This window comes from Globicephala melas, chromosome 6 (genome assembly GCF_963455315.2).
Source record: "Globicephala melas chromosome 6, mGloMel1.2, whole genome shotgun sequence".
Classification (NCBI taxonomy): Eukaryota; Metazoa; Chordata; class Mammalia; order Artiodactyla; family Delphinidae; genus Globicephala; species Globicephala melas.
In genome coordinates, this window is record NC_083319.1 from 72,364,911 (window position 1) to 72,653,268 (window position 288,358).

General features: G+C 38.5%; 1 protein-coding gene across 13 annotated transcripts; it reads right to left on the reverse strand.

Annotated features, from left to right (window-relative positions):
- Nucleotides 1-25,806: 25,806 nt before the first annotated feature.
- ELAVL2 (ELAV like RNA binding protein 2) lies at nt 25,807-161,219 on the reverse strand. 13 transcript variants are annotated; one of them, XM_060301005.1, is made up of 8 exons: nt 160,682-161,219; nt 100,155-100,245; nt 97,129-97,369; nt 65,603-65,706; nt 40,063-40,216; nt 36,554-36,779; nt 29,168-29,206; nt 25,807-28,569 (listed from the first exon to the last, which is right to left on the reverse strand). In XM_060301005.1, exons 2-8 carry the CDS (start codon nt 100,224-100,226, stop codon nt 28,239-28,241), a joined length of 1,167 nt encoding a protein of 388 aa, XP_060156988.1. In that variant the 5' UTR covers nt 100,227-100,245; nt 160,682-161,219; the 3' UTR covers nt 25,807-28,238. The 13 variants fall into 13 exon arrangements, with proteins under 13 accessions (XP_060156988.1, XP_060156983.1, XP_060156990.1 ...); XM_060301000.1 differs by having other exon boundaries at nt 97,129-97,372; nt 160,682-161,218; XM_060301007.1 differs by having other exon boundaries at nt 25,807-28,566; nt 160,682-161,217.
- Nucleotides 161,220-288,358: the final 127,139 nt, after the last annotated feature.

Sequence of the window (288,358 nt, forward strand, 5' to 3'; positions counted from 1 at the left end):
CCAGCTGCTCTCCCCTAGACACAGCAATGCTTCTCCTCTCATTAAATGCCCTAACTCGCTTCTGATACTGACCTTCTTCTAAAGAGTTTTTCTCCCAGGGTAACAAACCATACATTTGCAAAGTTAATTAACCCAGAAAAACTGATGTTTTCCTCCATTTTGCTCCTAATTCTACTCCACGGTGTAGCGTATACGTTTCTGTTTTGTCTTTAAGTGTGGAAGAGACAAAATTAAGAACCGACAAAGAAGAAACAAGAGCATCAAGGACAGTAAGTCCAAACAAATTCTTTCCATCCAGTCTCAGTTGACAGGCTTTTGAAGCCTGATGGACTTGAGTTCAAGTCCCAGTTCTACCATTTACTATTTGGATAATGTCAGGGTCCTCTTCTATAAAACAAAATAATAACCAAGTTACCTGTGGAGTTATCTCTAGAAGAATTAAATGAAAATGCATATAAATCATTAACAGTGTCTGGGTCATATAAGTTCCTAATATGTACTTAAGTCCTTAATATATACTTAAGAACCATTACTGAGCAAAGTTCCTGCTAAGAACACAGTGGTTGTTATAAACAGAAACATAGATGGGCTAGGGAAGGAGTCACAAGGGGAAGATATCCTTCTCGACTTTCTTCTAAGCCATTCACTTGGAGACAAAGGCAAATTCTCAGTAGAAAAGATGGTTTTAAATTCTACCTCTGCTATTCTCATCATGAGCAATACTAAAGCAACTCCCACCTTTGAAGTGCTTTGGGGGACTTTCCTGGTGGTCCAGTGGTTAAGAATCCGCCTTCCAATGCAGGGGACGCGGGTTCGATCCCTGGTCAGGGAACTAAGATCCCACATGCTGCCGGGCAACTAAGCCCATGCGCCACAACTACTGAGCCCGCACGCCCTGGAGCGCGTGTGCCGGAACTAGAGAGAAGCCCACTCATCACAACGAAAGATCCCGAGTGCCGCAATTAAGACCCAACACAGCCATAAATAAATAAATAAATAATTTTAAAAATAAAAAAATAAAGTGCTTCTGATCCCAAAGCCCTCTGTGGGGTTACTGACGCAGGCCGTCCGACACTACCTCACCCAGCTGCAACATCAAGGGGAAAGAAGATGTCACCTCAAATAACTGGGGGTCCCTGCAAATGATGCTAGGCCACATAAATTCATCAAGAAATAGTTACCTACCCAGTATGAATTAGGCAGAGTGGGTTGTGAAAGAACGAGCTCCTTTGACAAAGAAAACGTAAGCAGCTGTAACATTAGCAAAATACGATCACTGACCCTGATGCAGTAAATCACTTAGTCTTACAAGATTTTCTTAACAACATATTATTTATTTGTTTACAAAATTAAACTCAGTGTTTTTCTAAAATTATCACCTTCTACATGAGATCCCCAGACATATGTACAAAACGCAGGAACAGAGACAGTGAACAAATAATCAACCCAGGAGCGACGGTCCATTTTTCAAGAAAACCAGGCTGGGGATGAAAATGACAAAGGGCTTTATACATGAAAATCAATACTTGAATTGTATCTGGAAGGAAATGGGTAGCCAGGACAGACTCCAGGACACAGCTGCAATGACTTCTGGCTGCCATTAACCCCTCAGAGCTCATCTCTGAGGGAAACTCCCTGAAAGCAAAGGGAGATGATCCTCCTCCTGTCACCACATGCTTCTCTTTTTCCAAGCTCCCCCGGGTTTGGGTTACATCTGAGCTCACTTTCACCCATGTTGGAAGCTAATTACAAAGAATCCAGAAATGTGGGAATGAACTGGGAATACTGTAGGCTGCTTTAACAAACCTCATCACCATCTGCTGAAATATTAAGACGCTTGTTTTAAAAGTTGGCTGCCAGGGAAGGAGGTCATGGCACTGACAGTGGGGGAGTTCTCTTTAGTAATTACTTTTTACTTCTCTTTCCTCTATACAAGCAGTAGGGCACTGAGCCAAAGGTGAACAGGCCAGAGATGAAAGACTGTCTCTGCTTACCTTCTTCTCCTGCTCCAGGCACCAGCAAGACAGAACCCAGAGAGCCTTGGTCATTGAAGGAGGAGAGATCCAGTCAAAAGACTGCCATGTTTGTATATTTCACTGACCAACAGCTATTTGGGAAAATATATAGGGATGTTATTAAAATCCATTTCTCTTTTACAACTGGTTGGCAGAGAGACATTTAAAGTGCACATACACTTAAGAAAGACACCATATGATTTTATCCTGGTACGATAATCCTTCAGTAGTCTGCAACTCATGGGATTTGGGGCCCTCTTTGTATGCTACATGTTTCTTTCTCAAACAGAACAGGAGAAAAAAGCCTCAGGTTTGTCGACAAAGATCAGGCCAACAGAGTTCCAAGGGGCTTAGGGAAAGGAACGGAAAGCCTTGTACAATTTATTCTCACTGTTATAACGCCCCAACACAATCAGTCACATCAGTGGTCAAGAACTGGACAATGATAATCTTGGGATTTTGTATACTCTCAGAAAAGGGAAGTATATTCCTATGATCCCCTGCTCTGAGTGATGATAATAAGAGTAATAACAAACAACAATAATAGTAACGGAAGAAGCTAACATCTTTTGAGCACATACCATGTACCAGACACTGTGTTAAGGGGGGGCATCTGCTATATATTAATTCTTCCAACATTCTGAGGCAGGTACTGTTATCTCATTGTACCAGGGAAGAAAACTGATGCTTACAGGGGGTAAGCATCCAAGAACTCATCAGCTAGGAATGGGTGGAGCTGGCACTGAAGCCAAGCTGTCTGACTGCACTCATAACTACTGCACTACGGTGCCCGTGGACAGGCCTCACGTAGCCCAGCTTAAACAAGGAAGTGTCATCATAAGGATATACTGGTAATGAGGAAGACAAATCTTACAAGAATCCAGTGCCATGCTTTGGGAAGCCTAAGTAACTAGAGGGACTGCAGGCAGCACAAGTTCAAGAGTCTTCCCTCTTGAGTGCCATGATTATTGGGATTCAGGTACTCTGCCTGCCTGCTTCTCTGCTTTCAACTAACTTGTTTCCACTCTGTAACTAACCCAAGTCACTCACTGGCTAGCCTACAACCTGGCTGTCCTTGAGTCAGGTGCCAGAGGTCTTACTGGAGGCCAGTTACAGAAGCCTGGGTCGCAGGGGCTGCAGAGGACCATAACTTCAGCACGAGTTACAGGAGAGGGAGACAACCTTGGAAGGGGCCATGAGCACGAACCCCATGCTGCTTCCATCATATACAGAAAGCAATACTGCACCCTCATTTGGATCCTGCCTCATATTTTTGGCATTTACAGAGATTATTTATACCCAAAGGGGCACAAAGGATAAATTCTCAGTCCCAGTAGTCTATGTGTAGTGAATATACAGTTAAAACAGTATGAACATGAAGAGTTTTCTACTAATCAGTGCAAGAAGTACCAACGAAGACAGACTGGTAACTTATGAAAGGTTTTCCTCCCCTTCTTCCCTTTGTGTTTGTTTCAATGTCCTGTTTATCAGAATTAAAAGGTGCATGGGGGGCTTCCCTGGTGGCGCAGTGGTTAAGAATCTGCCTGCCAATGCAAGGGACACGGGTTCGAGCCCTGGCCCGGGAAGATCCCACATGCCGCGGAGCAACTAAGCCCGTGCACCACGACTACTGAGCCTGTGCTCTGGAGCCCGTGAGCCGCAACTACTGAGCCCACGCACCACAACTACTGAGTCTGTGCTCTAGAGCCCGGAAGCCACAACTACTGAGCTCACGTGCCACAACTACTGAAGCCTGCGTGCCTAGAGCCCGTGCTCCGCAACAAGAGAAGCCACCGCAGTGAGAAGCCCACGCACCGCAACGAAGAGTAACCCCTGCTCACCACAACTAGAGAAAGCTGGCGCACAGCAACGACGATCCAACACAGCCAAAAATAAAAACAAACAAATAAATTTAAAAAAAAAAAAAAAGGTGCATGGGTTCTGACTTCCACTTACCAGGAGGCTGGTCATTTTTCATCATTACGTAGAGGGGTGGCTCTGGGTTTAGCTCGACCATCTGTCGTCCCTCACAAGCCTGAGGGATTCACAGCATGACCAAGAGAGTCTGCCAAGCCTCGCAAGCAGGCTCTCGGGGCAGTCACGTTCTAAGCCTGGGCTGACCAGACAGAAAGAACAGACCCCCACGCATGACTAGATAGAGCCAGACATGCGGGCCTGATTGGTCAGAACAAACACAAAGTAACCCTGCAGGAATTAGAAACCCACCCCTGCCACAATCTCGACCAAAGTCCCAAGTGTTCACACTGGACACTACCTTCAAACTCCAAATGTCTCTTGAGAAGCAAAGAGGCTAAAAATGTTCTCATGGTAAGTAAAACCTCCTTTTATGCAAATAACAAGTAATGATGTCAACATTAAGCTGCAACAGAAGCCTAAAGATGAATAAACTTTTATAGCAGTGTGATCAATCCACTGGATAGAATATTTTTAAAGGGCACCAGCATATTTAAAAACTTTTTTCCTAAGAAAATTAAGCTCTGCAGACATGGGTATTAAATATGATTAGATTAGACCCCCAACTATTAACACATTTCATCCAGCTGGCCGTGGGCAGCACACAGCTTCCTGCTAGAATCAATTTATAAAGGATGCTGTGGTAGGGAAGGCATGGATAGAAAGGTGTTTTTTTAAAAGCCTTTTTTAGGAAATGTTACAATCCTGAGATACTCTTGCTTAACAACTCCTCCAGCCTCTTTGAAATACACTTTTAGCAAAGAGGGAGGGCAGGCATGAGAAAGTGCCTGAGGTTTGAAGAGTCAACATGAGGATCCGATCAGAGCCTCTGCCACTTCCTAGCTTTGTTCAATTCCGCAAGTCCTTCAACCTGAGTCTCAGATCCTTACCTACCCCCACTTCCTCCTACCTGTACATGAGCACATTAGCACCTGTCCTGTCTATTTCACAAGATTTTGAGGATCAAATTAAAATATATATTTAAAACTCTGAAATCCTGAGGTAGGCATTAGATTTTTTTTTTCCCCATGAATGCACAGACTCAAATCTCTCTTACCCAGCTTTCAACAAAGTAAGGCACATGTTGACAACAGGCTCCAGAGTCCATGTGCAAAACTGAATTTAAATCTCAGCTCTGCATATAAATCTTGGGAATTGATTTAAGCCTCTGTTTCCTTAGCTGTAAGAACATACAACTTGCTTTACAGAATTGTGAGGGGCCTCACAGTGCTAGGCTAACAGCGGCCACTCCATGAAACACTGGTTTTCTTCTTCTAATCTCATGAGCTCTTCCAAATAAAATTTCTGGACTTATCAGCTTTGTGATACCATAATATCTCAGGACATATGATATATATCTCATATATATGACATAATATAGTAAGTACATATACATGGCATGCCCAAAATGAACACTAAACGTTTTTCTAGGACACATTTGCTAGAAAATATGCATCCAACTTTTTCAACTATTACACTGTTTCAAAAGCAAAAAAAAAAAGCTGAAACAAAAGAAATTTACAGGGTGAGCAGCTTTTAAAATCCCGACATCTGTCATATAGTAATTTCTCCCTCTTAATAGTACTTTATATATGAATAAGTTACTTAGTATAATTAAAGGAGTTCGTTAAAAATTAATGGCAAATGAATAAAACCTCACATACCCAAAGCTTCACCTGCAAACTTAAAATAAGCAGAGTTTGCTGAATATCCCACCCACCACCAGTAGTAAAGCAACCTTTTTCCTTTAAGACATATCAAATACTTAATGCTAACCACTGAAGATAAACAATGGTTTAAACGTTGCAGAAAAAATGTCCTCAAGAAAAACGTACTTTTGGGGTGTGTATGAATTTTCCAGTGCCTCTACTGTTTTAAAATTTCATAATACAGGGCTTCCCTGGTGGCGCAGCTGTTGAGAGTCCGCCTGCCGATGCAGGGGACATGGGTTTGTGCCCTGGTCCGGGAAGATCCCACGTGCCACAGAGCAGCTGGGCCCGTGAGCCATGGCCGCTGAGCCTGCGTGTCCGGAGCCTGTGCTCCGCAACAGGAGAGGCCACAACAGTGAGAGGCCCACGTACTGCAAAAAAAAAAAAAAAAATTTCATAATACAAACAAGAGTACACTTGAACACCAAGAGTTTATATTCAATACCTTGTAATAATAATGGAAAAGAATCTGAAAAAGAACATATAAATATATATGTATAACAATCATTTTGCTGTACACCAGAAACTAACACAACATTGTAAACCAATTATACTTCAATTAAAAAAAAAATCCAATATCTACTTCCCTGCAGACTTAGCAGTCGTACAAGGGTGGGGGAGTTCAGTACTTCCTGACTGCTTGGATCACCAGAATTGCTTGCAATCCTCAAAGGTACCTATGCTCTCAATGGATAAACACATAAAAATATGCCTTAAGTCAAAGTCGTAGGTAGCCTACCCTCACCTGTACAAGAGCTGCCCTAAATCAGTACAAAAGGGGAGGCAGGATGGTCATGTCAGCTACTAAGTTCTGATCTGTGTTTGCTATACTTGGCAAGGGAAGCAATCAGAATTCTTAGAAGGAAGTGGAATCTTAGAAAAGCTGAAAAGTGCAATTTTTCCTTTTTGATGGATAAAGACGGCAATGCTTCTGGTCAACCCATTAAATGGTTTACTGGAACTTGTTCACACATTATTCTCCTGTTCTATTTACCTTTATATATATAGATAGATTTTCCCTTCTCCTAGTGACCACAGAACAGTTTTCCATCGACCTTAGTCCTCTGCAAGGTAACTTTTCAATAAATAAATGTGGAACTCGTGTGGACTCCATCTTCGGCCCTTGGTAAAAGTTCCCAGAATTGGTTGCACAGGATCTAAAGGTCATTGAGTTCAACTACCCAAATTATACTTGGAACATCCCAGCACCAGGGGCCATCCAACCAATGCTGCAACATGTCCAAAGATAGGACAACTCCCAGTGCATAGCCCCCAGACCTACCAAGTTAATCTGTGGGCTCAGGAATCTGTGTTTTAACAAACTCTCCCAGGTCAATCTTAAGCATGCTCAAATTTGAGAAACCGATTTAGAGTACTTCATGTTAAACTTTAATAGTTTAATATACATATGGATGAACCCAGGAATTCTGCTAAAATGCAGATTATAGTGGAATAAGCTGGAGGTTGCAGATACACTGAGTCTGCATTTCTAACCAGTTCCCAGATGCTGTTAATGCTGCTGACCCACGGACCATACTTAGAAGAGCGAGGTCTTACAGAACAGAATCCAATACTCTTATTCTGTGTACTGTAATAATTTATTAGCCATCAAATCTGGGAACCAGGATTGCTAATAAATTGCGTGATGTTGAATGGGGAGAGGTAATAATGGTAGGTAAGAGGACAACTCCCTGAAATGTGCATTTTATTTTAGAAAAGCCCATACCTTCCACTTGTATGCACTTCCGTCTAGACAGTGAGTGCTACTGCCAAATGTGTTTCCAGGTACCATTTCACATGATACTGCTCAGTTTCTAAATCAAAGCCTGATACCTGAGGGGCTGCAGTTCTAATTACACAGAGACTGTACATTAGTCAAGTCACCTGCTTCTCCTTTATCGGACGTTCTCACCTGTCAAATGAAGGCATTTACAACTAACCCACAGACTTATATACTCCTTACAGGGACAATAACATGCATGACCAACAGGAAACAGTAAAAACAGAAAGAGCCACAACTGCTACTGAGATAAAAAGCAGTAAGATAACTGAGTATCTTACCACCGAAAATAACACATGCTCTCTTGTCTCTGAAGTCAGAAAAATAAAGATTTAATTTGAACTAGGTTCCAATAAAGCTTGCAAGATTTCTTCTGATCTCTCGGAGGTGCATGTACCACAAGACACAAAGGGAGTAATCTGAGTTCCAGTCCCAAAATGTACCCCCCTGACCACACTTTAATTACTAAACACATCATTTATCATTAACTTACCTGGAAATGGAGAACTGCCTTTTCCATTTTACTTAGCAATGATGAAAGAAGCTAAAATGTTTTTATTCCATCAGAGGTCTCTCCAAGCCTCAGGTTTTCCTATCTGTAAAATGGAAATAGTATTACATACTTCACAGCATCATCAGGAGAAGTAACAATAGCCCATGTGAAATGAACAGTCTTATGACTGAGTCAACAGAAGAAAGCCATTATAACGAGAACAGTTTTATATGCTGAGAGTCTCACACTGAGTCAGAAACATGTCTGCCCAAATATACCTTAGAACTCCACACTATATGTTACGGACTGAATGTCTGTGTCCCCACCAAAATTCATATACTAAAATCTAATCTCTTGGGATTAACAGATGCAAACCATTATATATTGGATGGATAAACAACAAGATGCTACTGTATAGCACAGGGAACTATAACTATATTCAATATCCTATGACAAACCATAATAGAAAAGAATATGAAAAAGAACATATACATACAAAACTAAGTCACTTTGCTGTTCAGAAGAAATTAACACAACACTGTAAAACAACTATACTTTGGAGGACCTTCAAGATGGCAGAGGAGTAAGACGGGGAGATCACCTTCCTCCCCCAAAATACATCAAAAATACATCTACATGTGGAACAACTCCTACAGAACAACACCTACTGAACATTGGCAGAAGACCTCGGACTTCCCAAAAGGCAAGAAACTCCCCACGTACCTGGGCAGGGCAAAAGAAAAAACAGAGACAAAAGAATAGGAATGGGACCTGCACCTCTGGGAGGGAGCTGTGAAGGAGGACAGGTTTCCACATACTAGGAAGCCCCTTCGCAGGCGGAGGTGGGGAGCTTCGGAGGCATGGAGTAGAGTGCAGCAACAGGGGTGCGGAGGGCAAAGTGGAGAGATTCCCGCAAAGAGGATCGGTGCCAACCAGCACTCGCCAGCCCGAGAGGCTTGTCTGCTCACCCGCCGGGACGGGCGGGGCTGGGAGCTGCAGCTCAGGCTTCGGTCAGAGCACAGGGAGAGGACTGGGGTTGGCTGCGTTAACACAGCCTGAAGGGGGTTAGTGCACCACAGCTAGCTGGGAGGGAGTCCAGGAAAAAGTATGGACCTGCCTAAGAGGCAAGAGACCACTGTTTTGGGGTGTGCGAGGCGAGGGGATTCAGAGCACTGCCTAAACGAGCTCCAGAGATGGGCGCAAGCCACAGCTATCAGTGCGGCCCCCAGAGACGGGCATGAGATGCTAAGGCTGCTGCTGCCACCACCAAGAAGCCTGTGTGCGAGCACAGGTCACTATCCACACCTCCCCTCCAGGGAGCCTGTGCAGCCCACCACTGCCAGGGTCCCGTGATCCACGGACAACTTCCCCAGGAGAACACATGGTGCGCCTCAGGCTGGTGCAACGTCACGCCAGACTATGCCACCACAGGCTCGCCCCACATATCGTAACCCTCCCTCCCCCCGCCCTGAGTGAGCCAGAGCCCCGGAATCAGCTGCTCCTTTAACCCCGTCCTGTCTGAGCAGGAACAGACACCCTCAGGCGACCTACACATAGAGGTGGGGCCAAATCCAAAGCTGAGCACCGGGAGCTCTGTGAACAAAGAAGAGAAAGGGAAATCTCTCCCAGCAGCCTCAGGAGCAGCGGATTAAATCTCCACAGTCAACCTGATATACTCTGCATCTGTGGAATACATGAATAGACAACGAATCATCCCAAATTCAGGAGGTGGACTTTGAGAGCAAGATTTATGATTTTTTCCCCTTTTCCTCTTTTTGTGAGTGTGTATGTGTATGCTTCTGTGTGAGATTTTGTCTGTATAGCTTTGCTTCCACCATTTGTCCTAGCAGTTTTTAGCACTTCTTATCATTTGTGGATTTGTTTTTTTGTTTCGTTGCTCTCTTCCTTTCTCTCTCTTTTTTATTACTTTTTAGTTTTTTTATTTTTAATAATATTTTTTATTTTACTAACTTTATTTTATTATTATTTTCTTTCTTCCTTCCTTCCTTCCTCCCTCCCTCCCTCATTGCCTTCCTTATTTTTTTCTCTATTCTTTTAAACTGTGTGGCTGACAGGGTCTTGGTGCTCCAGCCAGGTGTCAGGCCTGAGCCGCTGAGGTGGGAGAGCCGAGTTCCGGACATTGGTCCACCAGAGACCTCCCAGCTCCACATAATATCAAACGGCAAAAATCTCCCAGAGATCTCCATCTCAACACCAGTACCCAGCTTCACTCAATGACCAGCAAGCTACAGTGCTGGACATCCTATGCCAAACAACTAGCAAGACAGGAACACAACCCCACCCATTAGCAGAGAAGCTGCCCCAAATCATAATAAGGTCACAGACACCCCAAAACACACCACCAAACGTGGACCTGCCCACCAGAAAGACAAGACCCAGCCTCATCCACCAGAACACAGGCACTAGTCCCCTCCACCAGGAAGCCTACACAACCCACTGAAACAACGTTACCCACTGGGGGCAGACACCAAAAACAACAGGAACTATGAACCAGCAGACTGCGAAAAGGAGACCCCAAACACAGTAAGTCAAGCAAAATGAGAAGACAGAGAATTACACAGCAGATGAAGGAGCAAGTTAAAAACCCACGAGACCAAACAAATGAAGAGGAAATAGGCAGTCTACCTGAAAAAGAATTCAGAATAATGATAGTAAAGATGATCCAAAATCTTGGAAAGAGAATGGAGAAAATACAAGACACATTTAACAAGGACCTAAAAGAACTAAAGAGCAAACAAACAATGATGAACAACACAATAAATGAAATTAAAAATTCTCTAGAAGGAATCAATAGCAGAATAACTGAGGTAGAAGAATGGATAAGTAACCTGGAAGATAAAATAGTAGAAATAACTACCACAGAGCAGAATAAGGAAAAAAGAATGAAAAGAATTGAGGACAGTCTCAGAGACCTCTGGGCCGACATTAAATGCACCAACAGTCAAATTATACGGGTCCCAGAAGAAGAGAAAAAATAAAGAACTGAGAAAATATTTGAAGACATTATAGTTGAAAACTTCCCTAATATGGGAAAGAAAATAGTCAATCAAGTCCAGGAAGCACAGAAAGTCCCATACAGGATAAAAACCAAGAAGAAGCATGCCACGACACATATTTATCAAACTATCAAAAATTAAACACAAAGAAAAAATATTAAAAGCAGCAAGGGAAAAGCAACAAATAACATACAAGGGAATCCCCATAAGGTTAGCAGCTGATCTTTCAGCAGAAACTATAAAGGCCAGAAGGGAGTGGCACGACATATTTAAAGTGATAAAAGGGAAAAACCTACAACCAAGATTACTCTACCCAGCAAGGACCTCATTCAGATTCGATGGAGAAATTTGAACCTTTACAGACAAGCAAAAGGTAAGAGAATTCAGCACCAACAAACCAGCTTTACAACAAATGCTAAAGAAACTTCTCTAGGCAGGAAACACAAGAGAAGGAAGGAAAAGACCTACAACAACAAACCTAAAACAATTAAGAAAATGATAACAGGAACATACATATCGGTAACTACCTTAAACGTAAATGAATTAAATGCTCCAACCAAAAGACACAGACTGGCTGAATGGATAAAAAAACAAGACCCGCATATATGTTGTCTACAAAAGACCCACTTCAGACCTAGGGACACATACACACTTAAAGTGAGGGGATGGAAAAAGATATTCCATGCAAATGGAAACCAAAAGAAAGCTGGAGTAGCAATTCTCATATGAGACAAAACAGAATTTATTTTAAAATAAAAGACTATTACAACAGACAAAGAAGGACACTACATAATGATCAAGGGATCAATCCAAGAGGAAGATATAACAATTGTAACTATTTATGCACCCAACATAGGTGCACCTCAATACATAAGGCAAATGCTAACAGCCAGAAAAGGGGAAATTGACAGTAACACATTCATAGTAGGGGACTTTAAACAATGGACAGATCATCCAAAAATGAAAGTAAATAAGGACAAACAAGTTTTAAATGATATATTAAACAAGATGGACTTAATTGATATTTATAGGACATTCCATCCAAACACAACAGAATACACTTTCTTCTCAACTGCTCATGGAACATTCTCCAAGATAGATCATATCTTGGGTCACAAATCAAGCCTTGGTAAATTTAAGAAAACTGAAATCGTATCAAGTATCTTTTCCAACCACAATGCTATGAGACTAGATATCAATTACAGGAAAGAAAACTGTAAAAAATACAAATACAAATAAAATACATGGAGGCTAAACAATACGCTACTAAATAACCAAGAGATCACTGAAGAAATCAAAGAGGAAATCATAAAATACCTAGAAAGAAATGACAATGAAAACACGATGGCCCAAAACATATGGGGTGCAGCAAAAGCAGTTTAAGAGGGAAGTTTAAGGCAGTACAATCCTACCTCAAGAAACAAGAAACATTTCAAATAAGCAACCTAACCTTACACCTAAAGCAATTTAGAGAGAGAACAAAAACAACCCAAAGTTAGCAGAAGGAAAGAAATCATAAAGATCAGATCAGAAATAAACGAAAAAGAAATGAAGGAAATGATAGCAAAGATCAATAAAACTAAAAGCTGGTTCTCTGAGAAGATAAACAAAATTGATAAACCATTAGGCAGACACATCAAGAAAAAAAGGGAGAAGACTCAAATCAACAGAATTAGAAATGAAAAAGGAGTAGTAACAACTGACACCACAGAAATACAAAGGATCATGAGAGATTACTACAAGCAACTATATGCCAATAAAATGGACAACCTGTAAGAAATGGACACATTCTTAGAAAAGCACAATCTTCTGAGACTGAACCAGGAAGAAAGAGAAAATATAAACAAACCAATAACAAGCACTGAAATTGAAACCGTGATCAAAAGTATTCCAGGGCTTCCCTGGTGGTGCAGTGGTTGAGAGTCCGCCTGCTGATGCAGGGGACAGGGGTTCGTGCCCTGGACCGGGAAGATCCCACATGCCGCGGAGCAGCTAGGCCTGTGAGCCATGGCCGCTGAGCCTGCGCATCCAGAGCCTGTGTCCCGCAACAGGAGAGGCCACACAGTGAAAGGCCCACGTACCGCAGAAAATATATATATATATATATTCCAGCAAACAAAAGCCCAGGACCAGATGGTTTCACAAAATTCTATCATTTAGACAAGAGCTAACACCTATCATTCTCAAACTCTTCCAAAATATAGCAGAGGGAGGAATACTCCCAAACTCATTGTATTAGGCCACCATCAATCACCCAGATACCAAAACCAGACAAAGATGTCACACAAAAAGAAAACTACAAGCCAATAACACTGATGAACATAGATGCAAAAATCCTCAACAAAATACTAGCAAACAGAATCCAACAGCACATTAAAAAGATCATACACCATGAACAAGTGGGGTTTATCCCAGGCATGCAAGGATTCTTCAATAAACGCAAATCAATCAATGTGATAAACCATATTAACAAATTGAAGGAGAAAAACCATATGATCATCTCAAGAGATGCAGAAAAAGCTTTTGATAAAATTCAACACCCATTTATGATTAAAAACTCTCCAGAAAGTAGGCATAAAGGGAACTTACCTTAACAAAATAAAGGTCATATATGACCAACATAGAGCCAACATCGTTATCAATGGTGAAAAACTGAAACCATTTCTACTAAGATCAGGAACAAGACAAGGTTGCCCACTCTCAGCACTACTGTTCAACTTAGTTTTGGAAGTTTTAGCTACAGAAATCAGAGATGAAAAAGAAATAAAAGGAATCCAAAGTGGAAAAGAAGAAGTAAAACTGTCACTGTTTGCAGATGACATGATACTATACATAGAGAATCCTAAAGACACTACCAGAAAACTACTAGAGCTAATCAATGAATTTGGTAAAGTAGCAGGATACATAATTAATGCACAAAAATCTCTTGCATTCCTATACACTAATGATGAAAAATCTGAAAGAGAAATTAAGGAAACACTCCCATTTACCATTGCAACAAAAAGAATAAAATATCTAGGAATAAACCTACCTAAAGAGACAAAAGATGTGTATGCAGAAAACTATAAGACACTGATGAAAGAAATTAAAGATGATAGAAACAGATGGAGAGATATACCATGTTCTTGGACTGGAAGAATCAACATTGTGAAAATTACTCTACTACCCAAAGCAATCTGCAGATTCAATGCAATCCCTATCAAACTACCAATGGCATTTTTCACAGAAGTAGAACAAAAAATTTCACAATTTGTATGGAAAGACAAAAGACCCCGAATAGCCAAAGCAATCGTGAGAAAGAAAAATGAAGCTGGAGGAATCAGCTGAGCTCCCTGACTTCAGACTGTACTACAAAGCTACAGTAATCAAGACAGTATGGTACTGGCACAAAAACAGAAATATAGATCAATGGAATGGGATAGAAAGCCCAGAGATAAACCCACACACATATGGTCACCTTATCTTTGATAAAGAAGGCAAGAATATACAATGGAGGGCTTCTCTGGTGGCTCAGTGGTTGAGAGTCCACCTGCCGATGCAGGGAACACAGGTCTGTGCCCCGGTCTGGGAAGATCCCACGTGCCACGGAGCAGCTGGACCCGTGAGCTATGGCGGCTGAGCCTGCACGTCCGGAGCCTGTGCTCTGCAACGGGAGAAGCCACAACAGTGAGAGGCCCGCATACCGCAAAAAAAAAAAAAGAATATACAATGGAGAAAAGACAGCCTCTTCAATAGGTGGTGCTGGGAAAACTGGACAGCTACATGTAAAAGAATAAAATTAGAACACTCCATAACACCATACGCAAAAATAAACTCAAAATGGATTAAAGATCTAAATGTAAGGCCAGACACCATCAAACTCTTAGGGGAAAACATAGGCATAACACCCTATGACATACATCACAGCAAGATCCTTTTTGACCCACCTCCTAGAGAAATGGAAATAAAAACAAAAATAAACAAATGGGACCTAATGAAACTTCAAAGCTTTTGCACAGCAAAGGAAACCATAAAGAAGACGAAAAGACAACCCTCAGAATGGGAGAAAATATTTGCAAATGAAGCAACTGACAAAGGATTAATCTCCAAAATATACAAGCAGCTCATGCAGCTTAATATCCAAAACACAAACAACCCAATCCAAAAATGGGCAGAAGACCTAAACAGACATTTCTGCAAAGAAGATATACAGATTGCCAACAAACACATGAAAGGATGCTCAACATCACTGATCATTAGAGAAATGCAAATCAAAACCACAATGAGGTATTACTTCACACCAGTCAGAATGGCCATCATCAAAAAATCTACAAACAATAAATGTTGGAGCGGGTGTGGAGAAAAGGGAACCCTCTTTCACTGTTGGCAGGAATGTACCTTGATACAGCCACTATGGAGAACAGTATGGAGGTTCCTCAAAAAACTAAAAATAGAAGTACCATACGACCCAGCAATCCCACTACTGGGCATATATCCTGAGAAAACCATAATTCAAACAGAGTCAGGTACCACAATGTTCACTGCAGTTCTATTTACAACATCCAGGACATGGAAACAACCTAAGTGTTCATCGACAGATGAATGGATAAAGAAGATGTGGCACATATATACAATGGAATATTACTCAGTCATAAAAAGAAACAAAATTGAGTTATTTGTAGTGAGATGGATGGACCTAGAGTCTGTCATACAGAGTGAAGCAAGTCAAAATACCATATCCTAACACATATATATGGAATCTAAGGAAAACAAAAAATGTTCTGAAGAACCTCGGGGCAGGACAGGAATAAAGACACAGTCGTAGAGAAAGGACTTGAGGACACGGGGAGGGGGATGGGTAAGCTGGGATGAAGTGAGAGAGTGGCATGGACATATATATACTACCAAATGTAAAACAGCTAGTGGGAAGCAGCCGCATAGCACAGGGAGATCAGCTCGGTGCTTTGTGACCACCTAGAGGGGTGGGATAGGGAGGGTGGGAGGGAAACGCAAGAGGGAGGAGATGTGGGGATATATGTATACATATAGCTGATTCACTTTGTTATACAGCAGAAACTAGCACAGCATTGTAAAGCAGTTATACTCCAATAAAGATGTTTAAAAAAAAACAACTATACTTCATAAAATTAGAAAAAGAAAAAAAAATAAAAAGACAAACTGCGAAAAAAAAATGTAGTCTCCAATGTGATGTTACTTGGATGTGGAGCCTCTGGGAGGTAACTGGGTTGTGAGGGCAGACTCGTGAATGGGATGAGGGTCTTATACGAAGAGGTCAGAGAGCTGATGCACTCTCTTTCTACCCTGTGCGGTCACAATGAGAAGTTGGCAGTTTGCAACCTGGAGGAGGATCCTCACCAGAACCCTACCATACTGGCCCCCTGATCTCAGACATACAACTATGGGAAATAAATTTCTGTTGTTTATAAGCCTCCAGTCTATGGGAATCTGTTACAGCAACCTGAACTAACACACTGTACCTAACACCCTGATATTTTTGTATGACTTTCACTAAGTACTTCAATTTAGTCAAGAAATGGCATTAGTGGCATTAATGGCATAAACTCTAAGCAGAGGATATTCTATCACTCGGAGTAAATCTGAAAAGGATAATTACTTTCTGGCTATTAACATCATAATATCTTCATTTAAAAAAATGAAAGAGCTATGAAATCTTTTACTTAAAAATGTACACCAAATACCGGGCTCACCTGAGTGAGAAAAAAAAAAAAAAGGTGAGTATCATGCATACCTAAGTCTGAGAATGACTGTGGAAGACAAAATATTTTGTGTTTCAGTATTTGTTTTAGTCATAATTCAGCTAAGATTTGATGCTTTACTTTGAGGCTAACAGAGATTCCAGGCTTCAAAATTTCAGGATCGGGCTTCCCTGGTGGTGCCGTGGTTGAGAGTCCGCCTGCCAATGCAGGGGACGCGGGTTCGTTCCCCGGTCCGGGAGGATCCCATATGCCACAGAGCACCTGGGCCCGTGAGCCATGGCCGCTGATCCTGCGCGTCCGGAGCCTGTGCTCCGCAACGGGAGAGGCCACAACAGTGAGAGGCCCACACACCGCAAAAAAAAAAAAAAAATTTCAGGATCACTGTCCAAAGTTCTATCCAGAAGTCTTCCTAACAGGGTTCTTGCTGATCCATCAGCACCTCCCCCCAGGCTTCCATTCACTGTGATGGAAAGGAGAGCATCACACAGAGATGCCCTCATTCCTCCATTCAGATGTTCTGGCCATCCCATCTATCCTTTTGTTTCCACATCCTTCTCATCTCACTTATCTGCATCACCAGTGAATCCTTAACTAATTTATCCAAGATGATGTTGCCACATTGCTTTCAAATATATTTACAGTCAACTCTGAGTATTAAAAAACTTTGTCTACATATGTCAATTCTAATGTTTGTGGTGTCCTAGTAGATACTGCCTAGGTTTCCAAAAGATTTTAAAACATTAATTATTTTTAAAAGTTTGAGGAAACAAGAAAGCCATCAATAATTCATATTATTACAATTATTTTAATCTTCAAGAAGGGAAGAGAGAAGAAAGTCTTGCATTTTGCTTGAAATTTTTGTGTGTTCAATTCAAATCATGATACTTCAGGAGACTATAGTATCATTTAAAATATGAGAGACATAAAATATTTACAGAAAAATTTCATTAAAATTACTAATTTTTAATTTACCAGTGCTCATACCTCTCCAATTATATGAAAATTTTTATTGGAAGGAGGCGTGATTAAAGAAGAACTACCCACCTGACTTAGTAATAGATCCAAGCTGGCTGATCAAGCCAACTGCCATCTGGTCAATCAACTGCCATTGGAAAGGCTGTTCTAAAAATACCTTCATATAAGTACCTAAATCTCATCAAAATGTAATGACTTCTAATTTATGTTAGCTAGCAGGAAACAAACTTTCACTGCACATTTTAGATTCCTACTTGTAATACGATTACCAAACCTCTCCAAGATTCCCAAATAATTTCCCTGAAAGAAAAACGAAGTAACGTATCCTGATTCTATACCACTTTACTGAGTTGTCACTCTAGCCTTGTACATTAGAGCAATCTCTGGCAGCCTTTAAAATAAAGCTAAGTCCATCCACCTGCTTTTGCTCAATATGCTAGCAGTGAAATATACAAAACATGTATTTTTTATTTACACAAAGTAAATGGCCGCAGTACAGAAAACCAAGCAGGTGGTTGGCTATCCACCAACTGTGAGACTATTTACTCTTCCGTAAAATAGGGACAACACAGAATTCCCTGCCTCACAGGTCACTGTGATATTCAAATTAGAAAAGCATACTGTGAACCCTAAAGCAGTATGACTATTAAATATGTACACACATAAATACTTTTCTATCAAAACTATATTCGAAGGCGAAAGTACAGACACTATAAAAATAGTGAAACAATCCTTTCATTTGAGTTGCTGTTTCTGAAGTGTCAGGCATTCAACTGGAGCCAAGATTTTCTAAGAAGCCAGTCTTTCCTAAAGATGTAAGTCACTGGGCACCAGATTGTACCCATAAATCTCCTTCTCACATTTGCACAGGCAGATTATCCCACAAAAGCCTTCGCAAGTTAAGAGCAACAAAACAAGGAGTAAACACCCAAGGACAAATCCCTGAGAAAACGCAGTGTTTTGGGCACAGTGTCTGGGGACAAGCCATACCCAGGTTTGCATGGTAAAGATACAGAGAAAAGGAATGGGACAGGTTCTTTCCACACACAGCAGCCACTGCCACCCCGGCTTCTACAAAGCTAGTGGTTTAGGTGACTCTGATCAACACAGCAGGCTCAGGATCCCATTGTACATGCGACTTGGCTCGGGATCACCCAACTGAATTTGCTAACACAGTGACTCCAGAAGAATCACCCATTAAAAACAATCCAAATACAGACTCTAAATGTGCAGAAAGCCTTTTGTGATCTCCGCTGGAGCTTAGAGTATCTAACAGCTGCAACTATGACTGTTCTAGCTAATTGCTCTCAGCAACAAAAATAAACAATCACTCCAGGATGAAGACTGTAGCCCGCCAAATATTAATGAATTTTTTAACAGTCAGAAATCTCAAATCTTGGTTTAAAGGCCTTGCTACCGGTAAAAATAAAACGTCTCAAAGAACAAACACAGGGTTGAGGAGGCCCAGAAAGAAAAGTCCTTATTTTGTATTTAATCCTCCCCTGTCCCCTTCCTCCCCCCACCCCAAAAAAAGAAAAAAAGGAAAGTGCCTTGTGTCTGGAAGAATTTAAGCAATCTGAGTTAAAATTTATTTTAACTCATAACTTTTTAACATATGGGGGAAAAGAGTCGCACTGATTGGAGCTATTTTTAAAGTGCAGCTCTACTGTAAAAATAGACATTTACTCATAAGGATGCTTGAATAGAGAACAAGCCCAATCTACGTCTCATTGTTAAGAAAGGGGTGAAAAAAGACTGTCGTATTTTCTGGAGAGCCGTTTATGGTCCGCCTGTGATGTCACAGCAGCATCCAGGTGCACTCTAACGAGCGTCTTTCAGTCTCCTCCATCCTTTTACAAGTGCTCTCCTACCATCAGCTTTTTCTCCCAGAACATGCAATAAGGAGCCAGTATTTACGCAGACCCTCGCTGGAAAGATCACGGCAATCAGAGACCCATGGAAAGAGGAAAATTTACTCACCCACACTTGTGTTCATCGTCCTCCTCTCCTCAGAGCCCCTATTCAAGAAGGGAGCATTTCCTTTTTCTAAGGAAAGAAAGGATAGAAGCAGTTGACTTATCAGTATGGTAGGGTATCTGCGTGTCCCCTGTCCAGACAGAGAAGAAGTAGCTTCACACTTCTCCCTTCCCATTCAGGCCCCTGATGCTTAGCTGAAGTCTGCAACCAAACTGCCCACCTTAGACAGTGGCAAGTAGGCATTTAGGCACATCCCCACACTGAGACTTGGAGATATTGCCGCAGTTTCTATACTTCAGTTGGTCTTCAGTCTTTATTAAAACCTGGAGGAATGGAGTTGTAATGGGAAACCATGTAGAATTCCTGATTTCTATACCTCCCTGACATGTGAGCAGCAATCAATACAAACAAAACTAGATAACAGTTTTCATGTGCCTTATCTTAAACCAAAATCAAAACGCATTATTTTACGTCTGTTAAAAAATTTCTCCATACACTCATGAACAAAATCAAAAGGAAGGAAAACAGCTTTATCAAGAAAAAAACAAATTTGAATGTTTAAAATCTTTATGAAGAAGGTGAGATATATAATCACAGCTTCAAGCAAAAAAGTGTGAGAGGGGGCTTCCCTGGTGGCGCAGTGGTTGAGAGTCCGCCTGCCGATGCAGGGGACACGGGTTTGTGCCCCAGTCTGGGAAGATCCCACATGCCGCGGAGCGGCTGGGCCCGTGAGCCATGGCCACTGAGCCTGCACGTCCAGAGCCTGTGCTCCGCAACGGGAGAGGCCACAGCAGTGAGAGGCCCGCGTACCGGGAAAAAAAAAAAAAAAAAAAAAAGTGTCAGAGGAAAAAAGGTATCTTTTTCAGGAAAGGATTGAGTAATTTTTGACTTGTTACTTTTTGTACTGTATAAATTTCCTACAGTGACCATATTTTTACTGCTTAAACTTATCCACAAGGATGTAAATTATACTGAGTGTACCGCAATAAAATACTACATGCACTTACCTATATTCAATTTCTAGATACCCTACATATCCTGCAGGAATCAAGAAATCTCATCCCACAAAAGGACAAAGTTTATGAAAGTTAATTCAGTGTGTTTGGTACTTGAATGATAGCAATGGGCAGAGTTCCAAGAGTTAGGAGAACTGGGTTCAAGCGCCAGGTCTCATGTTAGCAAAAGAACCTTGGAGAACCTTAACTTCTCTGGGTCTGACTCAAATCTGAAGAATTAAGGTGCTAAAAGATGCCTGAGGTGTCTTCCTGCTCAAAGCCAGAGTGAAAATAGACACAAATTAAATCTTCAGCCCTGAAACAGCAAAGCAACTGGTATAGAGTAGATGCTTAATATACATTTAATGAAAGAGTTAACAGAAGGGAAGTTTTTAAAAAATAATGTATTTAAAAGAGAGCTTCCCAACCTGTGTGCCATGGCAAGCTGCCTTATCATAGAAGGATTATGGGTGTGTAGAGATATTGATCTCTTCAGGACTGGAGCCAAGAACATGAAGAAGTTTGAGAAGCACAACTTAATACTACCATCACACCAAAAAACAAATCATCTGTATTAGGATAAGTTTCAGATAAACTTCTAAGAAGTTCTCACCACCCTTCACTTAGGAAACACAGAATGTCTGCCTTATCATTTGGTACTCAGGCCATTTAATCCTAAGACAGAAAACATAAGGAGCAATTTACTTGAAGAAGCAAAGAGGCTTTCCTTACGTGATGTACGGGTGCAAAGCAGGTACTTCTTAAAGAGTAATTCCTGAAAAGCAGAATCCTCTCAACATATACTTGAGTTCAAATGGAGAACACACAGCAGCAACCATTCTCAAGAGATGAAATTCTGCTAAACATGTAAGTAATACGGTAACAACTGCAATTTCTGCTTCCACATATACAGCAATAGCTACTTATCCTTTTGGGTAAGTATTCAGGGATTTTTTGGTGTGAGAATCTGCATTATTTCTTGCAATTATTACTACTTGCAACTTCACAAAAGCTACGTTTTGATAAAGGAAAAGACCTAGAACATGCCTGTGAACATATAAGGGTTTACTTTCAACACGGTGCTCAACCTGGTACTTCCGGGTCTGAGAACTAAAAGCTGTGCATCTTCTGGATGTCTGACCACCTGCATTTGTGCATTGTAGCCTCCCTCCCCCCATCCTCACCGCAGCTGCCACACCTTTGTCACAATCCAGCCCAATCCAGAGAACAAAGCTACCTCAACAGCTGTGCTTCATTCCACAGGGTGGGTCACCCTGAAGATGGCTGCCAGTTTCTTCACATCTGCAAGGAGGTCCACAGTAGGGTTGGCTGCTTCCGAAACTGGACAAGGAGAATTCTCGGAAGGAGTGCACAATAAAGATCAGAGTTAGAGATAGCACTGGGCTAGAGACAATCTGTAGGTCAAAGGGCCCTTCAGGACAAACAAACAAACGCCTTCCCCTGAAGGGCTATTTAAATGGGCTGCCTTTTCTGTGGCTCTTCACTGAAATGCAAGGTATGGCTATTAACTGACCTTCCCAAACAACAACAGAAAGGTAAAAAGCTGTCAAACTAAAACCTCATCTTGGAAATATCTGAGAAATATTTCAATTTTATAATTTTCCTCTCACCTTCCATGCAGGTGATACCTGAGCGATAGGTAAGAAAAGTATGAAATGTAAATCCAACATTTAAGAGTGAACCAGGTACCATGGCACTAGAAATAGCATAACCACTAAAGAAGGATCACGTTATCATCTTAAATTATTGAGTTTGAGAAGTATACATTGTGAGAAAGAGATTGATCCACTATTCTCTTACTAGGGAGATCTAGTTTCATTTGGTCTCTTTGCATACACTGAACAACATGCTCCAAATACCAATGACTTCTTTTAAAAGAAGTCAATGTCCTTACCAGCAAGTTCTCTGCAACTCCAAAAATCACATATAATCTATCATAGCAAGTATTTCTAGTGTTACAATAGAAATGGGCAAGGTAACAAGAACAAAATTTCAATGTTTAGATACTCTGTATTTCATTATGGACTCAATTTTCCGACTAATCTGAGATTTAACTAGTCATGAACACAAAAATGTTTAATGAGCTCATAGGTCTGTACTGAATGTGACTTAATAGCCCAGAAACTGTTACAAGTAGACAGAAGCTTACCTACATGTCTTTAATCAGTGTTCTCTTCGTGGATTCCCTCCCCCAATCTCTTTTAAATCCCACCTACCCTTAGTGATGCAGCTCAACTGCTACCACTTTTGTGTGGCTGCCCATTCCCACCCCACTAACTATCCTCACCCAATACACACACACACACACACACACACACACACACACACACACACGCAGACATGTATGAGTCACTCCCATCTTCCTTTTCTTTTTAATGTACTCTGTTCATAGCATTCTTGTCTTTCTTTGTATTGTATAGCTACTTGTGGATGCGGACAAATCTTCTGGAGAATAAGACAGGCTATGTTAAGGACAGAGAGGCATATGACTTCCAAACAGGGGTTCATGCTTGACTGCTCTAAGGTATTCCAAAATGTAACATCCATGAGTATTTCTGGGGGTTAGTATCTATTACATCTTAATCTACATCTTTAGTTTTTTAAGCTAAAAGTAGTATTAATAATGAGTGTGAGACCCTAAGATTTTGACATGTTTTCATTCAAAGAATAAAGCTAGTCAGCATACTTTTAATATTCAGGATATTTTACCATGAGTGCTTTGCAAGTTGTCACTCCATATATTATATGTTTAGAGAGAGCAAGACCATCCAGCCAATTCCTCCATTAACCTAACTATTCACACAGGCAATGTCTTTATTGTGTATAATAACGTTTATTTTGCTTCAGAAAGGATATGGACAACTTAATGAACAGAAGAGCATCTCAAGATTGACTAAACTAAATGATACGGATGCCAGATTGAAAATTACACAAATGAGGGACTTCCCTGGCAGTCCAGAGGTTAAGACTCCACGCTTCCACTGGAGGGGGCGCGGGTTCCATCCCTGGTCAGGGGAACTAAGATCCCACATGCCCGAGGGGCACGGTCAAAAAAAAAAAAAACAAAATTAGTAACAAATGGGCTAATAATCAATCCAAGAAAGGAAAAGCAGAATCTATAAGAAGAACAGAGCAGGTTCACTCTTATGAGTGGTAAAGGGGTTTGTAACAACTACAGCAAGTTAGCTGGACACCTGCTTCCAGGTGGCATGGCAGGGTGGCTTGTCTGTTCTCACTTCTAAGTAACAGTTTCCAAGAAGGTAAGAGCCACATCTTGCTCATTTTTACAGACCCAGGACACAGCATAGATAACCAATAAACCTGTGCTGAATAACCAAAAAATACTTCTGTTTATTTCTATGAACCAGAACACTGGAAAGGTTCATTTCAGTAACCCCATGTCAACAGGCTACCTGTATTAATGTGTAGATGTTTTAGTCCTTCCAACCTGAAGGGAATTGAGCCCACTTTTGAAAATTTTCAGAGAAAGAATACAAACAACAGTAGAGAAAAAAATGAACCACTTGCTGAAATAACTGAGGCTATAAATGCTCTTCAAATAATAATCAATTCTGTTATAATTCTAGCAATACTTTTGTTCTCTTCCACTGTTTGAGGATCCAATATGGTAACACAGGCATAAAGGATCAAAACCACTGCCTCTTTTTTTTTTTTTTGTATTTTCTACCAACAAGGTATACACATACTGTTCTAGAAGTATATTAAAATGTCAACATACTTCTTACTAAAGTATATGCATTTTTTATTTCTAGGTACCCCTCTGAGTGGGAAATTACAAGTTTCCACTACATTTTTTTTGATCATCGCATAAAATAAGGCTAGGACACTTGCAATCTGTTTATTTTAAAAAAAAATTAAGGTTAAATTGCTAACACCTTTCCTCAAATCAGATTATAATAATGTAAAATGATGTTAAGATTCAAAATTTATACTGGCTAATCTAACACTGAATTGTGATAACCTGGATGATTTGCAAGCATAAGGTGAGAAGGAATTCTGAGGAAAAAAACTTATTTCCTCAAGCACACCAACAGTGTCACAAACCTTTACTGAGAATTTTCCCCTTATCTGCTCAAATATAAAAGAACTGCTGACATGCAAACCAGTCAAAATACTGATAAGCATACAAGAGGAGAGAGGTGAGGGGAGGATGTTCCAAAATCACAAAATTAGAGTATTGAATTCCTGTAATAAAAAAGGGAGCATGGAGATTTGAGATTAATTGCATGTTGGAAGAAAAAAAAATTGTCTTGTCACTCAGCTGAGCTCTTGACTACTAAACTGTGAATTCAGGACAATTACTTTTAGAATGGCTTTTTACCAAAAAAGCTGACAGACACAATCAAATTAAAAGAAGCCATTTAGTATACTTTGTTTAAAAAAAAAAGAAAAAAAGCACTTCATTATCGTATCAAGTTTTCTTAAGTTCTACAGAAGTAGAACCTTTGTATAAAAGATGAGCAAGAAATAATTTTCCTTCCTCCACAGATCTGCTAAGGATGCTTACCAGGGCTGAATATATATGTGAAACACAGCGTTGGCAGAGGTCATGATTTGTACACGTGTACTACATACATCAACCCTAACCTAATGGAAACTGAGTTTCTGATTTTAGAGGAGTCTCTTGATAATCTGGCATTGGCAACAAAAGTTACACTCAACAACAGTTGATTCTATGGGTGAATTAAATCTTGCCAGTGGCAGCAGAGTAAGTTACCTTCCTTCTATTTGGTTTTTCTTTAGCTCAAGTAAATGTGTGAGGACAATTTCCATTTGTTTAAAAAAAAAAAAAGTTAATGGTTATTCAATCAGAGGTATAGAATGATGTCAGCATCCAATTACCCAAACTGTACAACTAGCCAATGAAAGCACGTATCCCTATAAAAATTACCCATCGAGTTAATGTTTGAAAGCTAACTTATCAGAAGGTGTCATTCAAAAAAATTTTTTTGCACATTCTACTTCAATTAACATGCCTTTTGGAATACTTTACATAACACTGCTTTCAACTAAAGCTCTGAGGGAACCTCTTAACTCAAGAGAGCAAGTTTATTAGACTGAGCACAGGAGCCCCAAAAAATGTATAAAGACCTACTCACCACACTGTTCTTTCCCTTCAACTTTGTTTATTGATGTACTGAACATGAAAAAGTACAAAGAATCCAAACACAAAAGAAAACATGTACAGCCTCTTAAATACTCAACAGAATATATTTTCTATTCCAACAGATGTGAATTAAGTCATACTGTACAACTTCAAATAAATACCAGCCTTACATTTTATTAAGTGCTCTGATAAACACTGTAAAGTGAAGCACAATTTGCATGCCCTCTCATCAATGCCTTGGTTTGCTACAGTAGTATAGGAAAGAAGCATGTAGCTGCTGTTTTCCCGTGAGGGAAACCTTATTTTTTTTAAGTATATACATGTATTTTGTTTTTTAGTTTTTTTGTTTTTTTTTAAATGCAGGTTAACTCTGACAATCTAAATGCACCTAAGGATATGAGAAAGTGCTAAGCCAATTGATTTCTGAATAGCATTGAGTGGGTCAGCATGAAAACTCGCTTATTCACTTTAGCACGCGCCTCACAGTATATGTACTGTACTATACTGAAAATTTTTATAACTACAATTTTAAATAATAAAAATAAAACTCAACGCAACTGCAAAGATAATGTACAACTATGTTATGCATAGCACATTGCCTGTTCTAAGGGGAAGCATGTGAGCATCTCAGTTTATACAAAAAGCAGGACGTAACTATATAGTTCTCAGTGCATCCTGATGAAGGCATTTTTGCCTTCAGCTTTTTTGAAAATTTATTATAAGCTAGATGCTAATCAGAAAATATTTTGTATTTTTTAAAATTTCTTTCATACATGGTAAAGACTTATTTTATTATTTCCCCAAATAGTGGTTTAAGCATCATACAAAGTTAAATTTCAATAGCATACAGATATTTATGACTTTTGTATGAAAAATGTAAGGAAATTTGTTCAAAACCTATGGTTATACTCATTTTTTTTTACCACAAACATATTTATAAACGAAAATGTAGCATCACCATAAACAGCTGAAGCTAGACTATCTACAGACAAAATTAGCAACAAATCTGATGCACTGTAAATTCAAGTCCTCAGGACAACAAAAGTGATTAAGCAAGACCTCAAATAACAATGTTAATGCCATTTACAAAGGAAAAAACTGATACAAAAACATTCAAAACCTGAACATCACTTGGCATGTAAGGAAAAAAAAAATCAAATTAGCTGAAAGGTTCATAACACAAGGTCTTATTTACATTACACAAAGCTCAGGTGTTAGCCTTGAACATAACTTTCAAAATACCTTCAAATATATCCAACTCAGATCACTTTTGCCGATCTGCTGCAGTACAAATCATGTGCAACATCTTTTTTCCTTAAGACAAAACAATTCTTCAAACAATACTGCAAGTACATCACTAAACACCATGAGCTCTATCTGAAGGGATTTCTTTAGGAAGAACAGATTTTTTTTTTCCCCCATCTCGTGGTAATTTAAACTTCTTGCCTGCTCTTATATATTCTTTTGTAAATTTTTTTTGTTTCAAAATCACAAATCAATGTGAGCCACCTATCACATAATAACCAGGATGATCAGACGCTCCACTGGTGATTACAAAAACGAAACCAGCAGTGTTTCCCCCATTGATTCTACTCCTTTCATACAAAGATCTCAAAAGTATTTTCTACATCATAAATCTTTCTAAATTTTCCAACCACTGCAAATTTCCTGGTAAATTTTAAAAGCTCACTAGGTGTCATATGAAGAGATTTCTCAAAGTATTCAAGTCAAAATATTTGTTCCAGGACCAGTAAAAAGTTTCTCCAAATTTTCTTTTTTATAAAAATAGATGCTTTTTTTAAACCCACATCAAAGAGGCTCTTATCTCTTTGGCAAGGTACTGCTTTACGAAAAGTTCTCCAGTATTCTTACAATAAGCGTTTATAATGTAGCCCCCCTTCCCCAACCCAAATCATAATTACAAAATAAATACTGTTTTTAACTTCATAAATAAAAATGTAAACTTCAAAATACTTTTCTCAGACATAACAGCAATGCTTTAAATGTAAACCAAACACAAAGCTAATCAGAAAAAGAAAAAAAAGGGGGGGGGAAAGACACAACCAACTAAAGAATTACAACACAAAGCCTCAATATTTACTCACAGGTTCAAGGCAGTTATGTAAAAAGAAAAGAAATGTCTTCCCTTAGCTGAAACACTTTAAAAGGTCCACCTTCTTCAAAGAAGGCAATAGAATGCAATGTGACAGGTAAAAACCCTGTACCTCTTGTCCATATTCAAACATAAAAGATATTTAAGAAGTTTTAATTCAAATACTAGCAATAAAAAATCTCACATATTTCTTAGGATGCTAAGTAGTCGTTTTATCCCATCTCAACACTGACTTACAAAGACATTTACTAATGTATAAAGTTTCTCTTAACTTGCCTTTGTTGTATAGTTTTCATATATAAATGGACTGAGGACAAGAGCTCATTAGGCTTTGTGCGTTTTGTTTGTCTTAAAGGAGACCTGCAGTACTCTGTCTCCCAGACGGTATCCATTGAGGCTAGCTATCGCCATGGCAGCCTCATCATAGTTTGTCATAGTCACAAATCCAAAACCTTTGCATTTATTGGTGTTAAAGTCACGGATGACCTTCACGTTGGTGACAGCTCCAAAAGGCCCAAACATTTGCCACAGGATACTCTCATCTGCGTCAGGAGCCAGGTTGTACACAAAAATACACCACCCTGTTCCTGGGTGCCCAGGGATATTAATTCCAGCCAAACTGGTCATTCCATCAATGGTCATTGGAGAAAACCTACTAAACAAAATAGGAGAAACACACACACACATGCACACACACACACACACGCACGCACACACACGCACAAATAGAAACAGAGGTTGGTTACAGCAATGGACTTAATTCTTTCCCCTTTCCCATCCCAAGAGTTTCGGTAACTCCCCTCCCCACAACAGATACATACAACTATTTGAGGTTTCAACCAAAGTCGGTGTGTGGCTTGCAGTGGCATGCTATAATATCACGGTATTAATAAGTTATGAAATGGCCACATATGCTGTATTGAAAAATATTACTCACAATAGCAAAGAAATAAATTTGGAACTGGCTTCATGAACTTAAGCAGGACTGGGGGCAAGAAGGACCAACACAGACAGAAACATGCTATAACGTCGCAATGCAAGAGAAAACAAATAATGGGGTTTTTAAAGGCCAGGTGGCATCCAGTGGTATAATAATATTCCTTGAGTCAACCGTGCTTCAAAAACAGCTTTTCATTAGGCTGTACATGCAAAAGAAAACCCAACACAAACTTATGAAGGGTGTCACTCCCCAAATCAAAGAAACTAGTCAATTATGGGAAGGGATTATGGTTATCATGAACCTCTATCATTACCTCTTTACTCCATAAGCCATATTGAGCAGATTGTCCAACCTGCAAAACACACATTTAGCAAACTTCAGTTTTTAATTTTTCCCCTTGATGTCCAAGAAAGCTGGGCTCGTTACTGCCATCTTCCAAGGGGATTTTTATATATTAATTGTATGTGAAGTCTCAGAACAGTGGGGCTTCTTACATTTCTGAGAGGATGGTACCCACTGCCATAATACAGTAGCTCTTCCAATGGATATAGTTTATCTCTACAAAGGTCAGGGAAATCACTGGTGGTCATCTGAGGAAACCCTTTCAAGAGGAAATGTGGAGGCTCTGGAATACTTAACATTTGGGTTCTCACCTTTTGCAGGCAAGTTCTAAGCACTCCACATGCACCTACATGTCCTTATATTATTTTTAGTTTTCAGAGCTATTAGTTCCTGAGTATCATAAGGCACTCAGATTAAGGGACTTGCTCAAGGCCAAAGAGTTAGGAAATGGTGGCATCGATATTCAAATTCTGCAGTTTACACAGAATTCCATAAATTTCCCTTCAACCCCCCAAATACAAAGGACTTTCATTACTTAAAATCAAAGTGGTGTTATTATAGGTAAAAAGAACCTTATAGACAACCTCAGCTGAACCTCCCATTGCTCAATGTATTCAGCTGAGGTCCACAGAACCTAAGACGACAGACTCACTGAGCAACAAAGCAAGGACTTCAGACCCCAGTCTGACGCTTATTTTGATTGTCCTACAAGAAGTATAGTCCCACTACTCAGGGTGTAAGAAGCAGGTAGATAGAAACAAACTTAAGTGAGCTTCTCTTAACAAATTTTTTTTTTTACGAAGTAGATGGCGGTGGGTGGGTACTCTTTAAAACTCTCTACCCTTTTCCTGTTTCAAAAATTAAATTGATGTCTTTAAGCACTTGATTCTTCTTGCTTTATCAGTTTCAAAGAGACCGTTCCAATGTTCCACATTTGTGCAATGAGTACCAATCAGTGACGTGTGTTTAGAGGAGGTAGGCATAACTGAATACCTCAACTGCCACAATGTTCAACACTCTCCAAGTAAGACTCTGGGTCAGGAGAACATTTTTTTCTTTAACAGCCATGAACGGTTAAGTTTGAAAAATGTTTCAACCTTATTGTCTAACCTGTGGCCTCAAGTGAGGCTAGAGCACACATGAGAAAGCAACTCCTCCTAGTTTCATAAAAGCCTCAAGACGCCTCCTTCTGGTCTTTCAGAACTGGACAAAGAATCTTCACAGGTTCCTATTCCCAATTACCTCTGTACATTTGTGTGTTTCGTAAAATTAAAAAGAAAGAACCGAGCTGACTGTAATGCAAAGTACTATTAAAAAAAAAAAAGGAACAAATCACAGTGACAAAGGAGCCTCATCTGTGTGTGGTGTGTGCCTTGTCCCTCTACCCTCTCAGGAGCAGGGACAAGTTCATTACTCATCGTACCACTAATCGTGGAGCACAGACAGATTGGGTCACTACAGGTTTACAATTAGTATCTGTTGACCGAATCAAAGCATTGAGGTTACTAACATTACCCTTAACTGCTTAATCCAGAGTAAGAACTATCAGAAGGGCAGACTGGGGAGCCTGTTTGCACATGCAAGGGAGAGAGCACATGTATGGAAAAAGTACACAGGTGGGAGGGGGATTTTGTTTTGTGCAGAGGTAATGAGTATAGTCAAAGATGCCATACCCTTACACTCCAAAGTAGAGGCCACAAATACCAGAAATAAGGATGCAAACAAATTAGTATCATCAACAATAAAGTAATCTGATATAGATAATTTCATAGAATTGCTGAATGATCAATACAGAATGCATTTGGCATATGACACCAGTAGAACAGAATAGCATATTGAGGTCTGCTTCCAAAGTACTCAAAGGCTCAGATGCAGAGACACCAAAACAGAGTCACATCATCTCTGCCCATTAATTGTGCAGACTCTATCACCACCAGCTTAGGACACTAACCAAAGTCCAGAGACAGAATCTCCTAAGCAAGTTTTCAGTATTTTCTAAGTAGGGTAGAAACCAAAACTGCCCCAGAAGTGGATTACATGTGTTAAAAGGAGAGATATCTCATTTCTCACTCTCCACCCCAGGATTCTCCAGGCAGGAGGCCTAGGACTTTTATACTAGGATCTCTGAGGACCCTCTCAATGAGCCTCATATTTGCCCTACCTGTGAAATCCTGTGTGATACCACAATCCTGCCCACTGATATCTTCACTCAATATTCACTTTAGAAAAAATTCAATCCTATGCAATTCAAGCCAAGTTATCTGCCTCTCCCTCTCTCTCTTTGCTCTCCTTGCCCCTCCCTCCTCTCCCATCAACAAGGAGGAACATGGCACCTAAGAAACAGGACCTAGGCAACACTGAAAACCCCCGCCTGCCCACAGTTGGACCTAGCAGTTTACCCTGCTCTCAGTGCCACACACCCACAGGAGCTGGGAGAAGGCAGTGTGTGCTCCACTAGGGCACCATGTACCCCAAGCCTTGTAGAAGTTGGAAAACTGTCAATTAGGCAGTTAGCTCAGACACAAGGACCACTATTACTCTCCAGAATTATACATTTTTTCTGGGTCTGTCCAGAGTTCAGGGACAGCCATCTTTTGCATGTGATCATTTAATGACAGAAGCCAATTTTTAGTGGAGACCAAGTTAATAGCCTCCAGAATGACCTAGGAGGGGTGTGTGTGATGATATACAGCTGTATGGCAAATAAATATTAAAGTGTCCAATACAAATTTTTTCTGATTTAAAAATAAAGTATTCTTTACTCATATTGAATAAATGTACTGCATCCAAAGCCCTCACTCAGTCCCCATGCATCACATACTCTCCTGAGGGAAGACTGAGCGGTCCTCAAAGGGAAAGTGACACAGTCACCTGGTCTTTAGCATGGGTATAATCCACTTTACAAATAACACGTTAAGTGGATTTGAAGGATTAGATTTAATTAAAACAACCCTCAAAGAAGAGGTAGTTTTAAAAAGATTCCTGCAAACAACAAATCATCATCACCATCATCACCATCATCAGAGGGAGGATGACACCAGTAAGGAAAGCCCAAGTAAATAAGAAAAGAGAGAGTTGATTCTCTCTCCTACTCCTAGTACAAGCTACACTATGCAGTTAGACAAAATAATCTAACATGTCTCACATGAAGTCAGACAAGAAATTCCAAATTATCAAGATCATAATTTTATGACTCTTGCTTTAAAGGTATACTATTTACTAAGATATTATGTAAGTGAAAAATGAGCCAGTTAGCATGATTAACAAAACACTGATATACTGTTTATTTCATCCTTATTTTTATTTTCTGTTTATGATTAGGGTTTATGAATTAATGAATATAATAGCACAAGCCCCCATGTGCATATAGTTTATGACTACATGCCTAGTTTCTGATTATAAGTGGGCAATATTTTGAATAGAATATTCCCATTTCAAAGCTAGATGTTTATAAGTAGAGAGTGAAAAGAAGGTACCTTCCCAGTTTCCAAGAAATTTAGCTGACAGACTATGGGAGGGCCTACACGCAGGTAGAAGGGGAAATGTCAGTCAAAGTGAGAAATAAAAATATACAGAGAGATTACTAATGGGTAAGAAAAGAAAACTCTGAACTCTACAAATAATGGTTCCCAAAACCTCACTGAAGATCACTGACCAAGATCTGCTTTGAATTTAACCCACAACAAGATCATCAACTCATCTCCTTATCTAATTCCTGTAAACAGAGGAAAAAAATTATTCAGGACGATTGATACCAGTTTCTTCCCAAAGTAAATTGTGATAGTGCAACCAGCACATGCCTTAAATGAAACTCAAATGCTGATTTAAAAGGCTCCTTTAAAAATGCATAAAGGCTTATTATAGAAGCAGGCACACAAGCCATTAGACTAGACCACATTTAATAAAATTAAGGCTGCTCCACAAGTAGAGAGATGAAAAAAATTTGGCTGAAAGTTTAATTCAGATACCATGTCCCAAGAACATACTTAAGGGGCTTGAATTACACTATCCATCCAAATAAACAAGGCCGGTCTTATTTTGAAAACTGTAGTCAATTAAATAAGCATATTAGATTAGCAGTGCTCATGTTAAAATAATTCTTTCTAATTATTCATATGGGTTGACTGAGCCATAAACCTCCCAAGCCCACTTTTAAACTTAACTCTTATTACATGGATTTTAATTTTTTTTAACCTTAAAAGATAAGGTACATTGCATAAATATTAAAAACATCCTTGGCTATTAATATTTATAACTTGTATTCGCTAATGTCTCTCAACTCCCGAGGCACTATGACAACATAAAAACACACAGTGCAAAATTTTCTAAGTGTTCGCAGGAAGGTGACAAACTCAAGGCTGAGAGCATGAGAACACAGATACTAGAGACAAAAGATCTAGGTAATGACCTAGGCCTGAACTACAAAAGAGCAAAATACCAACAAAGCAAGCCAGTCCTTCAATTCAAGAGTCCTTCTGAGATGAAAGAAGATTCAACCTTAATTCAATAGAATAAGAAAAAAAAATCAAGGTAATGACAGACCAGGTTCAAAGATATTAAAGAAAAGCAACCAAATACACAACAGGGTAAACTTAAAATCTAGGAATAAAGGCTCTCAATTTCTTATAACACTGAATCTAAACCAAACACCTTCACTGAGCTCAAAGACTAGTTCATAATTTATTATCTGAAGATGGATTATGAGAAATGGGGTGACGTAGACAGGAGTTAAGAATCTGAAAGTACAATAAACTTCTTCCCGATTTTCTGAAACCCAGTTTCCCTTAAAACAGACAACTCTTATTCCCTTTTTCCAAAACTTCTTTTTATAGGAGATAAGGAAAGTAAGAATCGCTAAGTTAATTACATACGGAACTAAAAGATAAAAGCACAGAATGGGCAGAAGATAATTTTTAAAATATTAAATTTGATCATCAGAACATCCTGTAAAGCTTTACCGAATTAAAAAAAAAAAAAGCATGCAGGGAGGGGGCTAGATGATGTTGAGAGCAGATGAAATAGCTATCAACAACCTAATATTTGAGTCACCTACATGCCTTGTCATTTCAATAATCAGGCATTTTCCTGGAGATCCTATCATTTCAGCCCTCTTGCTCAATCTTTCTCAGAATTCAATCTTGATTTTAAGAGCACAGTTTTACTCAGTAACTACCATAAAACAAAAACCAGAGGTTAAATTGGGAAACACCAAAAATAACAATTTAAACTAATACAGCTTTCTACTAACATCAAACATCTTGTATTTTCACAGTATTAAAATCAACCAGTAAGTTTCAAACAACTTTCCTCTACATAATAAGCTCAAAATTCTTTTCTAGGCCCCAAAGACCTCTGAAGTTAACTGGATAGGCTGCTTAGGAAACACCTCTAAAGTTCCTTCATGCATGTCTGTGCTAAATTTGCAAAAAAATATTACTCACTTAAGATGCCACACAGGAAACCTACAGGCAGAGTTAAGAAATGACTGTGAAATTTCTTTCTCCGCAAGGGCGAGGAGCAAGCAGCCCCATGCATGTCTTCCTCCAGCCCAATCACCAACCACCACAGTCAAAAGTGGCAGTGTTCCCTTTCTACCAATGTTTTTTTAAACCTTACAAAGTTAAAGCAGAGAGCGAAGTGAACACAAGGCTTAGTCAACTGGGTACCAAGTCATACAGCTCCAAATGGAGCCTCTGACAGTAAACCCTCTTCTCCCAAGGCAAAAGCCACCCTAAGTAGGAAATGAACATGGTGTTTACGGAAAATTTCTTTCTCATACCTCAGGTGACATAATTTTTTTTTAAAGGAGATATTTTACTAATTTTTATCTTTACTCTCTTCAGCACTCTAAAACACCTGAATGAAAAAAATGCATGTGATTTAAGCTAGAAAACATATAACTCTTTATTAAGCTAAATTTGTGATTATATTTTTGGTAATTAACTATTTTGCTCCAGCAAGGAAATAAAATTGATATTCACTGGTGATAAAAAACAAAACAAAAAAATACTAGCATGGAGGTTACATGGCATTATGGCTGCAGTATACCATATGGCCAAAAAGGATATTAAAAATGTTACGGAAAATAAAAAACGTTTATGTCTCTGTGTTCTGTTTAACATCTAAAAGTCACCATTCTTCTCACATGCAGATTAGGGGTTTTTTTAAGTGACTTAATTTGGTTGTTGCCCCAGTATTAGAATAAAATTTGAAAAATCAGAATATTTATACCCATCTATGAGACAGAATATCCTCTTTGGGCTAAAAATGCATGGTCATTCTATGGACTATAGAGAGGTTAGAAAACTACCACCCACGGGCCAAATCCAGACTGCCATCTGTTTCTCTACAGCCCAGGAGCTAAGAATGGTTTTTACATTTTTAAAGAGTTGTTTAAAAAAAAAAAAAAAGACACGCATCAGAGACCATGACCCACAAAACCTGGAATATTTACTATCTGGGCCTTTACAGGGGTTTGCCAACCTCTAAACTGCAAGGAATAAAAACCTAAAAAGGGAAGAAGGAACTAAATTATAAAAACGTAATGTCATCACATAAGTTAGGTACCCTTAGTGGTGCACATATTATAAAACGAAGTAAATGAAAGAGCTTGACCTAAAAATTAAAACACAAGGGCTTCCCTGGTGGCGCAGTGGTTGAGAGTCTGCCTGCCAATGCAGGGGACATGGGTTTGTGCCCCAGTCTGGGAAGATCCCACATGCCGCGGAGCGGCTGGGCCCGTGAGCCATGGCCACTGAGCCTGCACGTCCAGAGCCTGTGCTCCGCAACGGGAGAGGCCACAACAGTGAGAGGCCCACATACCGCAAAAAAAAAAAAAAAAAAGAAACACAAGAATAAGATCTTATCAAGAAAAAAACTAAAAAGGGGAATTTGAAAGCACTGGAAACAGTTAAGAAGACCCCCAGCATTCTGTAGGTCAGGGTTTCTCAACCTCAGTACTACTGCTGTTTGGGGCCAGATAATCTGTTGCTGTTGGGGGCTATAACTGTACATGCAAGGTGATTAGCAGCATCCCTAGCCTCTCCCACTAGATGCTAGTGGCACCCCCCACTCAAGCTGTGCCCACATAAACGTCTCCAGACACTGCCAATGCCCCCAGAGGGGCAAAACTACTGCTGGTTGAGAACCACTGCTGTAGGTTATTGTCCTTTTGTCCCCACCCTGGATATTTGCAACAGACACTATTCCCCAAGTAGGTTTTCTCTGTGCCCATAAGAAAAAGAAAGAAAACAACAATAATAATAGCAAACCGGAGACCCTGTCCGTAAAAGTACTGGACAATGAACCTGAGAGTTCTGAGTTGAGTAGCTGGGCATAAGAACCAGACCAGACTTACCTAAAACGCTGTGCCTGCTGAGCTAGTGGTCCTGGATACCTTCTGTTTGGAGACTGGTACAGCTGGGAAAGGATGGCCTGATTTGTTTTTTGGCTTGGATTATTAGCAAACTTTACAGTGATTGGCTCTGTGGCACCAGGAGGTTTCTGGCCATTTAGGCCTTTGATAGCTTCTTCTGCCTCAATCCGCTTGTCAAATCGAATAAACCCTACACCCCTTGATATGCCTATGGTAGATGTGGGTAAGGATTTGGGAAAGAGGGAGTGGAAGGAGACAGGAGGGAGAGAAGAAAGGATAAATTAATTTTTCCTTCTCAAGAACATGTTTTCACCCACATATAACATCTGCCACAAAATCACATGAGGAGAAAAGTTTTACCTTGACTTAGTAGCAATTCAGTATAGCGTTACAATTTTGTATTTTTTTAAATACATGAAATGCATTAAATTAAATTAACGCATTTTAAAGTCCATTACCACATGCTACCAATAAGCCAAGAAGAAGAAGAAAGCACACAAGCATATCCATGTTTCCTTTCCCCACCTTCTTCTCTCCCTCTCATGCACTCACACTCTTTAAAAAACTCAACAGTATGCCTGACTTGTACTTTTCAAATTATGCTACTGGACAAACAGTTCAGAAATGATGGGCACAGTAGCTCTTTTTCTTGTTACAAGGAGAACAGAAACAGACATTTGTTAAAAATGCTAAAAAGCTATGCTAAAAATATATGCACAGTGGTAGAAAAATATATTTCAGCTACATTTTTAAACAATATAATTCTACTTAATCATATTATATAGGAAACCGACCCTTTAAGAAAAATGTCTGAAGAGGCTTTTCTGGTTCCCTGAAGTTCCCCCACTGTTTTTAACTGGCTGTTCTTTATTAGAGAAATAATATTATATGGAGAAAAAGAGGTGAAAGAGGAGGTAGAGTTTAAAAATAAATAAGATAGAAGTAAAGCCTCAAAGCTCTCTTTCTTTGGCAGCATTTACTTCTGACTACGGAATGTCATTCCCTGGCTCCCGCTCTCCCCACCCTGAGAGACAAGAATGGGGGAAGGCAGAGGGATGGCCAAATACCTGTCCAGCTTTTGAGAAATGGTAGCAGGAAACCCAACTCATTCCATTTAATTAGCTTAACAGGCTATTTGGGGTGGCCATAGCTGGCCATCATGAGATTAGTAGTTGTAGGGAAAGACTTTCTTGGCAAGCAAATTGGTAGTAGCAGTACCAGCTTGGGACTAGCAGTGAGAAAAGCCTAGATGATTCAGAGTATGTCACTGAAGAAAAGAGTGAGAGGTTGTTAAGAAAGATAGGCTAAGAAAATGCACTAGACCATTATGATTTATAGGAACTTTAAAAAAGAATAAAGGTCTGCTTGCTTTACAATTAATACTGTGTAAGTTGAATGGCTTAGAATTTTACTCTAAGGTAGATGAGGCCTTTTTTCCATATACACGTACCTCAGACAGCCCCTATCACTTCACCCTTCCTATTTAAGCTATACCTGCTGCACATTATTACCACCTGATGGCTGAATAACAAAATTGCAGGATTTTTCATTTTAGGTAAAGTGGATAATTTCACTCTGTAAGTGTTAAGTATAAAGATGAAATGGTGAAATGACAGCAAATCTATCCTTTCAGTTATCTATTAAGAATGAATAACCCCTAGGACTTGACTATTCCATAAGGAAAGCATTAGATAAGCAACGAAATGGCCTCTATATAGGATGAGTCATCTAAACCTATGGTCCTCAAACCTGAGCATGCATCAGTATAACCCAAAGGGCTTGGTAAAATGCCCACTCTGAGAGTTTCATTCATTAGGTTTTGGGTGGAGCCCAAAGGAGGGCTCCATTTCTAAGGAGGTTCCAGGAGGATGCTGATGCTCCAGGTGCAGAATCACACATGAGAACCACTGACTAAACCAGGAGGTGGTGAGATAAATCCACCTGTGAGCCTATATACTCAGGATGGACCTGCAGTTAAGAGATGGGCTTTCTGTATCACAGGTGAAAGAAATCTACTTTTGATTCACAAGTCCTCACTGAGAATGAATGAATGAAAAAGCATGAAAAATATGAACAAAATATCAGGCCATTTTTGTTGCTCTAAACAAATATATCTAGATTGCTAGGCCTGGATTTCTATATGACTCCATTAGCAGTCTGTGTTGTACAATACACTGTGATAGAATGTATGATAATTACAAAATGCAGCTAAGAAGAAAAGACCACATTTGTATATACCTCACTGGACTAAATTTTCTCCATACAGCAAAACCTACAGGCCATTCTCCCAAGTATGTGAATGATGGTAGATATCACTTTACTCAGAACTCAGAAGTATGGTATTCAGACTCTGTAAGAGGTAAACTAACAGCACAGAGGGGCATAACATAGGCTGCTTCTGATCAAATTCAGATCAACTAAATTGATCGTCACTTGAAGAATTAAAAACGTGGCCTAATTTTACTCTGTGGTCCATTGTTTCTTTAAAAATCACACATTGCAATGTACAACTATCTCCACAGGTACAATAATTATCAGAGAGAGAGAGAGAGAGGGGAAAGGAGAGAGAAAGAGAATAGGGAGAGTGAAGGAGGGGAGAAAGAAGAAACACACAGAAAAAAGAAAAACATATTTTCTTAAAAAACAAAGAAACCCCACCCCCCAAAAAAAGACTACTCACAAAATCTTAATGTGACTGCTTAAGTATATGGCATTATAGGTTATTTTTCCCCCTCCTTACCATGTTTCCCTAATTTCCTTATGTTTTAAAAAGAATATTGCTTTTACAATAGAAAAATATGCCGGTGCCTTATTTTTAAGATCCATAATCAAATCTATATTGCTAGTTTTTCTTTAACTCAAAGCTTTAGCAGAAGAGCTAGCTCCCTTACATACAAAATTTTTAATAAACATATTAGTCTCCTTATTTTGGTTTGGTTAAAAGTAATATAAGGGCTAAAATAAATTTTTAACATTCAAAATTTTAAACTCTTACACATGCCTATACAACACAGCATGGACCTGAAAAATAGCCTTAACAGCAATTACCAGGGTAGATGTAGTGTAATCCGCTCCTGGAGAATTAGCTGCACTAAACTATGTTTTTCACAAAAATAAGATTGTTTATTAGTACTTTATAAGGAGGATGGGAGCTTTTTTCATGCAGCGGCTTGGAAATGAAGATTAATTTGTAATAATTATTTGTAATAACTTACATGTAATAATTATACTTATAAATTTATTACAAGCCACAAAACAGACTCCAAACCTGCACGTCTGCAGAGGAAATGACTCAAGCTTGCTCACTACACTCCACAATCTATTCTTATCCATGCATATCTATGAACAGTCCCAGCAGAAAACTGCATTTTCTGTCCCACATATACCTTTGATGTGTTCCACAGGTAAGACTTCTGTATGGGAAGGCAGAATATTTCACCATCTGCCAGTCGGAAAGCAGAAAAGATTGTCCAGAGCAGCTGCCTACTTACCAGTGACCTGGTCAACCAGAATACGAGAAGTAATAATGCGTCCGTATTGTGAAAAAAGTTGTTCCAACTCCTTCTGTGTCATTGTTTTCGGAAGTCCACTGACGTACAAATTTGCATCTCTGATAGAAGCTGAACTTGGGCGAGCATAGGAAACCTGGAAGAGAGCAATGAAACGTATATGCACACTCAGTGACCTCCCTTCTCAAACGCAAAAACTGCCTCAAGTTAGTTAGCAGCTTCTGCATTAGAAGTACACAACAAACACTGAAGTGCAAGCAAGTCCAGAGTGAACTGTTTCATTTCTGGAGAAATTCTCGACAAATGAGAAACGCCATTCCCTTGCATGGAGAGAAGACAGTATTTACCCCTAGCTTTGTAAGTGTTCAAAACAGACCAATGGTGCACATAGCAGAGTACTACTCATGGTAATAAGTTATCCTTGAGGGGGGAAATCCCCCTAAACTAGGAATTTAGGCTCAATCAGAAGACCAAGCTTAAAGATTCTAAATTCACCTGACACATCTGTGTGAACTGTTTTTGCACGTCTCCCATCTCGGGGGTTGGGGGTGATGGTACAAAGTTTCTGAAGAATTTATTATAAGTACTTCCTTTTGATTTATTCGAAAATAGCTATCGTCCTTAAATTGCAAGAAGTTGAAGCATGAATGAACTGTACCTCCCGTTATCCTTTGCCTACTGTCTTCTTGTCCACAAATCTCTTTAATCTTGGTTTTCAAAAGGTCTTAAGTCTGTCTATTGGTTTATTGACTTTACCTGCCATTTTAGGTACCCTTTCAAAAAGCTTCCCATCTTTGCGATATAGTGTCCAAATTTCTACCAGGATGGAAGACACAACAAGTCCATGTGTATTTATCATCAACACTCTTTACATGAACTCCAGGAGGAAAGGAGCTGTATCTGTCTCTCTTATCACTGTATCTTAGCACATCACACGTGCTAGAATATCTGCTGAGTAAAGCCAGGATAGTACCCCATTGATCCCGTAGGTCCACAACAGTTTGCAAGGCACACGGCATTCAAGGAGAGTTCATCACGTCATCTAGATCTTGCCCAAACTGTGACCAATAGCTCTGTGCCTATAACCTATCTCTGCCAATTTTAAGTTAGTGCTGAGTCTGATGTGCTATTTTGACCTCATTTCCTTTAGTTTAACTGTAAGCTCTTCTGAACTGACTACTAGGACAGGACCTTCACAGTATACCCCATCTGCCAGACCATTCATAAAAATGGCCAATGAGTCTACTCCTGGGCTTGATTTGGTGGAGTACCATGACAAGATAACTTCTGCCTGTTCATTGTAGCCATTAGTATCCACCTTTAATCTGGCTCACTGCTTACTGCAAAACAAAATTAAAAAAATACCTTTTCAAGTTAAACAGTTTTTGATATTTGGTATGAAACACCAAATATTTTCTCCATGATTTCAATTATGTCCACAGTTCTCTGTGTTATCACTATTTTTTTCTTTCCAGAAAAAAAGACAGGTTTTATAAAGGTCTTGCTCTCTTTCACCCCAATCCCCACAGTGTTAACATTTAATACTCTTACCCTTTATTCAACAAGTTTGCTCAATAACAAGTGAAACTATACCTGCTGTTCCAAAAGCTGTATTTGGAAGTCACATTAGCACTGTCTTATACTACAGACACAGGTAATTTGGAATAGTGGTGGAGAAAAGATAGATAACTATTCACATACTACTCCTTTTTTCTTTATGCCTAAATACTTAAGAACAATGAAGATTCGAGAACTTAAATATAAGTGAAAATTAAGAAATGAAAGAAATTTCCCAAGTGCTCAAAATAATTCAAATGGCGTCTAATCTTGCGACTGCTAAAAACTGATAAAAACAAAGCAAATTAACTATATGTGCATTCAGTGATGTGAATACACGAACATCCAATTTCTTTTCTAAAATACAATCCTTCATTACCTGGGTAAGCTAAAAATCCCACCACTCAGACACTCTTAGAATCTAGGACTCTAAGGCTTTATTTCAGTGGCAGGGAGCTCTCACCAAGTCAGCTGTTAGTCTGCTCCAGATTGTGTGACTGAAGTGTTCCCCTTATAAAGAGCCACTTCCCATGGGCAACAGAATAGGCACCTACACATGCTCAGAGTTAGGAGGTTTACTTCCAATGACTGATGAAGCAGGCAGCCTCAACACAAGCTCAAGCAAAGGTGACACCTCTCTAACCAATATGCCTGGGCTCAAAACCAGGTTTAATTCATTAAGGGCTCTTGAATTTGAACAAATTTTACCTTCTTTGTATGGTTAATAGGAATAATAAAATAATCTCTAATCCACCTAAACTGTTATTAGCACAGAGCCTAAAAACTTAGGTGACTACACTATATTTACCTCTACATGCATCTGAGAATGTAGGTAAAGACCTCAACCATTACAGTTGAGAGCAACCTGAGTCCCTTACTGTGTTCCAGAATAATTTACTCACGCAGTGACATTCACTGCTTTGTGCATTTCAGAGGAGTGTGGGTGGAGTGTTTTAAAAGTTATCCTAAAATATATTTAGGAAAACGGGTTTATATTTAGTGCTTATGTAAAAGCTTTGAAAACATACTTGGGTCAGTTATGTTATCTGCATTTTTTTTTTTCTTTCAGTGTCTGGTCTTCAGTTCACATTGCTTCTTTAATTCCCAACCTGTATTGACTATATTTTCTTATTTTCTGTATTCTCGATGCTCTGGCATTTGTGGCCTTGATCCTGGAGAGACTGCCCCTCCCAGGAATAGCTAATTCTAGAGATAGTAAGTGACCCCCCCCCCCCACCGTGAGGTACCTCTGATACACAAACCAGTCAATCCAGAGACCACACCCCCAACTCCTTTATCAAATCCTCACATCAAGCCAATATTCCTCCTGCTCTAAATCAGCTTAGGGCCAGGTAACTTACAATCAGGAACCACCCCTATAGACCAGAGCCCTCCAAAACTACTCAAACTACCCAACGCCAAACCTACTCAGTGTACCTGTCCTGCCTTGTCCTTAGCTTTCCACTAGGACCCAACAAAAGCTCTGGGCCATGCTCTGCCCTCTCCCCTCTGCCTCCTAGCCATCCCTGGTGCTTGCCCATGTGGCCTTGCATGGAACGTTGTGCCTGCTGTTTCTAGAGATCTGTTAAGTATAAACTTCTTCCTTCATAACAATCACTTATGTGTCTGTATGTAAGGTAAGACACCTGATTAAAACAAATCCCAGGTACATTTTTAGAACACAGCTACATTAAAAGGGCTCCAAGAACCAATAACAAACCTTCTCAAAATATTGTTTTTCAGTAACTTTGTCAAAGAACTGGTTCCTATCACCACAGGCAGGGTGATTGATTGTATAGAAGCTCATGGTGGTAACAATATTTCCATTTAACTTACAATTAGGGGCTTATGGGACTTCATCATTTGCAAAGCATTTTCAGATACAGTATTTTGTTTGTGCCTCACCACAACCCTGTGAAGGCACACATTCGTATTTTATAGCTGAGGAAACAGATATAGACAAGGTAAGTAAAATTCCTAAGGTTATACACAAGTGTTGAACTCTGGCTTAAAATTCTGATCTTCTGAACCCACGTCCTTGTCTCCTTTGTCCGGTTTTCATGCCACAATACCACATTACAGTAACTAGCTCATCAGTGCACTTGTTCTGAGAGTTTGAAAAATTAATCTTGATTGTTTCTTAAGCACACACACACAGTGAAACTGAGGAGGACAGACAGTAGAATAGGATGGCACCAAAAATTACGGTTAAGTCAAGTTATTTTATTTTCCCATTAATATTTTTTAAAGCAACTTTTCCCAAGAAACGATGAGTGGCCACTAATTGCAATTAACTGGAAAAACTACACATCATAATAAGAATTCTGAAATTAGTTTTATTACTAAGTTTTAGAATTCCATTAAATGAGCATCGTACCACCACTCCCCCTTGCCCACTTCCAGGAAATAAAGATGAAGGAAGGGCAACTTCTCTCCTCCCAGATCAATGTGCTATGTCTCCCCTCTATACGTTTATTGTTTCTTGGAATTAAAGCAGCCCCCCCCCCCATCAAGGATATCACTGTCAGCAACATCCTCCCTTCCAGGAAACGGAAAGTATTTCTTCCTCTTCTTCTACCTCAAAGGATTATAAATAGAAAACATACTTAGACCAAAGTAGGCAGAAGACTTGCAATAGGATATGGACTTGTATTTTACTTTGGAGATTCAAATCAGTTTCCAGACCAAATTTTCTATCTGGCAATTATCAGCAATTCTTGACTCTGATTTTTCTGTGGGTCTGGAGCTCAAACTGGTGCCTGGCTTTAATACTTACCTAGAGAACTACTCTTGTGCTACCTGAAACCTCAAAGTGTTAAGTCTATCTTTGTGGTTCTTCAAGACTAAAATAAAACCCTATGGAGAAGACCCAAGACATGGTCTTGTTTTATGGCAACTTCTTTAGTAGAAATACTTCGATAAAATTGAGTTACTTGTAGTGAGGTGGATGGACCCAGGGTTTGTCATACAGAGTGAAGTAAGTCAGAGAGAGAAGAACAAATACTGTATGCTAACACATATATATGGAATCTAAAAAAAAATAAATGGTTCTGATGAACCTAGGGGCTGGACAGGAATAAAGACCCAGACGTAGAGAATGGACTTGAAGACATGGGGAGGGGGAAGGGTAAGCTGTGACAAAGTGAGAGAGTGGCATGGACATATATACACTACCAAATGTAAAATAGATAGCTAGTGGGAAGCAGCCGCATAGCACAGGGAGATCAGCTCAGTGCTTTGTGACCACCTAGAGGGGTGGGATAGGGAGGGTAGGAGGGAGGCACAAGAGGGAGGGGATATGGGGATATGTCTACATATAGCTGATTCACTTTGTTATACAGCAGAGACTAACAGATCATTGTAAAGCAATTATACCCCAATAAAGATGTTTAAAAAAAAAAAAAGAAACACTTTGATACAATGAACCTCCAGCATATGTTCCAGTGGGGTCAAAATAGCTTCTTCTTTCACCAAGTGAGAGCTGTTCTCCAATCTACATTCACCGGATTAATAGATAGGTTTGGATTTTACATTTTCACTGCCATTTAAACAGGTAAATATTTAATGCCTGAGGAGCAAGGTTATGAAATATCAAAACTACTAAGTGAAGGATCTAATTTAAGAGGCAGCCAGAGAGTCTTCAATTTAAATATTTAAAGATGATACAGAAAGTACAACACTGAATACCAATCTACTCCAAAGATAGCAATTTAAAACTCAGGTTTATTCTGGAATTCCTCACAACCCTACAAGTGATATAATAAACAAAGACAAGCAGTGCTGAGATTACTTGAAGGGAAAAGGATGGGAGACAATCGGAAGTACCAGACAAATAAATGCTCTAGCCAATGGCTTCTCAAACTGTTCTGCACAAATGAGATCAGACTGGACAAAACAGAGATAAAAACAGAGTTATCAAAGTAATTAGGTCTTGAAAATGGAATAGTTTGAGACACAGTATGTTCCTTGCAATTAAAACCTCATTTCTTCATCAGCAACTAAAACTAATTATACATTAAACCTTCAAGGACAAGTAACACATATACTAAGAATGGGCTATCAAAACACAAGTTTATCAAAATACACAGAACTAAAAGAAATGAAAATATCTTATGGAAAGAATTGGTACTTCATGTACATAGTAAAGTTTAAAATCCCTGCACATCACTTTATCAGCAGTCCATCTAAATGCTTTTGTCCAAAAATACAACTGCTCTCAATTCTCTCTGCTTCATCAATGATCAGTGACAGTGAACATTAATACCAACAGATTAAAGTGATAAGGACTATAAATGAACAAAGCAATCTCTTCTTTATTAAACTAAGGACATCTGAAAAATCTCCCACTGGCAAGATCACCATTGAACAACTTCTATCACTTGTCAATTACTGACCCAGGACTACAAACATTAAACCTGAAAATTAGATACTTGCCACTTCAGACTTTTTTTTTGAAAAGCTCCATTCAATCTCTTCAGCTGAAAGAAGTGGACAAGGTCATAGTTATGCCTATTTAAACTGAGAGTTAATTGCTGCTCATATCAAAAAACGGAGTCTTGATGGGACTGAGGAAAATGATACTATTGCTAAATAAAAATTAGCTCCAGCTCTGGCAGGCAGTAGCAAAGGTCTTGTGAAAGCATCAAGGCTTTACAGGCAGGGAGCTATATTGGACCCTCCAAGAGAGCTCAGAAACACACAGAAAGATGTGACCTCTAACCACAATTCAGGCCACAGACCTCAAAACCCACCAAAAGGAAGCAATGTCCTTTGATCTACTTCTAAACGCAAAACCCTACCAGGAACAGGTCTCAAACACACATCAAGACATACACATATCCGTCCAAGACTAGGTTTTGCAGAGGACAAGCATGTTTCACAGAGGGCTGCAAATGAGTAGACTTGAGAGAACAAAGCATACAGAAGTAAGTCCATAAGAAATTAAAGATTCCCTCTAGCAAAGGTGCTGGAGATAAAAGGAATAATCATACCTAACAGGAAGACTTAGTAAAGGTACTGTAGATTAGAGCAGTTGCCTTTAAGAGGTATTCCAAGAATACAGAATACTGCATCCATGGAAAACACACACGGAACCTCAAATTTTACTGAGACTGGGTTGGTTGAATGCTTTCAGTCTATATCAAGATTGTCTTGATTCAAATGAGAAGTTCAGAGATACCACAAAATACATTTGATTGGGTTATTCTGTGCTTAAAATCTCTCAGGGACTCCCTAATGCTTTAAGATTAATTTCAAGTTTCTTAGTCCATTATACTCAGGGTACTGACTAGCTTCTGTATATAAACACATACAACCTTCAGTAGTTTCCCAAAGCTTCCTGCTCTCACTTCCCTGTGTTAGTGTAAGCTGCTCTTTCCAGTCATCTAAATTTTCGTCACTTCAGACTCTGCTTGGGCATCACCTAGTTTCTAAAGTCAACTCTCATCCATCCTCTCCACTCTAGTCTGAGCTGGGTACCCCTTACCTGTGCCCACACTGCATTGTATGCCTTGTTCTCTTAAATACTGAAGAAACGAAGATGTACTCATCTGTTACTGTGTCTTGTGAGTGGCTTAACTGCTTGAAATATGAAACCTTGTCTTTATCCTCTTTGTTCACCCTAGTACCTACCAAACATATATTGTAATGAGGATGATTTATCATCACACACTTATTGAGGAGACTTTATTTTTGAAATCTTGTCTAGAAAGTTAGGAGAGGCCACAATCTGCTAATATACCAAAAATCCTATGTGATGGTACTTTCTGAATATACTTGACTGTAGATTCCACTAAACATTAAAAAAAAAAAATGAAGTCTCATTTTGTAAACTGGGGATTCAAATCTCAAGAGGCAATAAAACCTTAAACACAGTTATATGTTGCAGGGGTGGGGGGTGTCGTAATTTTGGAGCAAAAATACAGATATCATTTAGTCCAAACTCTTTGTATTTAGAAAAAAAGGGAAACTTCATACTTGTCCAAAGACACAGAGCAAAAGAGTTGGGTGTAGAATACCAGAGTCTTGACTCTTTGTCAAGGGGTTTTCCATTACACCACTGGCTGCAACACACAGTCTGAAACGATGCAAATTTCTAGAGAAATGATCAGACATTTATAAGGAGATACTAGAAAAGATATGCGAGAAGGAAAGAACCTTAATTTTGCCAAATGTTTTCTTATACATAAGGAAATCTGAAATACATCAAATGAGTCTTTCCCTTAGGACAGTTACTGTATTTCTCCTACTAGTAGTGCCTGAGAATTATTTAGGAGATTTATGAGATATTTGAGAAAAATCTAATAGGGGTGAGGGGAGTTGAAGAGAAAAAAATAAATCAAACTAAGAATCCTGAGACTGGAACTTCCCTAGCAGTCCAGTGGTTAAGAATCCGCACTTCCACAGCAGGGGGCGTGGATTCGATCCCTGGTCAGGGAACTAAGATCTCATGCAGTGCACTTCGTGGCCAAAAAAAGAATCCTGAGGCTAACACGCTTTACCTTCTTTTTTTAAAAGAATCACGTACCATTTAAGATAAAGGGAAAACAGCAACTGGATGTTTTACACCAGAGGGACTTTCCCAGTTTCACATCATTTCCAAGTTTTAGTGCAACATCATTAAATAAAATTCAAGGCAGGTGATTCTTATATCCAACTTAAAGGTGAAGCTAAGAATAAGTGATCATATATGACACTGTTAAAAACAATACTTAAACTACTAAAGACCCATAGGAAAACAAAAGTATGCTGGTTGTGAAATCTGTATGACACAACTAATCATAAACGGAGGACTTGACAGATTAGATTTCCCTTTTCACACATCTTAAACACCCTCTGAAAAATTACCTTAAGCAGAGTTTATTAAATGTTACCCAAAACAGTTTCATCCATGTGCATCAATTAAATGAGGGTCCAAATAGGCTGTCATGACAGGCATCTTTATTTTTTATTAAACTATCATAGTTGGCAGGTATCTGTCCTTTTATTGTTGCTTCTGCTTTGGCTGTAGTACACAGTTGGTTCAGCAAGGACTCTCATGCTGGTAAAAGCAAACAGGAAGTCCATGGTAAAGATATTCTTGAAATGCAACTTGGAGAGGCCACAAATACCTTCCAAATTCCTCAAGATCTTTGCATGCAAAGAATTTACCAAAAAATAAAACACAAGTAGAGCGATGGTAGTGGATATGACATCTGAATGCAGTGTGTGGTTAAATCATATCCACTACTGCAGTGGTGGTGGATTAGTCATTCCAAGGTCTAAGCAGGAATCCGTCAATTAAAGTGTTCCGTATTCCATTTCCAATCCCATACCTTCACTTAGCTCATTAAAATTTTAGAAAGTGATTTCAGTAAAGTGGCATGGAAAAAAAAAATAGATGGGAGTTTCAGCTGTAACCACCGAAGAATCCATTCCTGCTTTGTCTATATTAAGTTGTTTTCAATAGTGGTTAAGAAAGCAGATTCCCTTACTTTTAATATCTAAAGTGAGAAATGAGCCTCTTTCTTTGGCCACATAATCTTTAGAAACGTCAAGTAACATGAATAATGAATAGGCTGGAATTGAGGCAAACACGAGTTAGTTTAGTACTAGGTCAAAAAACTTACGGCAAAAGAGAATGCACTATTACTGGTGAAATTCGGGCCACAAGAGATCATATTTTGAACTAGTGGCCTGAAACTGGTGCTTGCACTAGAACTCTCCAAAGTTACAAGGGAGTAAGATCATAGGGCACGGAGTCTCACAGAACTAAGTTCAGGTCTTGGCTTTGTCACCAGTTATATAAATTGGGAATAATTTCCTTAGGTCCTTTGAAGCGGGTATTTCTTTATTTGTAATTTGATGTTAATGATAGTCCTTACCTCACAGTGACTTTACAATGATTAAACAGAATGATAAAACTAAGAGCATAGAGCTGGAGAACAATAATAATGTTTTCATCATAATATAATGATTTCACATATATAAAATTATGTAACAATACAGATGATGATAGCTCCCAGTATTTATTAAGTGCTTACCATGTGCCAGGTACTGTCCTGGGTATGTTACATTTATTAATTCAATTGATCCTCATAACCAGGGTATTAATTGGTTATTATTATCAGAGGCCCCAATTTATGGAAGAAAAAAACTCAAATATTACCAGTATCTCTGAGGTTTGGCACAAGGAAGATGTATGTACTTTAACAGAAAAACAGTTCAAAGATTAAGTAAAGCTTCTTCCAAATCTATTGCAGTTATTATCAAAACTCTCATTACAATAAAATTTGTAATTACAATATTACAAAACAAGTATTTTTTAAGAGAAGAGCAGATGAGTAGGTTGGAAAGCCTGAGCCTGGCTGAAACAAAGCATGATAGAAAGACCATCCTACTGTCATACACAGGGTCAACATCCAGTATCTTTTTTTTTTGGCTGCACCGTGCCGCTTGTGGGATCTTAGTTCCCCAACCGGAGGGATCGAACCCAGGCCCTCGGCAGTAAAAGTGTGGAGTCCTTAACAACTGGACTGCCAGGGAATTCCCATCTAGCATCTTTAAATGGGCTGATAAGAAAAGCCAACAATTTCTCCAAAGAAACTGCCACATATCAAATCCTCCTACTTCTTCACTCCCTCTCAGAGGTCTCTTAGAGCTTAATGTGAAATGCAGAATGAGAAACAGGATACTTTTTTGGTAGACAGTAGTAGACACAATAAATGGACTTCATGAAATAGAGCCTAACATCAAGTTAGATTAGGGTTACATGAATGTTTCTGAATATGGGATGGTTACAAGAGTCACCAAGAAACCAGGGCCTAATGACTCAATGTGAATTCACACTATGAAAAAACACTAAGAATCCTACACTAGCAGGGAGAATTGTAAATTTTTCATTTTAGACACTTTCACTAAATATACTCTGAGGACGTTAGAGAGATTTAGAGAAGGGAAATTTCAGTACTTAGGACTCAATACCCAGATGTGCTTGGGCTTCTCCAACACTAGCAGAGCAGCAGACTGCCTCAGAGCCTCCCTGCTGCCCCCAAGTAACTGGGAGCACTGCAATTCACTTACAACGCTTTTACAGTATTAGGCTTTAAGCTCCTAAAGGGTTGAAACTTATTCTTATACATACAGTCATCCCTCAGTATCCAAAGAGCCCCTGTGGGTACCAAAATCCACAGATGCTCAAGGTCCTCATATAGAACAGTGTAGTACAACAAAGAGAGTCAGCCCTCCATATCTGCAGATGTGAACCCGAGGGCTGCCTATATGTGTGTATGTATGGATAGCCCCATCTACCAAGTAAGCACTCCAATACCTGCTGAGTGAATCTATTCCACGGCCTCCTGCAGGGGCTATTTCTAAAGTACCTCTCAGACAAGATGACTAGAAGGTGTGATGCTTGTCCAAACAATCTGGCTTTTTGTGCTTCACTGGAAACAATACAAGTTAAATTGGCTTATAGAAAAATAGCCGTACTCACCCAATTCTTAGAAAGCTATTCTGCAGTAAAAGCTCTTAAGGGTTCTTTCAAGATTCTGAAACTTCATCAGATGCAATCTCCAACAAAAACCATACTATCAGGATACCTGTCACAACTTTACCCCCCAAAATAAAGTTAAAATATAATTTATGTAATATTTGAGCATCTAGCGTGTCTAAGGCACTGTCAACAGATTAAATAGCTGAGTTACAAAGTTAAACCTAAAGAAGGGACTACACGCTACATGTGATATAAGTAAACTGGAGCTGTTTAGAATAAAAGCTAATTAGTTTTTTTTTTTTTTACTGGTTGGTAACGTGTGGAAAAAGAAAAAGGTTCTCAACAGGCCAATTTTGGTAGGTTACACATTCTAGGACTTTCACATACTCCATCTAAGGTTTGAGAGAGAAAGAATATACGGAAGAGACACAGATGATAGACAACAACACAGGCTCATGTGCATTATGTAGAAAATCTCACGTAAAAAAATAACAGCTAAATCTTCATTTATTGTAGAAAAGAAAAAAAAAGCCAGTAGGTCCCTTATACACCCATCATTTGCCCGTATCTTCACTGAATCCTAACACCTAACAGGAAGCCACAGTTTCACTTTTAATTTCACTTAAATTGTGAATTTTCCCATCTTTGAGTACATAGAGCAGGTCTCCCACTTTCTTGTGAACAATAAATAGAAACTTCCTCATTCAGAAATTACAGACAAAAGCATAAGTTTTCTATGACGTGCTCTGAAGATGAAGATGCCTGCCCTCAGAGAGCAGACCACCGAATAGGAGAGAAAGGTAACGTGCAGCGAAAAATAAGTGCTTTGTTGGCCAAATAAAACTTGGTAAGTAATGATGGTGGTATAAGGCAGTATAGGCAGGGATGACCCAAGCAAGGCAGGAGGTAAGAGTCAGACTTGCATCTTCAAGAGTAAAGAACCCAGATGTGACAGGATAAAAATTTCTATAGGACAGTGACAACACTGGAATAGTAATGGTAGAGCCCTAAACGTCAAGGTGAAGCTTTTATAAGCAGGGGAGTAACAGGTTACAGAAATGTATATGCGTTTGTCATATACATATACAATACTGAGATAGTTTTTCCATCATAAGCTAGGTGAGGAGAATAGTCAAAAATCAGTGTGGCGGGCTTCCCTGGTGGCGCAGCAGTTGAGAGTCCGCCTGCCAATGCAGGGGACACGGGTTCGTGCCCCGGTCCGGGAAGATCCCACATGCCGTGGAGTAGCTGGGCCCGTGAGCCATGGCCACTGAGCCTGCGCTCCGCAACGGGAGAGGCCACAACAGTGAGAGGCCCGCAAAAAAAAAAAAAAAAAAAAAAGGGCTTCCCTGGTGGCGCAGTGGTTGGGGTCCGCCTGCCGATGCAGGAGACGCGGGTTCGTGCCCCGGTCCGGGAGGATCCCGCATGCCGCGGAGCGGCTGGGCCCGTGGGCCATGGCCGCTGGGCCTGCGCGTCCGGAGCCTGTGCTCCGCAACGGGAGAGGCCACAGCAGTGGGAGGCCCGCGTACCGAAAAAACAAAAACAACAACAACCAAAAAAACAACAACAAAAAAATCAGTGTGGCAATTAAAAAAAAAGTTAATTTGAATACCATCTACAATAAGTTTCCTTTTGTTCTATAACTAGAAGAAAAAAACTGCTTCACTGTAATGTTACCTCAGATATCTGAGTCTTCTCTGACCTACTTATACATACTGTAATGAAATTATAATGATCCTATCTCTGTGTGTACACTAAATACTCCACAGAGAAATTTCTTCTTGGTACCATCTGTAAATATCTTAAATGAGTCTCAAAGGTCACAGTGGATCTTTTCAAAACAAGGCAGATATGTGTCTATGAACAAATGAATTAATCTGCCCCAAATTCATTCCTATAGTTCCTCTTATAAATTAGGTCTCCACTTAAAAAGGATAAATGTAAAATATGGGGCTAGGATGGATCAAATTTTTCTACCAATCATTTTTGTAGAAGGTTATTACTTGATAGAACAAGCACACTTACAGTTTTTAGATGCAAGTGTCCTCCAAAAAAGTACATGTCACATAAAGGCCTCTGTGTCTTTGGATGAGACATTCCTTCATGTGCAATATCTTTCTTCTTTCTCTCCCTGATAAATCCTATTTTGTAAAACCCTATCATCTCTGAAACCATTACAGAGGCCTCTCAACAGCTGGTGACATATCCTTTTCCATTGCACTCTGCATTCACTTACCATACATCCAAATAATGGTCACATAAAGCAAGTGCTGTCTCCCCTGCTACACAATGACATCAAGGACAAGACTACATCTTGTCACATTTTAGCACTGTTCCAACATTTAGCAAAGCTGGCTGGTACATACTAACCACTCAAAATGCCTCCAGAATTAATTAATTACTCATAGGTGTTCCCTATCCAAGACTGTATAACCATGACTGTACAGTCTTACAATAATTTGCAATTAATTATTTTTTAATATTATGATTGATATCTTTGCCTTTAGGGTGGGGGAGAAGCAGGGGGGAAAAGCACATGTATAATGAACATAATAACTTTTAAAGCACATGACCTTCCCTACAAACTTGGAGACTGACCCACTGGTCTTGTTATAGTTCCATATAATGTAATAAGGCTGTAATAGGATGAGACTCTTTTACTAAACCTTTAATGTATGTTAAAAAATTATTCCTCAAACTTCTGAAGGAAATTTTCTAACGATCTTCCTCTTTTAAACAAAGGAGAAGATAGTTTATTTCAACAATCCCCCTTCAAACACCTGTTAGAAATATAAACAGTCTGCAATCCATACCTGTATTACAAGTATACTACAATAGCCAAGATTTATTATTGTTTTAGGGCTTGTTTTGACCCATTTGTCGGGGATCTGGTGTGTGTGTGTATGCACTTATACTCTCAAAAAAAAAAAAATTAGGAAACCAGAATCTCTTTCAAGGGTAGACTGTCTTTGGTAAATAAGACTTGATCATCATAAGCTATACATCGATTAAAAAAAAAAAAAGAGGCAGTAACAGAAAACATTTTGGATTAGCTATGGCATTTCTTACCTCTCAAATAGGCCTAGATGGAGATTTGCGTAACAGATACGTGTGTGTGTGTGTGTATAAAACATACAGTAAAAGGATAATAGAAATGTTATTAAAAGCCTTCCCCAGAGCCAAAGAAAGTTTTACCTACATATATTTTGTAGACCTGACCTAAGTTATACAACTATAAAAAATGTGTTCAATAGATAATTTAAAAGGAATAACCCCTGAAATATTACTGAATGTTTTATAACTTCAAACCTACCAAGATATTTTTCTCTCAACATGATTAGACATTAGAGAATAATCATGGGGAAAGCTTTTTTAAATGAGCTGATTTGCGGGACTAATAGTCTCATTCAAAGACAATCTCTGATTCTCCAAATATCTATTAGACACCTGAGCTATATATTCCCCCAAACAGCTTTAACAGAAAGTAATTACTGTACTCCTAAAGCCTTTTGTATGACAGTTGTGAAGATTTTACGAGAGAGGGTTTTTAAGGAAAACACCAACAACCTTAACTGTACACAAAGAAGAGACTGTATATCATTCATTGCCATTCATAGAACTCCTCCAGAAATGTAAAGAGGGGAAGCAAGGAGGAGATAACCACCTTTACCTTTGTTGCAAGACAAAGTGTTCCCCTGCTTCAGATGACCTCACTTTACCTTGAGAATCCAGTTCTACGGTATTTAATTACACTGTTGGGAGCACAGAATGGTCTGGCACCATGCCCTTTCCCTGGGTCTCACTGATTGATAGCATCAATAACATTCACTGGCTGTAATTAAACCGCCAAATAGTATCCCCTTTGCCACTTGGCAGATCAATGTTCTTTAATACTCAAAGAACAAAGTACAAAGGTGAGAGAGGTGTTTTTAGCCCTCACCTTCACAGTTCATTTGACTTTGTGCTTCAGAGGAGTTTGCAGACAATGCATATTTCACAATTCCCCCAAGAACACTGGTTAATGAAGAAGAACACGAAGGAAAACCCTGCAAGTTGGTGACAAGTACTTATTAACCCATTTTTGCAAATCTGAGCAGAACAGAGACATACTAAGCCTTTGGGCAACAGTATGCACACACTACTTTCCCACAGCTTTGGGACAAAATACAGTTTATAGGTCAAAAGGTTTATACATTAAGGTAGCACACAGTAAATTTTTTTTCTTTAAATATTTTCAACATGCTATGTGTAAGAGTCCTTTATGATAAGAGCAAATTCCCATTTATTCAGACCCTGACTAGAAAGTTCAAGTATCCAGATACTAGGGAGGATGGGTCAGGAGTGTTGCTAGAAGTTTATAAAAATGAGACAAACTTTTATTGTATTGTAAAAGCAACCTCTATAATCTAAGGATTCACAACCATCTTGGATCATAAAATTCAAGTCCTAAACTCTATACTATGAAATACCCATTGTAAATGAATGAGCCCCAGAAGAACCATGCGGCAAATTCTCCACTCTCAGAATCAAACATTAAATGATGTTTACGTACTTGTAACGCTAGAAGTATTTAATGACATTCAAATGCTCTGAAAATGAGCACGCGCATCTGTGTACGAGAGACAGAGAGAATGAATGTGTGTGAGAGAAAGGGTAAGTATGACATTATATTCATTAAAATTACACCTGTTAATCACAAGCATTCCAGATAGCTTATGAGAGGACTCACAAATGAAAATCTTACTTACATATATCAATAGATTTGTTTTGAAACAAGCACCAGAGACCTATCCAAGTGTAAACTATTAAGGTCCACTAAACAATGGTTCTCAGGTCAGGCCACCACCTGCTAAGAATCACCTGTGGTGCTTGTTAAACTACAATTTCCTTGGTCTCACTCTGTAGATAATCATATTCAGTAAGTCTTGACTAGGGTCCAGAAATCTGCATTTTATCAACCAGACCACTCCAGTGATTTTGATGAACATTAAAGTTTTAGCAGTCTCTTATGTTGAGGGATTTTAAATAGGTAAAAGTCTCAAACTCTGGGGCGTGTTTGGGTTTCCTGGAGAGCTCATAAAAATTACAGATGTCAAGCCCTTCTCTTCACCATCCACCAGTGTTGGTTTCTGGATAACACAAACTCCCAGGTAGCTTGAAAGTATATGTGACTATAAATCACCAACAAATACAAAAATGCAAAAGTAAAACAAAGCCCATAAAACCCATCCAAAGGTATTTCTGAGAACCGGACCTGCTGCAAGCGGCTCAGCTGGGTTGGGGAGCCCATCAGTATAGCCAGTCTCGAAAAGGCTGCTGTGCTTGATTCTATGAGGTCAGAGCCTCTCTCAATGGCTCTGGAATCTTTCTAGGAAGGTGAACAGGGTCGTTTGGGTGGTCAGAAATGGTCAAATTTCTAAAGAGTCATTTAACAAAATTTGTGGAAACTAAAGCATTTTCTGAATTATAAGTTTCCAGGGCCAGGCAGGCACTCTGCTTGCCCTTCCTTCGGCTCACCTGTGGGTCATTTCAAGACTCATTAGCAAGCCCAGAACCTATGCAGGAAGGATTAAACTTCTCATTCCCCTGGGAGGAGGTAACCTGGTACTAATGACCCAAAAGAAAGCCTATTAGCATGATTTATTTTTTTCAAAATCTACTTCTCTATAACACAAGGTAACTAGAGCCATTTTAAAAATATCCAACAAAACTGCACCAAAGAATTAAACATTGTGACTACTTTCTTCAGAGTAAAAGTAGCTTTTTAATTCCTCCCCAACTAGACTTCTAAAATACCACTTTAATATAGAAAATGCAGACTGAAAAACAATGGAATATTCTTGATATTCTGTCTCTGAAAACAACAGGTCAACACAAGTATTTTCTACCTCTAGATGTCAAGTCAATCGTTTCACCGGAACTATGTAACCTGGGACCATCTCTACCATTTTATAAATGAGCGAATTAGGCCAACAGAGCAAGAGCAGAACACGAATCCAGGACTTGTGACTCCACGTCCTGATGCAGCATTCGAAGGAGTTCTTCAAAGGTGGGGTGGGGTGGGGTGGGAGGGACAGGGGTAAGTAATCAATTTCCTGTATTGTTTTCAAAATATAGCCGCCTCTCTTGCTTGCTCATAAACAGCATGCCAAGAAACTTCCCGAAGCAAAAGCTCCACCAAGAATTCTGATGTAGTACTTATGGCTGAGAACTGATGCTAAAGGCAATTACAGGAAAACCTGGCAGAGGTGGGAGTGAAAGAAAATCGACTACACATGCTTTTGTAAAGAGCCCACACAAATTTAAAGAGAGACAAATGCACTTTTCTGTGATTTTTAAACTAGCATCTAGGACTCAAAAGGAACCTACCAGAAAAACATTCTTGAAGAATGAGTGGTCTCCTATAAAACAGAGATTCAAAAAGTTACTATAATGCTTCTTTTACTGTCCATTACCATTGAAATACTTAAATCGATGTTAACTCACCTATCTGCTAAATAGGACCTCCAGATACCAGTTTTCTTCTCAAACCGGAGGTCTGGCTGTCTCACATGCACAGCCTGAAAGAGTTTTTCTACCACCAGGCACAGCTCCACTCCCTCGCACCTAACAGAGGTCTGGTTCAGAAAATCTCAGGACGCTAAAAGTCCCAAATCAAGGTCCTCAAGAGAATATTCAGTTTGTTTATAGTGTACGGACGCTTGAACATCAATAATGTGAAACGGAAAGAAAACCATAAAAGGTGCCGGCATCAGCCAATGTGGCCTATTTCTGGTCCTAGTAGTACTATTATTAGCTATATCGTTTTTGAACAAGTCCCTTAACCTGAGCTTCCTTTCACTGGCCAAAGGGAGTATTTGGCTCCAAGACACTATTGTTTTGGCATGAATCCAGACAAGCAAAAGGATAAAAGTCCTATGAAAATACTATACAAAGCAGATAGAGCAAGGAATTAAGAGACTTTTTCAGAAGGTAGCACACCTATCTTAACCTCTCCAGCTAGCTCTGGAAGAACAGACTGAAGCCACCAAACTGACCCAGCACTACTTCTCCTGAGTTATACGTGAACAACAACAAGTCCTACCCTACCCTTAAAGAGCAGTAGAAAAGTTAAGCAGACAAGTGCTAACAGTGCCTTGCAGAAATGCCTTTGCTGATGTACGTTTATGAAACAGGCAGGAAATGTAGGGCCATGCTTGGGTAATAAAGTGATCTATAAAATCCCTCCCAAGGAAAATGGGTTAGTTCAGCTGCTAAGACTCTCCCACCACCACCCTCCATGGCTCACAAGCAGGGATGGACAGGAAGTAAGCTAGGACACTGCCCCCAGGAACCATCCTCCTCACCCTTTCCTCTGTACAGTCTCAGCCTCTGCTCCAACAACTGTGGAAAAGTATCTACAGAAAAGCTGTTCAGAGAATGCCAAGTTATTGCCCTCTAGGAACTTTCAAATGTCTAATTCCCAATATGGACAAAGCTTGTAAGGAGCAGAAGTAACACAACAGGCCTGAAGTCAGGACAAACAAAGTCTGGACCCTGCTAGGTCCCTGAGATAAGTAAAAATCTCTGGGGCTTTTTATGTTTTAAAAAATCAAAGCTGAAAATAAATCATTCCACAAAACACATGATGTGCATTATACAAATAACACATTACTCAAAAAAAATCTGTTATTCCTCATTTCATATAAGGACTATGTAAACTGGACTCAATATAGATACAAGAATTTTATCTAAATGCACTGAAGAGTTTCTGATAATCAGATATGGCAGTACACTTAAAATTTGGCACATGGCTCTAGAAAGTTCCAGACCATGGGTTAAAAATGAAGTTAGAAAAACGTGCACTCAGTCTGTATTTTTTAAAAGGCAAAGAAATCAATTACTCAAAGTTTCCATTTTTGCCTCCACATTTTCAACTTTTTTGTCTCCCCTCAGAGATCTGACCAGCTAAATAACAATTTAGGATAACGTCTCACAAGTTGCCAGTTAATCTGAGGCCTGTCCTTCAGACTATTACTTTCAAAATTTCCAAATCTGGTCAAGGTAAAAGGTAAATGATGATCTGTACTCAAGTGTTGAACTGATGGGCACTTTATAGAAGATGCTTTATAAATTTGTGAAGCCCACACTTCTACAAGCACCTACAGTTTGTACCTTCAAGGGAAATATCAACTACATAAGCCACAAGAACACTAGGGTGGCTTGAGATGCTCAGAGAGATGTGGAGTTAAATGCAAAGCAGATCTTCCCCTCCTAATAAACACTCAAGTCCAATTCCGTCACTACTCTGCTCAAAACTCTTTGGTGGTTCTCCCTCACATACACTATAAAACCACACGTACCATACCTTTTCGGATCCCTAACTGCTCTCAGGCTCATTTCTGCATCACCCCCACCCAGCTTTCTCCTCTAGCTAATCTATGTGATTTCCCTAACACCCGCTTTCAAACTTCCGACAAAAGTATGAACTCTCAGCTTTCCTACTATTATAAAACCCACACCCCAGAATGGTGCTTCAAATATTTTAAACAGAGCACCCACCAAGAGGCAAGCCTGTAGCCAAGCTTCACTCTCCCATTCCTGCTTCCATGCTCTTTCTTTCTCTACAGTGGGGAGCAGATTTATGCAGTCTATCTACAAGATATTTCCTCATGTTCAGAACATTTATAAATGAACAACTTAAATGAATAAAAACCAACCCCATCCCAGATAATCCTGAACCAAAAAGAAGGTTGAGCCAGAAAAGTGTTTCCAGTATGAATTTTACCGTGGCTGCTACACATTCAACAGTGGCAAAGGGAAACGGTTAAAATTGTTACCTCCTCAGGACAGGGTGCTTCATTTCATTCTAAATGCATTCTCAACTAAACCATTCTATATGATAACCATGAGTTCATTAAAAAGTTACACCTTTTCTTAATATGCAATTTGGAAGACTACGGAAAGTTAAGAGTCAGGTAATAAACATACTCAGTGATAAGTTAATTCATTAATTTTAAAGATTTTACAGATATAGATAGAAACTTAAATGGTTAAAAGATAAGTCCAAGATTGCAGAGCCAGTTAAATCACTTAAGCAATGCCAGGGAGGGTAAGATTTCAGAAATGTAGTTCTATATTCCTCCTAGATTAAGGATATAGTTCATGCTAAACAGCAAAAGAGTCTGCAAACATGACATTTACTGAGAAAAGGATAAGCTAGGAAATGGTATAAATTTAACAAAAAATTAAAAGCAATACAGTAGCTTAGAATAAAGGTTTATTAAGCTTTACTTAATTGCTCTCTAATAAACTGAACACTTTAAGGAATGGATATTACTATTTGTAATTAATATTCCAACTTTTTATAACAGTTTTTCCATACAGACTGAAATGGTAGTTTAATTAGTTTTAATATGAGAAATTCCAAATTAATGTATGTCAATTAATAACTTTTAAGCCAAGGTAAGATTTAATCTGACTTACATCTGAATGATTAAGAAAAATCAATTTAATCAAAACCAAATCTAGGCAGTTTTTCTATGCTGGTAGCATTTCTAGACAGGGTTTCTTCTGTTGTGAGACAGAAGACATGGATTTCTAAGGGTAGTACCTATCAATAATGCTGAAAAGTTCTCTATTCCTTGAGATAATAGCTCCTACTACTTTCAGATGAAGCAAGCCCACTTTGTGGAATAAAGCTTCCTAGGCCCGTTGTAGGAGGGGGAGGAGTTGGAAGAGATGCTGGGAGTCAAGATATCCATTTTACTGTGTATGTGATATTCTCTTATTCACAGTACTTGATGTGGGGGGAAAGTCTAAGTATTTTCAGAAATGAATGCTTTTACTCTGCTAATTATGAATTTAAGTCTGATGCCATTAACCTAGGCAAAAAAATACATTTTCCTTTAGGATTGGAAAGAATTGTGCATATACTCCCTTTTTACTACCCTCCTTAATATCAAAAGTTAAAAACATCTTGTAATATCCACTTTATTTACCAGCTGATTATTAGGGACAACGCGGGTAGGCTTAACCCATCATGACTGTCTCCTGTGCAGTTCAAGGATGGTGTGATGTCACCAGCAATGTAAGCTGCTGGGACATTAACCCAACCAGGAAAAAAAAGTGATCCTCATCTTGAACCTTTAACCTATGAATGCTGCTATTCATAATAAATAAACCTCTCTCTAACATAAGGTGAACATATTAAGTTTTTCTAATTTCTAAGCCACACCTCTTAAAAAGTGAAAACTGCATGAACTGCTTTTTACTCTGAATACTAAACTAGCATTCAGCACGCTCAAAAAAAAAGCATGGTTAATATTCCAGTTAAGTGAATTATCCAGAAGAAGATTATCAAGGTAAAAGATGAAGACAAATGGAACTTTGCATGCAAAAATACCAAGTGTTTAGAGAAACCATCTATTCAAAAAAACGTACATTTTGGTAGTTTCTAAGTGCTAGGTCTTAGACTCACTGTCACAAATTACCTAGAAAGCATATTAAAAACAGATTCCTGCATCTCACCTCTGGACACTGATTGAGTAGGTCTGAAGTGGGTCCCAGAACCTGTACTTCTAACTCACTCTCCTTGTGATTTTGATACAACCAAGTTTGGGAATAACTGCTTTAGGATTTCACAGTGCCTGAGGGACTTTGCTTTACTCATTGCAGAAATACTGAATATTCGTCATTTATTCAACATACCATCCCTCTATTGCACAAAACCCTACTGGGCTAATGCTACTAGGAAGCCCCCGGAGAAACTGCTAAATAAACCACCTTTCACAGCACTTGATTCACTGTTTTAATATTCCAATCTATAAAATGCATAAATGCTAGGTGGTCTGGAAGACATATGAGAAACCTGAACTCAAGGGTGCACAAACACTTGTACACTTGTACATAACGTATACATGAATTAATCTACTGCAGCTTTCTAACGGAAAGCATGGTGTCACGGCAAGAGTTTTAGTGTAGATATCAAAAGACAAGGATTTGAGTCACAGCTCTGTCTTCAACTGCCTGGTCTAAGCTAAACTCTATGACCACTACCTAGGTCTCAACTCTTTTACTGGGGGCAGAGGTTAGTGCTTAAGTCTAAATCATCTATGGGTCCCTTCGACCCCAAAACTTCTGTGATTCCTCATGGGTAAAGAGAACATATTTCAAAGAAGGGGGGAACCCAACACGAGTTAGAACAACCCAGGAAGGCAGCAGCTGAAGAAAGAACTTCAGACAGGCTCTAAAAGATGAGATGATTGCTGTTAAACTGAGTGAGAGGGACTTCCCTGGTGGTGCAGTGGTTAAGAATCCACCTACCAATGCAGGGGACACGGGTTCGAGCCCTGGTCCGGGAAGATGCCACGGAGCAACTAAGCCCGTGCGCCACAACTACTGAGCCTGCACTCTAGAGCCTACGAGCCACAACCACTGAGCCCACGCACCACAACTACTGAAGCCTGCATGCCTAGAGCCCGTGCTCCGCAACGAGAAGCCACCGCAATGAGAAGCCCGCCAGCAACAAAGAGTAGCCCCCGCTCACCGCAACTAGCAAAAGCCCGTGCACAGCAACAAAGACCCAACGCAGCCAAAAATAAATAAATAAATTTATTTTAAAAACTAAATAAAAAATAAACTGAGTGAGAAAGAGTATGCCAGGAAGTGGGAGCTGTACGAGCATATATGCAGAGGCTGGGAATAAGATCCGCTTGCAAGCAAAAAGCCAGTCTGACTACCATAGAGAACAGTAATAACACTGGGTCACTCCAAAGTTAAGCCAAATGATATGGTAAAGAGTAGGGGAATATGAGAGAATTTTGAGTGAGAAGCAATATGAGGAAAGTGGTGTTTTTTGACGGCCACGACCAGGACGGACTGGAGAAAGGAAAAAGAGACTAATTTACAGAATAGGGACCGGAAAGGCTTAAATACAACTTCCAAAGGGTACTTAGAGCAGTGAACACTAGGAAAAACCTGGCTCAAATGTTGTATAAGAACACAAGACACATCTAACTGAAAATAAGGGGGGAAAAAAACACACATAGAAAGAACAAATAGACAAAAATGGTGCTATGTAGTTTTGGAAAATGGTCTGCTTTGCCTCAGAGAAATGTGGGCCAAATTGAGGACACCAGCTGTTATCTGGTATCTTTGCAGGAACTGAATGGGGGTGGGGAAAGAAGTAGCCTGCTGCTTACCCACCACCTCCACCCCCATCTCAGAAAATCCAAAGAAAAGTAGCAGATGCCACATGTGGCGTAAAAGCCACAAGGCATTACTGTCCTTTCTTCCACGTATTTTGCCTGAGCAGCTGGGCCCTGAAGAGAAGGCCGGGTGATGGACAGTGAGGAAGCAGCTGTCACCAATGGTCTCTGTGCAGGCCATGGGTATTTCTTCTATGGAGACCTGTTTCCCCTGCATTTCTACCTTCTCGTGGACCTTACTGCAAAAGAACTGATTTAGAGCAAAAGAGCTGACTCAGTAGAATGAAATGAGGGTGATACTTCTGGAATGGAGAAAAGGGTATGTCAATCCAACCATCTATTCCATTTTCTTCTTAACCACCACTCAGGACCTCAAAACTACGATAAATTAGCAGCAATCCTGAAGTCAGTTTAAGTTGGGAGCCTCACAAAAATCTGCAGTAGGATACAGCATTCACAAAACAATCTGACGGTAACTGGACATTGGATGTCTTCTTTTTAAGGACACTTGATCATTACACTTAACAGTACTATTAAAAGGTTAATCTCTGTGACACAAACAGAGAGCGTGCAAAGAAGTGTGGACAATTAGAAAAAATCATCCAGATTGAAAAAACAAGGTCAAAATAAACAAGTGTTTGCAATCTTAGAATGGATTAGAAATCTAATAATCAGACGGTTTGTACGTAGGACATTTTCTTGACCAAGAAACATGCAGAATCTCGGACATCTTACATCCAAGTATATTTGGGGGCCACTGCATACAGTTTCCTTTAGATGAGACAGTGGTGGGAGGCATTTTCCCTCTGGGCCAAAAAATATAAAGAACAAGATGTCAAAACTACCCAGGGCTAGTGAATTACCTTAACTGACAACTCTGAGAGAAGCAACTTTTTTTTTTTTTTTTTGCGGTACGCGGGCCTCTCACTGTTGTGGCCTCTCCCGTTGCGGAACACAGGCTCCGGACACACAGGCTCAGCGGCCATGGCTCACAGGCCCAGCCGCTCCACGGCATGTGTGATCTTCCCAGACCGGGGCAGGAACCCATGTCCCCTGCATCAGCAGGCGGACTCCCAACCACTGCGCCACCAGGGAAGCCCTGAGAGAAGCAACTTTTAAGCACAAAGATGACACTGCATTTCCAGATACCTGAGAAAATGAGCAGAAATCTTCTAGACACGTCTCTAAGCAAGATGGATACCACAGTCAGCTGTGACTAACTTCCCCTTACCACTCCAGGCGATGGTCTGAGCTGAGTTCTTAAATCAAGGGTGGAAAATAGGTTCCAACTTGAGTCAATTGACAGAGGTTGTCTGGAACACTATTTTGAAAAAAATACTTGGGAGCCTCATCCAGACTCAGTGAGAAAGACTGATGCACTGGGCAGGAGAGGGAAAACTGATGGCACGTGAACTAAGCTTCTGCCAGAGGCAACGTCCCTTCCATATTCTAAAGGAAAAGAAATCTACACAGCAAACTGGATTAACTTCTTATCCAGAGAGAATTTACATCAGAATTTCAAAAATTCAAAAAAGCAGGAAAAACATCCGTAAAATTATTTACCATTTGTCTTGAAAAGAAAACTGTAACAGAAAAAATAACCTGTGTGGCATGTACACTCTTCTAGTCAGTCTCCTCAAAGTAAACTGAATCTGCCAGAACAGAGTCAAGCTACAGCCCAAGGACATGTTTTCCTATGACCCAAGAACTAAGAATGATTTTTACATTTTTTAATGATTGGGACAAAATTAAAAGACTATTTTGTGACACATGAAGATTACATGAAATTCAAGTTTCAGTGCCCATAAATATAGTTTTATAGGATCACAGCCACATCTATTTGTTCATATGGAGGTTATATCTTCTTTCAAGCTATGAGGGCAAAATTGAGAAGTTGTGACACAGACTGCACGGCCGGCAAAGCCTAACATATTTACTACCTGGCCCTTCACAGAACAAGAATGCCAACCCCTGTGCTAGAAGAAATGGTATAAGGTTTCTTCAAATTATAGGCAAGTAATTCTCTATCAAAGAAGGAAATTTAATTCAGTAAGTTTCATAAAGTACTTATCTGAGAAAGTTGCTGCTCTGTCCCTTTGTTAACACGTAAGTAATTACATGTAGTACTCATGAATAAAGTTTCCCTCATCATGCAACAAACAAAAAAATTCTGCTATGCCTCCCAGAGAAGTGTCCATATGGGCACAAAATGAATAAAGGAAAGAACTGCAAGTAGACCTTAATTCTTTTAACCTCTGTTCTGCAAGCAGATATTAAAAAAAAACAAAAAAAACCATAAACTTACTTTTATTGTTTTGGTTTGAAGTCTCAATCCATTCAAGGTGTTGATAGCTTTCTCTGCATCCTTAGGGTCAATGTAGTTCACAAAGCCATATCCCAAGCTCTGTCCTAATGAAAGGGAATGGGAAAAAGGCATACGTTAGCTCTACACCACTGATGACAGACATCCACTTTCATTCTGGCATATGGTCTTGTCATTAATGCCAGCACACTCTCTCAATAGAAAAAAAAAGTCTACATTAATTCTTCTAGAAATATACATGTGGCCTTTTTTCATCTCCTGTCTATTACAGTTGCAAGTTTAAACATCAGTTAGAACTCAGCAAGCTGTGCTGTTTAAAAAACACACATACCCAAAGTGTTCCATCATACATGTCCTGCCTGAGCCAGAGCACCCAGCAGCAAGGCAACATTCAGCTTCGGAAACTGTGGGTGCAAGTCTCCGCTGAGCTGCTGTGTGGGCTTCATGGGCACGACTTTTTCAGCTTCAGTTTCCTTACCCATAAAATTGGAAAGCGAAAAGCATCAACCAAGAATCTGTCAGTGTTCTGTACACATTACCCTGACAAATTTACAGCCTTTACCAAGTACAATTATTTCAGATTCTAAAACGGTGGAGAATCGTGAGTATGTGTGTGTGTACATGTAATATATGTGTGTATATGCATAAGTACATTAATTTTAGAGGAGCTTATTCAAATAAACTGAATCCAATTTTCTAAAAGGGGTCTGAAGACCTAGCTAAGGAATACAGGGAAATATGAACACAAAGATTTACACTTGAGGACATCCAAGCCCATGAGAACATGTGGAAAAGAAAGCAAAGCATAAACAAAGATAAAAAACAGAATAATTCTGGAGTAAGAGTTGCTTCCAAATGAGTCTATTGTTGCTTTTATCCATCATCTGAGCCCTCTCGCCTCTGGCTCACTGATGTGTCCCGACTCTATAGGAAGTAACAAGAGATCGGAATCAATGGAACGCACAGACAAGTAAAGCCAATCCTAAAGGTCTCCACTTTTCAACTAAGGGCAAGTTTCTCAGTTTGAAAAGGCGAGAAACACTACACGGGTGGTGACAAAAATGGACATTAAAAAGATTTAGTCTACTAAAAGTCAAACCAAACCAATTGAGGGTTTCCTGGAAGATTCCCAGTAAAGGTCCAAATACTTCTTATTAATTACCATTTTTGGATCAATTTCATAGCAAAAAAAAAAAAAGGGATTTTTTTTTTTCTTTTAAGCAGCACCTTAGGTCCAAGTGGTTATGAATACAGATATTTAGAATAGGCTAACCAGAGTGGTCAATGTGGTTCTTTATAAGTATACAAAAAGAGAGAGCGAGAGAGAAGGCTAAACACAATGCCTAATAACCATGAAAACTTGGGATTATATTTTGGGGACCACAATAATTTTGAGGGGATAATCATTGCTAGCTTATACCCTTTTATCAAATTATATTTTTTTCTGTTTTTAAAAAAGGGGGTTAGGAGAGAGCTAAAACTAATTCAGTTCTTTTTTTTTTTCTCATACTACTCATATAGATTGTGTTTTACTCGAGGCTCTGTTTTTTAAAAGTTGCATGTGAAACCATTGCATTTTTAAGCATTCAGTTTTTTCCTAATTTGACATTTATCATGTGTCTATTGCATGCCCAGTGCCCTCTTATGAAATGTGCTGCAGTTCTGTTGTCACTGAGCAGGATTCAAATAGGCTGAACATTAAAAAATCTGCTCAAAGAAGCTGTTTATGATGAAAAGAACACAGGTTTTGGAGATAAACACACAGAAGTTCTAATCCTGGCTCTGCTGTTTACCAGCTGTGTGACTTTGAAGAAACTACTTAACCTCTCTGAGTCATTAACTTCCTTATTTCTAGAATGAGGATAATTCCTACCCAGTGAGGTTGCTAAGGCAGTGATGAGAACATTCACTATTGACGGAGGTAGACCACTCCAGTCAAAAAATAAAGTGAGGAAAAATAACATATATCTACTACATGTTAAGGAGTTTACATGTACTCATTTAAAATTAAACCAGAAAGATGCTACCAATATAACAGGGGAAGGAAAGGCCAAGTGAACACTGGGTGGTTTTGTCACACTGCTATTCTATAACAAAATTAATCAAATTATCAATTGTACTAGCATTGAGTCCATTTCTCCTACCTACCCTCTCCACCACCCTCACACCTGTATTTTGGCAGCTTCTAATCAAAGTCCTTTCTTAATCTTGGCACACACTGGAATCATCTACTTAAAAAACAAGAACAAAAACAAAAACTAATGCCTGAGTCCCTTTCCCCAAGTTTTTCTTTTTTAATTGGTCTATTATGAAGCATTGATACCAGGTTTTTTAAAGCCTGGTGACTCTAACATATGCAGTCAAGGCTGAGAATCACAGTTTTAATAGTGAGAGATACTCTGAGGCTGCAAATAAGGCTTCTGGGAGCTCTTAGAGGGGCCAGATGCTGATGGTCTGGGCATGCGAAGTGACGCTGCAAGAAGACTGCCTTTTTTACAGATGCATTTTTAAAAAACCAGTAGATGTCTTTCTTCTAAAATCTTCAAGTTATCCATCACTTCAGAGAAACAGTTTACTGCCTACCGAGGTCACTCTCTAGCAGAGCAGTGCCTGCTGGAGTTGGGTCACTGGGTAAAGTAAAAAATCCTAACCTGCTTAGCTGTCTCTTGCCCTGTCCTCTGAGCTCTTACTCCTAGCACATTGTAGGCACTCAAGAAGTTTGCTAAATGCACGAATGAGAAGCGCAGTGGTGTTATTAATTTAACCAAAGGTATTATCATCAATGTCACCATCAGATGGTCTAGCCACTGAATGAATGGGTCTTTGACCTGACCCCCTCAAGCAGCCATGGCTAGTTTTAATGAGGAGTCAACCAAATTTCAACTCTTGGTAATTGAGTAAAATCAATATTTATGCCCAGATGAGCTCTCTGCCACAAAGTTTCTAATTTGCTTAGTGGTAGTATTAGGAAGAGCAACACCTGCCAATTAGTATTTAAGGTAAGCAAAATGTTATTACTACCCTAAGTAAAATAATATGAAAGGAGATATTTGCTGCTAAACGGCTGCATTCCCAAATCCACTGTAGTAGATGCATTAACATGTTGGCATTGGAACTACAAGGGAGTTAGTAACTTCACAGATTTTCATTTTAAAGTGAGTTAATCAAGTCAGCAAATATGTGTTGGATGCTTAAAATACACAGAGGCATCACAAATGATATAAAGATAGGCAAGACTCTCCCCATTCTCATCTTTAAGCTGTGTGGTGTTCTAGTGTTTAATTTTAGCCTCACACTGATCTTGTGAGATACTCATATTCTTCCCTGTAAGGAAGAAATGGTGTCTGAAGCTGGGCAAGGTCAATCAGCTTCCTTAAAGGAAAAAACAGGCAGAAAGTAGTGGTCAGGACTTGAATCCAAGACTCTGAAATGCTATGTTCTTCTCCCCTCAATTCACAACTAGTTTATATCTGAACCTGGGTCACCTTCAGTATGCCTGAAATATAATGTAACCACACATTTTCTAACAGAGCTCTACCACAAAAACTTGTTTTGAGACAGTTGCCTACTGTCTCAAATTCCAGTACTTCTTGTGCAAATATCAATTTCAGTATATATGAATTCCTACACTGTTATTCATTCCTATGACAATGTAAAGGCACCTTATTTATACAGTGCCTGTTTCAGGTTATTATGAGTAGAGTTTTAAAAAACAGAAGCAGTAGCAAGTCAAACATGAAGAAAAAATATTTAGCCTGGACCCACTTTTTCCCACTTTTGTATGCATCAGCTAGTAACAGTCATAAACTACCAAGGAAGGCTTGGAAACCAAGCATCATTTAACCATATCCTCCAAATCTATTTTTCACGTCATTCTGAATTTAGAATGTGCATATTGACAATCTCAAAACCAAGAATCACTTCTTTAAAAAACCTATAAAGCTCTACATTTAAATTCCAAGTATAACAATTATGGAAACCAACATGATCAAAAGAAACTTCTGAACAAAATGACAAAGCTAAGGCTCACCCCAAAAAGCCTTCAAGACAAATAAATCCTGTCTTTAGAAGCCAAAAAATTCCTCTGGTAGCTGAACATCAAGAATAAGGTCAATGCCACTCGTCCCCAGCTATCCTCACAAGCTACTCGTGGTCCCATGCTCTTAGGGATTTTGGAAGCACTAATCTAAGTCTTGGTCCTAATAGTCACAGCTGGGATTCTAAAACTTCACTATGGAGGAAGGTATCTCTACAGTCATAGGACTAAAACCTTCAAAAGCAGGTACTGAAAGCTCCAGCTCAATACCGCACTTCCGCGCATGGTATTCTGTAGACAGTGTCTGTGTGGATGCCTTCTGTTTTGCACCCTTCTTTTTAATCTAAATATATGCCACAGAGAAGGATCACTTCTTCACAAGAGGCAGAACAATTACTTATAAACTGTTCCTTGGCATAAGGAGAACAGTTATAAACAGGCTGCTTAGAGCCATGGTCAAGTGATCTAAAGCACAGAGCTGAAACACTCCAAGGCCTCTGAATGGGACTGAGGCACATTGAGAGCTGCGCGGGGGTCAGAGCAGGAATAGAATCTGTTTAGTGACAAAGTGCTAGTGGGAAACACAGTAAACTCCAATTTATCCCAAACGGTGCATAATTCAAAGCAGCAGCCGTTCCCTTGCCACCTACATTGCTCTTAATAGCATACTTTAATTACAAATTTAATTGCATATTTTAATTAAAAATACACAATCTTCTGGACCCATTTAATTCAAAGGTCACTTTATTTAGTCTTTTCTATTTCACATGATTATCAATGTCCTAAGTATCAAATTACCCCCTCAGGTTTAAAGGTAAAAGCAATAGATCACCACAATTCTTGATTACAAACCTGGTACATAAATTTAATTTTATCCAACCTATATTAAGTGAGACCCTTCTCAACATGGAATTGTGAAAAATAAAATTCTGTATTTAAAAGTCATCCTAGGGCTTCCCTGGTGGCGCAGTGGTTTAGAATCTGCCTGCCAATGTAGGGGACACGGGTTCAAGCCCTGGTCCAGGAAGATCCCACATGCCGCAGAGCAACTAAGCCCGTGCACCACAACTACTGAGCCTGCGTTCTAGAGCCCGCAAGTCACAACTACTGAAGCCCACACGCCTAGAGCCTGTGCTCTGCAACAAGAGAAGCCACCGCAATGAGAAGCCCACGCACCACAGTGAAGAGTAGCCCCCGCTCGCCGCAACTCGAGAAAGCCCGCGCGCAGCAACGAAGACCCAACGCAGCCAAAAATAGATAAAATAAATTTTTAAAAAAGTCATCCTACATATTTCTCACCAACATTCAGCATTCATTTGTTCAGTGATTATAGAAAATCTGCTCTTTGCTAATCCCTGAGAATAAGCAAAGAGACAAAAAATTCCTCTTCGTAAAACTTACATTCTGGTAGAAGGAAACAAAAGAACAAGCTCTACAGTATATATTACAAGAGACTAAGGGCTAAGGAGAAAAAAAGCAGAGAGAGGAGAGTTTGGAGTGCAGGGTCAGGGCTGCTGACCTAAATACAGTGGTGAGCGCAGGCCCCACCCTGAAGATAACATTTGATCCAACACTTCAAGGAAGTAGCTCATAGTTTACTAGGGAAGCTGTGCAAGCAGATTCATTTCAGTGCAAGTTCTACCATAGGGGTATCACATCCCGTCTGTTCTACCAGCTAAATCTGCCCCTACCCCAAGCCCCAGCCCCTTGGCATTAGCACAGGTCCTCATGTATTATTCTAATTTGGATTATTGCTACAATATCCTAACCCATCATCCCTTCCCTAGACTCCTGTTAACTCCAAAACCAGTCATTCTCAACTGTAATGTTGTCTGGGTTATCTTTCTAGAAGAAAATCCCAATCACACTCTGGTTTCCAAGGTCACCATCAGCTTCTTGCTTACTTCTACTACTCCTATACATACGTATACCCTGAAACGCATAATCAGTTCCCTGTGCCTGGAATACACATCTCCAACTGGCCAGCCCTGACAAATCCTTTAGGACTTTCTCTGAGACCATTTCCTGCCACAATTTGTCCCACTCCCAATGCTCACTGTTCAGTGCCCCTCCCTAGTCCTTCCACAGCCTTTATATTATATACCTTTATCTTAATACGTATGGGTATTGAGTCAATTTGGATGTCGCCTCCCTTAGACTGTTGAGCAAGGGCAAGCTGAGCATAGTTCCTGATATAAAAGACCTTAGCATAGATTATTAACATGCTCATTGAAACAATGAATGAACGAACAAGCTAATAAAAAAAGAATGAACAAACGAAGAAACAGCCATCTGCCTTCCAGGAACTTAAGGTTTAGAAGAGAGATGCCCTTATAAACATGCTCCCCATGTCCCTACATCGTACCAGATGGTTACAGAACAAAAGGAGACAAGATGCTCAAATGTTACAGTATTCTGTCTTTATAAGGGAGTGATGTAAAGATACATTTTTTCAAACAGTTCATGTAAAATTTTTCATATGAAAATTTTCTACGAATACCATTTAAATAAAATCTCAATTTAAAAAAATAATGTCACCTAGAGTAATTTGATAGATTTACATAAATCTGTTTCACAAATCTGTAAGTATAAATTATGGGATGTCAGCATATAATTTTGTTGAAAGTGCTTTTTCACTAATATAGTTAAGTCTGCCGAGACTATTCATGTACAAGTCAAATAAAATGCAGAGTGAATTCTGTAAAAACCTAGTAGTTGAATCAACAATAAAAGGTGACTATGCGCTGATTGATGTGTATCTATTATTTTATTTAAAGCAGTAGTAACGCTTTATGAAATAAAAAGGACAAAAGCAGCATGACTATTTTCTAAATCCCCCAGTAAGCAGAAACAGGCCACTATGGTCCTCTCTGACAAGCAAGACTATTTGCAATCTGAGGTTTAATAATGTAACACTTAACAACAACAACAAAAAAGCAAATTGGGAAGACACACTGTTTCTAAACATAGTCCCTATCTAAAACTGCATCCCTTAACAAAAAAAGCAAATAATTTGATTTAGGAAAACAAGTTTTCACTCCAAGGGGGTACAATTTTTGTTTTTAAAGACAGACCCACTCCTTTCCCTCATTCTAACACCATTCTTCCCTCCTCCCCCAAACACAAAATGAAGTTGCAAATGTGTTGTGTTTCTTCAGATGGACTTTCTGTTCTTGGGCACTGGTTTTGTGTGTCTGTTCAGACAGGCTGTGCACTGCAGCTCTGGCACCACAACAACATGCACCAGACTTTACAAAGGAGCTTTCTCAACATCTCAGATCTGATGTGTAACAAAGCCATGCAGGTACCACACATCAGGGGAAAGCCTTGAGAGAATCTTAGAAGAACAGAGGGATGTCATCTTCTCCAGTCTCTCCAAATTTTAATTCCTGACTTAGCCTGAGTCTCCTCAGATGCCAGATGCAGGAGGTCCTTCCATTTAAATATTCAACTAACTCAGGTCAAATTAAACAGGTCCTCCTCACCGCCCTCTAATGGGAAAGATCGAATTGTGAGGCAGAGAACTGGTGAGATCCTATTACTACAGACCAAGCCAGACTCCCTTGAAAGCTCGGAGCATTTTTACCAGCTTCCCAAAGGATATTACCAGGGATTATCACCAGGATGGAGAATTCAACCTAGACACTCACATAATACAGAAAACAGATGGCTCACCAGAAGACTCATCTTCTACCCAACTGCTAATAAAGCTGGCCTGAGACTAAAGAGCCCAATATTTTAAAATGGTTTTCAGGACTTTACAGATATATTCAGATAACATAGAAGAGTTTAAATCGTAACTTTTCTGCTGAAATCAAAGTTGTAAACAGTCATCACTTGGTAAATATTACCTAAGTAGCCTAATTCGAGAGGGAGCAGTTAATGACCTCAAGCACCGGAGCATTTTCCTACTGAGTTAATTTTAATGGCCATATCTGTCCTCCGATTACACAACTGGTAGAGCTCCATTTTCCTATAGTTCCAGTCCCAGTAATTATGAATCTGCTGGCAATGCAGCATGACCTTGCTTAAGTTGGCAAAACTGTGGGTTCTTAATACATCACCATTTCAGACATTAAGAACTCCCACACAATTCAGTCTTAGGCTTCTGAGAACAGCATATTAAATCCTCTAAATTCTCAAATAGTGCATATGGGTACTAAGATGTCTTGCATCGGAGACCAGGAAGAATAGGAAAAATGATCTTTATTTAAAGTGGGAAAATAAACTATTTCTTCTAGTACACCCATCTTAGGAGAAGACTTTAACTTGGACCAGGTTCTCTAGCTTGAGAAAAAGTATTCGAATATGATATTATAGCATCTCAACACCATTGTTAAAAACAAACAAACAAAAAACAACAAAAAACCAGTTCTCATTACTCTCTGATTTAGGTAGTTGCTCTAAAAGAAAACTCAGCAGGCCTACCTTCAAACACTGGAGCTATCCCCGTGGTGAAAGCAAAAGCCAGAAAACTGTTAGTTGGCCAGAAAGTCAGACCTTACCATTCAAAAAACGTTAGGATATTAACATACCCTAAGCTAGGGCAAAATCAACTCTCAGTTAAAGATCTGAGTCTGCTACAATAGTCTCACTTCTTTGTTTCTTATAATTAACTCTATACAGATTTCCCCTGCCACACACACACAAAATGGGGCTTGTGCGGAATTCCTTGGCAGTCCAGTGGTTAAGACTCTCTGCACTTTCACTGCCGAGAGCGCAGGTTCAATCCCTGGCTGGGGAACTAAGATCCCGCAAGCCGCAGGGCACGGCCAAAAATACCCAAAAAAACAAAAAGGGGCTTGTGTTACCTGCTTTATTTTGTGCTTACTTAGAAAGCAGTAGAGTTGTTCAAATAAATATCATTTGAGATGAGGGCCAGGGAACTATACTCCTCAAAATATTACTGTGGTAAAGAGGGAAACCAGTTAACAACTGCAGTAGTAAAAAGGGCATCTGCTGTTGCTTGCACTACCAGCTGGTGTCAATCTACACACACACGGAAATCCGTAAGCAGTCCATCAAAAAGCAGTACAGCTTCTTAATGTGCTTCTCTCTTTGTAAGAGATTTTTTAAATTTAGATATTGCAAGAAAAAAAATGTAAAGGCCCTAAACACTATAATTAGCCCAGTGCCCTTTCTGAGCTGTATAAGAGAGTTTTGCCAACCACTATGGTGTGGTGTTTTGTCCAGAAGAATGGGAAACATTAGTCAGACCATGCAAATCCCACCAGGTCCACATGATTTAAAAAAATTGTTACAGAGGGTAAGTTTTCTTCTTGAACACACAATGTTTTTTTTTAAAAAAAGTCTCTCACTCGCCCCAAAGTTAAAGGTTCACCAGCCAAAACCTTCCAATAGGAAAAGCTCGGTAAGTCTGGGAGAGAAGTCTGTTCCCACTGCCCCATAAATGCTTTTTTCTAGCTTTCTGGAAGCAAACAGTACCACTATCTAATTATTGACTGCTATCAAGCATCTTATGAGCCTTGTATTACATACAGCCAACATATTTAATTCTCACAACAAAGCTCTCTGTAACCCATTTTACAGTAAAAACATGGAGGTCCTGAGATATTAACTAACTTGCTCAAAAGGCACAGAGGTAGCTGTTAAGTGGTAGTGTAGTTTTCGAAACCGTAATTGACTTATCCAAACTCGGTCTTTTCAGCATACATTTCACTGCCTTTGGCCAAGCTTGGGAATTATTTTGAGGCAGAGTCCTGTGCATCCAAAGTACACAACTTTTCAACCAGGATGTTCATAATCTCCAAATACACCTGCATTGTTTTTCTTGTTCTTTGTCATGTAACTGATTGACTGGAACTTCACCATTCTTTCTCAATCCATCAAGACACTATGTATTAAAAGAAAAAACCACGAAAAGGTTTATCGCCCCACAGGTACACAAACCACTTCAACCCTCAAAAACAAATCCATCACTACAAAACGCATAGATTAGAGATCTCCACATTATAAAAATATTCATTTAAAACAGGACTTGCTTTACATACTCCTTTTCCAGAAACTCAGAAAGCAATTCTTATGGCTAAAGCCAAACGTGTTTGCTACTGCCAAAATCGTCTCCCACACAAGACACTTCCCTCATCAGCAGATTGCATTGAAATGCTTTCATACGCATAGCATGGCTTTCTAGCTGTAGAAAAGCAGGTGGGATCAGTACCACATGGTCTCTGCCCTCTAAGATCTTAGCTCAAAAATTTAAAGCAAGACAATAACCAAGAGAGATGCAGGCACTTATTGAAGACAGAACACCTATATTTAATCACTGGCGTTTCAAGCTTAACCAGGATGAACTTGAAGAGAAAGCTTTAGTTGGTTCAAACAGAGGAGGTGAAATTTAAGGAGATTCTTGTCAGAGAAACTGTGGAAACAGGCATATGGAGAAGAACTAATTGGTGGAGAAGTACAGAGGAGTTTGTTAGACCAAAGGCATACTGAACAACAAGTAGTCTGTGCAGAGGTAAGAAGCAGACCCTCCATCTTGAGAACTGGGGCACCCCATGTAAAGGCTTGTATTGGTCATACTGTAGGATGAACCAAGCAGGAAGTGACGATGAAACACATGAGAGAAACCTACGGAGGTTAACTTCGGCAGATTGAACAATCACTAAGGAGATACAGATCTAGCATCAAGGAGACTCCTGGGGAAGAAGCCGTGACAACCCAGAACTGGGATCTGACCCCAAATCCCTTTCAATAAAGTCTCCAGAGATCTCTAAAAAGACAAATATGAGAGGATGAAAACTCATCATATCTTTCACAAGTCCCTACAAATCGCCCCAATCCTAAATCACAAACTTCTCATCTGGACAAATCCCAGCCCAAACCTTCTATTCCTAATTCTCCTATTCCACAAAAACTTTGGTTCACATTACAGTTCTCTGAGTCCCTGCCAAATACACTCGTATCTGAAAATGAGCCTGATTAACTCAATCCAAGTGGCCTTTTCCCCCAAAACTGAACTTTCGGAACAAGTACTCTTTTCCTTCAGAGGGCCTTCCAGATTAAGGGCCAGGATTGGAATCGAAAGCAACCCCTCAAACCCCAGGAGGGTCTGTATTTCCTTGGCGCGATAACATCTCACCTTCATAAGAGTAACAAGACACAAGGAACCTTTAGAACCTTAGGTTAATACTCTGACATGAATACAGAACCACCCACCTAATGACCTCTCAAATATTCATTCACTATGAATCTAACAGGGTGTAGATAACCCCCAGACAACAAAGAGCAGCACTCAAGATGACTGCCCCAGGGAAGGCTTACGATTTCTGAGATCTCTTTTACAAAGCTATAAAAACATACGTACCTGAATGCTCCCCAACTCCCAGTTAAGCTGCTATTATGAGTGAAAGTGTTAATAACCACCCTAAGTGGGCGCAAAGTGTTAACAAACCTCACTTTGACATTTTGTGTAGCAATCACGAAGTTATACACGACTTCTGAATTCACACACATATCTAAGTCCTTTACATATAATATGGTAATACCAAGTCAAAAAATAAAGATGGGGAGGGAGGAAGGCCAGGTCATTTAAGGAGGAGACACTGGAGAGCACTGTATCATCAAGAAAAGAAAGTTTCAAATAAAGTGAAAGCACATATTTCACCTTCTTATCTGCATCACTGATAAAGTATCCTCCATACAAGTGACAAGGCTTCCATCTGGGGACAACTCTCCACTTTAGTTCATTTTATTTTAAAAAGACAGACCAGAATGAAATTACTGATATTTTTAGCAACAACAAAGGAAGTAAAATTCCAGAGGAATCCATTGTCCCCAATCTACACAAAGATTTAGGTATAAATAACATACGATTTTCCTTCTCTCTGTACAGGACATTTTGTTTAGTCTATATTTAATAAAGAAAGGCAGTTACATTTCCAAGACGATGTGAGGAGCAGGGTTTTTTTTCCTCCCCCTCAATTTAAAATAGTCACACAAAAGCACTGATTTTTATACTTAGGAGAAATCCCCAAACAGACCAATTGTGTTTTGGCAGGTTAGGGTATAAATGCTGACTATAAAGGAAACCTATTTAAATACTGCAGATACAGCTTCAAGGACCTCAAAAAAGCCCTCTCTGAAGCAGTAAAGAGGAAAGAATCCCAATGCAACAAAATCTATAGAGGAAGCTGAGCAGGACACAGTAAAAGTGGTAAAGGCTGCAAGTCAGGTGGGAGCCATGGCTATCATTAAGTCAAACAGGTGCCCTGACAAAAATAAATATCCACCTTGTTTCTTGCTAAGAGACAGCTATGTTACAGCAAACCACTCTGAGACCCCAGTGCAATTTCTCCACCAATTAACAGATGGCATCTAAACAGAAATACAAAAGGGGCTAGCTCTTGCAACTGCCACATTCATATCACACAGAAGCATCTCTTCCACAATCACCTAGTTTAAAAGCTGAAAATATTAGGTCCTGTAATCCTCTAAATTAAAAATTCACAAAAACACAAGGACAAAAAAGCAAATGCTTAAAAGATTTGGCCTAGACAATCATTCAGCACACAAAGGTGATGCAGCACTGTCCACATCAGCATCACAGCAAAAGCACCATCACATGGAACTAGAGAGGTGTGTCTTTTACCACTAAAAGTATATTAAAAATGAAATATTCAAATTATATAGTCCACAACTTAGTATACCTGACCACTGCTGCTAACTCCTGGATACATTAACCCTGTGAGACAGGAAAAACCTAAACACGAAAATAATCTTTTTAACTTATTACCATTTTATTGTCTCATATACCCACAAATCTACAAGCAGGGTGCAGGTAAAAAATTTTATTCAAGAAGAGCATCTCAACTAATTCAACTTAGGAACTTTTAAAATGTTTTCTTTCATCTGCTATTACTAAAGTTACTGGACTACTTGCTTATTCTCATATCTGAGGTTCACTCTTGGGGAAAGTGCTGTGTTTTCATGGCACCAGATTAGTATTAAGGACCCTCTGGATGTGAGAAAGCAACTTCTACAGACAGAGCTTCTAGGTTTTAGGGGCCATATTACATAATTCTACAAACACATTTCAAGATTAGGGCAAAGACAGGTAACAGAAGAGCTCTCATTCATACTAATTCATCTTTCTGCCACCAAGCGTCCCTTAAAGAAAAGGGGTCAAGGAGTTTATGGCCTCCTGCTAAGTCTAAGACCTAGATCCATTAAATGATACCTCATCAGTGACAAAATCTACCTTGCTCTTGTCAAGTAAGTTTCACAAATAATTTCAGACCTGTGCATTCGAATCAGTCACATTAAAGAGCATCCTATTCAGGAGAATGCTATACAAAACACTAGGTATTTGACTACAAGTACATCACTCAAAGGTTTCACTAAACACTAGTCTTTAGTTCATTCTAGTATGCAATAACCTTTAGTGTCGAGGAGTTTTCCTATTTTGTTGCTGACAATTTCTTACTTGCTATTTTATAAAGCAACAGAACACTAAATAGTTATATATTACAAACTAATCTCCTTTCTTTGGGGAAAAACTTGAAAACCTCATGTATGCTGCCAGATCACTTAATAGTTAAGTCCTATTCCCAAATATAATATAATGCTTATTCTACTTCTCTTAATAAACACTAACATTATTAAGGTATTCCATATATACCTAAATTACCAATCTTACTTTCCCCAAGGAAGAATATTTCCTAGCAAGAAACCACACATATATATACTCTGAATTGCATTTCCTTAACCCAAAAGCCTTCTATACTTTATTTGGGTTCTTGATCCTCTGCTCTTCCCTAAAAAACATACACCTAAAACTAAAGGAAGTAAAACTTGTATTATGGTTTAAAAAGTTTTATCATCTTACAGTTGTGACTTGTGTATGTGTAAAAACCTCAGACATCTCTGAGATTTAGTTAAGATTCAGATAAAGATTGACTGGTTCTAAACAGCATTCTTTTGAAGCAAGGAAGAGGGGCAAATTATTTTTCATAAGCCTCCAGAATATGAAAGATTACATTAAACATATAATTTAAAAATTCAATTAAGTATTCTATGCTACTTGGCCATCTTAATTATAGTCCTTCCACTCTTAAAACATGGGAATTAACCCATAATTTCTTCTCTTTCCTAGCAATTCAAGACTTCTGGTTGAATATCCAGAAAAAAAAACCCTAAAGGTTAACCATAGTGATAACTATATTAGTTACCAAATTTCGTCAAATAATTGTCCTTGGTCAAATTTTAAATCTTACCATAAGATATAATTACTTCCCAATCTTGAAGGCTGCCTAAGCCTTTGATTCCATCATTCCTTACAAAGCTAAGGTGTTCCTTCATTTTAATTTTCTATCACTTTCATCTAGGATAAAAAAAAAAAGTGAAGCAAAATTTCTATGGAAATTCAAATCAAGTGACCAGGAGCTGAGTGAGATTTTTACAATCTCCACAGGATTTTGTTTTCTGAATGCAGAATCTACAGCCTAATTAAGGTGTTATTCAAAGATTTTCTGTATCATTTCCTAAAACCTGGTAATATGTTGGCCAGGCCATCCTTCTTCCCACCTCCATGCTGTGTTTTTACTTAAAGCTACTTGAACAGAAATCCCATTCTAATCCTCTAAAGCTTACATAAATATCTTAACAGGTTGCATGGTAAGAACATAAAATTGATCGTATTTCAAACAAAGTTAAGATTCTGCATCAATGATTAGAAATAAAAATACTAAAAATAAAGATAAAACTAGAATTTAATCTTTTCGAAGAGAACTGAAGACTGTTCAAAAAAATGGATACTGATGATGTATACCACTGACTCCATGGAGCACAGAAAGTTAATGCCTCTAAGCATACCTATGTCCCCACATGACTAGAAACCAAGGGGTTTTAATTAAATGATGACTAAGTAAGCAGAGGGAATAAACGAAGGTTAATCACAAGCAAACTTGTTTTTCTACAAGGTATATGCCTCTCATCAGCTGCTATAAACAGCAGGAGCCACCGAACATTACTGACCTCTGAAGATTAACCAGCTGAGTGACCACAGAGAATGCCATTACTACCGGTGATCTCACTCAAGGAGGAAAGTAGTGACCACAAAACATAATGAAATGGGGGAGAAGTCACAAGATGTTATTTAGGACAGAATATCAATTATCTTCATTGCACCTACGAATTTTGCATAATTGTATCAGAACTTCGGTTTCCTCCACCAATGACAATGTGAATCAAATATGAGTCAACTCTTTGAAAGATAGAGCCAAGTGACTTTATAAAATACACATACGTATATACCTCGCAAAACAGAGACAGACGTCTTTACCAATAGCTTTTGATTTCCTCAAAGCTAAAAGTCTCAGGGCAAGTAAGCGGTCAGCTTGGGCAGTTCATCTACTATAGCTATGACAAATTTAACAGGTTCAAGGGAGGGAAAACTGTGACCCTACAGACACTGGGAAAATGGTCAGGATGTGAACCCTGGAGGGTTACTGGCAATAAAGAGTACCATACAAAAAGGGGTAATTGTTTTGTTAGAAGTGAAAGATAGTCCTTAAACAACAACCCTCAGACTCCATCAGAGGTAAAAGCTGTTCCAAACAAACCAAAATAAAAATAAAAATCACAACACCTTTATCCCTACGAAGCAGTAATATGTCTGAGTATCTGATGACTCTAGACTGCAGTTTAACTTCTTCCACATCATAGGTGCTTTAGAGAATCTAGTTGAACACACATGGTATGTTAAAGAACTAAAAATTCAGGTTAGAATGATACAGGTGTGAAAGGTATCCAACTAACTGGAAATATGACCTGAGCCAAAAAAGGGCTCAATCTCCCATTTCGATTCAAATAACTTCCTAATGGAAAACTTTCTGGTCTAAACAAGATGTTATCTAGAAAGTGAGGCCTGGAACCTGCACCTTCTTTGACAGCCCTGTGTGGAAAGACAGTGAGTTCAAAACAGGGGCTTCTAAGCAATTTCAAAAGTTACTTTCTTATGGATCAATGTGATGTCAACCAAAAAAAAAAAAAAATCAGTAAGCTTACTTTTGGGTGTGTAGAAAAGTAAACTCTGACACACAGAGACAGAAATGTGAATTAAGCAAGAATTGTTTCACTAGAGTTCTATATTATAAGTAACATAAACTGACTCTAGCTAACTAGCAAAAGGGAATTTATTGGAAGAGGCACAGAAATTTTCAGAATCAACAGGGGTTAGGAACCAGGCTCCAGTGGGCTAAGTAGTGAAAAGAACAGCCATCATCTCAGATCTAAAACACACAGTCTGATGAGATGGGTCACCATCACCATCTCATCCTTCCATCACTTCCTTGAGGTCTTGGGAGAAAATACTTAATTGATTTTGCTTGGGTCCCATACTGGCCCCTTGTCTATACTAAGGCAAGGACAGAGAGAACCTGTCTCTTGGCTTCTGGAACTATACTCCCACCAACTGTACAGCAGGAAAGAGAATACCTCAATATGGAATGGTCTTATGAAATCAGAGAGACAATCTTCTCTTGCATCCATGAAGGGTCTTACAAATTTCTCCATACAAACTGAAAAGAAATACCTCTCTTATTTCTGATCAAATAAAAGACTGCTTCAAAGATTGACCATAAAATGGAATAATCAACAAATCACTAGTGGACCAGACCATCCCCTGCATATAGAAAGCATTGCTTCTAACTCCTAGCTCAAAAACAAAAGAAAGTCACCAGTTTAGAACATTCTGCATCTCCCTCTGCAAACTATGACCAGTTCCCTCCACCTCTACCACACCTTAAAAATAAGGTGCAAAAAATGTAAGAAATTACATTATCAGAGTATGTTGTGACTCCGGATCTCTTTAACAGATAGTCACTACCCTGAATCAAGTACCCAACACTGGCTGATATTCTCCAGCATGCCAAGATTCTTAGTCCGACAAAGGCTGCTAACCTGAGTCACTTTCACCACTAATACCGGTCAAGAACTTACAGCTCCAGAGGAACATCTTCCCTATCCCAATAAGAGGTCTTTGGTAGCTCGCCACAAAGAACGCAGCGCGGAGAAGTCTGCATGAAGCCTGAATTAAGACCTTAAACTATAAAAAGTATTAATTTTTTTTTATTATTTTATTAAAGCCTCCACCGGGGGAGCCTTTCTGCTAAGTCTCAACTCATGGAATTGCTCTTTAAGTTGTCAATAGCCAGCACTGAAAATAAATACAGTCACTAAGCGTGGAATGATGTTCCTGTAGCCAGCAGGCATCTGGCAGATGCCAACAGAGAAGGCAGGAGGCGAAGATATGAGACCGAAAATTTTAAAGGAAGACTGCTCTACTCAGTAGCATAGAATCTGAAATAATGTAAAGGCAGAAACAGGCCACCACCTGCCTCTAAATTCAACCTACATCAGCATCTGTCTCCCAAAGTTGCTGCAGGAAGATGCTTAAGGCTTTCTTTACTACAGTAATTGTTCCTGTGGTCTAAAAAGGAATGTCCCTGGCTGGGTTTTTGTTTGTTGTTTTTTTTTTTTTGGTTGGTTGGTTAATTGTTTTTTTTGGTGGTTTTTTTTTAGGGGAGGTGGGATTGGGTGGGGTGGGGTGGGTAGAAGGAGTGCTGGGGAAGGAAGAAAAATGGAAGGAAAAGCTAAAACTATAGAAGAGAATTTCTATTTTTCCCTCTTTGGCTCCTTCTACTGAGCAACAGCTTTCTGCCAAGATTTCCTTCAGGTTCTCAGTGGAGGAAAGGATGAAGTGAGATAAAGAGAAAGAAGTCTGGAGCCATCGCCCTGTGTCCCAGGACACCCCACAGGCGGTCATCCCTGGACGCTGTGACTCTCTGGGAGAAGAGGAAGTAGAAAAAAAGTGTGAAGGCAGAGAAAACTGCTGGAGAGCAAAGCTGCTTTAGTTCTTTTCTGAATCTACCGTGTGTGCCACTGCCTCTTCTTCCAGGTGGCCTGCCGTTATGCCATGGAGATTGCAGGCAACTTCCAAAAGAAGAAAACAAGCCTAAACCAGGCGGGACCACTGCAAAGGGGCGAGATGAAATCCCTGCAAGTAGTGAGCAATCTGATTAAATACTGCACAAATTCACTGTTTTACCTGGATATTCCTTTTATGGGAAACTAGCAAGAACTAAGTTTGAAAACAAAGAAATTATTTCAAAGGGAGGGGTTGATTCCTAAAGGCAAGTTGAAATGAAAGGAAATAAAATACACAGAAAAAGCCCATGGTCCAAAGAAAGAAATTTAGTATCTCCTGAAACTATTACTATATATACAATATATATGTTATAAATATTATATATATTATTTTTAAAAGTATTTTAGAAGTAAATTATATATATATGTGTGTGTGTGTGTGTGTGTGTATATATATATATATATATATAAAAAAAATTTACTTTTAAAGTACTTTGGTAGGGCTTCCCTGGTGGCACAGTGGTTAAGAATCCGCCTGCCAACGCAGGGGACACGAGTTTGAGTACCGGTCCTGGAAGATCCCACATGCCGCGGAGCAACTGAGCCCATGTGCCACAACTACTGAGCCTGTGCTCTATAGCCCACAAGCCACAACTACTGAGCTGCAACCACTGAAGCCCATGCACCCTAGAGCCCGTGCTCCGCAACAAGAGAAGCCACCGCAATGAGAAGGCCACACACTGCAACGAAGAGTAGCTCCTGCTCGCCACAACTGGAGAGAGCCCGCACGCAGCAACGAAGACCCAACAGAGCCAAAAATAAGTAAATAAAATAAATAAATTTATAAAAAATAAATAAAGTACTCTGGTATAACAAATACTGTACAATTTCACTTTTTACTTATATGAGGTACCCAGAATAGGCAAATTCACAGAGATAAAAAGTACAATGGGGGCTTCCCTGGTGGCGCAGTGGTTGAGAGTCCGCCTGCCGATGCAGGGGACACGGGTTCGTGTCCCGGTCTGGGAAGATCCCACATGCCGCGGAGCGGCTGGGCCCGTGAGCCATGGCCACTGAGCCTGCGCGTCCGGAGCCTGTGCTCCGCAACGGGAGAGGCCACAACAGTGAGAGGCCCGCATATCAAAAAAAAAAAAAAAAAAAAGTACAATGGTGGTTGCCAATGGCTTGGGGGAAACAGGGTGGGAGTTACTGTTTAATGGGTACAGAGTTTCTGTTTGGCATGATGAACTGGTTCTACAAATAGTGGTGACAGCTGCACAACATTGTGAATATACTTAATGCCATGGACCTATACACTTAAAATGGTTAAAATGGTAAACTTTATGTTATATATATATTTTACCACAATTAATTTTTTTTTAATTTGTCATGAATCAGTGTGATGTTATTTATGTGCCAGTAGCTTTAATTCTAGGAGTGGTCATCTAACACACTATCCTGAATGCACACACAGCCCAGGAATAATTAACTAGCAAAACACAAGTAAGGACCAACCTCCAAAAGTGACTAGTTAACAAGACTATCTACTATCCATATCTAAATCAACAACCATTTCTCTGCTAATTAGTATAATGAATGTCAAAATGGGTTTTAGTTCCTTAAGCTACTTATTGTTAATTAGTGTAATGAGAGTTAGAAATGGGGTCTCATTGGTAAAATCAAAGGTATTCAAGATATGCAGATGTGCTAAAGTAGTTTACAAACACTACCCACCCCTGTATAAACAGGACACAAGAATCCAAGATGGCTTTAACTTGTACCCTTATGGATAGGACCCCTAAATATGAAATGGTCCTGGGTTTAGCCTTTGTTTAGAAGGATTTCCTTTTGCATATGCAAACAGAGGGCACAGATCCACACCTCTGGAATGCTGTCAGCCTCAAGTGAACATTTCACAGAAGGTGTGTTCGAAGCACCTATAAAAGAACAGAGAACTGGGACTTCATTAAGCTTGCAAAGTAACTATATCAGTCACTTAGGGCCAGCTTGCTAGATGTCTGTACATGTGGCAGAATTTGGTCTTGAGAAACAGCTAAGCCTCACTCCTCCCTCTTTGATGTTTACTTTCACCTACCCAAAATCACCTAAGAACTGTATACACTAAATTAAGTTCATTTGCAATATCTCACCACCACCACCCTTAAAAAAAGGCGGGAGGGACTCTAAAACTCTGCGGTCCAGCTCTAGAAACCAGAGAATATTAGATGCCCTCCTTACATGATGGCTATGTCCACATAATGTTGTTTTCCATAAACACTTAGAGAAGTAAAATTTCAAAAAAAATCAAGGAACCTAAGCTCAGAAGATTCCACATTCTGATTTTTAATAGCTCATTAGGTCTGTTTTTAATGTTCCCAAATATGGAATTGGGGAATATAATGCAGTGAACAACCTTATCATCCCTTTTTGGAAAGGCTTCCAATTTCCAGCACTTACAAAAGGAAATGTATTGATAAAAAAACACAGTAACAAATCAGTATTGACAATTCTGTATTTTAACCTGATTACAACATGAATGAAGGGAATTTACCCCTGAAATAAAGGCCCAGAAATAACAAGAATATAAGGGTCTAAAAAAAACAACCCTGGTTAAATATCTTGAGGTTAAATGTTAGATCCCAAATCATTCTGCTTGAAAAGGTAATATGCTGTCTGCACCATACATGTCAGAATCCCTAAGCACTATGCTTAAGAAGAAGTAACTTTGCAGTTATGTTCACAAGAGAAAAGTCACAGAATTCTAGGGCTAGATACGATTTCAGATCATTTAGGAAAGTGCCTTTATTTTATAGAAATCAATTGATCTGACACACCATAACCAGCCTATTTAGATACATTTTAAAGTGGACTAAAAGCAACTATAATTCACTTTAGTGGTATGAAAAAAGCTCTCAGAGACAAGTATCAGGGTTAGGAAGAAGGATTCAGAACACAGTATCTTGGAGGCCAGTGTTAATGACCCAGTGACTCCTTAAGACTGGATTTAAAGCTCAAAACGTGAAGAAATAAAGTTGCTCCCTCAGGCTCCAGTGACCTTGAATACAATGAAATGATTCTGGCTTACCTGTTTACATGCAGATATGTCTCCTTTAAACCTTACTTTAAAGGGAGAATCTGACTTTCTCAGGATAAATCCCGAAGGTCAAACAGGTTGTGAAGAGTCAAGGGCATCACCACATCTACTCTACAAGGTAACATAACCAGATCTATTGCCTCAAATGAAAAAAATGCAAATTCTAGTTGAGTTGGAGTGGGGATTGGGGATGGATACAAGACTTGTGAGCCATATACACTCCCCCTTCAAAATCAAAGCATTATGTAGAAAACAGAGTTCCAACAAAAAGTACAATGATGAGAAAAGAACTCATTAAGAGCTAAAAATAAACTCTAATTCACAATATGCATAAGGATTTAACAAAAAAAGGAAAACAAGATGTAAAATTGCATCTGCTAAGTTAACCATGCCCTCATGGAAATCGCCACCCCCCCTTACACAAACTAGAATCTGTAAAATCTGTGATGACTGAATAAAGCAATGCTTTAAATGCTTTCAATGAATATTTCAACAGAAAGAAAACAAAGGGACAGCAATTTTTTTTCTAAGTCCTCTGATCTGCTAACACTACAGGAATACTGGGCTTCTTAATATCCACACACACACATCTCTATTTCTCTACTTGAAAACCTTACTTTATGAAATTAGAATATTTAGTACTGGTATTTACAATTTATATTAAAGGGGTATTAATCTTAAGGAAGAAGCTGTCAGTAACAGTGAAAACAAGCCTCAGTTAGTTTTCATCTATCTGATACCTCATGGCTCTATTTAACAACTTGCGGACCTTCCAGATCAATAACACTCCACTGGGGAAGCTTGGCTTAGAGTACGTCCATATTTTAAGTCAAGCTAATTCATTCTGAATAACATTCACACAATACCACACAGAGCAATAACTCCATACTCCAGTGCTCTAGTTCAGAGAGGCTGGTGTAATATCATTAATCATCTTTCTGGGCTCACAAGTCCTGCCTTGTATTTCCTAGTCCCACTTTGTCCCACTCCTAGAAAATCAATTTTGTTCGTCAAATCACCTAGAAAGCAAAGAACAGGAAATTAGCTTTGCAAACTTCCCACATCATGAGAAAATCTAAGAATTCTAAAACAACAGATTTATTTGGAGATTTTTTTCAAAAATCAGTTTACCCAAAGAAAAAAACATCTACAACTGTCTTCTAACCAAATGAATATTAACTGGTAAGAAGGGACTGGGGACACAGAGAGTACCCCAACATGCTAGGCACTTTATGGAAGAAACTCAAGTTGGGAGTCAAATAGCTCATATAAAGTAAGTGGCTAGGCTGGGATTTAAACTTAAGTGTAATGCGTTCTTTCTAGGCTAAAACCTCTAAAAGTAGTGCTCATGAGCCCACCTCCCTAGCAGGGGAGTTGAAGACAGCAGGCATTTTGTTTCAATGTTAATCCCAAGAACTTGATGCCAAGCTAAGCTAATAACATAATAACAACCCTAGTGTACATAGGGGTTTGGTAAATACTATTACCACCCCTGCATTCAAAGTCCATTTCACATGGAAAGATGGGAAGAAACGCTTATCAACACAGTTTAAACTGAATATTGCTTTCTTCTTCTTCTTCTTCTTCTTCTTCTTCTTCTTCTTCTTCTTCTTAAATGGTCAGACAGTCTCCTGGGCCGCAAGAGGTACAGATGGTTGTCTCCCCTCCTCCCACTCAGCCCCACCCAGAGGCTCTAGGCTTCAGGGAACCCTGTGCAACTTTTGCTCTTTGGATTCCAAAGAAATGAACTTCTTCAGCACAGGCACAGCACGCTAGAAGTGGATGACAGTCTGATCTGAAAGACAGGAAAGCCCTCCTGGTTCTTCTGGTTGAACACACTTACCCTGTGCTCTGGCTCAGAGTAGGGCTGGGCCAGCCAAGGAAGGCTATGTCTAAGACCCTCTGGGATGGGCAGGGGTCCTCCAACAGGGAGGACAGCAGGTCTTAGACCGTGGCCTCTGCCATCACCCCTCAATTACCTATGGTGATGTATGATGTAAGAGACTACTGAGTAGTTAGATCACAAGAAATATAGTTTTAAATGAGGCTCCATTTCTTCACAATACTTGGAAGAGCTGCCAATGCTGCTTTACAGCTTGAAGTCTCTCAAAAAATGTATGACAGATACCATAACCAACAAAAGGGATATCCAATGGTGTCAAAAACTGACATTCTGATACTTTAAGAAGCAAAACCAGATACATTAAGAAGTGAAACATGCTAGGGAATTCCCTGGCAGTCCAGTGATTAGGACTTGATGCTTTCTCTGCCACGGCCCGGGTTCAATCACTGAGTCAGGGAACTAAGATCCTGCAAGCTGTGTGGCACGGCCAAAAGATAAGTAATTAATTAAATGTTAAAAAAAGAAGTAAATCATGCTAAATGAGTCACTGCATAGGCCTGACAGATCAAAAGACACTCACAAGTAAAATGACAGAAAATATTTTTTAAAGTTAGTGTTTTTAGCTGGAAAGGACACTCTGATGGTTTCCCCAGCTCTCAAAATCCAGTAGCAGCAGTGGACTTGAAAGTCAAGTAACTTAGAACAAGCTCAAAAGAAGGTGGCAAATTCTGAAGCACAGCTTTAGTTTCAACGATCAACTATTCTGTTCAAGTAATACTTAAAAGGAAATGTTCCAATAGGTGCAAAAGAAAAACACTTTGCTCTACTCATAATTTAGAAAGTTAAGAAAGCAAAGGCTGGTGCTAAGGTAGTGTAACAGATAAGGCAGTAAAATAGAGTAAAATCCACCAAAAGAAAAGCAGATTGATAAATCAATTGTGTACCTGAGAAACAGAATTTTAGCATTCTATAGATTTTAAAAAGAAGAAGGATTCCTGGATCAGAATTTGTTCTTTATGTTCTTCCATTTAGTTCATCTTTTTCTCATCTACATTTTTCCATCATTATGATGACAGCCACTAAGTAATAAATTGAAAATGGTTTCTATTCTATACCACCTGATGTATAGATATATGTACGTATGTACACTTTTTCTGATGTAAAAGTAAACAAAAACTAGAAGAAACACTGTGGAAAGGTCTGGAATAGCAAAGAGCACACACGCATTCATATCTTGTTAAATTTCAAGGGGTGAATCCTTACAAAAGAACTTCAACTGTATTCTGTTTTCTGCGAATTTGCATACATTAACAAAGTTTATGTTTTGTATCAAACTAATAACGCAGTAAGGTCAAGGGCACTAAAACACTATGTTCCTAATCTATTGGCAAAACGTCCCAGTGACAACAAGGGCCAAGAAAGCACAGAGTCAAAACTCCTAAACTTCATTTAACCAACAGGTTCAACCTTATTTTCACAGTAAATAGTCTTCAAAAGCTGCTGGAGAACTGTGCAACCTGCTCTTGAGAGTTACAATACTTTTCTTCATTTCCTTCTAGTGGAATAAAACAAATTAATACAAAGATCACCATCAAGAAATCAGAGAAACAAAAATCCAGATGATTTACAAATTAATCAGGAACGGTTCTCTTTCAAACTTTTCCATATCCTCACAATAGATGTTTTTCTTCCCAGAAACTAGTCATTTAAGGTTTCATTACCACAGGCTATCAGAAGAAGAAACTCTTCTAAGTCTGCTGAGAGTTAAACTTATTTCATGGTGAAGAGAGTCAGAATATGCCTTGCCACCCCTCAAATATGCCAGTTGTAAGCATAAGGAATATTTTGAGTTAAAGGCAATTAAGAATCAACAGATGCAGGAAGAGTACTTTTCTCTGCCCTACTCTTTTCTGCCTAAAAGCAGGTTATAAATTTCCCTTATGAAGGTGTTCCCCTCTCCTATACCAGGAAGAGGAGAGCAACTCTTACCACTGGGGATGGAGAGTCAGCACCAAGATGAATCTGCATAGATAAACCTTGCTAAAATAGCTCTCATCTTCCATTAGTTCCCCCTATATATTTTCTTGGTCACTCCCCTACAATTTACCCACCCTCAGAACCCAAACCCCCTTTGCTTTGTTAAAATGGTATATAAGCCTCAGAGTCTAACAACTTCTTTGCTTCACTTTTTTTCTGTGAACTCCAATGCATGTGAAATATTACTAAAAACTGTGTTGCCTCTTCTCCTGTTAATCCCTTTTTCCCCCAGTTTCACTGAGATACAATGGACATATAACATTGTATAACCTATCTTTTGTTAGGTTCAATAATTGGGGGCTTGCAAATTAAACTAAGAGGGTGGAGGAAAGTTTTTCCTCCCTGACGATGAGTTTTTTAAAAAAAGAAAAAAAAAAAACGTACTTGGTTTCTTAAATCTTATAAATTTCTAATTTCATCATCCTGAAATCCTTCATCTAAATTAATCAAGACTGACACTTTGAAAATTGTTCTATAAGACACCCAAGTTAGGTCTGAGTGGAGAAAAATAAACCTGAAAGAATAAATTTTAAAGTTTTTCCCTGAAACTTTATAAAAACCAGTAACATCAAGTAGTAACATCAAATTTTTGAAATGACTGATTAGTCATGATGTTTGGAAAAAACAAGAGTACATGGAAAAATAATGTGGTTTAAAGATATATTGATAAATAGACAAATAGTTTCTTCAATACCACAAAAAAGTAAATTTCATCTCATATTATATAAATTTCATTTTATACAAATTTAGCCACTAATATCTAAAGACAGCCATATTCAAATGTATATTCCACAGTTAATACACTAGACATCACGGCATTTACCCTGTGCTGCCAAGTTATCTTGTTTTATGAATACCTGGGCATACACCCAGCCTTTCTGCCAAATTTCTAATTAAATAGCACCCAGAGTCAGCAAAATGAGGTATTTATTAAGCTACCACCACTCACCTACCCACCCACCCAACCGCCCAGATCTTTTCAAGTACCTGTCTGCAAGAATCAGAATTCTTAATCTCTTGATACTATGGATACCTACAACTAACAGCTGACCTTAAGACTGTAATTGATGCACACAACCACATTTTCAAATTAGTGTTCATCACAGCCTTGGGCTCACTGTGATTGACTGACTTCATCACAGTAAATAAATGCTATTAAATTTGAAGGTATGCATTAGACTTATAAAATACCACTTATCTGTTTCAATCCTGAGGAGCTAAGAGTATATTTGTTAAAAAGAGGAGGGGAAAATATCGTGTCATCAAAATAAAGTTTGAAAATCACATTATCCTCATAAAAGAAACCAGCATTAAAACTAACTTTGAAGTTCTCAGGAAGCAACAGGGACATAAGTTAAGAACCCTCACATTTTATATGAGATTTTTTACCCCATGGGCCCTCAGGAAGTTTACCCCAGCCAAGGCACTGCCTGTCCACAGATAATCTACATCTGCAAAGCCCCTCCCCTCCTCTGGGCCCCTGTAATTTGTATTTTTATATGTTTGTTTTGGCCTTTGTTTTTCCATTTTGTCTGAAAGCTTCTAATTGGCAGCTTATAGGGTCAGCATAGGGCGCACCTCAAGCAATTCCTAGGCTAAGAATGAAGCTATCACATCAAAACTAAAAAAAGCAACACTCATTACCTGAGGTCTTCAACTATAATTCTCTTATCTCCTCTTTTTGAAGGAAAACTAACAGCTACAGAACAAGCTATCCTGGAGTCGTGAAAACTAATTACACACTTACAGACACATATGTGCATACGCACATACCTACATACGCACACACTCTTTTAAGGACAGGTCAGGCATTCAGTAAAGACACAGCCCAGTGACTTTTACATTCAACGTTTCTAGTCCTGACCCCCAGGAGATCAAAAGCTGGGGAGGGAACAGCATCTGAAACTTAGTTTGCCATACAATTAGGCACTGCAGTTACACCCACCTGTCCCACCCACCTCCAGCCAGAATTCAGATAAACCTGGAAATCCCTGGTTCTATCTCCCTGCAAAATATTCAGGAAAAGAAGTCAATAACTCCCAGGTAATTGGCACATTCCAGGCCCTACCTACAGAGACTGATTCCATAGGTAGATCTGGGCAGGGCCCAGGAACTTGTATTTCTGACAGTCATCCCAAGCGATTCCAATGCAGGTACTCTACTGACCATAAAGACTATGATTCCCCAAACTGCTCACTTGCCCATCAAATCACCTAGGGAGCTTTCCTGACAACAGATTCCCAGGGCCTCTGAAATCTTTATTATTTTTTTTTTTAAGAAGATGTTGGGGGTAGGAGTTTATTAATTTATTTATGTTTTTATTTTTGCTGTGTTGGGTCTTCGTTTCTGTGCGAGGGCTTTCTCTAGTTGTGGCAAGTAGGGGCCACTCTTCATTGCGGTGTGTGGGCCTCTCAGTATCGTGGCCTTTCTTGTTGCGGAGCACAGGCTCCAGATGCGCAGGCTCAGTAGTTGTGGCTCACGGGCCCAGTTGCTCTGCGGCATGTGGGATCCTCCCAGACCAGGGCTCGAACCCGTGTCCCCTGCATTAGCAGGCAGATTCTCAACCACTGCACCACCAGGGAAGCCCTGAAATCTTTATTATTTAAAACTCCCTCAGGTAAAGATATGCAGCCAGACTTGGGAACCACAGGGCTAGACTATCTGAATTGACAACCATAGATTTAAAGTTTCTAGAGAAGCATGGATGCTTTCATTAGTTTTATGTATCCCTCACTCCTTGACCCTCAAAAATCTTCCACTCTCCTCCTGTGGGAGACTCACCACTCACCAGAAGACGCCCCTTCGTGACCCCTGTACAAGTTATACGTCTCACTAGAAATTCATCAGCTGGTCCTGTGCTTAGCTTTTAAAGAGTGAGTTCTGGCCCTCCAACAAAGGCAAGGAGGAAACATGCTAGGGAAGAATGAGAAAACCAGAATTAGGGTCCCTGCTCTGCCATTTAATAGATGTGTAGTCTTGGACTCAACATGTCAACAAAGCTGGGCCTCTCCTCACCCGTCAGCGAGGGAGTTGGCTAAGGTCACCTCAAGGGTTTTTCTGACTCTCAACACTCTATTATTCATTCCCTGCTTCATAAAATCCATTTCACTCCTGCAGCATCAGCAGGTGTCAAGGACTCTGAAGTGCATTTGAGAACTCAAAGGGACAGACCGACATCAGCTAAGTTGTACAAACAGCATTAGCTTCTCATAATTAATGCCTATAGATAGGAAACAGGGTGAAGCATAAAGCTGGCATAAGCCCAAAGCAAGCCTGATGAACAACATAATAAATAGAATTTCGACTAGAGAGAAGATAATTGTATTTGAAACTGAACACATTTCTTAATGTATTGCCCTAATCCTCATTCTATCAAAATAGTGACATTAATTTGCTAACAATGACACAATCTAAAAATGATATACTCTCTTTTAGGACTTAGGAAAGAGGTACATACTTTCCTAACTAGGTATTTTGTGCCTGAAACACAGTTTCTTAGTTTTAGCACCATGTAAGTAAGTAAAGACTTAAGAAAAGTGAAAAGGAGGGATTTAAATTTTCTTCCCACAGAGTGATCCCAGTCTTCTTACAACCCAATCAATTAATGCTCCCGCTCCTACAAAATCAGATACCAGGAACTGCCCTGGTAGCTCCCCAGGAGGTAGAATAAGTTGGATAATTAGAGAGGGACTGAGAAACTCTGCCCTGACCCTAAAAACATATACTGAAAAACTGCTCAAGATGACTAACGCTAAATGCCACAGGGCAGGGTCCAAATCCCCACAGATTCTTTCAAAACCTTTTTACAGATATGTTAATGGTAGCTTCTTCAGAAGACATGCCCACTTTGCCAGGTGCAACAATTCAAAACTCAGTTTTAGAAATCTACGTACTAGACTATTTTGTTCAATACAAGTACTTACTAAGAAACTCAGAATAACAAAAAAAAAAAAAACTAAGGTAATTTTATGTTTGAAGCTAAACAATTCAGACCCGTCTAAATACTGATTTAACACATACCAAGAATAAGACATTAGTGGGCCAAATCAAAACAGGGTTACTAGAAGAGGTCCTTAGTATTCCGATGTGCCCACTCAACTTTTTAATTTATAGTTCATTATCATGGATGTTCATTTTACGAAACATGCTCATATTTTATTGACGTGAACAAGTTTTATGGAAGAATTACAGATTTTCTGATAACCAGTTAACAAATGACTTCCAAAGCAACACGTTCGATGGAAATCTAGTGTCAAGGAGGTATTTCCACACACCCCCCGCCATGAGTTCTGTGATTAAATAAGACTGGGGAACTGTAAATCAAACTGGTTTCTTTACTGCAGGATTTTAATATAGTTTTTATTATGTTAATGATCTGCAATATGGTTCTTAAAAACTACAGAGTACAGATTTTTCTCAAACTTGTCTGCCAGTGCAACAGTTATTTTGAGGAATATTTATGACTAAATCATGGAACTACGCTTAGAAAAAACATCTTTTGACCTTGGTGCTCACTGTTCATTTTCTTGGGTACTCAGCTTATGAGAGATTTTAAACAGAAATTTCACTATGGTGGAAACCTCCATTATCCAGCTCTCCCTGAAAAGGCAATGGGGTGAGAGAGTGAAAGAAATGGACAACAAATGATAACACACTTTGCCAGTATCTAAGTATCTAACCAGGTACTCTTTCAGATTACCCATGCGCTGTGGTTCTATTACTACCATCCTCCACGTAAAGCCAGAGAAGCAAAGGGTCTGAAGATACAGAAGTCAAATTTATCCAATTTTGCCACATAATAGTTCTAGTAAAAGGTTTACAGAAGAGTAAGATAATTCAAGACTGACCAGAGGTAAGAGATGAAAATCTGTGCAATGTTTCCTGTGGAAAATGCCTAGTACAAAGGATGTATGATTCGTTTACTGTTTTCATCTACCATAACAAAAAATGTGACCTTTATGCCTAGTTCAAGCAACATTTTTTTAAATAATAAGAATAACTACTAAGCAATCAAACCAGAAACCTCATCATTTATGTCAAAACCTTCAAACCATTTATCACATTTATGTCGAAGAGACTGCAAAATTCACATATAAAAGGATGCTGTTTTGCTAAAAACATAAAATAAAATTCAGTACCAGGACAGACACATGTAATAAAAAGCCTTTGTTCTCTACTTTTCCCAACTTTTCAAAAACTGTTTCTTTAATAAATTTCACGTATAAATTTTACATATGCTGCTCACACTGATTTTGGAAAAAGAAATGGAAAAATCTCATCCATTCAAATATCAATATTCAAAAACAAAAAAGAAACCTTCCTGATAATCATGGTGAACGTCTAAGTAACATAGTTACAATATAATTATGTATGGATTGATGACAACCAGGTTTTACTTAGTTTTTACTTGGTTTACTTGAGTTTAATGAATAAATTCTCTCTGTGAACCTCAATCTGTATCTCAAGTAAATACGACTATGAGGCCAAGCCCAGGTGACAGCTCTAAGTCACCCTGGAGACAATAAGCCCTGCTGTCTTGATAAAAGAACAGCTAAAGGTACCGTCTCAGAAAAAGTCAGAATTGGCCTCAGAAATTAGCTAGGCGCCCCTTCCTCTGCCTTCTACCTCATTTTACCAAGGGAAACCTGAAGCTCAAGCCAAGGGTTGACGTGACCAACATCATACGACCAGTCAAAGTTCAGACTCCTCGTCCAACTCCTCAAACTGCCTTTAAGTATCCTGTCCTCATTTCAAATATTTAGCTTAATATTTTGGTTATAAGCCATTTAATACACACCATCACTCAAATTTAACAGTAACATGAAAAAGCTAGAGTCTGCCTACACTTCATTCGTTTTCAGTGTTTAAAAACAACTCAGGAAGCATTATGCATAATGCAGGAAGCATTAACCCTTCTCTGCCAAGAACACTCTCCTTAATTAGGTTTTGCCTTACTCTAAAAATTTAGTCAAATCTTACAAAACACTAAGGAGATTTTCCACTACCCAACATTCAAAATATACCATCATTAAAGGCTAAATACTCATCTTTTCATTCTTACCTTTATAAGAGGAGCACTCATATACCACTTTTTCCAGAAGCTAAGATCTTACCAAACTCAAATTGTATCAGTACAAATATTTACGTACTGACAATGTCAATATTACCATTTACTTGGCCATACAAATGGAGGACTATAGAGACTTAAGAAAAAGGACATTTTAAGAGGTTTTTTCCTCTCCTAAAACGATTCTCCTTGTATTTCATTGTTGAAATGCTAAATCATGTAAGCTCAAAGATCTCAAAACTAAAGGTTAACATGATACTTGCTGCTCCAGACACACACACACCTTTAAAGCATTTTTCAAAGATGTTATTGTATAGTTCAGATTATAAAAAAGTCTAGTTATTATATTATTTGATGCTTTAAAAGGAAAACTTAAAACTCTCTAAAACTAAGTTTCATACTGTTGATGTAGCCAGAAACAGAGAGAAAATCTAGATGTGTAAAACTCGAGCACTGAATCATTTACAAGCAGTAAACTTATTTTCCCATACCTTAAAACACAATCCTTTACACGTGAGGAACCTTACATAAAACTGCATACCTGTTATCTTGTCCCTTACAAGCTTACAGGACTCTATCTCACCGATGCTCCCAAAAAGACTCTTTAGTTCCTCCTGTGTCATGTTCTGAGGAAGATAGTTGACTATTAAGTTGGTCTTGCTGTCCTCTGTGTTCCCGGAGTCCACTGGTGACGAGCAGTTGTTGTTTATGGTGGTCGGACCGTTGGCTGTGTTATTGCAAGTTGGCCCATTAGACAGTTGTGTTTCCATGGCAGCAATTACCTGCTAAAAACAGAAGATAAGAAATGTCAGAATTCATATTTCACAAACTATTAGAGATTCCATCGAAGAATTTAAACACTTGTCACTAAACACAAGTCGTTCAGCTGAAATTACAACAAAGCTTCAAAAAGTGCGACACCTATGCAATTCTTACTTCACATTAAGCTATTCGATTTAAGATCACAATTGTACTTTTCACATACATATTCCATACATGCACATAAGCACAATTTAAATCTTTAACATTCTCTAGAACCGCATTCTGGGTCTACTCACATACCCTTACTCACCTGCTATGTGTCCACAGACTTGAGGAAATTTAGTACCAAAGAGCATAGAATTAAACCCTGACTAAAAATACCGGAAAATAAAAGTGCTTAACATGCTGCCAAAAACAAGCCCCCAAAAATGGTCTACCTAACTTTGCAGAGATATTCAGTTAGCCTAAAAGTTCAAATATTCTAAAACTGACACATCCATTAACTTAAAATCAAGAAGCAAGAGTACTTTAAAAAAATATAAATTTGTCAACATGTACTGTTTTGGTTACATATTGAAAATGTTTTTAATTGACAATATCTTATACCTCTATCGTTGGTAAGAAATAAGAAAATAGCAAATGTTATATGTTAGGGCGTCAAAAGGGTTTGTAGGATAACTTGGGGAATAATAAACTGAGTACTTAGTGTACCTTGTAGAATCTAACAAGCCATTCTTGTCAACCTTGGCAGCTAAAGATCACCAACAAGGTAGCTGACCTACAGCGTCAAAATAAAATCCCCAAACAATTCAAAATGATATTTTGCCTTGACTCTGACTTTAAAGGAAAAATAAAAATAAAAAAATCCCTATCCAGTCCACCAAACAACAATGTAAATATATCAACTTTTGCAAACAGACGAGCCCAAGGAATTTTCATTTGAGCATGTAAGCCTGTTGAAAATGCAAGTGATAAGGTATCTATAAACTCCAGATACAGAATAAATAGCAGAGTTGGGGGAATTGGCCTCAAACTCTTCAGGCTACTCTAAAAATCACTTAGTAAGCAAATTTGGATCTAGTTTCCTAAAAACCAATCCTATGCTCTTTGAGCAACAGAGCTACAAACCACAGCCCCAAATTCTCTAAAACCATCCTCCAATAGCTATCTACTTTGGACAGCCAAGCTTGTAGGGGAATCCAAAAAAATCAAAGCATCACTGAAAGGATTATCCTTCATACTTCATCCATCTCTCAGCTCCACAAAGAAGTACTTCTCAAAATTGACAATTTTGAATAGATAGGATGCTAGTTTTAGGGAAGTTTTAACATATAAAAGGCAAAGAATCTGAGGTAAAATAAAAAAAGCAAAGTAGAGGCAAAGACTGTTACAAGAAAAGAGAAAAAAAGTCTTTTAAAAGCATATTGCCTAAGAAAAATAAAAGGGCACAACCGTGGATAAGCAATAGGAAGAAATCTCTACTGCCAAGAGATATTTATAAAAGAAGCCAGCATAGGACAGATTGAGACTGGTCAGACTGGACAAGAATCAGTGTTATCAGGATAAAAAATAGGAGACAAAAATCCAGGCTATCTATGAAATACCAAACCACCTATAACCCTTCCATAACTTCATCTCCTTTTCAAAGAAATGGGTTGTTTACTCTGCAAACTGCAAGCTACCTCTCTTGAGCAAGTATTTTCAGAGAATACTTTGGGGGTGGGGGGGGGAAGGAAAATAAAGGAACCTTTGGAAATCTATATTTTAAAAAACCCGAAACAATTCAAGATATGCATTTTATTATAATTAACAAATTTATCTGACACTGAGAAAGGAGGTTTCAGATTTCCTAATAAACCATAACTGTTTCACTTTATAGAATATTAGCCATGGGTCACTCTTTCCACAGCAAAATGCTTGTGGGATTAACCTCTGCCCAGCAGTTAGGAAAACAATGAGCTACAAGATGAGAGTGGCCAAGGCCAATTAAAACAAATCACTATTCAAACCTTAGGGTATATGTGGAGACTATATGAGACCCAAATAAGAGATTCGGACTAAAGCTCACTGGGATGGCATTTGAAATATATAAGCGTTCATTGACAGAAATTAGCAGGATTTAGCAAGGACAACAAACACTCCTCACTTAATTGCACATTTATTTCCATGTTCAGGTGGCAAGAATGAGCTCCTAAGCCAACATTCAAGTGAACAGCTGCAGTAGGCTGTGTGCGCTGAAAATTACAGCATCTCTCAGCTATAGGACCATCTGCTCAGAATAAAATGATACTAATGTGCTATATTTTACAAATAATGCATATTCCATTGATAGGCTCAACACAACTGTTCACAGAATGCAAACTCTTTCAACAGTTACTGGGCAAATAATTTTCAGCCAGATTTACAATTTCGACATTTTTTTTAAGCATCAGGAATTATAAATAACTTCAAAATTTAGTAACCAAAAAAATACATAGTAAACAGAATGTAAAGAATTACGGTAACTTAGTATTCAGACCATACCAAAACTTTTTTTTTTTTTAAAAAAGCTTGTCACTCTTTTGAGGCTGTACTAAATCCTAAATAAGATAATAAAAAGTTACATACAAAAGCAGGTTCTGATGCTACATGTACCACTAAAATTGCAATGTGCTTTACATCCTAATGATGGCCATACCACAATAGGTTAAATGTAAGAATAATTAGTACGCCAAATGAAAAGTTCAAGTGTTTGGTATGGCCTCAGCACTCCTGCAACATGCTAAAAAAAAGTAGCCTACAGAATTTAAGAAAAATCCCACAGACCCCGGTCCAAGGCTCTGCTGCCCACGAACCACTTCTAAGCAGAGAAGCCACATCACACAGTCTGACTGCCATGTTAGTTTGGAGTTGCCGTCTGCAATATGGACACAAAAAGTACCGTATGTTAGATGAGCAAGATAATGCAACAAATCAGTTTGTACAAAATTTACAGTGATTGTATTGATATTCCCAGCACGTCCATGCAGTGTGGCTTAATTGAATTTGAGGCAATTCCAATCTAATCTTTCCAAATTCATTTTAACATGTAGTTTTCTTGCACAAATTAAGCATTTTTAATTAAGAGCCTGATTTTAAAACAGTATTAACTAGTTACCTTGGCATCTATCCTAAAGAACTACCTTAAACCACATCTTAAAAAAATTTTTTTTAAATAATAAAATGAAGCAAAACGCTGCATGCTGTCCTATCTCTTAAGGATGTGAGAGAAGGGAGGAAATGTGAATGAAATTATATTTAGAGTGAGAAAAGGCAGTCATTAGTGAATGCTTTGCATAAAAGCACTCTTTCCCCAAAATATCAAAAGGGCATTAAGAGAAGCTATATTTGCCCACACTGTCACATTATACTATAAATAAATGATCCTTAATCCTGGGACTTAAAATTAAAAGTGAATCAAAACCCTGTGAGATTTTTCTGCCACTATAGTCAAAGGATCTCTAACAGTTTTGCTGAGAATTGTTCACATATACTAAGAGGCAGTAAACCAGCATCCTTCAATTGAAATAACTGGACCAATAAATAGGATCGTTTGAAGCAATGTTTATATAGGATGTCAGCTTTGTCCCTGAACGAAATCAAGTGAACATTTTTTAATATGTAAATTGTAAACCCAGCACAATTTGAAATGAGTGTTGCTATGAGGCCTCCAATATAGTTAATGGGCCATTTACCACTTATTACAACTTGCCCAAATACTAAACAGAGCCACAATACTGGCACAAAAGCCAAGGTTTACATTTTAGCCATATACGCAGATGCTTTAAATGGTCAACATAATATTCAGAAAAACTCGGTCTATGAAAATAAATAAGTAACAAAGGAGGGCTGAAAATGTCTTTTATGTGCATATTTATGATTATAAAAATTTCATCCTTAGAGTTAAACCTGGCTGTACGTTATTTACTCTTGAGGCAAGTGCGATGAAATTTGTAACATGTGACAACAGATTCCATTTTCCGGCATCTATCTAAAGGGTTTAACATACACTTTACGGGATGCCATGAAAATGTTTTACTCTTCTTCCCTTCTCCCACTGTTACCAGGGAATTCAGTCTGATTCTATGTCCTTTATTTAAAAAAAAAAAAAAAAAGAACACACAGTTGAACTGAACCTGTGAAAAAATAAAGTGCTTTCATAGCCATCAAGTATTTTGACAAGAACCTAATTGTGGTTAGACTACATGGGTAGAACAGTTAGGAGGACCACACCTAACAGGTTAAACCAAGCTTAAATTTATGTCCTCCATACCCTCAGGAGTTAATACCTAAACATTCTTCACTACATAAAACCACAGATTCGAATTTAATCGCCTCATCCCTTCCATTCCACAGGAAGCGGACGCTAATGAGCTAATCTATTGACACCCCTCTTTCTGAAAGCCCCAGGGATGCGAACAATCACTTTATTGCACCAACTAGCTAGGAAGGCTGTGTATGGAAAATGATTCTACTGCACTTTTACATTTCAAGCACCCCAGACAGTTTCTCTGCTTGAGGCAGACACATACCTTTATGGGAAGTTATAAATAAGTTGCTCACATGGCCCTTACCTTTATGCTGGCCAACAATTCAGTTACTAAAAATGTAAAGCTACTTCCCCTTCGCTTAAGGACAGGCAATTCTGCTCTACTCAATCTACCACAGACAACCAGGCTGTGCACTATTTATAGATTCTACTGGCTCTGAAACTCTTTGGAAGGAAAATAAAAGGCCATATTCCAGCAACAAAGAACCATTAATTTTAAAGCTTAAAAAAAAAATGTCTCAATATATGTTCGCCTCTTAATTTAGACATCAATTGTGTCAACTGAGACTAACTCTTGTTATTCTCCATGAAATAATTTATGAAAAGACACTTGAGCACAGATCAGTCTAGAATATTCTAAACTTTCCCTGGGTTCCGAGAGATAATGATGAGTTGTTAGTTTGGTGGGAGCATGGATTTTGAAGGGAGTGGAGGACAGGCGAGGAAGTGGCCTTTATGTTTTCACTCATAGCTTACTTCCAAATTTCTATAAAGACTTTTAAAATGGAATTTTTTTCCTTTTTTACTTAAATGGCCCTCTATGTACTTTCATATCTTAAGTTTCTTACAATAATGGATTTTAGGAAACCAATGCTACTGCTTGACTGCTTATAGCTGGGACTAACAGTTTCCTGGTCACATGAAGAGAAAAAGAAAAGTCTCTATTTTCCAAACTTCCTAATAAAAAATTCTGAAAACTAAAGTAATCAGCTTCTTTCCTATTTTCAAACCTCCTTCAGACAGCCACCAAACAAGACAGATGGCTAATCAAAAACATACTAAATATAGTCTGAGAATTCTCATTAAGTACACTGTCTGCAAGGGGAAAAAAAGGTTTCCAAGACCTAGAATCCACCTGATTCAGGGATCAGATCTCTGGTTTAAAGTCACAGCAGGACTGCTGAAAGGGTCACTGCACATACCCTGGTGAGGCCTGCCTATCTGCACCAGCCTGTCTGTCCACTGTGACGTATACCATCCTGATCTGGGCCCTCATCTCTTACCTGGACCACCAAATTACAGCCTCCCAAAAGGTCCCTCCATCATCCTAATCCCCACTTTACACTCTTCCCAGGTAGATTTTCCTCAACTCTCAACAGCTCTCTGCTGCCTATCAAATAAAGTGCAAACTACTTATATTATTAAGAGTATAAACATCTGAGATCCTCTACAACTGCTTTTACCAGCCCACTTATTCAAGCATCTGAAAATCTGAACTGCTCCTTGTCCTTCATGCAATCACAGGGCACTGAAAACCATACATTCTTCTGGCTTTGCTCATGCAGTTCCAGCTGCCTGGAAGGCCCTCAGTCATACCTATCCCACTTCCATTTCAGGGGTTTGTACAGACTAAGCATTCAAAAACAGATGTAAGGACAAGAGTAGTTCCTTTTTTAAAAAACTGGAGCTTGAAAGGGCAATCACCTTTCTAAATAACATGCAAACTTGGTAGCTTGTTCTTCTATCTCACTTCAAGTACTTCAAACCATCGATAATCAGGAAAGCATATTTTCATTTTTTGGCACACTCCATCAGCCACCCTCACCCACTGAAATCCAAATTCTTGTTCAATGGCACAAAAAAGGAAACTACCTTTTGAGTGATCAGTTGTGGATTGTTATTTCAAGAGCCTATTATGACCATATGCCCACGACAAAAAAGTCGGAAGCCAAGACAAATCCAAAAACATGGTAACCCTCTGTCCAGCAGGGTTATGGAGCTGTGGCATCTGGAATCTGGGTCTAACTTCAAGAAAACAGCAGAAGTACAGGTAAATGTGAAAAAATTAAATTTTAACTCAAAGGTATTTAAAAACATCGTAATTAAGCTGTGGATCTCAAATGGTTTTAATTTGATAGAAACTAGAAAATGTAATAAGCAAACACAAAAGGTAACATCTCTAAAAAGAATCATAGCTAGGGGAAAGGGCAAGCATCTCTCACACTCAAAAGGTCTGGCCTGGATAAAGTGACCTTGGTCTGGATACTTATTTACAGCTAGAGGGTTCTCAATGCCTTGAGCAACACAGAACCGGGGCAGAATCAGTATAGTGCAAAGCCTTCCCTCAGATGACATCAAACCTCTCTAAAGGCCAAGTCACAAGATGAAAGGAAGCAACTTGTCTTAAAGTTTAAGAGCAGAACCCACTAAGATAAAGACAGCAGCCTTGGCCAAAAGGCATCTTCCTTTGAGGAACTCAAGGCAAGTAGCTAAAGCTCTCGAAATACTCAGTGAAGTGAGTAATGAGAGCTCACAAATGAGAGCTGGGTAAGCAGCAGGGGGGTCATCTGTCTAGCAGACACCATTCCTACAGAATGTTTTATCTTTCCCATTTAAATCACTAAAGTGGCATTTTCAGGATAAAATTTGGCTTTACTGAATTAAAACAACAGAAGAGTCAACCAAGCACTCATGGGGCAGACATGTCAGCTCTAAGAATAAGCCATTAGTTTGTTTTCTTTAAGCCTCTTCACTTTGCTTTGTCATTCCTAAAGTAATAAACATTTGTGGCTTTAAACTTCAAGAGAGCTCCTCAATCCTGGAATCCCTGTCAACTCCCCATCCTACCCCCCCATACCATTTTAGCTGCCTCACCAGCTCCAAGGATTCCTCAGCCTTGTCAAGCTCAGATTTTTGGCCTTGGGGCTAACAAGGGTCCAAGAGCTGCCAGAGACACTGCACCAAACAGCTGCAGAAGTCACAGGGAGAATGTTCTCTGGCAGTGAATGTTAACATTTCTCTGTCTCTTAGCCCTTTATGGCTCCTACAGGCAAACTGCACAGTCTTTCTGACGCCAGTCTTTCTGAGGTTTTGTAGTTCTAGAGCTGGCAGAATTAAAAGCTTTGCAGTTAGAGAGTAAAGCAAGTGAGTTTAGGGGGTCGGTCCCAAGTCCCTTCCTTCATTCTAGGTCCGTATCTGGCTTCTATGCTGGGCAACAGGAAAACAAAGATCCAGTGAAGAAGACTGGCTTAATCTTCACACTCAGTTCACTCATCCATTCATCCACCAAACATCTGTTCACAACTCCCATGAACTAAGGACTGTCCTAGGTACTTGAGATACAGCAATGAAGAAATACCCTGGAGTGTACATCTGCAATAGGTGTACACATGTATAAAACAGTGCATTAGCTAGAAATAAGTGTGCTTTGGAATAAAAGAAAATGTAGAGCAGAGTAAGAGTGCTGAAAATGTGGAGATGGAGGATGGATACTTTCCAGTATTAAACAGCAGATCTCACTGAGAAGGTGAGCTTTCGGCCAAGATTTAAAGGACAGTTAAGCCAGCCCTTGTGGTAGGCAGAATAACGGCTCACCTTAGATGCCCACATCCTAAACTCTGAAATCTTTGAACATGTTACGTTACATGACAAGGGAATTAAGATACAGATGGAATTAAGGTTGCTCATCAGATGACCTTGAGATGGGAAGATTATCCTGGATTATCCAGGTGGGCTCAGTGTAATCAGAAGAGTCCACATGAATGGAAGAGGGAGGCTGGAGAGTCAGTGTCAGAGTGGTACAACCTGAAAAAGACTCAACCCACAGTCACCAGCTTTGAAGATGGAAGGGAGCCATCAACCAAAGAATGTGGGCAGCCTCCAGAAGCTGAAAAAGGCAAGGAAACAGATTCTCCCCTAGCATCTCCAGATGGAATGCAGCCCTGCCAATACCTTGATGACAGCCCAGGAGACCCACATCAGGGGACTCTGCCCTTCAGAACTGTAAGATAATAAATCTGTGTTTTTTTAAGCACCAAGTGTTCATGGTTATTTGTTACAGATTTAAAAGTAAATAAATACATCCCCATAGGGATATCTAGAAGAGAAGCACTCCAGGCAGAGACCAGCTAGGGTGAAGCTAGGAGGAGGCCAGAGGGAGATGAGTCTAAGAGGTATAAGGCCAGACCACATAGGATCTTGGAGGTGCAGGGGAGGAAAAAGTTTTCTTCAACACCCTTAGGGTTCTGGCTGGGTCTGCAAATTAAACTGACAAAGACAAACTAACAGGAGAAAAGCATACAAATTTTATCGAATTTGTGCATATATATGGGAATCTTCACAAGAGAATGAAGATCCAAAGAAGCGATCTGAGCAGAAAGTTTATATACCTTTTAGATAAATAAACAATAAAGTTGTGAAGAATTGACAAGACAAAGGGGTTTGGGCTGGGGGTCGTAAGTGATAAGGATTAAACTAAAAAGATATGGGTTAGTTTAATAAGGTTTGCTCATATACAGATTTCCAGGTCCCAAATCCCTGTACGGGTGATAGGAATGTTTTCCTTCCTCCTGGTACAGGGAAGGTACCTTCCACATGGGAATTTTATTACCTGTTTCAGGGAAGAAGAGAGAGAGAGACGGTCAGAATAACCTTTCTGCTTCTGCAGTTTTCTCAAACTTCTTCAGCTTAAGATAGTCAATACGCCAAGGTACCGTACTTTGGGGTAGTGTGTCCTAAACCCCATCAGAGGTCACCATAAAAAGAAAGGAAACCACAGAAAGGTTTTGAGCAAAAACAGTAGCACGTGGCTATTGTGAAAATAAACTGGATATGGTTGTGTGGAAAAACTAAGCAACTGTGGAAACAAGAAGATCAATCAAGAAATAATTGCAGTAACCAAGATGTAGAATGACAGTGACCCCGATCAGGGTGAGAAGTGGACTTAGGCAGGAGGAAACATATTACTTACTATAGTACTTACTATAATTACATCAGTAAACTATTTAAATTCATTATCAAGAAACTGGTTTAGATTCTAACTGTTCACATTCAAACAAACCAACTCATTTATTACTTTCTGGGCACTAGGAATACATGACGATTAAGAAAGGGATTAAACTTCTATAGAAAGTTATGTCTTATTTTGGGGGTGGGGGGGATCTCCTTAAGAAAACCCAATATATGAAAATCTGGGTTTATAATATTAAATCAAGAGTTATCCACTTTATCTATGGATTCTTTAAAGAATTAAGCAAGTGATTCATTTAATAGAAAATGCAAAATTTTTAAAAACTCAGAATAACTTAAAAGATGAAACTACTTACTAAGAGTATAGCATGTCAGAAATTGGCTTTGTAACCTACGACAGCCCCTTAAAGCTGTCAGATTCAAAATAAAAAGAAATCTCAAAGTTCACCCCAATAGGTGAAAGACAAAGTAGATGAAGATAACGAGAATAAGTTACATTTTTGTGAAGTGTAATTAAACTTTAAAATCCATATTCTTCAACAGGGTCATTTACACACCTCCACCATAGTCAAGGTTAAGCCAGGGGTTAACTCAATCTTGGTTATAGGCTAGAATACACTACCATCTAGTGATGAATCATTCCAACCTCAGTGGGCATTATTAATTTCCATGCCATTATTTGTCTGTAGAACCTAAAATAGGTTATGAGCATAATAAGAATAAAATCAACTACTCCCACAGTTTTGTAGCAGAGTTCTTGTTTGGTATAGGCAGATAAATTTGAATTGCTAAATTAAGACAGTTAAAATAGTAATCAACATAGAAATTGGATTAACTTCACATTCTTCTACAAAAGTCACAGCTAACAGGAACCCCCTCAGGGTAGTACAAATTGTGAAAGATTGATTGGAAATCCTCAAATTAATCCCACTAGTTGAGTGTTTTCATTAGGTAGGTTAAAAACATAGCTCCTCTGTAGGATACAGACAGTAGAATACTGTCATATTTGAGCTCCAAAACAGCAAGTATGCCTAGTCTTAAAGGGAGTATAAAAGACAAGGAAGGTTTATGGTCACGAATATTGTTGTTTTTTTTTAACTCAGAAGTGTTATAAAGGGCCACAATACTCCATCTGGCCACTAAGGTTATTTTACTCTTAACTGTCATCACACAGAAAACTAAAAACTATAGTTAGTGTTTAACCCCAAGTAGCTTATACCAAAATAAAGTGAACAAAATAAAATGTCAACAGAAGAAGGCATATTTCCTTAATAACGCTGAGGGGCTACAAATATTTCTACTGAACTTCAAAGAAACTGAAATTAAGAGACGCTACCCTAGGACATATAAAATCTTGTAGTTCATTAATGCATTGTGGAGCATAGAACAAGGGGCTCTCCCCCATCCACGGAAGGACTGTGAGAGTGTAAACCTTGATCAACACAGAGGGCCAGCTCCTTTCCTCTCTGAAATGTAGAACATTTCACTGGTATTCACCTATGAAATGTATTTTTCTTTTCAGTTGATGTTTAAAGTCCTGAGACTCCCAAGAGATAACTGCGTTTGATTTAGAAACATGACTACAAATTATTTAGTACAGAAAGTTGGAGCATCTTAAAAAACATGATTCACACTAAGAAAGATACTTTATTTCCTTTGGTCCATCTCTTCCCCTCCTCCCCAAAAGATGGCTTTCTTTAAAAGCTACATGGCAGCTAGAAAAAACAAGCTACATACATCTGTGACTTCTTATGGTAATTAAGCTTATGGTTATTAACTACATTTCAAGAGGGGGCAAGGATTGGCAATCAAAGTGTTATTTTAACTTCTAGTGATTCCAATTGGGGGAGGGGGCCTAAAGGAGAGAATCACAAGGAAATTTCTGGTTAATCTGCTGCCTAGAAATGTGTGTAAGAGTTAATGTTTATATATACACTACTAGGTACAAAACAGATAACTAATGAGAACCTACTGCATAGCACAGGGAATTCTACTCAATGATCTAAATGACCTAATGATTTAGTGACCTAAATCATGGGAAGGAAATCTAAAAAGTGTATATATGTATACGTATATATGTGTATATATGGGAAGGAAATCATGGGAAGGAAATCTAAAAAGTGTATATATGTATACGTATAGCTGATTCACTTTCCTGTATAGCAGAAACTAACACAACATTGTAAAGCAACTATACTCCAATAAAAATTAATTTAAAAAAAAGAAAGGGCTTCCCTGGTGGCGCAGTGGTTGAGAGTCCACCTGCCGATACAGGGGACATGGGTTCATGCCCCGGTCCGGGAAGATCCCACATGCCGTGGAGCGGCTAGGCCCGTGAGCCATGGCCGCTGAGCCTGCGCGTCCGGAGCCTGTGCTCCGCAACGGGAGAGGCCACAACAGTGAGAGGCCCACGTACCGCAAAAAAAAAAAAGAAAAAGAAAAAGATTCTCAGCGTATGGATTCACCCCTTTCCAGGGATCAGCATTCTAAAGTGTTGGGAAGTGTGCATTTTAAGACACAGAAAACAAGACTCTTTAAGTTCTTTTCACATGGCCATGGTGCATACTTGTGTTACCTTCACAAAATAAATGAATCTATCTCGAGTGATGCTTTTCATTACCAAAAAAAAAAAAGAAAAACTAAGAAAAAAATAAGAGTTAATGTTTAAAAAGAAAAAGAAAATTAATGCGATACACTACAGATGAGGGTAAGGTCTTTCTTAGCCTCAGACCTTGCCTGCTTATATCCATAGTGGGCATACACACCCAATCCCAGATCTTGGATACCTCTCTAACAGGAAAAAAGGAGTTAAGGTGCTTGGGTTCCCTGTCAATGACTGTCACTTCAACTTCTGTCAGACTTCCCACTTTGCAAATTACCTTCTTATCACTAAGGTAAAGCATATTTTAAATAAACAGTTAAGGATCTTTAAAAGTGCATTGAGGCAAGTTCCCCCATTGTATAAATGAACAATGAAGCAAGGGTGTGAGCATATATATGTATACAGAACCTATTTGTGTATGTACATGCATAGTTCCAAAAGTTGAAGAGAAGCAATCTCCATCACCCATAGGTTGAAGTTGGGAAAGGGGGCACGTGTAACCACAGGCTATATTTTAACAAAGAAAAAACCCCACACATCTAGCCTTTGAATTATTTCCACTCTGGTAAGAGGGAGAGGAGGTAAAGGGGCCTGTTCTCTATAAAAGCTTCAATTATATGCATATAATTTAGACAGATATGTCAAAGCACTTTACAAATTCTGAAGTGCTATTATCATTATTGCTGGGCAAAGGAAGATGCACCTTAAAGTGTTGGCATAGAGAACTTGCTCATCTGTCTTTTAGGTTAAGGCATAGTTGTTTTGTTTTGTTTCCATGTCTCAATGGGCAACAGGGTGCAGAGCTGTGTTGGGAGCTTCTTAACTTGAAAAGGGAACACCGGACAGAAAGTGAAGTATGCAGACTGCCCAATCATGACTGTCAACTCCTGTGTAGGGCCCCTGAAGCACATGCTATGTTAAACTACATTTAGCACATGGTCACAAATGGTGACTAAGGAGGATTAGAATTTTTACTTAAAATGCTGCAATTTTCGACCCCTGACCTCCAAATACTATATTTAAGTACAAAGGATGCCAATAGCCTAAATGTTCCACATCGGAATTACAGCCTTGTCTATTTTAATTTACCTTACTTTAAAGAGTAAAACCCCGCACCCAACGCACAGAAGAGTACACATGCCTTCCATCCTCCCCAATTCAATCTTCTCATCATCAGCTGCTCAGCCTCTTGGAATTTTAGTATTTAAGATTAGAAACTGCTACCTCACTGTTCCTTTTGCTAAGAACTCCAAGGATGACATAAGCATCTTCTATTTAAATTCAGATTTATTATTTACAATACAAGGCAGAAAAAGAACGCAGAAGTCTCATCCATGATTGTATGCTAGATCGATAATCTGCACACTAAGATGTTCTGCATAGTGTCACAGTTGCTACAATTCACAAATCAGGGCAATGATCCATATACATCCACACACAACTGTATGGCCTCCTACCATCTTTCTCCTATCATGATTTTCAAAATGACCTGAATTTACACATTTTCTAAGACTGCACTAATGTTGGTTTTAAGATCATGTTTAATTAAAAGAAAAATACAAAAGGCATCCTCCTGAACTCTCCGAAGGATCTGGGTATCTTTTGCTACAGGAAAGATGATCTGACTGCCTCTTGTAGTAGAATTTAATGAATCCTATGACTGAAAGAGAGTAGGGAAAAGTGAGGAAGGAAAAGTAGCATTCCTTGATTCCTTATTCTGGGCAAGGCCTGAAGCTTCATATTTTACAGACAAAATCCCATTTAATCACCTTGTGCACTATGAGCTATATACATTAGTTTCCATTTACAAATAAGGATTTCAAAACTATACAGCTATTAAGTAGAGAAACTGGGATTTGTAACCAGCGCTGAGACTCCATCTGAAGCCTCCTACCTGATCTCTGCTTCCAGGTTTGTCCCTTCTCCAATCCATCCTCCATTCCACTGCTACAGTGATCTACCTAAAAACAGTCAGCATCCCAGGACCATTTCTCTTTTTCAGGCCTTCACTGACCCCACATTGCATACAGAGTAACGTCTCAGCCTGCAGTGAGGCATCATCGGACTTGACCTGGTTCCCACCTCCCCCTCCACGGGCATGCCCACCGCTCCACGCCCACCCCTCCACGTTGCACACATGAGGCTCGAACAATCTCCCAGCGGTTCCTCCCACACACAGGCTGCTTCCCACTGTTACTCACGGTCTTTTCTCCACCAGCAAGAGCCTCACTACCTTTCTTCTCCTGGTAATGGAAACATCCTCAGCACATGAAAAGGAGGCACAACGCCTCCAGGAAGGCTTCTGTGAACCACTCAGTTGAGCCAGACACTCCTCCTCTGTGCTCCTATTAGCCTACACTCACCTTTGTCTCTTCAGCAATAAATGTGCACAGAGATCCATAAAAGAAAGAGCATCAATGCTGTGAAGTGCAATTCAAGGTGACAAGTAAAAAAAAAAAAAAATCCCATTTATTTATGGAATTTTTCACGTGGTTTTATATTCCCTGCCATGCAGGAAACCTTCTATTGCAACTCTACATACCTGGAGGAGCCAAAGTCACCGCAGGTTGATAATGAAGGGGAAGGAAGGCAGACGTATAGTATGCTGTCATTCCCCACCACTAACATATGCACACATCCCTTTCCAGACACACCTTTCCAGATACACCTACTAATTCTTATATTTTGAGCTCAAGCGTTAAGCTGAATCAGCTTTAAAAAAAAAAAAAAAAAAAAATCCTAGCTACAAGCCTTTGTTTAAAACAACACAAGCCTCAGGAAGGAAGAGAGGAGAATATAGGAGTGGTCCATTGTCATCACATCACAGTTTAAAAAAGCAAACTTCACCACCAATGTGAAAAACCAAGACCACTTGGGGAGTTAACACCTCTCTTCCAGCACAGCCAAGGTCTCAGGAAGCTGCGAGTACAGAAGAAGCCACCCAGGAGAGAGAAGCAACATCTCTGATTCACTGGATATGACAGGCATACTGTGCAAGATGCTAAGAAAACAAGGGTATACAAAACAGACTCATATTCCACCTCTCAGGGAGCTTCTCTGGAACACACCTGCACCCAGAGAAGTCAAAGGCTCCCAAAAAAGTCTTTAAGAACACAAAGCCAGGAATAATAATCCCTCTGGACAACCTATGCTAAATATTGAGCTGTCGAAGAAAAAGATAAAAGGGCAAAGTCACTGCTGCCATGGAAACTACCACTGCTAACTTAAACATCTGAGCCTGAACATATATTTGAGCAGAAATGAAGCATCTTGCTTCCCAATGTTTAAAATGCTAGAGGGTAACAGGAGATTGTACACAGCTTTCCCATTTCAACATTAAACTGGATTTCTGCATTATGAAAATTTGAAATTACAATCACAAGCTGAAAAGTTTTCCTGATTTAGGACTGCTAGGAGTTTCTTGGTACCCACTTCCTGCTATACTTTTATCCCATATAAAGAGCAAGTTTCTTTAAAAGAATTCTCTCAGTACAGTAGATTTAACACATAAATTGCTTAGCAGGAAATGCACTGTATTTTACCACTGACAAGACTTTCAGAAAGTACCTGCTATGTAACAAGCAACATCCTAGTCCAGAGCAGTTATGACTGCAATCTCTTTCAGATCAACCTAAAAGGAAAGAAATTTTTACCATCATCTACTACTTTAATCTCAGATAGATTTAAAAAAAACAAAAAAAAAGAGAGATTCTCAAGCCATCCTTGAGCCTATGGCCCCAAACCCAAATTTTTCACTTTCTGTAAAGAGAGTGGAAATTTACTCGAGTACGCTCTAAGACATATTTTAAAGAGTTTCTTGACTTGATTTTGATTGCCAATCTCTGCTTGAGAATCATCAATATAAGGGAAGTAGAATGGTTTAAAAATGTGATTTTCTATACCCTTAGCCCTGCTCAAGCATGCTTTTTTTTTTTTTTTTTTAGGTACGCGGGCCCCTCTCACTGTTGTGGCCTCTCCCGTTGCGGAGCACAGGCTCCGTTCGCGCAGGCTCAGCGGCCATGGCTCACAGGCCCAGCCGCTCCGCGGCATGTGGGATCCTCCCGGACCGGGGCACGAACCCGTGTCCCCTGCATCGGCAGGCAGACTCTCAACTACTGCGCCACCAGGGAAGCCCCCTCAAGCATGCTTTTTAAAGCCACCTTGTCTCAGGCTAAAACCCAAGATTCACAGCAAAGGTCAGGGGAGTGCAGCCCTTGGAAGTAAGTTGAGGAATCAGGATACTATTCTTCGGTCTGTATTTCAAGAAGAGCAAGAACAGAGGAAGGGAATCACTGAGGTAGAAGCAGGAGTAGTAAATTAAGACTGGACAAAACTTTCACTGCATTGGAACAGTCATTAGAGTGAATTTCACTGCCATCAGATCAAGAAAGAACAATCACTATGCATCACTGGCCAAGACAAAGCAGTATTTCACCAAAGTAACTTCTTGTTCTAATTGAAAATGACCCATCTCTTGACTTGCTGAGACTAAAAACGATTGGTTTCCTACATTTAAGAACGGACCAAAACGCAAACAAATGAATCCTCTTATTTATCTGTCAAGGTTGGCTACACATTAACTAAGACCTACTCAACATGGCCAACAGAAATGACAACAGCCAGGTGGCCACTTCTGACATTCTTCGTGGTATACAGTTCATCATATACCAATGGCATGGTGAATAATACCCAACAGTGGCTCTGACCAGCAGGAAGAAAATCTGGGGTAGGAAGTCAGAAGTCTTTCTAATTAAGGTATAACGCATTCAAGTACATGGCTAAGTCAGATGATCAGAGTAAATAACACCAAGAATAAAGGCAACAATGGACTTCGCTTAATTCATGCACAAAGTCATTAAGAGGTTACAGGATCACATCTAAAAGAAGAAGTAAGGAAAGGTGCCAAAAATATAGTCATTAGTAACCACATATGATCATGCATATGCCTCTTGGAGGAAAGCCAAGAGATAGATGGAAACAAGCAGTCAGGCAATGAACGCTCAAGATCTTCAGGCCAGAGTCACAACTGGATGCCAGAGGGGGGATTTATTCTGCAAATATGTGTTATTTGGTCTATTCAATGTCCTTTTTTTTTTTTAACTAGTAGTGTCCAGCATATAAAACTTTACCAACTTAGCGATTTCACATTTATTAAAAAAAATTCCCAGCTTCTCTTTAAAAAAATAAACAAACAGATTGGCAACAGAGGCCATATTCCCACAGAGCTATGAGCCAGCAGGCTGCCCTTCAAATGGAGCATGTTCTCTGCTGTTCTCCCAGTACCAGCTTTTCTCTTCAGCCTGACTGTCCTAGTCCCTGCAAGGGCTGGATCTCAAGTAAAACATCACAGCCTAAAGGTCAAACATGCTGAAGGGCGCACAGCCTTTCTACTATGGTAATGGAAAGTTTCAGAAGACTACAATATTGGCAAGTGGGTGGGGGAATAGAAAAGACAATAATGCCTAGTGTAAAATGCGTGAAAATGTCACTGTAGGTACAGTACAGAGATACATTAAGGATGGCCTGGAGTGGAATGAATTAATCTTAACTACTTTTGACATATCAAGTTCATCTAAACTCAAGTTCTTTAATTTTAGAGCTAATTATCTATGAAATATTCCAAGGACTAAGCATAATAAAGAAGCAAAAATAGGCATCGGGACTTCCCTGGCGGTCCAGTGGTTAGGACTCCATACTTCCAATGCAAGGGGTGTGGGTTCGACCCCCGGTCAGACAACTAAGATCCCGCATGCCACAGGGCGTGGCCAAAAACAAACAAACAAAAAGTATCAATTCCGTGTTACTATACATCCTAATAAGTCTTCCACATACATTCAAAGCACTCTTAAAAGGAGATCGATTTTGGCATGTTATACTACTCTGGATTAGGACTAACTAAAAGCTATCTTGTCCATACAGAATTAAGTATATCCTGTCCCTTCCAGAGACTGAGGAGAAAGTTAATTCAGACCTAATTAAATATTTTGAGACCATAAAGAAGGGAAGGGACACATTAAGTGCTTTATCCCCAGGATTTGGGGCAGGCGGCAAGTGATCCATATACAAAAAGATAAAAATTACCTTGCATTATACCAGAAGCCCTTGAATTAATATAAACAAATTTCAAGGTTATCATCTCTAAACACTGTCTCATGACATACCACGAATTATATTTGGAGATAGAATAGAGGGTAAGTAGGGACAGAACAGAAGCGTAAAGAGGTCTTACTTTGCACTTTCCCTGCTGCCTTCAGTGTACCCAAATAGATTCCCATGAAAACCTGCTTCAAACCTGCAGAGTGGGCAGGCAGTGGGACAAAGGTGATCCCTGAGCCTGCGAAAGCCCTGCCTAAAGACTGGCTGCTTTCCCAGTGGGGTGAATGCCCCCGTTGGGAGGCGGTTAAAGGAATGAACCACTAGAGGGTAGGCTGAATGTATTCTTCCATGGCCCCAAAGCTGCTATTTTGTTTCCACTGTAAGTCTTTAAAGAACTGCAAAACTGTCCCTAGGACCATTTGGCAACATCACAGAAATTACAATTTGGTTAAAGTCCTAAGATAATTAACTCACCATTCTTTCCAATTCTCCAGAAATAAAGAATTCTCTAGAAATAGAGGTCTGAACAAAGCAGAAGATACCACCACCCAATGCCAAATAATGGTCTCCCCCGAGGATCTCCTGAACTGTCTCAGCATTGAAAGTTTCAGTAATTGCAGAGACTAAGAGAAAACTACAGTTTTCACCTCTTCTCGTTAACTAAAAGCCACAGCTAAAAAATAAAAAGCCAGGGGAACTAAAAGATTAAGGGTTTTATAGGGCACATTAAATTATGCTTTATCAACTGCCAATCTTTAGGCTGCAGAGTATTACTTTAATGCTATTGATTCCACCACCACCCCCAAAATCCATGGTAACTTTCCTTAAAAACAAAACTCCTCATGAACTTCGAGTCCAATCTTTATAATAAGGTCAAGGGGCATGAGTTCCTAAATGTGCAGGGTATACTGCCCACTGTGCTAAACCTCGGATGTAACCTAGGTCGATTCTCTCTTCTTCCAGGACTGTATTATAAAACATGAACTGGGAACAGACCAACACTTGGCATTAAATTTTTTTTGTTTACTAATCCAGTATGAGATTCCAAAACAAGAAAGTAGTCAAACAATAGAGAACTTACCGAACAGAATCTGAAATTCTGAGGTTTAAACACTGTCAATTATTTATGTTCTCCCCTTGATGCCTGGTTGTTATAAACTCTTAAGGTATGCTTTCAGCCTAATAAACCCGGGGAAATGGTTTTCCACATACTAAATACCTCCAACTTAATGGAAGTTTTTAAGCACTGACTCCTTATGGGTCTTTGCATAATCACTTTCTCATATTTTTGGTCAGTTTACTATAACCTTGTAAAAGCTAAACTCTAGTATATGTGAATTTCAGATAAGAGGTACACCTCTTAGCTCCCATTAATTATGTTGGCCCATGTCAAGATTCTTATTATATTCTTCATTAAGGGCCAAGGTTACAGAAATGAGTGCACTGGATCAGTCTGTACTCAAATCAAAATTATCATTATAACACACAGCAATTCCCAAGTATGGCTACTATTTCCCATACCTAAAATATCAGAATATCCTAAAATGGATACAAACTGCATCCACCTGTATTAAAATGAAGGCTTCAGTTTAGTTCTTCAGAAGAGTTAAGTGATGGCCAGGTAAACCAAGGTCAAGAAAAGACAAGTCTCAATTCTACGGAGCATTTGAGGGAAATCTGGAGTTTAAGCTTTCGCCATCGAACAAAGTTAGGGCTAGGAACTGATTGGGGGCAGGGGGCAAATATTGTAGTTTGTGATCTGTGACAAATTTTTAACCTTAGTAACTCTCCTCATCTATAAAGTATAGATTTTTCCCACTTCGCCTAGCAAACAGAGTTTTTATAAGAAATAAGTTAATGGATAAAACAACAGCTTACACATTCAAATTTAAATCTCCCTCCCAAATCTTCCTCTAAAACCACCCCTCCTGCCCCACCTGACATAGAGATAACAGCTTGATATATATTATTCCATTGTTTTCATCATACTTTTAATATATACTTATATACAGGTTGTTTTTTAAATAAATTCTTTGATTAAAACGAAAAAAATAGCTTATAAAAATTGTAAAATACTATGTACAGTATTGCTCTTAAGACACTAACCTTCTATAGAACTGTTTTCTGCCCTCCTCTTCTAACAGCACATTTCTAATTTGTGCTAAGGTCAAGCTGTCACAATCACTGTAACTCGGGAAATTCAAATAAACAAAAGTCCTGCATATAGGCCAGGCTGTGCCTTCTTCACTTGGTCCAAAGAATAATAATAATAATAAGGCCAGTATCTGCCTTAAACTGACCTGCAAGCAGACCAAAAACTCTCGTATACTAAGTTCCAAATATTTAAACCACCAACAGCAGACGTAATAGACTGAGTAAAGTTTAACATAAAAATGTTTAAACACATACCAAGTCAAAACACTTTCTTGCTAAACAGTTGACAGTGATGTTCAGATGCCGACTTAAGAACCATGCACTACAGATATCCTGCCATAATCAGTAATTAAAGTACATGGTAGGCATCTGCTCGGAGCCTAGCATATAACATAGGGTCTTATTAGCATGGTCAACATACTGACAGTTACCTGTAATTAATGTTAAATGTTTAGCATTCTTTAAAACATATAAGAGATTAGGCCATTTTAGAGAGCTACAACTATGAACTACAATTAAGCCTAAGGATGATTAGTATGTACCATACCACACCAAGAAAACCACTTTACAAAGCCAAATACTTTCTGGTATCATCTGCTGATGAGGCATTCCTACCTGAACATACTGATAAAGTATCATACTGATACTGATAAAGAAACTACTTACAAGCCTACCAAACAGACTTGAGCACAAGGGTAAAGCATAACTGAAGATGGAAATCCCAGAGCACTGAAAAATGGGGGTGAGGTAGGGGGAATCGGAAGAAAAGCAGGGAGGCCAAACTTCTTTGACAGTCTTGTACTTATCTTACCAACCCTTTTTTCCCTCCTAGCTTCTCATCTCTGCTGCTCAATGAACCCTCATCCCCTCTCCCATGTGAGAGTTCAGCTGGGTCCCCAAATAATACCCCAAGACACTAACTGGTAAATACCTGGCTTGAAAGAAGCAGCCCATCTCATTTTCTATGCATCCAACAAACTCATGCCTCAAAAGGCAAGAAATACCTCTAAATGTATTCCAATACTTATGAAAGGTAGCCAAACATCTACTCTCTGGAGGATGCAGTCATCCCATTCCCAGAGGAACCACTGGGCAAAACAATCCTTACCTCATCTGTTAACCTTTACTGTTCAAAAGAAAATAGCTAAAGTGAACATGAAAGGAAATGCTCAAAGGGCTAAGGATGGAAAACGGCAAGATCTCAGCTTACAATCCAGAAGCCACTTAAATGGAGTGACTGCAAGCAAAACCAAAGTTCAACTGAAGAAACACACATCACTGCGGACAGCATGACAAACCCGCGTGATTTGGACAACTACAAAGTGGCCATCTACGAGCCTCTGCAAACAAGGAGGGTCATTACATAAGAAAAGGCATCAGGAATCCTTTGAGATGGAGCTTTCGAATGAGGCTTGAGTCACAACTAAAAGGACACAGAAAAAAATAGATGCGCCTCAAATAAACATGTGTTAAGGACAAAGACATTCACATTCATTCTAATATGCAAATCCTGTAACATGCAGGGCTCTGTGCTGGATACTCAAGATGGCTCAGATGGCTCAGATAAGGAGTTCCCACTTAGTGTCTAGCAAAGAAGGGAACACATGCAGAACCACAACACAGGACACAACCTGTGGGGAGGAGGGATTATTTCTCGATGACAGAGGAAAAAAAAATCAGAAAGGTTCAGAAAACAGAAAGGACATATGCACTAAGCTATCTGTTTTCATATGTTCACATAGGGGATGAGACACGCATGGATTCAGACATTTAATAAATGCCTACTATGAGAGTCCACAAAACAGGCACTTGGGGAACCTAGTGGTAGAGAGATTAAACAAACAAAAGGATAAAACTACTGTTTAAAACTGTAACCCATGCCATGGGGAAAAGAAAAAAAGCATCCATGTGAATAAAATGGGGAAGGTGATCAGGAAAGGCGTCTCTAGAGAAGTGACATTTAAACTGAGACCTCAAGATAAGGAACATGTTTAGCTGTATTAATACTTGTCTCTTTGGAGGGAGGGGATGGTGCCATGCCACATGGTAGATGCTGTGGGTATGGAGGACCAGGAGGTAACGGTGAATAAGATACAACCTACGCCCGGAGGAATCTCATCTTAGGGAAGCAGGCACATGCAGAATGTGGAAACCCAGTAAGCAGGGTTCTACCGGTATGGAACCTTAAGGACCCGAGGAGATCTTGAAACCCATCTAGCTTAACCATTCCTTTTTTTTTAAATGAAGGAAATGAAGCCCAGAGATTGGCTCAGGGGTCCCTGAACTAGGCAGAGGCAGAGGTGGGGCACTAGCCTATTATTAACTCTCATTACTTGGCACTGCCCATTAGTTTTTTGATCAGAAAACTCATTTGGACAATCAGAGCTCAGTAAATTAGTAATGTACAAGGAATGCTTAATATCTGTAGGGAAAATAAGCGGACTCTGATCTAAGCTCCAAGCACTTCACTAGACATTGTGGAATAATTTTCCCTGATCAGAACACAATGAGAAATGTAGCCAGTTTTTGGTGAAGTGAAATGTATTCATTTTCTCTTCTGAAGTTATGTGCATCCTACTTTGGGGTATCTAAGCATCCAGGAAATGATGATAATAGCAATTCTGTCAGATTATTTTCAATGCCTTTCCTTGGCAAAAAGAGTTGGCAAATCTATCAGTCCCCTCCCCTCCATATACTTATTTTTTATTGTACTTGCCTGAGAAATACAAACACTGAGTTACAGAGAGTAGGGAGAATGTGAGGAGCCACTAAGAGGAAAGGTCATAGCAGCACTGTTCATTAAAGCAAAAAAAGAAAACAACTCCAGTGCTTATCAAAGGAAGATAAACAGCAAGGAAGATGTGAAGATAAATAAATGGTCATACATTCACCAACTGAATATTATTCAGCAGTGAAATAAGAGGGCCCACGCACAGACAAAAGTATAGCACAAACAGAATTTTGATCAATTTAATTCTGTGTCCTTCAGGACAAAAAGGGATTTATAATCTTTTAAGTTATTACAGCTGCCCTTATAAACCAAATATAGTCAAAAAGAAATATTAGGGGCTTCCCTGGTGGCGCAGCAGTTGAGAATCTGCCTGCCAATGCAGGGGACACGGGTTCGAGCCCTGGTCTGGGAAGATCCCACATGCTGCGGAGCAACTGGGCCCATGAGCCACAACTACTGAGCCTGCGTGTCTGAAGCCTGTGCTCCCCAAGAGAGGCCACGACAGTGAGAGGCCCGCGCACCGTGATGAAAAGTGGCCCCCGCTCGCCGCAACTAGAGAAAGCCCTCGCACAGAAATGAAGACCCAACACAGCTATAAATAAATAAATTTAAAAAAAAAGAATCATTAAATTTTAATCACGTAGTTTTCAATTCTTACATTATACTTTAAGGATCATGTGGAAACAAAAATAACATGGGGGGAAATGCCTTTCAAATTGGAGCCATTACAACTCAGCCCTCACTGCCTTATGTCTGGTTAACCCAAAACTCCCACCACAAACACAATCAGCCCTAAAACAGAAACCTGGACCTATTTTGCCCATTAACTGCTGCTCAAGGTCCAGGTCAACCTGCAAACAGGCATTTCTAAAGCGTATGACCAGGTTCAGCCTGAGCAGAATAACAGGTTAAAAGTGGAGAGAGAAGAAATGGGAAAAACAGTTAATCCATTTAACAGAATTCTGCATAGAGCTGACAAGACACTGGCTCCCACGTGAAGAAGGCTTCTCTCAACCTTTTCACTTTAATTTACAGTCTCAATGGAAAAAATAGTGACCTAAGTAAGAATTCTAGACCTTTGTGCCCTGAAGGTCACCAGATAAGGTCACCCTGAAGAGGAATTCTCCCAGAATGTGGGTTGATCTAGTGGAAGAACAGCCTGGCTGGTCTTCACTGATGCCACACTCTATTTTGGACACTGTCTCAAGCTACCTGAACTTGAGAGATTTCTAAATCTTTCAAGGACATCCGAAACATTTTTGTACCAGAGCATTTATCTCTGTTATTGAAGGAAAGTCACCTTCCAGAAGAATTGCCATGAAAGCCCACATCATGTGCACTAATAAAAAAGTAACAGAACAGGAGAAGTAGTTTAAAACGCTCTTCCATTATATATAAGGAAAGTCAAGGTGAACTTTAAGAAAATTAAAACCTTGATATCTAATTTTATCAAAATAATGTAAGCAATAAAGATATAATTTATATCACGACAAACTAATATATAGCTCAGACTATTCTAAGCAAGGAAATTGGATGGATGCTTATTTCATACTGAGATTTATAAGACATGAATGATTTAGAAATGTACATGGACCCTGAGCTACTAAAATGGTGACAACCCAAAGGTGATTACTGACATATCAGAAAATCAATGGGAGTTCTGAAGAAGAAAGTTTTACTCTCAAAAAAAAAAAAGGCAGTTCAACAAAAACCCACCCACCTTTAAAAAATAGCAAGAGTTATCCCTTTCAACTGGTGCTGATCTGCCCTTTATCACTGGAAATAGAATATGTCACTCAGAAAGTCACCCTGAAGCTATAAAGAAGCTTGGGGGGGGGGAATTAAACTTCTGGTAAGGATAGGACTAGGGGCCTATTAAGACAAAAAACTAAGACCTAAGTGTTCAAAAGCATATTAGCAGGAAACTTGCAGTGGATTCAGTAACAGTCTTTAGTGGCAAGAGAAAAAAAGAAAAGAAAAGAAAGCCTTTAAAAACCTAAGCCACTGAAATTTTAAAATGACACTTACATGACCCAGTACTTTTCTATTCAAAGAATTCTGATGCTATATATCTATTTTTCTTTGGAAGCTTTTCATATCTAATATATTTTAAGAGGTAAAAGGTATGGCTTTACTTAAGCACACAATGGAATAAAATATCACTGAGGACAACCTTGGACCTGTAAACAAATTTTAATGGGAAAGAAAAATACAAACATGGGGGAAAAGGCAATATATAAATGGCAAATGTGACAAAAACTCTGGGCATTTTGAAAAGAAAGACAGCATTGTTAGATGGGGTGAGAAAGACACTAGGTAGTATTGGTTTAATTTAGGGTGTGTCAGGCAGTGTGCTAAACCCTTTTCAGGGGCACCATCTCCATGCAATCCTAACAACCTAAGGAAATGGGTCATTTTATCCCGATTTTTCAGATGAGGATATGGGCTTAGAAAAGATTAACTTGCCCTGAACTACAAAACTTGCAAATCCAGGTCTATCGGACTGTAAAGCACATGCTCTTTGCACCACTTCAGTAAAGCAGTTGAAACAACCAATGCCTGGCTTCACTCCAGACCAATTAAATAAGAATCTCTCCCGAAAGAGCCCATGGCACTGGGATTTTTAAAAGCACCTCATTTGATTCTAATGTGCAGCCAAGGTTGAGAGCCACTGCAAAGACCTTCATAAAACAAGTGGAGTATCAGCTGGGATGTGCAGAACAGACAAGATCCAAATAATCAGAGAAAGGAAAGGCATCCAACTTTTAGGGGGAAACAGGACTGAGCATCAGTGAAGCTGTGGAGGCAGAGCCAGGCCAGAGGTCATTCAGGGAGTCTCACCAGAGCAGTGACTAAAAGGCAGAGAAAGTCAACTGGAATCTTTTTTGCTGACAACGCAAGCAAGGTACAGGCTGGGAAATTTGTATTTAGAAGACTATAGTAAGAAAGGGGCACAAAATGATTTTTATAGCTAATGTGACAAAAGAGCTTTGAATGTTAGCAAGATAAGAAATAATAATTGACTAAAGCAAATGGGCAGAGATACAAAATATAGGAAGGGACAGATAACGAGTAGGGCTTGCTGAGCAATCAGATGTAGCTCAGTAGTTATAACGACAAGCTCTGCAGTGATCCTTTCTAACATTCACCATTCTAAGCCTCGATTTCCTCATTTAGAACATGGAGAAAATAATCACGCCATCTTGCCCACTTACTGGAAGGAATAAATGAGAAGATAATCCAAATAAAAGAAAACAGACTTGGAGCGTCTGTATTCCAGAAGTATAAGAAAATAGTACCCCAATTTTTTTCCTTCCTAGCAGTACATCTTTAGATGCCCTTGATAGCTTTAAAGACTTAGTAATGTAGAATAGAAGCATGACCTGTCTATTTAGTTTCTATTTTCAATTACTCTCTACATCAGTCCAGGCCAGTACCCAAGGAGCTAAGATGCAGCCATTTAAAAATGGTAATTTTTTATAAAGCAGAAACTAACACACCATTGTAAAGCAATTATACTCCAATATAAAGATGTAAAAATAAATAAATAACTTTTAAAAAATGGTAATTTTTCCTAAATGGTAAGGTGGAATGTACCCTACCGCCCACAAGTGACTGTCATTTTACAGATGGTTAGTGAATTTATCTATTAAGCAATATACTAACTTTATATAATTTATATACAAAAGTATATATTAAGATATACTCTGTATGTCCTCAACTGAATTCTTGGAGACAAATATTATTTAGGAAACAAATCTAGTAATAGGATTGGTTAAACTGTCAATTATTCATCAAAATAACCTACACAAAATAAAGCTTGTAGTCTGCAAGATTTCCCATTTAACTTTCACTTTCATATACCTTATTTTGTCTTCAGATGATTTCCCACACAGTTAGTGGATAATCCTTTAGCTAAGTGACCTTTAAACCCACCTTCTGAATGGCAAAAAATTGCTTCCTTAATAATTTGTTATATTACAATATATTGATATAAGCTACCATGTCTGGTCATTATGATGGAAACCTGATTTGGTAACTAGAAAAGAACTTGGGTTCCTTCTCTAAGAAAATAAATATTCTTTAAAAAAGGGGAGGGGAGCCAACATGGGGAAAAAATAAGATGTATAGATATAAAAAGAGTTAATTTCTTCTACTGTCCAAGTCTTTAAGTATAGCTTACAAATTAGAAAAAAGATATTTGAAGGTGTTTTTAAAAGAGCTGTGTTCTTTTAACCCTCTCTTGACTGTAGAAAGGTAGGGCAACTCAGAAGAACTCATGTTCCTACAGTGAAGTAATTACATTAATTTCCAATCCCTGAAACCAGTTCTCACAGGGAAACACTATAATGCTTTGGGTAACTCTTTAAGACACAAATAAAATGGTAGTTGCCGGAAGAAGGGGAAAAAAGCCTTTCAGCAAGTGAGAAGTTTTCTCCTAAATCATCCTTTTGCTAGAGAACCAAGTGAAGTGTCCTACCGCTGTTCTCCTGTTTTGTACAGGAAACAGAGTATATCTAACAGGAAGAGATCAGAGAGGGAATCCTGAAGTTGACAACATTTTTTTTGGTGAAAAGCGTAGAAGAGGACACAAAAATATACTGAAATGACTGCTTGGATGAAAGGGCAGTGGATATTTTCACCAAATCATTTGAATTCACATTCTCAGAGACCCACACATGTCCTTTCCCATTCTGTGCCTGCACAGGTAAAGCAAAAATATAGTTTTGGCTTTGGAATGGATTTTCTACTTAAGATTAATTACAGGCATATCGGCTGCCCTGGGAGTTTACTTTCAAATAAAATGAGGCCATGTAAAAACCTGACTGAAGGAAATGGGATAATATCCATCTCAGGCTCCATTCCGTTCTCACAACTCAATCTCACTAACACCTATAACTCAGCCCAAAGAAAGCTAGAAATCCTGCTACATTCCCACAAGAGAAGAAACTTAAAGGTTTGGATCTCTCATAGTTACCCTGAAGAGATAGATAGGAAAGCAATAGTTAAGCAAGGTCGGGGCCAATAACCACAAACTGACTAGCTAATAACTTAACTAGGTTTTGGTCATTTATCCCAGAGCTTTGATTTTAGTTTCTGTATTAGAGTTCCACTGCTCATTTTCTCTTTAAGTTTGAAAACCAGGGCCTCACTAAGAAGTTGTGACTTGCAGATGTGCACTCTGCATAAGTACACAAAGCAAAAGAAACAGAAGGCACCCCAAACCTCACATCTTTTCACATTTCCAACACAAATATCACCAGTTCCATGAACACTTGACCTCTTAATGTTCTCCAAGTAAAGGGGGCCCAGAGGATCTCGGAGCTGCACGGACACTTCAGCAGACATTCAGGGAAACCATTGCCAAGACTGTCTTGACACCTGTAGCAAAAGCATCATGTCTTTTAAATACATGTTCTGTTTAAGTGGCTTTTAAAGCTTAAGCACCGTGCCTTTAAAAGCAGTTTATAAGAGGTCAGACTATAAAATTGAAGAGACAAGAAATCAATTGTGTATCAATTGTCAAAAAGCAACTTTAAAAGGTAGAGTTGGTCAGAAACTGTTGTACAGGGTGAAAGCGAGGAGAAACTCTCCACATTGGAAATGCCCAATCCCTAGGGTAGGAGCAAGAAAAGAAGTTTTTGACAGTTTGTAAGGATCAGAAAGCAGTTCTCTTCTGCACTGAAAAAAGGAAAAGTATAGATCAGAAATGCAGGAAAAAGATTAATTTCTCTTCGTCCTTGGAGGAATTAAATACCTTTACCCCTGTCATGGACTGAATGTCTCTCCTAAAATTCAAACGTCGAAGTCCTAACCCCCAATGTGACTGACTGTATATGGAGAGACAGAGCCTTTAAGTAGGTAATTAAGGTTAATGCAGTCATAAGGGTGGGTTGTAAACCAACAGGACTAGTGCCCACATAAGAAGAGGAAGATTCACCAGGAGTGTGCACAAGTTAACACCATGTGAGGGTACATTCAGAAGGCGGCCCTCTACAAGCTAAGAAGCAAGGCCTTATCAGAAACCAGCCCTGCCATCACCTTCATCTTTGACTTCCTGCCTCCAGAACTATAAGAAAATACATTTCTTTAGTTTTAGCAACCAGTCTGCAGTATTCTGTTATGGCAGCCCAAGTAGACTGATATAACCCCCAAACTAATTCTTCCTCTCGATTATCTTTTTCTTCCTAATGCTGCCACCCAACCTTCACGGGCTCCTGGCATCTGAACTTTGTCATCGAAACAATACCTCCTTACTTTTGAATTCACAACCATTAATTTTCCTCTCACTACTGACATCCACACTTCCATCTTACAATTTCCAAAACACAAGGGCAAACCTTTATCACCATATACATTGCTTCCTGTTTGTCTCCCCCCATCACCTACATTTCATCCCCATCTGGCTAGCTTCAACTTCCCAAAAACATCTCACTCTATCACCTGCTCAAATACCATCAATTACATCCATACAGGCCTGCATTCAAGGGCATTTTCAACTTTATAGCAACTTACCTGCCCTCATGTTTTCTTCCAACTTCTCATGCAAAAACCCTGCACAAGGTCAAAATGACCCATAGCCATCCTTTGAATACCTCTCAAATTTGCCTATTTCTTTGCGCTTTTTTTTCTCATTGTTACAACTTAGAATGTCCTCTCTGCTCTACTTCCTCTTTCTAAATGGTGGCTGGAAGTTACTGAAGAACATTATACAAGAGGCTGTGGCAAAATCTTCTACTCCAAAATGCTGCCTGCCGATTTATTTTTATTCAAATAGGCTTTTAGCCTCACCAAGGCATCATGCCAAGGTCTTACACAAGATCTGAAGATGGTACCATCCAGTAAAAGAGAAGTAGGCAACATGACACCACAAATTCCACATCATGTCCATGCATTTCATAATACATCCCCATCCCAACTATTTTTGGTTTGGGAGTAGAGAGGAGAAAATCCATGAGTTTTCAACTGGCCCTTGAAAACAGTCATTAAAACAGACTACATGCTCTACTTAGTCAATGATGTTTAACTTTCACAACACATAAAAATTTCAGCTCCATATAAATAGGAAATGGGGAGATCACACATAAATTCAGAAAGTTTCCGAAGACTCTTATCTCCCCCTAAATCTTACATCCTAGTAAGCATCACAGAAGGTCTAGAGACACCATGAGGCACCCAAGAACTTGATCTCCAAGTTCAACCAGTTCCCCTCTCAAACACACTACTTTATTTCCAAAGCCAGCACCTAAATCCCAGCAATGAAAGTTCTAAACAGAGTCTCTCTTGGATTCTCCCGATTTTCAATGATCCCTTCCCCTATCAATTCTCCAAAGAACTTCCCAAGCCTCATCAACCCTCTTTTCCTGAGGACATAACTGAGCTTCATAACCTACATTATATCCTTATTGATTTTTATCATGTGAGTGACAAAAAAAACAGTAACATGCCAAGATCTCCACAAAGTGAATGCCTGGCTCTTAATTCTGCATGCACTAAAATAGCCTCTGTCCCACTCACTGGGCCTTCTCTTCCATACTTTCATAACTGTTATTTTCTCCACTTGGCATCTTCCCTCCCCTAGTTCCAATTCACACACATACAAGCTCATCACTATAAAAACTTCACGTACCTTCAAATCCCTCGTTCCTTTAAAAGTTATCCTCCAAGAGATTTTTCCTGTTAACTTAGCATGTACTGTATCATACAGACACTTTTAATACCCCACCAATAACTTCACTTCTAAGTAGTAGTTTTTATGTATTGAATAGAAACCTAACCAGAGTAGAAACTTATATCAGAAGAGGCTTAGCTCTATTGCTCCAACCCAAATCAAAGTACCCTATAGTCAGCAGCACCCAGAGATACTCCAATGTCATTGATTAGCACCCTAAGAGCACTCAAACTGCTTGATGAGCTTATCTTTCCCATTCTAACTCAGGAGTGAAAGAACAGAGAAATGATACCAAGCAGATCTACAATCTAGGTCCAGAATCAGAAGCAAATTGACAGTATAACATTCAGGGACTTCAGTGACTATTTCACATTTTCTCATTTCCTGGGACACCAAGTGCCCAAGAGGGCTGGGCCATCAGCTTCCTATCAAAAGGGGGAAAGAACCACCCACTTTCTAAGACAGATTGACTGTTAAACACATGTACAGCAGGCCTCAAAGGGGAAAAGGCAAGCTGTCCTGCCAGAGTTCTCAAAAGCTTCTGAGAACAGCAATTTTTAAGAGGTGCAAAGATATATATTAACCCATATTTGACAGACAGCACCCTTTCTCAAATTCAGGACTTAATAAACTACCTTTCTGTTTTAAAAATTCCTACAATTTGAGAATTTCAAAATACCAACCCTTTTCAGATCAAGTAACTACATTTGTCAAACCAGACTAATTATTAAAATTCCACAAAGCTTGTACAATCAATCCCTAGTGTTTAGGGAAATCATTTTAAAATTCATGTGGTTAAAGGCTACCTAATCTTTTCAGTGCCAGTACACCAACCACTTGGCACTGCTTTCTAAAATCTGGGGAGATTTCCTGACCAATGAAATACAGATAAAATATGGCAAAGTAAGTATTAATATTTCTACCCTCTATTGTTACAGTGATAAACAGAGTGCCAGGAGCATATTGGTTGGTATATATAGCTCCTAGAAAAATAATATTTAATGAAAGCTAAAACGATTAACATTCCTCCTTAATCAAATTTTCCCTCTTATTTTGTTCTACACACACAGAAAACACATGTACGTGCACACACACATACATAAAACACACACACACTCTACATATCAACAGCTATCAAAATAAACTGCAGGAGTAAAATAACATTATTGCTCTTTAGACATTTAAAAACACATTTTTAAACAATATTTTCAAAGCCCACAACCTTGAAAATTAAATTAAGCCCCTACCTTCATAGACCATAAGAGTAATAGCTCATGATTAAGTGGGTAATTTATTTGTTCACATTTTATATAAAGATTCCCAAAGAGTCCAAGATCCTACCAGTGACTATTTAAGACACTGAGAAGACAGAATTTTAAGTATGGAACAATAAGAAGTTCATAACAATTAACAGCATATAAAATTACCCCAAAGGAATGGGACTCTTATAAAATGTAGAACATCTTACACAGAGGAGAAATTTTCAATTGCCAGTATTAGAAAGGAATTTAAAATACCAGGATTCCATGCATTTAAGAAAGAACATTCCTTTGTTTCTTACAAAGCTGACACAAAAAAGGGCATTTAATGGCAATGTGTCTCCTCCCTGAAAGCGGATTTATTGCTATTTAGCGTATCCAAGGAAGTAGTTCCAAGAGCTAAGCAATAGTTTTTAATGCTGACTCCTCTTCACAACCTGCTCTGTGGTACCCCACCCCCATACGGATCAGGGGAAATGCTTCAATGACTTACTTGATCTCAATATTTTTTCCCACCAGGTTGTGGAATATCATACATAGGAAGTATACTCATTTTGGTCCCTGGATTTTTCTGAGTCTTAATTTTACAAGAAACAAAACTACAAAGAGTAAAATACCTCAGCAATCCAAGGAAGAATGACGAACTTTTCAGGTCCTACTACAGGAGTGCCTAATACAAAACTCAAGTGTTCAAAGGGTGATGAACGGGAAAGCATAACTGTGGTTCAAACCTTGGTCTCCCGGCTTTTACTGGGTTATTAAGGTTCCGGTTATTTACAAATGTGGAAGCTTATTACATATAAAAGCTCTTAGTTCCAATAAGCTGTGGATAACTTGCTATCTCCACTTTAAAAGCCTCTTCTTCACAATTACCATCCATTTGAAGAGTGATTTGACCCCCACTCTGTCCTCTGAGACATTACATAAAAGGACTCTCACCTACTCAAAAATCAATCTTTTCAATTAGATGAAAACTTAATGAAAGCTGAGATCATCTTGATGAAAGCAAATACTGCCAAAAGGCAAAAACAGCTTCACACTCTTAACAGTAAAGCCAAAGTTGCCAGATTATAATTCTGCTACATAGTCATTACAGTCCAAAGATCTGTGATTTACCTCACTGGAGCAATGATTTTCTGTAAGTAAGGTATTTTCAGGGTTTACTATCCTTACAGGGAGCTTTGACACTACCATTGTCAATTCTACATACAGATTTGATTCCCTGAACAAAAAGGCATTTAGTCATAGTTCTATAATTAAGAATCTTCAAAACGAAGAGTAATATCCCCAATATGCAAAAGGTATTCTGAGAACAACTGCACTTGCTTGTGTCCTTTGTATAGATTTCCCTACTGATTCAATTTCATGATCATGAAATACAACAGAGGGACTAAATTTAAGTTTGCTTATCCTGTCACTTTAACCACATTCTCCCTATGGCCAATAATAAGGATGCATTTGATAGACAGGAACCCATAAAGGATGAGGAAGAGGGTAATGGAAAGCAAAGCTGGATGATGTAGAGTCCAACCCACAAGCATGACACAGTAGCCAATTTTGCTAAGTGGATACAGGTTGAATTAACCTGACCTTTATGCTACAATGTCCTGATTTATACAATCGATACTATCTGCCCAGCTGAGTCCTGAGCTGCTAACAATAGGATTTAAATGGCCTAAGATCTGAGACAAAAATGAACCAAAATCCAGAATGAATCCAACTTTTTGTTTAAACCCAAAAATGAACCGTCATCCTATTACTAAAAAAAAAGAAAAAAGCAGTTTTCCCACAATGCAAACCAACAAAAGCACTTTGAAAAGAGAAGTATTTTTTGAAAATCATTAATTGAATCTTAAAATATAAGCTGCCCAAAGTAAATGTGTGATCCCTGAGGAAGTTCCTCATACTGAGTAGGAGCAGTGTAAACACAAACCAGGTGAAGGAATCTGTAAGTCATCTTCCTGTTATTAGGTAAATTTCATGTAATACACATTTAAATGAGACCTGAATGCCAGGCAATGGGAATTCAAAACAGAGTTAAAGTGCTGGGGGGGATGGAGCAGTGGGGGAGGTGATGACAGAACTAGTAAAAGATGGGCTGAGAGGAGATGAAAAAAGGCAACATGTGTAGGATTTAGGGTTGCAGTAACAAGATATATGAGTTAATAAAAAGTATGGGCTAAGAATTCATTGACCATGTTCAAGGGAAAAAAGAGTATTTGGCTAGTTCACAAAGTGAACATTGCATTTGAGAAAGAATGGAGAATGTGAATGTTCAAAAGTCCTTGAAATCTGTTCTGAAAGCCACAAGGAGCCAAGGAAGGTTTCAGGCAGGAGTGACAGCCAGAGCTGCCCTTTACCTGTCTTCTACAAAGTTCTGACTCAAATGTGTCTAAATTCTACAGGGCTACTTTTATCCCAGGAGATGGTTCATAAAAATCAATGCTAAAAAGGTTACAAAAGCAGAATAGTACTCCAGCTGATCCACAATTTACGTCTAATACCTGGGCCCAGAGAACTCTAGCATGGTTAAAATCATGCACTCGGGAGCCAGACTGCCCAGGTTCTAATTCTAGCTCTGCCACTTACTTTGTGTCTTTGGGCCAGTAACTTAAACCTCTCTGTGCTGCCACTTCTCTCTGTGCTGCAAAACTGGTGAATTTTTACTACGTACACCTTAGAGTTCTGATAACTTGAGTGAAAGAATGCAGACTGCTTACAACAGGGCCTGGCACAGAGAAATAGCTTCCAAGTGACGCTGATACAACCACTTCTACTATGCCACATCCTTCTGACATCTGATCAAAGTTACATAACATTTCCTATAAAATGAAGGAATGTTGATCCAGGAGCCTTTGCAGAGGAGTCTGTGTGTGGGGATGGAGTGAGGAGTCATGTTTTTCTGTTCCTATCCTTCCAAAACCACAAGCCAAAAGCTATGTACCTAGGTGAACACTTTCCTTTTTCAATATGTCTTGCCCATTTTTCCCTTCTCAATGGCTTAAAATGCTTCCCAGGCACACATATGTAATTAAAATTCATTATCTTAAAAGACTGCTTTAGGAAGCCCAGCAATCAAATCTGCTATCATCTTTTTTTATGGGTGGATATAATTACAACCTAACAGGCATCATTTAATCAAGACTTAACAATTAGGTTCTTAAATCCAGAACTTGATCATTTTCTTCCTTGATAGGTGCACAAAATTTTCTCCCAGGTGGTGGTCATGTAAAGTGAAGGGCATAAGAACTATTAAAAACCCTTATCATAATGGCCTAAAGTACTAATTATTACCCAATTATGACAGACATAATCTGAGAGGAGAAAGCCTAACACAACCTAATGCAATCTCATAGCAGCATTTTTCTTTAATTATTTCACCTCCATCTCAGTGAAAAACAACGGCGCACAAAAAGCCCAATATAGAAGGTAGTATTTAACTCTCACCTACTACCTTCTAAACAAGAAAACAAAGTCATTGGTAACAGCATCCAACCCTTCCCCTGGTTCTGACATCTGCAAATCAGACCTTGAAAGGAGAAAAGCAATCCTATGCTTGTTTCCCATCCCACATTTTAGACATAAGAAACAGAGACCCTGAGAAGTGGTGCCCTCCTAAGACATTCAGGGTCAAACCAGGCTAGAACCTAGGTCTCCTCCAGTAAAAAAAAAAACAAACAGTATTTTGTACTCTACACCTCTATTCCATCATGGGAGTACAGAAAATTGAAATAATTCTGAGAGCCTACATTTTCAAGCCTGATAGCTGTGTCTCTCACATCTAATTATACTATATCTATCCCCATTTCCAGCCAAATAAGATTAATTCTTAGTCACTGATGCTTAATAGTAACTCCTGCTACTCTCAGCAGCCAACACCCTAGTTTGAAAGGGATGCAGATCACTAATTAGTGCATCATCTATTGAGAGCCTATAATTGCCTTACCACACCCAAGTCCCTTCTGGCTAGACTAAGCTTCTTTACAGCCCTAATACACCAAACAAGAGACACACAGTTGGGCAAGAAATCTATTAAGAATTAGACAACACTGAGAGGGCTCTATTTATCACTGAAAAGAGAAATCTCTTTAGTTTTCCTTTCTTTTTCTTTTCTCAAAAGCTATGAGAGGTCTCCCAGCAAATCTAAACCAAGGCTGTGCCTTTAAACTTAGCTGTCCAAGAACTCTAGTGCAGAGGACAGATCTGATCTTTATGCAGGATTCGAAGGATTCTACTGTAGAAACAGAGCCTTAAATTTCTCCTAAGACAATCTCATTATCTTCAGTTTTCCAAAGAATTCCAATTCAGGAATGAAAAAAGAAAACAGCTACTGTTTGGGGGAGCTTTACTATAGCATCGCACTTAACCTTTCGTCATAGGTATCATCACCATTCCCATTTTGTAGGTCAGAAGCTGGAAGGCTGGGAGAGGTTGGGTGACTTAAATAAGGTCCCTGAATTCTTAACCTCAGGTGTAACCATCAAGCTATAAGATGAGAGCATTCCTATTGCTTACTCTTAGCTTTTCTAACACTGGCAGAAGTAACCAGGTTGTCAGGTCCTACATGGGTGGGTCACCTCACACCCCAAACGGTGCAGCCAAAGAGCAACTGTGCCAAGCTGGTAGGAGCATGCTTCAATGCCAAAAGTGACTGAAATCTGCAGTGCAACTCTTCCCCCAACTTCATTTCCTCTCATTTAAGGGTAACTTGAAATGGACTGCAGCCCCATTCACTTTCTTAAAAAACTAAAAATGAAATTTTAAAACACTTTTCAAAGGACTGAGGTCCTCATCTTTACTAAGAGTAACTCCTTGGGATCTAAGTAGTGTGAGAAAGAAAAGCTACTTCAGATGACTTGGTGTCTGTGAGTGCAGAATCAGTCTAGAATCCTTCTTAGCAAATGAATCTGCAAAATTAGAAAAAATCAACTTATTTAAAATAAAGTTACAGTAAAAGTTTAAAACCAATTTTTAAATTTAGTTTGCAGAAGCACACCATGTTTGAAATTCTTACCCAAATACTAACTTAGATCTATCTTCCTTCGATATGGGTGCCTTCAAGGGCAATGAATATGCTTCTTAAATCTCCTCAGAGGATCTCATTCTCATTTATTAAGCAGAAACCACAGGAAAACTGGCATTAACATCCTCTTCCTGCTCTTCTGAAGCAAAAACACCTCATTTGGGCTTTTCAGATTAAGAACACATTATGTACCAGTAAACCTTACAGTTGGACCCAGTTTCAAGCCGAAATATCATGTATTGTATATCACCCCTTTATTCCTTCTAATTTCACTTTTCATTTCCATTTGGAGCTGTATAACACAGACACAGTTGCCCTCCAGGCTTTTTTCTCCAAACAGCTCTTGACCTTTAGAGTCACCCTTACCCTGAGACACCTGCAAGTATGAAATATAAAAGCCCCAAAGACATACAAAAGCAGCACTACTGGAAATAGTCTCAAATTTAATATGTGTGTGTGTGTGTAATTCTTTTTTTTTAAACTGTGGCCTTATTTCTTTAAACTAGGCAGAAATTTTCTCAGGTTGAAGATTTTTACAGCTACAGGGATTTCCAAAATAAAAAGTGATTAATGTTTCTTGTCCTGAATTTTGTGTTTGAAAGGAAATAAAAATTTCACTGTCATTCATTCAATAAATATTAAGCTCTATGTACACGGAACTATCAGAATATAAAAGTGTCTCTTTGCTCTCAAGGACTTCAAAGTTTTCAGAGAACTAAGTTTCTTGCAACCTGAAATTCCAAAACATCAATAATCTTCACCACCACCCACCAGAGGTATCCTGGAAAAGGGACTTTGGTATTAAATAGAAATCAACAACATCATTAAGAATGCTACAATGAACATCGGGGTGCATGCATCCTTTTGAATTATGGTTTTCTCTGGATACATGCCTAGGAGTAGGATTGCTGGGTCATATGGTAGCTCAATATTTAGTTTTTTAGGGAACCTCCATACTGTTTCTCCATAGTGGCTGTACCAATTTACATTCCCACCAACAGTGTAGGAGGGTTCTCTTTTCTCCACACCCTCTCCAGCATTTATTGTTTGTAGAATTTTTGATGATAGCCATTCTGACCGGTCTGAGGTGATACCTCATTATAGTTTTGATTTGCACTTCTTTAATAATTAGTGACGTTGAGCATCTTATGTGTTCGTTGGCTATCTGTAAGTCTTCTTTGGAGAAATGTCTATTTAGGTCTTCTGCCCATTTTTGGATTGGGTTTTTCTGATATTGAGCTGCATGAGCTGTTTGTATATTTTGGAGATTAATTCCTTGTCAGTTGCTTCGTTTGCAAATATTTTCTCCCATTCTGAGGGTTGTCTTTTCATTTTGTTTATGGTTTCCTTTACTGTGCAAAAGCTGTTAAGTTTAATTAGGTCCCATTTGTTTATTTTGGTTTTTATTTTCATTACTCTAGGCAGTGCACTGAAAAAGATCTTGCTGTGATTTATGTCAGAGAGTGTTCTGCCTATATTTTCCTCTAAGAGTTTTACAGTATCTATAAGTATATCTATAAATACATAGTATTTATAGTAACCATAATTCAAAAGGATACACGCACCTCGATGTTCACTGCAGCACTATTTACAACAGCCAGGACATAGAAGCAACCTAAATGTCCACTGACAGAGGAACAGACCAAGAAGATGTGGTATATATATATGCAGTGGAATATTACTCAGCCATAAAAAGGAACGAAATGGTGCCATTTGCAGAGATGTGGATGGACCTAGAGACTGTCATACAGAGTAAAGTCAGAAAAACAAGTATCATATAATATCACTGATATGTGGAATCTAGAAAAACAGTACACATGGACCTTTATGCAAAGCAGAAACAAGAGTCACATATGTAGAGAACAAACTTACGGTTACCAAGGAGGGAGGGGGGGAGATGGGATGAATTGGGAGATTGGGATTGACATATACACACTTCTATGTGTAAAATAGATAACTAACGAGAACCTAGTGTATAGCACAGGGAAGTCTACTCACTACTCTGTGGTGACCTAAATGGGAAAGAAATCTAAAAATGAGTGGATATATGTATATGTATGACTGTTTCACTTTGCTGTACAGCAAGAAACTGACAACATTGTAAAGCAACTATCCTCCAATAAAAATTAATTAAAAAAAGAATGTTAGACAATGCTGGTATGTATATTTCTTTTTTTTAACTAAACTTTTTTAAAATTGAAGTATAGTTGATACACAATATAAGTTACAGGTGTTAAATAAAGTGATTCACTTTAAAGGTTTTTAAAGGTTATACTCCATTTACAGTTATTATAAAATATTGGCTATACAATTTATATTGGTTATACAATTTTTAAAGGTTATATTCCATTTATAGTTATTATAAAATATTGGCTATAATCCCTGTGCTGTACAACATAGCCTTATAGCTTATTTTATACATAATAGTTTGTACCTCTTAATTCCCTACCCGTATTATTGCTCCTCCCCCCTTCCCTCTCCCCACTGGTAACCACTAATTAGTTCTCTCTTTCAGTCGGTTTCTCTTTTGTTATATTCACTAGTTTGTTGTAATTTTTAGATTCCACATGTAAGTGGATATTTCTTGATCCCGTCTGGACATATGAAGGCCTTAATATATAACAACATAATGTTCAGGAATTTTTTATCCAAATTAAAATCCAGGAAATGTTTCAAATTTGCTCATTTAGACTTGAAAGTAATTAATTCTATCAGAATATTAAACAAATGTGGTATCACAAAAAATTAAATGGGCACCACCTCACCACCACCAATCCCATTTTGCATTTCAAAGGAAGGGACTACTGTGCCATTTTCTTCTCTCAAGGACCTCAGCAACCTGGAATGTACAAGCGGAGCCCTGCCTGACAACAGTGGTTTGGATGATATTTCATCTGCCTCCTTCTTACCCACCTAGTCTTGACTAAATTGGGGGGGGGGGGTGAATAAATGCAGTGGAAGGTTAAAAAAAAAAAAAAAGTGCAGATGTGTTCAACAGCTGACAAAAGAGGTTAAGATTCTATATACACCCACAATACAATTTAGTCAATTTCTATTTAAAAACAAACTAGGACAATGAAGCCAATGTGGGAAAAAGAAAATGCTTAGGTGAAGTACTCCAAAGTGCATTTTTAGCTCATGTGACCTTCTACAGTGCTCCAAATGTGTGTACGTAGATGTGTGGGCATGTGTGTATTTATAGAAAGAAAGTGTTGAGAGCACTATAAAAAAAAATACATGAATATATCATAGAATGTTTGTGCTACATGGAACTTCTGAAAGCTAGTCACAGCTTTGATTTTAAGGTAAGGAAGATAAGTACCAAGATTTGGACCAAGGTAAAACCTGCTAGTGACTGAACCTGGTCACACTATTCGAGGCTTCAACTCCCAGCACAATCTCACCTTCAGTTATTCTAATTCCATGCCTTTATTCTTAAATTTGCACTTCCACTGGAAACATGACTGTCCATTAATACCTGTAATACAGATTTCTAAATTTTAAGGCTCAAGTGAGCTTTGTCCTATTTATCCCAGGAAGACATGAGTCCGACCCAGCAGTTCTCAAAGTGCGGTCCAGGAACCACTGAAGGTCCCTGAGACCTTTTCACAGATCCAGAAGGTCAAAACAATACCTTTTCCTCTCATTCTCTCATAAATGTACAGTAGAGGGCGCAGTGGTTGAGAGTCCACCTTCCGATGCAGGGGACACAGGTTCGTGCCCCAGTCCGGGAAGATCCCACATGCCGCGGAGCAGCTGGGCCATGGCCGCTGAGCCTGCTCATCCGGAGCCTGTGCTCCGCAACAGGAGAGGCCACAACAGTGAGAGGCCCGCATACAGAAAAAAAAAAAGAAAAAAAAGTACACTAGAGCTTTCCAAAGGTTATATGATGTGTGACAGCTGCTTCTGCATTCAGCCTGGTGCAATATATAAGAATACAGCTGACTCCTATTAAGCTAGACATTAAAGAGATGAAAAACTGTAAAATCATGCCACTTACCATTATTTTTGTTTTAGCGAAATATACATATCCATCATTTTTAAAATGTTACTTTTGTTAATGCTATTGGAGTTTTTTGAGCTAAATATCTGTTTTTAACTTTCTCATCTTAATTTCTAATGCAAAAAATATTGATAAACATAACTTACATAAACATAAGGTCTTTCGAGTCCTCAATAATTTAAGTGTAAAAAGGAGTCCTAAGAACAAAAAGTTTGAGAATCGCTAGTCTCACCAGTGCTAAATAAGTTCTCTTCCATGGTGATTTTCTGTTGTTGTCGTTGTTGGCTGCGATGGGTCTTGATTGTGGCACTCGGGGTATTCGTCAAAGCGCGCAGGCTTCTCTCTAGTTGTAGCGTGCGGGTTTTCTCTCTCTAGCTGTGGCGAGTGGGGTCCAGAGCACGAGGGCTCTGTAGTTTGCGGCATGCAGCCTCTCTAGCTGAGGCTCGCGAGCTCAGTAGTTGTGGCGCGTGAGCTTAGTTGTCCCTTAGAGGCATGTGGGATTTTAGTTCCCAGACCAGGGATCGACCCCGAGTCCTCTGCATTGGAAGGTGGATTCTTTACCACTGGACCACCAGGGAAATCCCATGGTGAATCTTTTAAGCATATACAGGTAAACCTTAGAATGGTGTCCTATTCCTCTCCTTACCTTCAAAGACATGTTTCTCCAGCCCTGGGACTGTGTGAAGTACTTCTTATGCCCAGTACTCACTTTAATCAGTTCAACTTTCTTTGATATAGAATTTCTATAAAACCATGATAGGGGAACCATGAATAAACTCTATATTCTGGTTCTCAGAAAAGACACTTTATAAAGCATAATAAGTTATGTTTCATGTTGCATACTTACTTTGGTTTAGAGAATACTAACAGTATACAATATGCCAAGTAGTAGTTTTCCATTTGCTAGATTCCACCATAGTCAGGCACCAAATCACATTTCATTTCACTCTTGAAGTCCTGCTCCTTCTTTTCTAGGGCTGCTTTTGCCATACCAACCCACATCCTTTATTTCCGTTTTCCTTGCACCAGGTCATCCTACAAAATTGTCCCCAATCTGGTTTCTCTCAAGTTTTCTTCCTACTATGCTCATATTCCAAAGGCTTTACAACACCCTACACCATACAGAAAGGGAAACGTTCCTTCCTGAGTTTCAAGGCCCTCTAGAAACCTAACCACACTCTAATAGTCAAAGCTATTTCCTCAATATGCTGGGAGTACATCATGTTTAATCCCCCTCTTTTTCTCCAAGGAAAAAAGTCTCCCTCTACCTCTATAAAACCTCCCCAAAGTGCTACTCACATCTACCTAGTTTCTCAAACCTTTCCCAACTATGCAGCAGCCCTCACCAAACCCCCTCTCCCACAATCAACTCATCACATTTCCTGACTACAGGCTGTCAACTAGACTTAACCTAAGGATAGCATCCATATCCTACTGCTCCTGAACTCCCAAAGACCTGGCACAGTGCTAGGCTCTATCGAGGCACCAAACATTAATAAACAGTTGAGATGCAGAGAATACTGAAAATCTGCTAAAATGCTTTGAAAAATACAAGGGGGATTATCTTTTGAAGTAATTAGTAACTGCATGTTAATATTTTTGCAAACTAAAATGTATACATGACGCAAAAAGATAACTGTTGAACACTATAAAATGAAAGAAATCTAATTCTTCCAACGCACACACCAGAAGTTAACAGTTTCATTAACAATTCGAACCTTTTCAAAGCCAATACAAACATGTACAAGCACAGGTGAGGAAAGCAAATACTTTAGTAGATACACACAGGTAGATCTTTCTGTAATGATCTTTGCAACTTGCTTTTTACAGTTAAATATCAGCACATAAGAGAATTCTTTCTTTATAGATGGCTATACAGTGGTCCCTTGGTATCCTCAGGGTAATGATTCTAGGATCCCCACAGATACCAAAATCCCGAGGATTCCCAAGTCCCAAAGTCAGCCCTCCATATCCGGTTCTGGTTCTGCATCTGCCGACTGTAAACATAGTATACAGTCCACAATTGTTTGAGTCTGTGGACGTGGAAACCCACTCCCTGCAGATACAGAGGAGCTGACTATAACTGAGATGGCCCAAATTAATATAAATGATTCCCTACTGATAAATATCCAAGGTTTTACTATTTCAAACAATGCTTGCAATAAATACCTTATACAAGAGAGCAAAAATATACATTTAAAGATAGAAACTGTTGGTTCATAGTCAATTTATATTTTTAATTATGCTAAGTTGCTGCCAAAAAGCCCTCTAAAAAATCCTATCAACTTACAATCCCACCAAGACTTCGCCTGTATTTTTAAAAATGAAATGGAAATAATGCAGCAGTGCCGAGAGGGAACTGGGAGAAGGAAAGGCATGTCAGGAACCAGCTATGGGTTTAGAGTCACCAACCGCTATCGCTTTTTATAAGACATTAGGCAACACCTTTACCACAAATTCCATGTTTATAAAATGAGGGTTTTCATCAACACTGTGGATAAGGGCCCCTCCAGCTCTGACATTCTCTGATGTCCTTGAATTTGCTATATATAAGAAACGCACATTAAATCTGAAGACAAAATACTTATTCTCTTGGGCTGCCCGGAAATAAACAAGTGCTGGGAAAGTCAAACTGCTGCACTGGGAAAGTAAATGCTCTGATAAAACCCCTGCTAGGAATTTAAAAATGGAAGTGAAATTGAGACTGGAGGAAATGGCCACCTTAGAGGGAAGATAAAAAACCATTTCAAAAATAACAAACAAACAAAAAAAGGATCATTTTAATCATCTGGTGGTTTTCCTAGTTAAGACAAGCCGCATCTCAGTAGAAGAAATGCAGCTAAATGGCTATCACAAGGGAGGACCAAAGCACCCTGATGGCTACTAATTAATAAAAAGTCACAAACATCCCTTTCAAGCTTACCATTTGAAAGAGTGGATGTTAACAGGAGATATGATTTGCTAAGCTAAATAAAAGCCTTTATTAACAAGAAGTGACAAGATCACAACCCTGCTGCTGATAAACTGCCAACATACCCCGGGCCTTCAAATGAAGGGCTGCCCATTTAACATATTGCAGCTTTAAAATGAGTTGCTTTAGAACAAACAGTTCTATGTCACGGCAGGCCTGCAACATACCAGATGGAGCTGCCGCTGTACCCTGGATTGTGCGTGTGTGTGTGTGTGTGTGTGTACAGGGGCCACACATATACCTCAGGAATACCCAGCCCAATAACCCTTCTTAAGATTAGCCATCCTTGATCAGAGCATCCACCTTGGACCTCAACTTCTCTATCTGCTTCCAAAAAGACTCAGTGTTGAGCAGAAAGCAGCCATTCTCCCAACAGCCAAAGGAGGTTTCACACTGCTGTTAGACCAGCCTGGCAGTCATCCCTGGAGCCTGCCTCCTTAATCCTGGCAAACACGGCCACTTCAATCCAGTCTTAAAGCAGGGATTTTTTTTTTTTAATATAGCATGCTTTGAAGCTGTATAAAACAGGTCATAAATACATGTAAAAGGCATAATCTCAGTCTTGTCAAAGTGGTTACAGAAGCATCACCCCAGATCTTTTCCTGTGTGGTCCACTGTTAAATTCACCAACTAGGAGACTGCAAATAGATATGGTAAAGTCTTAATTATTCACAGGAATGGATGAAGACAAACAGCACTGTTAACTTAATATTCTAAGATGACTTTTTGTATTATCTACTATCCAGCACTTAAATAGTATTGTATAGTAATAATTAATGTCCATAAAAAACCTCAAAGTGCTCAGTTTAAATGTTAAGAATTCTGATTAACTACAATTGGTCAAATATGTATGTTACACATGGCAACTTCTCACTAACCTGAGTACGAAGGCTGAGTATGCCTTAAAGAAAAAAAAAAAACTTACATGTAGTATTTACTTTTGGCATGTGTAATTTTATAATTTTAAACTTTATTTTAAAAATATAGGGATCTACTATATCGAGGAACAAAGCTGTAAACAGGATCACTGACATCAAGGAGCTTCCAATGCATTTGAAAACAACGTTTAATAAGTGTCCAAAAAATGCAAACAGAGTCTACCTCTCTGAGGAAAACAATGAGTTAAGAATATACTCTAGTAAATGTAATGATCTAATAAGTAGGTGGGGTATCATTTTAAAATACCATGTCATAAATTCACAGTACTGTTTATAGTTCTGATGATGTTTGTGGGTTGAGGAAACAAGCCACATGGAGAATTCGCTTCCTCATTTTCTCTAACCTCTTTTTCTTCTTGTCTTTTTCTGATTACTTAGAGCAATTTCCCAGACTCTGCTACCAATCTCTTACAAACACACATAGCCCTTTAGAATTAAGGGACTGCCCAAAAGCCATTCAGGTCATTTTAAGAAAAAAGTATTTTTCAATAAATGTCTTCCAAGGTTTCTACAAAGAAAACTGCCTAAGCCTCTCCCATCCCAACGAATGTTTCAAAGACAATTCCAAAATAATATGGTATTTGATTTTAGCTCAAATTTAAATGAATACTGGGAGGAACACAGTATTGTGAAGAAATGGGGTGGGTTGCCTCGATCTGGCAGAGGGATTCTATAAAAGGTTATTCATAAATTAACCAAACAATTCAATCAATGACAAACTATAATTTGGGGCGAGTAGGTAAAGTCCTTTAGACCAAATCAAAAAGCCTAACAGACATTTCTCTTTATAGTTTTTACAACCGCAATTTATACACTAGAAAAGTACTATCAAAAAAATGTTGATAAATTATACTTCAAAATTTAGTAGAGCAGTGCATTTTCAAAGCCACGAGTGAAAGATGTAGACTATGCAGATAACACTGCTGGACTTGGCAGTGGTTGTATAGTTTTTAGTGTGAAAGCTGCTAAATTACTGGTATACTTGAGAACATTACAGTTTGTTTCTTGGCTGTTTAAAAAAAAAAAAAAAAAAGCCAGACCTTTGGTGGGATATAAACTAGATAGCAGGGATCAGATCCAGGATTCAAAGTTCACCATGAATTTATCAGGGAAAAAGAGAGTTCAACTTCAGGACCCCTTTCTATTCTAATATTCTATTGCCTATAAAATTAAAAAACAAAACGTCTGCCTTTGATGGAGTAAGGCAGGGAGAGGGTAGATGGGAGGGAAGATGAAGTTAACAAATGAACTTCTCTGACCACCCCACACTAAGTTAGGAGCCCCAAAGACTCTTGCCCTTCGTAACACAAATCACCATTATAAATAATAACTTCTAGAGCTTTAACATGTGTCTCCCCCAATACTCTGAGTTTCATGTCCGCAAAGACTAGATCACACTCACCACTATGTCTCAGTATCTAAGACAGTGTGTGGTACACAATATGAACAAAATGTTTACTAAGTAAATGAAACTAAGGAAACTGAGATGTTTTCATGTATAAGCTGGAAAAATAATTGTTTTTAAACTACTGCAGAGTAAAAGAGGTTGATAAACAATCCAAAAAAAGTGAATGGATAAGAAATCAAGAAGACAACAAAATATCATTAAGGTCAGGAGGCCAGGCACAACACAAGCATAAAAATTTAAATCCTATAAAGCTGTAGGTCTAGAGGAAAGTTTAAAGTTTTAAGAAGCCACTTTCTAGCAAAAAGGAATAGTGAACATTTTCAAACAGTCATTTAATAAACTGTCAGCAAATTTGCTTCATTTCTTTAGACAATAACAAACAGGAAATAATCATAGGGAATGGGGAAGAGAAAGAGGTTCCAGCCACAATGAAAAATTCCTTACAGGTAAAGTTCCATAAAACTCCTTAGGGAAGCTCAATATAAAATACCCAAGACCTGACAACAAGTCCCCTGATCTCTTTATGTTTCTGAATTTCTTAGAGAACTGGGGAACTACAGAAACCTTTCACTCAAAATCTTTTGATAGTGGAGGCCAACTTCAAAAAAAAAAGAAACTTACAGAAATTAAAAGGAAGTGCAGGCTATTTATTAAAGTCAAAGGTTAGGATTGCAGTGTCCTATACGATGAAATGATATAAAAAGCTATTCAGCTTTGAATTCTCAATACCTATCTTAACTTCTGCTTCATCTTGTGATGTCCTAAATCTGGCTAAACAGCATGGAGCACCCTTGGCAGGATTCCACCTGACTGCTATGCTATACTCCTTCGCTATGTGCATAGCCTGTTGGGCCAATTTTACACCAGAGACACTTGCTTGAAATATGTAGAGATGATTTTCTTTTTATTTTTTTTTTTAGGTTTACAACAGCTTCACAGAGCACAAGGATAATATTTATAGGCTTGAAAGAGTAAAATATACACAAAGATAAGAAACCAAGGGACACGTTAACAAGAAGCGTCTCTATTCTACAATATCATGGATTGAAAGATGCACCACTAGCTTCCCAGCTGTAAGAAAAATAAACATCACTACATTAAGTGGACATATTTATGAGATTCAAAAACTATGTAAAAATTGCACATCTAAGCCTTGAGGAAATATGGCATTAGTTAAACCAACATTTTTTGCTAAAATTTCCTTGTAGTGATTAAAATTTTAATAAGATCACCTATCATTCATGGTTTACCTACAGAAGCAAATAAAACTTTCTCAATTGACAGTAAGTTTCAAGTACTGTATTATCTCAATTCCAGACTCTGAATTCAATTGAATTAAAAAAATAACTTCCTGTATTTCTACTACAAACAAGTAACACACTAGGTGCAAGAGATAAAATAATAAACAAGACAGATGTCCCCTTTCTAGGGAAGAACAGAAAGATTATCTTGAATCTGTATTCTTCACCATCCCCCCTCCCTCCAACAGATTTTTCTGACAGTTAAGTTGGAGAAACAAGATAAATCAATAACCATCTTTACTGGGTAGATATTTTGTTGATTCAAGTTTGGACATCATACATCCTATGGAGCACCTGACCTGCAACTTCTTCTCAGAACAAAGATAGGTGCATTTCTAAAAGCCCATCAGATTTGGAACATATTAGTCCCAGAAACGTAACAACTTTAAGGAATAGCCCTTACAGATTCTCTACTACAACGAGCTAGGGTTATCAGAATGTCACCTTCGCCAGGAATAGAGCTCACAGTATCACAATCTTTTTTTCTTGATTTTAACAGAATCCTAAAATAAGTCTGAAGACAGTGCCTTCATTTCCTCACTTATAGATCTATACTTTATATAGTTCCAAAAAGTAATCCTGCAAGTGGAGACTGCCAGCTGGCAACAAGACACCAGCCTGTGATGGAATTCTTCCAGAAGTCATCTGGTCATAGACCTTAAAAAATGCAAGGTCAGGGGCTTCCCTGGTGGCGCAGTGGTAGAGGGTCCGCCTGCCGATGCAGGGGACACGGGTTCGTGCCCCGGTCCGGGAAGATCCCACATGCCACGGAGCGGCTAGGTCCGTGAGCCACGGCCGCTGAGCCTGCACGTCCAGAGCCTGTGTGCCGCAACGGGAGAGGCCACAGCAGTGAGAGGCCCGCGTACCGCAAAAAAAAAATGCAAGGTCAGAATCCTGGCCCTGGGGAAATAGGTATGGGCATTCTGCTGGGAGTGGCTACAGGTTACAACAGCCCCACCACTGAGGGGCCAAACAATAAGGCCTGGAGATGACACAGTCGTCGAGCTGCCTCTCGGATCTGTCTCTGTGTCCTCAGCCACCTGAAACTACAACCAACAGAACTACCAGAGGTAGAAAGAACATCATTCTGGAGACCAAGGTAACAGGGAGTGAACTAGGAGTCACAGACCTAAGTCCTTCACACCCACCCAGCAGGATGATTTTAACAAACCACCTGACCTCTGAGCCTCATTTCCCTCATCTGTAAACTCATTATCCCAGGGAACTGTGGTGAAGTCCTGGAAGAACAGAAAACACAATGCTCGTGTCTCCTGGTTCCATCATTGTGGGCAGTACACCACCTTCAATTACTAATTCCACCTGTTCCTCTGTCCTAACAGCCAGGGCTTTCAGCAACTAAAAACAGGCAGCTCCTTACTGTCCCATCAAATACAAAATTTCTTACTCTAATTGCATTCTCAAAAGGCAATAATTTAGAAGTTACTTTTAGAAGTTGTACAAAAGGGGAAAAACCAACCCCTTCACTTTTCTTCTCTGGATCACAAACTATGTTGTTCACCAAGAAATCAAACTTTGCCCCCTACTGTCCACAAACAATACAGGTAGATTAGCCAAATCCTTTTTAAAAAGTCCAAGAATCAAGAGCCAGTTCCACCTGAGGGAATGAGCCTCTCCAGCAAAACAAGGAGATGAAGCAGCATACAGGCTGTCCAATCACCTTTCCGAAGTAAGAAATGTAAATGCCATTAATGGAGGAAAGCAACAGGCAGACCTAAGAACATCAAGAACTGGCATGAGAAAGCTACAATCAGCAGCCTTAAGAACCCTTGTTCCTGGCAGACGTGGTCTTAGGCATGAGCAAGAATCAAGGAGAAGGTATAGATCAGTGTTTTTAAAAGCATCCCAGATTCTAACCTGTCACTGGCTTACTACTACTGGAACTATACTAACAGGGAAGGAGTCCAAGAAACTTTATCATCCTTATGACTTTTTCCTAAATGTTTTGAAAAATAAATGTTATACACAGAAGAAGCTCCTGGCACATCATGCTATCAAGAGAGTAAAACCATGGGGGAAACACTGGAGGCTTCAAGTGGTTACACACACATGCCTGGGATCCGATCTTCTTTGGACAAGAGCAGAATTAAGACAGTCGCAGTGGTGTCTCTCTCCAGCCACAACTTAAACTTGGCAGGTTCTGCATTGCATAAACATTCTTTACCTGTGACCGGACTCCTGGCAAACTAGGAAGTAATTATTCATACAACAAAAGAGAGACCCAAAAGGAATGACAATGACATGGGAGGGAGGGAGGAGGGAAGACACAAAAACTAAGCAAATATACACACAAAACAACTGAGACCAAGAAAACCACACTCCTGTCCCCAAAACAATATGCAGAATCCTGGCCATATCCTTAATGCCCAGACTATAGAGATATGTCCCTTTTCTCAAGTCCTCAAACTACTATTAAAGTTAGAGGGGGAGGCTTGTGGTATCGTTTTCTGCCGCATCTCCTTAAGCAGGCAGACCAAGGAATGAGTACAAGGATGCTTTATAAATTTCTCTAAAGCTCTCTCAGTACCTAGCACTCAGTAATAATGTGTGATGAAACCATAAGTACTACACAAACTCCCTGGCTTCTGAACATGGTCCCAATACAAAAAAACGTGAAGACATTTCTTAAGATCCTTTTAAAAAAAACTAGAAGAAAAAACTTTAGATGAATTTGGAAAAGGTCTAGTCTCCAAGGTAACTACCAGCCCACCAAAACCAAAGCCTTTCTAATAGCACAGTAGAAGCTCCATGACAATAATTCTCAACCTTTAGGAAGATAAAACACGATTCTTTTTTTAAAAAACAAATTCTCAATGCCCCACCCCACCCAACAATGAAGACACCCTGGAAGCCCCTCAACAAGACACTCCAGGGCATGTCAAAATAAGCAATATATTCATCTAAAAGAATCATATAATCATGGAAGATGCTTGGTACCAAGAGTTTTTTTAAAGTGCCTCTTAAAAATTAGTTCAGAATAGACCTACAGTATTTTTTAAACTATACACACAGTTAATTCAAAATTAGTTTTTTTCAAATTAAGCACACACTTTCACTCACTCCCAAATGTTAAAAAAATGTGGCTGGGCTAGAAACTGCACCAATTTTTAAAACTGCCAGCATTAAGCTCCTACTATTCTGAAAGGTTTTGCTAAGATGTTCAATACAGGGACACATTCTAATTCCTTGTTATGACTGGCCCAGCTCAAGTGGCTGCCAGGAGAGCAGGGCTTTATAGGCATTGTTCCATCCTCAGAAGCTATATTAATGCTGGGTTGATAAAACAGGTCTTCATATCTGTGTGCTGGGCTGAACAAAAAGTTAACTGGAAATGTAAGTGCTTAAAGTCACCAAAAGGAAAGCTCTACACTGACATTTTCTACCTACTTACCATTCATCTGTATTCATCTCACTAGACATTAACGCACACCAAAGTTGCTCTCTGCTATTCAAATTGTGCTATTATGCTCAGGAGTAGATTAATAATATCCACCTTCCTTATTGTAAAATAAAATTACAACACTGGTCCAAACACGACATGTGGGGCCTCTTTCTACTTCTGCTGGCGTATCAGCTTGCTCTACTGCACACGTGGGAGAAAGCTTTGCTGGGTTGCCCTGCTGTTTCTGGAGAGGGGGTTTAGAAAAGGCTGAAAACTGAAAAAAAAAAATAAGGGGGAAAAGGAGAGAAGAACAACACACACATAAACCTCACACCTGGTAACCTCTCATATCAGCTCTTTTTTACAGCATTCTGAGGGGAGAATGTCTTTTCTAAGCTGACACCATCAGCAATGAGGTTAGCAGGTGGGCCATGGGGCTCTTTGAAACAGCTCATAACATCCTATTAGTTTTCACAGCACCAAGCAACTTCTGCTGACCTCAAAGCATCTGAACAAATATAAGCAGGCAACAGGCAGGAAGAAATCTCTGCTCCCAATGAGGGCAAGTTTAAAATCCCAGGGAGAGGGGAAAAAAGGTAAGATACCCTGATGCAAGCACATCTTGTAAAGGAACGAGAAGCTGTCTTGCAGCCAGGCATTAAGGAAGAGGAGGTCCAAGACGAGACTTCTCTATGTAAAATAAAGAAGACTTCAAGATGTAAATTTATAAGGAACAATCTAACATAATTCAAACGTTATTTGCAAACACAAAGAAAATCAAAAGAACTGAAGTCTTCAGAACTACTGCCTTTGTCTAGATATTTTAATAAACTTTTTAATTCCCATGGCTTTAGGAACTGAAGCATTAGAATCACAAACTCAAATACCCACAAAGGCCAAGCAACAATGTATTCTGAAGTGAAATAAACCATGCTCCATGTAAACAGTGCAGTGAATATGGGCTCAGCGTTGCTCCACCTTCACACGTTTTCCAGAGACACAAAATATGGCTCTAGATCCTTACATGATATTGGCCAATGCCTAAATCAACAACTCACTACTTTTTTTAAAACACAGTTTAGGCCAAATGAAACAGCCCCAGAATATGCAGCCCATGGGCCACCATCTGGGACCCGTGGCAGAATCCACTTGTCAGTTGATAACCCATTTCTCCCTTTCGTCCTCTAATAGCGGCAACTGTCTTGATGACAGAAAATAACCTTCAGTGAATAAAATGTAACAAAATGCTTAAGAGCCAATGCAAAAGTGGAAGCTGAATAAGAAAAGAAAGGGACAAGTGCGTAGGTTATGCCTGACCCAGAACTGCCAGGCTAGCAGCAGAACTGGCACAGGGCTCCGAAGCATAGACAGGTGACTAAGGGACAGAGGGCTAGCAAGAGGCGTCACAGAGAGGAGTGGAAGGCTGTGGGTGGTTCAAGTTCTTTGCAGGGACAACGGCAAGGAAGGGATGAAAACCTAAAGCACTGATGACCTGGTATTTGGGAAAAGTCCATGAGTCATTCACAGCCATAGGCCAAAAAGGACCCCAAGGGTTTAAACAAAATAAGCCAGCAACCAGTTAAGTAGCACCTAGGGGAGAGAAAGTGGTGTTGAGCAAACTCATACAGAAATAGGCCTTACCGGGGAAGAGGTCATAAAAACTTGCTCACTCTATAATAAACTTCGTATATTTAAAATGTTCTAGATAGTCCTGCAATAAAGATGGATGATCCTCGTGTCACCAAAGGTACCCCCAGTAGAGCAGCAGCAACAGTGAAATAGAAAAAGCTCACTTTTGAAAAGCAGCTCAGAGGAAATTCAAGATCAAGTACAAACAGTTCCAGGAGTGTTTTCCCTACCTTACCCAATTCGGTGAATTTATTTTCAAACACACTGTGACTTATTTGCTTTGAGACATACCTCTTATACTTCTGATATGCACAAATGATGCCTAAAGAATAAAAAAGTGTTAAACATCCTTTAAAAACTGAACAAGTGAGCCATTTCCAATAACTTACTTGATAGGGCATCCATCAATGACTTTTCACTTGGGGTGGTAAAAAGATATTGAAACCAACAGGGGAAAAATGTTATTTCAGTGTAAATTTCATTTTTTTCATGTATAGGAATAGATCCTTGATAAGAGATCAAACAAAATTCAAATCAAGAAGATATGGGCTGATTATTTTAATGTAAACGCTTCAATTTTAAAATTTGACTTCTCATTGAAAAAAGATGGAAAATTTAAATTAAGATATTTATATTCCTGGAATGTTAGCTGGCTAACTTCTCATAATTTCACATGTAATCTCTTAGCTTTATTTATATTTTCAAGAAAAAAAATGCATTTTAAACTTCCCTTCCAAATTCCATTGATATATTTATATCTATTTCCATATTGAAATGTTCAAAGTCACAATTCTCCCAAAACCTCCCTACAGTCTGGGAATTTTCTTTCTCTGTGGCAGAAATACACATTGTATGATGGTATGTTATAAAGATGGTATGTTATAAAAACAATGGTTCATAATAACACATTGAAGGCCAAATATATAAAACTCATCTATGGGGACCACCTATTACCACTTTTCCAATTCAGGAAACATTGTCATTCCGCTGCCAGAAATCTCATACTTCAATATGCTCATCTTCACCCCGTCAATGAGGTGTGAGGTTTCACACTCAAAGAAAGGTTAAAAAACCAAGGACATAGGTAATTGAGCCAAAACCAGATGACGGAAACTTCAGAATACCAGCCTAGTATTTTCCACCTGGATCTGCTAAATTAAGAATTTCAACCAAAGTGACAAAATCTATTCAGGCAAGACAACTCAGTAGTTAAACTGGCAGCACTGTGTTCACAAGAAGACCTTACATGTATAATATTTGTTTACAAAATCAGAATGGATTTTAAAACAACCTATGAGGAGACAAGGAAGCTTAGAGACTGCCTTGGATGAAAGCTAAAGGCCCACACCACTAACACGACGGCACACAAGAACCAATCTGAATTTCTCCCTGCTCTCACCAATGTAAGACAACTCCAATTTTCAAAGTCCTGTTTCCTAAATAGAACCTTATTTTAATAGTCTTTACTCCAGAGGGCAAGATGGTAGAAACTGTATGGAAATTTCTGTATATGTGACTTTCTCCTGGGAAAGAGGGCCCGCAGCTTTCTTCAGATGCTCAAAGAGACTCAAAACTCCTCAATCTTAACAAGAAATTTCAATTTTACAGTGGCTCCATAATAAGGAAATACAGGAAAGCTGAGATCTCTGAAATAACTATTGCCCATATTCTCATGAGATAAAATTAGTGAAAATACTGAGCTTGAAGTGAGTCTGACCACTGCTAACTAAATGCAAAACAAAATAAAATGAAAATCCATCCTGAAAGAACAGTTAATGGGTCTGATATTTGTGAAAATAGGGATTTTTGTGATATTCCATTAATATAGTCTTTAAAGCTGCTGAAATAATCTCCAGTAATGAATAGCCCACAACAACAAAAATTCTGGAGGAAAAGAAAAGCTAATCATATAGAATATAAATTTCCTTTTTATGAGACAGACTCCTTTTTTAAGTCAAGGAAAAAGGTCGGTATAAATTTATCACTATTAGATTAGACAAGGGAAAAATATACAGAAAACTCAACCTAGTAGTTCAAAACTTATCTGATGCTAAAACAAAACCTTCATGTTTTAAAAAAAAATCTAACATTTTACTATAACTGTCTCATGATAAATAAGTCTATTGAGAAAAATCATCCAGTTTTTTCAAATAAACAATTTCTAAAAGTGGGAAAGAGGGTCTTGCCTGTCAAACCTTCTTTGCTATTCATTTTAAGTCAGAAACTGACATAATAGAAATCAGTAATATAGACAAGTACTAGGAAAGTGCACGTTTTTTAAAAAAAACAAAAAAACATAAAACACAATTACTTGCAATTAATAAGGCAACCTCCAAATTGGTTTGGCTTTAACCCCACGCCACCTATTCCTATGACCTTCTCAGTTATTTTACTCCTTATTCCACTCCTTGCCAAAGCACCTATCCTCCTCCTCATAAACCCTGCTTACAAGGAAAACCCTTATCTGTCATCACACAAAACTACCAAGCAACATTCGAAAGGGAAACATACGGCTAAGAATATTAATGAAATTGATGCATTCAACACCAAACCCATAGCTCTGAGAAAATAACACCTTTACCAAAAACAGGTATTTTTATGTAGACTAATCTTGGGAAACATAGCATTGGTAATAGCGGGGATGATGGCTATGAAAATGCACCTAACCCACTGTTACAGAGGAGTAGCCTTTTGTTTTGTTTTATAGGATGGACTACAAGGCTATTGATATAGAAAGTCGTCTCCCCGTTAAAAAAAAAAGTTCTCCTTTGACCTTACTAAAATTAAAGTCATGATATACATCATGAATGCTAAAAGCCAAATCTGTTCATTTCCTGTTAGTTAAAATTTTCCTAAATACACCATAAAACCTCTGTAGACTTTTACTAGACATTAATTCCTAGTTTTAATTCACATTTCAAGTTACCAAATCTACTTAAACAGTAAAAAAAAAGTGTATATTTTAACACATAAAAGGCTTAAAACAAATTATTGCCTTTCAAGCTTAAGCACCTTCTGTTTCCACTTAGCACTTGAAATCGACAAGGGCTGCAAACCAACCAGTATCTAGAATCAAATAAATAGACGATAAATGTTCTTCCCAAATTAGAAACAAAACAATGGATTTGGCATTAGAGTACACAACATGTGGGTTCTGTGAGTAACAAGAACCAGTGAAGACTGCCACATCAGTAAAATGAAATTGGCCAAAGCAAGTAAACATTCTATGCATCTAATGTCCTCCAGAGTTAATTCAAGAGTTGGGTGTGGCATCACTAGTGCACAGAGCCTTGGATTTCCAACAGTTCTATAATATAGTATTAGCATAAAGCAGCAATGCTGCCAGCTAAATATTAACAATCAAGAAAGCCTCTAACCAGGCAGGATAAACTACATAATCTGTAGGTCACAGTACAAAATCAAAGTACTGGCTCCCTTGTTCAAAAATCAAGAATTTCAATGCGGAGGCATTATGGTCATGTGCCCATTCAGTGGCCCTGCCTCCAACCAAATACCCATGCTTTAAAAAAAGAAAGAAAAAACACAACATCATCAACACTTTAATGTGGTAGCTTACTATGATTATTGGCCCATTCAGCTGATTTTCCAAAGAATCAGAAACAGCTGGGGAGGACTGCTATGGGCAGGTTTTCCACAGGGTGGCACACCACCCAGGCCCCATACCATCTCACCTATAGAGCCCCTCCCAATGCCATCAAAAAAATTAACCTGACCAGGCTAAATACCGTGGATCTCCAACCTCCCTTACTTCCAAATAAACATTATCTGTGACAAAGGTGGCAACAAGAATGTAATAATGTGGTAGATTTTAAAAGATTTCAAACGAGAAGCAAAAGAACTGACCCTACCATGCAGACCAAGCCATCAAGAAGGTGAAGGTAAAGTCAGTCTTGGTAAGATGCTATTTGGGAGTACCCAGCTCTTTGGGGAGAAAGAACGCGAAGAGTAATTTGCCACTGTGGTGCTCTTGTGCCATGCTGATGCCTGAAAAGCATCATAAATTAAAAAATATATTTTTTCTTCCAAATTAAGAGGAAAAGTTTGATCCCAGCCTAGAAGCTGGGGTATTCTGGATGGCTCTGTTGTGTCCTTAAAGAGAACTTGGGACTTCCTTCTAGAAGAGAAGAAGAGAAAGAGACATTTGAGAGGGCAAAGCAGTATTTTTTTTTTTAATTAAAATAACATCAACAGGAAAAGCACAGAAGGCTAGAATGGCTGAAAGTGGCAACAAGGATTCAGCCAGGAACACCTGTCCGTATACAAAGAACCAAAAGCTGGATTAAGAAATGAGGAAGTAGAAATGCCACTTAAAGCATTGTTCTTCAGTAACCAGCTGGGAGCTGAGTCTTAACTAAAAGCGCTGAACCAGACAGAGAAGGACCTCGCTTCTCTGGTGAAGAAGCATTAACCAGAACCAACCAACCAAAAAACCAAAACCAAAAAAGGAACTCTAACAACCAATACATTCTGAGCCTAGAAAAGGAAAATAAGGTTCAGTAGGAAATAACAGACAGGCATGATTTCTAACAGCAAACAAGACACAGTGAAGGAAACACCTAAAGACAGGGAGAAAGGGTGTGGGGGGGGGCCTTAAAGGCCTAAGGCTGGGTCTTTGAAGAAAAAACAAAAAACCTTACTCCCCCGAAAGGTGGCAGCACAAAGTTACCCGAAAGGGCATTAAGGGGCCAGTTTTGAGCACACAAACACAAGAACATTCTCTCAAGAAGGAAAAGAAAGTAGAGGAAGCATAGAAAATTGGATGGAACGTGTTTCTTCAAAATCTAATTTTCCCCACCGCACCCCAGCCATGATCTTCCAGAACTGTTTTCCTCTTCCCCCCTCTATTCTCTCCCCCATTTCCAAGAGAACTTGAAGTATGTACCCCACACACACCTGAACAGTGTTAAACCAACATTCCTACAAACGTATTATGAAGAACAGTTCAAAACCAAAGGCAGTAACTTTGCAGTTCCTCCATCAAGAGTCACCCATTTCTAGAACCAAAGGTCCAGATGAGAAAGTAGATCCAGGAAAGCTTTTCCACCCGCTCACCAAAATGGAGACTCCAGGTCAGCTTCCGCAAGAAAAAGCGGCCTTAGCACAAATGAAAAATTCAGGCGACTCTGGGGGAAACGATTCTTGACAATGTTGTCTTCAAGGGCAACTGAACAGTATTTCAAACAAACCGATTTTACTTAAAAGGATGGGAAAATTACATCCCAACTGCTATTAGAGTTTTTAAATGGACTTAATTGCCATAAGTTTGGGGCTGAGCTACATTTTTATTTAGACAATTATTATGGGTAGGTCCACAAAAATATTAAGTTTTAAAAAGCTCTTTGTCCTTGCCGGACATATTTCGTGCGGCATTAAGCACCATCCTTTGGGGAAGGAATAAAGGAGACAGGATAGCCGGTAACAAACCCTCCTTTCCTCACATTTTCATAAAACATAGACGATAGGAGATGAACATTTTATCGTAAAGATGATCTTCGAAAATGCACACTATTTTAAATGACCATCTGGACAGCTACGGCTCCGTGCCTGTAGCTCACATCTAGAGGCAATGTCCTGCGCTCCAGCCCTCTAGGATAACAAGTCAGCTTTTAAGGAAACGCCGTGGGAAGACTGTGTGCTGGTCACTGTCACGACCACTGGAGGAGCACCTGCTGGTTAACAGAGGCTGGTCCACCCGAGACTCCACGAGTCTCACCAGGGCGCGCACACACGTCCGTGCACCGGGGCGCCGCTGGCCAGCCCTCCTGGCCGAGCTGGAGGCAGCCGCCGCAACCGCCGCGAGCAAGCGAAAGCCCAGAGCCTGCCTCGCCCGGCGGCCCGACCCGCCCCGTGGTTCCCGCCCAGCGCACGGCTCGCGCGCAAACCCGGGATGCGACCTCGAGCTGCGACCTCGCGCGGCTGCGCCCGATCTCACCTAACACGGCGCAAGGGGAAGAGCGGCCCGAGGATCCTCCCTGCTCTGTCCTGGGCGCCCACGGTCCCAACCCACCTCCGCACACTGCGTGGCCGCAGCAAGTCTCGAGACGCCCCGGGAGCGCAAAGGACCACGCGCGAGGAGGCGCCGTACCAAGTGGGCACGCCACCAGACACCACCCGGCTGGAGAACCCAGTGCACGCAGCCTCCCACAAGACGGAGGTGCCAGTCCACCACAGGAATCCTGCCCTTTTTCTAGAAAAGCCCCCTCCCCCACTTTCCCTCCAATACACTCACCTGCGTCTCGGCGCAGTTCTTCTCGCGCCACCCGCGGCCGTAACCCGACACGTCCACGCCTGTGCACGCTGCCTGGCGCAACTGGCCCCGCTCGGCTCCCGCCGCCCCCAACCAGCTTGTGCCCACAAGAGGGGCGGTGCCACCTCCCGAGGCGACCAATTCCCTCGACTCCCGCCGCCAGGGGTCGAGCTCTAGGAACTTCCCGTGCACAACCTCCGCCGCCTCCACCAACGTTCCCGCCCTGAGCCCGGACGAGGGCTCCCGCCGAGCCGAGGCCGGACCCCGCAACACAGCGCCGCGGCGGCGCGCACCGCCCTCAGCCTCGGCGTCCGAAACAGACTCGCGGCCCGGCGAGGCGTGCCCGCCCCCGCCCCACCCCACCCCACCCCCGCACTTGCCTGCTGTGACTCAGAGCTGCAGCTACTACGGCTCGCGCTGCCGACCGTCACACAGCCGCGGAGGATTCGCTCCGGGCGGGCTCCGCGGAGAGGCGGTAGTGGCGGCGGCAGCGGCGTCCCCAGGTCTGACGGTGGCGGGAAGGCGGCCTGGAACCCAGCGGAACCCCCGCCCCACCCGCGCCGCGCCAGCAACCGGCCTCCTCACACGGCCCGCAGCTGCCTCAGTGACGCCCGGGCGCCGCGGTCCCGCCGTTTGTAGCGGGGCGGGGAGGAGGGGCTTGCTTGGAAGAGCGCCAGGAGGCGGGGCCGGCGGCGAGTTCGCGGCGCCGCGGCTACTGCTGCCGGCGCGTGCCCTGCCCGGCAGCCCCGAGGGTCGGTGCCTGGGAGCACACGCCCGACTGCGGACTCTTTGGCTCCTTCCCTCCCAGCTTCCGATTCCAGGCAGGCTCCTGGACCAGGTTCCCCTGGCAGCGCGGAGAGCGTCGCGCGCCCAGAGGCGTCAGATACCAGGTGCAAGTTTGCAAACCCCGAGGCTCCGGACTCTAACGGGCAGCCAGAGCGATTCGCGCGGGGGTACTTTGATATATGTGTATCAAATATATATACATACATATATTAACATATTGCAAGCAAAGCTCAAGGGCTTTTTCCCTACTTCACAGCTGAAGGGTCCGGTCCCTCCGCGAAAAACTAAAGGTTTGCCCCCGCTGCCCTTCTCTGCCTGTCTAGATGGAATCTGATGTTCAAATAAGCCCCGAGTACCTGTGTGGGGTGCTATACTCTGCTTCAAACACAAAGTAGGAAATCCTGCACTCGACTATATAAGCGCCTGTCGCTCGCCGCATCCTTCCAACGCCCCCCACCGAAGCCCTGAAACGGCCAACTCTTCACCGAGGGGGCGTCCCATCGCTGCCTTTCCTTGGCCCGCCCCCACGCCCAGTTCAATCGCTTTCCCCAGGAAAAACCTGTGCCAGTCCTCAGACCCAGACCCAAGACTGGGAGTCAAAACCGACCCCAAACCACGCGGCGGAAGCACGTTTTTACAGCTGCTCATCCGCTTAATTACGAGAGCACCTGTCATATTGGGGCTTTTTTGTGTTTGTTTTCTTTCAATGCAAAGGCTTCCGTTTTAACCCTTCCCCCTAAAAAACTACATTTAAAAATATCACCTGTCAAACCTACCTGTAATCGCACGAGGTAAGAGAAAGAACTGAGCAGTGGGCGGCTGAGTCGCCGCAAGAACGTGACCGAGGTTACAGCTTCAAGGGCATGATGCGGGTTTGATGCAGCAAGGTCCGCTAAGGGCGGCCAGCGCTCCCCGCCCCCCACGCGACGGGCGGGGCTGGGGGAGAAGCGGGGAAGGACTCCTCTAACCCAGGGCGGGAGGTAGAGGAGACAAAATTGCCCTCCTGGGCGAAGTCAAATCAGACAGTTAAAGTAGGGGGCTCAGCCATGATCGAAATGGAGACAGTCCATCCCTCATTTTGGGGGACCCAGACTGGGGACACCAGAAATAGCTAATTGATTCTATATCAGCATTTCTATTGTCACCCCAATTACGATTTGCAATTAAATGACCTTAATTGACTTTGTACGGGTTCCTGGGGAAACGGCTCAAAGCGCCTGCGCCTCTTTGACCTCCCTCTAAACAGTTAATTATAATATTCCCATCCCAGGCAGGGGGGATTGCTAAGAATGCCTGTTTCCAAACGTTAGGCAAAAATGGGCCTACCAAATTTGCCAATCCAAGCCTAAAACTCTTAGAATGCCTTGTGATGCCCTACTTCCCGAAACTGACTTCTTGAAGTCATGGGAGACCTCTCTCTCAACAGAGTTCCCCAAGTCTTCCAAACCACTTCTAGTTGGCAAACACTGCGTTTTCGTGGAGAACTCCAGAACAGGTTAAGCTTTATAAAGTGGGGCTGCCAAGCACTTGGATAAAAGAGGGAAGGGGAACCCAGGAGTACCTGGTGTAAGACAGACTCAGCAAAAACTAAGAGAAACAGTTATTCTCTTAATCCCCCAAAAGGTGATTTTTAAACCCTCAACATTTTCTCTCCGTCTTTTTTTTTTTTTTTTTGACTTATTTTAGATTCTAACAAATCTTTCAGATGTCCCATTTAAGAAGCCATTTTACCAAGGAAATCTTATGGGCCCTAAACAGATTTCATACCCTTTCATCCCCCAAACACTCACACCTTTCCCCCTGACTTTTAGGAACTGATTTCCAGTTAGGAAAATAATTTCTTAGGTTACTATTGTCTGCTCTGTACCCCGCCCCCCCCCATGTTAAGCCTACATTTTATAGGTTGCACTGTAGGCCTAAGAAATAAACCACCTCCATTTCCCGTCCACTCTCAACATCCAGAGGATGGGTATAATAAATAGGGTGTAGGGAAGGGCTGAAGGTTTAGAATCTTAACCAACAGGAATGTTTGTACATGAGCGGGGGAGGGGAAAGAACCTGTTCATTTCGGGGAGAAAGTACAGAGACATCCATCCTGGCCCAGCGGTGTTAAGAGTAAATTCTAAATGGTTGACAATTTCTCTCACTCTGGCCACAGTAAAGCCAGATCTGCAGCTGGTAATTACGAGAGAAAATACCCAGTCTCGACATCAGTTTCGCTAACCCACAGAGAATGTATCCAACCTCCAATTTCCCACAGTTATACAGCTCTCATATTAATTCTTTACAGACGTGAAATAGGTGGGTATGTGGCAACGTGCTGGGCATAAATTAAGCAACAATGGCCACGCGAAGTCCTGTTCGCCGCTGAGATCCCGGGGTGGGCACTGCCACCTTGCTATCCCCAGCCCCCAGGACCCCGGAGATGGCAAAGTCGAGTCCGGAGAAGACCGGCCGCGCGTTGGCTTTTCGAACTGGGAGGGTGGGTGGGATGGAGAGCAGAGAGAAATTAAGCCAGCCGGCTTTGTACCTTTTCCCAATCCTCTCCTTCTCAAGCACCACACGGGCGCTCTCATGCACACACTCGCCCACACCCCCTCGTGCCAATAATTTAAACTTCTCTCAGGCAAGGGCACTGCCACCACCATTCCCTCCACCCTCCCCGCCCCGCGAACATCCTCCCCCTTTCCCACCTCTACCCTGTGTTCTCTTTTTCGCAGTAGAAAGCCAGCTGGTTTCTCCTAAACCCTGAGAAATCACAAAAGTTAAAATGAAGCAAGTGTCTGCCCAGCGTCTCATCCCCAACCATCTTTCTCCAGGCGTCAGTTTAACAATAGCTATTCGAGAAAAGGGGTGGGTGGGGGGCCGCAAGGAAGGGGTTGAGGGATGTGTAGCCGAGTTGGCTACTGAGTGGCTGCGAAGCCTTGTCGGCTGCGAAGGGGGTTCCCCCCTCACCCAGAAGGCGAAGTCAGCCGCGTAGGACCAAGGACAGGGCTTGGAATCCACTTCCCAGCGCGCAGCACAGCGAGGCTCCCAGGCAGCCGCCCCTCCAACAGACACAGCTCCAAGGATCTTATTTACGCTTTTCTGAACAAAGGGAATCTCATATCCGGTACAGGCTTAAGAATTCGGCCCTAAATTGTCTATCTTCTTTTTAAACACAACCATGATCATTGGCGGCCGTGAATTAGAGCCCGCACACCTCGCAACGATGAGCTTTGACAGCTTCTACCCACCCCAGCCCCAGCCCAGCCCCAGCCCTCAGGCGGCATGTACTTTTTTCAGTCAACTACAACTAGCTGCCTAGTGCAGCATATAAATTCCATCTGGCAATCCCATCTCCCCAGCACATGTTATCTGGTTAATGCAATTAAGTCGGGGGTTTTCGCTGGTCTAATCTCCAAGTCCAGGCTTCTGATTCCCCTTAATGGTCCTAAAGCCTCTCCGGTCCTTCGGTTGCTTCGCGAAAGTAGAGGCATGCATCCCCCCGCCCCCCCCCAAACCCAAGTTATCCCTCTCTTCCCACGAAATGAACTTCCAACCTCAATCCCGAAGCTCACTCAATATCTAGACTCCCATTGTACCCCTGTTCTTCCCTGGCCACATTTACCACTTAAGTTTCTGCCATTGACATTTGTGAATATTCAGTACGTCAAGCATGCGTCCACGGTCTTTTAGTCTAGGTCTATAGAATTAAAAAGCAGAGCAGTATCTTTGAAATAATACAAACATGTGCAATTAACTTCGTATTCTGTATTCTGCTCACTTACAGGTTTTCTGGGTTTGCCAGCGCATCGCTGCAACTAATGATTAAAGAAACCAAACCGAAACTTACCTTTCTCCCTTAAGGTTTTTGTGTATATGTGTTTTTAAAGTAACGGTGCAGTTCTCCCAATAAGGATGAGCAAGAGGCTGCTGGATAGTTCTCTTAAGACAGCACGAAACCTAAAACTGTGCTCGGCTTAAAAGAAGCAAATAAAAAGAAATGCTTTCGACCCCAAAGTCCAACGCTAAGAGAAATGGCGAAAAAAAAAATATATGAAAGGGGAGGGGAAACTTAAAAAAGAGAGTTTAAAAAGACGGAGACTACCCTCCTATTGCCGTTCAACTAAACAAAAAGGGGCAAGAAAAACAAACGAAGGAACAAAGAAAGAGACGAAAGAACGTTTTTTCAAAAAGACGATGTCTTTCTCCTTGTTGCTTTTTAGTAGGTCGCTACAGGAGTAAGCTGCTGCATCTCTAACTGAGAACAGAAATAAGGGGGGAGGACGTCTTAAAAGGGAGGTGGACTGGACCACAGATTTATAGCACCGTATCACCAACCCCTTCTCTGCCTCCGCACTGCCGTGTGTGCAGCTGCTCTGCCAGGCTCCTATCCCGGGCAGCACGCGCGGAAGTATACGCTGAGTCGTGCCACAACTCAACTTGCTCATCTACCCAGGATCCTGATTGGTCCAGACGCTTCTATTGAGGCCGCCCAGGAGAGGCCGCGCGATATGATTGGTTAGGTCCTTGTGTCACTCTCGAGAGCTCAATGGAGTCCCGTTTCAAGGTAAGTTGTGCGGGGAGGTACACGCTTAACACTGGTGGCGAAGGGAAATGCAAGAAGCAAAAAGAGATGGGGAGAGAGCAACGTGGGAGGGTTGGAACAGTACTATCAGAGTTTTTGCGATATGGCACGATCTCCTTTCCTCTTAAATCTTTCTGCTTTGGAAAGACTCATTTCCTTTGCCATCACTGCCTCATCTATGGCACTTTTCTTTATAACATTAAACTCTGTCCCCTATGTATGAGTCACTGAGAGCTCCCTCTCTTTGAACTGAGTGAAAGGGATGAATGTACATCCATTACTTGCACGCATGCCTTTTTCGATTTGTGTTCCAGTATTCTATATTAGATATTAGGTAATTTAATGTCTTTCTCTATTTTAATATATGCATATTACTGCTCTCTTGTTTGTTTGGGTTTTTTTAAGCGTCTTTTAGGATAAGAATGAAGTCAGAAATGCTTTCAAATAAAGCTGCACGGTTTGAATTACCTTTCACTTCATGTCAGAGTAGAAAAGTGCAGGATAAACATCCTGTCCAGGGGAAGAGGTGCTGAGTTGAGCTAAGGTCCTTCACTTTGGGGTGTATGATGACACTCAAAAAGAGCAGCTGTATATAAAATTAGAACAAGCCACTCCTCTGCATTTGGTGGCAGTACAGTTCTTGGGCCACACATGTATTGCTGACAGTAAAGATAGTCAAGCCTTTATCTGGACTCTTACTCTGAGGATTTAGAAAGTTTAACCAGAAGACCAAGTGCTGTCAACCCTTCTGTTTTATAGATGAAGGCTACTTTATTAAACCCCATATTTTAATAACATTCAGGAGGATGAAATATAGCTTTATTCATGGTATTTATTTCTTCCTCCAAGTGAAACTGTAGTTCTCAGGATCGACTTGATGTATAAGTAGAGACAATATTCACTTGACCTAGGTTCTTTTCCAGCTTGGATTTCTTCTTTTAATCTTGAAAGGTAACACCAGCTTCCTACACAGTACTTACAATTCTTGCACAGTGTAACATCTTTCTGGAAGCTCATTCCTTTCCAAAAGAAATTCCTTTACTTGTTTCTTTATTACTAGCCTCTATCTTTGAGAATGCCGGAAAGAGGAGGCACAGGTAAGAGTTAGAGACTGCAGGGGGGTGGAATGGGAATGCAGGGAAAATGGACAGATAGTCACAAAGCAAAATGACTAGAAAGTCAGGGTTGAAGTAAATCATAGTTCCTTGAAAGTGTCTTTGAGTGTTGATAGATGCTTAATGGCAAAGAACAGAAGACCTGTTTATGTCCCATATAGCCCGTACAATATGTCCGAGTTCTATACTTTGGATAACAATAACTGGGACTTGGGAAAGGAGGCCTGAATCTATATAACTGACATTTATAATTATCATGCCTTAATTCCCACCCCTACTTTTTATATAACAACAGGCCTGGGGTCCTAATTTCAACATAAAACTATTCTCTAGACCTGGGTGGAACTCAGGGGCAGAAGAAAGAAAAGCTGTTTGAAGAAAGAGAGTCAAGGGGTTGAGGGAACAACAAATAAAGGGAAAAAACAGAAAACCTCCACCTCATCTACAATAAAGTAATCACTGTATGAATAAACAGTTGGAAGATTGAGTTCGCTGTCATTCTCCTTCAACCCCTCCCTTCACCCCTAGATCAGTACAAAGAGTAAGGTAATAAATACAATTTGGGTAAAAGTGTAATACTGTTTAGTCAGAATTACCAATGAAGTGAATTGTCTTTTATCCTTGTTAATATGCTCTTAATATTGAATTAGTTGCATTTGTTCACATAATATTCTCAACAATTTGAAGAAAATCTTTACCATTAACTTACAATTACATAAATTCCATCTAATTATGTGGAAACTAATACTTTGTTTTATTTTTTGATGTTTGTATCCACAAGAAAGATTTTGTGGATTACAGTAGTATATTTTTGCAAGGATTGGGGGAGGGTGGGTATGGAAAGCTGGGTGTGGTGTGGAGTGATGAAAATCCAGCCTGTGTGTTATGTAGTTAAAGAAATTACCTGAAAAATGGCAAACTTGTCCATTCAAATGCAAAATGCTAAATTTTATGGCTTCAGTATGTACGCTTTTTTCAGTTTTTTCAGAGGAGCAAATATTTTTCAGAATGTTTTCATTTTCAACAAGTTGTTTTTTCTATGTAGATAAAGTGGAGTTAAATTATTTAAGAAATTGAAAACGTCTTAAAATACTAGTTTACTTCCTCAAACAGATGTTTTTACATTTAAAAACTTTTAAATGGATAAATATAGTATAAGTAACACGTACTTTTCCAACTTTTAAAAATAAAAACTGAATACAATCACTTTAACACAAATGATACCTGGATATATATTTCACTTTGAAATTCATGCTGTTACAGCCTGAAATATTAACATACTCTATCTTGCAATTAATAAAGACTATGTGTAAACATCACACTCCACATTAAGCAATTGTAATCAATCCCTCTTCATTCATAGCTAGGTAAAGAATTATCCACAGCATCTGATCTTGTATTAGAAAAGCATTTGAATTATGATTGTCTTGTTAGCTCTGATATATCTTCAAAGTACTTGATATTAAACCACAACAGAGAAGGGAGAGATATAGGGAGTCACTGAGAGCTTGGAGAAAAAGTTCGACGTGGAGAAAGCTGCAAAAAGAATAGTTCTCAAAGCAGAAAAAGTAATGAATTCAATTGATTATTTTACTAAAATATCTTTATAAAGGAACAGTCATTCATAGGAATACTCGTAAGCTATTGCGGGCAATGTCTTTTATGGTAAATAACCCCCCTACACTAGTTCTGGGGAGGAAGAGAGGATACTTTTAGGGTTTTATGATAAAGGTGGCTGTAAAGTACAATTGTAACTTTTTTAAAGTAAAGAAAGCAGTTAAGCTATTTAAATGAGTTTACAATGTTTGGCTTAGGGTGATAGTTCCAAACATTATACCCTCTCAGATGTATAAAAATATTATTCTGTGTTAATTTGTTGGGCTGTTTGGGATGATGGAGGGGGGTGTCTGCTGTTCATAATGTTAGAAGTGTGACAGTTTACTGCCTGAGTGAGAAATAGAGCTATTATATAGCTTGATGATTACTATTTTATTTATTCTTCTTAAAGAAGTACGTCAACTTTACTTCCACAGTTTAGAAAACAGGAAAAAAAATGTCGAGAAAATTGATACCAATGTGAGTTTAGAACATGAAACCGGGCTAAAGAAAGAGGCATGAGTTAGCACCATGGACAGAGACAAGCCGAGCCTGAATAAAGGTTTGCAAAGCTTGTTGGAGTTTTCTGTCCCTCCCAGTGAGACACAGAAACTACAGTTCTTGGGAACATTTCATTTCTACAGACTATAGGGCTGTCCTACTCCATAGAAACACGTTTATTTTGAATTAGGCTGGCTTTTGCTAGGACTCGGCCATAGTGACAAACCGCCAGGAAGGTTAGCGCCCCGAACTCGCTGCGCACCCTCCACTGTCCTCTTTCCAGACACTTCTTCCCCTAGTGAGCCTGTCAGTCATCAAAGAGGTCATACAAAATAAATGCAAATCCAGGTAGTCATCGAAAAGTCAGCTAAACCTACTCCAGATTTGTTAATCCTCGAAATTCCCAGAGGGAATCGCAACAAAAACGCCTACACGCTCGACCCTCTCTCCCCTCCCCCCGTTCTTCCCCCGGCTCCCTCCATCTCCTGGCAAAGGGGCAAAGCCTTTTATCCGAAGGTGAGTGACCTCCGAGACTATTTCGCAAAGAACCCTTTATATTGCAAACACTTTCCATTAGGAACAGTGCCAGAGACGGCAGTGAGCAGGACCACAAACATCCTTTACTTTCTCTTTACATCATGCCTTTAAACTCCTGTTCAAGGGAAAAGGCTGTAAAAGGAGCAGACTCAGCGAGAATTTACCCTAAATTCCGAGGTTACTGTTTACACTTAAAGACACGTGAATTGTACAGGTTTTTAAAAAAATTAAACGTAATGTGTCGCGGTAAATTAAGACCAGCCTATATTGTTCTTCCCCCCCGTCCCCTACCACGACCGCCTTTCCCCCTCCTCTCAGCAAAATGTGTATGAGGTGCATTCTCCTTTAGATGATTTGCCTGCGGATATTCAGGCTGAAATCTGTTGCACGTGCCCCGGAGTGTCTCGGAAAATTTATTTGCAGCTTCGGATCAACGATCATTTATGTTAAACGCTCCTGCAAATGCCCTCAGCTTTCTTCCCCTCCTCTCTTTTACTCAGGACCAACTTTTAGCAAGGTAAACTCACGTCTTTCCTGAGCATGCAAAGGGTGATCTAGGCGACGAGGGAGGGTGAGGTAAGAAAAAACTTGGAGGTGAGAAAGGGCAAGTCGGAGCTTTGTGTCCGTTTCTTCCAGGGATGATAACAGCCTTCTCTAAGCTTCCTCCTGGAGCCGATACATCTCATGCAAAATTAATACAAGTAATTAAAAATAGCAGATTCCAAAGTTAAAGGAAACCATCTGTCTCAGCTGGTGGCAATCAGTCTTTTCGCCGGCCCCTTTACCGGGACCTGGGAAGAAACGGTTTTTCTGCTTCCGATGCTCGGAGGCTCTTTCTTATATTGAAGATTTATGTTTCCACTTGTGTGCGATGCACGTCTAATTTGAAATAATAAAGCCGGGCTGAGCAACCAGTCAATCAGAGCTATCAACTGCGCTCGGCACGCAGCCCTGCCCCCAGCTTCCTCGGATCTCTAACCCTCTTTCCCTCCTCCCCTCTATCTCGCTCTCCTTGCTCTCCCCCTCCTATTTCCTCTCTCCTCTGCCCTGTCACACACTCACACTTTTCCCCCACGTGTGTTCAGATCAAACCCTTGCCCCATAGAGCAAGTGACCGTACCAGGGCCCGGGGACAAAGGCAGAGTTTGTAGCAGAAGAAGACTGAGGCCCGGGGAGACAGCGGCTAGACAAACAGCTGTCTTATCAGCCCGCTGCAGAGATGGAGATGGCTCGAGAGGTCCTCAACAGATAATCACTTGAATACGTTTGCAATGCGCCAAACTTCACGCTTGATAAGGCCAACCCAATGTAGAGAGCAGCCCAGATCCTGCTCCATTCTGTTTTATCTGGGCTGTAAATTAAGAAATTGAAATTCAGGTGGCAGAGGCAGCAGTCGGCTGACAGACCGCTAAAGTAAACTGTCATTAAAATGCTTTCGGCAGGCAGAGAGGGGGCGCCTGGAATGGGATATATTTTTTAATGGGGGGAGGGGAGCGGTGAGAGAAAAAGTCCACCGGTTTTAAAAATTATTTGGGGAGAGGAAGCTGTGAGGAAAAGTTGCAAAGGGACACATCATCTTGGTCATGATTCCTAGTCATAACTACGATGTAGAAACAATTTGAAAAGAATAAAGTTGTGTGAAGTTTGGTGTAATAGAGATTAAGGGACAATTTAAACCAATCTGATGAAAAACTGAATTGTGTCTTTATCAGAGCATAGGGCAGAGGAAGCTCTCTGACTACAGTATTAGAAACAGATTCCAAATGGGCTCTAAAGTTTTCCTTTTGTTGTAAGAAAAGTAGATCAATCAGATGCAGAGGAGTTACCATAAACTGAGGTAAACCTGACCTTTTTGTTGAAGTGATGGGGCCACAGGAGAGATTCCAGGATGGTTTTTAGAATAGCCGAAGAAGTTGTCAACCACAGAAACGAATCTGCTTTAGCTACTTACAAGAATAAGAGTTATATTTCATCCCCTCTGCCTTTACCTAGATAATTACTATGGGGTATTTCAGGAAACTCAAGAAATTCCACATGTGTATTTTGACATCACTTGATTCTTTCAGCACACTTTATATCTACACTCTTCTGTCTGCTTTTATGGGTATGGAGCATGAAGTTCTATGCGTTATTTGAATAAATGTTTCACAAAAAGTTTAAGATGTAAAATGACCAGAATATAGCCAGTGACCCTGTTGCCTTGATTCACTGATGACTCTGTGCTGTATCTGGTTCTCCATGTGGTTGAATAGATTGTAAATTCACTGGTGTGCATTTATGAGAGTGTGTAAGTATGAGAGGATGCAGTGCATTTTCCAGGCAGCATTTATATTTTAAGTTTTAGCAACGTTTCTAAAAGCGTACCTTCAGCTGATAACACATGGTTAACACAGTTTTAGAAAATGGATCAGTTTTTACTTTGTTTAACCCCAAAATTTTGATCAATGTCAGAGTGCACTTAACTGGCAATATAAAGGTTGCTTAAATCACAGTGGGGTGAAGAAGAATTAAAAATAAATCTGTTGGGAAAAAATGATGAGAAAAAATGTAAGATGCTAGTATACGTTTCAATAGTTATTAAACTATTTAGATACATTAAAAAACAATTCTTTTAATCTTTGAAATTGTCATTTGATTACTCATAGGGAAGTAATCAAATAAATATGTCATGGAATCTCAAACATGTTTCTGTTGAACATTTTTTGCAAAAATCCTTCATGCCTTGTAACACTGAGAGGTATTAAAAAATATTCAAGCACACGAATGAATGAGTGCTGTATGGGTTCTTCAATGAGAGAGAAATCTAAGTTTATGTTAGCTAGCTTTTCCCCTCCATAACATCATTTTCCATAATGTTATCATGTTGGTTTAAATAATGGCTGCTATATAGGCATTTTAAGAAATATTCTTTTAATGAATCCCAAACTTTTAGGCAATGTTATATTATCTTCTGATAATGAGACATTTTTCTGCTTGTTACAAAGCACAGTATTGTTGAGTATTTACTCAAACAAATTTGAATTGCCAACTTAAATGTCTCAAGCTATGGTTTTTATTTTTATTTTTCTTAAGTAAGTTGAAAATATGCATACAAGGGACTGCTTAACCTATTCTTTGTCATTACAAGTAGGACTTTTTAAAGATGAGAATTTGCATAAGGCTTAAAAGATTTATTCTAAGTTTGAAATGTGAGAAAAAGATACTTTAAAAATATAAATCATTATAACACTTCAAAATTAAAAGATCATTTTAAAAAGAAAAAATTTCATTACTGAACAGAAAAATGTTTTAGCATGAAATTATTACAAAAACCACTCCTGTCTAATTTTTGTCACAAATAAATGATACAATTTCTAAAGGCATAACAACTCATTATGAAAGATGAAAAATAATTTTAAAATTTTAAATGCAAAATTTATTTTTCAAGTGATTCCCCATTATTAATTCTTCTCTGTGGGAAATGGGATCATAGATTTTTAAGGTAAACAGTCTCTCTATGATGTATAAAGGCAAAATACTGGATGCTTTGGAAATACCTAAAAGTTATAAATGTTTTTATTTAAAACTGATTATGATTTTATTACCAAAAAAAAAAAAAAACCAATCAGACAACTAATTCTGTCTTTCCAGATATAACATTTATCTTCAGGTGAGGGTCAAATGAGTAATACATAATCATTTCCTATTTCTAACTATTTATTCCTGATCTTTGACAAAAGACCCATTTCAGTTTGATTCAATCATCTTTTGAGTGCCTATATTTATACAATATCTCTTTATAAGTTTTTTAATAGTATGGTTTGTCCAAAAATTAATCCTTTTAATGGAAATTGATATGTTGCTTTATTAGGAGCTACAGTTTTGAAAATTTTAAGAGCTTGGGTTTTCACTTCAGACGCATCTGGATTTGAACCTGACTCCACTTACTGTGGGGTCCTGGACAAGTTATTTTATCTTCTAAGCCTTGATTTCCTGATCTACAAAATGGTGATAATAATGCTTAATTTAGGATCCCTGTGAGGTTCAACGAAGTCATGAGTGTAAAATACTCAAACTTCCTGGCATAGAGGAAGTAGTCAATACACGGTAACTACGATTATGGAACAAAATGGTGACTTAGCACATTTATTTGATGAAGCCAGGATTAGAATTCCTGTGTTTATATAAAATGTCTCTTAAACATTTTCATTTGCTCTCATTAATTTCCTAACTGATATATCTTATGATAAATATCTTCTCACATTTCTAATTGTAACCAAGTTTAAAAGGCCCCAAAAGGCATAAAATCTGTCTGCCCTGTTATGTAGCTTCAATATATTTCCCAATACAATTTCATGATTCACCCATAAAAAGTTGTGGGTCTTCAAAAAGGAACTTAGTCTGAGAACCTATTTGATTGATATAATAATAAAAACACCTTAGATTTTTATAGTACCTTTTATCACAAAAAGCTCAATGCACTTTTCCATATTTATCATTGTAACTCAGGAGGTAAGGAAGGACATAAATTATTTCTCATTTTCAGGAGCATAGCAGAGGCACTGGGAATTTAGGTAACAGTTCTAAGATTAATAGGAATACAGAATAGCTTTCCTGAATGTCAGTCTTTCTGCAATGTTACTCTCTTTGGCATTAATTACAACCATTGTTCCTTTATTTAGGCTCACAATGTTAGTGTTTGCCATTAAGTATAGGTTATAATTCAGTTAATTACTCACTGAAATCAAGTTGAGTCAAATATATACTATCACAGTCTAATCAAATTAAAATATTTTGATTTTATGCCGAGAAACTTTTATTATTCAAATATATATGTGTCATATATATGCATACATTATCCATTCTTATTTACCATTCTATGTTAACTCTATGGCAAGATTTTCAAAGTTACTAGTCATTTATGGCCTTGAAAGAAATCAGTTTCAATCTCCTCATCACTCGCCTCTCCCCAGGCTCATTTCCTCTCTCCACATATATTTTTATAGGCTATTATATTTATTCCATTTACATAGGCTAACAGTAATTTCTGCTCTAGTTTTCTATTTCTTAGGTTTCTGTGCTTGAAAAATCTAACAAAATAAATATCCAAAGGAACATAGAGGTAGACTGTGTAAAGGGCACAAGAGACTATGCTTTTTATAATAGTTTGTTTTGAATGAAACAAAATGGAGACAATGTCCACTTGACATTGTAAAACAAAGAATGTCAGAAGAATAGTAAAACTTGTGTATGGTTTATAGTTTTTCAGTTCCTTCCTGGGCTTACTTTGCCATGGATTGGTATAGATTCAGCTACAGGTGTGGACTTTCAGTGAATAACTAGAACAGAAGGAAACAAAACTTGATAAAAACCAGATAAAAGAATAAACTTTAAATATTTGGATGTCTAAGTTCATAGGTTACAATGGAAAAACAAACTTACTGTTCTCTAAACTTCAATAGGTATCTATCTATAGCCTAAATGTATCCTATAATTTGATAGGACTGACCCACTCAAAGTCAAGCCCAATCATGTGAATGCCAGACTTTTATGAGGAAGTGTAATTAGCACCAAGAAGAAACAGAAGCATACACACAGAAGAGCCAGAGCTACTCTTTATTGCCATTTCACACCAACCCCTTTTAACCCTTCATGTTGATGTGACTAAATGGAAAATCTATTTCTCTGATTGAGCATATGTATATGCATTTTAAGGCTGAGAATACTGTTGTAATAGAAATATGTCTGGTCACTGTCATTTCACTGTCTTTGGTCACTGTCATTTCAGTATAAGAAATTAGAGAATACGTTGTTTGAAATGTCAGTTTTTGTAAACATGAGTTGGAAGATGTAACATAAATGAATGGTGTTACAGACTGCTTAAGCTGTCTGAGTAACAAATAAACATTTCCTTGAATTATTTTGACACAATTTACTGTGAAATTTCTTCTTTTCTCTTGCTGATATTTCTAGATTTCTTGTGGAGACAATAAAGAGAAAAGTCTTTCTTTTATGTCAGGGCTCATTTTTTAACTCATAGAGCACTGTTTTGTAGAATACTAACATTTCCTAGATGTAAAATGAATACTAAAATAGAGGTGTGTCTCCATATTAGTCATATCAAAAGGATACATGAAAATTTGAGCCTCTTTACAGGTTTTTTACACTGATAATAATGAAAATGTTTTGATGGCCCAAATATTTACAGCAGGTATTAGGACAGTGATAGGGTTCTGAACAAATAATACTTTTGAGCCAAAATGCCCAAGAAAGCTATGAGGGAAAGAAACCAGGAACCAGAGCCTATCATGCTGCACCCTGCTTAGCTATGGATGCCCCTAAAACACCTTTGTGCCTAAGAGGGAGCTGTATAAACAATGCTAGGAGAGGATGCATCATGCTAAGATTCCTAGGCTTGAAGAAAGGAGACTTGAGTCCTAGTATTCTTTCTCCCACTAACTAGCTGATTCCCTTCAGCAAGTCCCTCTGACTAAACCTCATGATTCCCAGGAGAAGACTGGATTAATAATAATAATGGGTAACAAGAACTGAGTATATAATATGTGCTGGGCAGCATTCTAATGCTTTACGTGCATTAAATCATTTAATCCTCACAATAATCCTATCATTTTAAAGATGAGGAAACTGAGGAAGTTAAGTAATTTGCCCAAGATCACACAACCAGAATTTGACAGAGCTGGGATTTGACCTTAAGTATCCATTCTTATGGCCCAAGTCCTAAACCACTATTTATTAGATGACCTGTAAGGTACTTTCCAGACGTAAAATTCAGTAATTCCAAAAAAATATAGCAGAAATTTATACTTGTAAGAGAAAAAAAGTGTCAGGAAAATAGATATTACAGTTAACATAAACAAACAAAACTCTACGTTTTATAATGAAAATAATTATACTGTCTTGCCGTGCTACCTATTGCTGACAAATGAAAAAGAGATAAAAGAGATAAAAGAGATAAATTGGATGATTAGCTTCTTTTAAATGATTCAGGTCAAATACAATAAAATTTTGAGAAATATTACATAAGATGTCCTAACCACCAGCAATTTCGGGGGGTTTGAAGAAATTTTAATTATTTAGCTTTTTTAGGGAATTGTCAAAAGTATTAAACATCATATAAAGGATGGTCACTAGAACATTAAACAGTGCCTATTTTGAGGTAATAGGAGTTGGACTTTCAGTTTTTTCTTAACATTTTCTGCATTATTGAATTTGTAAAAATTCTCAGCATGCATTCTTTTATACAAATCAGAAAAACAGGTAGTTTAGTGTTTTGAGGAGGAAAAAAACTTTACAGCTCCAGAGCTCAAGCTTCAGCCTTGTACCCACCAGGTGGGAGCAGGACGTACATACTGAGTCGTGAGGACCAGTGACCTCTTAAAAGACAATTTAGATTTAGAGAAGCACAGATTAACAGCCCTGGAGCTGTATAGTTTAAACAAAATAATATTCATTCATAAAGACAAATCTTGAGATTTAATACATATGAAAAATAAATTAATAGAGGAAAATGAAAAAAATCTCAGAAATTGCTCTATCAGTTTCTTAGAATAATACAGTATCAGATGTAACTATCTTGTCCCATTAGAATTGCCTAATGTATACATTAAAAAAAAATTTTATTTATTTTATTTATTTATTTTTGGCTGTGTTGGGTCTTCGTTGCTGCGCATGGCATTTCTCTAGTTGTGGCGAGCTGGGGCTACTCTTTGTTGCGGTGCACAGGCTCCTCATTGCGGTGGCTTCTCTGTTGTGGAGCACGGGCTGTAGGCACGCGGGCTCAGTAGTTGTGGCTCACAGGCTCAGTAGTTGTGGTGCACGGGCTCTAGAGCACAGGCTCAGTAGTTGTGGAGCAAGGGCCCAGTTGCTCTGCGGCATGTGGGATCTTCCTGGACCAGGGCTCGAACCCGTGTCCCCTGCATTGGCAGGTGGATTCTTAACCACTGCGCCACCAGGGAAGTCCCAAATTGCCTAATATTAATTACACACAGGAACAACAATTATTTCCTTCACTCACTGCCTATCTATATTATGATCAAAGGATGTTCTTCTTTTCATTTAATTAATCATTTCTTTTTCCCTGCTCTATCCTTTCTTGCAATTGCTGGAGATTCTCATAAAATGAACTTTAATTCCCAACTAGCAAAGTCCTTATATTTCTATGGCAAATAAATAAATGAAAACCATAATACAGTAAAGAATTATGATGAGATTGAGCAAAAACTGGCTTCCTGACAGGTACCATTTAGTGAATTGCTATTTCAATGCCCTAAACAGTCACCTGAGTTAATTCAATTTTCATACTGTTTAATTTTTGTCTTTAAAATCACTCTTCACTGTCTCAAGTCTATAGGATGGTACAGTCCAAACATCCTCATTTATTTAATTTTGCCATTTAAAAATATTCTAATATTATGACCAAGAATCTAACAAGAGTTAAATGCAGGTATTATTTATTTTTAAAGGAATGCTATGAATACATTTGTATTGACAGAAGTGAAAAAGAAGGTACTAAGAAACAATATCAAAATAAGAGAATTTTATATTTTAACATGATGTGTTTTAATGTGACCCTGGTACTATCTTTTAAGCTTTATAAAATGTAAATGTATATTAACTTTTATATATGAATTGTGGCCATTTTGGAAAAAAAGTTATTCGTCATAAACAGAGGACACAAAATGCTGCTGCTCTCACTCATGGACTCATTTGACTCATGGTGCAGTCTTGAATAATTTTAAACCAAACATGACTGCGGCAATCAATTTTCGTCCAATTTATTGGGCATGAGTTAAAGCCAATTAAAAAACCATTTTTGGTGCAATTCAAGGGGAAAAATGTATAAACCCATGAAAAACAGATTTCAGTCCTAGACATGAGTCATCACTATTCTAAATAATGGCGTTAAGCCCCAAATCAGAAGGAACATGTCCTAAAATTGCATATTCCACACTGGAAACTGCATTTCTCAGCAATGATTTTATACAATTTAAAGTTTTTTAGTAAGAAACTGACCTGGAAGGAAAATCATGCTCTTCTAACATTGTCTCATTTCTAAATATTTTTTAGCCACAAAATTAAAAGGTAGTTTACAGCAGCTCCTGAGTTTATGAATTAAGAACTAAGGTAGAAAGCCATCTGTGACCTTTATACAAAAGAAAGCAAAACATTTTACCTATAATTTTAAAGTATCTTTTACCTATTAGACCACGTCTCCTTTCACATGAATATAGTGGCTCTCTTTTAAGGCCGTAAAATGAAACAATCCCTGTGCGCTCCGGATAATCTTAGGGTAATCAAAGCAGCAAAATGGAAGCTTCTAGGTTGGAAATTACAGCTATAAAATGCAGCCATACATTTTCAATCTGTATATTAAAAAGACCTTTTCAGGGTTATAGCTGTTCAAAGTATTCAAGCAGACCTGGATTCTGGTTCTGCCTCTCCCCTGTCCTTGGTATATGACTCTAGGCATGTTGCCTGATCTCTCCAAGCCTCAGCTTTCTCATTGGTAAAATGAGTATAAAAATAATAGCTACCTTTTAGGGATGTTGTGAGCATTAAGTGAAAAAACATTTGTCAAGTGTTTAGGAGAGTGCTTGGCACAGAGTGGATCTTCCATGAATGACAGAACTGGTGAGATGAGGTGAAAGCCCAGTGGTTCTCACACACAGCTGTGCATCTATACCTCAACCCACCTGTGGAGGCTTTCTTTGAAAGTACAGATACCTGGGCTTGACCCCAGGAGTAATTCTACTCAGTGACTCCGAGGTAAGGTCTAAGCATACATGTTTATAAAAACTTCTATGCATGATTCTGATGAGCCACTGATTTAAAGCAAAAACTGATACAGATTTTTCAGTTGCTCAGTTAACATGGAGTTAAAGTAAACTCTGGCTTGAACTATTTTGGTTTGGCTTTCACCACTGAGCAGATGAACTGGAGTTATTGCCAAATATGTATTCTGGATAATGCTGAAAGAGATTTACCTGGGAGACTCTTTAAATATATTATTTACATTCAGATGTCTGTGAGGTCACAGAGTAAGCATGATTTTCCAAAAGTTCCTGTTATTATAGGAATAGACACGTGAGATAACCCTGGGAGATTACAGTCATTCCACTGGCATGGATATATTTCAGTGTTTACTACATCTCGTAGCTTTTGCTTCTGTTTAATAACATAGGCAGATAAGCCAATACTACCAAATCAATTTTTTTCAGCGTTATATCTTCCTGTTGAGTTCATTTCTAACTGTCTTATTTCGAGATAAGTAAGCAGTCTCCTCTCCTCGGTGATAGAGATCAGGAGTGCCACACAGTTAAGAAAAGCAGTTACTAGAAAAAGATGTATTTTGGCCTGACATGACCACCCCATGAGTTACTCATCATGATCGTTTAACAAAAATGAGGGCATTTTACCTGGGAGCAACCTTTAAATATTAACTGAAACCTGGACTCTCCTTAATATCTTCCCATTAGTGGAGATTAGTTTATTAGATTAACAACCTGTCTGTCACCTTGGAAGGGAAAGAGAGACTGTCCTAGTAGATCTTGGGTTTTACCAATGTCTGTAAAGGGGGCAGCACGAGCCTAGGGACATATGGGATAGCAGGTCCTAGAGGTATCAAGAGAAGGTGATGGGGAGGTGAGATAACCAATCATTCACCATTTTGTCACCATTTTTGCCTAGGGTAGCTCTAGGTGCAGCTGGTATGGTCTCAGACTTAAGGCCTTCCTTGCTTGTAGTCAACCAGAGTTATTTATACCCCGGCACAGCTCTGTGCAGGAATCCAAGAATATTCCGATACTGCCATACCACCAAACAGAATTTTGAATTTAGAGAGTTTTTAGAGAGTGGGCCATTGATATACTCTCTCCTTGGATCTAAACATGCAAATTCACATAAGATCTAGTTGGGAAAATATTACCTGGGAACATTCTACCTCCCACCCCACCTCAGGGTTCAGAAATGACTCAGAATAGTCTAGGTACAATTCAACATCATGTATTGCCAAGCTCTTTGTAGATCAAATCTTAATGTTGATTAAGATGTTGATCAAGAAGTTGGTTTACCCAAATTCTAGTTTTAAAACTATTTGTAAATCTCTACGTTTCTATATGTAAAATGAAATTATAGTATTTGATTTTCTTACTTTATGAGGTTATTGTGAAGCCAAAATAAGATGACATATATGAAAATTGGAGAAAACGTTTATTGTTGTCGCATAAGAATGGAGCGGAAAAGAATTATTATTATTATTATTATTTTTTTGCGGTACGCGGGCCTCTCACTGTTGTGGCCTCTCCCGTTGCGGAGCACAGGCTCCGGACGCGCCGGCCCAGCGGCCATGGCTCACGGGCCCAGCCGCTCCGCGGCACGTGGGATCTTCCCGGACCGGGGCACGAACCTGTGTCCCCTGCATCGGCAGGCGGACTCTCAACCACCGCGCCACCAGGGAAGCCCAAGAATTATTTTTTAATGTACACAACTTACTAGCAAATTATCCAAAGCCTTTCAGGAACATATTTCCTTTTTCTTAAGTAAACTTTCTTTTTTCTTTCCTTTTTCAATACGATTCCCCCAAAGTTTCAAAATCAAGTTGTAAGATAATAAACCTATGTTAAAACTTCAAAAATTGAAATTGCCTCAAACTTGCTGAACTATCTTGGAACGTGAAAATCTGTAGAAAAAGTGAAACTTTCCTTTTTTTTTTTTTGGTTTATGAATGTAATGTTTTATCTAAGTCTAGCCTTAGACAATTGGTGTCTAAAACGTGGCTCTCTGAAATTTTAGAGGAGAGAGCCCTTTCAGAATTTTTCATTTAACCGGCAGAGAATTGCTTTCTCACAGCTGGAAGCTTGAACAGCTGTTGACTCTGGCACTTTTCTATTCCTCTGGGTGAGAGTTCATGGACCCTCACTGTGCCATTAGGAGGACAGCCAGCGATGTATGTGGTCAGAAATATTTTCCAATGCAACCTATTTCCAAGGCTACCCCTCCACCCTCTCACTAGGACTGGGGCACAGATAACTCAGAGCCCTTGTGTCACCTGTGGGAAATATTCTCTCAGTTGAGGAAAACCAACCTCCATAAAAGTCTTCTTTCCGACCCATGGTTAGATCACAAGGGTCATGTGACCATAAAGATTCCATGAAGGACTTTTGATGTCAGTCAGTCTCAGGATTTAGCATCCTTTTAGACTTTATAAATATCCACTCCCCTTTTTTTTTTTTACATTTTATAGGAAATTTCCCTTTCATTTAGCGTGCATTTCTGAGTGTTTCTTAATGGATACTAAATAACTAACTCCGTTTTGAACTTACAGAAAGAAGAACAAGCAAAAAGACTGTTTCAGAATAGCTGCCACTGCAGTACTATTTACTGTATCCACTAGAGGACACCTCTCAGAATGGCTTTAAATATCTCCCCTCTCATTCCCTGTGGCCTCTGGCATTTGATGCTCAACTAACTCTTGAGCTGGGCCACTGGCTACATATCAGTGTTAGAACGAAAACATTCCCCCTGCTTTAACACCTCCTGCTAGTTCAATAAAGCGATGTTTAAATAACTGAACTGGCTTCAATGAACTGTACTTGCCATTTTTTCCTGCTTCTTAGCTAGATAAAATGGAGATAATTATGAAGTGTTTGAGCAGGTTTAATGAAAGCCAGTTTCTTTTGGTATACTCCTGAAGCAGCAATCATCATCTGTTTGGCTTTTGAAGAGCAACAATTATAATCACTTAAACCCCCAAGGGGAACAAAAATAGAATTTACATTAGCATATAAAATATACAGCTGGATTGGGCAAGCCTATAAAATTCTGGGAAAATCATTCTAATCTGAATGCTATTCAAACTCACAAGTAAAATGAGTTCAAGAGTATTTTACATGCTTCCTTCCTATAAAATAATACATATAACAATGTTGAGAGGATTTTCCTAAAAATGAACACAAGGAAATAAAAAATTGTTGCCAGCAGAGAATCCCAGCAGGAATGGGCTAAACTGTATTGTCAAGATATCAGAGAGCAAAATGCAAAATGATATTCACAGGAAGGACTAATCACTCTCAAGAGAAGATTTTTCATGCACTTGGGAGTTTAAAAAAGGAAATAGGGTGGCTTTAGTCTGATTAATGATGAAACTTAATCATAAATAAGGAAAATTAGAGATTAATAGTACTTTCCTCCTCCACTGTAAATGTGAAAGCAATACAAAGCAAAGTGAAATCGCTTAAGTTGATGCCCTATTGTTATGAAGCAGAACTCTTTTTCCTATTTTAAAACATTTTCATATCATTTCTTCTCAAATAACCTCTTTCTTACACCTCTCTTTCTAATTCTAGCCCAGATCACAGGCAATCTCCCTCACCATTTATGTTATTTAATTACTTTTGCTTTTGTGTGCCTTTCATGGTTTACAAGATACTTTTTTTTTTTTTTGGTAGAGCACAGAAGAATAAAAATGGAGCCTTTGCTTTCTCCATTATGCTACTAGCAACAAAACACTAACATAATCAATATATTAAAGGCTTTCCCGGCTGTGCACATTTGTCAAAGGCAGTGTGTCTAAGAAATTACACTAATGAATCTTGAAAAATTCAGCATCCTACACAGACAACTTGTTCTCCCTCATAATAAGTACATATCAAAATGTAAAGACTAGGAAAATGAATACTTTCATTTTTCTTTATATTATTTGAAGTTCCATTATTACACTTTTCTTTTTAATGGAAGAACAAGTCGGGATGCAAAACTTCACCTCCACTGGGAACCGTTTCCTGAATACCCACACAAAAGCCAACTGCAGGCATACTGGTGATGGCTTCTTCTATCTTTCTAAAAGCACTTTGTACACACCTCTGATAGCAATTATGTCACTGCAGTATAACCATTTGTTGACATGCCCGTCTCCTATACAGACTGCATTGCTTGACAGCAAAGCCATCTTTTTCAGCAGGGTATTCCTGGGCTCTAGCACCGTACCTTAAACCTAATAAGCATGCAATAATGTTTGTTGAGTGAAGTTTATCATTTTTGTATTCCAAGACACATCAAAATGTTATGGTGACTTAAGGCTCAACCATATATTAAATACCATCTCTGCCATAACATCAAATTTAATGGTGATATATTAAGCAATGAGAAATTAGAAATTCCAAAGTCTAGATTTCCGTAGCAATCTTTATTCCCCTTATCTTTAGCAAAGGATAAGGGTAATGTTTTAGATTTTATTAAATATTTATAATGTGTCCAACGGTTATTTTTACTGGAAACACTAAAAAAACGGAATTCTCATTTCTGAATGGTAATGACGTCTTCAGGTTTTACTAGCTTTACATATCTTTCTTTCTTTTTTAAATTTAGAACCATTAACACTGCTTTCTCAGCCTTTGTCAATGTCTGTCAGGTTTGGTGGTACCTAGCTAGTAGTATTCTGCCCTTTCCTATAAACTTTTCATGCTCTGAGAGGCTTTGAAAGTCCATAACATGTAACTTTACATTGAACACAAATGTAAAGATTTCATGTTTGAAAGAATTTAAAGGGATAATTGAAATACATAACATGAAGGATTTCAGGACCTATGCAGGAACTATCTTAAGGTCCTTTCATTCTTTTCCTAATTTAAACATACTCCACATTTTCCTCCTAATTTTTCAAGTGAAATTATTATTTTGTATGAGGTTATGGGACAGCGATGGGTGGTGAAGTACAAGAAGAGACTCCACAGACCTATCCTAAAATACTCTTATATTTTTAGTTAATAACGAATGTTAATATTATCATTAGGTAAAATTCAGTTTCGTGGCATTATCCCACAAACTGAAACTGAAAAACTGCTTTAATAACTTTTTTTGCTTCATACTAATATAACTATAACTTTTTGTACATTTATTATTCATATATACAGACTTGTGTACTTTGATGAATTTGAAGGGAAAGAAAATTGTACATACAACTCTATGATTTTAGTACATAATAATGTAATGTAAATTTCCAAATCAAGGATAAAATAGATTATACAAATATTTTATTAACTATGATGAAGACCCAGCCTGAATTTTAATTAAAATGAGACAATAACTAGAATTAGGTTGGAGAGGTAAAAGTTCAAGTTATGGTCTCCAAGGTCAAAGTGAAGTAGAATTGAGTTATATGTGACTGACTGCTAGACTATTTGGGAGTTTGAAATGTTTAAGCCTCACAATTCAGCCCTTTATAACATGGTTCTTAAAAGTCCAAAATTATCAGACTCTTAAAAAAGCTATTGGAATTCTCATAGTAATAGGGTTTAAACATGATAGAGCTGGACAATTTCACTTGTTAAAAATCAAACTTACAAAATAGATAAATCAGTTTTTAAAAAGTCCTTCACTTATCAGGAGCATTAATTCAAAATTTTTAATTATGTATGCCTTTTTAAATATGTGTGCCTTTAAAAATATGTATGTATGCCTTTTTAAATATGTGTGTTCTCTGCCTTTTAAAAAAGTAACTCCATTTTTTTAAAAAAAAGGTCCACACAAAACAACTCAGGAGCCCATCTACTGCAAAAATTGCAGATAGAGTGCTTTCATTTCCTCTCAGGTGAAAGTGAAAAATTGAACAGTTTTCTGTTGAATGTACATGATGGCCTTAAATATTTTTAAATTTAATATCTATGTCCCAATCTCTTAGGTTCAAAGATTTTATAAATAAAAAAGAGCAAAATTAGAGCTTTTTAAAAGGAAAGGTTTTTTCCCCCAGTATTTCAGAGTCTATCATCTTTCATATTTAAAAAGGAATCATAAAATGAGACCCCATATTTTCTATATCACTTTCTATCTTTAAGTCTCTTTAGTTCACTAAATGAAGGTAGTTTTTAAAATGGAGGCCCCTATTCACTGAATAATTAGTGTAAAACTTAACTGATTAAACTCTAACTTAGAAAACAAATATATGGCAAAAAAAATCATGAAGTGATTTACTACCTATAAAAGCATACAATATTTCATTGCTCTATCAAATGTTATTGTAACTGAATTTTTAAAGTCTTTAAAATGGAAAATTAAATCTGAATTTAAGTTGGTAAAATGAAAAAAAATCACTCTGCTTATTTTATTTATGTCCCTTATATTTAAGGAAAACTGGGTTTTCAGTTAGGCTTTCCTTTTATTAAGTTGTTGGTACATATCTGTGTATGTTGTGTATGTTTCAAATATATTGGTACATATTTGAAAATACTTCTGTCATTAAATTGATTTAATCTTCCTCTCCTTTTGTTTATTTTTGGGATGGGACAGAGGAGGCAATAAATCCTCCATTAGTGCCCCCAAAAAGAAACAACCGGCCAAACCAGCATAAAGTATCCAATCCCAATCTGGGAATATAATTAGGAATGTTTCAGTAGGATTTTTTTTTCTTCAAAATGTTTTATTGAGGAAAGTGCCCAGATTAACAGGTAATCTTTCCTATGTTTGGAATTGGGGAGATTATATGGGTTTTATGTGGAAGGTCTCTTTAAATTGAGTAAATCAGCTCATATTTTCTATTATTTGATTCTCATTTTGCTTGATTTTAGACCCAAGTTTAGAGTCAGATAGATTCAAATCCTCACTTTATGGTTTATGAGCTGTCTGATTTTAACTACTCAGTTTCTAGGCATGCTAAAACCTACCACCTAGAGAGTTCTAAAGATTAACTGAGATAATATATGTAAAGCACTTACATATGTGATTGGATCATGGTAGAGAAACAACAAATGTTAATTATTAAAGTTAGCTTCTTAGCTGTTTTACATTTTATATTTGATATAAGATACACATTAAAGTTTAATACTAATTAGATGTAATAAATGAAAGTTATTTTGAATTTTTAAAATCATAGTATCACTTCAGCCATTTCTTTTTTACTTTTTTTGCTTGCAAGCACATTTTATGTCCAAGAATGGTATAAGAGGCAAAACCTACAATGTAACATTAGATGACCCTGGCTACCCTCCCCCTGCCCCCATATCTCACCCATTTTTTTCTCCTTTATGGGAAACAATGCATATTTCTATGAGAGTATAGAAATACTGCTTAGTTGAAAACACTTAGAATTTTGTTCTTATGAACATTATAAGGTTTCTGTTATTTGTAAAATTTATTCTAATGGACAGAGGTTTAGGGAAAATATCAAAACATGGCCACTGTATTTCCAATGTGCCAATAATATATAATTAGAACACTGAAGAAAGAAATGATTATAGTATCATATTCTGATATACAGAAATTTCCATATTGAGAATATTTAGCAAACCTACAATAGCCACAGAATTAGGGTATTAGTAAGTGAAAGTGCCAGGAAAATACAGCTCTAGTCTAAGTACTTATATAGGAAACTAAACATATGCACTAATATTAATTATCATTTAGAAGACAACTCTCAATTATCCAACTTATTTTAAATAATAATTGTTATGATTATCTTCAACTGAAATAGTATTTTTAATGTGCAAATGAAAAACTACAGTAAAGTTGAGGGTTTGTTTGAGATTATGAGTATGATAAAAATAAATCTGATTAAAGATGTTTTTCTCAATTCAAATATCAAAGCAATCTAATTTTATGTATGTACAGGCCATACATTTAAATTAAATAGGTATGAGAGTTGAGTAGTATGGTCCAAAACAAATTATATAGTTAAAAACATTGTTAGTTGACTATCTGTACTCTAAGAATATCAGTACATAAGAAAAACAAACTTCCTAATTTCAATGGGATTTAAATATATATCCTAAAAATATATAAAATACTATATTCTAATCTAAACTCTTTTGAGAGCCAAAACTTTACTGAATTGATTCTTCCTGTACCAACAGATCAGTAGTTTAGTTAGTCATTTTGTGTTTAAGCTCTCAAACTGAAAACTGTTTTAAGGATGGTGATTGAAATAGTGATGATTTTGAAAGCTAGCTATAAGGTAACACTTTCTTGTGATAGTTACTGGTAAATTACAGTAGCTTCATGTAGAATAGACAAAAAATAAGTCAGTTGTTAAAATAAGTTATTAAAGTATATGCCCAATAAAATACATTAATCATTATTGCAATATAATCAGTTTAAAAGTTATCTGTGTTTCTTATGATCAGAAGATATTTATAACTTAAAAAATCTTTATTTCAGAATAGATCTTGAGAAATGTAAGCACATACAATTATACATCTACACACATATAAAGTTAAGTATGGTTTCAACAAAACATGAGAACAATTCCTTTCAAGGGGGCATTTTTGCCTCCATTTCATCCTTCAAATGAGAAAACTTGGATGGCCTTGCCTCAGCAGAGAATGTGCAGGTCCATTGCAATATAGGGCATCCCAGTCATCTCCATGGCAACAGCCCTTGACAAGTCAAAAGGCAACTACATTCACAAACAGAAAAAGTTAAGACTACTGAGAGCTGGCCAAACAATTTAGAATTTTCCAGAGGAAAGGTTGAGCCTTTTACCAAACTTGAAATTATTAAATTTTACCACAAATATTAAGTTGGATAGTTATTCTCAGAAAGTGAATGAGATAAAGGGGCAAGACTCAGAAATCTTTCCCTGGAATACACCTCCCATTTAAAACAAATAAAAGGGATTAGGAGAGGAGATTGAGGAAGGACCCGTATATGAACCTGTTCATTTTAGTTTAAAAAGAGGATGGGGTGGGGAGGAAAGCAGGGAGAAGTGGGAAGGAGGGTAGCAAGCAATCCCTTTCTCCAGCCTCATACCTTTTAAGATCACAACTTTCCAAATGCATTATGTGATCATCAGTTAGCGTTTAAAATTTGTCTAAGAATGATGGTTTCTAAGGTTGCTACCTGAGGAAGTGCAAGGAAGAAAGGGGGAGGTCTAACGGTGCAGGTGAGGACACAGAGATAGTTGTAGTAAGTTAGCGTGACCCCATTGTTCCTTTTCTCCTTAGGATTTTGGTCAGGAATGACCCGGCTACTGTGCTGAGTTCAGGAAGTGAGAACGGCACGGCTCTTTTGAAACCAGACAATAACCTAGTTCCCTTCTCCATCCTCTGCACCTCGACCCTGCTGACTGCCAACTCTCACCCACTTGAAATACATCAAGCCCATTGCCTTCCCAAGAGTATCAAACAGATAAACACGGAACACCTCTACTGCCCATAGTAAAGAGAAAAAATTAAAACTACTATTTTCTGTTTCACCACCCCCTGCTCACAGCTCCCAGTCGCCAGCCCTTTGTGTGTGATGAGTCCCCTTCAAACCACCCACAGACCGAGCACCCAAGAAGAAATGGTAATTTTTTGTTTAAAAGTTCACTTACCACGGCAACCTCATATTGCTTTGTCATGCTTTTTGCACTTAATTTTTCAAAACTGCTTGTGCAGGGCGCAGAACTGGGAAGGCAGGACTAAAGTATCTCTAGTAATCACAACAAAAAGGAGAGAACATTCACCAATCAGAATTACATTAAAATGCACAACCCCCAGAGCTAGACGCACGGTTCAGACTACACCGGGGAGGGGAGGGGATGGGGGCGGAAAAAGCCAAGCTAACGAGACAAAAGGTAAAGGGGAGAGTTGAGTGGTTGGAAGGGAAATCGATCCAAGCCGCCCTTAGACTGAGGAAGGGCTTAAAACCAGCACGACTATCACCCCTCCCCCGCCTCCAGCACCCCCGCGATCACCCGAGCGACTGCACTTGCCTCCAGCCAGCTCAACCTTAGGAGAGGAATGCCCCATCTAAGTTCGCTAGCCCTGCCACAGTCTTCCACTGCCTGCTGGGTTCGTTCAGGAAAACACTTCCAGAGGCATCCATCCACTTGAGGTCTGGGCTTGGCTGCTGCTGCGGGGCGGCTGCGATCAGCTGCTAGGATCGTTGCCGTCTCGTTCTTGCCTCATTCGCGCTGCACAATAGCCCCGGCTGGGTGCACCTCATTAAGCCAGCCCGAGAGCCCCAGAGCAGGGCAGGCAGTGTGACAGCGCTGCCCCTTTGTAATGACTGTGTGATGGATGCAACCGAAGGGTGGGGTCTGGGTGGGTCAAAACTGTTAATGACAGTATGTATCATTCTGTCTGTCCTCCAGGAGAGGGAAGCCCCCTGCCACCCCTAGGTCGGACGGTCTCTCTCTCTCTCTCTCTGTCTCTCTCTGTCTCTCTCTGTCACACACACACACACACACACTTCCCTCTTTCCCCACCTCCCTATGTCTGTCTGCTGTCAGCGTTCAAAAAAGTATGAAAACCATCGTGTCATTTTCATCTGAACAGATAGCGAATTTATCCTTAAGGAAAGAGAAGATCCTAAAATCGAAAAATACAGGCGGAAGGGGGAGTGGGGATAAGAGTGGGGTGGGGCGGGGTCCGGGGCAGGCGTCCGGGACCTTCACTGGCCGATAGTTTACAGCTGTCAGCCAACTCGCGCCAGCACCTCCGCGCGGCTCCGAGAGGCACGGGATGGGCTTCTCCGCGCCCCGCGTTCTCCCCAGAACCAACCTGGGGGCCGGGCTCAGGGGAGGAGAGGGGATAAAACCCACCCGAGAGGACCCCGACCGGGAGGAGATTGCAGGAGGGGTCCCGGCACCCGGACCGCGTGCAGCCGGTGGGAGAGGAAGCCTGCACCCCGACGCAAAGCCGGACCGGCCGGGCAGGGGCTGCCGGGGTGCTGGAGTGAGTGCCGGGTCCCAGACGGGAGGGGCGGGCCAGGGGTTCTGTCCCCGGCCGTTGGGTACCGCTCGGCCCGACGCCCCGTCCCGTTCGCTAGTTCTGCGCGGCTCCCGGGTCCGGCAGCGCCGGCGCCGCAGATGCGCCACTAAGTCTCAGCTTGCGGGACGCGACCCCGCCTCTTCCTCTCCCGTCCTGACAGCCTTGCCATCCCTCCCAGTCTCACTCCTTCCTCAGTCTCGCCCCTGCAGCCCCCAGAAGGCAGAAAGCACGTGAAAACGCCTCTCCTTTCGCCCCCTTTGTGGAGAGTCTTGAATCGTTGCTTCGCTGCCGTCCTATTGCCCCGTTGGAAACATCCGCGGATACTTTTTTTCCCAGTCACAGGCACTGATTTTTCAAGTATAGGAAAGCCTTACAGTCTATTTCTCTACGTGGACAAATAGACTTATTTTACACTCAGCTTACCATTTCCAACTTACTGTGATGCTATCCACTCGATGTGTCTACAAAGCACCTGTTCCGAACATCCTGAGCGATTTCTCCAGAACCGCGTGGATGATATTTATTTATTTTTATTAGAGTTTATGGCTCCACTTCTCTGACACTGTAATCGACTTATGTATTTTCTTCGCTGATGCCTGATAGCAGTTAAGAGAAAGCAAGAAGCAGAGAGAAAACAGGACCTTTATGTCTAATGAAGCATCTCTCCCTTTTTATGTCTGCTATTTATCACTTAAAATTTGTGTATATAGGTTGTGCAGGCTGTTCTAGGCCGTGGGAGAGCACTGAAGACGATTTTTATGCCACTCTTCAAAGAGCTTCTGATCCATAGGGAAAGCAAAAGAACAGGCAGGTTTTAATTGCTTCTGATAAGAAACCACTTTTAGTGACAGGAAGGAGAGATCTTGTCAGAGACTTTCAACATAGGAGAAAAAAGGGTGTGGTGTTGACTTTACGTGGTTCCTTCAGTTCTTATAAACCTTCAAGGGCACAAAAACCTTCCCCCTTTATAACCAATTACTTTTTACAACTCTTTACAATTCTATGATTTGAAGGTAGTACCGGACTTATGTTCACTTACTTCTTATAATTAAATAAAGGGGGGAGGTTGGGGAGAAGACCAGTTGGAATTAGTGAGAATCTAAGTTAATTGACTAATTATTGACTAACAGTAACACCGACTTAAAACATGCTTAGAACTCCTTAAAGATAGACTTCAATGAGTAAGAATAAGAATTATATATACTTAACAAAATAATTGTTTCCATGTAAACAGCTCTTTTAAGAACATAGAAAACTTTTTAAAAAGACATTTCCTCTTACATTGTTTTACTAATAATTTGCATAATGTACAAGTGTTAGTTCATAAAGACAGTTTTGAGTGGAAACAGAGCTTGAATGGCTTTTGTATTATATTATTAATTATAAGTGTAATAATAAAGAATAAAAGTTTATGTTGTTCTTAAAACTAGCCATTTCTTCAAGACCTAGATGGGCAAGACACTAAGGACTTTTAGCATATTCCCCTGGTTGAAGGCAACCAGGACATTTTTAAAAGAATAGCTCATTAAAAAAAAAAGAAAAAAAAGAATAGCTCATTAGGTGGCTGGGTAAATTCCCCCCCACACTCCCATGAGCTTTTCAACAGTTCTGAAGACATTCTGGAAAATATGTACTTTACTAAGTTCACTTTTCTCTGATCTCCCTGTCTGCTCCTCCAAACTAGAACAACTTTTAGGAGAGGAAAAATGGAAGGAATGAGAATGCTAACTAACGGAATAAAGTTGTTTTCCTCGACACTCTAAACAGACTAAAGAAATGAACAATAAATTTAGAAACTGGGTCTTTTAACAAATGAAAATTTTAAGATGTGATAAAAATATCTCCAGTAAATGTATGCATTAAATGTATTAACCTTGCAAAACATAAGACTGCACCTGGGAGAAGTTAACACAGTTGGAGATTATTAAGATGTATCAACTCACTCAGCATTAATGAGAACTTGAGCCTAGTGTGGAAAACAGTTGTACCAAACTGGCAAGAACCGTATACCTAAATGTAAATTGAAATTTTTCTAGGAGAGAAGGTTATATCAAGCCCAAAGAAAAACTGTAGATATGTTAAAACAAAACAAACAAAAAAATTACCATTCTGCAAAAGTGTTTGTCCTACCAAAATTTTCTAGTCCGTTCCATAATGACCTATATGATAGCATTAGTACACTCTGAAAAGAGGATGTTTAATACCCGAAGAAGATAATATTTTCTATTTTTATTAAATCTATTTAATTATGATTAGGGGCCTGATTTATTTTCCCTGTTGTACGTGGCAGGGAAAAATAGAGGACAAAATAGTTTCTTTGGCATACATCAAGAACTAGATTATAATCAATAAAAGCAAAACAAGTCTAGAAAATATATAGGCTAGGTATTATATAAGTAATTTACCAACTGTAAATCTCCCACCAGTGGGTAAATATTGAGAGTCATGCTAAGGCTTCAGTGACTGATGGAATACAGTGGTTAATCCCAAGAGACCTTGACTCTCCCCTTTTTGGGAACTCCTCCATGAGTTTTGTTACAAGTAAGAACAAGGTGATTGTGTAAGACTCCAATAAGGAATCTAAAGATTCTCCTGCATGCTGCCTTTTTAAGAGCAAGTTCAATACTCAGTCTGTGGGAAAGCATTATTTTCGTGCTATTATGATTTCTTGACCCATGTTGGGTAGCAGCATTTCTGGAGTCATATAGAAATTCGTTCCAATTCTTATCAACTGGATGACTTGGACAATTCTCTTAACCACTCTAGACTACACTTCTCTTTTTAGTAAAATTAAAAGAGCAAGGATAAACTACTGTTGTGATGATTTAACGATACGAAGAGTGAAAAAACACTGCCTGGTAAAGTGTAAGCACTATTGAGACAAACATTGTAATTGGGCGCACTCAACACAAATTCTCAACCTCCTTTCTCCTTGTCTTAAACTAATTTAGAGACTAGAAAGTTGAATATTTGATTTTCCAATTTTCCTTGCAGCTAGTCATGGCTGTTTGACACATTTCTGGAAAAGCAAATGTTAATACATAATTGCTGAGGGGTCTTCTGGAAAAACTTGCTTTTTTGATGAAAGAGGAATAGACACAGCTACCACCACTTTTTCCCCCCTTTCTACCCCCTTCTTCCTACTTGGATATTGTGTGATGGGGAGGTGGTGCAGCCATCTGCATTTATGAAGCAATAAATCGAAGGGCAATCCTTGAAAGATGGTGGAGAAGAAAGATGGGAAGAACCTAGATTCCTGATGGCATATTTGAGCTGCTCAATTAGTCGTGGACTGCCTAACTTTGGACTTTTTGTTTTATATGAAAAAACACACTGTTCTTTATTTAATCTGTATTTAGCTGAATACTCTGTAACTTGAAGCTTTCCTAACTGACATATCTGCTACTGTTGTTGTGGTTTCCTGCCTGTAAATAAAATCTGCTTAATTATTCAAATGACTCTGGATATCAACCATTTTGAAGAATTCCAGGTAAAGTCTTCTCTGAGACTTCACACATAACCAGGTCACTAGTACTGGTGGGATAATCTGCTCGCTCAAATTATAGAGCCAGGAGTAGGTTTTTAAGGACCATTTATTTGAGGAAATCCTGCAATTGACAATTCTTTTTGAGGAAATCCCATAATTGTCCTATAATAGATTGAACTTAAAGTTTATTTAATCCAAATGTCTTTCTCCCTTCCTTTCATAATAAAATATCTCTTTGCTTTTGTTTCCAAACAAACATATAGGTATAGTCACCTTGGAATGTATTCATATTGCAATATTCAGAATACTCATGTTGGAAGACTATAAACACCTACTTAATTGATGACTCCAGTTTACTGTCATAGCCAAAACAATTTTAAATGCCCCTTTTTAGGAATTATGTTCAGAATCTGAATCCCAATTTTGGGGAATGCCAGCAATATCAACGAATATGTACTCTGAAGATTGAATTCGATTTTGGAGAATATCCAAAAAGTTGTTCAGAGTCAACTCTAGTAAATTAAGTAAGCAATCACAAACTGGATAATACACATTTTTTGTTATTGTTAAAAACAATTAGGTATGTACACAAAATAATCAAATTTAAAATGTGTTGCAGCAATGATGGCATGATTTAAATAAACATACGTCTTCCCAAGGTGGCGGCTTTGGAGGTCCACACACTTGGTCACATGTGTTAGCTAAACTCATCAGTTTCATAGCTATGCTCAGTTGCAATTTCTTTGAATAAACCAGATGTTTCCTTTTCATCTTTCCCCTTCCATTCTGTCATAAATTTCTTATTCTGAAACAGGTTCAGTGTTCATTTGATTCAAAGTTCATATAGTTCATTTTTGTACTATAATTTTACTATAGTTCTTTAAAAAAAAAAGTACAAATAGCAAGACAAAATAATATCACCAGTAAGATTTTGAATAAAACAGAATTTCATTTGAGCTCCAACCTTACTACTCACTAGCTGTGTAATTTAAGTGATTATTCAATCATTTAAGCCTATTTTTTATCTATAAAATGAAGATAAAAGTCGTACCTATCTTAGAGAGTTGTTGTGAATATTAAATAATATATATGGGCTTTGTGTGTGATGATTGGGATGTAGTGGGTGATCAACAAGCATCACTTAGGATAATACCATGTTAGGCAAATAGTGAAGTCTTTGGAATACTTAAAAGGTAAATAATATTAGGCCATTTATAGGAGTTGCTACCAAGAACTGCATGAAATTCTACAATTCTAACTTTCAACAGTTTTGAAGGCATTCTGAAAAACATATTTTACTGAGTTCATTTTTCCCTGATCTCCCTTTCAGGTCCTCCAACCTAGAACCACATCTATTAGGAAAGAAAAAATGGAAGGGGGCTTCCCTGGTGGCGCAGTGGTTGAGAGTCCGCCTGCCGATGCAGGGGACGCGGATTCATGCCCCGGTCCGGGAAGTTCCTGCATGCTGCGGGCCCGTGAGCGATGGCCGCTGAGCCTGCGCGTCTGGAGCCTGTGCTCCGCAACGGGAGAGGCCGCAACAGTGAGAGGCCCGCAAGGAAGGAATCGGTATGCTAACTAAATGTAATAAAGCTGTTTTCTTTGGCACTTTGAAAAAAAGACTAAAGAAATGTACAATATGTTTATTGTGAGTTAATTATGAGTTAATCATGGATAGTTAACATGGACTAATCTGGATATTTTATTATTTTGTTTGATGCAGTCCTGGTTTCAGTGTATGAATCTAGATAAAACACTTAACCTACCTAAATCTCATTTCTTCAGTGTAGTGTAACTAATGTCTGTCTTCCAGGGAAGTGTTCTCAAAACATAGGTAAGAATCCAGTAAGTACTTCTTTACCCCTTGTAAGTAAAGAATAGAAAACTGGATGCATTTGCTAAGAACTAGGAAGTCACAATTAACTTGGAGTTTACAAAAGATCTCCAGAAGCATTTCATTACTTGGAGACCTAAGATAAAAAGACCTATTAGATAAGAAAGTGAAATATGAATATGCTTTTAAGTTATTCAATTGTTTGCTTCTAGTTAATTTTAACAAAATATAAAATAAAATTTTCTCATTTGACTCAACAAGACCTTCCCCCCACTGACCTAATTATAGTTGTATGGAGGAGGATAGGATGTAGAAAGGTAGAGAGAGACAAGGGGAGAGATGAAAGAAAATCTTTCAATAGTTTTTGATTGACTAGAGTTTATTATGTTTTTAGGGTACCATCTCCAAAAGGAAATTAAATTTTTCAGAAAAAAGGGAAAAGCAAAATCCTCTAAAAATTACTTAGATTTTAGATTTTTCTTATTTTACTAGAAGAGAAATATAGCATGAATAATATATGCTATGCTATGCAGGAAATAGTTTATTCAGAAATAAAATTACATGTATGTTAAATTAAAATTTTTTTTGATAGAAAGGACTCAACTGCAGACCAATGGTTCTCAAAGTATCTGCAGACATCATCATCATCATCTGAAAAACTGTTAGAAAAGCAAAATTATTGGGCCTCATCCCAGACTTACTGAATCAGAAACCGAAGTAGACCTAGTAATCTAAGTTTTAAGAAGCCTTCCAGGAGATCCTGATGCATATGAAAATTTGAGAACGACTGCTGCAGGCTTGAGCAAAGGAATATATTCTTTATAATGTGACTTTGCAGTTTCTCCCATCAAGAGAAGTCATCTCTATCAACACCCTTGGAATCTGGGCTAGTTTTGTGAAGTGATTTGACCAACAGAATGTGGCAGTACTGACAGTGTACCAGTTGTGTACCCTGGCCTCAAGAATTCTTTCATTTTTCCTCTCCTTTGGTACCCTGGCACTGCCATGTATACAATCCCAGAATAGCCTATTCAAATATGAGAGCACACGGAGAAGAGCCCAGGTATCCCAGCTGAGGGCATCAGGACCAGGCTATAGCAAGTCAACTCCCAGACACATGTGAGAACCCAGCCAAAATCAGGAGAGCTGCCTATAGGACCCACAGCCAATGCATGAGTAAGGCCAGCCAAGAGTGAAACTGCCCAGCTGACCCAGAAACCCATGAACAATAATAAGTGCTTACTGCTTTAAGACACTGAGTTTTGGGATGGTTCATTATGCAGCAGTATGTTGATTGATACACCCTACCCAAAGTGTAGAATACATTCTATTCCAGTCCCTCGTTAAGAAGCTTTCCGTTGATAACACTTTAATGAGGTTAAGATATCACATTATTTGTGAGGTGTTAACACTTGCTTTATAAAGATCATTTTAAGAATAATCAAGCAAGTTATACACACCATTGCTAATTCTTACAGCAACCCTGCAGAGAAGTGGATATTACTATTAATAATATTCCATTTTACAGATGAGAGTAATATAGGTTGAATAATTTACTCAGTGTCACACAGTAAGTGGTGGAGTTGATATTGGAACCCATGTCTTTTAATCACCTGTATTTCCCACTCTGCTACAGTGTAGGAACTGGAAGGACTGTAAATACCTCCCAGCCCAAGCCTCTTATTTTTCAGATAAAGAAACCAATGAAGTGCAATAACTTGGCTAAAGTGATTCACAACATAAAGTTTTCAATCTCTAGAGTGCCAAATACTCACCTGTGATTGCAAAATTAGACACTGAGCAATGAGTCGTTTCAACATGGGCCTCTAGAGAAAGCTTCATTTTTTTTTTGTTTTGAGAAAGCTTCATTTTTAAGTGAGCATAATAGGTGATTCTGCTGCAGGTGGGCTAGGAATTATCCGAGAAAGCCTGGGTCAAACTAATCCTGGAGCCAGGACTCAAGTGAGGTCAACTTTAAACTACACCAGTGATTTTCAAAAGATAGGGAGGATTCCCTCTGGTGGTGTAGTGTGGGCAGAAGGCAGTTTGTGATAGAATCATCCTAAGGGGACTTTTCAGATCACCTGACAAACCCTCTCCCCACTCTCCCCAAATGAGAACCTTTGCTACAGTACTCTACTGTCATTGATAGATTTATGTTATCATCTCCAGCCCCCAGGTGTGTAGGGGTTAACAACGACAAAGGTTGAGAAGTACTACTGCACTGCGTTGTGTTGCCTCATTTATTTTATCTGGCTAAATGTACTCACACAGTAAAATCTAACGAATAAAAGCTTCAGTGAGAATAGGACTCAGAAGTATTATGATTTGAACACGGTAAGTATAAAATGACGAGCTTGGGTCCTGCTCATACAGCTTTAAACCGTTACCTGTTGGTAGCATGTAACTCCAACTCCACATTTAGATAACACCTGTCTCAGGGTAGGGTAATATAAGGATCCCTATGTTTGAAGTTTTTAGCTTAGCATTGATTCAGTCTATAGGTTTTTCTACTTTGACCATAATTTTCTCCTGATTTGTTCTCCGTTTTCTTTGCTAATGGTTATTATTAAATCCTCATGTGCAATTAACTGACTGGTATGCCCGTGCACAGATCTTATAACCTGTCATAGTGCTCAATACCTGCCTTTCGACTTCCCCAATATTAAACAAACACCTACCTGCCTAGGTATCTGATCATTTTTTGCTACAGGATTTACTTGCCAGCTGTCCTTGTGTCCTTTCTGCTCTGCTTCCTTATCCCCCTTACATTTTCCCCAAGAAGACAAAAGATGGAAATCTTTCATTGGAATGCCTATCTTTTGAATAATGAATCTCTTGCCTTGTTTCTATGTTCAGACACCCATTCTTTTTGTGCACTGCAGTCTCTCTCATTGCAGCTCTTTCACCCACCACCCAGGTCTTAGAAATGAATGGTAGGGGGAGGAAAGTGAAACATGAGTTACTTGCCTGGTCCTGGAAAGGCAGTGTAGTATAGGTATATAGCAGACAGTGCCCTTTTCGTTTTTTAAATTCTGTGGTTTTCATGAGGCAAAGTTACCCAAAAGGAGCAGTAAGGTGCTGACAGGGAGCAAGTTGCCCTAGACAGCCACGTTATGTTTTGCCTAAGGATCCATGGAAATTCTGCCCTGGATCCATGGAAATTCAGAAGCATGGTCCAGGGAGAAAGTTTGTGCTATGTCTTCACCTTTTATTTACTGAATTAGTTGTCTATTGTTGCTACAACAAATTACCACAAGCACTGGCTTAAAACAACACAATAGAACAACACAAAACTTTGTAGGTCAAAAGCCCAGGTCTTACCGGGCTAAGATCAAGTTGTTAGGAGGGCTGCGTTCCTTCTGGAGGCTCTGGGGAAGAATCTGTTTCATTGTACTTGTCTAGCTTCTTCAGGCTGCCTACATTCCTTGGCTGCTGACCCCTTGCCGTCTTCAAAGCCAGTGATGGTGGTGGAGGCTTTCTCCCGTTGTACCCCTCTGGTACTGACTCTCCTGTTTCCCTCTTCCACTTATAAGGACTGTTATGATTACATTGGGTCCACCTGGATAATCCAGATACTCTCCTCATCTGAGGGTCATCTGATTAGCAAACTTAATTCCATTTGCAACCTTAATTCCCCTTTGCCATACATTTACAAATTTTGGGGGTTACGACATAGACATCTTAGGGAGGGCCATTATTCTGCCTATCACATCTGTGTAGTGAAGAAACAAATTTCTCATGGTAAACAAGTATCTGTAACGATATCTATTCACTAGGATTTACAAAGACAATATACAAGTAAAACTATCACAGGCTCTTTGACTTTAGGGAATTCATGTAGTGCACTGAAAATTCTAAGGAGATTGAGAAGGAAATTGTAATGCAGTTAGTAGCTTGTAGGAATGTATGTTTTTAAAAGCCTGTGTTGTTCTAGAGTTCATGTTCTGTGAGTATTGTTTTTAACCTGAAAGCATCACACCTATGTATATGAGGAGAGCATCTGTAAAAACGAGCTTCCCCCAAAGAAATGGGGACCAATTCAAATGGGTGCAGGAATAAGGAGAAGGAACAGAAGATAGCTTTGTAAAAGTAGAAGCAGTTTTTTTGAATTCTTATTATAATGTAATAATTCCACTCTCAAACTTCATCATTTTCTCTGGCTCCAGCCCTGGATCCCATCTATGCTGTTGATTTAGAAGCTAAGTCAGTAATTTAAGTGTTAGGACTTATGCTGCATGCGAAAGTCTGTTTACAGAATCAAAGGATTTTCAAATGGAAGCGCTTATCTGGAATTTGGAGATGAGATCTATCCAAGTGCACAGAAAATCTTAAGTCTGAGAAATAATTAAATTACAACATTGTTTCTATTGAGCTCAACATCAGTTTATTAAAAAAAATTAAATGTCTCCCCGTTCTTATCTTTCCTGTTCATTTTTAAAAGAAGAATTACTTTATTGATTTTGTAAATGTAACACTTGCTTATTTTAATGATTTCAAGTCATGCAGAAAAGTAAAAAGAGCTTTTTAAAAAAATCACCCTAAATCCCTTTTTACCATTATTAGCACACAATGCTTGCTATTTTTATAAATAAGTAATGAATTAGAAAGAAGCCAAGTGAAGCTGAAATGAATTGGAATGGATTGCTAAACTTCAAATAAATGTTGTATCCAGTACAGAGAACATTATCTCTTGAGAGATTCCTCTAAAGTTAAGAAGAGATAACTGAAAACATTAAAATGTTGAAATCATAGCTTTAAAACCTACACGTTTCAGTTGTAGATGGCATCCATTGTTTCCCTGCTCTGAAAGATGAAGACATTAGTTTCTCTCTTTGCCCCTCTTCCCACCTCTCAATCTTTGTATTTACATTATTATTTATATATTGACAAGGTTTTTACATTTACATTCTGTTCTATAATTAGATATATTTTAAATTGATTCAATGTTCACCCAAGACTTTTCATGTGTTTCCTCTTTATTTTTCCCTCATCTCTTAAGTAGTTGGATTTCATTAGCAAGTAGTGTGTGTTCCTGTTTTTTGGTTTATGTTTTGTGTTGGTTTTGGTGAAGAAGTGTGCATGGGTGTTGTATTCTGCAGACTTCTTTCATGTTTGAAAACATCTACCTGTTCTACATATTGCTGTTGTATACTTTGTATACATGTATACTTTGTGTATTTTGGATGTTTATATTACTGTTATATTTCTTTACTCTAAAATTTCTTTTTAAAAAAAAAAATTATTTATTTATTTTTGGCTGCATTGGGTCCTCGCTCGTTGCGGTGCGCGGGCCTCTTTTTGCAGTGGTCTCCCTTGTTGCGGAGCATGGGCTGTAGGCACGTGGGCTTCAGCAGTTGTGGCACGCGGGACTCAGCAGCCACAGCTCACGGGCTCTACAGCACGGGCTCAATAGTTGTGGTGCATAGGCGGCATGTGGGATCTTCCCTGACCAGGGCTCAAACCCATGTCTCCTGCATTGGCAGGCGGATTCTTAACCACTGTGCCACCAGGGAAGTCCCCAAAATTTCTTAGATATTTTCCAATGGCTTCTGTTACTGAATGTTACTGTGGAATAACATGAGACTAGCATAGATATTTCCCTTTGATGGAGATTTGCTCTGCTTTTTTGGGTGCCTGAAGAATTCTTTATCCTTGAGGACTGGTAATTTAACTATGGATTTATCTCAGAGATGAGTTTTCCTAATCAAAACATATGCTTCTTTTCAATCTACAGATTAAACTTTTGCTTCAATTCAAAGAAAATTTCTTCTTAATTTAAAAAAAAAATTACATCTTTGCGGGTACATTGCTGTGTTCCTGAGTTTTCTACCTAAGAGACACTGCTCTGTTGCATGGAATTTTTCAGTCCTCCGTGTCTATTACCTTCTTTCCAATTTCTTAATTTCTTTATTTTTCATTTGCATTTCTATGATTATCTCAGGTCTTTCTTGCTTTTAATATTTATTATTAGTTCTTTAATAATATTGTTTCAGTTCTCTACTTCCTTAGGTTTGCAATCCCTCTTTTCTTCATTCTGCTATTTTAAAATTCATTTTTGAATTTGTGTTTTTGTTCTTCTTTAGTTATTCTAAATGGCAAAGCCGTTGCAGAGAACGTAATTCATTTTCTTGCATTATGTTTTTTCTAGGCTTGGTTCAATGTCAGTCTTTAATATATTTTTCCTCCCTTCCTAATGTGTTTGTATTATTGCCTGCTATTTATTTTCATTGTGCATGTGCATTGGGATCTGTCCAGACCTGCCTTTGTTTTCCTGTAATTAAAGGAATGCTTTGACAACTTGCTGCCTTAACTAAGACAAGCTTGCTTTCTCCTCTTATAAATAGTTGATGGCTAGGGATCTAGTGTTCTAGATTTTTTTTCCCCTAGACCAAGAAGGCAAAGTGAGGAAGAAGGAGAACTCAAGATTATGTGAACATCTGGGTTCTGCTATCACTTCACACATTTTATTAAAGGTCTTCTACCAGGGTTCATTGCTCCTGCTTGGGCAGGGGTGGTGTATTTCACTCTTACTGGGGAATTTACTTGCAATTAGGGTGGTCTCTTAATTCTGAGTGTAGACCTCACCTCTTTCAAAGAGAGAGCCCACATCATTCACTTTGTTTGTATTATCTCCTTTTCCTTAGCAATCATTTCCACTACTCTCCAGTCAGGATAAGGAAAAGAGAAAGTTGCTCACTTCTGATGGTAATTTTCCTATTGAATGAGATCCATTAGCCTATATTCTGGCCTTTCTTAACTCTCTTTGTGCCAAAGGTGATAGAGTTACTTCTCTGATGGGTAATGATGCTTCTGATTTGGTAGATAAATATGATTATTTCTGGATTTTAGTTGGTAGCTCATTTTGCTCCTACTCTAAGCTATGTCATCAACTTAAATTCTTTCAGCTATAAATGTAATATTTATGTTTCTTGTCTGCCTACACCTTGTGTTATTTTTCATTTTTCCCCTTCAGAAAGCAGGTAGGCCAGAAAGACCCCCTCAGAGACCTCAACAGTATAGTTCAGGTGGGGATAGGGCAGATTGGAGGTTGATGTTGGGAGATACATCATGCTGTCTTCCAAAATCCTCTACTTATTTTGTTGGCTATCTTTTTTTTTTAATGCCCTTAGGCTATGCCCTTTTTCTTGTATATATGACATTTTTGGTCTGGCTTTTACTATTTTTGTAGTCAATTCTGTAATTTAATTTCATTTGACTATCCTTACATGTGAGTCTGAAATCATTTTTTTTTAATTAACATTAATTTTCTAAATAGGCAATACACAATACAAAATGCAAAATATACAAGTGTGTGTATAGTGAGAAGTAAGTATTCTACCTACTCTTGTCTTCCATGTATATGGATACTTTCCCTAGAGGCAATTACAGTTACCAATTCTAGTGTAAATCTCCAGAAATGAATGGTTTCTGTGTATACAGAATACATATATATCTGTGTGTATATATATATATGTATACATGTATGCATAAATATTATTTTTAGTATTTTAAATAAAAATAATAGCATACAGCATATACAGTTTTATACTTTTTAAAAACTTATTTTATCTTGAAGGTAGTTCCATATACAAACATATACAACTGCTGCATTCTTTTTTTTTTTTTTTTTTTTGGTGAATGATTTATTCAAAATACAAAAGAATCTATGGAATGTACAGCTTGGTTTTATTTATTTATTTAACATCTTTATTGGAGTATAATTGCTTTACAATGGTGTGTTAGTTTCTGCTTTATAACAAAGTGAATCAGCTATACATATATCCCCATATCTCCTCCCTTTTGATGTATTCTTTTTAACTGTGCACAATATTTTATTTTATATCCATGCATAATTGTGTCACTGAGACTCATAAGATATAATTAATGGGCATAATCTTCCCCTGCTCCTAAGGTGGAAGCTTGGGCAGATCCCCAAGACTTTTTTGCTCCCTTTTAGGAAATTATATAGTTCTATACTCACTTTGTCACAGAGACTGAATTCAGAAATCAGAATGCACTGTCTTAGAGATTAGTCAAAATTCAGAGGTAATCAATTTGAAATTGATTTAACACGCCAAGCTTAAGGGAAACAGGGTTGTTTTGATGTGAAACTCTTTTTCCGTATGGAGCCCCTTCAACCCCCTTCCCCTAACCACTTGAAATTTGCTAGTTTCTGAGCCCTCCGGGGTCAGAGCTGGGAGGATGGGAAAGGCAAGACATATGGACTGATCCCTTTCAAGCTGCATTTCCTCATGCCCTCTAGGCCAGACATATTTTTAAAGTGGACTTTCTAGTGGGTTTTTCAGAGGTTCGCTGCGGGGTCCCACCAAACATGACCCTCTTGACATGGGCCATGTACCTTTTCTTTCATCAGGCCCCTTCCTATCCTGCCTCAACTTACATTTCCCTGGCAGGCAGTTCACCCTACATAATTATTCAATGATGGGTCCCCTAACCCTCTGCCAGTTTCTAGATGCCCTCTTAGGCCAAACTAAAAATGGCCCCAGTGTGGTTCTTTATTTAATGTCCATAGCTGGTCCATAGAGAATCATATCTTTTCCCCTGACAATTTTGGGACTGTGGTCTACCCTAAACACAACAGAACTCTCTTGGCTTTATCATCAAGTGGTTAGTTAGCCCCCTTTATTTACCCTCTGAACTTCTCAGCTCCCATGGGGTTCTCTACAGGGAACACATCTCAAGCTCTCCCACCAGCCTCAATGAAAGCTCCTTTCTAGTACTTTGCTGAACTACAATGGTGTCTGAGGCAAAAAGAAGATGTACACCCCTATATATAGTTAACTAAATATCCTATGTTTTGAACCAAGTGAAAGAAAGTTAAAAGCTTCCCCTTATGACTATATATAAAGCCTCACTTTTGTCCATTGTGGTTGCACACTTTTGCCAACCCACATAAACATGCCCAGAGGGAAGAACACAATGACTGTGCTGTCCTGGAATGAGGGCTGTTTAGAAATGACTCTTCCCTTGCACAATAATGCAAGGTCCTAAAACAAACAACTTATCTTTATTTAAAAATTTGATTTTTTTGTTTGTTTTTTTAGATGCCACCAGAATATGTAGTTTTCAGTCTGTTTTTTATTTTATTTTATTTTTTGACTGTGCTGCACAGCTTGCAGGATCTTAGTTTCCTGACCAACCAGGGATCGAACCTGTGCCCTCGTCCGAGAAAGCACGGAGTCTTAAACACTGGACCGCCAGGGAATTCCCAGAAATTTTGTTCAATGTGGATTGGTTTTGCATTAATTTTGATTTTTTAAAAATCTTGCATTAACTATTATTTATCTTGATTACTGTGTTTTTGGCATCCTCTTAAATTTTTAAAATAATAGCTTTATTGAGATATAATTCACATCATAGAATTTATGTATTTAAAGTGTACAACTGAATGGATTTTAGTATATTCTCAGAGTTTTTAACCATCACAATTTTAGAATACTTTAATCACCTCCCAAAAAACACATTAGCAGTTACCCCCACTTTCTCCACAGCCCTAGGCAACCACTAGTGTACTTACTGTCTCTATTGATATACCCAAGAGAAATGAAAACATATGTCCACACAAAAATATTCATTGCAGCATTATTTATAATAGCCAAAAGATAGCTCCCTTAAGTTTTGCATTTGGCCCTGCTCCTTCCTTGAGCTGAAAGAGGGAAAATCCCTCATTCTTTCCCCTTCACATCAGTGCAAAACTTCTCTCCAAAAAATTTTCTTCACAAAATCCTCTCTGTTTCCATACTCTGAGTTTTTTTCTTTTTGAAGTACAGTTGATTTACAATATTGTGTTAGTTTCAGGTGTACAGGACAGTGATTCATTTTTTGGCAGATTATATTCCATTATAGGTTATTACAAGATAATGGGTATAATTCCTTGTGCTATGCAGTAAATCCTTGTGCTTATCTATTTTATGTACAGTAATTTTTATCTGTTAATCTCATACTCCTAACTTGTTCCTCCCCAATTCCTCTCCCCTTTGGTAACCATAAGTTTGTTTTCTAGATCTGTGAGTCTGTTTCTATTTTGTATATAGATTCATTTATATTATTTTTTGGTTCCACATATAAGTGATATCATATAGTATTTATCTTTCTCTGATTTATTTCACTAAGCAATTATTCTCTAGGTTCATCCACATTTCTGCAAAAATATTTCATTATTTTTTATGGCTGAGTAATAGTCCGTTATATATATATACATATATGTTTATATATATATATATACACACACACATATGTATATATCACATCTTCTTAAGCCAGTCATCTTTTTTTTTTTTAAATTTTATTTATTTATTTATTTTTGGCTGTGTTGGGTCTTCGTTTCTGTGTGTGGGCTTTCTCTACTTGTGGCAAGTGGGGGCCACTCTTCATCATGGTGCGCAGGCCTCTCACTGTCGCGGCCTCTCTTGTTGTGGAGCACAAGCTCCAAACGTGCAGGTTCAGTAGTTGTGGCTCATGGGCCCAGTTGCTCTGCGACATGTGGGATCCTCCCAGACCAGGGCTCGAACCCGTGTCCCCTGCACTGGCAGGCAGATTCTCAACCACTGCGCCACCAGGGAAGCCCCGCCAGTCATCTTTTGACGGGCCCTTTGGTTGCTTCCACATCTTGGCTATTGTAAATAGTGCTGCTATGAACATTGGGGTGCATGTATCTTTTGAAATAAGGGTTTTCATTTTTTCTAGACATATACCCAAGAGTGGGATTGTTGGGTCATATGGTAGTCCTATTTTTAGTTTTCTAAGGAATCTCTGTACTGTTTTCCATAGTGGCTGCACCAATTTATATTCCCACCAACAGTGTAGGAGGGTTCCCTTTTCTCCACATCCTCTGCAGCATTCATTATTGGTAGACTTTTTTTTTTCATATTGGCATTTTTTTCTCATTTATTCCATTAATTTTTTAAAAAATAATGACTGTTATTATTGAGTAAATCAAATGGCTAATCTTGAGAAATGCTTGATAAATTTTTTTAAATGGGTCAAAAGTCCCTTTTGGTAGACATTTTGATGATAGCCATTCTGACAGGTATAAGGTGATTCCTCATCATGGTTTTGATTTGCATTCCACTAATAATTAGTGCTGTTGGACATCTTTTCATGTACCAGTTAGCCATCTGTATTTCTTTGGGAAAATGTCTATTCAGGTCTTCTGCCCAGTTTTTTATTGCGTTGTTTGTTTTTTTGATATTGAGTTGTACGAGCTGTTTGTATATCTTGGATATAAACCTCTTATAAGTTGCATCATTGGCAAATATTTTCTTCCATTCTGTAAGTCATCTTTTTGTTTTATTGATGGTTTCCTTTCCTGTGCAAAAGCTTATAAGTTTGATTAGGCTCCATTTGCTTATTTTTGCTTTTATTTCTTTTGCCTTGGGAGACTGGTCTAAGAAAGTATTGCTACAATTTATGTCAAAGAGTGTTCTGCCTATGTTCTCTTCTAGGAGTTTTATGGTGTCATGTCTTATATTTAGGTTTTTAAACCATTTTTGAGTTTATTTTTGTATATGCTGTGAGGGAATATTCTAATTTTATTGGTTTACGTGTAGCTGTCCAGCTTTCCCAGCACCACTTGTTAAAGAGGCTATCTTTCCTCCATTGTATATTCTTGCCTCATTTGTTGTAGATTAATTGATCATAGTGTGGGTTTAATTCTGGGCTCTCTAAGTTATTTTCATACCTTGATCTGGCTGAGGCATCCACCAGTCTTGAAATTGGCTCTTAGTAGGTAGTGAAGAAGTAGTATGGTTAGGTCTTTGAGAAATATGCTCTAGAAATCAACTGGCTTGATTCACATCTTGGTCTTGCCAGTTACAAGTGAAATTACTTAAATTCTCTGAACTTCAATTTCCTCATCTGTACAATTGAGATAATAGCATTATGTTCCTCACGAAGTTCCTGTAAGGTTTAAAAGAATTAACTCATATAAAGTGCTTGTTAGTAATGCCAGTTTAAATATTAGTGGTTATTTTTAATTTTTTTATTGTGGTAAAAAACACATAAAATTTAGCATCTCAACCATTTTCAAGTGTACAGTTCAGTGGTGTTTATTTACATTGTTATGAAACAGAGCTCCAGAACTTGTTCATCCTGTAGGACTGAAAGTCTATACCTACTAAACAACAACTCCCCTTTGCTTCCTGTCTGTATTCCCTGGTAACTACCGTTCTACTTTCTATATATATCAATTTGACTGCTTTAGATACCTCGTATAAATGAAATCATACAGAATTCGTCATTTTTGGACTTATTTCACATAGCATAATATCCTCAGGGTTCATCTCTGTGGTAGTATGTGAAAGAAATTCCTTCTTTTTTAAGGATGCATAGTATTCCATTGTATAGATTGGAATGGGTTCCATTTGGGTTGCTTCTATTACTTGGCTGTTGTGAATAGTGCTGCTGTGAACACAGGTGTGCAAATATCTCTTCAATACCCTGCTTTCAATTCTTTTGACTATATACCCAGAAGTGGGATTGCTGAGTCATATAGTGGTTCTATTTTTACTTTTTGAGGAACTCCCATGTTGTTTTCCATAGTGGTTGCAATCATTTTACAATCCTACCAACAGGGTACAAGGGTTCCAACTTCTCCAAATACCACTCAGTATTTGTTATTTTCTGTTTTTCCTAATGGGGGTGAGGTGATATCTCACTGTGGTTTTGATTTGCATTTCTCTGATGTTTATTACGCTGAGCATCTTTTCATACAGTTGTTGGCAATCTATATATCATCTTTGGAGAAATGTCCATTCAAGTCCTTCGCCCATTAAAAAAATTTATTTATTTATTTATTTATTTGGCTGTGCTGGCTCTTAGTTGTGGCATGCGGGATCTAGTTTTCCCACCAGGGATCAAACCTGGGCCCCCTGCATTGGGAGCGTAGAGTCTTACCCACTGGACCAAGAGGGAAGTCCCCTTTGCCCATTTTTTAATTGTGGTATTTGATTTTTTGTTGTTGAATTTTAGGAGTTCTTCATATATTCTGAATATTAACACCTTTTCCAATATATAGTTTGCAGATATTTTCTACCATTTCTGTAAGGTGCCTTTTCACCATGTTGACTGTGTTCTCTGATGAACAAAAATTTTTAGGTTTGATGAAGTAATTGTTTTTTAATGTGCTTTGTAAATTCAACATGTAACAACTTGGTTTTTTGGGGGTTTTTTTTGTTTTTTTTTTTTAAATGTAAATTTTATTTATTTTTGGCTGCGTTAGGTCTTTATCATGGTGTGCGGGCTTCTCATTGCTATGGCTTCTCTTGCTGCAGAGCACGGGCTCTAGGCACGCGGGCTTCAGTAGTTGCGGCATATGGGCTTAGTTGCTCCGCGGCATGCGGGATCTTCCCGGACCAGGGCTCGAACCCGTGTCCCCTGCATTGGCAGGCGGATTCTTAACCACTGTGCCACCAGGGAATCCCTAACAACTTTTTTTTTGAACTTCATATATACCTTGGTGGAAACTTCAGTTTTAAAATCCTGTAATATTTATCTGTCTGGTTCCTTATTGATGGACATTTAAGTTTTTTCCAATAGTTTGCTATTACCAACATTTTTGTACTTCTTTTTACATGTGTCATTTTTCATCTGTGCAAGCACATCTGTAGAAAAAATGCCTAGAAGTGGAATTGCTAAGTAAAATGATTTATACTTTAAAAATTTTGGTAACGTATATCAATTTACACCCCAACCAGCATTTTATGAAAGTACCTATTTTCTGATACACAGGAGAATACAATACAGTGTGTATTCAGCTTTCCTGATTTGTCATTCTGATAAATTTTTAAAATTATATCTTATTATTTTAATTTGCATTTCTTTTACTATAAGGGAAAGTAAAATCATTTCATAAGGACTATTCATTTTTCTATTCTGTGAAGTTATCCATGGGCAAATCTTTATTTATTTGTTTGCTTATTTATTGATTTTCCCCTAATACTGTAAGCTTTATGGAGGCAAGATATTTAGCTGCTCTGGACAAAGTTTGTCCCAGCTGCCTAGAATAATGCCTAGCACCAATTGACTCTGAATAAATGTTTGTTGAATGAATGAATTAGTGTTCAACAATAATGATGGTAAAGAATGTATTTTACTTGTCCCTGATTTAATGAGAATGCTTTTATTGTTTCCCCATTAAGACCAATGCTGTGTAGTTGGCATTTAAAATTTACTTAAAACCTATTTTGTTTAATTCAATGAAAGGATTTTAAAAAATTGACATTTAAAAACTATTTTAGCTTACTGGTTTAATTATTTTTTAATTAAAAAATTTGTTTTCTTGGCAGTTATGCCCATGCAGATGAAATAGTATTAGTATTTGAGCCTTAATAATTGTATAACTGAAGTTGAGCGGTTAGCTTTGCATCCTGTCATCATCTCATTGCTTTTTTTCCCTCAATACTTCTTTGTATAGCTCTACTTTGAATTTAACACCTACACAGAGAAGTGCACAAAATGCAAATGTATAGCTCAGTGACTTGACACAAAGTGAAACCCATAAAAGCACTTTCCAGGTCAAAAAATAGAACAGCACCAAAGCATCAGAAATGTCGATTGTGCCCTTTCCCAGTCGCTATTGCCTCTGCCTACTATCCTGACTTCTAACATTATCATTTAGTTGTATTTGCTTTATATTTTATACAAATGAAATCATACAATATGTATTCTTTTGTTCAATATTATAAAATCCATCCATGTTGTTACTTATAGATGTAGTTTGTCCATTTTTATTGTCGTATTATGGTATTTCACTCTGGGATTATACTACTTCCAGAGTTCCCAATCCCCTCTCCCTGCCCCCAAAACAGGGATAATTGTAATGTTCCATTTTCTCCTTTTTCCCTTCCCTATGGAGAGTTTTCTGGCTCCTTTTCTATTGCTAAACATGATAATTGCCTCTTACTTTACTTTTATTCTTGACTTTTCAAGGCCTCTATTTTTCCTTAGCCTTTCTGTTCTTAATCACCCTGTCCTTGTTCCATTCTTCTTTTCTTTTCTTCATGAACCTGCTTTCTCCTCCACCATCTAGTGCAAAATATTATGACGGAAAACAAAACACAGCATTCATGAGTTAAAGAACTATACAAATGAACTGTGAATTTTTAATTTGTTGAAAATACATTGATTACAGAAATATAAATTTGGAATGATGTTTCTTTTTCTATGACTTTATATTTAAGAAACATGGGTTAGCTATTTTTAGCTTAATTCTTTCAAGTTTGAAGTGTGTTCATCAAAATATTTAATAAAAATTATTTTTGACAATGTAGGAGAATTGAAGCAATATAGAAAACAAATGTATCTTGTTTATATAAATATAATTAGATGTTTAAAGATATGGTTCACAAAAAGTGAACTATTCCTTTAGGGGGATGTCTTATATTATCTTTTTGCTGAAACTTAAACTGAAAATAAATAATTCAAAATACTTGTTTTACCATTTGGCAGTAGTCTAACTTACACACTGACGGACTGACTGAAATTTAAAGGGAGAAAATAATTCCTTTTGATAAATCATTAGTAATGGAATTGTTTACGTTAGGTATCATAAAGTAATAATTCACCTCATAAATAAAATGGACTGTGGAGAGTACTTTAATGAATATTGACTTACACGACTTTTTTTTAAAGCTATCTTTATTTATTTATTTTTGGCTGTGCTGGGTCTTCATTGTGGCACACAGGCTTCTCTACTTGCAGTGCACAGGCTTCTCTAGTTGCGGCACGCAGGCTGTAGAGCTGGTGGGCTCAGTAGTTGCAGTATGTTGGCTTAGTTGCAGTATGTGGGATCTTAGTTCCCCAACCAGGGATAGAACCCGGGCTGCCTGCATTGGGAGCGTGGAGTCTTAACCACTGCACCACCAGGGAAGTCCAAAAGACTTTTTCTAAGTGTAGTGAATGTTATATCAATATGATTCCCAACAAATGTTTAGAATAATTGATGAGTAACAAATATAATTATATATATTATAATTATATAAAATATATAAATATTTATGATATTGTATAATTACACAAATATATTTATATATTATAAAAACATTATTATACAGTAACATTAATTAAAATTAATTCTATTAATATATTAATAAATTAATATATAATTACTATAGTTAAAATAGTTAATACTTAATAATGAAAACATTCACGGGGATATCTTAACAAACAGATCCTTCATTTGATTTCATTACTATATGAACATAATGTCAATTGAAAGAGGTAATCTTTTTTATTTGAGATATATGATAATGGACAGTGATTCAAAATGCCTTTGCTTATATACCTTTGGTTCATGTTCTCAGATTGGACCCTTCCTGTTTTATAGAAAATAGATTTCTTTTTTAACTCTGATTTTCCTTATTTTATCACTGTAAAGACTGAACCTTATTTCAGAAGACCTTGCCCCAAGTTCTGATTTTTCAATGCACTACCTGTGTGATCCTGATCCAGCAGTGACTTCTCCAAGGACCAGTCATACAGTGATAATTCCCACCTCTTTTAATATTTATTTAAAAATAATTATAATATTTATCATGAAAGGTTTTCCTAGAAACTCACTAAATATAAGAATTTTTATTATCAATAATGATATTTCAATAGTTACAAGTTCTAAAATCAAATGATTGGCATAAACACATTAAAAACTAATGTTTCTGCTTTTGTTTTGAATCTTTTTTTCTTTGACTTTTGGTCACTCAAAACAACAAAAAGAACAATGATGACAGCTAGGCCTCTGGGCCCAGTCACCCAAGTTGTGAATATAAAGGAAAATTTCTTGAAGGAAATTAAATGTGCTACTCCAGTGAACATATGAATAAGAAAGCAAAACAGTCTTGTTACTGATATAGAAAAAGGTCTGGATGGAAGATCAAACCAGCCACAACATTCTGGTTAGAAGATCAAACCAACCACAACATTCCCTTATGCCAAAGCCTAATCCAGAGCAAGGCCCTAACTCTTTTCAGTTCTCTGAAGGCTGAGAGAGGTGAGGAAGCTGCAGAGCAAAAGTTTGAAATGAGCAGAGGATGATTGATGAGGTTTAAGGAAAGAAGCCATCTCCATAACATAAAAGTTCAAGGTGAAGCAGGAAGTGCTGATGTAGAAGCTACAGTACATTATCCAGATGATCTGGCTAAGATAATTAACAATGGAGGCTACACTATGCAATAGATTTTCAATGTAGGCAAAACAGCCTACTATTGGAAGAAGATGCCATCTAGTACTTACATAGCTAGAGAGGAAAAGTCAATGCCTAGGTTCAAAGCTTCAAAGGACAATCTGACTCTCTTGTTAGGGGCTAATGCAGCTGGTGACTTTAAACTGAAGCCAGTGCACATTTACCATTCTGAAAATCCTAGGGCCTTTAAAAGAATTATGTTAAATCTACTCTGCCTGTGCTCTACAAATGGAACAACAAAGCCTGGTTGACAGCACATCTTGTTACAACATGGTTTACTTAATATTTTCAGACCACTGTTGAGATCTGATGCTAGGGAAAAAAGACTCCTTTCAAAATATTACTGCTCATTGACAGTGCACCTGGTCACCCAAGAGCTCTGACAGAGGTGTACAAAAAGATTAATGCTGTTTTTATGCCTGCTAACAACGCATCCATTCTGTAGCCCATGAAATAAGAAGTAATTCAGACTTTCAAGTCATTATTTCAGAAATACATTTCATAAGGCTATAGCTGCCATAGATAGTGATTCCTCTGATGGATCTGAGCAAAGTCAACTGAAAACCTTCTGCAAACGATTCACCATTCCAGATACCATTAAGAACATTCGTGATTCATGAGAAGATGTCAAAATAACAACATTAACAGGAGTTTGGAAGAAGTTGATTCTCAACTTCATAGATGACTTTGAAGGGTTTGAGACTTCAGTGGAGGAAATAACTGCAGACGTGAAAATAGCAAGATAACTTGAATGAGAAGTGAAGTCTGAAGATGTAACTGATTTGCTGCAATCTCCTGATAAAAATTTGAACCTACGAGGAGTTGCTTCTTACGGATGAGCAAAGAAAGTGGTTTCTTGAGATGGAATCTACCCCCGGTGAAGACACTGTGGAGACTGTTGAAATGACAATAAAGGATATAGAATATTACATAAAATTAGTTGATAAAGCAACAGCAGGATTTGAGAGAATTGACTCCAATTTTAAGAGAAATTCTATTGTGGGTAAAATGCTATCAAATTGCATTGCAAGCTACAGAGAAATTGTTTGTGAAAGGAAAAGTCAATTGGTGTAGCAAATTTCACTGTTGTCTTATGTTAAGAAATGGCCACGGCCACCCAGCCTTCAGCTACCACCACCTGATCAGTCAGCAACCGTCAACATCGAGGCAAGATCCTCCACCAGCAAAAAGATTGGGGCTTGCTGAAAGGCTCCGATGATGGTTAGTATTTTTCCAGCAATAAATTATTTTTTAATTAAGGTATGCACATTATCTCTTTAGACGTACTGCTATAGCACACATAATAGATTACAGTATAGTGCAAACATAACTTTCGTGCACTGAGATACCAAAAAAATCATGTGACTTGCTTTATTTCGATATTTGCTTTGTTGTAGTGGTCTGGGACCAAACCTGCAATATATACAAGATATGCCTGTATCAAGCCCACTTACAAATTAAAAGTTCTAGAAATCCATGATTCTAAAAGATAGGAAACTGGTTAGAGGTCCGTGGATGGCAATTATGAATTAGATCGAGTTCAAACGGGGAGAAGTTTTTATTTTTCTGCTTGTATGGCTACAACAATGGTTTCAAACACGTGATAATAATAATGCTTTGCCATAAGATGAAAGTTTGATTCTACTTTCCATTCTCTATAACCAACGATAATTCAGTTACAATTTTATTTCAAGCTCATCTTCTATTAGAAGCTTTGTCTTTGGTATGCTTGCAGTCTAATATACCCTATGTAAGTCATTCAAACTGGTGAGTATCTCATTTGGCAAGAAGAATGAAGTTTTTTTTTTCATAAACAGCAGTTTTGAAAACTGGGTACAGAGAACAAACTGTTCAGTTAGCATTGCAGTTACTTTGTTCTATTTCTCTGTGTTATGCTCTAATTTTATTACCACAAACAAATGAAAGGCGTAGGGATAGGAAGTAGGGTACAGGCCATATCCTTAATTGGCTTTCAATTGTGACTTGTTCTGATTCCATTTGTACATTCAAAAATGGCTCTTCTGAAATTAAATTCATTTGGCATATCTAGGCCATCGCTTCCTTTTGTTTTATAGAGCTTATCTTCCTTCAGCGGGCTGATAAGATTCGGGTCTAGCTGGTCATTCTATCATTTTGGTGGGTGAAGCTTGTCCTCGCTGAGACTGTATTATGTTTAGGAATTCACTTTCTCTTTTAGTCATGGGATGAATGTCATTATTAACTTCAGTTGTTCCTCAAGTGTCATTTTTGTGTGAACTGCATCAGCATCACCTGAGATGATTGTTAAAATACAGATTCCAGCACACATTTACAGAATAAAAACGCAGGGATTAACAAATTTCCCGGGTGATTCCCATTTAACCTAACATTTAGAACCATGATCCTCTAAGTTATTCTGTACTGCCTCCCATTTCACTAGCTTCTCAGAGAAAGGTCCAGCTCAAAGAACCAGCACCAGTCTAGTTCCCTCCTCTCAGTCCTGAGTCTTTCTTGACTGAGGCAAATCGCCTGTGTTGCTCCACATTTTTTTCCCCTAGTAGCTAGATGTAAAATCTAATGTCTCCAAAGAATACTGAGACGGTTTATTTTATATCTACTTGGCTAAGATACAGGGCCCAGTTTTTGGTTAAACAACAGCCTAGCTGTTGCTCTGAAGATATTCTGTAGCTGTAATTAACATCTACAATCAGCTGACTTTAACCTAAGGAGATTGCCCTAGATAACATGAATCAGTTGCTTTAAGAGCATAAAACTAATGTTTCCCTGGACAAAGGTATTCGGTTTGAAGACTGTGATGTAGAAATTCTGCCTGAGTTTCCAGCCTGCTGATCTGCCCTACAGATTTCAAAATCCAGACTTGCCAGCTCCCCCAATTGCATAAGGCAATTCCATATATATATACACATGTATATGTGTCTATCTATCTCTCTATATAATATCCCTACCTATCTATATAAGAATAATATAAGATCTATAAATAACATCTCTATCTATCAATGTCAACTATCTATCTATATCTATCTATCTATCTATATCTATCTAATCTCCTATTATTTCTGATTCTTTGAAGAACCCTGACAGGTACAAAAACCTCCAGATGCCCACATAACTCTCATGTTCAGGGGCTAATGTTCTTAGGAACTCCTTTGTAGCTTCCCCTACTCTGTGTTTGTCCAGTCAATAAAGCTAACTTCTGCCTTAGATCTTATATTACCGGTTTCCTCCCCTCAGGTGAACTTATACTGAACAATGAATTCCTGCATTTCTACCATCTAGCTCATTAATGCCTAATTATTGTTTGATTCCTATATTTCCTGACTCTGATCTCCAATTAATGGACTGAGAATACTAAAGCTATATATGTAGGATACAACATTGTTTACATGGCTTTACTTTTGCAGCCAGGACAGTTTCCCTAGGACCTAACTCAGTTTAGGATACAAGTTCCATTTCAGATCCTCTCTGCTCCCAGTCCTTTCCCCATCCTTCCCTCTTGTCTTCTATTCCCCAAGGAGATCATCATGCTTTGGGTCTAAGTATTGCTCTGTCAATATAAATATCCTTAGTGTGATCAAATAATAATTTTTGTTGTTTGTTTCATGCCAGATTTTCGTCTCAAGCTTTAAAAATATAAGTTTAATGAGATGAGAAAATATTTTATCATCCTAGCAATTGGCCTCAGAATTCCTCTCTTGGTGAGAAGGGTTTCAGGTAAAAAGCTCATGTGGAATAAATTGTATTTTGTTGCAAGTTGTGGCAGTTGCCAAGTTCACAATATATAGTTGGAGGCAGCATAGTCTAGTGGTTCAAAGGATAGGCTCTAGAATCAAACTGCATTTGTTCAAATTCCATCTCTACTACTAGCTGTGTAAACTTGGAAAAACTACTAGGCCTTTTGGTTTCCTCATCTGTAAAAAGGATAACAATATTAATAGTTACTTCCTAGGATTGTTGTGAAGAATAAGTGTGGTAATACGTATAAAACACTTAGCACTGTGTTTGAAATATATGACATATTCAATAGATGTTAACTAGTATTTTCATCATCAGAAGAGGGAAAGTTCCTCTGCATGAAGAATGGAGAAAGAGAGAAGAGGCAGGAGTAGCAGGAAGCTGGGGGAAAACCCGGGACTATATTGCAATAGTAGGATGGCAAAAGGGTATTTAAAGGTAGTTCAGACTTAATATTCCATGGGAAATTGTTTGAATTGCTGAGATATAAGCCTGTTTCTCATCCTCCCCTACCAAATCAGTAATTAACCATTAAACTCATGAATACTTCATGCCATTAGTGTGTGTGTGTACAGTGGAGTGAGGGTTAAGTTTCATTCCAGGTTCAGGCTCTGCAACATGGCAGCAAGAACCAAGGTGGCTAAAGAAGCTTTGAGAACATAAGCCCCTCAGTAATTTGTTGTAATTTTGGGTAGAGTTTTGTATTTTGTAAATCAGATCAGCCAAGTTTGCTCATGTCACAAACATGGGGATCCCCCAGCTGATATCTGGTTAATTTTTTCTTTTAATATTGTGAAAAATGGAACATGCTCACTGTAGTGCTCCACATTGCTTATTCTTTGAAGTGTGTCATAAATAAACAAAGACTAATACTGTAACAATACTTACTCCTACAATGGTCACTAAGAAGTAATTTCAATCTTTACCTGCATCTGTAGAAGAAAAAAGGGGATCAAATTTATATTACCAAACTATACTCTCTAAAATACACCTTACTCATCTTGTAAAGATTTCTCCGAAGGATCATACTTAGGTACCTCCCAGAACTCTCCCAGATACCCAGGTCTTCTAATCTCCCTGTCCCCTCTCTCCTAGTTCTTTGTTATGTAAATAGATGTGAACGTTGTGGCTAAGGATTCCCTCCTTCTTCCCTCTCTCACTCTCTCATTCTTATATTTTGCATCACAAAAGAACAGGTCCAGCAAAGAAGGAGTTCTAAGCAGGAAGGGAAAGAATCTAAATGGGCAATGACAAAATTATCTTCAGCAGCTATAGGGAGAAAGAGAAGAAAACAGAACACACATTAAAAACCTTTTTTCCTTTCCTCGTTACAATTGTCCCTTGGTATCTATGGGGATTGGTTCCAGGACCAGCCCTTCCGCCCTAGGATAACAAAATCTGAGGATGCTCAAGTCCCTTATATAAAGTGAAGTATTTGCATGTAACTTATGCACATCCTCCCGTATACTTTAAATCACCTCTAGATTACTTATAATACCTAATATAATGTAAATGCTATGTAAATAGCTGTAAATACAATGTAAATTCTATGTAAATAGTTGATGGCATGCAGCAAATTTCAAGTTTTGCTCTTTGGAACTTTCTGAAATATTTTTCCCGAATATTTTCCACTTGCGTTTGGCTGAACCCGAGTTTGTGGAACCTGAAGATGTGGAAGGCTGACTGTATATCCAGCAAATCTAAAGGAAAAAGACTGCCTATAATCCAATCATCTATGTCCCTTAATTTTACTGAGAGGAACTGATCATCATACATTAACACATGTTAATGTTTAATTAGTTTTTAATGTAAGTAATGTATTTTTTCTTCCAGTTTCAATGAGATATAATTGACATACAGCACTGTATAAGTTTAAGGTGTACAGCATAATGATTTGACTCACATACATCATGAAGTGATTATCACAGTAAGTTTAATGAACATTCATTATCTCATGTAGATACAAAATTAAAGAAATAGAAAAAATTAACATACAGCAGTGTTAATTATATTTATCATGTTGTATATCCTTATATATCCTTAGAATTATCTTATAACTGGAAGTTTGTACATTTTGGCTGCTTTCCTCCAATTCTCTCTTCCCCTACCACCTCCCCTGCCTCTGGTAACCACAAATCTGATCTTTTTCTATGAGTTTGTTTTTGAATTATAATTGACCTACAACACTATGTTAGTTCCTGTTACATGACATAGTAATCTGATATTTCTATACATTTCCAAATGATCACCACAATGAGTCTAGTTACAATTTGTCTCCTACTAAGATATTACATAGTTATTGACTATACTCCCCACACTATACATTTCATACTTGTGACTCATTTATTTATTTATTTATTTATTTTTTGCGGTACGCGGGCCTCGGATGCGATGGCTCAACAGCCACGGCTCACGGGCGCAGCCGCTCCTCCGCGGCATGTGGGATCTTCCCGAACCGGGGCATGAACCCGTGTCCCCTGCATCGGCAGGCGGACTCTCAACCACTGCACCACCAGGGAAGCCCGACTCATTTATTTTGTAACTGAAGTTTGTACCTCTTAATCTACCTCAGAAATGTGAGTTAATATTGAATGTATATGCTATATTTTACATGTTTACATAATGAAAAACTGGAATCATTGACATGCTGAGAAGGACAGCACAGGAGAAGGCAATTACAGGCTGAGCTCTCTAATAAATATATCATACATGAGCTTATGATAGCCTCATAAAATGATTTAGGGATTATAACCTCTATTCCTAATCTTTGGAAGACTTGAATATGACTGGAATGGTTTATTCCTTGAATGTTTGGAAATCTTCCTTAGTGATATCATTTGGGCCTGGAGTGTTCCATGTGGCAAGATTTTTGATTTGGATTCAATTTCTTCAATAGAATAGGACTACTCAGATAATTTTATTTCTGCATGAATTAGTTTTATAAGTTATACTTTCTAGGAAGTCTTCATTTTCATCTAAATTTTCAAATGTTTTAGCATGAAGTTGTTCACTGTTTTAGGCACTAAGTTTTGGGGTACTTTGTTTCATACTACTGGATAACAAAACAACAAAAGACATTTTGCCTTATGTGTTGTAATTCTGCTTTCACTTTTATTCTGCATGCTCTCTAATATGTGCTACACCTATGGGAGAAATATTATGAACTGTCTTAGATCTTTAGTGGGATTCTGGTTTTAAGGGAAAAAGTGAAATGTATCCACTTTCATGGTAAAATAATTGGGAAGTATAAATTAATCAGTTAAGGAGAAACTATATTGATAAATATAATTGTCCTAAATAAAATCATAGAGGTAGAAAACAAATATGATGTGTTTATGTGGTAATACACCAGTTTTCTGTAACAGCAAAGTTTTAAAATTAAATTCTAGGAGATAAAATTAAAAATCTACGTAAGGGCCATACTTTTAATGCAATATTTTAAAAGTGTGTTACAAAGAACACTAGGTTATGGAATATGAAAGTGTTAAAAGAAAATAAAAGAGAGTTCCAAATGAGATATGCCTGGAAAAAAACACTAAAATGTGAGTTAATAAATATTTATTAAATCAATGAAACACTGAATATTAAAGTTTAATAGTTTTATTTACTTAAGGACTTAGAATATCCTTTAATATACTTATGCAATTGTAAATATCTGACAGGCGTAGTGGATGAAAGACCAGGCAGGGTTGTTTGACCACATAACAACCTCCTCTTGATTGTTTTAAGGAACTACTTGGGTTCTAGAGAACATACTTTGTGAAATGCTGCTGTAAATCTGTTGGATTATCATGTAGACTAAAAAACTATTAAATTCTGGTTCCAGTAGTAGCCATGGATCTTGTATTGGAATAACCACAATATATGTAACATTTGTATGTTATATGTAACAAATGTAACAAATATATGTAACAATTGTAAACCGAGGATTAAGTTTAAAAAAAAAGAAAAAAAAAAAAAAAGGAAGGCATGGAGTTTAACCAAAAGCAGGAAAAGATACTAAAAGTGACTTGATCCTTGAAAGAAGACTGCACTGAGTAATACCCACATTTATTATAGACTTTTCCCTGAGGACCTTTCCTAGTCCTAGCAATGCAGGACAGCTTAAGTAAAGAAACACAGAATTATTGGCTTGTGGTATAAAGTATGGCATTTAGGGCCCTCAGAGTAGCTTAAAATTGAAGGGGTAAATGACATAAAAGAGGGCTCCACAGTGTGGGGAGCCCCTAAATCTGTAAAATCTTTGGCTAACCCCTGAACTGGGCATGCGTGAGGAAGACTCTGAGGAGTCTAGGAGATATCACGTTGGAAAGCTAAGGGGAGACAGTTTAGAGTTTGAGTACTACCAAGTCAACTTTTATGCTAGAACAAAATCTCAAAACTCTTCAAAGGAAGATAACAAGATTCAGTCTCTACAGTGTGTCAGCCGCAATGTCCAATACATAAAGCAATTTTTTTTCTAGTCATGCAAAAAAACAGGAAAATGTGACCTATAGTTCAGAAAAAAAAAAACTGAAAATAGAAACCAATCCTGAGATAGCACAAATACTTTAAAGTCTAATCTGTTGATTAGATATTATTGTGTCAATGTTAATTTACTGATATTGATAATTGTACTGTACACATGTAAAATAAGTATAGGTAAAGGAGTGTCATTTATGCAACTTACTGTTATACATTTCAGAAAAGAATTATATCTATATTTACAGAGAGAGAGAAGGAGAAAAAAAAGATAAAGCAATTGTAATAAAATGCTAACATTTAGGGAATCTGGTAAAGGATATTGGAGAATTCTTTGTATTACTTTTCTGTCTTTTCTGGTACTCTTAAATTATGTCAATAAGTTCACTCTTCAAAATAAAAAAGTTGATATGGTATTAGAGACGGATATAGCTAAGAACATGATTGAAGTAGATGAATGTACACCAAGGAAAAAAAATAGAGATTATTAAATATTAGTGAGGGTGCCATGAAAGGGCCAATCTTATACACTGCTTGTGGGAGTAGAAGTTGAATAACCCTCTGCAAAATATTTGGTGATGTATATTAAAAGCCTTTGACAATGAACATCCATTTTATTCAGTAATTCTGTTCTGGAATTTTCCTCTAAGGAAATAAGAAAAAATATGGAAACAGCTTTATGTACAAAATATGCCAAATACAGCATTATCTTTAAAGCTAAAAATAATGTAAGGAAACTAAGTATCTTTTAATAATTAGATGGTTATGTATATTATGGTAGAGCCTTATGGTTGCATATTATATAATAAATATAATGTGAAGATGGTAGCTGACATGTGCTGACATGCAGTTACTGTGTATCATGAGCTATACTAAGTCCTTTCCATGCCTTACTTCATGTAATTCTCATAACATCCTTTAAATTGACATTCATGCATAGTTTATATTAATATAAGAAACATTTTATGATGTGAAATGTTAAATTCAGGATTCACAGTTTTACACATTGTAATTGGAACCAATTTTAAAAGAATCTATGGAATAATGACCAGAAGGAAGATTACCAAAAGGGTAATAAGGACTGTCGCTAGATGTTGGGATACTGGATGTACGTTTTTCCTTTTATTTTTCTCTACTTTACAAAATTTAGGTAATAGTTATATGTTAATTTTATAATAAAATATGGTAAAATTTAAAACAAAAAGTTATAGTAAAAATTATTTTACAAAAAAAATTATTTTACTAGAACTCCATATATAGCTATCATTTAAAAACCATAAAGTTGAAAATATTATTGAAAGTATCAGCAGGTTAATTAAGAAATGTGTACATGGTGTTTTTTTGTTTCTTTTTTTTAAAAAGATCTTTACTGGAGAATAATTGCTTCACAATATTGTGTTAGTTTCTGTTGTACATATATCCCCATATCCCCTCCCTCCCACGTTCCCTATCCCACCCCTCTATGTCGTCGCAAAGCACCGAGCTGATCTCCCTGTGCTATGTGCCTGCTTCCCACTAACTATCTATTTTACATTTGGTAATATATATATGTTGATGCTACTCTCACTTCGCCCCAGCTTCACGCTCCCACTCCTGCATCCTCAAGTCCATTCTCTATGTCTTTATTCCTGCCCTGCCACTAGGTTCATCAATTTTACATTTGGTAGTGTATATATGTCAATGTTACTCTCTTACTTCGTCCCAGCTTACCTGTCCCCCTCCCCATGTCCTCAAGTCCATTCTCTACGTCTGTGTCTTTATTCCTGTCCTGCCCTTAGGTTCATCAGAACCATTTTTTTTAGATTCCATATGTATGTGTTACCATACAGTATTTACTTTTCTCTTTCTGACTTACTTCACTCTGTATGACGGACTCTAGGTCCATCCACCTCACTACAAATAATTCAATTTTGTTTCTTTTTATGGCTGAGTAATATTCCATTGTATATATGTGCCACATCTTCTTTATCCATTCATCTGTTGATGGACACTTAGGTTGCTTCCATGTTCTGGCTATTGTAAATAGGGCTATAATGGACATTGTGGTACATGTCTTTTTTTGAATTATGGTTTTCTCAGGGTATATGCCCAGCAGTGGGATTGCTAGGTCATATGGTAGTTGTATTTGTAGCTTTTTAAGGAACCTCCATACTGTTCTCCATAGTGGTTGTAACAACTTACATTCCCACCAGCAGTGCAGGAGGGTTCCCTTTTCACCACACCCTTTCCAGCACTTATTGTTTCTAGATTATTTGATAATGGCCATTCTGACCAGTGTGAGCTGATACCTCATTGTAGATCTGATTTGCATTTCTCTAATAATTAGTGATGTTGAGCAACTTTTCATGTGCCTCACGGCCATCTGTATGTCTTCTTTGCTGAAATGTCTACTTTGGTCTTCTGCCCATTTTCCAATTGGATTTTTTTTTTTTTTTTTGGTATTGAGCTCCATGAGCTGTTTGTATATTTTGCAGATTAACCCTTTGTCTGATGTTTCATTTGCAAACATTTTCTCCCATTCCGAGAGTTGTCTTTTCATCTTGTTTATGGTTTCCTTTGCTGTGCAAAAACTTTTAAGTTTCATTAGGTCCCATTTATTTTTATTTTAATTTCTCTAGGAGGTGGGTCAAAAAAGATCTTGCTGTGGTTTATGTCATACAGTGTTTTTCCTATGTTTTCCTCTAAGAGTTTTATGGTGTCTGGTCTTACATTTAGATCTTTAATCTATTTGAAGTTTATTTTTGTGTATGGTGTTATGTATTGTTCTAATTTCATTCTTTTACACGTAGCTGTCCAGTTTTCCCAGCACCACTTATTAAAGAGGCTGTCTTTTCTCCATTGGATGTTCTTGCTTCTTTTGCTGTAAATGAGGTGACCATATGTGCGTAGTTCTACCTCTGGGCTTTCTATCCTGTACCATTGATCTGTATTTCTGTTTTTGTGCCAGTACCATACTGTCTTGATTACTGTAGCTTTGTAGTATAGCTTGAAGTCAGGGAGCCTGATTCCTCCAGCTCCATTATTCTTTCTTAACATTGCTTTGGCTATTAGGGGTCTTTTGTGTTTCCATACGAATTGTAAAATTTTTTGTTCTAATTCTGTGAAGAATGCCATTGGTAGTTTGATAAGGACTGCACTGAATCTGTAGATTGCTTTGGGTAGTATAGTCATTTTCACAACATTGATTCTTCCAATCCAAGAACGTGGTATATTTCTCCATCTGTTTATGTCATCTTTGATTTCTTTCAGCAGTGTTTTATAGTTTTCTGAGTAAAAGTCTTTCACCTCATTAGGTAGGTTTATTCCTAGGTATTTTGTTCTTTTTGTTGGAATGGTAAATGGGATTGTTTCCTTAATTTCTCTTTCTGATTTTTTGTTGTTAGTGTATAGGAATGCAAGAGATTTCTGTGCATTAATTTTGTATCCTGCAACCTTACCAAATTCATTGATTAGCTCTAGTAGTTTTCTGGTGGCATCTTTAGGATTTTCTATGTATAGTATCATGTCATCTGCAAACAGTGACAGTTTTACTTCTTCTTTTCCAATTTGTATTCCTTTTATTTCTTTTTCTTCTCTGATTGCTGTGGCTAGGATTTCCAAACTACGTTGAGTAAGAGTGGTGAGAGTAGACATCCTTGTCTTCTTCCTGAAGACATCCTTCCTTCTTCCTGCTTTCAGTTTTTAACCATTGAGTATGATGTTTGCTGTGGGTTTGTCATATATGGCCTTTATTATGTTGAGGTAGTTTCCCTCTCTGCCCATTTTCTGGAGAGTTTTTATCAAAAATGGGTGTTGAGGGCTTCCCTGGTGGCACAGTGGTTGAGAGTCCACCTGCTGATGCAGGGGACACGGGTTCGTGCCCCGGTCCGGGAAGATCCCACATGCCGTGGAGCGGCTGGGCCCGTGAGCCATGGCCATTGAGCCTGTGTGTCCGGAGCCTGTGCTCCGTGACAGGAGAGGCCACAACAGTGAGAGGCCCACGTACCGCAATAAATAAATAAATAAATAAAAGTTGGACAAAATACATAATCAACTGCTGCCAATAAATGGAAAACTTACCATGAATATTCATGAGATTGTACTGGATGCATTTTAATGATTTAATTTTTAAATCATCCATATCTGCTTCAAGTAATTGTCTTCAAATAAAGCTTTAATATAACTGATCTTGCTTGTAAGGAACCTATGAGACTTAAGAAAAATTCCTGTCTTGTGTGAAACAAATGAGTAGTCAATATTTCAAAGATTAAGTAATTTGTTTCAGAAATGGGAGAGAGAAAATCTCTACTGAAGGTGTAGAAGTCTATATACAAGGATATAAACTCAGAAGAGGATGGATGTTGGCATAATTTGAAGAGATTTATTTATCAGTATTTGTCTTATAAAATAGTTAAAACGTTATAAATTTATGACAATATTTGCATCACCTTCAATTTATTATTTTTGATTTTGCTCTATACTTAGATTTTAGTAAAAAAAATGTTTTTTCCCTTGAAGATGTTAGAACGCAAGCTTATGTATCATCTCTAAAAACAGGCCGTCAAGGATTTCACATTTAAGAGAAAAAAAAGTGATATTTTCCTATGTTTAGTGTATGACTAACATTTTTTAAAACAAGGAGCAAAACATTCACTGTGTTTTCCTCTTCCTAACAACACAGAACTTCAAGTTCATGTGGGAAATCCAAGCATATTATAACAGAAAAGAGATCTTAAAACTATCCATTCCAATATCTTCATTTTACGGAAGAAAAATTGAGATACTAAAAGATTAAAACTTTTCAGTTTATACCCCTTTGACTACAGAAGGATGTCTCCAGGAGTAGTTAAGCCTTCATCATCTGAGATACGTTAACAGCATCATATATATTCCCCACTACCTCTGTTCTAAGAGAAAAGAGTGAGTGTATCCCGCCCTGGAAAAGGGGAGATTAGGCTGATGGATATAGTACACATACTTCCTAGTATTAACAAGACACTTCTGTTTATGCTTGTTGTCTTGGTACAATTATTAATAGCTCCCTCTTTTACATCAGAATTGTCTATCTAAGTTTGGGTACCCGAGGATATTGAGTGTTTAATTTGGTTAAACCATGCTGATGGGATAAGGTGGAGTGGATATTCCTTTTTGCTTACATTTTTCCAGCTAATCCAAGAGATTTTTGGAAAGAAAATGAATGAATGGCTTTGCCAGAATTGCATAAAGTTAGAGTCCCTAAATTTTATCACATTAATTTTGCTTCAATTGGACAATTGTGTACTATGTGCTTGACAGACTTGGGTTAATCTTACTATAAGACAGCATTTACCTCATTCTTGCTCAAGGACACTAACAGTTAGACATTCACTTGTGAGACTATTAATATATTATAGTCATCTTCTTCTGTCTTCCAATTTCCCATCTAGTGAGGATTTGAGGAAAAAGGAAGTGAAAAAAATGAAGTGATGGCCTTCTATTAGGAAGCAATAATTATGTTTAAACTGTTACTATTTAAAATGAAGGCACAGATATATTGGCACATGCAAATTATGTGCAAATATATTTGGTCTTATTTCATATAACTATAATATGAATACAAATGTTCTTTTAAGGACAGTTATATAGTCCTAACTTCCATAACAGCTAACCAAAATCTGAATTTGTAAGGAGAAACTTATTATTATAAACAAGCTTCCATTGTTGGAATTTTGTTAATACTTTCACTGAATAAATACCATTTTATGTAGTTGGTATGTCAAATTTTTATGTTTTGAACATGAGCTCATATGTAATTTTCAGTGTTAAGTTGATGTTTCCAGGTGATCATCATGATGAGTCATAGTTTGAGTAGACTTAACTTTATACTTTCATTTCAGCAAACAAGCAGTTATAAATTCACAATTATGCGACTAGATTGCCCCCATGCTATTGAAGTGCAAAGGGAACACTGAAGAAAAACTTTCTCTGATTTATACATCATGGTTTTATACATATCTAATATATACCAAAACCCACCAAGGCTGGATGCATAACAAAGAATTCTTCTGACTTACACAGTGCTAAAATACACATGAATCCTCACCGGCTTTCCTACTTCAATCCACTCATATTGAAGGGGTTGTGTTAAATGCCTACTGTTTCCTAAATGAGATAGCTGTATTATAGAAAATTGAAATGGTTTGTTGTTCATTTCTCAATTACAAATAAAGACTTGAGGTCACAACTGAAGTGAATTAATGCTATTATTTCTGTGGAGAATGTATTATGTCTTATTATACCTGAGTGAAGGGAGTGAGGGGAGTGGGAAGCAATGCCTTTTATAGTATCATAAAAGTAAAACATTACAATATATAAAAAAGGAATAGACTGAAGGGCAAAAAAAAAAAAAAGTAGAAGAAGATTCATTCACTTACACTATTTACTAAAGCTGACAATTTGTAATGGGCATTGGCATCAGTATGTGCAATTACTTCTTTACTTCCACTGAACAGTGAAACTGTTCTCCCCCTAGGAAGGCTTAGAGCAAGGTGTTTCGGGGTAGAGGGTAGGGAAAAAGACAAAAGAGCTTATCCTGAATCTATTAGCTATAATGAACAGGTATGAAGAATCAGACACTGCTACATAACATAAATTACAATCTAAATGAGATACTCGTATTTACATAAGCAGTTCCTCAGGCGCTCTAAGCTAAGTTCATGGGAAGAAAGTCTTCCAAATGCCATTCATACCACCAGGGATAATTGTAGGACTAGAAGCATCCATGCCATTGTTGGGGAACCATGGAATGGGGTTTTAATTTTCAGTTTGACTTACAGGCTGTTGCCATATCATAGAGACTATAGTTGCAGTTTTACAGCATGGTTTCTCTTAGCTTATTTTAGAATCACAGGAAGAGTAAGCTTGCAAATCTTTTAATAAGGCAATTACATTCAGACAAAGATTAGATCTCAGTAGCACAATAGATTTTTGCTATATTATTCAGTATCTTTTTGATATTCCACTGTCACTAGACAAAGCTGTGAATAGTAATGTGACAAGTCTATTCAGAAGACAACAATGAGGGTTTCCTTAATTGTGTTCACTTGTATGCCACACAAACCCTCACTTAATTTCTTTTCCTGTTTTGAAAAAGCAGAAAGAAAATATCATTTAGAGTCACAAAAAACACTGTTGAATCTATCTTTGAAATCGACATTTTGTGTTTGTAAAATGAAAATGTTGAGATAGTCAATCATTTAATTTTTTATTTGATAAAAATATCTTCTGATTCAAAATGTCAGTCTTAATATAGGAATGAATTACTTGGTGTGAAAAAGAACAAAAATCCATAAGAATCTAAAGAATTGCTTAAAATATGCGCTTTTGGTGATGGGATATGGATTTGGAATATCCACATGTGGGTTCCTAGTGGTTGCTAATGGAAAGAAACTTAAGGGAAATATTTGTTTTATGTATTTTCTTCAAGGCTTAACCTTCTCCCCACAACTTAAAATCCTTTGAAAAAATTACAATGGAAACATAAGATATATGGTCATTTTTGGAAAATCCAACTTTACATTAATAGTTCATTTAGGAGAAGAAAATCTTGTTCATATGATCTATGATTTGTTAATTTTATAAATTAATATTCATAAGTTAATTTTTAAAAGTTGAGCATAATGGCACATCTTCATTGTCCTGGATTGAGATTGTGTACCCAAAACTTCATTGAATTTATGTAACATTGTTTGGAACTAATGAGTGTATAGGAGGAATTATCCTCAAAGTTTAACTCAAGCAGGACAAATGGAGACCGCGATCTAGTGGAGAAAATGACGGGTTCTAATTTGAGTTCTACAAGTAATGTTTTTACATCTTGGTTTCACTTAATCTTTTTGTATCTGTTTCCTCAGGAGTAAAACAGAGGAAATGCCTGATGTGGGGATAGAATGGAAAATGGATGAGAAAAATTCTGTAATTGTAAAAGCACTATAGAAACACTACATAATATTAAGGAAGATATAGAAGATCCAAGAAGTTTCCATAATCATAAATTTAAGAGTTTTACATACTGAATCATGGAAAAAAGTAAGAATGTGGTTAAGACTGTATACCACTTGTTACCTTCAAAGAGGTTTCCAGGTAGAAATCAACAAATAACTCTTACACATCTTTAAAAACAATTGATAAATGATATGATGAAATAGAACATTATTAATTTACCAAAATATTCTGAGCAACATTTACCATCTTTATATACGTAAAAAAACCAACTGAAAAAAACCCCAATATTATTATTGGAAGTGATTGATAGAGCTATAGCTTTCTGCTTACTGAAAAGCACTGTGAGGCATTCTGGTGTTTTTGCATAAAAATTAAAGAGAATACTTAGAGCAAATGTAATAAATAAGAAATGAATAAACTTTTCCTAGTTAATCAAGATGGTTTCATGAGCACTAGTTGTACCATTAGACAAAGTGGGAGCTATTATACTTTGATATTCCTACAGAAATCTTTACTTCTATGCTCTTACCAACAGCTTATCATTGAAATGGACTTGGCCAATAGAAGTCAGACCATAATACTCTATTTGTATCTGATGCCTTCAAGAATTATAAAGAATATAATGACAATACTTCATGATTGTTAATATATGAGCAAATTAATATTCATAATCCTGCTACAAAGTCCAAAAAGTTATTGTTGGACTCTTTCTAAGTCACTTTTCTCGGGCACTAATGCAATTCAATTAATCAAAGCCAGTCCCTCACAAGACATAAGTTTATCTTGTTGGTGTCTGTAACCCAGATTTGTCATGAACATTAAAATCCCACACAAGATGATTGATATTTACTGTAGAAAATCTTAAATGTAATTTTTCAGCATTGCATTCTACCTCTACAGATTCTAATGAATGAATAAATTATTTATTGACTTTAGCTCAAATGGCAAGGCTATGTGACCCAGGGAATAACCAAATGTTGGCAGAACAAAAGTGAAAAATCAATAGTAATTGATTATTTAAACTCAGAATTTCAGGGTACTCAGGCAGGATTTATTCTAAGCCAAGCCCCAGTAGGAGCACTCTTTGAATCTATCTGATTTGTAAACTGTCTCCAATACTTCATCCCCCCCAGTTAATCTGCAATCAGAATTGCTATTTTATATGAAGGCATCTGATTTGCTGATGAATCTTACATAGTTCTTCTGATTTGTTTATTTTTGTTCATGTGTAGATTAGTGTCCAGCTATATCACACTATTTTTGTCATTTTGAATTCTGAACCACCTGTTCAGATATTTCTCCTTTATGTTATTTTATTTCAGGAACTGCTAGAAAGCCTTCAGGACTCCAGTACTCCTGTGGTGTTGTCAAATTGAATGGTAGGGGAGAGGAGTTACCTGTATGATCTCAGCCAAACCGGGCTGGGACATCATTCAATTGAAAGCCAAGAGGGACTCAATTGGAAAGTACCACACCATGCTTTTTATATATTGCACCTGCCTCTTGGGGGTCATGCTAAAGTGGCAGCACTTTCAGAAAGAGAAAAACTGGCAGATGTTGGAGGTGATTAAAGGGATGATTAAAAACGGGCACACTCTCTCCATGAAAGTGTGCCTGTGTTTATTCTACTACATTTAGAACTTGGCAGGTCTTGGAGATCTGGCTAGATTGTGAAAACTCTGGCAGGACCACTGTTACTTAGAGAGTTTCTTTTCCCAAGATATTGGGATCAAATGCTAGGCTGTTCAATTTGCCAATGAAATACATAATATTATAAATTTAATTTTGTATGAACTGAGCAGAATACACTGAAATTATTTTCACAGAATGGTTGGTGACTATCACAAACACTAATTCTTAAAAATAGAGATGTTGAGTTCTGTGATACAATTAAGCAATGTGTTTATGAATATTTGGGTTTCTCAGGGACATTTAATTTTGTGAATAAAACAATTTGAAATTGAAAATGTCCAAATAAAATATCTGGGATTCTTGTAATCATGATCACACCATTTTTCTAGAGAAATCTGCCATTAATATTATATTGAGTCACTTTTTTTACTATAACAACAAAAGCCATCATTTTTACCTCTTTATTTAATATAGCCATTATAGAACTTTTCAACCCATTTCTCCATAAGACATTCTGTTAAGGCAAGTGATAACCAAGCTGTATGTTCCTTCCAAGAATATCTTAAAGGAAACAGCTTTCAACAGTTTACAAGACTGATTCATCAATAATAGTAGCAGGTTTTCAATTATTGTGAGTATAGGGATACTTAAAGTGTTATCAAACTCTTTATGTGAACTTGTTAATTGCTAATAAGTAAATTAGAAGCTGATTATTCACTTTACAAATACTCACTGAGGCAAGAACAATATATATTTCTGCCATATGGGTAATACTATTATATTATAATAAAGGTGATATTATTATAGAGTGGGAAGGGATCTTAGAATTCAAACTTCCTCCCAAATTTTGAGTCCTTTATGGAACATCCTTGATGAATGGTCAGTTAATCTCTTTGCAGTCACATTTTCTGTCATCTCCAACTATGAAACCCATTGAATTCTCTTTGTTGCCTATACATTTCTATGCCTCTGACCATGCTGTTTCTCCTGTCTGGACTTCTTTCCTCCCCTACGACTTCCAAAATATTATTTGCCTTGCAATTTGAAATGTTACCTTCTTTGTGAAGGACCTTCCCAATTCTGCCAAGGCAAGTAAAAACATCTTTTGCTCTCTACTGTTACTATGGTTGGCATTTATCACATGGTATTGTATTGATATTATCACACACACACACAAACACACACACAATTTGTTACTCTCACTGTACAATTCTTGTGGCCAGAAGCGGTAAAATTCATCTCTATGTGTTTAGAGCCTAGCATATAGTACCCTCCCAATAAACGTTTTCTGAATGAATATATGGACAAATGGATTTAATTGGATCAGAAAAAGCAGCTGTAAAGTTACACAAGAGTTGAAAATTAAAAATCTGAGCTCATAAGACAAAATATAAGTACTGACACAGTTGAGCTATTGCTGAAACAACTAGAATTCTCTAATTTTTGTTAATTTTTTAAAGAGTGATATTGATCAGTGGTAGCCCCAATTCACTGAATGAGGTCAACCTAGAGACAAATATAATGAAGGTAGAGTTTTCACTTTGCCTAGGAAGGAAGCATCAAAAAGGACAGGAAACAAATGTTTAACTGCCCGTGTCCTGAAGCATGCTGTTGAAATTCATGTCTTTTTTCATGTTTCAGCCTATCAGCAAATGATAAAATGTTTAAAATAACAAAACTTAAATTTGGTCAAGCATCCATTGTTTGCCATTATTGTCCCATCTTGACAATAGGCACGAGACTTTGATAAAGTTAATAAATTATTATTCTCCTCAGTATAACTGTCAGTGGGACTAGGATGAATATATCTGCTAAATTTCTTTCATTGTGAAGCTACTGGGATCTGTTTATTTTGTAGCTGTCATTTTAAAACAAACCTAAGTATGACTTGGGATGATGTACATATTCAGGGAGTGAATATTAGAAAATAAAAATTATTAATCTGAGCTATATTTACACCTCTGTTGCTCTTTATACCCACGATTGGAGGGGTTTTCCTTAGAGTTATTACAGCCATTATAGTTTGCATGCATTTTTAACTTGGAGCATTAGGTTTTTAAGTAATGTTCTAACGTGGTTAATACTTTCACAGGATGCAGCTTCTCAATGTTTCAAAATATGGCATTACCCATTCAAAAATTTCAAACAGGATAGTGATAAATCTGCTGCTATTTATTTTCTCTTTTAGACAACATCAGTTTACACATCAAGTTCTGTTCTGAGATATCTAAGTATACTTAGATAATAATAAATAAATTCTTCCAGGTATATTAGAAAGAAATGATTATGTAGTGAATCTCTGGGTTATGACTGAAAGGGAAAAGTATCAATAACTAAGAGAAAGCATCTTTAGGATTTTTAAAGAAATCTTTATCTTAAAAGATGTGAATGAGACTGTCTTCATCATTAAAATGTAAATTTTCAAAAATATTTATGGATATAATAATTCAATGTTGCAATTTTGAATTCCAAGAAATGAAAGAGTAACTAACAAAATAATGAAAGCAAATTTCAATAAAATGTAAATCAACAAATAGGAAGTCATAGGAGACAGGTAAAAAGAGTTTCAGGGAACATCTAGAAAATTACACACATATACAAATATATGAAGTTGAGTAGGAGACATTGGAGGCGTAGTGCTAATTGAATAAAAATTTAAAAACCCTGAAAAACTGGACATGTCTAAGAATTATACCAAAGTAGCATGACTTAATGGGTTTAGGACCAGAAAGTTAAAACAAGAATGTAGCTGCAACTAGTAACAGACAAGATGTCAAGGTATGAGGTAATTAACCTCCAGAGATATCTTCCAACCCAACCAATAGTTTTCATTTAATACTACAAAATTTCTTGTTTATTTACTGAATGTCTATGTAACAGTAGTCCCCCATTATCATCGGGGGTTACATTCCAAGACCCCCAGTGGATGTCTAAAGCTGTGGACAGTACCAAACCCTGTATATACTTTGTTTTGTCCTATACGTACATACCTATGATAAAGTTTAACGTATAAATTAAGCACAGTAAGAGATTAATAACAATAACTAATAAAGAAATAGAACAATTATAACGATATACTGTAATAAAAGTTATGTGAATGTGGCCTCTCTCTCTCTCAAAATATCTTATGGTACAAATTTAATGCCTTTTCCATTTATTATGCATTATGGCACCTTTTGCAGTTTGAGGTGTGACAGCAAAACTATCATGAATTTCTTTTTCCTCCTTCACAATTCATGGATAGATGATCTGTTCTTACCATAGATGTTAGCAACCTCGGCATACAATTTTTTTCTTTCCTTATTAAGTGGAGAACTTTTACCTTTTCACTTAAAGGAAGTACTTTAAGGCTTCTCTTTGGCATATCTGAATTGTTAGCAACACTACTCTTGCACTTTGGGACAATTGTTAAGTAAAATAAGGGTTACCTGAATACAAACACTGATACGACAACAGTTGATCTGATAATGAGGAGAGCTACTAAGTGATTTGCTGGACAAAGGTATGATTCACATCCTGGGTGGAATGGAGCAGGATGGCGTGATATTTTACCATGCTACTCAGAATGGCACAAAATTTAAAGCTTATGAATTGTTTATTTCTGGCATTTTCCATTTAATATTTTTGGACCATGGTGTACTGCAGGTAACTGAAACTGTGGAAAGTGAAACAGCAAATGAGGGGGGACAATTGTATTATGAATTCATCTGACACAGTTCCCTGAAACTCAAGAGTTCTTTTAACTCTTCAAAGTAAAGTCAACAAATTTCCCCTTAAAAATAAAATAGACTGTAGAGGAGTTCTTTTTTGGAAGCAGGAAAGTTCTAGTACTTATAATGCTTATTTTCATAGCTACTTTAGTGCTGTGTCTACTGTCCTCTTTTAAAAGAATGTGTGCAGTGAGAAAGATTTTCCACTAGAGTTTTTGCTACAATGGAAAAAATTATAACAAAGTTATGCCTTACATGTCTGTATTCATCAATCCAATAATTATTTATTAAGAATCTATTTCTATCAGGCACTGTTCCAGGCATTGGGGATATAGCAGGAGCTTAAACAGTCACTTTTCTCTTATTGCTTCTAATGGTGTCCTTGTGTGGGAAGACAGACAATAAATAATCAGATAAAGGTACAATGTATCAGAGTGTGAAAAGTGCTTTGAAGAAAAAGCATCATAATATAGGGGGTGCTAGCTTAAATAGGATGGTCAGGAAAAAGCTCTTTGATGTAGTAAAATTTAAGCAAAGACCTGCAAGACATGAAGGAGCAAACCATGTGGCTATGTTGGGGAAAGAGGAGAGATATAACCTTTCAATTTATAAAATGCATTACAAAGTGGATTATTTTATTTGAGTTTCACAACAACCATAGAAAGATAAATATATATTACTATCATTCTTAATACTGTGGAAACTAAAGCTGAGAAAGGCCAAGTGTGTTGAAGTTACCTGCTTGGAAAATGGCAGGAAAGGTTTTACACTGAGTCCAAGGCAAATGTTGTTAGTTCAGTAACAAATGTTATTGCCACTTATGAGGCAAGTGACCTTGCAAAAGTTACTTATCTCTTAGACTCAGTTACCTAATTATTAAAATGGTATGAGTTCTGACATCATAGAGTTGTGAGAACTATAAAATAATTTGTATTAAGTCATTACGTGATGTTTACTATATGCACCTAACAATCCTTGACTCTAGATCAGGGGTCAGCAGACTATGGCCCTCGGACCCAACCCTCCTGTTGTCTACTTTTGTAAGGCATGTGAGTTAAGAATGGTTTTCATGTTTTAAGTGTTTGAAAAACCAAAAGAACATTATATGAAATTCAAATTTTATTGCTCATATATAAAGTTTTATTGGAACACAGCCACCTGCATTTATATTTTGTCTATGGCTGTTTCATCCTGCAACAGCAGAGTTGAGGAGACCATATGGCCGCAAAAGAGACAGAGACCATATGGCCGCAGAGCTGAAAATTTACTATCTGGCCTTTCACAGAAAAACTTTTCTGACCCCTGCTCTGAATGTAAGTGCTCCGCTTTGTGGCCCAGGCTACATTTCACTTCTTTGATTCTGAGAGTAACTACCTATCACTACCTATCTATAGCCCTGATTGTTAGGGCTATAGACTAGGAGTGATTCCAGAGTCTTCTTTTTTCCTAACCCTCCTACTTCCAATATATTAACAAGTCTTGACAGGTCCACAGCCAGATAATGTCATGAATCCAGTCACTTCCCTCTTCAACTACTACCACTAGAGAGACAATATAAAACCAGCCAATGGCTAGACCAAATAATAGAACTTTGACCCATAACCTGAAGCAACCTGCCCAAGAAACTAACCCCTTACTACAATAAACAGCCCTGTAAGCCAGCCTGCTGCAAGTCAGACTTGCAGGAAGCCAGAATTCTATCTCTAGAAACAATCCAAGAAAATAAAAAATTACTTCTGTGACAATCAGCCCCAAATGGCTGAGACTTCATTAACAACTGACACCTTCCCTAATTTTTCTTCCTGCTTTTAATTTAAGACTAACCAGAGAAAGTCAAATATGCACCAATCACACAGGATAACTTACTTCTCATTAACCCACCTACAGCTTCCCCAGGGCAACAAAGCTTTTCCCATTCCTCTGCCTGCCGTTGAATCTGCCAAAATGAAAGTGATGGTGGCAAGCTCCCTTGCTACGGCAAGCTCTGAATAAATAGCCTTTGCTTTTCTCAGTTGGTTATTTTCATTTATTTCCACAGTTCGTAGAGCAACCTCTATCAACTCTTGCCTCCACAGTATAGAAGTCACTAAGTGGGGCTTTTCTGACCTTGGTCCTTCGGATTTTCTTTTTGCCAGCAGTGAAGTGGTCCTTATACTTCGCATCCAGCAGTGAAATGGTCCTTTTGGAATGTTACATTTGATTATATCAAGCCTGAATTCAAAACCCTGCCATTGTATTTATAATAAAAACCAAATACATACCTACACCTAAATGCCCTATAGGGTGTGTTTCCTGTCTACTTTAAAAAATTTTATCTCTTGACTATCAACATCTTATTCGCTTTGTTTTAGTTATACTGTCTTAGCTTTTTTCCTTTAACTCAACAAGCTCTGTTGCGCCTTAGGTCCTTTGCATTTTTCTCCCAGATCTTGTAAGATGAAGTCCTTGCATTTTGAACTCTGCAGGAGGCCTTCTCAGACCACCCAACCTAAAGTAGTTCCTCCTGTCCCAATCCCAACCCTTAAGCTTTCTATTGTTATGTTTTTTCTCAAAGCACTCATCAACATCTGAGAGAATCTTGTTTATTTTTCACCTACTTATTATCAGTTTCTTTCCCACGTGACTACTCTATTAAAGTAGAAGCTCCATTTGATATCTTGTCAGTTATAGTTGCAGCATAAAGATGATACTTTTTTTCTCTACCTACATCTCTTTGATCTTATCTCTTAATTTCTAATGTTCTCTAAGTAGGGAAGAGTTGGCGTTGATAGGCTCTGCTCAAAATCCCAGCAACGTGTGTAGTTTTCTTTTCATCATTGATGGGACTATATATTTAATTTGACCTTCTTTCTCTCTTCATCTTACCCTGTTTGTACGTATTGGCTCCCTTATTTTTTAATGACTCAAATATATATGATTTAATTATTACTAGTGGGATGAATATATTTAATATTTTATTATTACAAACAATAAATATTTTGTTCTTTTGTTCATTTGTACTAGTATTTTTGTGGAATAGTATTAAATGTGAATGTCTCAAAGAGTATGCCTATTTTAAATTTGCTACATACTGCTGAATTGCTTTCTAAAATTTCTATAAATTTGTATACCTCTTAATAACTCGTGTTCCCCCATATCTTAACAACATTGTATATTGCCAAATTTTTCATTTGGATCAATCTGTTATGTAAGACACGATATTATATTACCAGTTTCAATTTTTTCATTCAATATATGAGACTGAACATATTTACTTATATGTGTTGGTCATTTGTATTGCTTTTTCTGTAAATTTCTAGTTCATATCATTGCTCTTTAAAAAAAAATTGAATTGTCTTTCTCTTATTGATTTTTATGCACTCTTTAAAAAATTCTTATGTTGGGCTTCCCTGGTGGCACAGTGGTTGAGAGTCCGCCTGCTGATGCAGGGGACACGGGTTCGTGCCCCGGTCCGGGAAGATCCCACATGCAACGGAGCGGCTGGGCCCGTGAGCCATGGCCGCTGAGCCTGCGCATCCGGAGCCTGTGCTCCGCAACGGGAGAGGCCAAAACAGTGAGAGGCCCGAGTACCGCAAAAAAAAAAAAAAAAAAAAAAAAAAAAAAAAAAAATTCTGATGTTATTAATTTTTCTCCTATAAATGTTGTAAATATTTTTCACTTATCTTATATTGTCACTTATATTGTCACTTATCTTTTCTTTGCTTCTGGTACCTTGTAGCTAAATCTATCAATTTTTTCTTAGACTTTGTGACTTGCCAATATAGAACTTCTTCAAAAATTATAAAAATATTTCCCTAGAGTTTCTTCTAGTAGTTTTATAGATTTTAATGTTCAGATCATTCATCCATCTATAACTTTATTTAACTGTAAGTGATCTAAATCAAAATTTCCCTTAGTAGATAGCTGTCTCAACATTATTTACTGAGATGTCAATTTTCTACCACTGATTTGAAATGTTAATTTTATCTAATACTAAATATCCATCTATATGCATGGTTATTTCTTGATTTTTATGCTTCGTCTTTGAAGCAAAACTGAAGGATAGGGTACATACATAAAGTACACAGATTGTAAATAAAAAGCTTGATGACTTTTACAGACATATCACATAACCATCAGTTAGATTAAGAAATAAAATGATCACTATTTCAGAAACCTCTCTTTTCTAGGTAGTCAATCATATCTCCAAGTATTGACAACCTTATCTTTTAAAAATATTATCTTTCTCTTGCTGCTACTGGATTAAGAAGGTGTCCAGAAATGTTAAAAGCAAGGACCTCCTTGTCTTATTCCTGCTTTCAATAGGGAATGCCTTTGATCTTTATTAAATATGAAGCTTGCTTCAGGTTCTTGATAGATTCTCCCCAATAAAATAACAGAATTTTTTTTTTTCTATTCAAGTTTATGAAGATTTGAAAATTCATGCATTGTAATTGAATTTTTGTGAGGCAACAAGCAGAATTGTGCAAAGGAGACCTTGTTGTTCAGGTGGGCTTGCTTGGACATCAGGCTAGCTGGGGCAAGAATGCCTCCCCAACTTCAGGAGGAGAGAACTCAGCTTTCATCCCCTCACGACTGTCCCTTTGCAAGAGGGACTGCAGCATTCTACTGCCCCAAGGTCGCCAGTAAGACAGATGGCTGACCTTCTCAGGTAATTCCTATTAACTGCTTTCACCTCAGATCCAGAGAGCCTGATGCTAAGCAGCCTGTGTGTTCTCCCTACCCCAAACCTTGACTTTCATGCCTGAATTATAAGGAAGAACAATGAGGATATGGAGGTGGGTGCAGGGGTGGGGGTTAACGTGCCTGCACTGGAATAGCCTACATATACTCTCGTCTAGCTGTGCCCTGGGGTGGTTGGCCTCCCTGTGACATGTTGGAAGGATTACGCCATCTCTCCCTTTGCTAACTACTGGCATACCTGTTTCCCCTTTCCTCCCAAATGTGTATTCCTTAGTCTATACGGAGTGACATTGTGGAAATCATCCTGCATGTTGTGCGTATAGATGATGCCTCAGATTGCATCCACCAGCTGGGGAAATTACATAAAATGTTTTGTTACTTCAAGACAGTCATATTTTTTAAGCCAGTCTGTTATTGATTTGAATTACATGAATAGACATTTTAATGAAGTACTTTTCTTTTTTGTAATAAACCCTAACATGATACAATCCTGGGCCTGATTGCCAATATTTATTTATCATTATTAAAATCTCTGTTCACGAGTAAGAGGAATCTATTCTAGTCTATTTAAATAGAAATCTATTGTTTCTTTGTAAACAATAATTTTGATACAATGTTTGATAGCTTTTCATCTTTATTCCTATTCTCTGAATAAGTTTAAATAATGTAGGAGTTATCTGTTCTTTCTAAGTTTGGGAGAATAGACCAATAAAACTGGGCCTTGTGCATTCTGGGGGAAGGGTAGATATTGACTATACTTTCAGTACATTTTTTTCAGTATTGTTTAATTTGGGTTTCCTATCTCTTTTTAAACTCAAATTTTGTAGCTTAAGCCTTTCTGGGAAATTTTCTATAATTGTCCGCTCATCTAACTCCCCCTACCCCAAACCTTGTGGAATCAATCTCTATGTTATTGCCTTTAAAAATTATCTCACAATGTTCCTTTTCTTGTTCCTAATTTTATTTATTGATACCAGTTTTCTAAAAAGGATTTTCTAAAATTTTTGTTTCTGAAGAACTAGTTTTAAAATTATTTCTGCTTTTTTCTATTTTTAACTCATTAATTTTTCTATTATCTTAATAAATACCAACTATTTATTTTAAGTTGGTTTTGTTACTATAATTTGACTTCTTGTATTAAATGCTTAGTTTATTTATTTTCAATTATTTCTTGTCAGCTAATACATGCAGTTAAGGCTATGATTTTTTTGCTGTGTTTCTTTGCCCATCACATAAATTTTGTCAGTAATCTAATAATCTCTAATATCATTTTCAATTTCCTCTTTAATGTAAGTAATTTAGGAGAGTATTTTTAAATTTCAAAGAGACAGACTTTATTTTAGCTGTTTTTCATTATATGTACTGAACAATTTTTGGGGGGGTCACTCTATGTGGCCTGTAGGATCTTAGTTCCCCTGACTAGGGATCAAACCCATGCCCCCTGCAATGGAAGTATGGAGTCTTAACCACTGGACCACCAGGGAAGTCTGGAACAATTTGTCTTTTGATGCATATTTCTACTTTTTTCCCACATCAGTACATTCAGAAACTTCTGCCTCATTCTCCTAAAAGTTGCATTGTATTAAGTTTTATAGATGTATCATAATTTATTTAATCATTACCATATGAGTGGAAATTTAGACTCTTTAGAATATTTGCTCTTGCAAAGAGTGCTACAAAAACATCCAGTATCTCTGTGCATATGTGCCAGTATTTCTTTGGGAGCACATCCTAGAATTGGACTCACAAGCCAAAACTTACATTTGAAATTAGATCCATATCATCCAATTGGGCTTTAAAATGTTTTATTAATATATATATATAAATATAATTATATACATAATATATATACACACACTAATATATATATTATTATATATATAATATATATATACACACACACACAAATACTATTTTCCTTCATCCTCACCACCATTAGATGTTGTCAGTCTTTTTTTGTGTATGTTCCTATCTGACTGTGGTAGGCAGAATAATGGCCCCCAAAGATTCCCACATCCTAGTTCTCAGAATTTAACAAATTGTACCTTACAAACATGATTGAAGTTATGAGCTTGAGATGGGGGAGATTATCCTCATTTTCCTATCCAGGTGAGTCCCAATATAATTGCCCAAGCTTTTAGGTCACTTATCTGTTCTTCTGCCTCAGTTATTCTGCTATTGATTCCTTCTAGTATATTTTTCATTTCAGTTATTGTATTGTTCATCTCTGTTTACTTGTTCTTTAATTCTTCTAGCTCTTTGTTAAACATTTCTTACATCTTCTTGATCTTTGCCTCCATGCTTTGTCCGAGGTCCTGGATCATCTTCACTATCATTATTCTGAATTCTTTTTCAGGAAGGTTGCCTACCTCTACTTCATTTAGTTGTTTTTCTGGGGTTTTATCTTGTTCCTTCATCTGGTACATAGCCCTCTGCGTTTTCATCTTGTCTATCTTTCTGTGAATGTGGTTTTTGTTCCACAGGCTGCAGGATTGTAGTTTTTCCTGCTTCTGCTCTCTGCCCTCTGGTCTGCCCAAGCTTTTAAGTGGAAAAGGGAGGCAGAAGAGAGGGTCAGAGAAATGCAGTATGAGGACTTGACCAACAGTTACTGATTTTAAAGATGGAAGTAGGTAACCGTGAGCCAGGAAATATGGTAGCTTCTAGAAGCTGGGAACTGCCCTCAGTTTATAGCCATCAAGAAAACCAGGACATCAGTCTGATAACCACAAGGAACCAAATTCTGCAAACACCCTGAATAAAGAGAAAACATGCTTCCCTAGAGCCTCCAGAAAGGAAGGCAGCCTGCCATCACCTGGATTTTAGCCAGTTGAGATCTGTGTTAGAGTTCTGACCTATAGAATTGTAAGATAATAAATTTGTGTTGTTTTAAGCTACTAAATTTTGATAATTTGCTACAGCAGAAATAGAAACTAATACACTGATGCTTGAATTTTCCTTCCCTGATAAGTAGTGAGATAGAGCATTTTGTTTTTAGTTTATAGTTTTTTGTTTTTCTTCTTGAAGTGTGGTCTAAGTTCTTATTTTTAAATTTTGTTGATATTTCCTTTGAGGCCTACTGTGACTGTGTGGGTTTTGTCTCCTGACTTAATCCTATCTGGCACTCTAGTATATGTAAATATTCCATTTCTATTTGAAAATAATGTGAATTCACTACTGGGTTCAAAATTCTATATTGCTATATGGATCTATTAAATTGAACTTAAACAGTTATTCAAATCCTTTATATCTTTAATTTTTTTTCCTTACTATTTGCTTTCCATTCATTCAGCTTTATACATGTTTATTGTTTTTCTTTTTTCATTACTTTTTTCAGAGTTTGTTATAGTTCTTTTTTCTTTTTCTTTTTTTTTTTTGCAGTAAATGGGCCTCTCACTGTTGTGGCCTCTCCCGTTGCAGAGCACAGGCTCCGGACATGCAGGCTCAGCGGCTATGGCTCACAGGCCCAGCTGCTCCGCGGCATGCGGGATCTTCCCAGACCGGGGCACGAACCCGTGTCCCCTGCATCGGCAGGCAAACTCTCAACCACTGCACCACCAGGGAAGCCCAGTTCTTTTTTCTTATTTCATTTTTTCTCTAGGGGCTTGAAGTTGTATTTTCTATTTCTATTCTTTTAATCCTTATCCCTGATACTGTCACATGTACATTTAAGCAAAAATCTAACGTTCATATATTAACACCCTTCCTCTACATTTAAAGTACACTTGAATTCCTGAATAACACTCTAGAAAATTCATAACTGTCTTTGTTTAACCTTCAAAATTAGACATTATTATTATTATCTAATACAGACTATTTTAGTTAGATTTATCTACATGTTAATCAGTTTCTTTTTCTTTTGTGTACTGCAGATGCATTACACCTTTCAAGGTGTGAATTTCTTCTTATCCTATTTGGAATACATTATGTTTGTCTTTGTGGATTCATATCTCTCATCAGTTCTAGAAAACTCTGTCATTGTCTCTTCAATAGTGCCTGTCCTCTACTTTCTTCATTCTCTCCTGGGAATTTGATTTGATGCATGTTGGACCTTCTTGTTTTATCACCTAGGTCTCTTGATTTCTCTTTCATATTTTCTATTTATTTTCTGTGTTGTCATTAATTATGTTCATCAGTGTCTAAAATGCTGCTTTAATAATATATATATTTCAACAATTTTATATTTCCAAAATTTTATTTGCTTATTTAAAAAAATCTGCTGGTCACTCTAGATAGTCTCTTGTTGCTTGCTCAGTTTGGTAGTTCCATTAAAAAAAATTTCTTCAACTATCTTATACAAGTTCTTTTACATTGTATATCTGATATTTTTATACCTCAAGTTCTTGGGTTTTCAAATTTGTGTTTATTACTGATGCTGAGATTCATTCATAGAAACTTATTTCCTTCAGTGTTTATATTTTCTTGACTGTAGGCTCATCTAGGTTTGATCTGAATTTACAGAAATCTTAAGGACTAAATTGATGATGTTTTCCCCCTAGGATATATTTACTAATGTTTCTTCTAGAGACTAGAGGATACTAGTGACTTTAAACCAAGAATGTGGTCATCTTGGTTCACTTGGGAACCAAGGCCTGGTGCAGTCCTGGTACATCATTTATCCTTCAGGCACCCCTACCTTTCACATTTTCCTAGAATTTACTGCTTCTTTTTCAGTTATAGCTTTATTTTTCTTTTCCTCTTGGAGTTTTCCTTAATTTCCTGAAAGAAGTTTCCTGAAAGTAAAAAGTTTTACCCTGGATCTAAATGTTTTGTAGTGGAAGGTCCTTCAAATATCTATTGCCCCATATTCCCTAAGACAGAAACTACCTTCTCCTATTTCTAATAGCTTTTGATTTTCATATTTTAAATATGTATAATTAAGTACATTAATATTCATTACTGTTGTAACATCTTAATATATTGTGTCTTTTAACTGTATAAAATATCATTTTTTTTTTTTTTTTTTTTGTGGTACGCGGGCCTCTCACTGGTTGTGGCCTCTCTCGTTGCGGAGCAACAGGCTCCGGACGCGCAGGCTCAGCGGCCATGGCTCAGCGGCCATGGCTCACTGGCCCAGCCGCTCCGCAGCACGTGGGATCCTCCCCGACCTGGTCATGAACCCGTGTCCTCTGCATTGGCAGGCGGACTCTCAACCACTGCGCCACCAGGGAAGCCCTAAAATATCATTTTTTGTCATGTCATATTTAATGATGTTTTTCCCTTCAGTGCTATTTTTCCAATATTTATGTTATCACTTTTGCTTTCTTTTTGTTAGCATTTCCTTATCATTAGTTTGTTTCTCATTCATTAAAATTTTTGCATTTTTAAAAGTTTTTAAACATTTATTGAGAACTCCATCTTATATACTAGACAGACTGTGTAATATACTTGTGCAGTTTCATTATGTATGGTTTCATTTCTCATTTTTAGCTTTTTAGGGGCCTATCAATCTAAAGATTTGAATTTTCAGTTAAGGGAAATAAGTAATTTAATTATTTTCTCCTTCTAGTCTCTTTTTCCTATTCAGTTAAAACTTCTAACAGTTTCTGGAATTTCTGGATCTAGCTTACATTTTATTATTTTATTTTATTTATCTATTTTTGGCTGTGTTGGGTCTTTGTTGCTATGCATGGGCTTTCTCTAGTTGTGGCGAGTGGGGACCACTCCTCATTGTGGTACGTGGGCCTCTCACCACGGCGGCCTCTCCTGCTGCGGAGCACAGGCTCCAGGCACAGGGGCCTCAGCAGTTGTGGCACGTGGGCCCTGGAGTGCAGGCTCAGTAGCCGTGGAGCACAGGCCCAGTTGCTCCATGGCATGTGGGATCCTCCCGGACTGGGGCCCGAACCCGTGTCCCCCACATTGGCAGATGGACCCTCATCCACTGTGCCACCAGGGAAGCCCTAGCTTACATTTTAAAAATCATTATTTCTTATGATTTCTTTCTCCATTTGCCTTAAATTATGGGATAATCCCATATTTGAATCTCTCAGTTTAGTAACTAATTTTCACCTAAATCTATTCTGTTATTCAGCCATTTTATTAAATTTTAATTTTAGCAAATATGTTTTGAAAGATTCAATTATTCTCTTTTATTGTAGCTTATCATTTATTTTCTTTTACTTTTTAAGTACAGAGGCAATATTCTCAAAACTTTCTGAGAATTATTTTAAAAATTTAAAAATTTCTACTTTTTTCTGTGTTAATTCTGACCCCTGGTGATTAGTTCTGTATCTGAGTTCTATTCCTCTCTTATATTTCTTTCTTTTACATTGTTTGTCCATTTTAATTATTGGTAATTTTTGATTGCCCATTTGTATTTATAGGTTAGGGCCTACCATAATCTTATTAGTAGCTATCCTGATAGTCTTTGACTGAGGGTCTCTAGTCTAAGAACAGTGATTGCAGGTTTCTATTAGAGCTTTTATGGTTTTGTGAAGTAGGAATTAAGTCTGATGACTGGGTGGCATTTTTGTTAGATGGATTTTTTTTTTTATGAGGAGACTCTTTGTCCCTTGTGACGGTGTAAGTTACCTGGGCCAATGTCTCATTTCACTTGTGTTAGTACTCATTCTGTTTTCTCCCTGGAGTAGAATTAAGTAATAAATGAATCACCCTCCTTTCTAAGGCCCACTTTTTCTCCCTGCACTCACTGTTTATGATCAGGAAGTTGTTTTGTGTTTCTAAGAAAAAACTCACTATTGTGGTGGGGTACTCTCTTTTGTGATTTTTGCTTCCTCCTGAGTTTTTGGTGTCTTACCTCTATTAGGTTTTCTCCAATATTCATACACACACTACACACTACACACACACACACACACACACACACACTCTCTCTCTCTCTCTCTCTCTCTCACTCTCTCTCTCTCTCTCTCTCTCTCTCACTCTCTCTCTCTCTCTCTCTCTCTCTCTCTACCTCTGGCCCAAGTGCTGTACATGGGAGGGATCTCCCTAAGCCAAAACTGGGGAGTGAACTGCACATACTCAGGTCACAAATCTATAGCCTTCCAAGACCCTGAAGGACCCTGGGCAGCCACCCAGGCTTCTAGTATGGAACCCTGGGAACCCAATCTGACGTCTATCAAGGTCTAAGGCTGCAGCAACTTGAACGTGCCATTTTACTCTGAAATTAGAAAATTAGATGGCAGGCAGGCAGAGGACCCAAACAGGAGCCCGCCTGATAATACCCAATGCTGTCAGCTTGTGCCATATCTTTCTTCTCTTCTGGCAGACCTGGGTACGGTGCCTTCCAAAGACCACTTGCCTCTACATCCATGCAAACCATAGACGGCGTCACCCTCACCTGCCTAGTGCCTCCAATAGTTGAAAGAGGGGCACCCAAGCTCTGTGATTGCCTGAACACATGCAGACCTGGGGCCTATATGGGATTGGTCATACTCTCCCCACCCTCACACCCTAGAGAAAGGCTCGTCACATCTACAGCCTACAGGGTGTCTACATTTCACTGACACACACCAACCTTCCAAAACAACAGCCTGATGCCCTGAACTATGGCAGAGGAAACTCTCACTACTAGACCTGGGCGGCTATACCATTGAATGAAATGGCCTTTTCAGCACAAGTTGAGCCCAAAGAAATAAACGGCCTTTACTCCCTGAATCCAAGGTGTATATACTAAGGAGTACACAGCCTACAGCCCTAGGCACCTTGGGCTTATCTGGACACTCTTTCGGACAAAGAGAAAGACACTCAAATTAGTGCACTTCACACTGCAAGGGGAGTAAAAAAAGAATTAAAGGGTGTGAGGGTGGGGAAAGTACAGCCAATCCCATATGGGCCCCAGGTCTGCGCACACACTCACTCTCTCACACAAAAATACAACAAAGTCCCAGACATTCACGAATATCCTCAGGGCTAGTTGTTTCTCCTGACAGCTGCGAAGCGTCTAAAATTCATCACAGGAGACTGTCCATCTCTGTCCTAGAGCACTTGCCTTGAAGAGCCGCCTCCGGGCATTGCTCTCTCTTTGCGACACAACCCATCTAACAGCAGCCGGTGATGGGGGAGCTGGCTCCTTCGCCCAAGTCCCTCCGTCGGGAGATATTCTCTTGTCTGAATCCCATGTAGGATGCTGGAGGGACGAGAGATGAGGCCAGGGCTGGGACCAAAGCCAAGTACGAGTGGGTGGAGTGTGCAGTTTCCCAGGAAGGCAAACATGGCACAGTTGGAGCCTGCGGGGTGAGGTACGTGACTTTGGGGGTGTGTGGGGCAGTAAGTGAGGGTCCTAACAGAGGGGCAGGCTGACCTGGTACCCACTGAGCGCCATGGGGCTCAGAGAATGTCAGAACCAGGCCCCGCCCCGCCGCGGCCTCCACGCTTCTGAGAGGAAACCCGATTTCGCGGGATCTCGCTTCTGAGAGGAAACCCGATCTCGCGGGATCTCGCTTCTGAGAGGAAACCCGTTCTCGCGGGATCTCGGGAGATGTACGGCGGCGCGTCAGGGAGGTCCTGCGGTGAGAGACGGGTCGGTGCCACAGGGCCGACGGTTCTTCCCTTCAGACTGGTCCGTTAGGCGTTTGGCTCACATCACCTGTCATGCAGTCCCTAATGTTCTGGGGGCTCCTCAGCCCCCTCTAGTCAGAGTCACAGAGCAGTGGCGCCTCACCCTGAAGTCCGAACAGGTAGGGGAAAGGTGCTCTGGCCGAATGCCGTGCCTGGGAGTGAACTGCATGTGGGTGGGCCCCCAAACTATGGCCTTCCAAGAGTCTGAAGTGGCGGGGTGCAGGGGCGCGGGAGGGATAACAGCTTCTGGCTCGGAACCCTGGGGCCCCAATTTGTCCTCTGCCAAGGTCTAAGGCCACAGCAACATGAATGCATTTTATTCTTTTAAAAATAACAAGTTTTTTTGGAGATATTCACATAGCATACAATTCACCCATTTAAGCTGTACAATTCAGTAGTTTTTAGTATACTCAAAAGTTGTGCAACCATCATCACTATCTAATCTCGGAAGAGTTTTCACATTTTATTACTACAAAAAAAAAAAAAAATCCCATGTATTGGCAATCTCTTTCCATTCGTCCCTCCCCTCAGCCTCTGGCAACAACTGATTTACTTTCTGCCTTGATGGATTCGTCTGTTTTGGAAATTTCATACAGAAGGAATCATACAATATGTCGTATTTTATGTTATGGCTTCTTATGTTCAGGATAAGGTGCTCAAGGTTCATTCACGTTGTACCATATGTCAGTACTTCATTCCTTTTTATGGCTGAATAATATTCTGTTACGTGGATATGCTGCATTAGTTTATCCATTCAGCAGTTGATAGACATTTGGACTATTTTAACCTTTTGACTATTATGAATACTGCTGCTATAAATATTCATATACAGGTTATTGTGTGGACATACGTTTTCAGTTCTCTTGGGAATATACCTAGGAGAGGAATTGTTGGTTCATATGGCAACTCTGTATTTAATTTTTGAGGAACTGCCAAACTGTTTTACAAAGTGGCTACACCATTTTGCATTCACACTAGGTATCTATAGGCTTCCAGTTTCTCCATAAACTTGCCAACACTTGTTATTGTACATCTTTTTTGATTATAGCCATCCTAGTGGGCATGAAACAGTACCTCACTGTGTTTTTAATTTGTGCTTATCTGATAACTAATTTTATTAAGTATTTTTTCATGTGCCTGTTGGCCATTTATATATCTGAAGAAATGTCTATTTAGAATCTTGCCCATTTTTAAATTGGGAATTTATCTTTTTGTTATTGACTTGTAAGTGTTCTTTTATGTATTCTAGATACAGATCTCTTGTTATATATATGATTTGCAAATATATTTTTCTGTTCTGTGGGTTGTCTTTTCATTTTCTTGAGGTGTTCTTTTGAGCATAAACATTTTTAATATTAATGACATCTACTTATCTATATATATGTATATATATATTTTTTGGTTGCTTGTGCCTTTCATATCTTATCTAAGAAACCGTTGCCTGATCCAATGTCACAAAGATTTTCTCCTATGTTTTCTTCTAAGAGTTTTATAATTTTGGTTCTTAAATTTAGGTTTATAATATATATTGGGTTAATTTTTGTATATGATGTGAGGTAGCAGCATTTTTCTAATAATTTTCTTTGATTCTTTGGATATGGTTTTTAACAATTCTTTTAATGTAGTTATATTAGCTGACTTGAAGTCTGTGTTTAGGGAGTCCATAATCTGTGTTTCCCAGGAACTGTTTTTATGGATTGCTTTTTCTCCCTGTGTATTGGCCATAGTTGCCTGGTTCTTTGAGTGTCTTATACTTTTTTGTTGAAAAATGAACATTTTAAGTAATACAGTGTGATAATTTTGGATATTAGATTCCTACCACCTTCAGGGTTTGTTGTTGCTATTTGTTGACATTTGTTTGTTTGTGACTTTCCTGGAATAATTATATAAAGTCTGTGTTCTTTGTTGTGACTGACTACTGATGTCTCCACTTGGTTAGCCTAGTGGTCAGCTCATGATTGGACAGAGATTTCCTTAAATGCTTTGTGTGGATAAATCTCCCAACCTTTGCTGAGAGGCTGTATGTGCGTGTTGGGGCATATCTTGAATGCTCTGATGGGCAGTTTATAACTTTACCTTAGCTTTAACTTTCTGCTTGTGCAGAGCCTCATGGTCAGTCAGAGGTGAGAGATTAGTATGTTCTTAGGCCTTCCTGGGCATGCACACAACCCTCAATGTGATGTGGCCTTCTAGATTCCAGTAACATGTCAGAGCTTTTCAAAGCCCCCTATGGATACTTCATTACCCAGTTTTTCCTTTTAAGTTTTTTTGGTTGTCCTCGTGTTAGTCCTAACTGAAATACCACTTCAGGCAGCTGCTGCATTAAACAATTGCCACATTAATTGACATTAAACATTGTTTATTGTTTTTGACAAATGACAAAGGTCAATTTTCATAGGGTGCCCTCTGCATCAGGTCAAATAAAGACATACCTTGAGAATGGTGCTTTTTAGGGAGCTGTTATGTCAAATAGTGCTATTCTGGGGGCTTAAGGGCTTTTTGAGGGGGAGTTCCAAACCCATTCTGCCCTCTCCAGGCTCAAGGGTTTCACAGCTACCATTGCTGTGAAGCTGTTGGTTTTCAAGGCTATTGCAAGGTTGGGAAGAGGATTAGGGCAAGTTAAAATGCTACTAAATTTGCTTTTCTTATCTATTTTCATCTGTTTTTCTTGAATAAACACTTAATGGATTGTTGCATGTCTTTAGTTAATTTCACAGTTCTGGAAGAGTTGATTTTGATGATTTTTGCCGGTGTTCTTCCTCATTGATTTTATAGAGAAGCAGGTTTTCAGAGGTCCTAAATAACTGCCATTTTGGAAGTGCTCTGATGTACTGAATGTTGATCTATTTTCTAATTTGGTGGTTTTGTTACACTAAGACAAGAGTAATACAGAAATTGCCATAAATAAACATGAGATAACAATATACGTAGCTCTCATAACCTTTTTTTTTTATCACTGCTGTAATCTTTTGGAATCTATCAATAGTACAAAGATGTTATGGTTTATTTGCCTGTTTCTGTCCTAAGGAGTTTTCTACCTTAAGAAGCACTTGATGTAATTGACAACCTAGGACCATGACTATGAGCACAACCTTTGTCTCCTGAAAAACTTAGGTTTAATCTTAGTTTTCTGATAAGTGTATGACTTTAGACATATTGTTAATGTCTCTGACTTTCAATCTTCTTACTTATAAAATAGAAACCATAATATATACCTCATAGGTTTATGTTGAAAATTGAATGACACAATGTATGTAAAGCTCTTTCTTCAATAAATGGTACCTATTATTATTTAAAATTGAAGCTGGTGGTTTAGATTTAATCTCAGTTGAGGAAATTAGCAGGTGGGATGGTTTATTCATTGACAGAAGTTTAACGTCCTCCCACCTCTTTCATTTGGTTACTTTGAAATTTTCCATACTAATTTTTCTTCTATGATTTTTTTGGGTCTCATTTATATATTTTAGTTCCAAAGCACAAGAGTGTCCTTCCTCTGATAGTGTCTCCATCAATTGCACTTATCTGCTTCCACCTGAGGGCCAGGAAACCCGCCAGAGGTTACTTTTTATCCAGACTGAGCAGTAGGTTGAACAGCAGTAGGCTTAACACTTCAGGTAACATAATAATTTTAGGTGTATAACTGGCTGATAAACACAGATGTTTCACAGAATGTTATCTGTCTTATTAGTTAAGCATATATAACCAGTCCTAGATAGTAATAGCATCCAAATGTCAAAATATTACTTGGCTTTTGTATTTTCCAGTATCAGATTATGTCATTACCTAGTAGTACTAAATTTATCCAATAGACAAAATGAAAAGATACCACTTTTATAATTTTCAGTAGCACTTACATAAATAATGAACAAAAAATTGAATTCAGTAGTAGTCACGCACAAATAACAAAAATTTAAATTAAGTAAATGTATATGTAAACATTTATTTAAATTGTTTTCTCAATAAATAGAATAAAAGACATTTCACATGATCTTACTTTACAGTTTTTTAAATTAATTAATTTTTATTTTTGGCTGCGTTGGGTCTTCGTTCCTGCCCACGGGCTTTCTCTAGTTGCGGTGAGTGGGGGCTACTCTTCATTGTGGTGTGTGGGCTTCTCATTGCGGTGGCTTCTCTTGTTGTGGAGCACGGGCTCTGGGTATGCGGGCTTCAGTAGTTGTGGCTCGTGGGCTCTAGAGCGCAGGCTCAGTAGCTGTGGCACATGGGCTTAGTTGCTTTGAGGCATGTGGGATCTTCTGGGACCAAGGCTCGAACCTGTGTCCCCTGCATTGTCAGGCGGATTCTTAACAACCACACCACCAGGGAAGTCCCACATGATCTTGCTTTTGAGACTCACAATAAATAATTGTCCAAGTATTTTGTTAAGGTATATTTGAGTATGTGAGTACTTGATGAGCCAATATTTATGATAAAATTATAATTTTTGTTACGAGTCCTTAACTTTGAGTTGCTGTGTACAAAGTTTATTAGAAGTAGTATATGTAGAAAATATCAGTTGCTTTAGAAAGTGTGTGAATTTTGTCAGTCCAGATGTGTTTGTTCTTCTGAAGGATCAAGGCATCTCCTTAGTCTAGTCCTGCGCCTCTTGTTGGGTTTTGGTGATGACCATCTGTGCTATTCATATGCGTGACTTGTTCACTTAGTCCATTGACCATTTTCAGAGATTATCAGATGTTCTTTCTTTACTTCCCACCTACATTCAGTTAGAGGTTAAAGGAAATAATTTATTTCTAGCATATTTTATAGATGATTTGAAGAGTTTTGTGAAGTCCAAAATGTTACTTTTTTTTTTTCAAGGCTGAATAAAATTAGAGAGTGAACGCAGATTATGTGTAGAAAAAAAGGTAATTGTAATATAGTACTGAATGCAAACATTATAGGTAAGAGTATTCCCATAGTCATCTACATCATTTGTCTGTCCCTTTTTTACAGGTAAAATGGATCTAGAATTATTTGACAAGTGGAATCTATAATACATTCTTTAGGATCCAAAGAGATTCTGCCCCCAAGTAAAAACTGTAGGAAGGTTACTATTAACGGAGATGATCCAGATGTAGTGATGAGAAGTTCTTCACACATTACTTAAAATTTACTCTGGTCCTGAGGAACAGTCATTACTATTTTTGGTTTTTTTTTCTTTTCAGGTGAGGAAATGTTTGCTTAGAAAGGTTAAATATTTTGCCATAGGTCTTACCACTAATAAAGATAGAGCCAAAATACCAACTTATGTCTACCAAATACCTAATTCATGCCATTTTCAATATTCTTTCCTGAGAGTAATATAAATGCTTAGATTAAGGAGGTAAATAAAACATTTTTATGAAATGAAAAATGTTAAAGAGAACATTTATGGGACTTTTTATGTGGGATCTTCCCTGACTGGGGCATGAACCCGTGTCCCCTGCATTGGCAGGCGGACTCTCAACCACTGCGCCACCAGGGAAGCCAGAACTTTTTTTTTTTTTTTTTTTTTTTTCTGCGGTACGCGGGCCTCTCACTGTTGTGGCCTCTCCCATTGCGGAGCACAGGCTCCGGATGCGCAGGCTCAGCGGCCATGGCTCACGGGCCCAGCCGCTCCGCGGCATGTGGGATCTTCCCAGACCGGGGCACGAACCCGTGTCCCCTGCATCGGCAGGCGGACTCTCAACCACTGCGCCACCAGGGAAGCCCCAGAACTTTTTTTTTTTAATGTAACTTTTAAGATAGCAGTAGGTGTTTCAAGAATGGCAGCAGCAATATCTTTCCCAGCTGTTGATAGGTAAGGAAATAAAAATCAAGCAATGCTGCTTTCCCTCATTCTTCTTTCCTTGACACCCTACCCTCTTTTTTTTTTTTTTTTTTTGCGGTACGTGGGCCTCTCACTTGTGGCCTCTCCCGTTGCGGAGCACAGGCTCCGGACGCGCAGGCCCAGCGGCCATGGCTCACGCGCCTAGCTGCTCCGCGGCATGTGGGATCTTCCTGGACCGGGGCACGAACCTGCGTCCCCTGCATCGGCAGGCGGACTCTCAACCACTGCGCCACCAGGGAAGCCCCTTACCCTCTTTTAAGAATTTAATTTTTAGTCATAAAACAACACACAAAAAAGATCCTAAATATATGTCCTATTTCTTCCATGTGGAATGGCCATATTTCCAAACATAAAGAGCCTGTTGAACATCTGACTTAATAAGAGTTATTATTTTTTTTTGTGGTACACTGATAATTCTTGTTATTTTATATTTTATTTCCTCTGTACACTTAGAGTTGTACTTGGAGTAACTATTCAGTGATCAGGGCACATTTATCATCTTATGTTTAATAATTTCTATGGCCCATCCAAATCCACTCTTCACTCTTCTCTTTTGTTATGTGTCCTGGGAGGCTGACATTTATGGAGTGCATCTATGTGATTTACTACTCTTATCCCTCCTGTTGGGTTTTCCCCGTGGTAGTCCCCATCAGCAGATTGGAGAGTGAAAGGAAAATAAGATTGAAGTATTTTTTCTTCCTGATTCCGTAAGGTTTCTTGAATCTACCTACAAAAGACCACTGCTCCAGTAGCTATAGTTAACTCTATTCAGGTTCCAGCAACTTCTTCCTCTCCATTTTTTTTCAGACCTAGGAGTAATAGCAATTGTGGCTTGCTGGTTTCCTTTACGCTTGTCTACTGTTTCATGAATAATCCCTTATTATTCTCTTTGAGTGTGAAATCTGTCCTCCTGGGAGCCCAAGTGACACACAGCTAAATACTGAGCCATATACTAGCCTCTGTAGTCAAGACAGAACAGAGGGTGATTCTTAACTTAGGGGAGAGATACTACTAACAAGCAAAAAACAGACACCAGAAGATATGCAATGAAATAAACAAATACAAATTAATATAACAGAGTGCTTCAATATGAGTGTGGACATGGAAAACAGGAACCGGAGTTAGTAAGGTTTATTGAATCTTTAAAAGTGTAAGTTTGGTAGAGTACGCTAAATATTTTAAAAAATTGCCCTCAGTATAAATTCTAAGATTTTTTGTTTTCAAGGTATACACATGATCTGATGGAATGACAGATTTGGATCATCTTTGATATAAACACACAGTGATTGATTTCAGAATATGATAAATGAGAGCTGTTCTCCCTAAGACACTGAATGGTATAGTACTCATAGAATTTGCCACTTGGGTGCCTTTATAGAATTTGACTTTTGAGTGGTACAGTCCTTTGGAAGTTGACCACTGGGTGATATAGTCTTAGTAGAAATTGACCTTTGAATGGTGCAGTTCTTAGGGAATTTGATCTTGAGTACTACAGTCCTGTCTAATTTGACCTGTAAAGTCATTGGATGAGTGTTCAAAAAGATATGTACTACAATATTCAGCAAAGCCATACCCACATCTGAAAAAGGACTTAATGTTTATAAAGAACTTTTATAGTAATAAGACAAACAATCCAATTTTTTAAATGGACAAAAGTTTTCAATAAACATTTGACCGAATAGGCACATGAAAAGATGCTCAACATCATTAGTTAGTAGGGAAATGCAAGTTACATTGAGATGCCACTATCGACTCATTATAGTGACTAAAATATTGTCAGTAACAGGTGATGATGGGGTTGTGGTACAACTGGAAATATCATACGTTGCTGTTGGGAATACAAAATGATACAGCCACGTTGGAAAATAGCTTTGGCAGTTTTTTATAAAGATAAACACACATCATATGATTTAGCAATCTCACTTCTAGGTATTTAACCGAAAGAAATATAAGCAGGTCCACACAAAGGCCCAGCTGTAGTCAAATGTTCATAGAAGCTTTATTCATAATAACTAAAAGCTGAAAACAAGCCTAATGTCCATCAAATGCTGACTGGTTAAATAAATTGTGTTATATTCATACAATGGAATGCTATTTAGCAATAAAAAGGGATGAACTACAAATACATGAGACAACATGGATGAATCCCAAAAGCATTTTGCTAAGTGAATGAAGTCAGAAACAAAAGACTGAATACTGTAGGATTCTATTTATATTACATTCTAGAAAAGGCAAAACTATTGGGATAGAAAACAAAATCAGTGGTTGCCTGGGGATGGGGGTTAGGGGTGTGATTGACCCCAAAGTGGAATAAAGGAACTTTATGGAAATGTTCTGATTCTTGATTGTGGTGGTGTTTACATGACTGTGTACATTTGTCAAAACTCATCAAACTACATTTGAAAGAGTGAGTTTTATTGTATATAATTGTATTTCAATAAAGCTGACTTTAAGAAGAAGGAAAGGGACTTCCGTGGTGGCACAGTGGTTAAGAATCCACCTGCTAATGCTGGGGACATGGGTTCGAGCCCTGGTCCCAGAAGATCCTGCATGCTGTGGAACAGCTAAGCCCGTGCATCACAACTACTGAGCCTGCATGCCACAACTACTGAAGCCTGTGCCCCTAGAGCCTGTGCTGCACAACAAGAGAAGCCACTGCAATGAGAAGCCTGCACACCTGCAACGAAGAGTAGACTCCACTCACCGCAACTAGAGAAAGCCCACGCGCAGCAACGAAGACCCAATGCAGCCAAAAATAAATAAATAAATTAAAGAAAAAAAAGAAGGGAAAACAGAATTCAGCAAAATCTACTTCTTCACAATAGATGGATATTCAGTTACTCTCTGAAGTAGTTGATAGCATATTTTGATGTTAGGTATATTTCAGTGTAATTCACCTTCTTTGGAATTTCCAGCTCTAAAGGATATAACATTATTTACACTTCTGAATAACATGTTATTGGAAAAGTAGAGTAAGCTAATATAATTTATTTCTTTTGAAAAAAAATCTTATTTGCTCTTGTGCAACAGAAATACTTGTGCATATTATGAATGATGGATAAGGATGAAGTAGCTGAGAAATTCTAAGAGAGGAGGAAAGACTAGAGTTAAGGGTCCTTGAAAATGATAATTTCCAATTAAGGAAAATAGGCAATTCAAAGAGCTACCTCCAACAAAAATCGGTTTTGCATAAATCTAAGCCAATCAGACTGACAGTTCTTTTTGGAGTTACCTTCTGGAAGTAACTCCAAAAGGAACTCCTTAGTTATATCTCAGTAAAACCGGGAATAAAGAGAAAGCTATTGAAATCATACATGTTAATGTCCATTTGTTTTTATATTATACTCACTTCAACAAATAGAAAAACAAGATTTTATAAAATAAATTCTGTAGATTTCTCAGCATTTGACTAGTTTCCAAAGCTTATGCTGAATTTTAGATTTTCCTGTTGGCAATCTCTATACAAAGAGATGTTGTGGTGGTGCTTTTATTTTTTTTCTCAGATGCCTCCAGTGCTTTCTAAAGGAACAACAAACATACTTTTATGTTTGTGTATTATTGGGAGAATTACAAATATATATTTTGCTGCAATCATGCCCTCACTTAAACCAGTTCAAAGTGTATCTTACAGTCTATGATAGTTATAAGCAGTCCTGAGAAGGGCTTGCAACTATTATCTACTGAGTCTAGTTCTGTACCTAGACCAAACATCTCTGTAAAAAGTAATTTATCCAGCTTTTGTTTTGGTGATTTCCACCAAACCAGAAACAGCTATTAATCAGTCAGTTTTTTTTTCTACATTATCTGGCACTATCAATTAAATTACATAAAGAAAAACAGAATTTCATATCTCTGAGAAGTGGGTGTATTAAATGCTATAAACTTTTTGGATGATTCATTTAAATTAAAATGATTGAAAGTCTGTTGACAGAATCCAAAAGGAACTTGGCAGTGAGTTCATAGCATAAGACATATATTTTATCTTCTATCAAAGAGTTTTTAATTTAACAGGGAAAGTAAGACATATTAAATATAACATAAGGCAGAAAATAAATTCAGTGAAAGAGTCATATACAAATTTCTTATTCAGATCAGAAAGAAGCATAACTTATCAGGGTCAAAGATCATAGAAGGCTTTCTAGAAGGGGTGGCATTTGGACTGTGCCTAGTAGATGATAATGGCAGGACAGGGAAAGGCATCCAAGTTAGGGAAAATAGACTGGCCAAAGACATAGATAGGAACATTTTGGATGTGTATGGAGACCTGGGAGTGGTACAATTTGGCTTAAAGCAGAGTAATAAAATGGGAAAACAAAATGGGACAGGATGTGTTGAGATCCTGGATGCATAACAGGTTAAGGAATTTGGATTTTATTCCATAGACATTTGAGAAATCAGTTGGCCCTAATGCAGCCATTGGAGTATTCAGTGTTCTGCAGAGAATTCCAGTTGTCTTGTGAGAGATGTTAAGAAGTCATTTAGCAGAATTTTTTTTGTTTTTTTTCTCTTTCTCTTCCCTCTGATACGCTGTTTAACGTGTCAAAAAGTAAACTCTCCAAGACTTCCAAGTTACATCTGATGGCAACTCAAATCAAATCAACAGTTATTTACTGAACTTCCATTATATGCAAGTCACTTTATGCTAGTTGTGAGGCACTGCTTCTCAGACTTTTCTATCCCAAATCCTAAATGCAGAGTGTAAAACCTCTTACCCTCAGGGTTCTAGCCAAAACAAGCCACCAGCACATTTCTTTAAGTGTTTTTTTTCTTTTAATTGTGATTTTTGCGTTGGACTATAAACAATGTAAACACATTTTAAGATTCTTTTTAGTATTAAAGGTAATGAATGCTTAACTGGTCCCTCCAAAAGTCTGAGTAAAATTGACAAGAAAGTTGAACAATATTCATGCCATGGCTGTGTGTACCTACCGTAGACTACCTGTCTTTTCTGGGTTCATGTTACCCATTTTGGGGCATCTCAGATAAATGTCTATTCCTTTAAGAACTTTGCAAATATATCAAGGAGATGAAAAAAAAGGATTTTGAAGAAAGCAATATTATTTTATGCTTTAAATCCAATGTGGTTATTTAACTCTTATTAAAATTTCAATTCAGCCATTGAAGATACATCATTAGGCAGTGATTCAGTAAAAACTAGCCAGATAGAAAATAAACACATAGGAGTCTAGAAGAGAGAAAGAAAATATGACTTTAGGTGATCTCGCAGAGCTAATGTAGCGTTATACTTTCCATTTTAAAAGAAAATTGATTTTATTAATGTTCTTGAAAAAATATCTTGAAAAGTAAAATACTGTCTTAAAAGGGTTCAAATTTGTCATTAGATTAAAAAAATATGTTAATCAGATTAGTAATAAAAATTTAGTTTGTAAATACAAACATAAAAGCATTTTTGCCACATTTTTTTCCTAATGGATCTTTGATTTTTACCCTTCCTATCATCCATTTCTTCCTTTACACTTTCTTAAAATTCATGTAGTATTCTTTTTTTTTTTTTTACATCTTTCTTGGACTATAATTGTTTTACAATGGTGTGCTAGTTTCTGCTTTATAACAAAGTGAATCATTTATACATATACATACGTTCCCATATCTCTTCCCTCTTGCGTCTCCCTCCCTCCCACCCTCCCTATCCCACCCCTCTAGGTGGTCACAAACCACCTAGCTGATCTCCCTGTGCTATGCGGCTACTTCCCACAAGCTATCTATTTTACATTTGGTAGTGTATATATGTCCATACCACTCTCTCACTTTGTCACAGCTTACCCTTCCCCCTCCCCATATCCTCAAGTCCATTCTCTAGTAGGTCTGTGTCTGTTTTTTTTTTTTTTTTGGTACATGGGCTTCTCACTGTTGTGGCCTCTCCCATCGTGGAGCACAGGCTCCGGACATGCAGGCCCAGCGGCCATGGCTCACGGGCCCAGCCACTCCGCGGCACGTGGGATCCTCCCAGACCGGGACACGAATCTGTGTCCCCTGCATCGGCAGACGGACCATCAACCACTGCGCCACCAGGGAAGCCCAGGTCTGTGTCTTTATTCCTGTCTTACCCCTAGGTTCTTCATGACATTTTTTTTTTTCTTAAATTCCATATGTGTTAGCATACGGTATTTGTCTTTCTCTTTCTGACTTACTTCATTCTGTATGACAGTCTGTGGGTCCATCCACCTCATTACAAATAGCTCAGTTTCGTTTCTTTTTATGGCTGCATAATATTCCATTGTATATATGTGCCACATCTTCTTTATCCATTCATCCGATGATGGACACTTAGGTTGTTTCCATCTCTGGGCTATTGTAAATAGAGCTGCAATGAACATTTTGGTACATGACTCTTTTTGAATTATGGTTTTCTCAGGGTATATATGCCCAGTAGTGGGGTTGCTGTGTCATATGATAGTTCTATTTGTAGTTTTTTAAGGAACCTCCATACTGTTCTCCATAGTGGCTGTACCAACTCATATTGCCACCAGCAGTGCAAGAGTGTTCCCTTTTCTCCACACCGTCTCCAGCATTTATTGTTTCTAGATTTTTCTTTTCTTTTTTTTTTTTTTTTGGCGGTATGCGGGCCTCTCACTGTTGTGGCCTCTCCTGTTGCGGAGCACAGGCTCCGGACGCGCAGGCTCAGCAGCCATGGCTAACGTGCCCAGCCGCTCCGCGGCATGTGGGATCTTCCCGGACTGGGGCATGAACCCGTGTCCCCTGCATCAGCAGGCAGACTCTCAACCACTGCACCACCAGGGAAGCCCTGTTTCTAGATTTTTTGATTTTGGTCATTCTGACTGGTGTGAGATGATATCTCATTGTAGTTTTGATTTTCATTTCTCTAATGATTAATGATGTTGAGCATTCTTTCATGTGTTTGTTGGCAGTCTGTATATCTTATTTGGAGAAATGTCTGTTTAGGTCTTCTGCCCATTTTTGGATTCGGTTGTTTGGTTTTTTTGTTATTGAGCTGCATGAGCTGCTTGTAAATTTTGGAGGTTAATCCTTTGTCAGTTGCTTCATTTGCAAATATTTTCTCCCATTCTGAGGGTTGTCTTTTCGTCTTCTTTATGGTTTCCTTTGCTGTGAAAAAGCTTTGAGGTTTCATTAGGTCCCTTTTGTTTATTTTTGTTTTTATTTCCATTTTGTCGAAAGCTTTCTCTGCATCTATTGAGATGATTATATGGTTTTTCTCCTTCAATTTGTTAATATGGTGTATCACGTTGATTGATTTGCTTATATTGAAGAATCCTTGCATTCCTGGGATAAACCCCACTTGATCATGGTGTATGATCCTTTTAATGTGCTGTTGGATTCTGTTTGCTAGTATTTTGTTGAGGATTTTTGTATCTATGTTCATCAGTGATATTGGCCTGTAGTTTTCTTTCTTTGTGACATCCTTGTCTGGTTTTGGTATCAGGGTGATGGTGGCCTCGTAGAATGAGTTTGGGAGTGTTCCTCCCTCTGCTATATTTTGGAAGAGTTTGAGAAGGATAGGTGTTAGCTCTTCTCTAAATGTTTGATAGAATTTGCCTGTGAAGCCATCTGGTCCTGGGCTTTTGTTTGTTGGAAGATTTTTTTTTTTTATTTTTTTGGTACGTGGGCCTCTCACTGCCATGGCCTCTCCCTTTGTGGAGCACAGGCTTCGGGCGCACAGCCTCAGCGGCCGTGGCTCATGGGCCCAGCTGCTCCACGGCATGTGGGATCTCCCGGACCGGGGCACGGACCTGCGTCCCCTGCACCAGCAGGCGGACTCCAAACCACTGTGCCACCAGGGAAGCCCATCCTGTTTCTTAAGGTAGGATTGTATTGCTATAAACTTCCCTCTTAGAACTGCTTTTGCTGTATCCCATAGGTTTTGGGTCATCGTGTCTCCATTATCATTTGTTTCTAGGTATTTTTTGATTTCCTCTTTGATTTCTTCAGTGATCACTTCGTTATTATGTAGTATATTGTTTAGCCTCCATGTGTGTGTTTTTTTTACAGATCTTTTCCTGTAATTGTTATCTAGTCTCATAGCGTTGTGGTCGGAAAAGATACTTGATAGAATTTCAACTTTCTTCAGTTTACCAAGGCTTGATTTGTGACCCAAGATATGATCTATCCTGGAGAGTGTTCCATGAGCACTTGAGAAAAATGTGTATTATGTTGTTTTTGGATGGAATGTCCTATAAATATCAATTAAGTCCATCTTGTTTAATGTATCATTTAAAGCTTGTGTTTCCTTATTTATTTTCATTTTGGATGATCTATCCATTGGTGAAAGTGGGGTGTTAAAGTCCCCTACTATGAATGTGTTACTCTCGATTTCCCCTTTTATGGCTGTTAGTATTTGCCTTATGTATTGAGGTGCTCGTATGTTGGGTGCATAAATATTTACAATTGTTATATCTTCTTCTTGGATCGATCCCTTGATCATTATGTAGTGTCCTTCTTTGTCTCTTCTAATAGTCTTTATTTTAAAGTCTGTTTTGTCTCATATGAGAATTGCTACTCCAGCTTTCTTTTGGTTTCCATTTACATGGAATATCTTTTTCCATGCCCTTACTTTCAGTCTGTATGTGTCTCTAGGTCTGAAGTGGGTCTCTTGTAGACAGCAAATATATGGGTCTTGTTTTTGTATCCATTCAGCCAATCTCTGTCTTTTGGTGGGAGCATTTAATCCATTTTCATTTAAGGCAATTATCAATATGTATGTTCCTATTCCCATTTTCTTAATTGTTTCGGGTTTGTTATTGTAGGTCTTTTCCTTCTCTTGTGTTTCTTGCCTAGAGAAGGTCTTTTAGCATTTGTTGTAAAGCTGGTTTGGTGGTGCTGAACTCTCTCAGCTTTTGCTTGTCTGTAAAGGTTTTAATTTCTCCATCAAATCTGAATGAGATCCTTGCTGGGTAGAGTAATCTTGGTTGCAGGTTTTTCTCCTTCTTCACTTTAAATATGTCCTGCCACTCCCTTCTGGCTTGCAGAGTTTCTGTGAAAGATCAGCTGTTAACCTTATGGGGATTCCCTTGTGTGTTATTTGTTGTTTTTCCCTTGCTGCTTTTAATATGTTTTCTTTGTATTTAATTTTTGACAGTTTGATTAATATGTGTCTTGGCGTGTTTCTCCTTAGATTTATCCTGTATGGGACTCTCTGTGCTTCCTGGACTTGATTAACTATTTCCTTTCCCATATTAGGGAAGTTTTCAGCTATAATCTCCTCAAATATTTTCTCAGTCCTTTTCTTTTTCTCTTCTTCTTCTGGAACCCCTATAATTCGAATGTTGGTGTGTTTAATGTTGTCCCAGAGGTCTCTGAGACTGTCCTCCATTCTTTTCATTCTTTTTTCTTTATTCTGCTCTGCAGTAGTTATTTCCACTATTTTATCTTCCAGGTCACTTACCCTTCTTCTGCCTATTCTTCTGTTATTCTGCTATTGATCCCATCTAGAGTGTTTTTAATTTCATTTATTGTGTTGTTCATCGTTGGTTGTTTCATCTTTAGTTCTTCTAGGTCCTTGTTAAATGTTCTTGCATTTTCTCTATTCTATTTCCAAGATTTTGGATCATCGTTACTATCATTATTCTGAATTCTTTTTCAGCTAGACTGCCTATTTTCTCTTCATTTGTTAGGTCTTGTGGGTTTTCATCTTGCTCCTTCATCTGCTGTGTGTTTTTCTGTCTTCTCATTTTGCTTATCTTACTGTGTTTGGGGTCTCCTTTTTGCAGGCTGCAGGTTCGTAGTTCCCGTTGTTTTTGGTGTCTGTCCCCAGTGGCTAAAGTTGTTTCAGTGGGTTGTGTAGGCTTCCTGATGGGGGGGACTAGTGCCTGTGTTCTGGTGGATGAGGCTGGATCTTGTCTTTCTGGTGGGCAGGTTCACATCTGGTGGTGTGTTTTGGGGTGTCTGTGGAGTTATTGTGAGTTTTGGCAGCCTGTCTGCTAATGGGTGGGGTTGTGTTCCTGTCTTGCTAGTTGTTTGGCATAGGGTGTCCAGCACTGTATCTTGCTGGTCGTTGAGTGAAGCTGGATGCTGGTGTTGAGATGGAGATCTCTGGGAGGTTTTTGCCATTTGATATTATGTGGAGCTGGGAGGTCTCTTGTGGACCAGTGTCCTGAAGTTGGCTCTCTCACCTCAGAGGCACAGCACTGACTCCTGGCTGCAGCACCAAGAGCCTTTCATCCACACAGCTCAGAATAAAAGGGAGCAAAAGTAGAAAGAAAGAAAGAGAGAAAGAGAGAAAGAGATAAAGGGAGAAAGGGAGGAAGGGAGGAAGGAAGAAATAAAAGAAAGAAAGAAAGAGGAAAGAGGATAAAATAAAATAAGATAAAATAAAGTTATTAAAGTAATAATTATTAAGAAAAAAATTTTTTTGAAAAAAAAAAACGGATAGAGCCCTAGGACAAATGGTGACAGCAAAGCTATACAGACAAAATCTCGCACAGAAGCATACACCTACACACTTACAAAAAGAGGAAACGGGGAAAAAATAATAAATCTTGCTCTCAAAGTCCACCTCCTCAGTTTGGGATGATTTGTTGTCTATTCAGGTATTCCACAGATGCAGGGTACATCAAGTTGATTGTGGAGATTTAATCCGCTGCTCCTGAGGCTGCTGGGAGAGATTTCCCTTTCTCTTCTTTGTTCGCACAGCTCCTGGGGCTCAGCTTTGGATTTGGCCCTGCCTCTGCGTGTAGGTTGCCGGAGGGCGTCTTCTCTTCGCTTAGACAGGACTGGGTTAAAGGAGCAGCTGCTTCGGGGGCTCTGGCTCACTGAGGCAGGGGGGAGGGAGCGGTGCAGATGCGGGGCGAGCCGCGGCAGCAGAGGCCGGCGGGACGTTGCACCAGCCTGAGGCGCAACGTGCCTTCTCTCGGGGAAGTTGTCCATGGCTCCCGGGGCCCTGGCAGTGGCGGGCTGCACAGGCTCCTCCAAAGGGAGGTGTGCATAGTGACCTGTGCTCGCACACAGGCTTCTTGGTGGTGGCAGCAGCAGCCTTAGCGTCTCATGCCCGTTTCTGGGGACCGCGCTGTTAGCCGCGGCTCGCGCCCTTCTCTGGAGCTCCTTTAAGCAGCGCTCTTAATCCCCTCTCCTCGCGCACCAGGAAACAAAGAGGGATGAAAAAGTCTCTTGCCTCTTCGGCAGGTCCAGACTTTTCCCCGGACTCCCTCCTGGCTAGCCGTGGTGCACTAACCCCCTGTAGGCTGTGTTCACGCTGCCAACCCCAGTCCCCTCCCTGCGCTCGGACCGAAGCCCTAGCCTCAGCTCCCAGTCCCGCCCGCCCCAGCGGGTGAGCAGACAAGCTTCTCGGACTCGTGAGTGTGGGTCAGCAACGATCCTCTGTGCGGGAATCTCTCCACTTAGCCCTCTGCCCCCCTGTTGCTGTGCTCTTCTCCGCCACCCGCAGTCTCCGCTCGCGCAGGGGCTCCTAGTGTGTGGAAACTTTTCCTCCTTCACAGCTCCCTCCCACTGGTGCAGGTCCCGTCCCTATTCTTTTGTCTCTGTTTTTTCTTTTTTTCTTTTGCCCTACCCAGGTATGTGGGGAGTTTCTTGCCTTTTGGGAGGTCTGAGGTCTTCTACCAGCGTTCAGTAGGTGTTCTGTAGGAGTTGTTCCTCGTGTAGATGTATTTCTGGTGTATCTGTGGGGAGGAAGGTGATCTCCGCGTCTTACTCTTTGCCATCTTCCCGATTCTCCCATTTAGTATTCTTTTTAATGTTTATGACAAATGGAACTTGTACCTGACTTTTTTTTTTTTTTCCTTTTTTTTTAAACATCTTTATTGGAGTATAATTGCTTTACATTGCTGTGTTAGTTTCTGCTGTATAACAAAGTGAATCAGCTATACATATACATATATCCCCATATCCCCTCCCTCTTGCATCTCCCTCCCACCCTCCCTATCCCACCCCTCTAGGTGGTCACAAAACACCAAGCTGATCTCCCTGTGCTATGCGGCTGCTTCCAACTAGCTATCTATTTTACGTTTGGTAGTGTATATATGTCAGTGCCATTCTCTCACTTCGTCCCAGCTTACCCTTCCCCCTCCCCGTGTCCTCAAGTCCCTTCTCTACTTCTGTGTCTTTATTCCTGTCCTACCCCTAGGTTCTTCAGAACCCTGTTGTTGTTTTTTTTTTTTTTTTAAATTATATTTATAATTGACCTACAACGTTATGTAAGCAACTTTTACACGACACAGTGATTTGATATTTCTATACATTTCAAAATGATCACCATGGTAAGTCTAGTTACAATCTGTCATCATACAAAAATGTTATAGTTATTGACTATATTCCCCACACTGTATATTTCATACTCTTGACACACTTATTTTGCAACTAGAAGTTTGTACCTCTTAATCTCCCTTACCTATTTCTTTACTTCTCCCACACCCAACGCCTGTGGCAACCATCTGGTTTTTTTTTCTCTGTATCTATAATCCTGCTTTTTGTTTTATTAAGCTTGTTCATTTATTTTGTCTTTTGGATTCCACATATAAGTGAAATCATACAGTATTTGTCTTTGTCTGACTTATTTCACTTGGAATAATACCTTCTAGATCCATCCATGTTGTTGTAAATGGCAAGATTTACATTGTGTGTATATATATATGTGTGTATGCATGCACACACACACACACATACACACATACACACCCCACATCTTCTTTTTCCATACATCTATTGATGGGCACTAAGGTTGCTTCCATATCTTGGCTGTTTAAAATAATGCTGCAATGAACATCGGGGTGCATATATCTTTCTAATTAATGTTTTTGTTTTCTTCATGTAAATCCCCAGGCTAGGTCATGTGGTAGTTCTATTTTTAATTTTTGCGGGGACTCACCATACTGTTTTCCATAGTGGCTACATTAATTTACATTCTCACCAGAGTGCACAAGGGTTCCCTTTTCTCCACACCCTTGCCAACACTTATTTGTTGTCTTTTTTGGTAATAACCATTCTGACAGGTGTGAGGTGTTACCTCATTGTGGTCTTGATTTCCATTTCTCTGATGATTAGTGATGTTGAACATCCTTTTGTGTGCCTGTTGTCCATCTGTATGTCTTCTTTGGGAAAATGCCTATTCAGGTATCTGCCCTTTTTTTAATCAGGTTGTTTGTTTTTCTGCTTTTGAGTTCTTTGCATAATTTGTATATTAACCCCTTTCCAGATATACTGTTTGCAAATATCTTCTCCCTTTCAGTAGGTGGCCTTTTAATTTTGTTGATAGTTTCCTTTGCTGGGCAAAAGCTTTTTAGTGTGATTAGGTCCCATTTGTTTATTTTTGTTTTTGTCTCCCTTGCCTGAGAAGACATATCCAAAAAAAAGAAAAAAAAAAGATTAAAATTAATGTCAGAAAGCTTACTGCTTATATTTTCTTCTAGAAGTTTTATGGTTCCAGGTCTTATATTTAAATCTTTCTTTTGTGTTTCTTGCCTAGAGAAGTTCCTTTAGCAGTTGTTGTAGAGCTGGTTTGGTGGTGCTGAACTCTCTCAGCTTTTGCTTGTCTCTAAAGGTTTTAATTTCTCCATCAAATCTGAATGAGATCCTTGCTGGGTAGAGTAATCTTGGTTGCAGGTTTTTCTCCTTCAACACTTTCAATATGTCCTGCCACTCCCTTCTGGCTTGCAGAGTTTCTGCTGAAAGATCAGCTGTTAACCTTATGGGGATTCCCTTGTGTGTTATTTGTTGTTTTTCCCTTGCTGCTTTTAATATGTTTTCTTTGTATTTAATTTTTGACAGTTTGATTAATATGTGTCTTGGCGTATTTCTCCTTGGATTTATCCTGTATGGGACTCTCTGTGCTTCCTGGACTTGATTAACTATTTCCTTTCCCATATTAGGGAAGTTTGCAACTATAATCTCTTCAAATATTTTCTCAGTCCCTTTCTTTTTCTCTTCTTCTTCTGGAACCCCTATAATTCGAATGTTGGTGCGTTTAATGTTGTCCCAGAGGTCTCTGAGACTGTCCTCAGTTCTTTTCATTCTTTTTTCTTTATTCTGCTCTGCAGTAGTTATTTCCACTATTTTATCTTCCAGGTCACTTATCCGTTCTTCTGCCTCAGTTATTCTGCTATTGATCCCATCTAGAGTACTTTTAATTTCATTTATTGTGTTGTTCATCGTTGCTTGTTTCATCTTTAGTTCTTCTAGGTCCTTGTTAACTGATTCTTGCATTTTGTCCATTCTATTGTCCATTCTATCTCCAAGATTTCGGATCAACCTTACTATCATTATTCTGAATTCTTTTTCAGGTAGACTGCCTATTTCCTCTTCATTTGTTAGGTCTGATGGGTTTTTATCTTGCTCCTTCATCTGCGGTGTGTTTTTCTGTCTTTTCATTTTGCTTATCTTACTATGTTTGGGGTCTCCTTTTTTGCAGGCTGAAGGTTCGTAGTTCCTGTTGTTTTTTGTGTCTGTCCCCAGTGGCTAAGGTTGGTTCAGTGGGTTCTGTAGGCTTCCTGGTGGAGGGTAGTAGTGCCTGTGTTCTGGTGGATGAGGCTAGATCTTGTCTTTCTGGTGGGCAGGTCCACGTCTGGTGGTGTGTTTTGGGGTGTCTGTAGACTTATTATGATTTTGGGCCGCCTCTCTGCTAATGGGTGGGGTTGTGTTCCTGTCTTGCTAGTTGTTTGGCATAGGATGTCCAGCACTGTAGCTTGCTGGTCGTTGAGTGAAGCTGGGTGCTGGCATTGAGATGGAGATCTCTCGGAAATTTTTGCTGTTTGATATTATGTGCAGCTGGAAGGTCTCTTGTGGATCAGTGTCCTGAAGTTGGCTCTCCCACCTCAGAGGCACAGCACTGACTCCTGGCTGCAGCACCAAGAGCCTTTCATCCACAGGGCTCCTTAATTTGGGATGATTGGTTGTCTATTCAGGTATTCCACAGATGCAGGGTATATCAAGTTGATTGTGGAGCTTTAATCCGCTGCTTCTGAGGCTGCTGGGAGAGATTTCCCTTTCTCTTCTTTGTTCTCACAGCTCCCAGGGGCTCAGCTTTGGATTTAGCCCCGCCTGTGCGTGTAGGTCACCGGAGGGCGTCTGTTCTTTGCTCAGACAGGACGGGGTCAAAGGAGCCGCTGATTCGGAGGCTCTGGCTCACTCAGGCCCGGGGGTAGGGAGGGGCACGGAGTGCGGGGCGGGCCCGCGGCGGCAGAGGCCGGCGAGACGTTGCAGCCTGAGGCGCGCCTGTGCGTTCTCCCGGGGGAGCCGTCCCTGGATCCCGGGACCCCGGCAGTGGCGGGCTGCACAGGCTCCCCGGAAGGGCGTGTGGCTAGTGACCTGCGCTCGCACACAGGCCTCCCGGTGGCGGCAGCAGCGGCCCTAGCGTCTCATGTCTGTCTCTGGGCTCCGCACTTTTAGCCGCGGCTCGCGCCCGTCCCTGGAGCTCTCTCAAGCAGCGTTCTTAATCCCCTCTCCTCGTGCACCAGGAAACAAAGAGGGACGTAAAAGTCTCTTGCCTCTTCGGCAGTTCCAGACTTCTCCCCGGACTCTCTCCCGGCCAGCCGCGGTGCACTAACGCCCTGCAGGCTGTGTTCACGCCGCCAACCTCAGTCCTCTCCCGGCGCTCCGACAAAAGCCGGAGCCTCAGCTCCCAGTCCCGCCCGCCCCGGCAGGCGAGCAGACAAGCCTCTCGGCTGGCGAGTTCCGGTCGGCCCGATCCTCTGCGCTGGAATCTGCCCGCTTTGCCCTCCGCACCCCTGTTGCTGTGCTCTCCTCCGCGGCTCCCAAGCTCCCCCACTCCGCCTCCCGAAGCCTCCACCCGCGAAGGGGCTTCCTAGTGTGTGGACACTTTTCCTCCTTCACAGCTCTCTCCCGCTGGTGCAGGACCCGTCCCTATCCTTTTGTCTCTGTTTAGTTTTTTCTTTTGCCCTACCCAGGTACGTGGGGGGTTTCTTGCCTTTTGGGAGGTCTGAGGTCTTCTGCCAGCGTTCAGTAGATGCTCTGTAGGAGTTATTCCACGCGTAGATGTATTTCTGGTGTATCTGTGGGGAGGAACGTGATCTCCGCGTCTTACTCTTCCGCCATCTTCCTTCTCATCCGTACCTGACTTTTATTTTAGTTACGACAATTTACTCCACTGATTCCCAAACTTATATTTAAAGAGATAAACCTTTTTTTGTCAGTATAAATTATGATATAAATCTCAGAATCTATATGCATCTCCCAGAATATTCCAAATATTTCAGAAGGGTATGCAATAAAATAGTAACAGTTGTTATCTTTGTGTATATGTATCTTTATAAATATTTATGTATTATATATATATAAATATATGTCTTATGTATGTATCAGTATGTCTTTTCTGATATTTCAATGAGCAAAATAATTTTAATAGTAGAAAAGATAAAAGTACTTAAAATAGTCCTTAAAATAATATTCTGCTAGACTTTGATATTAACATGTTTGCTTATAGGAATTTTGATTTTGTTTACTCTTGTCTTTGAAGTGGTGATTCTAGATTGAACCTCTTTTTCTTGTATTTCCTGCTTTTGACCCCCTTCTCACATGTGAAGATATACATTGTTTGGTAGTTTAGGTTATAGGAGGTTAGAACTATCAAAAGTGATAGTAAAACCAATAGAGCTCTATTCGAAAGGGGTTTCATGTTAGTGCCTTCCCTTAGTTTTGTTCATATTTGCAGGAGTGTGGTTGCTCCAGGACACATATATGGGGAAATGCAAGCTGTAATGCTAGGGCTAATGTATGCTACCACATTAGGACAAATGTATGCTATCAATGGAGAGAGTTGTGGTGTTCATGGCAAGTTTCTTTTGCCAAACACTTGAACTCTTGCTTTATGTCCATTCATGAGAGTTGATAGTCTAGTTTAGGTAACCTAACACTTACAAATCTGTTTTATTTCTCTGAATGTTTTCTTCCTCTTTATTCTCCTATCTTTTAAGACTCAATCCTGTGCCTCTGGAATCCTAATATAATTCCTTCTGTACTTTGTTAATTTACATTTTGTTTTGCGGTGATGTATCCACTTGAATGTCATGCTGGGTGGAGGAAGAGCAATCAAAAGCAGTCATAAAATTATATGTCTTCCATCCTTTCCAGAAGGAAAGGGACTCTGGAATTCTCATAGAGGATCAATGTTGATTTTTTGGCATTTTCATCACCCAGGAATGTATAGTCTACCTTGACTGCCTGTGAGTTACAAAAGTAAAATCGATTTCTTTCTGTTATTTCCTACATATAAAATTTTATTGAATATGCCCTCTCCAATTATCAATCTCTCTACTGTCAACCCAACTCAGTTAAAATAATACAAAATTTCGCACCCTATCTACCCCTAAATATCAACCTGGAGGTAAAAGAAAATAGAGAAATCACAATGTAGTAAGAAGAGTATAGTGTTTAGAATCAGACACATCTGAGTTTGAGTTCCCTATCTGCTTTTTCACTGTGTGACTACAGTCAAATCATATGACCTGTCTATATCAGCTACAATTAGAATTGATATACTATTGTACAGTAGCTGATATATGGTAGCTGTTAGTGAAATTTATGGATGTGAAAGTATTTTGAAATTTACAAAGTGCTGTATAAATGATTAGGGTTTTCCTTTTTCTGAAAAATTTTCATGTTAATCCTCCTCAGATGCATATGGCTTTAAAAATGCCCTAACTTCACCTAGATCCATAATCCTCTTTCCCTTTAGTTTATTTTGGGACTGTAGTTACTGGTTTCTTCTCTTCCTGTCTCTCTGTCTTTGCTCAGGTGGAACTTCTTGTCTGAATGACTGACTGAACATTTAGTATATGCTTTCAAGCACTGATGTATATATTTTAAGTTTATATCGCGTCTCCCCAAAGAGCACTTAGCACAGTGCTTTGCCTGTCATGCCTTCCTCCTTAGTACATGTGACCTGGGGATTTAATGGAAAGTACGTGGCATATAGGCTTTGGCTCACATACACTGGCTTTTGGTGAAAGGAATCTGGAATGAGCTTTAGAGTTAGGTCTGGTTTGAGTTCTGGCTCTGTCTCTGACCATCTCTAGATATTTGCTTAATATCTCAAATTTGTTTTTGTTTTTGTTTTAACTTTAGAGGACCCAAATCAGACTATGGTTGGGAGAATTGTTAAAGATCTGCCTTGGGACAGAATCTTTTTTTTTAAGATATGTTAATTTGGATTACTCGCTCTAGCCTCCTACCCAGATGACCGCTCCACGGCATGTGGAATCCTCCCGGACCGGGGCACGAACCTGTGTCCCCTGCATCGACAGGCGGACTCTCAACCACTGTGCCACCAGGGAAGCCCAAGAAGTTCTTTCTTTTTATATTATATTTTAATTATCTTCCATGGTGTCACAACCCTTGTCACTTGCCTCATTTTTTTCTACCCACTCAAATGTCAGAGGCTCATATAATTTAAAAATAGAGATGTTTCTGCTTTTTATTTTTGTGCTTGGGTGTTTGGGGTCAAGTGGGTGGGAATACTGACTCCTAAATTGTCACATTCCAAAGGAAGTCTTAGTAAATGTATAAAAATTATAAAATAAAACAAATGCTTTAATCTGCCTATAGTAGCCACTATTGTTTGCCTACCCTTACTTTCATCTCACCCTTCCTTTCTGATAGGAATACCCCAAAATTTTCATGTAGCTGCCCTTCTACTATGGTGTCTAAGTGCTTCAGAGAAAGGTGACCACACCCTGACTCCAAGGAGTAAGTCCTGGTTGGTCTAAGGCTCATCAATCTTACCCTTTTTTCACAGCCACGGTTCAGGAATATGGGCCTAAGCCAGGTGGCCTAAGTCAGTATCTTATTCAGGAAGGCCCAGGCCGATGGAACTCAATTTGAGTCAATGAAATGCAAGAAGACAAGGTTGTTTGGGGCTTCGGGGAACGAAGCTTTCTGACCTGGAAGAGATCAGATGAGATCTTCTCTCTTCCTTTGGATTTCAGGGTGTGTGGATGTGAAACTGGGAATTGCCACAGCCACTTTTCTGGCATGAAGGAAGATATGCTGAACGTGAAACCAATGCAGAGAAAAGACGAGTGAAGGGGATCCCAAAGAAATAGAACTTAAGTACTAGATCAAGCATTTCCTGAGGACCAGGACCTCTTGACTTGCACTTAGGAGAGTCCAAACCTTATTGTTTAAGTTGATCTAAGTAAGGTTTTATGTTACCTTAAAGATGTGAAAGCATCCTTAAGTGATACACCATTTTAAAATTAATGTTTTCCCTAGGGATGAAAATGTGATCTAGGCCAGTACCATCCAATAGAACTTTGTGTGATGATGGAAATGTTCTGTATAAGTGCTGCCCAGTAAGGTAGCCACTATCCATATGTGGCTATTGAGCAATTGAAATGTGGCTAGTACAACTCAGGAACTGAATTTTAAACTTTATTTAGTTTTAATTAATTTGAATTTAAATAGCCTCATGTGACTAGTGGCTACCATATGAGGTAGCACAGATCTAGATCAGTTAACCTTCAGATGGTTCAGAACACTCTTCAGCATCCCTCTGAAGCTTCTGTATCCAAGTGATCACTAATAACTTTTGAATTCTATTTAGAATTTATCATATAATTCTAAAACAAGACGGAGCTCATATTTGATTAAACTAAAATGTGTGTGTGTGTCTGTGTGTGTATTAAATGTTTTTTATTTGCTCAGATTTGTATTTCACGTAATGGGTGCTGTAAGAAGAATAAGCATGTGCCTATTCCTTGCCAAATAGCTTAAGACAAACAACCTTGAACACATAAAAACAACCTTGAACAATACAGAACAATGTGTGATTATGTATCTATATCTTTAAATTGCTAAAAGACTTGGAAGGAGAAAGATTGGGAAGGCTTCTTTGCATAACTCTAACCAGTATGGCTTCCTAAAGAGGGTAATAGTGACACGTGTAGTGACGGCTTTCTACTAAGGGAACACTATTTATTGCAAGGCATTTATCATCTTTTTGACTCACTATAGGCCTCAAGTAACATTATTAAAATTTTACTGCCTTCAGCCAGGAGAGAAACAGATTAACAGATAAATGCCTTTTCTGAATTAAATATCTTTGTTGTACAAGTACTAAGTACAGCTTTTGATGATGAGTCTTATGCATTTTGATTTACTCTGTTCTGGATGGCTCTCTTTTCCCTCTTTCTCCTTCTCTTTTTCTCTCCTAGGTGTACTTTCTATAGACATATGTGCAAAGCATTGTGTCTTTTTCCATTAATAAAATTTCCTAACTTGGATATGGTAGTCATAGCATGGAGGGAACACATTCTTGGTTGAATTTTTCATTCTTTAGGTCTCTGCCAATTACTGTCAAAAGCAGTGGTGACTTTTTGTAAGGTGAATGCTTGTTCATTAGAAAGTGGCCTGAAACAATGAATTCCCTTCACATAAACCACTGAACTATCATGAGATGGTAACGACTTTCTGTCACTCCCAACCTAGGTCTAATCCAAACTTCTGACCCAGAGGTGTAAAGACTTTGTAGCTCATTAGTGATTCCCCTGGAGCCATCAAGTGCCAGGTCTCTAGTCACATGGAGCCTAAAGTGAAGAAGTATTGTGCATCTTTTAGCATTAGTTGTATTTTAATGGCAAACATGATAGGATTTACTAAGCTAAAATACTTAAAATGTAAAAAATTAAACATTCTCAGTATTTTCCATATGCGACTAAGGTGATCATGTTAATACGTTTCAAAATACTTTATCGTAATTGCATTATGTTACTGAAGCTGTTTCATGGAATCCCAGTGAGGATAATAGTCCGATTCAGTTGGGCAGAAGTGGATTTTTTCATTTATTCTAGTATATAAAATTTCATTTCATAAGCTGGGAACTAGATTGAGGGGAAAGGGATGGTTCTTTTTTTTTTTTTTAAAGGGATGGTTCTTAATGCTGGACTAAAGATAGTTTTTATTATGTGATCCGGACAACTGAGTTTTCTTTACTGTTTTCTGAATTCCTTAAAAAAATCATATTTTGAATTTAAATGAGAAATGAAGAACAGACTTTTTTTTTTAAATTTATTTATTCATTTATTTATTTTTGGCTGTGTTGGGTCTTCGTTTCTGTGCGAGGGCTTTCTCTAGTTGTGGCAAGCGGGGGCTACTCTTCATCGTGGTGTGCGGGCCTCTCACTGTCGCGGCTTCTCTTGCTGCGGAGCACAGGCTCCAGACGCACAGAGCTCAGTATTTGTGGCTCACGGGCCCAGTTGCTCCGTGGCATGTGGGACCTTCCCAGACCAGGGCTCGAACCCGTGTCCCCTGCATTCGCAGGCAGACTCTCAACCACTGCGCCACCAGGGAAGCCCAAGAACAGACTTTTAAACCCAGTTTTCCTGTTACTAAATTAGCAAAAGTTGGTGGTCTAGAAATGCTCTTTGAGCTAAGAAGCCTGATCAGGTTTTTTCAGGCCACTGTAAAGTTTGGATTTCAGGTTATGATGTAATGTAATAATCTGAAAATAATGAAAATAATTAGTTTTATTTTTATTTCTCTTAATGTTTAAGCTTGAAACAAAACTATATAAAACAATAGGTAGTTTATCCAGACTGACTATAATATCATTTTCATTTCTGGGGTCTATCAAACCAAAGCATTGTCAATTTCATGCTTCCAAATATATCCATTATTTATGGTCCTGTATACTCTGAAATATATATTTCTTTCTGAAACAATTTGCTTTAATTTAAGAGAAAGCAGACCAATTGAACTCTTAACTAAATACGATACATTTAACCCAAACAATGTATGATATGTATAACTGAAGCATTAATCATCTTTTATGAAGTTAAGGATCTATTAGTGATTCTATTACAATACCCCATTTTAAGTTTTTATTTTTTGAAAATATTTCATCAGAAAAATAAGCTTGATGACAAAATGTGATTGAATAATTTTTATCTTCTTAGTTTATTTTTACTTGAAAATTAGTTACTTTAGGCTCTAATTATTCACATGTTTACAATTATTCAATTTTAATTGAATTAAATGACAGAAAGAATATGCTCAACTTAATATTTTATAAATTTATGTTTAATAGTCAAGAAATAGCTCATGTTGACATTGCTATTCTTGCTGCAATTTAAAAGTCCTATTAACTTCTGAAGACAAATCTTTTCGAAAGTGGCAGACATATTAACGATGATCTTCAGTTATCACATCTCCATCATAGCTTTGTAAGTTGATATTCTCTTTGTTAAACTGACCAAAGTCAATATGTACTCCATTTATAGCTGGATGAACCTGACAGTTTGTATCTTCTCTCTGAAGGTTGTCTGCCTTGTTGGGTAGCCTGTACAGACAAGCTGCCAGATCTTCATTAATACCTGGGTTCCTTTTTTATTGTTAAGAGAAAGTGGTGTTTGTCTGGTAGATCATCCAAAGAGCTGTGTACTGTTATGTCTAGGGTAATTTTTTTATTTTGAGTTATATTTCTTTTTCTCTAAAATTCTAAAAATTTAGCCAATAGCCAGTTTTTTTTTTTTTTTTTTTTTGGTACGCGGGCCTCTCACTGTTGCGGCCTCTCCCGTTGCGGAGCACAGGCTCCGGACGCGCAGGCTCAGCGGCCATGGCTCACGGGCCCAGCCGCTCCGCGGCATGTGGGATCTTCCCGGACCGGGGCATGAACCCGTGTCCCCTGCATCGGCAGGCGGTCTCTCAACCACTGTGCCACCAGGGAAGCCCACCAAGTATCTTTACTTTGTAGTTTGTTGTACCATTTCTTACTTAGTCTTAATCCCTAAAACAGTGCACTGTACTTATTTTACACAGTTAATTTCAAAAGCATTTTTAGATATGTTTATCCTTATGATAATACTTGAAGTTAAATAAAAAAGATGATATTTTTATCATCATTTAACCAATAAAACATTTGAAATGCTGTACTAAGAAATTAATGATTTGCTGTTAATTAATCCAATCCTCCTTCTAAGTCTTTTAGCACTTACAGATGTGTAGATATACAATCCTATATTGTTCTGTATTGTTCAGGGTTGTATTTGCATGTGTTTGTCTCAAGCTGTTTGATAAGGAATAGGCACATGCTTATTCTTCTTATAGCCCCCATTATGTGAAACACAAATCTGAGCAAATAGAAAACTTTCAACACCCCCTCACCACGCATATACCCATACACCATTGACATTTTAGAATGGTTAAATCTGAACTTTGGTTTTTTGAAAGAATTATTTAATACAATTCAAAATGGAATTCAGAATAGTTATTATTAGCCATTTGGAGACAGAAGCTTTAGAGGGATGTTGCAAAGTGGTCTCAACCATCTGAAGGCTGATTGATCTAAATCTGTTCTGTCTCATATGGTAGCCACTAGCCACATGAGGCTATTTAAATTCAAATTAATTAAAACTAATTAAAGTTAAAAATTCAGTTCCTGAGTTGCACTAGCCATATTTCAATTGTTTAATAGCCTCATGTGGATGGTGGCTACCTGTCATTATTGGGCAGCACTTATACAGACAGAACATTTCCATTATCGTGCAAAGTTCTATTGGATAGGACTGGTTTAGACCACATTTTAATCTCTAAGTTTAATATTTTAATATTAAAATATAGTATTATTTTTCTATAATAATAAAAATCAAAAGAAATAATTGGGAAGTAGTAGTGAACCCTAAGGAAGAAAATCAAAGGAATTAAAGTTTTGATTGATAGCTGTTTTTCTTTGCAAAGAAGATGATAATAGCTTGGTGTTGTTTCTTATACCTTGAATTCTAGTTTATAGGAAGAGGCATAAATATCAGTTATGGGGTTCTGGGCTCCCTTAGCCTTTTGTTTTGTTTTTTTTTTAATAATTAACAACTGTGCAAGCCTGCACAAGCAGAAAGCCCATAACCCTATTTAGAAGACGAGGATATACAAATATTTCTCTATTATCCCAGAGGAGAAATCCACTAGCATATCAGAATATTATAAAAGAAAGAGGATACTTGTACCTGTTATCAGTTTGAAATGTTGTCCTCTACATTGTTCAATTAATGATGACCTAGCTAAAGAAAAAGTTTAGGGGTTTTGGTAGATGGGAAAATGGTCACTATATATGCTGCAACTGTTGACAGGTTTAATTTCATTTTTAGCCACTATCACAGGGAATATGTGGATACTATTTTAGTAATCTGCTATTTTCTCAGCTTATTCATAACAGTCAAAGGAAAGATGGTATCATCTATGCTTATAGTGAAAATCTTTGGAAGGCAGAAAGCAAGTTTCTTATTAAATTTTTGTCCAGGAGTTCATCTGTCAGGTCTAGAAATGACTAGTTATTGTTACCATATACCCAAGAACATCTATGACTGATATGGAAAAATAAAACATTTTGAAAGAATTCAACAAGCAATGAGTCCATGTTGTTTTTGCCTGTCAAGTTTATAATTAAACAAAGTTCCTTGTTTTACTTCCTAGATAATTCTTCCAATGCAAGTCAGATCTTTTTAAACTATAATGCTTGGAGCGAAGGGTGGTGTTAGGGGAGCAGTAAGATTTTACAAAATGGTTAAAGGATGCCATTGCTATGATATTAACACCCATATTTATAGCAGTATGAAGAACGGAATTGTTCAATATATTGGTCAAAGATGAATTAGTAAAATTTCCCATTCTGACGTGCAGTTAGATTGCTGAAGTATACTGGGTATTAGAAATTTTTATAGAGTGGATCCTGCAAAGTCTTAACAAGTTAGCCTAATGATGACTTCAAAAAATGATTAGGACTGTAGCAGTTTGGGTGTCCTGTTTTAACCTCACTATCATTATTCTAGATTGTTCATAAATAATTTTTACTTCTACATTCTCCTAGAGAATTCTGTCCTATGTTACCCATCTCACAAAGAGAAAACATAAGAATTTATTTACAATAAATACAAATTTGCCTGAAAAATATAGTTTTCCCATTAAAAAATAAACTAAAGTGAGTAAGAGAAACAATATGTTATTTCCCTTTTTCTAGGTGCCTGATACTTAGGATACCGACCATGTCAGAGAATGAGTATTTTCTATGAATAAAGGATATTGATGTTCCAGACTATCTTGGAAATGCGATCCCTTTATCCTAAGTGCCAATGCAAAATTTCAACCTTCCCTGGGTGAGGACACATGAATGAAGAATAAGAGCAGAAGGACCTTAGAGGGAAACCTTAGGGAATCCAAGGAGAATGGAGAATGGATCAAAAGAGCAGAAGTAGGTGATGTGGCTTATTTTCCCTTTCTTAACGCTCTCCCTTTTGCAAATAAGTGTCTTCTTGCCTCAGCTTTATTTTTCAAATTATAATCAAGATTGAAACAAGTCAGACGGATGAGACTCATTTGTTTCCTTTCTGAGCTAAGGCAAATGGATCTAATTTCTTTCTGAGACCAGGCAAGTGGGCATAATAGACTGTGGGAGTGGGTGAAGAGGAGGAATGTAACGGAGGGGAGACATCAGTTGTAATTTGTCTTTACTTTGTAAGACTTTTCCTTTTTTCATGACATGCTGTCTACAAATGGAGAAACACCCTGTTAAGTAATTGCTCAGGTTATTAGAGTGCTGTGCTTAAAAAGGACTCCTAAACTGTGTTAGCTTGGGTTGATATCACCGGTGCTCATCTTCAAGAGGTCAGTCCAAGAACCAATCTATTTAACACCTTCATCAATGACCAAGATAATGGAAGAGAAATAGCAGGCCTGTTCGGTTAACTTTAGGAAAAACATTAGACTGCAAGGGGTGGCTTGCACATTGTAGGGCAGGGTATGAATTTTAAATGACCTTTGCTGTGATAAAGCACTTGTCCTTTGCATTCAAAATCTCAAAGGCTATTTGTGTTTTGAACATCCCTGCAGGCATGTCTAAGAAACGAAGTGAGCTCTTGCTACTATGAATTTGTGTATTCTGTTTGCTAGATCACAGCGGATCAGGCCTGGAACAGTTTTGTTTTAAATAGAATCATCCATTTCTTATAGGCGCATCTCCACATGTTTTCTTCTTTCTGCAGGAATTTAAACTTAAAAAAAAAAAATTGCGTGTGGCTTTTTCTTGGAGTTTCTAAGCAATGCTGCATTAGTGTAAGGGAGGGCCAGCTACATAATTTGCGAGGCCCGCTGCAGAAAGAAAATGTGGAGCCCCTTATTCATAAAGAAGGGAAAAAAATGTAGCTAAAGTTACTAAGATGTGAAGCTTTTTCTATTCTTCCATGGTCTCTCTCTGGACTTGTATGGTGTTTTTTATTTGCTATTTAATGTCATTTTAAGAAAAAAAAGAAAATTTAAATTATTAGCATAAATTTTATTGTTCATCTTTATATTGTGTAATGTCAGTTTTAAATGCAATTTGAGAATATTTAACTTGTATGTGGAATCACCAAAACTATGCAAATTATATTTTATAGCTCATACATGCATATGTATTTCTTTCTTACCAGCAGGGTGGAAACTCTGCACAAAACTAACTCAGCTATTTTTAGTTCACTTCTTGATATGCACACATTCTACTAATACTCCCAGTCTTTGGCTTATTGATGAGTAAGAAAGGACTGAAAGGAAAAAAGTTATGGGTTACCCTATCTTTCCCTTTCCTTCTATGTCCTCATTTTTGGTATAAGAGATTGGCTAATACAGGGAAGTAACACAGGTAAGAAAGGATAAATAGGATTCCTTGGTCAGTTGTGTTTTTTAGAACACTGTTAACCTTCTCTCTGTATTTGAATCAAGTTCTGATTTGAGTAGAAAGTTTGGCTTCTCAAGGCTTTCAGTGCCTTTGCTTACTCAGTCACAGATATAATACTCTTACTTAGTACTCACTTTGAATCTTGATGAACTGTCATGCATTCTGGATCCACTAGTTTTCTGTGTTCATGGCACATCTGAACTGCATATGTGAAGGGGTGGTAAGGAATGCAGACATCATATGACACCTGTGCCCTCTGTTCAGGTACATGCTTGATTGTCCCATTGGGCTTCACTTATAATATACAAGTTTAAAGATAAAATTATTACAGATTTTAAGATGATAACAGAAGAGCATTAAACCAAGCTCAGGGGCCAATCAATGCTACTGCACAGGCTACACACCCATGAAGCTGGGCCTAATGTAGGGTCTTCATATACTTTCTCTGCCTGCTGTGCTCATACTCGTGGTCCCCTTTCTCTGACCTTGCCACAACAGATAGTTGATCACATCTTCCTACAAAATTCTGGGTTCGTTTTACCTCCTTAAGCCAGGAAGCAAGAGCTTCCTTGACTAGGCTGGGAGAGAAATTGCCATAATAAAGGACTACTTTTAAAACTCCAGTATTTAAATATGCAGCTATGTCAGGTTTAGGCATAAAATAAATGCTGAATTACATAATTTTTTTTTTCTTAAGTTATAGGATATCCTCTATATACTTTTTGGGTTCTTGCATCTTACATGCAAGACTTAGAAATATTTTCAGTTTTTGTCTAATTTGGGGCCTGAGGGGTTACCAGGGTTTATTATTCTGTTTTTAATTGTTTGTACCTCAGATTCTGGAGATGGCATTCAAGCCCTACTACTCTACCCTTATCTCTCTGGCTTTGACTTCAGAGAAAAATGACAAGGGTTCTCTAACCTGTGAATTCATTGTGACCTTGGGCAAATTTTAAAATCTGTCTGTCTTAGTTTATTTCATTTGTTAAAAGGGGATAATGCCTATCTTAATTTAAGGATTTAGTGAAATTATAAAAGTGCCTAACAGCAGTCCTATCACATGTGCTCTATTAAATCTTTTCTGATAGTAAGTTAATGTAGGAAATAAATCCCTATTTGCACCACAGTTGGCACTGAGTCTCTATGCGTGTTTAAAAAGTTTAATTAGCCCATAACCACTTACTCAATCTTATTTCCTTAACTTATTGTGTTCTTACTCATCCTAAAGATTGGATGTGGATTTTGTATGGAAAGGTAGGTACTTGCTTGCTTGCTTCACAGTAAAATGCTAATATAAAAAATAGCTTTATCCTTATCTGCCATCAATTATTTTTGCATCAGGTGTGCAAGTTAAAATTTTACAAATCAGGCAGAAAAATATGATCCGTGTGGTTTTACCTTTACATTGCTTCTTAGCTCAGTGGTTTTTTTTTTTAAGATTTATTTATTATTTATTTAATTTATTTTTGGCTCTGTCGGGTCTTAGTTGAGGCACGTGGGATCTTTTGTTGCGGCATGCGGGGTCTTCATTGTGGCGTGCAGGCTTCTCTCTAGTTGTGGTGCGTGGGCTCCAGGGTGCGTGGGCTCTGTAGCTGTGGCGCTTGGGTTTCAGAGCGCGTGGGCTCTGTAGTTTGCCGCATGTGGGCTCTAGATGAGGCATGTAAGCTCAGTAGTTGTGGCGTGCGGGTTGCCCTGTGGCAAGTGGGATCTTAGTTCCCTGACCAGGGATCGAACCCGAGTCTCCCATATTGTAAGGTGGATTCTTTACCACTGGACCACCAGGGAAGCCCCAGCCCAGTGTTTTTTATTATAAAATTTATGTTTATTAGAGAAAATATAAAATACTAACAAAAGAAAATGAAGAAAGAATTGTGTACGTTGAAGATAATGTAAATAGTTTGTCTTTTCTTCTTTTGGTCTTAACGTACAACTGTAAAAACACTGTTGGGATAGTACTGTATATAAAATTTTATATCCTGTTTTTTTAGATAACATTATATTGTAAACGATTTTTTATGTTACAGTCTGCATGAACATTTTCATGACTGCAGAATATACTACAACACAGATTTATTTAATGAATCCTCTATTTTCTGATACAGTTTCATTCATAGTAAATATTGTGTTGAACATCTTTCAACATAAAACTTTTTCCATTTTCAAAGCTATGCCTTTAGGATGGAGTCCCAGAAGAACACTACTGGGTTAATACATGTTACACATTTTAAGTCTCTTGATACTTGTTGACAAATTACTTTCCAGAGGAGTTATACCAATTTTTTACTCTTATCAGAGATTTATCACAATGCCAGCCTCTGTTTTTGTAATAATCTTTGCTATTTTTTTTTTAATATGTTGGGGGTAGGAGTTTATTAATTAATTAATTTATTTTTGCTGTGTTGGGTCTTCGTTTCTGTGTGTGGGCTTTCTCTAGTTGTGGCAAGCAGGGGCTACTCTTCATCGTGGTGTGCGGGCCTCTCACTATCACGGCCTCTCTTGTTGCGGAGCACAGGCTCCAGACGCGCAGGCTCAGTAGTTGTGGCTCACCGGCCTAGTTGCTCCGTGGCTTGTGGGATCCTCCCAGACCAGGGCTTGAACCCGTGTCCCCTGCATCAGCAGGCAGATTCTCAACCACTGCGCCACCAGGGAAGCCCCAATCTTTGCTATTTTGGTAAATGAAAAGTGATGGCACTTTGCTAAATATAGACTATTTTTATTAGTGATGATGGATGTATAATTCATATATAAATATATAATATAGATACCATGTATTAGAGTTAGAAAACAAACATATCTGTATATAACTGTATCTATATGTTTGTTTTCTAATTCTGGTTTTTCCATCATGAAATACAATATCTCCTTCAGGTCATTTGGTAAACCACACATTCTTTTTTTTTCTTCGGTGCGCAGGCCTCTCACTGTTGTGTCCTCTCCCGCTGCAGAGCACAGGCTCAGCGGCCATGGCTCACGGGCCCAGGCGCTCCGCGGCATGTGGGAACTTCCCGGACCGGGGTACGAACCCGTGTTCCCTGCATCGGCAGGCGGACTCTCAACCACTGCGTCACCAGGGAAGCCTAAACCACACATTCTTAATAGCCATGATCTCCTGGCAGGAGGATGGGAGAAGAAAACACTGAAAAATTTCTGCAGAGCTGCTTTTATTTTTGATGTTTCCATTTTTTTAACTCCCGCCCCCCCCACCCCCCCACCTTCATAAAACTGTCAGGAAAAAACCCTGATTTCCTGTCATAGTGGTATGAGCAGGATTGGCTTATCCCTGCCCCGATCTTTGCTTCTTCTCTTTCATAAAACCTTTATTGTCCTCCCTTCCTTACTCTCCCTGTAGTCCTCAGACAGTTGTTTTCTGCATTTAACCGTTGGCAATGTGGTTTTACATTTCTTTAGCAGTTTGATTTTGAAGCCCTTCCCAGGTTATTGAGGGGTTTTTTTCCCCTTAATTTATTTTATTTTATTTTTTAAAGGTTTAGGCTGTTTTGCTGTATTAAGAAATGCTGGGGAGAAAAATGTTAGAGAAACATTGTATTGGGATGCCAAAATCTCTTTCTCTCCCTTAAGCTAAAACACATACAGTTTTACCCTGAGGAGCCAATTCTTTAGAAAACCAAGCTAACAGAGAATGAAATGAAAGGCAGCCTACATTAAATTTCATTTAAGCCTATTGTTTAATTTATGTTCTTTTGATGCAGGATAATGTTTCTGTGTGTTTGATCACTCCTTTGTATTTCATCCTATCTTTGGGCCTTCTGGAAGTTTCTGTTCTGGAGTCTTCTTAAATCAGCCAGTTTTCACTTCTTCGGAGGGTTGATAGGTCAAGTGGGATATTTTTTAGAAGGTGTGTTGGCTTAGCTTTTTCCATTAAACCTTATTTGGCTTTCTCCTTTTTGACTTTAATAATATGTTAATACTTAATACTTCTGTTGATCAGTTTAAAAAATTTTGATTATTCACTTGTGCTTCAGTTGTTTTCCCACATTTTCATAGTATTTTGTTTATTTATTTATTTTGGGTACAGCCCTGGAACAGACACAGGGATTTCCCATGAACGTATGATGACTACATGCTCTAAGCTGTGTTGTGGACCTCTGAAGATCAGGAGTGGTTCCATATTGGGAGCCATGTGGCTAAGCAGGATATAATTGCCTCATTTTTGACCCAGCAGTCGAAGATGCTGTGCTTTGCTGGAGGGAAGTGTTCACAGAGACTGCCTGTGTTGTATTTTTTTTTTTTTTTGAGGATTAACAGGAGACCTGAACTTTTAGGGTTTTCCATATGGTTGCTTTCCCAGTTGCACTAACATTGACTTGAAAAAAAAAAAAAAAACACACCTCTTCACTTTAGGGAAAAGAAAGTCCCGAGTCACTTAGTATTCCTTACACTCTGGAGGTCTGACTGTAAAGGCTTACACTTCCTGCTGCGATTGTATCCTCCTTGAAAAAAATGAAGCAGCAACATGAATTTAGTTCTCTTTATCTGCACAGTGATTCTAAGTTCCAGTTTCTGCAGTCTTCCCTCTTTTACTATTTAATACACTTAATCATTTCTCTGCCTGGCATTCCCTTATAGGAGAGATTGAATTTAACAAATGTACACTAAGAATGATAGCTGAGACTAATTCTATGAGCAGAAGGTTAAATCCAATCATAATTCCTGAGGTAATGGAGATGGGTAAGGTATGCAGAGCTCAGAAGAGTCAGAGATTAAATGAAACTACACGGTCCCTTTGACTATGTAGCCACTAGGAAACTATAATAGCATTTTAAGGTAGGGTGATACCACAGCCTAAAGATTTATTTTTTTAAAATGAACAAAGCATCACAGTCAAGCTGATGCAATAATTTTGCCTTCCCTCGAGCTGTTAGGCTCAAGTGAAGAAAGATGTTAGCTAAATACAATCTGGATTGAATACATTAATTTGCAGTCCCTTTCCCCCATCGTGCATAAAGTCTTGAACGATTTTGACTCAGATGGATTTTAGTCCATGATAAAAACTGGAAAGACTGTCTGCAAAGCTTTTAAAAATATAAATAAGTCACATTAGGTATAGGGTGGGAAGGGGAGGGAGAGATTTGCAAACACTTAAAAAAGTAACTGCTTGATTTAATGTCTGTAGATGAAAGCTGTGGACCAGCATTTCTTGTGAGACTCCATGGAGGAGTGTCGCTGGTGGCAGCTAATGGAGAACTGACGGAAAACTTGCAGCTGGGATGCTTGCTGGATCCTCCTCTAACAGCCCTTCTCAGTGGGATGGCAGGATTAGGGTTGAGGCTGAGAAGATAATGGAATCTGCATGCCTGGTCTGATTGCTTCTCTGATCTGATCACTAGTATCAGGGTGACAGCTGCTATTCCAGTCCTCTGAGCAGCAAGTGGCAGAGCAGAATGTCAGTTGCATGTATCTCTTTAGCAGTCATATATTGACAATTAAGGAGGAAGTGATTCATATTTGTATTACCCTTACTAAAGAGTATATGAAATATTTAGTCAAAGACTTGGAGGATTTAGAGATCCCAGCGTGAATTCTTGCATGACCGAGCAGGGTTCTTCTTTTAAAATATACCCACTATCAGTGAATAATCATCATTTTTGGGTTGGTGTGTCTGTAAATATATTGAACATTACATATGCAATTTACATACTTATACCTCAGAGGAAGACTGTCAAGTTTTAGGAATGCTGTAGTAGTACGTGATATTGAAATTGGGCTACATTTGTTAAAATTCAAATTGAAAGTGATAGAAGAGAAAAGAGATTATGTTTTTGTTTTGAAGGATTAAAGCTTTCTAAATTAGTGAGTTGGAATGAAGTATTATGTCATTAAAAAAATAAAATGCATAAATATATTAATTTTCATAGAAAGGAAACTGGTTAGATAAACCTGCTAATATGTATCCCAAGCATTTAAAATGTGCATAACCTTTGGTGTGATATTTTCATATCAAGGATCATGTGATATTCACATGCTTGTTTTACTTAAATAATATATCTTCTTTGCTGTTTGGTTTTTCAATTAAAAGTTACTTCCTTCTGTCCTCTATTCAAATGATGTAATGTTTGACAAATATAAAAAATTATTGTATTTGTATTACAGATATGTAAGTAATGAAGCATAATAATAACGGAGCCTAGTAAATACACCATTCAATTAGGACCTCGACCATTACTTATATGATTATGTTTCTTTCCCACCTTGTCTCATTTTCTCCTTTCAATAGATACCCAGTAGTCTGAATTTTACCATTTTCTTTCCTAAAATGGTTTTTATCACATAAGTGTATATTCTTTTTATTTTGTTTTTGAAAACTGAGGTATAATTTACATACAGTAAATTACACCCATTGTGGTGTACAATTCTGTGCGTTTTGACAAACACGTACTCTACTACAATCAAGATGTAGAGCAGTTCTATCACCTCTCAAAATCCTCCCATGCCCCGTTGTAGTCAGTCCCTCACCTTTCCTCAGCCCTTGGCAATCACTGAGCTATTTTTTGTCTCAAGAGCTTCACCTTTTCCAGAGTGTCATGTAAGCAGAATCATATGTCATGTGGTCTTTTAAGTCTGTCTTCTTTCACTCTGCATAATACATTTGAGGTTCATCCATGTTTTCGTATGTATCAGAAGTTAATTTCTTTTTATGACTGAGTAGTATTCTATTATAGGGATATATTTACTATAGTTTATTGATTCACCAGATGAAAAATATTTTGAGTTTCCAGTTTTTGGCAATTACAAATGTATCAGCTGTAAACATTTGTATACATGTTTTTCTGTGAACATAAATTTTGATTTCACCTGAGTAAATACCTAGAAGTGAGATTTCTGGGTCGTATGGCAAGTGTATGTTTAACTTCATAAGAAACTTTACAAGATGTAACAAATATTTCCAAAGAGGCTTTATCATTTTGCATTTTCACAAGCAATTTATCAAAGTTTCAGGATGCTCTGCATCCTCCTCAGCATTTAATATTGTTAGTTGTCTTATTTTTTATTTCAAATTTAGTCATTCTTTTGTTGTGGTATCTCATTGTGTTTTAATTCACACTTACTGAATGACTAATGATTTGAGCATCTTTCATGTGCTTATTTGCTATCTATATATATTCTTTGGTGAAATGTCCAAGTTTTTTGCCCATTTAAAAAATGGGTTGCTCATTTTCTCACTGAGCTTCGTGAATTTTTATGCAGAGGCAAAAGTCATTGAACAAATATGTGATTTGCAAATATTTTCTTTCAGTCTGTGACATTTTTTTTGTTCTTTTAATAGTCTTTTGAAGAGCAGAAGTTCTTAATTTTGTTAATGCCCAGTTTATCAATTTTTTCTTTAATGTGTCATGCTTTTGGTGTTGTATCTAAGAAATTTTTGTAACCCAAAGTTACAAAGATTTTTTTCCCTACATTTTCTTCTAGGAGTTTTATTGTTGTAGATTTTATTTTAAATCAGTGATCCATTTTCAATTAATTTTAGTATATTGTGATTCATATTTTTTTGTATTTGGATAGCTATTTCAACATCATTTTGTTGGAAAGACTGTCCTTTCTCTCTTTTTCTTTTAATAGATCTTTATTGGAATATATTTGCTTCACAGTGTTTGATTCTGTTGTACAACAAAGTGAATCAGCCATATGCATACATATATCCCCATATGCCCTCTCTCTTTTTTTAAAAAAAAATTTTTATTTATTTATTTATTTTTATTTTTGGCTGTGTTGGGTCTTCGTTTCTGTGCGAGGGCTTTCTCTATAGTTGCAGCAAGTGGGGGCCACCCTTCATTGCACTGTGTGGGCCTCTCACTATCGTGGCCTCTCTTGTTGCGGAGCACAGACTCCAGACGCGCAGGCTCAGTAGTTGTGGCTCACGGGCCTAGTTGCTCCACAGCATGTGGGATCTTTCCAAACCAGGGCTTGAAACCGTGTCTCCTGCATTAGCAGGCAGATTCTCAACCACTGCGCCACCAGGGAAGCCCTGCCCTCCCTCTTGAGCCTCCCTCCCACCCTCCCTATCCTACCGCTCTAGGTCGTCTCAAAGCACCGAGCTGATCTCCCTGTGCTATGTTGCTGCTTCCCACTACTAACTGTTTTACATTTGATAGTGTACATATGTCGATGCTACACTCACTTCACCCCAGCTTCCTCCTCCCCCACCGAGAGTCCACTCTCTATATTTACGTCTTTATTACTGCCCTGCCACTAGGTTCATCAGTACCATTTTTTTTTTCTTTTTAGATTCCATATATATGTGTTAGCATACGGTTTTTGTTTTCCTCTTTCTGACTTACTTCACTCTGTATGACAGACTCTAGGTCCATCCACCTCGCTACAAATAACTCAGTTTTGTTTCTTTTTATGGCTGAGTAATATTCCATTGTATATATGTACCACATCTTCTTTATCCATTCACCTGTCGATGGACACTTAGGTTGATTTCATGTCCTAGCTATTGTAAATAGTGCTGCAATGAACACTGTGGTACATGTCTCTCTCTCTCTTTTTTTAAATAAATTTATTTATTTTTATTTATTTATTATTTTTGGTTGTGTTGGTTCTTCGTTGCTGCATGCGGGCTTTCTCTAGTTGTGGCGAGTAGGGGCTACTTTTCCTTGCAGTGCGCGGGCTTCCATTGCAGTGGCGAGGATTTCCAAAACTATGTTGAGTAAGAATGGTGAGAGTGGACATCCTTGTCTTGTTCCTGATCTTAGTGGAAATACCTTCAGTTTTTCACCATTGAGAATGATGTTTGCTGTGGGTTTGTCGTATAAGGCCTTTATTATGTTGAGGTAGGTTTCCTCTGTGCCCATTTTCTGCAGAGTTTTTATCATAAATGGGTGTTGAATTTTGTCCAAAGCATTTTCTGCATCTGTTGAGATGTTCATATGGTTTTTATTCCTTACTTTTTTAATATGGTGTATCACATTGATTGATTTGCATATATTGAAGAATCCTTGCACCCCTGGGATAAATCCCACTTGATCATGGTGTATGATCCCTTTAATATGTTGTTAGATTCTGTTTGCTAGTATTTTGTTCAGGATTTTTGCATCTATGTTCATCAGTGGTATTGGTCTATAATTTTCTTTTGTTTGTGGTATCTTTTTCTGGTTTTGGTATCAGAGTGATGGTGGCTTTGTAAAATGAATTAGGGAGTGTTCCTCCCTCTGCAATTTTTTGGAAGAGTTTAAGAAGGATGGGTGTTAGCTCTTCTCTAAATATTTGGTAGAATTCACCTGTAAAGCCATTGGGTCCTTGACTTTTGTTTGTTGGAAGATTTTTAATTACAGTTTCAATTTCATTACTTGTGATAGGTTTGTTTATATTTTCTAATTCTTCCTGGTTCAGTCTTGGAAAACTGTACCTTTTGAAGAATTTGTCCATTTCTTTGTGGTTGTCCATTTTATTGGCATATAGTTGTTTGTAGTAGTCTCTTATAATCCTTTGTATTTCTGCGGTGTCAGTTGTGATTTCTTCTTTTTCATTTCTAATTTTATTGATTTGCATCTTCTCCCTTTTTCTTTTGATGAGTCTGGCTAAGGGTTTTTCAATTTTGTTTATCTTCTCAAAGAACCAGCTTTTAGTTTTATTGATCTTTGCTATTGTTTTCTTCATTTCTATTTCTTTTATTTCTGCTCTGATCCTTATGACTTCTTTCCTTCTACTGACTTTGGGTTTTCTTTGACCTTTCTCTGGTTGCTTTAGGGGAAGTGTTAGATTGTTTATTTGAGATATTCTTGTTTTTTTGAGGTGAGATTGAATTGCTATAAACGTCCCTCTTAGAACTGCTTTTGCTGCCTCCCATAGGTTTTTGGTCATCATGTTTTGTTCTCATCTGTTTCTATGTATTTTTTAATTTCTTTTTGATTTCTTCAGTGATCTCTTGGTTATTTAGTAGCACACTGTTTAGCCTCCATGTATTTGTGTTTCTTTTTCAGTTTTTTTCCTGTAATTGATTTTCAATCTCATAGCATTGTGGTCAGAAAAGATGCTTGATGTGATTTCAATTTTCTTAAATTTTCCAAGGCTTGATTTGTGACCCAAGATGTGATGTGTCCTGGAGAATGTTCCATGTGCACTTGAGAAGAAAGTGTATTCTGCCACTTTTGGGTAGAATGTTCTGTAAATATCAATTAAATCTATCTGGTCTATTGTGTCATTTCAAGCTGTGTTTCCTTATTTATTTTCTGTTTGAATGATCTGTCCATTGGTGTAAGTGGGGTGTTAAAGTCCCGTACTTTATTATTATGTTACTGTTGATTATTATTATTGTGTTGCTGTCGATTTCCCCTTTCATTGTTGTTAGCATTTGCCGTATGTATTGAGGTACTCCTATGTTGGGCGCATAAACATTTATAATTGTTATATCTTCTTCTTGAATTGATCCCTTGATTATTATGTAGTGTCTTTCCTTATCTCTCGTAACAGTCTTTATTTAAAAATCTATTTTATCTGATACGAGTATTGCTACTCCAGCTTTCTTTTGATTTCCATTTGCATGGAATATCTTTTTCCATCCCTTCACTTTTAGTCTGTATGTGTCCCTAGGTTTGAAGTGGGTCTCTTGTAGACAGCATATATATGGGTCTTGTTTTTGTATCCATTCAACCAGTCTGTATCTTTCGGTTGGGACATTTAATCCATTTACATTCAAGGTTATTATCAATATGTATGTTCCTATTGCCATTTTCTTAATTGTTTTGGGTTTGTTTCTGTGGGTCTTTTTCTTCCCTTGTGTTTCCCGCTTAGAGACGTTTCTTTAGCATTTGTTGTAAAGCTGGTTTGGTGATGCTGAATTCTCTTAGCTTTTGCTTGTCTGAAAATCTTTGGATTTCTCTGTCAAATCTGAATGAGCTCCTTGCTGAGTAGAGTAATCTTGGTTGTAGATTTTTCTCTTTCATCTCTTTAAGTATATCCTGCCATTCCCTTGTGGCCTGCAGAGTTTCTACTGCAAAATCAGCTGACAACCTTATGCGGATTCTTTTGTATGTTATTTTTTGTTTTTCCCTTGCTGCTTTTAATATTTTTCTTTGAATTTAGTTGTTATTAGTTTGATTAATATGTGTCTTGCTGTGTTTCTCCTAGGGTTTAACCTGTATGGGACTCTGTGCTTCCTGGACCTGGGTGACTATTAACCTTTCCCATGTTAGGGAAGTTTTTCACTATAATCTCTTCAAATATTTTCTCAGACCCTTTCTTTTTTGCTTCATCTTCTGGAACCCCTATAATTCGAATGTTAGTGCGTTTAGCGTTGTCCCAGAGGTCTGTGAGATCTTCTTCAGTTGTTTTCATTCTTTTTTCTTTATTCTGCTCCTTGGCAGTTATTTCCACCATTTTGTCTTCCAGTTCACTTATTCGTTCTTCTGCCTCAGTTATTCTGTTATTGATTCCTTCTAGTGTATTTTTCATTTCAGTTATTGTGTTGTTCATCTCTCTTTGTTCTTTAGTTCTTCTAGATCTTTGTTAAATATTTCTTGTATTTTCTCAATCTTTGCCTTCATTCTGTTTCCAGGATTTTGGATCATCTTTACTATCATTATTCTGAATTCTTTTTCAGGTAGATTGCCTATTTCCTTTTCATTTATTTGGTCTTGTAGGATTTTACCTTGCTCCTTCATCTGTGACATATTTTTTTGCCCTCTCACTTTTTTTTTTTTTTTTTTTTTTTTTTTTGATGAGTGGGATTGTGTTTCTGTCTTACTGGTTGTTTGGCCTGAGGCTTCCAACACTGAAACTTGTAGGCTGTCGGGTAGGGCTGGGTCTTGGTGTCGAGATGAGGACCTCTGGGAGACCTCACTCTGATGAATATTCCCTGGGGTCTGTGGTTCTTTGTTAGTCCAGTGGTTCATAGTTGGAACTCCCACCACAGGAGCTTTGACCCAACCCCCAGTTCGTGAACCAAAATCCTACAAGCCTCCTGGAGTGGCAAAAAAAAAAAAAAGAGAGAACAATAACAAAGTAAAAAATAAGAGTAGGAAACGAATCAATATGTTAGAAAGTATATAAAAATAAAAATATACATGAAATAACAACTGGAAGGTAAAACAGAATCACAGTAGTAAAAAAGGGGAGGAGAAAAAAAAAAAAGGTGGAAAAGGCTTTGACTCTGGAAGGCGGCGCCTAAGCAGGGGCAGGGTTTGAGTGAGAGGCAGGGCCTTTGCTTCGGACCCACAGGGCTGGAAAAGGCCCTGGGGGTGTGTGGGGTAGGTGCTTAGGCTCAGTGGAACAGAAGGAGCCCAGGTGTGTCTCCCACCTCTGGTCTTAGAGGGCGGGGGACCCCACCTGGGAACACAGCAAGTTTCCTGGGCTCAAGTGGGAGGGGCCAACGCCCTCCCCTCCTCTCCCTGTGGTGTTGGAGGGCCCCTCCCGCCTGATTCTCTTGTTCTCTGCTGATCTCCCTCCTACGCCCCCAGGACCAATGTGGACCAGAGGGGGCCTCTGAGGGTGTAGGACCTGGCCCAACAGCCGGGCAGACTTCCCCAGCCAGTTGGTCAGAGGATACGCTGGGCCTGTTCCCCCCTGAGCCGAGCTCCTGAGGGTCCCTCCAAGCATGAAAACCCCTCCCCCCTCTTGGACACCTCTCAGGGGTGCCGGTCCTATCTGGCCTCCGCTTCTCATCCCCGCTCAGTCCTCCTATGTCCTACCAGTTTGTTTGGGGGTTCCTCCCATCTCCTTAGGCATCAAGGTCCCCCGCCAGCATCCTGCAGGTGCCCTAGTTGTGGGGAGATGCGAACTCCATGTCTTCTAACACCACCATCTTCTAAATATTTTCTGTCCATTCTCAATTGAATTACCTTTGCATCTTTGTTGAAAATCAAGTGAATACATATGTGTGATCTAATTCTGGAATCTCTGTTTTTGATAAAAAATGATTTATGTGTCCATT

Excerpts from the sequence above, each read along its gene's own strand:
- ELAVL2 (XM_060301000.1), bottom strand. The coding sequence starts at position 100,226 with ATGGCAGTCAGACTGTGTGATGTGGCTTCTCTGCTTAGAAGTGGTTCG. Across the intron at positions 29,207-36,553 it reads CAGCAGGCACAGCGTTTTAG|GTTGGACAATCTGCTCAATA; the intron begins GTAAGTCTGGTC and ends TGTGTTTTGCAG. Across the intron at positions 28,570-29,167 it reads ATGGCTTATGGAGTAAAGAG|TAGGTTTTCTCCAATGACCA; the intron begins GTAATGATAGAG and ends TATTTTGTTTAG.